The sequence below is a fragment of the Prionailurus viverrinus genome, chromosome A1 (genome assembly GCF_022837055.1).
Source record: "Prionailurus viverrinus isolate Anna chromosome A1, UM_Priviv_1.0, whole genome shotgun sequence".
NCBI lineage: Eukaryota > Metazoa > Chordata > Mammalia > Carnivora > Felidae > Prionailurus > Prionailurus viverrinus.
In genome coordinates, this window is record NC_062561.1 from 193,381,504 (window position 1) to 193,613,912 (window position 232,409).

Consider the following 232,409-nt stretch of genomic DNA (forward strand, 5'->3'; position numbering starts at 1 on the left):
GAAGGCCCTGAACATCAGGCAATCCTCAGAGGGTGATCCTGAAAGATAGAAAAAGAAGTAAAGCCAACCCTGTGGTTTCCCCCAGCTAACTCTCTTAAGACTGTTTCCAGGCAAGGGCTCACAGAGGGGGACCCAGGCAGAGCCCGGTGGACTCCGAGTGGAGACAGAGCAGAGTCTGGGGAGACCAAGGCAACAGAGACAGACAGGCAAGAGCCACATGGGCAGAGAGCCCAAATTTCTGTACCAAGCCTCCTTTAATCACTCAGCAGGGTACTGAACATCATCAAATATGTAGGAGAATGCTGCCTGTGGCCAGGGAAAAAGCCATCCAAGAGAATTAGGTCACAGTTCCCTGTGATGTTCACCTGGGAATCAGCCCTGTCCCAGGCAGAGTGAACCCAAAACTCTGGAGGAAGGCCCAGAGACCTGTGTTTTACAGGCTCTCCAGGGAATATTCTGATATACATCCAATTTTAAGAATGACTGCCCTAAGAAAGTGGTTCTCTACTCTCACTGAGTATTAGGAGATCATCTAAGAGATTTTAGAAATCCTGATGCCTAGGCCCCATCTAGAGAACAATTAAATCAATCTGACTCAGTAGGACTGGATATGACCTGAGAATCTGCCTTCCTAACAAGTTTCTGGGTGAGGCTGAAGCTGTTGGTCTAGGAATGCCAGGTTCAGGGTCTGATGAGGGGTGGAGCTTGCCCTTGGTAGCAAAGTATCTCTCTCTGCAGAGAAGACAAATGGTGTAGGTAGGAAATCAGGCAGAATCTGACAGATTTCCTCAAACCCCTCTACTGATGGGGAAATCACTATATTCCAAAGTATCCTACCTGGGGATAACTCTAGTTATTAAGAATTTCTTACATGCTGAGACAAAATCTTGCTTCCTATAACCTTTCTGTTTTTAATCCTTATTAAGGTCTTTTCCTTTTTCTGACTTCACTTTTCTCCCCTTTGAAGGGATTAAACTCTGTTATCAAGCTGGAGTTAATCACTTTCAGTATAATGGTGCTATTTGACTGATCTGTCAGTTTCTTAATATCTTGGCCCTATTAGGACCATGGCACACAAACCTCGATGTACACCACATCATACAGGAATCTGATGAAAGGCATACATTTGGGATCCCATCCCCAGAGCATCCCATACTATAGTCTGGGGTGGGTACCAGATGTCTGCATCTTCTTAAATATCAAGAGCCCTTCTGATTCTCTAGGCCACATCCTGGGACCTATGATCCTAGAAACTTGCTCTCAAGTACAGCATCCAATGAACCATTATTTGCAGAATGAATCCTTTCAGTGATTCTTATTATTATTTTTAAATGTTTATTCATTTTTGAGAGAGCATGAGTGGGGTAGAGGCAGAGAGAAAGAGAGAGAAGGAAGACACCGAATCTGAAAGAGGTTCCAGGCTTCAAGCTGTCAGCACAGAGCCCGATGCAGGCTCGAACTCACGGACCACTCCAAGATCATGACCTGAGCTGAGGTCGGATTCTCAACCGACTGAGCCACCCAGGAACCTCTCCTTTCAGTGATTTTTAAACAAAGATACAGCATCCTAACAGCTTTCATTCTGAACACTGAAAATTCTGCTAACATCTCCAGGTACAATTCTGCCAACAAGGGCCCCTGCAATTTCTAGGTGGCCTGGGTGTCAAGGTGATCACTGAGGTTTATATGTACAGAAGGTCTCCCACCACTAGGGAAGGTTAGACATTCTACTGCACTGGCCAGCTAAGAGTCACCCAGCCCAGGGGCCCAGACTCAGATGAAATCAGCTCCAAGTCTAACAATCACATCCACTGGACAGGCTGACATCTTGTTGGCTACAAGCAGAGCTCTCGGACCTTTCAAGAATTCCTTTTATCTGAGAAGCCCTAGGAACAATGGATCAGAGACATTTTATACACAAAGCATTCAGAATGTTTGAGAACATCCAACTCTTTCTTCCAAGGAGCAATTATTAGTGTATTTCATATGGGAGAGAAAACATCTATTAAATGCAAAGATGTCTCTGAACTCACAGCAGATTTCAAATGGGAACAGAGCAGCAGAGCTAGGACCCCAAGGGAGGCTGTGGTCAGTTTCTAACTTTTCCTGGGAAGGTCCATACATCGTCTTAGCTTAGCTAAGGGTAGGATCTTCCCATATCATGTTGAAGATACTGTTGGCATACTGCAGAGATGACTTCACTTTCAAGACCTACTTGTAGGACTTTGGGCAAGCCATTAACTTCCCTCATCCAGAGTCTAGGTCTCTACAGAAGGAATGATAGCCCCTGTGCCATGAATCTCAAAGCTCCTCACAACCACAGCAAAATATCCCATAAACTACTTGAGTATCAACAGTGCATACCACTTAGACTTTGCCATTATGTGTTTTCTAATTAACCCCTAAGGGAGTATAGTCAAGTTCTCTAGAGAAACAGACCCAGTGGGATACACAGATGGAGACAGATACGTCTCTCTGAGGGAACTGAAGAACTGGCTCTGAGGAATTATAGGAATTGGCTCATTCAGTTACAGAGGCTGAGAAGTATCTTGATTTGCTGTCTTCAAGTTGGAAACCCAAGAAGACCAGTGATGTAATCCAATACAATTCGGAAGGCCTGAGAACAACAGGCCAATGGTGTGAGTACTAACCTAAGTACTAAAGCCTGAGAACCACGGGCACTGATGTCTGAGGGCTGAAGATGGAGATCTCAACTCAAGTGAGAGACACACTTGAGTGTCTACTCCTTTGTGTTCTGTTCCTTTCTACTCCTTTGTGTTCTGTTCAGGGCCTCAATGGATGGGGTGCCGCCCACCCACAAGGGTGAAAGCATCCGCTTTACTCAGTCTCATCCAAACAGTTAACTAGAGGAGAGACCCCCTCACAGACGCACCCACAACTGTTGTCTTGCCAGCTACCTGGGCTCAGTCAAGTTGACACACAAAATTAACCATCACAAGATGAGGCTTTCCTTGTTTGTCATAGTGTTATTCGTGCCCACCAGCCCATCTAAAGGAAACCATCCTGTGCATAGCCCTTAATGATGAAGCAGCCACACACTGTGTTACTACCACCATCACTGTCTTCCAAGGACTCTGGCTGGACCATGGTGACACCAGTGTCCCAAGAGAGCCAATCTATGAGCTGGTTGATGGCCCTGAATTCTCAGGAGAATGAAACCTTCTGGCCAGTGTCAGGAATTCACAAGAGGCAACACAGGGAGAATGATAAAAACCATTAGGAGAAAAAATAATACAGCAGCCAAAATCATGAAGAGAACAGAGGGAGAGAAAAACTGTAGCAGGTTTGGAACATAAATAGTGAAGGCAGGAGATACACTCAAAGCAGCAGAGATACAGAAAAGATCAGAGTTTGTGGGACACCACCAGAACGCACACCCATTCACACCTGCTGCCTATGGCTTCACGACTCTCTTTAACATAGTTCCTGTCTCCAAGAAGCCAGACTGTAACCATGGTTTTTTTGACTGCCTTCCTATGAAAGCCCTTTCCTCTATGGCCACGTGTCTCCATTCCTGAGCTAGGCTTCTAGAAGTCTCCACCTCTGCAAACCCAAAGAACTTCACTCCTGTTCAGTTCGTAAACAATGTCACAAACACACCTGAATTTGCTAAAGTCTGTGCAGGTGTTAATGGGACAGATACTAAGAGGGGTTTATCGGGGCGTCTGGGTGGCTTGGTCGGTTAAGCGTCCGACTTCGGCTCAGGTCATGATCTCGTGACTTGTGAGTTCGCGCCCCGCATCAGGCTCTGTGCCGACAGCTCCGAGCCTGGAGCCTGCTTCAAATTCTGTGTCTCCCTCTCTCTGACCCTCCCCCATTCATGCTCTGTTTCTCTGTGTCTCAAAAATAAATAAACATTGAAAAAAAAATTTTAAGAGGGGTTTACCTCAGTAATAACTGAAGGGACTCCTTCAAATCCCAGCCATTTTGCTAGCAGTCTTCACAACTTCCAGTCAGAGAGGGTCTTAGTGATCCCCACCCTTCGGCATCCTCCCAGGCTTCAGGTTGACCTGAGACTCCTGGACATGAACTTCCGAGAAGGGAGGTACAGATTTGCGTATTAGTTATACCAGAGATTCAACCTATTGTTTTTTCTCCAGATTGCATCGTGCCCTTTACAAAACATTATAATCAAAGGAAGGGGCCCTTAATGATCTTTATTTTCCCCTCAGTTTAATGTGGGCGGCAAGGGAGAGGGGAATTCGTGGACTAAGCAAGTTGCCAGTGTGGCCGTTAAAGTGACGTGTGGCGAGGACAGCAGCAAAACCTGCTTAGCACTCACAAACACCTGCTGGGAAGTATTTTTTCTGCCTGAGTTGCAAACAGTATTAAAACAATTTTCTTCCTTTAAGAGAAAAAGAAGGGGGTGTAAGGGGGGAGAGCAGCTGTTTCTGTGGGCTAACCTCGTGGAACAAGACCAGGGAAATTAAGAAATAAACAAGAGGCAGGGAGAGCAGGTAGGGGGTCTCTGGCTACATGGGGGCCCGGAGCTCGGCTCGGTTGACCCTTGCTCTTCAGCTCTGAAGGAAATTTCCAGCTCAGGCCATCTATTCCCACTTGGCCACCCTCATATCGGAGACTTTGGGGATTTCAGAGCGCTCTCTCCGCCTCAATTCCCTACAGCCTGGAGCCTGCTGTGGCAAAGGCATTTTTTTTTTATTGTGTGCAGAGGGCAAAGAAAAGATATAGCCAACCTCCCCGCCCCCCTCTCTGGGGAGGTCAAGAGCTCACATTACCCTTCTGTGCATATTCCTTCTGCCCTAGTTCGGGTTCAGACCATCTCTCAGCAGAATCTCCCAGGTGACCACCTACGTGGTCTCTCCACCTCTCATCTCTCTCTCCTCCCCTCAGTCTTCCACACCGGTGCCATAAACATCTAAAATGAAAGCAATCCTATGTGGCCAGTGTCCCACAACATCTATGGATTCCTTTCAGTCATAACCTCTCAGCCCCACTTGTCACAATCTGACCCCAAGCCACCAATTCATCTTTAAATCTTCCATTAGGCTCATACTATCAATCTATGCTCAGTAGCTCATGATGCCCTAAGCCTTCCATGAGGTCCCTCTTTCGCTGCCTTTGCTCTTGCTATCTGTTCCCCCAGGAGGGTCTTTTCTTACCCACAGGATTCTCAATTTCAAGCCCCAGGAAAGTGAAGGCATAAGGACGTTTGGAAAGGAAAACAACAAGTTCAGATTCACATAACGTCAAGTTTGAGGTGGTATCAGGGCCTCCCCCAAAAATATACAAGGGACCAGAAATATATTTAAAAGATCCAAAAAGCAAAGTCAAAGCTAGTGGTAAAGATTTAGGCACTGCTGTCTCGAAGACAATAGGTAGTTATACAATAAACGAGTATGTTCTGGAGGGAGCAGGCCCTTTTGAGATGGCTCATCTCTCTACCTACTTAGATTCTTTGTGCTAAGCAAATGTCTCATTTCATGTATTTTTCCTCTCAAAATTTCATCGGGCTAATTTGGATCTCCACAGAACAGGAGTAATTACGTTTGGATGGAGAAAGAGTGACAGACAAGCACCCACTGTGGTGAAACATTTCATGAATTATACCAACACTCATATTCCGAGATGGAATCCTCCTTTAGCAGCACTCATTAGCATATTAGACGCAACCACATCGGGACAGCAAGTTGCATTCTGCTTCCAGTCTGTCCCCAGAACACCTGTAACTTTCTCCTTTAATGGGGTCTCACATGCAAACAATCACACCAATGTTGTAAAACAGCATTCCCAACTTTGAACTCTCCTTCTCCTCAAATCGCTATCCTCTCAATGGAAGGAAGGAAAGAACTCCATGGCTTTTATGAGCACTTACCCAAACCAGGAAAGGTTTCTCAAGTTTCTCACCTTCCACACATATCAACAGGTTACATCAGTTGTAACAGGTCACACTCAAGTGACACCCCCCTCACAAGGCACATTTATTTCTCACTCATGCTACTTGTCTTCCAATAGTTAGTGCTACTTTTGTTCCAGGTCATTTTATTTGGAGACTGAGGGGAACAAAGCAATGATGGCCTGAGACACTGCTGGCTTTGTGACACAGGGGGGGCAAAGTGTGAATCATGCAAAGACTCTTAACCCTTCCAGGCCGAAGTAACCCACGTCACACATGCTTGCCGATGACAGTTTGTTCCTGCTCACATTGTGTTGACCAAAAGTAAATCCCATGTCAGCGTGACGGGGATATATGATCATTCCGCCAAGAGGCAGCCAAGACTGTGATCGATGATACAATCTACCTGCGAGGGCAAACACCGTGCAACACCAGTTTGCTCCTGTACCTCAGCATAGTTCAGGAGGCTTTGTTCAAATTGCCACAAAATACATCATCACCACATGCCTGGACAGGCCCAGGAAATGAGCGACAGGGACACCATGGCCATCCGTGGTAGCAAGACAACAGACTGCAGCAACTCTCAATTCAAAAAGCTGCGTCAACACCCTTCGAGCTGCACGACCACGTTTCTGGTTCAGCCCTTGGTAAGAGGCCCCGGCAGGAGCGTAGCCTGACCAACACCACCTCGTCCTAGAAACCAAGTCTACAGCCACCTCCCTCTGTATCAGGTGATCCCCAAGTGGCTCCCATGAACAAAACTTTGTGCACAATTGTTTATTCAACGACTACTCGTGGTGCACCGACAATGCATAGGTTCTAAGCACTTGGCAAACAGGGAAAACACCAAGACTTCTGCCCTTGGTAAGTTGCTATTCTGATGAGTGGAGACCAGTAATAAAAGACACACATAATCAATGAATTACATAGACTTGAGGATGACAAGTACTAGAAGGAAAACCAAGAAGGTCAGGGAAAGAAGAATAGGCTACCTTGTCTACAGGAAATGCTAGAACTTCCCGAGTTAGACACGGGTTTCTTCACCTCTGTGCTATTGACCTTTTGGAGCAGAGGATTCTTTGTTGTGGGAGATGTTCTGGGAATGTCCAATGTTTAGTGGCACCTCTGACCTCTACCCACTAGAGGTCATTTTCCTAGTTGGTACCCACTTCCCCAGTTTCAACAACCAAAATTGCCTCTGGACTTTGCCCAATGTCCCCTGAAGGGCACGGTCATCTCTAGTTGAGAACCTCTGGGTTAGAGACACATAAGGGGTCTGGCTTTTAAGCACGTACTCAGATGTAACCGCGGACCCTCACGGCCAGTCGCTTCCCACACTTTACAACCTGACTACCATCTTACCAGCTGTTAGGCCTGGATTTCCTCTCTTAACCTCTCTGAGGCAAAATAGGGATAGCAGTGCTTTTCTCAGAGTTCAGGCCTAAGAACTCGCTGGCGAGATATAGGCAAATCAGCGAGTGTATGCTGCAATGAAGAATAAACCCTTCCAGCTCAGAATTATCAACTAGCAACCCCGTGTTTCCCTCTTAGCATCTTCTGATTAAGCTAAACGGGCATCACTGTTCTATTTCATAGAAGAAGAAGTTGGACTCTAATTGACGAAGGTGTCCAAACGCATAATTAACAGGTAGTAGAGCTGAGACAACTCGACCAATCCCCTCAGTTCCAATTCCCTCAGCCTTGTCACTGACCCACCACCTCCACCTAATTTTAACTTCATGGCAACCACCTAAGGACATGCCTGCTAAGCAGAGCCAGAAAGCTTAGTAGTAAAGGCAACCTTTGGGGTTCAGACTGTTGTTACTTGAGGGGCACCTGGGTGGCTCAGTCCATTAAGCATCCACCTTAAGTTCAGGTCATTATCTCGAAGCTTGTGAGTTTGAGCCTCATGTCAGGCTCTGTGCTGACAGCTCAGATCCTAGAGCCTGCTTCAAGTTCTGTGTCTCCCTCTCTCTCTCTCTCTGTCCCTCCGCCACTTGCATTTTCTCTGTCTCTCTCTTTCTGTCTCCCTCTTTCTCTCTCAAAAATAAATATACATTAAAATTATTTTTAAGGGGCGCCTGGGTGGCGCAGTCGGTTAAGCGTCCGACTTCAGCCAGGTCACGATCTCTCGGTCCGGGAGTTCGAGCCCCGCGTCAGGCGCTGGGCTGATGGCTCAGAGCCTGGAGCCTGTTTCCGATTCTGTGTCTCCCTCTCTCTCTGCCCCTCCCCCGTTCATGCTCTGTCTCTCTCTGTCCCAAAAATAAATAAACGTTGAAAAAAAAATTTTTTTTTTAAATTATTTTTAAAAAGACTGTTGTTACTGAAAATCGATTTAAGGGGTGCCTGGGTGGCTCAGTCGGTTAAGCGTCCAACTTCAGCTCAGGTCATGATCTCACGGTTCATGAGTCCGAGTCCCGCGTCAGGCTCTGTGCTGACAGCTCAGAGCCTGGAGCCTGCTTCAGATTCTGTGTCTCCCTCTCTCTCTGCCCCTCCTCCACTTGCACTGCGTGTGTCTCTCTCTCAAAAAATAAACATTAAAAACATTTTTTTTAATTTAAAAAAAAATTGATTTAACTTACATGTGATACCGAGATACTTTAAATGTGCCTTTCAGGAAACTCCAGAAGGAAAATCTCTGATCAGAGAGGTCCCATTTGGATGACCTCCAACACCGCCAAAAGCATGAGAGCCCAGATCAAAGGGCATCTTGTTGTGGCTTTTCCTTGCTCCAGTGAGAGTCACTAAGAGCTGCTCATGCCCTATATCCAGGCTTCCCTTACCAGACCCTGGATAAAGCTCAGATGCAGACAAGATTCAAATGACCCAATGGGTTGAGGAAGGGGAAGAAAGGAGAAAGACTGGACTAGACCACGGTGGTTGGCTTTGAGCAAGTAAGGGCACACAATCTCCTGTTGCCATTTTAACAAGACCAGAGCCCTCTCAAGACACTAATTCCTCCCTGGATCACTGCTTCCCAGAGCAATAACATAAATCCACCTAACATTTAAGCAAAAGGATATTGAGCTTGGCAGATCAGTGCAGGGTATGTTTGCCTCCTGGAGTGATAAGGTCACCCATTCAAGACCCACAAGGCAAGGGGTGTGGACATTCGGAGAGCCACAACATGAGGTAGTCAGGCCTAGTACAGAGGGTGAACATAATCTTTGAGGAAACAAAGAATAAGTGGGGAGAATCGAGCCAGATCCTTCCAGAAAACACAGGCTTGAGGTATCCAGCTGCCATTAACAAATGCAAAAAGTTAAAAACAGGTCAAACTACATCCTGGTATTCCAGGGATTAAAAAAAAAAAAAAAAAAAAGGAGCATTCTTAGGCCTGAAATGCCAAAGAGGCAGGTTTCCAGTCCTAAAACCTTGAACTCCCACTACTTCGAGCTGATCAGCTGATTTTTCATGTCCATCAACTCACAACCTCCTCAATCTAACCTGTATCTCAAGTTTCAGATAAAACATCCATGTTTCCATTGTCACAGTATGTCCTAAGGCTTTGAGATGTCCTAACATCTCAAAGAATGTAAGAGGGAACAGATGTCTTTCCAAGTTGTTGATAGGAACTTAACTCAGTGCCACATTTTCAAGAGTAATTGGGCAATGCCTTGCCCAATGTAACATGAACATTTCATTTGGAAATTCCACTTTTAGCAATCTATCCACAAGATCCACACATTCATGGGGGCGCCCGGGTGGCTCAGTCGGTTGAGCGTCCGACTTTGGCTCAGGTTATGATCTCTCGGCTTGTGAGTTCGAGCCCCGCGTCGGGTTCTGTGCTGACAGCTCAGAGCCTGGAGCCTGCTTCTGCCTCTGTGTCTCCTTCTCTCTCTGCCCCTAACCCACTCACATTCTGTCTCTATCTCTCTCAAAAATAAATAAACTTTAAAAAATTTTTTAAAAAAAAGATACATCCATTCATGGATAAATGTGTGTACAGGTTTATTCACCGCAGTGTCGTTTATAAAAGCCAAAAGCCAAGAACATTTAAAATGCGCATCAGAAAGGACTTTGGTTGAAACATGCCCAGTGAATATTAACCAGCCATTAAAAGGATGAGGTAAGGGGCACCTGGCTGTCTCAGTTGTTAAGTCTCCAACTTTGACTCGGGTCATGATCTCCCAGTACATGAGTCTGAGCCCCGCATCGGGCTCTGTGCTGACAGCTCAGAGCCTGGAGCCTGCTTCCGATTCTGTGTCTCCCTCTCCGCCTCTTCCCCACTCACTATGTCTCAAAATGAAATAAACATTTGAAAAAAGGATGAGGTAAGTCTACAGGTACTATGACAGGATAGATGATCTCCAAAATGTACTCTTCAACGGAGGGGAAAAAAAAGAGCAAGGTACAAGATTTATTGCAGCATGTTACTGTTCATGTTAAAAACTAAATTGGTCATATGTGTGTTTGTACTTCTATACACATACATGTTTGAACTCCTTCACACACATATTTATAGTCCTGTAGTATCTCCAGAAGGACGCATAAAAGCATACAAGGATACACACAGTAACAACAGCTGTCTTCCAAGAAGGGAAGGAGAAATTTCCTTTATGTTGTGATTCCTCTTTGTACGTGTGATAGAGGAGACATTTTAACATAGATTTTTTTTGTAGGTTTCCTAAGCATGGTAGCCTGCAGAGACCCTGCACATCTATACATCTGAACAATCTCCAGCCCAGCTAGAGGGCATACCAGGGATCAAGGAAAAGTCCCGCAAGTATTTTCAACTTGCAGTCATCTGTATACGCAGGATACAAATTGGCACATGATCCACTGTCGTTTTCTCCACTCGAAGGCATATTAACCTTTGCCACGTCAACACCCTCTTGAACCAGTTCAGCACACTATCGGTGTGCAGTGAAAACTAATTTTCCAACTCACCTGAGAAAGTAGGATTTAGAGGGGTGCCTGTGTGGCTCAGTCAGTTAAGCATCCGACTCTCGAATTAAGCTCAGGTCATGATCTCACAGTTTGTGAGTTCAAGCCCTGCATCGGCTCTGTGCTGACAGCGCAGGGCCTGCTTGGAATTCTCTCTCTCCCTCTCTCCCTGCCTTTCTCTCTCTCTCTCAAAATAAATAAACTTAATTTTTTTTTTTAAGTAGGATTTAGAAGGAAATCTACTCACTTAGGGACAACATATTCAAGTCAAATACAAAGGGTTTACTGAAGCAGACAGAGTGCCTTGAAAATCAGAGGAAGGGCAAACCATGAAAACGTACTTTCTAGTTGGCAGGGCTAAGAGACTTGTCTGCGGTACAGCACCGGGGAGGAAACCTGCCCTCAGCCCCCCCTGATTCAGCCTCCAGCACACCACTTACCATGCTGTGTCCTAATGGCCTATTAACACATCCGTCCCTCATACTAGGCCAGGAGCTGCTCAAGTTCAGGGGCCACATCATCACTCCTTCCCCAGCCCCACTTTATGGCAAACAGAAAATGCTCAATAAACATTTACTCAATTGCCTGGGGCAGTTTCCCAGCAACACAGGCAGCTCTCATCAAGATCGCTCTGGGTGCTTTGTACAATGTTGAATGTTGCTACCCTTTACTGTTTAAGGTATCTTTTTTGTATCTTATGGGGGGGGGGGGGGGCTAGAAACGATGGAAGGCACTGGCAGCAGTTTGAATCATTGCAACTGTGTTACCTGAGGCACGTGGCCTCATCTCCTGGAACGGTTTTGCTATGCACAAAACAGCAACGTTAGCACCTACCTCACCAGAGTAAGGCGAGGAGTAAATGAGACTGTGTGTGAAGCATGGCAGCCACCAAATGGTAATGGTTTCTATCGTTATCTTCCACATGGAAAAGGCCAGCCCTTCCGGAGAAGGTCCTCCCTTACTCACCTTGCACCCTCCACAGGCTCCCAGTGGGACCCCGTGCATCCCGAGTGTTCCACAAATCAAAGGAAATACTCTGGATGTGGTCAGACAGGAGTTGGAATCCAGGCTGTAGCTGCTCCTTTAGCTGAGTGTCGACAGACTAGTCGCCTCCGCTCTGAGTCTCAGTTTCTATTTCTGTAAAATGGATACGTTAACTAGTCTCATGTCCTCTGGCAATGATTCAACTTGAGATGATACATTTTAAGTACGTAAAGCCTGAGTGCCAAATGTCATTACATGATAACACTTTTATGATCTATAATAAAACAGAGAACCCTTTGCACACTGGAGCTTTGAGGCATGAACACGGCTCGGGCTGGTTTTACGATTGCCCTTAGAAGGAGAAAGAAGAGGCATAGAGAATCTAGAGATGCATTCTGCTAAAAACTAGTTGTGTGAAAGGGAGCCTGAAAGCAGCCAAGCTTTGAGGGGTTGTGATCAGCCCCAGGAGAGAAGAATGATTTGTCTAATTACATCATTTTGCCAAACAGTGGTCCAGAAGGATAGCCTCTAGCAGGCTACACTGGAAGGTTACAACTGCCCAGTAACCCTGGTAACTAACTATATTTCCCATTTTATGTATATAAAAACTGAAGTTGAATTATGTGACCAGGAAAAGTAACAAGTGGTTAAGGTCAACTTCAGACCCAACTTCCGGACAAATAGTTCAATGCTCTTTCCACTACATCATTGGGCTTAAAAAAAAAAAAAAAAAAATAGGGGGCGCCTGGGTGGCCCATTTGGATAAGCGTCCAACTTCAGCTCAGGTCACGATCTCACGGTCCACGGGTTCGAGCCCGGTGTCAGGCTCTGTGCTGACACCTCAGAGCCTGGAGCCTGTTTTGGATCCTGTGTCTCCTTCTCTCTCTGCCCCTCCCCTGCTCACGATCTATCTCTCAAAAATAAATAAATGTAAAAAAAAATTTTTTTAATAGTGATCATAACCCATCCACGTAATAGATGACATTTCCTAAAGTATCATTTCAAAAAGTTAAAAATAAAACTACCCATACAAATACAGCATGAGCATATGCCCACAATTTAAGTCATTAATGAAGAAAGCAGCTGGATGGTTCAAAGACTGTTTGAGGAAAAGAGGTTCTTATATTCAAATCTATGTCCAAGTAGGTTTGCTATGTTTGTTAGACTGGAGTCCTAAGGGGCAATAAGCCTTTGAGTTCCTCTCCATCAATGGACAGAAATTGTTTGAACCTTGATCCACATACTACAGCATCATTTCACAGGATCTGGCCCCTAATAAATAAAGGTACACACCCTAACATTACATAATCCTTTAGTGAGCTAGTTCAACTGTGCTCCAATAGAACATTGAAGGAACAAGCACTCGTCTTTCTGTAAGTGTGAATAACCTTTTAAACATGTCAAATTCACTTATTTTTGGAAAGGTGTTAACACTTGATGTATATTCATTCATGAGATCCTAACCACCGCCCCATGACATAGTTGCCCTCATTATTGCATTTTTATAGATTAGAAAAGTGAGCCACAAGTGGGTCGGGAGTCTTGCCCAAAGTCAAAGAGCTAGTAAGGGGTGTAGCAGGGATTTGAACTTAGGCTGCCAACAGAACCATCATCCTTAAGTAATGTGCCATTTTGCCTCACTGAGATAGAGTAACACGACACTCAGCTGTGACAGCAGGGATGCTATCTCATCATTGTTGAATCCCTAGCACTGAGCTCAGTGCTCAACAGATGGACAGTTAATAGTGTTTGTTGGTTTTGCTTTTTTTTTAATTTAAATTCAAGTTAATTAACATACAGTTTAGACTTGGTTTCAGGAGTGGAACCCAGTCATTTAGATCTTATACGACACCCAGCGCTCCTCCCAACAAGTGCCCTCCTTAATGCACATCACCAATCTAGCCCATCCTCCCACCCACCTCCCCTCCAATAACCCTCAGTTTGTTCTCTGTATTTAAGACTCTTTTGTGGTTTGCCTTCCTGTTTTTTTTCCTCCCTTCTATGTTCATGTTTTGTTTCTTAAATTCCACATATGAATGAAATCATATGATATTTGTCTTTCTCCAACTTATTTTGCTTAGCATAATATATTCTTGTTCCATCCATGTTGTTGAAAATGGCAAGATTTCATTATTTTTTGCTGTCAAATAGTAGTCCATTGTGCATGCATATGTGTGTGGACAAACACACACACACACACACACACACACACACACACACACCCCACATCTTTATCCATTCATCAGTCAATGGACGTTTGAGCTCTTTCTATAATTTGGTTATTGTCAATAGTGCTGCTTTAAACATTAGGGTGCATGTGCCCCTTCAAATCAGCATTTTTTGTATCCTTTGGATAAGTACCTAGTAGTGCAATTGCTAGGTCATGGGTAGTTCTATTTTTTAATTTTTTGAGGAACCTCCATACTGTTTTCAAAGTGGCTGCAACAGTTTGCATTCCCACCAAGACTGCAAAACCTTTCCCCTTTCTCCACATCCTCGCCAACATCTGTTGTTGCCTGAGTTATTCATTTTAGCCTTCTGACAGGTGTGAGGTGGTATCTCATTGTGGCTTGATTTGTATTTCCTTGGTGATGAGTGATGTTGAGCATCTTTTCATGTGTCTGTTAGCCATCTGGATGTCTTCTTTGGAAAAGTGTCTATTCATGTCTTTTGCCCATTTGTTCACTGGATTATTTATTTTTTAGGTGTTGATTCTGGTCAGTTCTTTATAGATTTTGGATAGGTTTTTGAATCCAGAGCTAGACTAAAGAAAGTTAGTACCCAGACCATGAATTCCAATGCCAGTGTGTACCACAGATTGACCTTATGAATGCACTAATAACTCAAGACTTCTGTAGAGCTACCCAGAAACATATATACTACACAAACATAAAGCCCTGGCCTCACAGAGTTTATAGTTCAATGAGGAAACAGAAGGGAGTAAGGACCGATAGCAAACAGGACATGCATTGGAGTTGGGAGAATACAGGATGCTGTGGAGAACTACTACCTGTGGGCTTCATGTACTCAAGTGACCAGGCTTACTGGAGAATGACATTTGTCCATCTGTCACTGTTTGGCCTGTGGGAGCCATTTCAGGCCAAAGTCAAAGATTAGCCTAGTAGGAACCTTGTAAACGTATTCATAAAGGTATTGCAGGGATTGGGACAATTTGGGAAGACCACAATGGTGGTTTCAGTGTACAGAGAATGTACCTCCTTGTCAAGATACCCAGGAGGACTGTGCGATGGTTGATGTTCAAATATAATTTGATAAATGTATCCATTTGAAGGGAATAATTTATGGCTTTGTTTTATAAAGATTAGATGTGACCAGTAAAATAAACTATTAGGTAAAAAGACCTACTTGAAAACTATACCTCGAAGTTGAAGGAGGTGAAAGTTGGCACCCATATGGTCAACTGCCTAAGTGAAGTACACCACTGCTGCTCTAACTAATGCCAGACTACAGGCAAACTATCTTCGAGTAAGGAAAAAATGGCATTTCTCCAAGACAAAGAACCGAAGAGCCATGCTTTTACAAGTTCTGACTCATATCTCCTCCTGAGAAGAAAGTCTCTTACCAGCCATAAAGAAGAGACTAGGATCCGTGGAAGTCACTGAGGACAAGTGAGCCTAGCAGAGAAGCCAAAGACATATTTCATTTAATTAAACCTGCTCTTATAGAAGTCCTTTTGGGCTTTAATGTAGCATGGGCCAGGCTCCCTACCGTCAGCTGACCCAAGTACAGAGGTACCTTCCACTCTTATCAAGGATTCACAGTATAGAAGTCCGTGCACACCATAAAGGCCAGAGGATTCCAGATATGCTCTTATCCACCTGGTCATTCTAAAGGTCTACCACAGTGCATGGAGCACAGAAGGGACACCACATAGGCTTATCTTCTCTGGGCTTTTGCCCTCTTGGGCACTCCTGACCTGGCAGTTCCCATTAGAGCAGATGGGCAAAAAGGAGCTACGTGCCACACCTCTCAGCTTAAAGAGCTTTGGTTACCTCGCCCTGACAGAAAGTCAATGAGAAGCCATGTGATTTGTGGAGCCTGGCTTTAGCAAGCAGAGATGGATGGCCCAAGGCCAGGCTGGCCTCTGGGGGAAGGTGGCACTAGGCCAGTGAGTTCTTCTGGGAGGGTGACGTGGATGAAGCTTGGCAATTTTTAATGCAGCTCTGAGCCCTTTCTGAAGGGAATTTACTTCCAAGCTTTGATCTTGGGTCTGTAGCTGAGATCTGCATCTTTCAACAGTGAGAACTCCAAGTTGGCTTCTGAGAGGGCTAGGATAGGATTGAAGCGTTTTTTTGTTTTTGTTTTTAAGTTCTTGAAGTTTAAGCTAGATACACCTAATTTTCAATGCATGCTCATGCGACCCTGATTGAAGTAGCTAAGATGGGTTAGAACTGGGGGTTCTGACAAGGTGTATTTATTTACCACTTCAAAAGGGTGTATTTACTGTCTGTATGGTGATGAGAGAGGGTTTAGGTTTCCAGGTTCTAGAATCTTAAGTTAAATGCCAAAACACCATTCTAGGCCAGAGGTTGACACCTGGTTTTGTAATAAAGTTTTATTGGAACATAGCCATGCTCCTTCCCTGCAGGGCTATCTATGGCTGTTTTTACACCACAATAGCAGAACTGAGTACTGTGACAGCGTAATCCACAAAATTTCAAATCATCACTACTTGGCCCTTCACGGAAAAATGTTGCTGACCTCCTGTCTGGACTTTCCACACATAATGCATTCTTTCCAGGTCAACAACAAAGGAAATGTCCTTGGCACGCTATCTTACGCCTGAACACACCCTCTCTTCCCATGATAAAGTGACTTCAGCAGTCCATCCATGATAATTTTTTTTAACTATTTAACCAATGCATTTTGATTTTCCCCATCTTTCACATTCTGAGTTTTTTGCCCCCAAGCAGGAGAAATATGTGCCAGTCTTACAGCAAGAAAATAAACAAGCTTGGAGACCAGGTTGTTTAGAGGGGATTTAGCGTTCATTGAACATGACCAGAGACAGGTGACTGCTTCTTCCAACTGAGAGATCCATACCTGACACCTGATGGTCCATTATACGCAGAAGAAAGCAACCACACTTTTTTTGCACTGGAGGGACTTTGGAGCCCTAGCTAAAAGGAAACTATACCCAAGGGCCCTTGGTCAGTTACTTTTTGGACCGTAACTTCTGATTAATGCTGGCTCCCTATGCTGCCACTGCATCAGTTTCCATAATCCCAGGCTAAATGTTCATCTTCTGGTCTCTGCTCAGTTACTCCCCATGGCCAGAAGTCACAGGTGAATGCAATACACAAAGGGTAACGAAAGAAGTGGTGTTTAAAAAAAATCATCAAATTCACACACACACACACACACACACACACACAGGAAAAACATACTTACCACCCAGTAAACTTGTGATTAGTTCATTTGTTATTTGTTCATTTATTAATTCAAAACATATTCAATGAGCACCTAAAACACATCTAGCATTGATCTAAATTCTAGGGATACAGAAGTTAACACAACAGAAAATGGATCTGTCTCCTGGGGCTTATATTCTAATATGAGGACCAATAAACAAGTGAATGAGTAAGCATTACAAATCGTCATCACTGCTGTGACAGAAACCACATGCAAGAAATTACAGAGGGAACCTGCTAGGACTTCTCACTGCCTAGAACAGTACCTGGTACATAGACTAGGGACCGTGTTTTTTAATGATTGAATATAGAACCAATTGTTTCAAACGTTGTATATTTTCAGTCATTTCTACGTGGGCAGCTCAGGGCAACTTTGATTTGTAGAACAGCCGTAACAGGTAAGAGAGGAAAGGCCTAGACAGCACTCCTTCCCTTCAACAAGATTGTAACGGGAAAAACATTCTCCAAGACAATTTTAAGGACAAAGCATGTACTTGCTCTGCAAGCTAATCTGGAAATTGGAACAGAGCTCAGTGGTTAAGAGAACAAGATCAAGTCAGATGTACTGGGTCCAAGACCAGACTGATATGTCCTCCTTATAGAACTTCAAATCCTTAACTTATCCAAGGCTCAGTGCCTCCTTAAGCTGGGTATAAAAATACTCCTCTTAGTGTTATCAAGAGGATTCAATGAATTATCATCACGAAAACCACTTAGCACTGAGCCTTACATATCATGTGCATTCAATAAATGCTATGCTCCCTCAACCTCTGTGTGCTAGTTACTTTATCTGTGTAAGGAAGATAACAAACATTACCTACCTCGTGGGGGTGCTGAGATTAAATGAACGTAAAGCACCCATAATAGTAAGTGATCACTGAGTAGTTTGCTACTATTACTGATTCTCTTACTGGAACAGTGAAAATCAACCCATTTATTTTTAAATTCAGAAATAAGAAATTTGAGCCCTGGATGCCTAATCAAATTCTGCAGAGGAGTCTGATTAGCTAAGTTAGACCCACCTAGACCACTGATGTTCTTGGAAGACTATATTCTTCCCTTGTGATGGGGGTGGTGGGTGGGAAGGAGTCAGCATTACTCTAAGTACCTCAAAGTTTGTGTACCTAGCGTGCCCTTTCGCCTCCTCTGGGGTTCTTTTTCAACTTAACTTTCATTTCCAGTTGATCTCCTTCCTGGTTTTACTATACTGTCTCCTAAGTTCCTGCTATTGCAGGAGGACCGAGATTGGAGTCATAATTCTGTTTCATCTCTTCACTCTGAAAGTTCATTTCTTACTAGACTAGAAGCTCCATGAGGGCAGGGGCCCTACCTGCTTAGATCTTGCTGTATCCCCAATGCTGATGAGATGCCTTTGTTGTCTGGGATGTGTCTGTATCACAGATGCAAAATTACAGGGATGAACCAAAGCAGAAAAAATAGGTGGCGAGTGGGGGGGGGGGGCGGGGGGGCGGTGTCTTTGCCCAGCATGAGTCCCTCCCCCACAACATTCTGTTGGGGGTACAGAACATGACCCAGGTAGAACTGAGCCTGGTACAGGGATTGGCATGTAATTTCAGTTGAGCCCATTAATCCTTCCACTAGTTTTTCTAGCTAGAGCTGGTAGGAAAGTTCCCCCCACCCTCCAGCTGGAAGCTATGAGAAGAGAGCACTCTCAGGGCACACTGTCCCCTGCATGGAGAAAAGCCTTATCTGGAACAGAAGACGATGATACACCAAAGACAGTAAAGGAGAAATGAGAACTTAGAGCTCAAGTCGCCATAGCCAATCACCCTCTACACCTCTACACCTGCCCCTCTACACCTGCCACTTCCATAATTCATGTCAATGAAAAAAGAGAACTCAAAAGTAGTAAAAACAGATTTTATCCCGGACTCCTTCAACAGGGGACAGAGACCTCAGTCTAGACCTGGGCACATTTCTGAATAAAGCATGGACTCATGGGAATTCCCAGCCAAGGAGCAGTGTGGGGATCACTGGATGGAAAAATACCAGGAGAAAATATCAAGGGTAGGGGAATCAGGCTAAATCAACCTAACAAGTTCTTTACTCAGGACAGGCCAGGATGGACAGACATCACTTGGGGGATGACAGAGGTTGAGGAACCCAATTAAATATTGAAGGTGATCGGGTATTGAGGATAGGGGACTCCTTCTAAATGTACTTTGCAGGGTTTTAACTAACACTAGATTTTACAAGGAAGTCCACAGATGGGCGGGCCCAGGAGAAGGTATGAGGAGCTTAACTCAGGTTTGGTCAAGCAGAGAATCTTTGTTATGTCGGCCAAAACAGAACAAAACATCTCCTAAGCTAGTTCAAGTTCCCTTTCCTTCCTTCCATCCAAAGGTGTAAAAAGGCTCTAAAAACAGGATCATCAAGCTCATTGACAATATATGTGCTGACTGTCACTTGTTGAGGGTTTACTCTGTATCACGGTGCATTAAATATTTTTCCTGCATCATTTTGTTAAATACAACTCTACAGGATAAATACCAGCAGCGTCCCTTTTTCACATGGAGGAAATAAGCACAGAGAGATCAAGTAATTCACTCCAGCTCAGAAGGTAGCAACAGAGATTCAAGCTGTATGTATTTCACATCAGAGCCTTACACAGACACATTCCAATGCCAGCGGGTCTCGGGTATAGTTCCTAGACGATCTGCGTTAGGAACATTTCCAGTGCTTATTTAAAATGCAGACCACCAGATTCCTCCATCAATCTCAGTGTGGGGATTAAACTACATTTCATTAAGTTGGCGGGGGGGGGGGGGGGGAGGTGGGGGGAGAGACCTAAAAAGACCCAAGAATTTTCTGGGTAATACATCCTCACCATCACACTCACTATTCACCAAAATAAAGCTGTCCGGTGAGGGGCACTATTATTTCACTCCTTCATGGAAGGGACCATATGAAAAATAAAGAGAAAGAAAGGCAACAGGATGAATGGACAAGAATCACGAGACCATTTCCCTGGTTTTACCCCCTTCTCCATACCCAGTCGGAGCCACAGACTTCATAAAAGTAAATGAAGGGTAAACAAATCCAGCAACTTGTCTTGTAAAATATTATAAATGATTCCCCCCCCCCTTGTCTACCTCGTGCATGGCTTAGGACCCCCAGGAGATAAAATAAAGAGGTTACGTAAAGATTGCTTAACAAACAATTTCAGACAGAGCCTCTGAAAGCACGTTGAGCTCCGAGAAGAATCCAGTGAGATAATAACAAGAATTTATGAAGTGCGGTTCAAGTCTGCCTTGGCCACTTTTTCTCTGAATTGCTTTGCGTTCTCTCATTCTGGAAAGACATTTTCATTTTATTCTCACATTGGAGTCTCTTTGGTTTTTTTTCTCCTTAGAAGTCATGCTTTCTTGCCACTGCTTGTGTTTTATTTATTATACTTCACCCCCCCATTAAGTTGCTCCTCAGAAAGGTTTTATCTGTATGTTGCATTCACCTCTCTCCTGACCTGCCACGAAGAGATGATGGGCAGCTGTCTTCATTATTTTCAGTTACTCTCCACCTGCCAGCGCTGCATTCCCCACAGAAAGGGGAGAGGGGAATAATGGCTAAGAACGCCGAAGTAAGGTACCTGGCTCATGTGGGCAACAACAGGAGATCATGTTGGGTTTACAATTCTATCCCTAAGCTATTCATTTTTGTCATTGTTGTTGTTTAGAAATCCAGAATCCATTTTCTGCCGTAGCTGTGGCCCCTAAAGCCAACACAGTGGAGACGGAACTTTGGACTCGAAACACTCCAAGAATTCAACAGGGGACATGGTAGCCAAAGCTCACTAGAGGAATAATTTCAGATTTTTCAGAGTCCCAACATTATACTCTCTCTCCCGATTGTCACCAAACCTCATTGCTGCCACCCCTACCAATCACCATGACAACCCACTCAAGGAAGAGAAAGACATTTTCTCATATGTAATACGTTCGGGGTCTTGCTCATCATTTATGATTCACATCACCACCAAATAAGTTTCAGTCAAACTCTGGCTTATACCAACACCAAACCTAAACACAAGTCTTTATAACCCTAAATCACCAAATTTAATATATCTTATAAGGTATGCTACCCCCAAGCTTCCACAGTGTAGCAGAGACATCATAAAATACTCAGAAATCAGAGGAAAGCCACTTTGCACATATATGGCCCTTCGAAGCTAGTTTTCCTTGAGAAAATACAAAGTAGAGAATGGTGGAGTAGGAGGAATCAGCAATTTGTTCTTCTGTTTCACTCTGATTCTACTTGAATATTACAACTCTGACATCTTGACTTATTACCTGCAACTCAGTTTCCCAAGTTGGACTCCTAAAGCAACAAACAGAGCAACAGCCTTCTGTTATTATTTTCACTGGTAATAACAAACGAGAATCACCTCCCCTCAACCAACGCTATTTGGCCATTTTGCAGACATGAAGTTGATAAGGAAGGGACTTTGCACAGTGACAGATAATAGAAAAACTCTGTCTAGTCCTGCAAGAAGCAGGTGTCATGTTGCCCGCTAATGACCCAAACTCTTTTAACCCTCCTGGACATGACTGAGGACTACATCCTCAGCGTCCACAACACAAAACCAACAGCCTACCTCAACGGAAAGTTTGCAGTCCACTCGATACAATCAGAGATGGACACATAGACTTGGACCTTACTTGGACAGAACTTCTTTCTCAGGCTGGGTCTGGTTCTCTTTTCTATTTGGGGAAACCAGAATATCTTTCCTAATGGATCTGTCTCCCTTGCCTAACAAGTTATCAGTGCAATTTTGTTTTGAATTGTCTTAGTGGCACTTGTGTCTGTTCTGTGATGGGTCCTACCTACACCTCTCAGTCTATCATACTGGTCAATAGATCAATAGAACTTCTCACTGGTTGGAACATCCATCTATCCATCATCTACCTAGTTATTCTTCTATCCAAGCAATAAATAGTGCCGTATTTCCCACTCATGTTAACATCACAGCACACTTGGATGATTTTATTTCATACTAGAGTAAACAGATGAAGCTACTATAGGTGGGAGGAGACTGGTGCTAGGACTCTGGCAGTCCTTATCTCTGCCTGGACTGCCCCAAGGACTGAGAAATCAATAATCAATAATAGCACACCTGGAACTCATCAGGATACATTTATGCCATGGCATGTGGTTAAGCATGGGGCGGGAGCAGGGAGTCTGAGCTACTGTATTTGAACCAACACTAGGCTAAACCATAAGGACAAGGAACCAACCATGACCCCCACCCTCATGGAGTTTACAGAACAAACCATGAACAATTTATTTCAAGAGTAGCAAGTGCTACAAAAGGAAATTATGGGAGTGGCTCAAACACATTACAGGAAAACCACCTAAACTGAGAAGCCAATCGGAGAACTCTGGACCTGATCTAAAACAACCGGACAAGGATTTAGCACTGCAGGAAGGTGAGAAATACAGAAAGAGAACACTCGGCAAAGGATTAGCTCTACTAATCTGCTCTCTCTTTTTGAAACAGTTCTATCTGACTGCTTATGCTCTCTGAGATCATTAACCACGGGACTATTGTCGCCTGTAGAAGACACTTTTGAGATATAAGAATTTTCCAAATCGTTTACATTTTCCTTCCCATTTACATATCATTCGCCCATTGTCTATTATCAGAAAAAAAAAAAATCACTTTCTTTTGAAATCCGGAACACTGACAAGTGGACTGACATTTACCTTGTACTCCACACATGCAGCCCACAGCGCTGAGCATGTTGACACGAACTGTATCTTTGGAGTCTTCACAAGAATTTCATAAAGTAGCTACTGTGTGCTTCCCCCATTTGCAGCAAGGGAAACAGACTGAAACAAAAGGGAACTTACGCAAGGCTGGAAATGGTGGAGCTCCAGGGGAAAGCAAGCAGCGTGAAGCCAGAGCCCCTGCTCAGACCATCAGGCAATGTCTCTCAGTCTCTCTCCATCTCAGAGACCAATCAATCAATCAATCAATAAAATAAAAAACTCAAGATGACCGAAAGACTTGATAGCCGACACGAACGTGCGTTTTCCAGCAAGGAGATGCACGTATTGAAAACCCATGACTCCAGCCCTCGGTTCCTGGGATCTAAAACCAGAGCTCCCGCTCGGGACTACTGCCTGGAAGCTTTGTAACACGGTCCCCTTGCATTCCGAAAGGTAACCTGATACCGGATTTCTCCGTTGCAGAGAGCGTTAAGCGACACAGAGATGCAGGGAGCAGTGTACAAAATCAGGTAGGCTCTGGGGATCGCGGATGTGCCATTTGGAAGTGACCCCTGAGACCAGGAAGATCTAGCTGTTGGGGTGCTTCTGTTGCCTGAACGCTGGCGTCTGAGCTTGGAGCTTCTACAACGCGATTATTCACACCTGTTCCCAAACGTGAGCGTGAGCAGAGCAGGATCACCTGGAGGGCTGGTTAAAACACGGATCGCTATGGGGCGCCTGGGTGGTGCAGTCGGTTAGGCGTCCGACTTCAGCCAGGTCACGATCTCGCGGTCCGTGAGTTCGAGCCCCACGTGAGCCGGGAGCCTGTTTCCGATTCTGTGTCTCCCTCTCTCTCTCTGCCCCTCCCCCGTTCATGCTCTGTCTCTCTCTGTCCCAAAAATAAATAAACGTTGAAAAATAAAAATAAAAAATAAAATAAAAAATAAACACGGATCGCTGGCTCCCACCGCCCCCCCCCCCCCCCCCCCCCAGCTTCTAACTGGTGGGCCGGAGAGGACGGTCTGAGAATGTGTAGTTCCAAGGAGCGCCCAGGTGGTGACAATGCTGGTCCAGGGCCACATCTTGCCCAGGCCTTGCAAGATGAAGTAACTTGGTCAGGATCGCGCGCCAGTTTCTGACACCGCCCGGAGTCTTCCCGCTTCAAGCATGTGGCGGCTCGATTATTCCTCCTCTCTTTTCCCCATCTCGCTTGGTTCACATGTTGCTTTGCCTTCATAACACACCGCTTGCCCATCACTAGAATAAACACGTGGTGGGGTTAGGAAGTGATTACGCTGAAAAATAGAGCAGGACCGCGCTTCCACAATAAAACTATCTTGAGAAGTCACGCCTAAATCGCTCGTTTTTCCCTCCTATCGAACAAGCGGTCTCCCGCATTCCATTTTGCCCAAGGTCAACACCGAGGAACTTCACGAAAATCCCCAGTGTGGCATCAGGCCGCCTCGTTTTCCGTGCAAACCTTAAAACTCAGGTTGTTTCCCCGTGTGATTCTGCTCATCAGCGGGTCAGAGAAAACAAGAGCCTGTGTCCAGTTCTGGTTCAGCCTTGGGCTGTCAGTCCATCTTCTGGCCTCGGGTTTTGTTTTGTTTTTTTTTCCTTCTAAAATGAGGAGCGTAGCCACTATGGTCCCTCTTCAGCTCCCACTTTCTAAAGAGCTGAGGAGCAGTGGAAGCAACACGCCTGGATGACAACGAATTCTGTCTAAATAGCACTCGCGTTGCCCATAACCACCGGCCCTGGCAGAATAGTGCCACATAACACACAGCCCTGGCAGAATAGTGTCGGGGTGATCATAGCGAAAGGAAGGCGGGAAGAGAAGGTAGAGAGCCATGGGGCCCTGGGGCTGGGGCTGGAACGATGGGAACGTGGGAGTCAGCACATTCGCAGTGATTCGTTCTGTTTACTTCCCCTCCCCTCCAGTGCATATACAGATTCTTGACACATGGGAGGATTTTTTAAGACCACGTTATTTATAATGATTTCTCATTTCTGCTTGGTAAAGAGAGAGGCAAAGGATGCTCGGGCATTTTTACAAGAAAAAGGAAAGCTGCTGTGAATTACACGATGTATATTGCTCATTAAAGGGAAATCCACTCCCTGTGTTGCTGCAAAACATATGCCAACCAGAAATATTATTAAGCCAAATTTGCTCCCATTTAGGTAAAAGGATGAAACTGTCAAAAGTCTGCAGTGCTATCATTTCAGAGTTAACACCTGTCACAGAAAAAAAGGAAAGTATCTTAGATGCATAATCTGAGAGTCAAGGTCAGAAGCGAGCGGGTCCTTCTTATTTTATTCATTTTTCCACAGGTAGGAAAAGATTACATCTAGCAGATGGAAGCTTTTAGCATAAAATAAGCTCCTGTGGCTGCATTTACTTGCAACAACAAGAAATATATGGTTGCAGATGGCCATCTGTTTCTTAATTTTAAGGTGGAGGGCAAAGAAAGTTTTTCAACTTTAGTGTTGGGATTTACCAAATAATCATTATTATTTTTAAACACAGACATCATTAACAACTCCCATCCTGGGCTGTTTGTCATCTAAGATCTTGCATCTTGAGTGAGGGTTTGTGCCCAAAATGAATACACAGGGTGACAACATGCATATATCGATAGTGTTTGAGAAGAAAAGGGAGCATGCTTGCAAATTAGCACACGCGAGCACCCACTCCTGTTGAGAGCTGAGTTTGCACTCTGAGTGATTTAGTCACACAGGAACGGGGCTGTTTCTGCAATTAGGGGACAGGAAAAGCTGATGGGATTGACTGTCTTTATCCTGAGACTCCCAAATAAGACCAAAGTGATCAAGAATAGAAAGTTAAGGCCGAACACCAAGAGATGCACACCTTGTGCTAATTGAGAACTTCCGTGTGGAGGCCCTGCAGAAATTAAGAGGCCCGGATGTTCGCACCTGGCTCCGGAGAAGCAGACCGGGCTGCTGTGGGGATGATGCCTGGAACGTGTTCTAGTAGGAGGAACAGCACAGGAAAGGTGCAGAGCTTGGGGGATGCTGAAGGGCCAAAGTGCCAACCAAAGGGTTAACAGGTGATGTAACTCAGAGCAGAAGAATGCCAGGCAGCCCAACCCCAGGGGTGAGAAAAGCCCCCTTCTGTAGGTCCTGCTCCTGATTTCTTGTGCCAGTTTATCACGGCACACAGAGAAGCTCAGAGATCCTTCAGCCAATCGTGTCCTCCATGGGACACATCAAAGTAGAAAATCTGGGGGTCACCTGGGTGGCTCAGTCAGTTACACGTCCAACTTCAGCTCAGGTCATGGTCTCCCGGTTCATGGGTTCGAGCCCCGCATCGGGCTCTGTGCTGACAGCTCAGAGCCTGGAGCCTGCTTCAGATTCTGTGTCTCCCTCTCTCTCCGCCCCTCCCTGACTCGTGCTCTGTCTCTCCTTCTGTCTCTCTCAAAAATAAATAAACATTAAGGTGGCTTGGTCAGTTAAGCGTCCGACTTCGGCTCAGGTCATGATCTCACAGTCTGTGAGTTCGAGCCCCGCGTCGGGCTCTGTGCTGACAGCTCAGAGCCTGGAGCCTGTTTCAGATTCTGTGTCTCCCTCTCTCTCTGCTCCTCCCCTGTTCATGCTCTGTCTCTCTCTGTCTCAAAAACAAATAAACGTTAAAAAAAAAAATTTTTTTTTTAAATAAATAAACATTTAAAAAATGTTTTTCTTAAGTAGAAAACGTGGTACCACAAAGCAGAACAAACATAAGTGCTGTGAAAATATCTGTGCCATGACCCTTAGAGACATCAAGCAAAATGATTCCATTTAGCTAGTTTTACATGCTGTCTGGAGTTTTCTAAATGCTAATTATGGAAGTCAGGTGATGAAGTGTTCCCAGAAAATCCACACGAAGACCGAGAGCAGGGATTCCCACAATAGATGCCCAGGCTTCTTTTCTGCAACGGAGAATGGCAAGGCAGACATAGTCCCCCCACCACCCCCGACTCTTGGGAATCATCAATCTCTTGTTACTGTTGTCACTGGAAGGGAATGGGCTTAGGACACCGGCAATGCTGATACATTAAAATAGATCTGTCTTCTTTCTCTGATGTAGGTCTGTAGATCAGTAACCTAACATTAAGAAACTAAAGTATCCAGATTAGCAGGCTCTTGCCTCCTGAACCAAATTAACAGATGCAAAAGACAAAATCTCCCGCTTTTCAGAGGTAGGATTCATCCCCAGTTGCTGTAAGATGGACACATCTTAAAATATTGTCCTCTCTTTAGATAACAATATCAGGGCAAAGCGTTTAGGCAAACTGTGTCCTGGAAGGTAAAGATTTGAACTTACCACTGACTGACAGGGAAGGCATTATAGGCTTTTGCAGCTAAAAAGTGGTACCAGCAGACCTGCCTGGGAACTACTAGGAGCCTCACTGCTTCTGCCTGCTAACCCATGGCACTGTGGGCCAGCTCTGCTCACCACAGCTTTCTTCTTACATCGGGCCAGAACACCTGTCCCCCTGCACCTTCAGAAAAGCAAGCCTGACTTGATAGAAGTATAAGGAAACTTGGAGCTCCATAATTCTCACAGGCCAATCCTTTGTATCAACGTTTATAACATGATTGTGTCTACACTGAACTTCTTCTGTAAAATAACTACTTACACTGGCCTTTAACCCCACTTTATGCAAAGCAACAATGGGCCTTCAATTCCTAAAAACAAAAAAGATCGGTCTTGGGAGTGGAATGTTGTTGGTTCTTAGCATCTCGGGTATTCTGGGAAGCAATACTTTGAGTTAGGTGTAGCTATTTTCATTTACATTAATTAAAATGGAATAAAATTAAATATTCAGTCCTTTAGTCACAAATGCTGTATTTCAAATTCCCAGAGCCATGGCTAGTGGCTACCATATTAAACACCTTAACATAGAACATTTCCATTATTTTAAAATTTCTCTTAGGGGCATCTGAGCAGCTCAGCTGGTTAAGTGTCTGATGCTTGGTTTCGGCTCAGGTCATGATCTCACGGTTTTGTGGGTTCAAGCCCCGTGTTGTCGGGCTCTGTGCTGACAGCGCAGAGCCTGCTTGGAATTCTGTCTCCCTCTCTGTCTGCCCCACCCCCACTCACGGTGTCTCTGTCCCTCTCAAAATAACTAAATAAACTTTAAAGAAAAATTTCTTTTAGACAGAGCTTCTCTGTAAGTTCACATTGGAAGTGGTCTCACAGGTCTCTCTAGTCCCATATACCTTTCAAGTTAGAACTTCCTGTGTAAAATTCCTAATAACGTGTAAAGATAAAATTTGAGGAAGGGGAAGCTAAGATCTTTAAGGTCTTCCGAGAGCAGATTACCAAAGTGGTCAAGATCCCAGGCTTCAGTGTTTGACCTTCTACCAGCCAGCTGTGTAACATTAGCATGTCAGCTCCTCTCTAGGACTTGGTTTCCTCACAGCCCATGGCCCACCCACATCCTCCCCCATTTCCTTCTTCTCTAGAGTAACAGAAGCCAATATATTTCAGCAGTTAACCGAGATCCCTCGGTTTCAGAAGGGTGGATCCCACCACACATCTAGAATCTGGAAGACACAGTTCTGTAATAATGGGATGTTAGGGAACTCTGCTGGGGAGCAATTTCTTTTCCAAATAAAAAGGTAACACCTCGTAAGGAGCAGAACTTTGGCTCATCCATCTCTTTCTTGCCTGCTGTGTGGACATGAAGCCTGGAGCTACAGCGGCCAGCTTGCAGCCATGAGGTGTCAGGCATGAGGATAAAAGCCAGCAGGCTAAGGGTGGAGAACAGAAGGCTAGAGAAAATTTGAACTCTGAATGGCATCATTGAACAGCCACATAATTCTTCACTGTTTTAAGTGAGAAAAATAAAACCCTAGGTTTAAGCTTCCAGAAGTTTTATTTACTGGTACCTCCATCCAAAAGCACTCCAAACTGATATTTCATCTTCTCTCAGTTAATATTAAGTTTGGCTGTTTTGGCCCAAACCCCCAAATAATGAAAGCTTTAAAGATGGAGTTTATCTCTCAGGTAAAAGAGATCTGAAGTAGACACTCAGGAGAAGGTACAGCTCCAAGGTCACCAGGTCGTCTTGTGGCTTCTCTCTTTCCACTCCACCATCCCACTATCCTAGCATTTTGCTTCCATCCTCAAACCTAACTCATGTTCCAAGATGGCTACTGGATTGCCAGCCATCACAAAGGCATTCCAGGAAACAGGAAAGAGGAAAAGGGAAGGACAAATGGGCACTTCTTCCACCTGAGTTAGCTCCCTCTGTGCAGCCAGTCTTAGAGGTTCCACACAGCACTCTCTCTTACAGCTCATCTGTTAGAACAATCACATGATTCTGGTTGCAAAGCAACCTGGGAATGCAGTCTTTCCACTGGGAGTCATTACCACCCCAATAAGATCAGAGTTCTTCTGTAATGCTGTGAGGAATAAGAAGAAAGTGATTCTCAGATGACAAATGCTATAAGAGAAAATGATCTAATATAGGTAAAATATTTGGTACAGTCCTGATAAATAGCAAACCCTGAATAAAAGGTGAGAGTAGGGAAGGAAGGGAATAAAATCTCTTATCTTCACTTTTGAGTTATTATATAACTGGCTGGTCTTTGTTGCATTAATACAGTGTTCCCCAAACCTTAGTCATTTATATACCATCTTTGTGATTTTCCCATATTTTGGTATGTTGTGTTATTATTTAATATTTTCTGTAAATCAACTTGAGTTTTACTTAACTTTCAGTATGCTGTTCCCATAAGTAGGAAATCAATATTCCTCTAATAAAATAAAAATTATAACTACTGCAATTAAAATATTCATTTCGGATATGACCTAAAACCATCTCAGAGGCCACATTTTAGAAAACATTTCTCTGTTGAATGCTCTGGAATAAATGACTTTTGTGATTGATTACCTCAAGTTGGCTTTGGCCATTAATCAATCTCTGCCGCCACTTACTTGCTTCATCTAACACTGTATGATGAAGATTATTCTTTAAATATCTTTAGTAATTAGCAAAACTGGCATTTTCTTTAGGTTCAACCAATCTGTAATGAGAATTGATGGCAAGAAGGACATGGTTATGGGACTTTAAGAAAGCTGACACATTCCACAGCTTTTTATTTTCTTCAAAATCCAGACAAAATTATACTGAAAACTGTTAAACACATTGTCAACTTCAACTATGTCTTCCATTTCTTTTCTTTTTGAGCTCTGATTTATCTTTAACTTTTCCCACCAAACTCCTTGACGTGATACGTAGTGTCCTCCAAGATGCCTCCCTGCAGGCCTCTGTACACCCTAAAGTTCTATTCCCCACGATCAGAGCCGTTCTGGCACTTTCAAGTTGCTGTTGGCATCGTGGTTACCCCGGCTGGAAACTGGCAACTCTGCCTCCTGTCCGAGAAGTGCTAGACAACAAAAGATGGTCCCGGGTAAGTTGGCTGCCTTTATGCCAGCTCCTGAGAATGGACTCCACACCCAAAGGACTTGGCTCGCCACCGTTTATAGGCTGTGTGACCTTGGGGAAGTACGGTACCTCTCTGTGTCTCAGTTTCTTCCTCTGTAAAACAAGAATAGCACATAATACTACATAGGGTAACGTGAAGATTCCGTGGGTTAACACAGATAAAGCAGCTAGAACGGTGCCTGGCACATACTAAGCTCTCGAAACATGTTAGTTATTGTTATTACTAATCTCCAAACAGTGAGCTCTGGATTCAGGCAAATGTGGTTTCATATCCCAGCCCCACAACTCACTAGTGATAAGTCAATAGGTCACATTGCTCTCCCACGTGCCACGGAAACGGTGTTTCTTTATCCATTTCCCTAACAGACCTGCTCTTTCACACACTAAAGAGCACAGGACCAGGGTAGTAGGAAGTAAGCAGATAAACAACAAACTCTCGATGTCCTCTACTCCAGCAAGCCTACCTACACAGATGCAGTACTTTACAATTCCTTAGGTAAGTTTCATTCACTTTATTTTTTTTAATGTTTGTTTATTCTTGAGAGGGAGAGGGAGGGAGGGAGGGGCAGAGAGAGGGAGGGACAAAGGATCCAAAGCGGAGTCTGTGCTGAAGGTGCAGAGCCTGATGTGGGGCTCAAACTCATGAACTGTGAGATCATGACCTGAGCTGAAGTCAGATGCTTAACCAACTGAGCCACCCAGGTGCCCCGCATTCACTTTAAATATAGATGTTCTGCCATAGATTTCCACTGCCTCCCAAGATGTTGACCAGGAATATGGGAGGTGGATTTATGTAAACTTGGAGAAGTGCCTCCTAAATTTGCGTGACCGAGGCACCTTGCCACCATCACTCTAGCCCCGGCCCTGGGGCAAGAGTACCCCTGGTCTCATGCTGACTTTGGACATTAGCCAGCCACTCGGGAACCTCACAGTTGTTACCAGTTCTGTCCCTTGCATGTTCTGCTACTGCTGACATCAGTGCCTGACCCATCTGTGTCTGGTCTCCATTGATGATGACCTAGAGGGATTCTCACCCCATCTCTTGCTAAAGCTGCTGAGTCCCAATCATGTCTTCCATCCAGATCCCAGAAGTAGGCAATCCACCTCCATCCTCTGTCATGCAGTCTGATGGCCCCCAGACCACGGACCACTGGGCACACTCTTGGGTGCATGCAGAAATGCTGGGGGTCCCGCCGCACTGCAAGGACACTGAAGGTGACTTAGAAAGCTAAACATTGGCCTTCTCTCTGCTTAACCATGCTGGGCTGCCAAGCTTCCCTTGGTATGGTTGTCCCCCAGCGTAGAGCAGGGCAACCTGGAAGCAGTCTCTTCCCCGAGCCCCAAATGTGCCTCACGTCCAAAGCCTCTGACCTAGTCGCCTCCTCAACTAACCCCACCACCCCCACTCTGTCCAGCCCAAAGTCCAAGAGGGGAGACTCGGGCCCATGTGCCCGGCCCTGACTCTCTTGCCACTTCTCCTCACAAAAGCCCTGGCCAGAGGAGCAGATCCTTCTGTTCTCCCGATCACACTTTGCCCTAACCTCATCCTAACCTGGGGCCGGATGTCAAACAACCTAGTCAACAGGTGGAAGAGTTTTCTTCTCCACTCCATGAAAGGAACCGTGATCTAAATCTTCCAAGTTGTCCTCTTGATATGCCTATAATTAATTAATTACTTAATTATCTGCAAATCTCAGGCTAAATGTCAGCAGCTGATGAACTCATTCTTTTGTCTTTGCATTTCTGCTATAGCGCTCCTAACGCCCCCATCTCCCACCTGACCTAGGTGAGTGACTCAGGGCTTGTTGGGCATCAGCAAACCATAGGGCACTGCCAAGGAAAAAAGCGCAGTCAACATTTTGTTTCAAAATATTCCCCCTGTTGCATTTACTGCCTTGGGCAGGTTTCATAATTTCTTGACCTTCAGTTTCGTTATCTGGAGAAAAAACTCCTAACGGTTCTAAAGCATAGGGTAACCAGGATGATTAAAGTTTTATGTATGTACAGAGACATGTGAGCCAAGAGTCACAGCGGCATTATTCGTAATAATCCAAAGCTGGAGAAATTTCAAATGCCCAGCAATTCACGACAACACAAACAAAAAGTTGTGTAACTACGTCATAAAACACTGTTTGGCAATAACAATGAATGGACTGCTCGTACATGGTACTCCATGAGTGGCTCTCAAAAACTTAGGTAAAGTGAAAGAAGCCAGACTCAAAAGACTACATACTGTATGATTCTATGTATGTGCCACATCCAGAAAAGGCACATCCATAGAGACAGAAAATAAGGCAGTCCGGGGCTGGGGGTGGAGGTGAGATGGACCGTAACCAGGCACAAGAGAAGAACTTGGGGCAACAAAAATGTTCTAAAATTGGATTGTGATGATGGCTCCACAGGTCTGTATTTTACTAAAATCACTGATTTGTACATTCGCAAGCAGCAAAGGTTATGATACATAATGCTACCTCAATGAAGTTACTCTTGTTTTTGTAAGTTTGAACTTACTTTATTTTTTATGTTAAATATAATTTATTGTCCAGTTGGTTTCCATACAACACCCAGTGCTCATCTCAACAGGTGCCCTCCTCGATGCCCATCATGCACTTTCCCCTTTCCCCCCACCTCCCATCAATCCTCAGTTTATTCTCAATATTTAAGAGTCTCTTCTGGTTTGCCTCCTTCCCTCTCTGTAACTTTTTTCTCCCTTCCCTCCCCCATGGTCTTCTGTTAAGTTTCTCAGGATCCACATATGAGTGAAAACATATGGTATCTGTCTTTCTCTGCCTGACTTATTTCACTTAGAATAATACCCTCCAGTTCCATCCATGTAGTTGCAAATGGCAAGATTTCATTCTTTTTGATTTCCGAGTGATACTCCATTGTGGATATATACCACATCTTCTTTATCCATTCATCAGTTGATGGACATTTAGGCTCTTTCCATAATTTGGCTATTGTTGAAAGTGCTGCTATAAACATTGGGGTACAAGTGCCCCTATGCATCAGCACTCCTGTACCCCTTGGTGAATTCCTAGTAGTGCTATTACTGGGTCATAGGGTAGCTCTATCTTTAATTTTTTGAGGAACCTCTACACTGTTGTCCAGAGTGGTTTGCATTCCCACCAACAGTGCAAGAGGGTTCCCATTTCTCCACATCCTCGCCAGCATCTATAGTCTCCTGATTTGTTCATTTTAGCCACTCAATGAAGTTATTCTTAAAAGTGTGTGTATATGTGCATGTCCCCACACACGGTGCCTGGCACCTGGTAATCACTTGCAAGATATTGATCACATATGTTACCATATTATTGAAATGTTTATTATTGCTATTAAACTCTCATTTCCCATCACTTCCATGGCTATTGTCCTGAAATAGCTTGAGAGCTATTTATGTTTAGGGGATCATCTGCTTGCTTAAAATGCCTATTATCAAATTTTTAGTATGTTCAAAAATTCCAGGAGCTGCAACAGAAGGTTAACAAATGCCCTCATTATTTTACTATACTTGAAAAGAAAAGGCGAGCATATATTTTTAGAGTGTTATTAGAATTTTCAACCGCTCTTTTGCCTGTTGTGAAAGTCAATTTTCCAAATCACAATACTTGAGACTATAAATTAACAGATAAATAAAAACCAAAGCATTCGGCACACCTGCTTCAATCAGGTGCTGCAGGCTTTTTATAGAATGTTAATATTTGTACCCTTCCCTTTAGTTTTGATAATAGATGCTTCTCCCGCGATGTTTAAAAGCATAACTACATCACCTACTTAGAGCTTGTAACCATTTTCTTGCTATTCATAAGGTAATGTCTCTTTTAGCAGAAAAAAGAAAACTGAGACACACGTGCAGCTCTCATTCACCAAGTACTCACACACATCCTTATGCTCTTTCCCCTCAAGGAAACTTTTTGGTTTTACATTAGGTATGACTCACTGACCTACATTCTCCAGGGTCCAAGCCCTCTTTGGCTTCCTCCTCATTTGGCCTGTTTCCAAAGTCCATTCCCTTGGTCTCCCCAAACTGGTCCCTTCCCTTTAGTCAGCCAGGTTCCCAACTTCTCAGCCCTTCCATCCCCACACATCCCTCTTGCTCACCACCTGCTAGTGAGATTTTACTCCTGCTATTGACCCAGCCACACATGCCTTCACTCCTCCAAGTCCAACCAAGTGCATGGTGACCTGGCTTCAGACTCCCCTCTCTGTCTTTCCAGCTCTATCCCGTAACTCAACACTCAGGACAACTTACCTTCTATTATCTGACATGCATTTATTTCAGAAGTGGCAGTATTTTTCTCCGGCATTAATTGGGTTACAAATTTCTCAAAGATAAAGACCAGTGCTTCTACTCTGAAAGTTCTCTGTCCCTCTCTCTCTCTTTTTCCATCTCTCTCATCTTCCTGTCTCTCTGTCTCTGTCTCTCTCTCAGAGGTGAATGCCTCTAGCTCAGTGGTTCTCAAAGCCTGGACCCTAGCATTAGGGTCACCTGGGAACTTGTTAATAATGCAAAATCTCAGACTCCACCCCAGAGCTACTGAATCCGAAATTCTGAGGATAGAGGCCAGAAATTCATGGTTTCACCAGCCCTCCAGGTGACCCTGATGCACACTTACATTGGAGAACCACTGCCCTAAACCAAGTGCCTGTGTGATGCAACACCACGGTAACTGGGATCAATGTGCTACACACTTTGAAATCCTCACCATGCTATCCATATTTCTAAATAGTCATTGGCCCCATTAAAAGACCTCTTCTGGGGCACCTGGATGGCTCAGTCAGTTAAGCATCCGGCTTCGGCTCAGGTCATGATCTCACGGTTCGTGGGTTCGAGCCCCACACTGAGCTCTGCATTGACAGTGCAGATCCTCTGTCTCCCTCTCCTTCTGTGCCTCCCCCACTCTCTGTCTCTCAAAAATAAATAAATATTTTTAAAAATATTTATATATATAAAAAAAATACCTCTGTCACCTGCCAGACATTTGGCCTTTACTATAGCCAAACACCAAATGAGGATTAAAGCAAATCAACTGGTTAACTTCCCAGTTTCCAGAGCTGAGCTGCCATCATTACTGTCATCATCAGAGATGCTGATGGAAATAAAAAGTACCTTTGGTGAGAACCATCTTGGCATGTGCTTCATTGAAAACAAAGATTGGAGAGGGTCCCCTCTGACAGATGGAGAAAGATCAGTATAATAGGAAAGATCATTTGCAGCAAAGCTTTCACCAGGACTTAGAAAGTATAGAGCAATGGTTTAAAATTTGTCTTTATTTAGGGGCGCCTAGGCAGCTCAGTCAGTTGAGCGTCCGACTTTGGCTCGGGTCATGATCTCGTGGTCTATGAGTTTGAGCCCTGCATCAGGCTCTGTGAGAGCCTGGAGCCTGCTTCGGATTCTGTGTCTCCCTCTCTCTCTGCCTCTCCCCCGCTCGTTCTCTCTCTCTCTCTCTCTCTCTCTCTCTCTGTCAAAAATAAATAAACATTAAAAAGAATTAAATTTTTCTTTATTAAAAAAAAAGTGGAGAAGAGAGAATAGAGGGTCTCTTTCAAACAGTAGACATGATGGGTATATTAGCAAACTATAAAGGTATATTAATCTCAATTAAAAAAATTCCTTTTAAGGTAGTGCTCTTATGTTATTACCATTTGGAATCTCTAAGAAGACATCTCCTTTTCTGTGGTCTGAAAACAATACACTTAAAAATTCTTTGAAAAAGAAAATAAGAGTGGAAGTAAAAGCATTTGCTTTGACAGGGTAAGCTTTTACAGATATTAGGAAGGAAGAAGATGGGGATCTAGAGGAGTGAAAGCTATAAACATTTGTTGGTTGAGCACTGCTGGTACATAAGGCTCTCTGCTGAGAGGTGACCACCACCTCCACCAAGAAGCCAGCATGAATCGTCAACAGAACTACTACAAGAACCTCCTAACAGCCTTCCTGCTTACATGATCGCCGGGCGTAGAGTAGCGGATGGACTTCTAAAACAAGGACCAGCTCACCTCACTCCCTGTCCAGCACCCGACGCCCAAGGTTGCTGTCACACTCAGAATAAGTCCACAGTCCCAACCTTGACCTACTCCACCCTAGGTGACCCGTGTTCTTCCCACACTACCTCTAAACTCTTGCCCTACCTCCTCTTCTACCCTTCCTCCCTTCACTCCACCCTTCCAACCTCGCCGCTGTCATTTAAACACACCAAACACATTCCTACTTCAGGAATCTGCTCTTTGCATCTTCTGTTCCTTCTGCCTGGAACTCTGTTCCCTCCACAACCACAGAGTCGCTTTCCACCCTTCCTTCAGTGTCTATTCAAATGTCACCATAGCAGAGAAGACACATATGCAGAACAGCACATGCACCCCTCCCTTCACTCTGTGTCCTTCATTTTTCTCATACCTGATGTATTATATTCTTATTTTTTTATCCTCATCTTTCTTGAGAATACGAGCCCCATACAAGCAGAGATTCTGTTTTGTTCGCTTCTATGTCCTTAGCACCTAGAACAGTGCCGGGCACATAGCAGGTGCTCAGTAAATATTTGTCTCATGAAACAGTTGTTAAATGGATGAGGGAGTATTAGGTGCTAAGGATACAAAAAGGTAAGCAAGAGATCCCTGCCCTCGATGAGCTCATATTCGGGTTCATATTTATGTCCTTTTTCCACTTCAGAAATTAAAATTGGTGGCATTTGTCAATTCTGCAACATATCTGCTTTCATATTTGGAAAATGTGCAAACATATAAGTACCTGAATTGTTTCTATAAACCAGCTGGTAAATCAAATTCATAAGGACAATCAGTTTAAAATTCTGCCTCCCTAAAAACCAATTTGTCACCGCTCACAGGAAGTAGCCACATTACTTCACTCTGTCTGTTGGGGGAGCAGGTATCTAGAAGTTACTTAATAACTGGTAGGTGATTTCCTCAAATGTTAATCCCAAGAAGACAGGAGCGATGCACCTTTAAATGCTTCTAACTGCCAGAAGGTCAACAAGATTGACGGTTTACCTAATGCGTAAAGTACTTCATTTTATAAGTGATTCCCCGGAGAGCTGGAGAATACTCAATAACCTTTCTTCCACGAAGGCAAGCCAAAGAATTGTTACCATTAGAAATTCAGTTTGCTCATTAAGTCAGAGGAGCATGTTACGAGACTGACGTCAGCAATATTTTTTCCTCTCTCTTGGTTTCTTTTAATGAAGGTAACATTGTGAAGACATTCTCTCCCACTTTAACCAGTTGTAGGATAAAATGATTTTTTTTCCTCCAAGTTTTTATTTAACTTCTAAATGATGAATCACTAGATCCCACACCTGAAACTAGTATTACCCTGTACTTTAGCTAACTGGGATGAAATGATTTTAAAAACATCCTTCAGATAAACCTCACCTCTGTTCCCTTGGTTACTGTGTTTTTATAGATTGGAATCATGAGATAACAGCTTTTAGCACAAACCAGGACCTGTTGGTGAAATATTAACCAACCATTGCACAGCAAGGCCCCTGCAGAACCTAACCCAGGACATTCTTTTCAAAGGTCTCCTGTGAAAATAGGTCCAAAGATTTCAAATTAGGTAAGTGAATGTCTAATAGAAGAAATTCTTAGACAAACTTAAAGATATAAAATATCACAAAGGCTGAGTGGCTCAGTCAGTTAAGTGTCCTACTCTTGATTTCAGCACAGGTCATGAGCCCATGGTCATGAGTTTGAGCCCCGCATCCGGCTCCCTGCTGGGCAAGGAACCTGCTTGAGATTCTCTTTTCCCTTTTCCTTTGCCCACCCTCATTTGCACTCTGTAAAAAAATAATAAAATAAAATAAAATAAAATAAAATAAAATAAAATAAAATAATAAAATAAAATATCACAAAGGTTAAAATCTGAGCCTTTGTGGATTGACTCCTGGTGAGTGGGCAGCCCCTCTCTGCACATTCCCAGAGCAAGGGGCTGACCTCGCTGCATGGATTCCCATCTCCCTGGGAGGATGCCACCCACAGAAAAAACTCTCCCATGCCAAGCCAGGCAAGGGGGGTTTTCTGATGGGAATTGGTGCTCCAGTCCTCCAAAAAATGTGTGCTGTAGTGAATGATTTGCTTTCAAAGTTTCCTCTGGACCAATAACAGCAAGCCTCCTGCCACTAGCCTGGCATTAAAGATTGGTCCAATGAGAGTTTTGTTCGGTCACACCCAGTGTTCATCCCTCAGAGTCAGAAGCCAGAAGGCTGCTTGGTGACACAACCCCTTTCCACAGAGGGCTCCACTGTACTTCCAGTCCTGATGGCTTCAACTGGAGAGAAGTTCCAGTGTTCAAAGCCTGGGCATTAAAGCTCCACCCCAGCAAGATGGGAAATCAGAAGCTCTAGCAACTATTGAGGGTCCAGGCATCGGATGACTCAGGGGCATGACTTTCTGCTCTGAGTAGTTCTGTTATGCGGTCCCCTGAGCTCAATGGTACAGAGCAGAACCAAGGACACATGCACATCCTCAGCAAGCACTTCAAAAAAGGGGGATGTGGAGTTTTATTGCCAGAACTTACCACGATATGGACTACTGACATTGAAATAGAAGAATGGACAGGGAAGAGGGGAGATGTCTGTGGATAAGAGAGAATGAAAATCTTTTGCTGGCATGCCAGTGAAGGATTCAAGCAGCGTAAGAACCTAAGATCTCTCAAATTCCCTGGGGTATAAAGAAAAAATAAACACGATGCAAAGGTACCCTAAATGTGAAGAAAGATAGACGTTCCAGGTTCCCAGGGAGACCAGGTTAGGCGCCTGGGGAGCCTCTCCTCTCAGTAATAGTCTGATGCTCAAGTTGCTTTTTGTTCTGCATGATTTGTTGGCAATATTTCTAAATACGTAAAATATATGTATTTATAAGATCAAAGACCAACAGACTTTATAAATAACAGCAAATAACATTAAGGAAAAGACTGTTAAAATATTGGAGGCTACATTGGGGGAAGATTGTAGAGTACCCAAAGTTTCTATGGACATAAACAACCTAGAGGGAGTTGGTGGCCCCAACATATAATGATTACAGGAATACCAGCCTACCCCCAACAGTTCCCCAGTGAAATATTGCAGTAGCATGAAATCAATTCACATGAGACTGCTCTTTGTCTTAATGATTCAACCTGTTATGAAATGTTTTATATATTCATTCAGAGGCCTCTGCCTTATCAGCTTAGGTCCCTCAGCGAAAGTGAAGGAGGTGCTCAATCAGTTAGCATGTGGGTTCTGGATTCAGACAAACCTCAGGGTGGACTTCAGCTCTACTATTCATGAGCTAAGGGCCCAGGTAAGCTCCTAACCCTCCAAATACTGGTTTCCTCACATACTCCAATTATGCCCACCTTACGGATATCTTTTAGAGTCATTATAAGAGCTAAAGGAAACAATATGGGTAAAGCATGTGGCACAGTGCCTGAAGGAGTGTCAACCCAAGATATTACTGACAGAGAAGGAGCTATAGGAAGGGCTTGATGGCTCTGAACAACAGACGAGTGAGAAATACCGTCCCCCAGTGGAAAGAGGAATTTGGAATCATTTACGGACAAGATTGACTGAAATTGTTTTTAAGGCTAACCCTGGCAGGTAGACTCTGAATCTATGTCTCACTCACCTTTTGCCTATACATTTCCAAAAGTCAGCTAGGGGAAGAGCTCAGCATATCTTCAATTCAAGCTGAATTGAATTTGAGAACTAGGCAAGACTTTGGACCTAAATCTATCAGTATTTTATCCGACTCGAATACCTACATCTGTTGTTTTTCATTTTCAACACTAAATGGCATATTTAAGGGCTGATTTATCCCCTTATTTATTTCACATGACTAAGAATGGCGTGTGAAACTGGCTAAATTTTTTAAATTACTGTTAAATAGTTCCCATGTGTCTACAAAACATCTGTATCCCATGCTGCAGGGGAAAAGAAAAGGAGACCCCCAATTTAGAGAGGGGGGGACTCAAAATGGGTACACAAGGCATCCAAAAAATCTAGGAGGCGTGACATGGCCTTTTACAAATAAAAGCAACAAAAATGTACTCTTTTAAAACAGACAAAATATCTCTTTAAAAAGCTAGCTTTTAAAAAAAGGTCAGAGAAGTTTAAGGTTTACTCAAGTGTAAATGTCAATTGGAATAAGTGATACCTGTGAGAAAATGGGGAGACCACTGACCTTTTATCCAAAAGAAGGCTAGAAATGATGTCTAAGAAGGGTGAAGGGAGGGAAAAAATTGTAAAGATTTTGAGCGAGGGAAAGAAGCAAGAATGAAGGAAAACCTCATTAAAATCAAAATCGCACACACACGATGCTTTTAGTTGCCGAGCCATATAGAATCTGGTGAAACTTTTTAAAAGATGATATTTTAAGTTATTAACTGATCCACTGATCAGGGGAGATTTTACTCAGGTCTCAACATGGTCCCAGATCACCTCTTTTAACCTCAGAACTGGGCTTCCTTCTCAAATATTCTTGTCCCTGGTAGTCCCAGAAATGTCTATGTTCACACTGAAAAATCCAATCACTGTGACCTGGGGGATAGAGCATGCTGATTGACTTATGCCATTCAGAGCCTGTCCCTGGAGCTGAGAGTTAGGTCCCTCCCACCCAAACTACATGGCTTGGCATACTGTGATCCATAGCAAGAAGATGGAATTAGAGGAAAGGACATAGGTAAGCAACAAAAAGATATCCCCTACCCATAAGGAATAGGTTTCTGTTTGAAAACAAGCATCATGCCTGTGACTACACTACCCTTTCCCCAAAAGTTTGAAATGAAATGACTTGCCTTCTTAAGAGAATAGCATTCAAGCATTCTTGCAAACTTCACAACCTTATCACAAGCATTATTTATAAGTTAAATAAAACTGTATAGAGAATTAAGATGGCAGAGAAGTAGGGGAAACCTAACCTTGTCCCTCAAACACAGCTAGATAAATCTCAAATCATTCTGAACACCCAAGGAATTGATCTGTGGACTAAAAGAACACACTGCACATCTAGAGGGAGTGAAACAGCCACATCATGGAAGGTAGGAGCTGCAGAGAGTGGATTTGGGGGAGAAAAGAACAGCAGGTGCTGTGGAGGAGAGGGAGCCCTGATGACAGAGAAATAAGTGAGAGAGAGAAAGCACGCAGAAGTAGATGATTGCACAAGAAAAACTCTTCCCCAAAACCACTGACTTGTAAAAGGATAGGGGCTGACTACCACAGGTTTGTGCAAGCAGCGGAGCTCAAAGTCGGAAGTTTTAGAAGTCCATACCATCACTGGGATCATGCCTGGTAGGCTTAGTGGTGCTCTGGTGCAGAAGGAGGACAGAGGCCCAGAAGCAGGCACTGTGCCCTGAGGATCACTGGGTCACGCAGGGAGAGATAGTTTCCCTTCTTGGCATGCATTTGGGAATGGTGGCATGGCCTCTCCAGGGACAAAAGAACTGGTGGGAGCCAATGTGCTACAGAGGAACAGACACCTGCCAAGGGCAACAAACCTTTCACTGTACTTTACCATAAGCAGTGAACCACTGCACAGTGGTGCAACTGCTTTTCTGAGACAAACTGGCGCCAGCTACAGCACAGTGAGACCCTCCCCAAAGGATCAGTGTGGATCAGAGGATCCGTGCTATGCAGGTCCCTAAAATTTGGAGTTTTAAAACCCAGCCACATGCCTGAGATAAAACACAGGAGTACTGTACTGCCTTGCGGGCAGACAGCTCAGACACAGACAGGATGAAGGCAGGGATCTGAGGGAAACTGGGGACACAAGAGGGGAAATTTTTTGCTCTTCTATGAGGGCTTCCTGAAGAATGGTGAGCACGAACTCCCCACTCCAGGGATGAGAGACTGAAGTGATGCCATTTTCTCCCACATCTATCAGTACTGACCTACTTCAGTGACCAACACAGTGCCCCCCAGTGGAGGCTGAAGCCGCTTACACCAACCCCCACTCCCTGCACCCTGGCAGGTGCATCTCCACTAGGGCAAGTCCGCCTGAGAATCAGCGCAGCAGGACCCTCCCCAAGAAGACTAGTACAAACCCCTCGCATGCACCAAGTTTACTGATCATAAAATGCTGTAAAGCTTCAGCTCTAGGGGAAATAGGATCTAGCTTCTTTTAGCAAGCAGACCACAACACACCTAGTTAAAACTTGCCACACAGTGGACAAAGTCCAAACACTCCTTGCCCCCACTACAAGCAAGGAGAAACTCTGCAGAGGACTGACCTGAAGGAAGGAGCAGCCAAAATACAACAGCAGAGTGCACACTCTGAAACACATCCTGAAGTACCAGACCCTAGACAGTATAGGACTTCTTCTTAATATAGCCATTACTCTCAGGAGCACGCATATAAAAGGCTTTCTTATAAATCACAAAAAAATACGGTGGTCTAGACAAAATGACAAGATGGAGGAATTCATTCCAAAAGAAAGAACAGGAAGAAGTAATGGCCAGGGATGTAATCAAAGCAGATATAAGATGCCTGGACCAGAATTTAAAACAACAATCATAAGAATACTAGCTGCGCTTGAGAAAGGCATAGAAGACACTAGAGAATCCCTTATTTAGAGATAAAATAACTAAACATTAGGTGGAAATAAAAAATTTATAACTGAGATGCAAAACTGCATGCAATGACAATGAGGGTGGAAGAAGCAGAGGAACAAATCAGTGCTATAGGGGATAAAATTATGGAAAATAACGAAGCTAAAAAGAAGAGAGAAAGAAAATTATCGGATCATGAATATAGACTTAGAGAATGCAGACTTAAAGACTCAGCACCTCTTAAAGCGTAATAACATTCATATCATAGGAGTCCCAGAAAAAGAGAGGGAACAGGGGCAGAAGGTTTATTTGAGAAAATTATAGCTGAAAAATTCCCTAATCTGGGGAAGGAAACAGACATCAAAATTCAAGAGGCACAGAGAACTCCCAACAAATTCAAGAAAAGCAGGCCCACACCAAGACATATTGTAGTCAAATTCACAAAATACACAGGCAAGGAAAGAATTCTGAAAGGAGCAAGGAAAAAAAAAAGTGCCTAACCTATAAGGAGAGACAGATCAGGTTCAAAGGAGGTCTTTCCACAGAAACTTCACAGGCCAGAAGGGAATGGCAAGATATGTTCAATGTTCTGAATGGGAAAAATATGCAGCCAAGAATATTTTATCCATCAAGGCTGTAATTCAGAATAGAAGGAGAGATAAGAGTTTCCCAGACAAAAAAAATTAAAGGAGTTCATGACCACTAAACCAGCCCTGCAAGAAATATTAAAGGGGAATCTTTGCATGGGAAAGAAGGACCAAAAACAAAAAAAGACTAGAAAGGAACAGAGAACATCACCAGAAATACCAATTTTACAGGTAATGCAATGGCACTAAATTCACATATATCAATAATCACTCTGAATATAAAAGGACTAAATGCTCCAATCAAAAAACATAGGGTATTAGAATGGATAAAAAAAATACTCATCTATATTCTGACTACAAGAGATTCATTTTAGACCTATAAAGACACCTGCAGATTGTCTTTAAAAAGTGAGGGGATGGTACTTGGGATGAGCACTGAGTGTTATATTTAAGTGATGAATCACTGAGTTCTACTGCCAAAACCAACACTAAACTGTATGTGAACTAACTTGATTTAAATAAATGAATTAAAAAAAAAAAAGAAGGTGAGCGGATAGATAATCATCTATCATGCTAATGGATGTCAAAAGAAAGCCAGAGTGGGGGCGCCTGCGTGGCTCAGTTGGTTAAATGCCCAACTTTGGCTCAGGTCATGATCTCACAGTTTGTGAGTTCAAGCCCTGCATCAGGCTCTGTGATGACAGCTCCGAGCCTGGAGCCCGCTTCAGATTCTGTGTCTCCCTCTCTCTCTTCCCCTCCCCATCTCTCACTCTGTCTCTATCTCTCTCTCTCTCAAAAATAAATAAAAGCATAAAAAAAAATTTTAAAAAGAAAGAGTGGTCAAATTTACATCAGACAAACTAGATTTTAAACCAAAGACTGTAACAAGAGATGAAAAAGGGCACTATATCATAATTAAGGGGTGTATCCACCAAGATGTAACAATTACAAATATTTATGCCCCCACCTTGAAAACACCCAAATATATAAATCAATTAATAGCAAACATAAAGAAACTCATTGATGATGATGATAATAATAATAATAATAATAATAGGGGACTTTAACACTCCACTTACAACAATGGACAGATCATCTAAGAAGAAATTCAACAAGGAAACAATGGCTTTTAATGACACACTGGACCAGATGGACTTGACAGATATATTCAAAACATTTCATCCTAAAGCAACCAAAAACACATTCTTTTCAAGTACACATGAAACATTCTCCAGAAAAGATCACATACTGGGTCATAAATCATTCCTCAACAAGTACAAAAAGATTGGGATAATATCATACATATTTTCAGACCACAATGCTTGAGGTCAACCACAAGAAAAAATTTGAAAAGAAAACAAATATATGGAGGTTAAAGAACATCCTTACTGAAGAATGGATGGGTTAAACAGGAAATTAAAGAAGATATTAAAAATACATGGAAGCAAATAAAAATGAAAACACAACAGTTGAAACCTTTGGGATGGAGCAAAGCTGGTCCTAAGAGGGAAGTATATTGCAATACAGATCTACCTCAAAAATCAAGAAAAGTTTCAAATACACAACCTTACCTTACACCTAAAGCTAGAAAGGAACATCAGATAAAGCTTAAGGTAGGCAGAAGAAGGGAAATAATAAAGATTAAAGCAGAAATAAATTATATAGAAACAAACAAACAAAAAAGTAGAACAAATTAGTGAAACTAAGAGCTGATTCTTTGAAAGAATTAATACAATTTATAAACCCCTAACCAGACTTATCAAAAAGAAATCAGAAAGAATCAACATAAATAAAATCACAAATGAAAGAGGATATATCAGAACCAACACCACAGAAATACAAATAATCATAAAAGAATATTATGGAAAATAATATGCCAACAATCTGGGCAATCTGGAAGAAATGGACAAATTCCTAGAAACATTCAAACCACCAAAACTAAAACAGGAATAAACTGAAAATTTGAAAAGCCCCATAACCAGCAGAGAAATTGAATCAGTTATCCAAAATCTCCCAAAAAAAAAAAAAAAAAAAAAAAGCCCAGGGCCAAATAGCTTCCCAGGGGAATTCTACCAGACATTTAAAGCAGAATTAATATCTCTTCTTCTCAAACTCTTCTCAAAAATAGAAATGGAAGGAAAACTTCCAAACTCATTCTATGAGGCCAACATTACCTTGATTCCAAAACCAGGCAAAGCTTCCACTAAAAAGGAAAATTACAGGCCAATATCTCTGATGAACATGAGTGCAAAAATTCCCAGCAAGATACTAGCAAATTGAATCCAACAGTACATTAAAAGAATTATTCACCATGATCAAGTGAGATTTATTCCTGGCTGCAGGGGTGGTTCAATATTTGCAAATCAATCAACATGATACACCACATTTATTAAACAAAGGATAAGAACTATATGATCCTTTCAATAGATCCAGAAAAAGCATTTGACAAAATACAGCATCTATTCTTTATTAAAAGCCTCAACAAAGTAGTTGTAGATGGAACATAACTCAACATCATAAAAACCATATACAAAAGACATACAGCTAATATCCTCAATGGGGAAAACCTGAGAGCTTTTCCTCTATGGTCAGGAACAAGACAGGGATGTCCACACTCACCATTACTATTTAACATAGTACTGGAAGTCTTAGCCTCAAAAATCAGAAAACAAAAGGAAATAAAAGGCATCCAAATTGGCAAGGAAAAAGTCAAACTTTCACTATTTGCAGATGACATGATACTCTATGTAGAAAACCCGAAAGACTCTACCAAAAAATTGCTAGAACTAATACATGAATTCAGGAAAGTCACAGGATATAAAATCAATGTACAGAAATCTGTTGCACTTCAATACACCAATTATGAAGCAGCAGAAAAAGAAATCAAGGAATCAATCCCATTTACAACTGCACCAAAAACAATAAGATACCGAGGGATAAACTTAACCAAAGAGGTAAAAGATCTGTACTCTGAAAACTATAGAGCACTTATGAAAGAAATTGAAGAAGACACGAAGAAATGGAAAAATATTCCACGCTCATGGATTTAAAGAACAAATGGTGTTAAAATGTGTACCCAAAGCAAAATATATATTTAATGCAATCCCTATCAAAATACCACCAGCATTTTTTTTACAGAACTAGGACAAACAATCCTAAAATTTGTACAGATCCACAAAAGACCCTAAACAGCCAAAGCAATCCTGGAAAAGAAAAAAAAAGCTGGAGGCATCACAATATGGACTTCAAGCTATATTACAAAGCTGTATTAATCAAGACAGTATGATACTGGCACAAAAACAGACACATAGATCAATGGAACAGAACAGAAATCCAAGAAATGGGTCCATAACTACATGGTCAACTATTCGACAAAGAAGAAAAGAACATCCAATGGAAAAAAGACAGTCTCTTCAACAAATAATGTCGGGAAAACTTGACAGCAACATGCAGAAGAATAAAACCGGACCACTTTCTTACACCGAACACAAAAATAAATTCGAATGGATGAAAAACCTAAATGTCAGACAGGAAACCGTCAAAATCCTAGAGGAGAACACAGGCAGCAATCGTTTTTACCTCAGCCATAACAACTTCTTACTAGATACATCACCAGAGGCAAGGGAAACAAGAGCAAAAATGAACTATTGGGACTTCATCAAGATAAAAAGCTTCGGCACAGCAAAGGAAAAAATCAACAAAACTAAAAGCCTACAGAATGGGAGAAGATATTTGCAAATGACATGTCTACTAAAGCGTTAGTATATAAAATCTATAAAGAGCTTATCAAACTCAACACCCAAACACAAATAATCCAGTTAAGAAATAGACAGAAGACATGAATAGACACTTTTTCAAAGAAGACATCCATATGGCCAACAGACACATCAAAAGATGCTCATCATGCATCATCAGGGAAATGCAAATCAAAACCATAGTGACATACCATCTCACATCTGTCAGAATGGATAAAATTAACAATACAGGAAACAACAGATGTCTGTAAGGATGTAGAGAAAGGAGAACCCAGTTACACTGTTGGTGGATATACAAACTGGTGCAGCCACTCTGGATAACAGTATGTAGGTTCCTCAAACAGTTAAAAACAGAGCTACCCTACGACCCAGCAATTTTACTACTAGGTATTTACTCAAAGGATACAAAAATACAGATTCGAAGATGTACATGTACCCCAATGTTTATAAGAGCATTATCAACAATAGCCAAACTATGGAGAAAGCCCAAATGTCCATTGACTGATGAAAGAATAAAGAAGATATGTTGTATATATACAATGGAATATTACTCAGCAATCAAAAAGAATGAAATCTTGCCATTTGCAATGATGTGAATGGAGCTGGAGAGTATCATGCTAACCAAAATAAGACAGTCAGAGAAAGACAAATGATTTCACTCATATGTGGAATTTAAGAAACAAAATGAATGAAAATATGGGAAGGGGGAAAAAAGAGACAGGGAAGCAAACCATAAGAGACTCTTAAATACAGAGAACAAACAGGATTGATGGAGGAAGGTGAGTGGGGAATGGGCTAAGTGGGTGATAGGTATTGAGGATGGCACTTTTTATGATGAGCACTGGATGTTGTATGTAAGTGAAGAATCACTAAATTCTACTCCTAAAATTAATATTACACTATATAGTAACTAACTAGAATTTAAATAAAAATTTGAAGAAAAAAAAACAATGAAGTAAAAAAAAAGAAAGAAAGAAATTGTATCTACAAAGGAGAACATGAAATCAACTTAGATGAAAAATCTTATTTTATTAAAGTTAATAAGAAAATGTGATTTTTAAAAAATATTCAATATCACTAATCTAGACCAGTTTATAAAGTATTTCATGATCAACCTCTTATATCCTTTGTCAACTTTATCCTTTTTTTTAAAGTTTATTTATTTATTTTGAGAGAGAGAGCATGCACACAGGCAGAGGAGGGGCAGAGAGGGAGACAGGGAGAATCTCAAGCAGGCTCTGCACTGCCAGTGCAGAACCCGATGTGGGGCTTGAACTCAGAAACCACTGTGAGATTATGACCTGAGCCAAAACCAAGAGTCAAACGCTTAACCGACTGAGCCACCCCAGCGCCCCTCCAAATTTATCTTAACACTCTGTGCTCACCCCACATTTTCTATACAGTCAATATTTTACCTGGCTTCTTACAATTTCCCCCACTATATCATAATATTTACATCTCTACAAGGCACCTGAGTGGCTCAGTTGGTTAGGCATCTGACTTCAGCTCAGGTCATGATCTCACAGTTTGTGAGTTTGAGCTCTGTGCTGACAGCTCAGAGCCTGGAGCCTGCTTCAGATTCTGTGTCTCCCTCTCTCTCTCTGCCCCTCCCCTCCTCGTGCTCTGCCTCTCTGTCTCTCAAAAATAAATACATGTTTAAAAAATAATTAAAGAAATAATATTTATATATCTATGCTTTTAAGTTATTTTCTTAAATTCAATGTTACCTCTACTATTGGCTTATTAAATATACTGCCTTCTAATATTTTTAGTTGCTTCCCTAGGATTTATCAGTCTACTTTCAAATATTATGTTGCTTCATGTAAAGTAAATGAACTTTACAAAGTATACTTCCATTTCCCTCCTCCCCGTAATGTTGTTGTTGTACATTTTATCATTATAGACATTACACCCCAAAATGCATTATTACCATTTTTGCTTTAAGCAGTTATCTTTCAGAATGATTTCAAAATATGAATAAAATTCATTTATAATTATCTTTATTTTTACCATCTTTGGAGCTCTTCATTTCTTTGCATACATCCTGGTTTCTCTCTGGTGTGATGTTACTTGTACCTGAAGAATTTTCTTTACCATTTCTTCTAGCTAAGTCCATTGGCAATAAATTCTCTCAGCTTTTGTTCATCCGAAAAATCTCTCTACTTTACCTTCAATCTTGAATGATCTTTCACTGGGTATAAAATTCTAGGTGGCCAGGGTTTCTTTTTTCCTTTCAGTAATTTAAAGATATCACTTTATTGCCTACTTGTATATCTTCTGAAAGAAGTCAGCTGTAATTCTTACCTTTATTCCCATCAGTGTCTTTTTTATGGACATTTTCAATATTTTCTTGTTATTATTAGCTTTCAGCAGTTTGTGTGTGTTTGGTTGTGGGTTTTCTTATTGTTATTTTCATTTTTTTTAATCCTTCTGAGTGTTCTGAGTTATCTAGATCTGTACTTCGGTAGTTTTACTTATTTTTGGAACATTCTCAAATATTTCTTCTGCCTCATTCTGTCTCCATTATTTTCTTCTAGTGTTTCAACTATACAAATGCCAAGCCATTTGATATTGTGTCACAACTCTTGGATATTCTGTTACGTATTTTTCTCATTGTGTTGCAGTTTGGGTAATTCTTACTGACCTATCTTGAGTTCACGGATCCTCTCCTCCTGTGTCAAGGAAGCTCCTGATGAGCCTAACAAAAGAATGCTTTATGTCTGATTTGTGTGTTGCATGTGTGTGTGTGTGTGTGTGTGTGTGTGTGTGTGTGTGTTTCTGGCATTTCTAGGTAACTTACAGATTTTGTCTCCACTGAAATTCCCCCATCTGCTCATATATGTTATTTTGTTCACCTTTTCCACTAGGTCCTTTAACATATTAATCATTATTACTTAAAGTCCTGACAGTCCCTGATAGTTCTAACATCTTCGTCATCTCTGAATCTGGCTCTGTTGATTGCCTTGTCTCTTGATGATGGGTTTTCCTTATTGCTATTTTGTGTGTCTCATGATTACTTATTAAATGACAGATATTGTGTGTAGAGCAGTGAGATCAATAGCATTTCTACCTGGAAATAGGCATGCCTCTACTTTAGTCAGGCCATCAGTGTCAGGGACTGAGTCAGTCTAGCAAATGTAATGCAGTTGAGGCTAGAAATGTGCTCATGCAGTACACTTGATCTTTTGAGCCTCTGCTTTTTCCTCTAGCAATAATGAACCCTTAGGTATTTCAGAGGGTTACAAAGTGCTGCCCTTTCCCAGCAGTTTAAGTCTTTCGCTCTGTCAAGAGAAAGAGTTCTGGGCAAGAGGGTAGGATATTATACCTTTCTCACAATCCCCTCCCCCATACCTGCATTAACAAGGATGACTGTCTCTGGTCTCTTGTCCTGCCTTCAAACTTTCTCGTGAATACCTGGTGAGGATGTAGAGAGTCCCCAATTTCTCTTACTTTATGCCACCCCATACTCACCCTAAAACAATTTCATTTACATGTTATTTAATTTCTTCTTACTTATGTTTATAGCAGCCTCCCCTCTTCTGGTTTTCTGTCACAGAGGAGACAGTCTACATGTCAAGTCTCATGTTGGAGAGGCTGCTTCCAATCTCTGAATTTAGGCTGTTTGCTCTGTGACCTCAGTTCTTTAATAAGTTGAAAAACAAGTTATGATTTTGTGATCAGCTGAATTTTTCTCATTGTTCTAGTGGGAATGATGCTCTCTCCAACTTTCTATATGCTAAGTGGAAACATAGTCCTCTATGTTTTTGTACACAAGTAATAATAGAAGTTACTATTTATTGCGTATTTATTATGTGCCCAGCATGGTGCTATAGGATTTACATGAATTAGCTCATTTAATCCTCACCATTATTACATTCACTTCCTAGGTTAGGAAACCAAGACAGAGCAGTTAACTTGCCCAAGGTCTCACAGTCACTGAGTGGTAGACACTGAATACAAACCCACATGGTCTGACTCAGGAGCAGTGCTATGATTCTATACTATTGTCTCTGCCTTAAGAGCCCCTTGGGGACAGAGATAAGTCCTATTCTTGTGTTTATTTTTCCAGAGTCTTTCTCATGTCTCATTCAAAAGAAGCATTCAGTCAATGTTTGTTGAAGAAAGTAATTAAAGGCCTTTCTCCTGGCCCTGAAAGTCAAAGTGGGGGTTGGAGGCAATAACCTGTGAGAGGCTCACCTCATCTCATTGCTCCTTCTCACCTTCCAGTCCCACACACAGGAACTGTATGTCATAATACATGATGATAAAAAGTCCCCAGTACCTTGAACAATCTCCTCCCCATGCTGAACAAGTCAATCCATGACAAGAAAGAAATGATTAATGGCTTCTCTGCCAGGTGATGCTTGCTTGATTAACAGGAAATATGGTCCATATTTCATATAAGTTTCCCTAAACTTCAAACACAAAGACTGAAAGTTCATACTCTGCTCTATCGAGCTATAACTTCACATTGTGTGTCTTTGCCCTCCTTTCATCCCAATTAAGCAATAAAAACTTAAAGGGCAAAATCTACCAATTGCACTTCTCTGTATCCCACATAGGACCTAGTGCAAAGCTCTAGAAATACCTGTTGAATTAAGGAATGAAAAAGATTAATATCAACTGCTCCAATGTTGCAGTCCAAACAAACCATGTCAGAGTAACATTCTTCTACTGAATGCTGGAAATTTTTAGGATATATATTATTCAAAGGCTTGGCACCGAACTGTTTCGGAGATAAGTCAGGTTTATCCAACATGGGTGAATGTCAGCTCTAAATCTTTGTATTTGTTATTCTCCTTCTGAGTCTTCAATCTGAAATGATGCTGGACTTGGAAAACATAAAATCTATGTTCTTGCCCAAGTTTTGCCATTTATTAACATTAAAAATAGGGGTCATTATATCTCAGACGCTGACTTTTTGTGAGAATGGAATAAGCTGACAAATGCAAAAGCACCTCAGAAATTATAAAGTATTATATAAATGTATTCTTATTATAATCATTGCCTCTCGGGTCAATGCATTTAAATCTCATGCTTAATAATTGGAATAATAATAACCAATTTTTATTTAAGGCTTACAGGCTTCTAGCCTATAATATAATTTAACCCTCCAATAAAATTACTATGTATTAAATACTATCATTAGCCCCATTATATAAGGAAACACTGAGACTCAGTGAGGTTAAAGGGCTAGGTTAAGGTCACACAGTAAGTTAGAGAGTCTGGATTCAAACCCAAGCAGTCTGGTTCCAGAAACCCCATTCTCTTCTTTTAAGTTTATTTATTTATTATTTGAGAGAGGGAGAGACAGAGAGAGGAAGAGAAAGAGAGAGAGAAAGAGCAGAGGAAGGGCAGAGAGAGAGGGAGGGGTGAAAGAGAATCCTCAGCAGGCTCCACACTGCAGTACAAGGAGCCTGATGTGGGGGACTCCATCCCATGAACCGTGAAATCATGACTTGAGCAGAAACCAAGAGTCAGACACTCAACCGACTGAGCCACCCAGGCGTCCGCAGAAACCCTACTCTTAAGCACAGTACTCTGCTATCTCCTAAATGGAAAGCAGAGATTTTATTAAATCTAGTTATGAAAAATCTGGTTAAAGAGTGAGATCATGGGACATTTCATGGGTTCTGTTCTTAACCATCATCTCTATAATATCCCCAGATGATCTCTTCTACCTTATTGTTTTAACCATCACCTATGTGCTAATAGTATCCAAATTTCTGTCATCCTGGCCTCTATATTCATCTATCTACCCAACCATCCAGTCATTCATTTATTCAACAAATATCCATCAAGCATTTACATGTCAGGCCTGAGCTAGATGTTGAATGGAGAATAAAATACATAAATAAGAGACCTGATCTCATGGAGTTTACTTTATACAGGATGGGGAAAGGCAATGAATAAATATGTTTATTAATTTAAAATTAATACAAGAATCTCATATAGTGTTACACTGCCTGAATGTTTCAAGGGTGAGCATCCCAAAAGGGAGAGTCTGGTGGAAGCTGTATTGCTTTTTCTAACATAGACTCAGATGTCAACAAAATCACTTCACTCTACTCATTAAGAGTGAGTCACTACGACTAACCCATACTCATGGGGAAGGGAACTAAAGCTCATCTTTTGATGGAAAGCATGCCAAAGGATTTGCTAATATGCTTTAAAACTATTATCCCCACCATTTTGTCTAAACTTGAGAGGAATATGAGCATCTCAACTCCCACAGTCAAATCTGGAAGCTTTAACTAAAGCTGCTTGGACACCCCCAATATAAGCTCAACTATATTCTTCAAGGAACAACTCTGGAACTCCAGGAAGATGGCTCTGTCCATTCTGTCCAATTTAACCCTTCATCTTCCCTCTTCTGAGCTCACAGCACCCACTCTCTTTTCATGACAATGCTTTGATGGTTATTCCATATTTCAACCCATACCAATATAGAACTTTTTCTGGTCTCCTCATCTGGGTCATTGGCTCCCAGAAAGTATTAACTATTTATCATACACATGATTTCTGAGTATCTTTCACAGTATTTTAAATGGAGCTATAGTCATGGGTCATGGAATGGAGACAAGAAGGAAGGAATTTTTCTCTATTTTCTGAGAACACCTGTTGCTCTAAGACCTAGTCTAACTTTTACATTATATGAACTATAAGATATATATATATATATATATATATATATATATATATATACACACACACATTGTGTGGATCACTCTGCAAATTATGTAAAATATTGGAATCTCTGATACTTAGGAAGTCTTTAAAGATCACCTAAAGTTCAACCGCCCTATTTTTTCCTCAAGTTTTACAAACATTGTTTTATTTAATTCACATAATAAACCCATGAGGAAGGTACTATTATTATCTACATTTCTCCCATGAGAAAAATGAAGCTAAGAAAAAGATACCCTCAAATTTACACCAGCCAGCAAATGGAAGCTCAGATATGGGTCTTCCTGAATCCAAATTAGTGGGGCCCATCAATGAGGAATTTCAAGTCCAAGAAAGGCAAAGACTTGCCCAAATTTAGGATTAACTTCCCAATTCCCAATGCAATGTTCCACTCAGATAAATAAGAGAAAACTCTATCCTTACTAAATTCAAAATTAGAATCAGCTCATCACCAACCTAAAATTGCAGATCATAAATTTTATCTTCATTTTTTCCCTCTTGGGCATGAATTCAAATAAGCAGGAAAAGGTGAAAGGGCAAAAAAATCATAGAAAGAGGGAGCTCTGATAATACAACATCTTGCCACATGAAAAGGTCAAATGATGCTCTGTGTCAGTCCATAATAGGCTGCAATTTGAGCGGCCCCATCCATGAAATACCTGGCAATTTCCTGACCTTTTTAGCTGTGGCTGTAAGTGCTTTGATTCTTGGGACATTCTATATATATATTTGAAACTAACTAAAAAAGCTGTTTCTAGAAACTCTGCTCTCATGATATAAAATATAACCTACAGGCATGTGTGATGGACAATGTTTGCTCATGGTTTCTTAGTTTGCTATGCTTCATTTTGGCTGCCAATTATCGAATGTCCTTCCTGCCACTGCAAATATCTCATCTTAAGAATCTTGGTTGGAGGCAGTATCCACGTCCCATCACAGAGGCTGAAAAGGCAAGACACTCCTCTCCCAGCCTCCCTTGCAACTAAGGGATAAAACCTGGGCTTGATCAATCAGATGCCTCTATCCCGGACTTTGAGTAAGGAAATAGTGACACAAATAAGCAAGAACAGACGAGAATCTGTGCTGGTAATGAGAGCCACAATAGCAGCAGAAGCTTCTGATTTCCAAAGTCATCTGACTCAGGAATCCTCTGCCTATTGCTGTGGCAGAGCGAGCCATGGCATCCAACATTCCACAGAGGGGACAGCGTTGTCTTCACAAACTGATTGTAAGCATGATTTTGGTGGTGGTTATAGCTTCTGCACATTATCCCTTGCTTCTGTCCATGTTCTGAGCCTGAATCTCCAAACTTCCCAGGGATTCTTTGACCAAACCAATATCACTTTAATAAAGTGTAAGCCATCCAGGGGCACTTTCTTTTGCTTGCAACTAAGAACCCTGAAACATCAATGAATAAAATTAAAATGTAAGAAAAATAAGAGGGATGAGATGAGGTAGAATTTCTTTAAAAATTATATTGAAATGTACTTGATGGGAAATCTCAAACTGACTCATGTAGAAAGGAGTCAATACCTCTGGCTATTATCACATTTTCACAATTTATAAAACAGGATCAAGATCTAGACTGATTTCCCACTCATATCTTGGTCTCCCTCTAGATAATCTCCACTTCTGTCAAGGATACTGTCAATTTTCTCATCACAAAGCTTGAAACTCCTACAGTTATCCTCACTTTTCCTCTACCTTCTAGCCATTAATGAAATACTTTCTATTTTCCCTAATAATGACTTCTCTGATCTCTTCCTGACTTCATAATCCCACTGGCCAAACTCAATACAAAAGAGTATCACCTCCTACATGAGTCACTGCTTTAATTTTTTAAACTAGCCTACTTGTCTCCAATGTGTCCTATGCCAAATTAATTTTCCCAAGACATTGTGCCTCATCACTCTCCAGATCAAAATCCTCAATAGCTGACCACTGTCTGCAAGATAAAATCTAAACTGTTCAGCATGATATATGAGGCACGTCATGATCTGATGCTTTCTTACCTTTCCCGTTTGACCACCACATGCATTACAATAGTATTTGATCGAGGGAAATATTTTTATACTGATTTTTAAATAAAATCAATAGATATAATGCATGCTTGAATAGAGAATATGTAGAGCAATTAAAAATTACCAAAAATTTGCAAGAAGATTTTTATGGCCATAATGTTAAAACAACCAATGCTAAAAATAACTGTCATGTACAAAATGCTTATTATATGCCAGACAATGTTCTAAATGTTCTGCTAGTATTGTCTATATAAATATTACAGCAATGTCATAAGGTAGGTGTTATTTACATGTGGGAAAACTGCAGTGTTGAGGGGCTGAGGCGTGTATTCAAAATCATTTAGCCAATAAATACAGTGCAAAAATTCAAATGCCATGAAGTCTATTTTTAAATAAGGACCATATTTTCTTTTTTTTTTCAATGTATGAGATTTTTGTCTAATTGGTTTCCATACAACACCCAGAGCTCATCCCAACAGGTGCCCTCCTCAATACCCATCACGCACCCTCCCTCCGACCCCCCATCAACCCTCAGTTTATTCTCAGATTTTAAGAGTCTCTTATGGTTTGGCTCCCTCCCACTCTAACCTCTTTTTTTTTTCCTTCCCCTCCCCCATTGGTTTCTGTTAAGTTTCTCAGGATCCACATAAGAGTGAAAACATATGGCATCTGTCTTTCTCTGTATGACTTATTTCACTTAGCATAACACTCTCCAGTTCCATCCACGTTGTTACAAAGGGCCATATTTCATTCTTTCTAATTGCCACGTAGTACTCCATTGTGTATATAAACCACAATTTCTTTATCCATCCGTCAGTTGATGGACATTTAGGCTCTTTCCATAATTTGGCTATTGTTGAGAGTGCTGCTATAAACACTGGGCTACAAGTGCCCCTATGCATCAGTATTCCTGTATCCCTTGGGTAAATTCCTAGCAGTGCTATTGCTGGGTCAGAGGGTAGGTCTATTTTTAATTTTTTGAGGAATCTCCACACTGTTTTCCCAAGTGGCTGCACCAATTTGCATTCCACCAACAGTGCAAGAGGGTTCCCATTTCTCCACATCCTCTCCAGCATCTATAGTCTCCTGATTTGTTCATTTTGGCCACTCTGACTGGCGTGAGGTGATATCTGAGTGTGGTTTTGATTTGTATTTCCCTGATGAGGGGCGACATTGAGCATCTTTTCATGTGCCTGTTGGCCATCCGGATGTCTTCTTCAGAGAAGTGTCTATTCATGTTTTCTGCCCATTTCTTCAGTGGATTATTTGTTTTTCGGGTGTGGAGTTTGGTGAGTTCTTCATAGATTTTGGATACTAGCCCTTTGTCCGATATGTCATTTGCAAACATCTTTTCCCATTCCGTTGGTTGCCTTTCTGTTTTGTTGATTGTTTCCTTTGCAGTGCAGAAGCTTTTTATCTTGATGAGGTCCCAATAGTTCATTTTTGCTTTTAATTCCCTTGCCTTTGAAGATGTGTCAAGTAAGAAGTTGCTGCGGCTGAGGTCAGAGAGGTCTTTTCCTGCTTTCTCCTCTAGGGTTTTGATGGTTTCCTGTCTCACATTCAGGGCCTTTATCCATTTTGAGTTTATTTTTGCGAATGGTGTAAGAAAGTGGTCTAGTTTCATTCTTCTTGCATGTTGCTGTCCAGTTCTCCCAGCACCATTTGTTAAAGAGACTGTCTTTTTTCCACTGGATATTCTTTCCTGCTTTGTCAAAGACTAGTTGACCATACTTTTGTGGGTCCAATTCTGAAGTCTCTATTCTATTCTATTGGTCTATGCGTCTGTTTTTGTGCCAATACCATGCTGTCTTGATGATTACAGCTAGATCTACCCTATGACCCAACAATAGCACTGCTAGGAATTTATCCAAGGGATACAGGAGTGCTGATGCCTAGGGGCACTTGCACCCAATGTTTATAGCAGCACTCTCAACAATAGCCAAATTATGGAAAGAGCCTAAATGTCCATCAACTGACGAATGGATAAAGAAGTTGTGGTTTATATACACAATGGAATACTACATGGCAATGAGAAAGAATGAAATGTGGCCTTTTGTAGCAACATGGATGGAACTGGAGAGTGTTATGCTAAGTGAAATAAGTCATACAGAGAAAGACAGATACCATATGTTTTCACTCTTATGTGGATCCTGAAAAACTTACCAGAAGACCATGGAGGAGGGGAAGGGGAAAAAAAGTTAGAGATGGAGGGATCCAAACCATAAGAGACTCTTAAAATCTGAGAATAAACTGAGGGTTGATGGGGGGTGGGAGAGAGGGGAAAGTGGGTGATGGGTATTGAGGAGGGCACCTGTTGGGATGAGCACTGGGTGTTATATGGAAGCCAATTTGACAATAAATGTCATATTTAAAAAAATAATAATAAAATAAATTATTTTTTGATATATCCTTTAAGTCAATGGTAAAAGGAAGAATATTGCTAGCATCAAATTCCCAGTGGAATCTTATTAACATCTAATAGACTATCAGTGTTCTATGATAATAAGTTAGATAGCTTGTAAAAAATCCAGATTCTCTAGCTCTGCCCTTCAGGAATTCTATTCCACTGGGTCTTGCATGGTGTTCAGTACCATACATTTTTATTAAGCACCTGGGTGTTGCTGATGCAGCTCATGTAACTGGTCCATGACTCTAGTTTTGAGAAAACCTGAGATAGGTAACCACTATGTGGTAATGGTCATGAGATTTGGGTTCTGTTTCTTCTGGCTCTGCCATTCACTTGTTGTATGACCTTGAATAACTATTTTCCTGACTCTCAATTGTATCACCGTCCAGTGAAGGAGGAAGGTGTAGATGATCTAACTTTTTACCGCATATTCCACTCACAAATGTGCCACTCCAGGAGGATGAAAAATGCCTACCTCACATGTTCAAACTAGTCAATTGGTAGTGCCTGCCAGAAGCTCTGTGTTGGGAAGGATTCTGAGATCTTCCAGATCAGTAAGTGTAAAAATAAGATGACTGTTCAAAGATGTGTATTGTGCATGTAGGAAGGAGATTGGAAATGTATGTTCTATATTTGATTGTCTCAACATAGCCATACAGACCTCCTTTCCCTAATCCATCAGACCATTCCTTCACTCATACTGTTCCCTTAACCTTACTGAAATCAGCCCTATATTTACAATGCAAAGACTCCATAAATACTTCCTCATTACCCCTTTCTATATCCCAATTTTCATACTTCCAACAAGTAGTTGTTTCATTTGCCTTGTAACATGGGTAGCAGCTTATCTGCTTCTGTCTTTCTCAAAAGAAAGCAAGGTTACTGAATCTATGTAGGGCTATAGTAAAATAACAAATCTAAGCTGCCTAGAATCCAGTAGAATCAATGACTATTTATTGCAATCTATCAAGCTCTAAAATTCTAGACCTCTAGGGTAAAAGTCATTAAATATTGGTGATGGGTGCAACAGACAAAAGATACTTGAGATGAAATTGGAACTCAGAACCTTGGACAGCTCAGGTTTTAGCAGCATTCCTGCTGCAGCTCTGACACAGCCCAAGATATTTTCCACCCTCACTTCTCTGTAAGGATAAGGCTCTCTGCCTTACAGGTATGGAATCTAGGGGCATCTGGCTGGCTCAGCTGGTTAAACGTTCAACCCTTAGGAACCAATTTAGGCTCAGGTCATGATCTCAGGGTTCGTGAGACCCAGCCCTGCATCAGGCTTTGCACTGACAGCCCAGAGCCTGCTTGGGATTCTCTCTCTTCCTCTCTCTATGTCTCTGTCTCTGTTTCTGTCTGTCTCTCAATATAAATAAATAAACAAACAAATTACAGAATTTTCCAGTCTCCAGAAAGAGGAACATTCTTGTCTATTAGGGATCTTGAATGTATGTGATTTTCTAATCAGTTCTCTCACTGAAGAGTAACAATGAATTTAAGAGTCCAGTCTCTGGGTCAGATTATTCTGGGTCCAGAGTCCTGGCTCCTCCACTTACCAGCTGTGTGACATTAGACAAGTTGTGTGGTATCTTATTGTCTCAGTTACCTCCTCTGTTACATGAGAATAATCAGTACCTACTTTATAAAACTTTGGTGAAGACAAAAAACTATAATCTGCATGTAGTGCTCAGAAGAGCCTAGCACATAAATGTCCTTAGTAATGTCAGCTGTTAGCTGCCACCATGAGGCAAGAGAACTGGTTCTATCCTAGTCCTGCCATAAACTCATGTGACCTCAAGAAAGGCCTTTTACTTCCTCACCTGGAAACAAGAGAGCTGGACTGGAATAGATATTTCTAAAGTGGGATCCACAAAACCTGAAATCTTCCTTCCTGTGTCCCAATCAATTTTTTCCTATTTAACTTCTGTTCCTTTGTTGAGTCATCCTTAGATGTGGTCAAGAGTCAGAGGTGGAAGAGTCTGGGGATCCTGGACACCCAGAAATCAGTTCAGGACCCCTGACTCTAGTGTCATGAATTTTGGATGACCCCCTCTCTGTACACACACACACCAAAAAACAAACCTAAAATTCTCAGCATCCTAATGGTCCAAGTTTTCTGAGCCTTTCTCAGGTCCAACTACAACCTCAACAATAAATAGTGAAGGAGAGACCCTCAAAAGAGGGAAGGAGGCATGAGGCACCAGTATTTCCATGTCATTGCCCTGCTCTCTGCAATCCATCAAGATCTTCCTTGGTCCCTATATTCATCCATTTCAATAATACTAGATTGCCGTTTCAAGTGTTTGGATGGTCTGCATATTTCAGTTTTCTACTGCGCCTTTCTTACTAAGAGTTCCTGAAACAAAGCCATGAAGCTCCAAGTCCCTGTGTACAGACCTGCTTATGAGTTTTCTCTCTAATCCCCAGAATTTTTGCCCAAGTGCTTTTAGAAGAGGTATGAACCCAAACAACTTCCTGGCCCACTGCAGCTTCTAACATGAGATCATGACTTTAAATCTCAAAATCACAGTATACCTAGTTATTAATAGCAGGGGATTTCAGCTCAACACAATGCTCTGGTAGACTGCCAGCAATCCAAGTTTAACATCCTCCAGGGTGTGAAATTAAAAGGAAAAAAGAATTCTAAAAGCCTGAGAGTTTCTGTTCATTTGAACTAGAGTTTAACTCCTTCTTTGCCCTTCCTTTAGCTGTAAGATCACTATACTTATGGGTCAGGATCAATTTTTTTTTAGTGTTCCTAAGATATCTTACTCATCTTTGCAGGTTTAGTGAGTAGCGTATAATAAGAGCTTATGGGAATTGGATTATTGTTCAGTAATATTTACTTCCTCTTTTTTGCTCTCTGAGGAGTAACATGTTTCTGATTTGGGCTGGGCTATGTGACTTGGTTTAGACAATAAGCTGCTAACACATGTAATACAGCCAAGGCTGAAAATGTGCTCCTGCTCTCCTGGACCTCTGGCATAACCATGAGAAGAGAATTTCTAGGCTAGAATTCCAGTCTCAGAAGGAGTATAGGAAATATGGGGAGCAGAATTCAATGGCCCCTACTGAGCTTCTATCAGCCAACCCCTGATAAATAAATAAGCACCAGGACTTCAGTACTGTCATTCACCAATTAGTTATCTTCTAGAGAGTAAAGAGAAAGAAACCAGGTCATTCAACACTAGAGAACTATTTCAATACCTGTTTCTCCTTCAACTGGGTATGAAAGCATATGAGTACCATGGCCACATCTGAAAAGTTAGTAGACATGACCTATAATTTGTTACTATTTAACATCAGGTTAAACAAAGGGACAGAATTTTCCAATTTTGTTATAATACTCTCTTTTTCTCACTGACCTCGTCTCCATCCTATAAATACAAAAAGTCCTCTTTTGAGAAGGGCAGGATTGTCCTGAAGGCATACTGTGTTAGGGGAAAAATATAATCTCTGCTATTATAAAACTCTATAGAATTTATAAGAATCAGGAATTCCCAATAAGCATGTAATTGAACCTGTTTTTACTACCACGATAAAACTGGACCGAAAATTAAAAATTCATTACTTTGTGTAGTTTACAGAAGCTATGTTTCAGCTCCTTGGAAAAGGTTCCCAATCCACTCAATATAGCAAACATAAGAACACAAAAATTATCAAACCAGGTCAGATCCCTAGTACCTTTCAGCAGAGTTCTTTGGCAGTTGAAAAAACAAAGTTACCCTGATGAAAAGTTAGGTTGCAGGCAAAAGACCCTGGTGGCCCTTAATAAATCATGCTGGATCTGTCATTCAAGTAAGCTTGTGATAAAAATATCTGGTACCAGGCTTTCCCTATGCTGAAAACAACCATAAAAACTGATACATCAAAGAAGCCACTGTGTTCAGGCACTGGACAATAGACAGTGCAAGAACTGCACCTCTGAGACACAGGGAACTCATGAGCTGAGTTGCAAAATCCCCCCAGAATATGCCTGGGGACAATGAGCTGAAGTCCAAACAGGGCAGGGTGGTCTTGCTGAGCCAAAGTGGCAAAGATCAAAGTGTGAGGCAGCTGACACAGGGCAATGGAGAGGAGATAACTGTAACAGAGAAGTACCCTAGAAGTTCATGTTAGGGTTCCCAAACCCATGAGGTTCCCCCATGTTAGGGATCCCCTGACTATATCCACAAAGGAAAATGCTTAGAACTTGAGTCCCACCAAATTAGAGGGGCTTGTGAATTACCTTGGGCCTTTCAAAGATATGGCATAACAAAAAATAAAAACAAGTCTACACAATTATTAGGTGATCATTCAGTAATTAAACTGTCTACTAAACAAAAATAAATCATCTTCAGAGGAAGATTGCAGAATCCAGAATCTACAAAATATCACCAAATGAGCAGTACACAATAAAATATTACAAGAGGTACACACACACACACACACACACACACAACTGTAGTGAAGAAAAAAATTAGAGAAACTGACCAAGGTATTTACCCAACAGAAATTAAAACTTACATTCACACAAAAACCCTGTACACAAATGCTTAAGACAGCTCTATTTATAATCACAAGAAACTGAAAACAATTCAAATGTCCTTCAACAGATGAATGGATAAACGAATTTTTGCACATCCATCCAAAGGAATGCCACTTAGCAAGAGAAAGAAATGAACTATTAGATACTTACAGCAATAAGGATGACTTTCAAAGGCATTATGCTGAGAGAAAGAAACCAGTCTCCCAAAGTTTCATACTACATGATTCCATTTATATTACACTTGGGAAAAGGCACGACTACAGCAATAGAGAACAGAGCAATAGTTACCAAAGTTTGGGGATGGGCGGATTGGACTACAAACCGGCAGTACGAAGGAATTTTCTGGATGATGGAACCTCTCCATGTCCTGATTGTGGGGGGTGGTTACAAGAATCTATATATGTATTAAAGTCATAGAACTGTATACCAAAGAAAATACATTTGACTAAATGTTAATTTTTAAATAAAGCTTAAAGTCTGCACGGAACAGTATTATAAAGCAATGTTACAAACATATTTAATACATTTGATAACTGAAAACTATTACATATCTTAACCAATCCCAAATGGGTAAAGGATATAAAGACAATTCACAGAATAGAAAACATAAATTACTCTTAAATATATGAAGATATGCTCAACCCCACTTTTATACTCATTGGATTGGCAAAGGCAAAAGAGTCTGAGAATGTATCATGTTGGTGAGGATTTGAAGTCAACAGACACTAATACATTGCTGACAAAATGTAAATTGGTATAACCTTAATGGAGGGAAAACTATCAAGAGCTATCAAAATGTTTTTAAAATGCATGCACCATTTCACCCAACAATTCCACTTCCAGAAATTTATCCTACAGATATGTTTGCACATGTGTCAAATGATCTATGAACCAAATTATTTATGGAAGCCTTATATTTTTTTTAGCAAAAGCGGGGGAAAACCTAAATATCCCTCAATACCAAATTGGTTAAGTGGAGTTTGATATACGTACAATGGAATAAAATGTAGCCATTCAAATGAAATTAACCTGTAGAGTGTGGATCATTCTTTCTGTTGGAGGTAATAAGATAGCCACTTTCAGGGTCTGTCTGAGCTCTTAGACTCTGCCCCCAAATCTACCTTTGGCATGTGTTAATAATACCTAAAGTTCTTAAAAGCATAATAGGAGTGATAATAATAATAAGCATAGCTAAAATGTATTGACCACTTATCATGTGTTTAGGACACGTACTAGGTGCTTTGCTATGCCCTTTACATCAATCATTTCAATTTCAGTCTCAGTTACAATTCTTTGAAGTTCTGCAGCATGGTGAGCGGGTTACAAATTAGAAGGAAGGAAGATACACACACACACACACACACACACACACTGAAATTTAAATATGTCATCCTGCATAAGATAATCTCATTAGTGACCTCCAGATTCAAACATGGGCAGCCTGACTCCAAAGCTCATGCTCTCCCCATTACCCAACACCACCTGTAACTGCAGAATCTTTGAACAGGAGAAAATCTTCAGGCCTTCGAGTTAAATCTTTCAATCACTACAGGACCCACTCGACAACATACTTGACAAGAAGCTACCCAGCTTCTGCTGAGTGACAAGGAGCTCACAATCTCCTGAGACATACTATTCCATCACAAGAAAACTCTGATTCTTTTTTTAAAAAGCTCTTCTTTCCAGGGAGCTCAAACCATCTGCTTCCCTGACATTCCCTTTTTCTCTCCTCTGGAGTGACATACAATGGGCATTTCCTCCATCACAAGACAGTCCTTCCAGTCGCTGGAGTCAACTCTCCTGCCCTTTGCCCCCTCTCTCCTCTTCTGGCTCTGTCCTTAAGTCTTCCTGTGCAAATATTCCAAGATTCCTCAACATCCAAAAGGGCTTCATTTCAACACCTCCTTGTTTTTTTATGTTATAAATCAACTCTATTACGTATAACTTACATACAATGAAGAACATAGACTTTAAATGTTACAATTTAATGGGTTTTGACAAAAGCGCCTATGACATCCATGCCTTTATTAAAATATAGACTATCTCCATCACCTCAGAAAGTTCTCTGGTGTCTTTTGCCAGTGACTCACCTGCCCATTCCCACCCAAGAGAACTTCTGATCTGATTCCTATCACCATAGAGTAATATTACCTACAATCACACAATAAGTATTTTTTTTTGCATTTGGCTTCTTTAATTCAGCATAATATTTTTGGAATTCATTGTGTTGTAAATTACAGTAATACATTCCATTTTTATTGCTGAGCAGTATTTCATAGCAGGAATATACCGTAATTTTTTTTATCCATTCCCCTCTTGATGGACATTTGATTATTTCCAGTTTGGGGCTCTTTCGATAAAGTTCCTATGAATATTCTTAAACAAGTTTTTGTTTGGATGTATCTTTCTATTTCTCTTGGGTAAATACCCAGGAGTGAAATAACTGGGTTCACGGGGTAGGTGTATATTTAATTTTTCAGGGAAATGCAATTACAACCACAGAGAGATACCACTTCACACGCAGTGAAATAGGTATAATTAAAAAGACTGATGACTGAGTGTTGGCAAGAATGCCAAACAACACTCCTTTCAAAGGGAGACTCTTCAGTTGCATATACAACCCATTGTGTTGGTTGATTGGCTCCAGGTACAGTTATCTCCTCTGTTCTGGACCTTCAGCATCCATTCATTAATCCATCTGGACTTTATCCTGACTCCTACCAACTTGGTCATCAGGTCATCAGCTGACATTCTGGAGACATTTTTGCATTTACTATGGTGAGGCTTATTCCCTCGAACCTCTTCTGTGCAAATAGCTTTTGTAGCCCAGATGCTGAACATAATTTTCCAACTTTAATGAACTTTATAAAAAATTACACTTGCCCTCATTATAGAGGAAATCACTATTAACAGTCAAAGAAGCACATAAGAAAAAGTGACATTAAAATGTTTATAATGTATCTATAAAACAATGTCTATAAAACAAAACAAACAAACTGTAAAATAAGGAAAAGAGGAATGTAAGTGACTGAAAATGAAGATATATTAACTATGTTTTAGTCTAGAGAACTCTCCTAAACCTGGTTCCATGTAGTATCACAACCACGCTGTCAGGTGTTTGGATTGCTTCTATTTTGTTAAATGAGGAGGCAAGTTCAACAAGGATAAGTGCTCAAGACCACATGAGTAATAAGATCAAATCATGACCTAAAACCAAGTTCATGTTCTTTGTCTAATCACAAATTGTGTGATTTTTCTGCTACATTGGCACATCTCACCCTGATTACTCTAAATATCCCCTGAGTAACCCTAATCCATTTGACCAATTTGCAACAGACTTACCAAGGATGGCCTTTGGCCTCCATTTTATGACCCCTGGTTGGAGTTAAAATATGCCTTTTGAAACACTTTGATTAGCATTTTCTTTATCCTTTTGTCTGAGTTCTGGGAGTAGCTTGCCACAGAGCCAAGAATGCTGACAGAAGAGTCGAGAGACTTGTATTCTGATCCCGCCTCCGGCAATGACAAGCTTTCGGACTTTGTGGAGAGATAAAACCAAGGCAGAAGAGAATGTGGGCTTTGAAGCCAAAAAGACCTGAGTTCAAGCCAGCTACTAACTGTGGCCCTGATGACATTATTTCACCTCTCTGAACCCCAATTTCCCCACCTGGAAAATAGGATAACAATATATGCCTCTTGAAAAGTTATTTTGAAGATTAAATGTGTGAAGGGTCTAAAATAGTTGACGCTCAAAAAATGCCATCTACTCCATAATTATCATCATCATCATGATGACTTATTATGGTCTCAAAGTGCAATTAAATGAGCTTTAAGCTCATGACCAGCTTTTTCTGATACTCTGAGCCCATATATGACCACATATAACAGAAAACTGGTTGTTAGAAATTCCTTTGAAATAATTGGTTGGTTCCAAATAATTAGATGGTTACTATCTCACCCTCTGGAATGTTCATGTAGAAGTGTTTTCTTAAACTTTTTTTTAATGTTTATTCATTTTTGAGAGACACAGAGAGAGTGTGAATGGGAGAGGGGCAGAGAGAGAGGGAGACACAGAACGCAAAGCAGGCTCCAGGCTCTGAGCTGTCAGCACAGAGCCCGACATGGGGCTCGAACTCATGGACCACAAGCCTCTGAGCTGAAGTCAGAAGCTTAACCAACTGAGCCACTCAGGCGTCCCTTTGTAGAAGTGTCTTCTTGACTCAGCCATGCATTCATCCATTATTGCCAACCTTGCATGAGCCAGATACCTTGTTAGGCAGGACATGAGCACCCAAGGAACCTGACAATTATCCTTTATATAGAAGTGTGCATATTTTTCCCTGAAAGAGGCACTAAGGAACAAGGGCAGATCCTTTCGAAAAGTAGTGTTGCTCTTTTAATGTCTGTGAATGTTTATCCACTTCTGACAATCACCATTCGACTAGAAGGACTTATCAGAGAAGCTCCATATTGTCCCCCAGATTGCATGTTTTGTAAGGGAAAAAAATTTAAGTCAGGCATTAATTTGACAATGCTGCATATTTGTTCAGATTAGAAGCTTCTCATAATAAGACCTATAAATGCAGAATTAATGAAATGGAGTTAAAAGCCAAGGCCAATACCAGTTCTAAACAGAAAACAACACAATTCAGAAGCACCTTACTTCTTTTCCAGGGGACAGCGGGTGGGCCTCCCTCTCCACAGAGATGGCATCCTGAACAATTGTGTGCAAATTGATTACTCCTTAAATGGAAGTCCACTTCAAATATACCTATTCTGGGGTCTGTATTCTATTCCATTGGTCTATGTGTCTGTTTTTGTGCCAATACCATGCTGTCTTGATGATGACAGCTTTGTAGTAGAGGCTAAAGTCTGGGATTGTGATGCCTCCTGCTTTGGTCTTCTTCTTCAATATTACTTTGGCTATTTGGGGTCTTTTGTCATTCCATACAAATTTTAGGATTGCTTGTTCTAGCTTCGAGAAGAATGCTGGTGCAATTTTGATTGGGATTGCATTGACTGTCTAGATTGTTTTGGGTAGTATTGACATTTCAACAATATTTATTCTTCCACTCCATGAGCACAGAATGTTTTTCCATTTCTTGGTATCTTCTTCAATTTCCTTCAAATTGGACCCACAAAAGTATGGCCAACTAATCTTTGACAACGCAGGAAAGAATATCCAATGGAAAAGACAGACTCTTTAACAAATGGTGCTGGGAGAACTGGACAGCAACATGCAAGAAGAATGAAGCTAGACCACTTTCTTACACCATTCACAAAAATAAACTCAAAATGGATAAAGGACCTGAATGTGAAACAGGAAACCATCAAAACCTTAGAGGAGAAAGCAGGAAAAAACCTCTCTGACCTCAGCCGCAGGAATTTCTTACTTGACACATCTCCAAAGGCAAGGGAATTAAAAGCAAAAATGAACTATTGGGACCTCATCAAGATAAAAAGCTTCTGCACTGCAAAGGAAACAATCAACAAAACAAAAAGGCAACCAACGGAATGGGAAAAGATGTTTGCAAATGACATATCGGACAAAGGACTAGTATCCAAAATCTATGAAGAACTCACCAAACTCCACACCCGAAAAACAAATAATCCACTGAAGAAATGGGCAGAAAACATGAATAGACACTTCTCTAAAGAAGACATCCGGATGGCCAACAGGCACATGAAAAGATGCTCAATGTCGCCCCTCATCAGGGAAATACAAATCAAAACCACACTCAGATATCACCTCACGCCAGTCAGAGTGGCCAAAATGAACAAATCAGGAGACTATAGATGCTGGAGAGGATGTGGAGAAACGGGAACCCTCTTGCACTGTTGGTGGGAATGCAAACTGGTGCAGCCGCTCTGGAAAACAATGTGGAGGTTCCTCAAAAAATTAAAAATAGATCTACCCTCTGACCCAGCAATAGCACTGCTAGGAATTTACCCAAGGGGTATAGAAATGCTGATGCATAGGGGCACTTGTAGCCCAATGTTTATAACAGCACTCTCAACAATAGCCAAATTATGGAAAGGGCCTAAATGTCCATCAACTGACGAATGGATAAAGAAGTTGTGGTTTATATGCACAATGGAATACTACATGGCAATGAGAAAGAATTTAATTTGGCCTTTTGTAGCAACGTGGATGGAACTGGGGAGTGTTATGCTAAGTGAAATAAGTCATACAGAGAAAGACAGATACCATATGTTTTCACTCTTACGTGGATCCTGAGAAACTTAACAGAAGACCATGGGGGAGGGGAAGGGGGGAAAAAGTTAGAGAGGGAAGGAGGCAAACCATAAGAGACTCTTAAAAACTGAGAATAAACTGAGGGTTGATGGGGGGGGGGTGTGGGAGAGGAAAGTGGGTGATGGGCATTGAGGAGGGCACCTGTTGGGTTGAGCACTGGGTGTTGTATGGAAACCAATTTGACAATAAATTTCATATTACAAAAAACAAAAACAAAAACAAATATACCTAAAGTAGTTATTCTTTAAGTGAAAACTACAGCAAATGCTTTTGCAATGCTAGAAATCATCTCAAAAAGTAAAAATGAGGGGCGCCTGGGTGGCGCAGTCGGTTAAGCGTCCGACTTCAGCCAGGTCACGATCTCGCGGTTCGTGAGTTCGAGCCCCGCGTCGGGCTCTGGGCTGATGGCTCAGAGCCTGGAGCCTGTTTCCGATTCTGTGTCTCCCTCTCTCTCTGCCCCTCCCCCGTTCATGCTCTGTCTCTCTCTGTCCCAAAAATAAATAAACGTTGAAAAAAAAAAAAATTTAAAAAAAAAAAAAAAGTAAAAATGAGTACTGAAATATATTTTATAAATTTAGACTGTCATGTATCAAGGTTGCCTAATAAAACAAGTTAAATGCACGTTTTCAAGAAAATTCCATTTAGAGGTTGCGGCAAGATGGCGGCTTAGGAGGACGCTGGGCTCACCGCACGTCCTGCTGATCACTTAGATTCCATCTACACCTGCCTAAATAACCCAGAAAACCGCCAGAGGATTAGCAGAACAGAGTCGCCGGAGCCAAACGCAGACGAGAGACCCACGGAAGAGGGTAGGAAGGGCGGCGAGGCGGTGCGCGCTCCACGGACTGGCGGGAGGGAGCCGGGGCGGAGGGGCGGCTCGCCGGCCAAGCAGAGCCCCCGAGTCGGGCTTGCAAAAGCGGAGGGGCCTGACGGACTGTGTTCCCACAACAAGCGCGACTTAGCGTCTGGGAGGTCAGAAATTAACAGCTCTGCTCGGAAAGCGGGAAGACTGGAGGACAAAGGGAGGGAGAGCTGCTGAGCCCCCTGACAACAGAGCTCAGTTTGGTGGGGAACAAAGGCGCTCGCCAGCGCCATTTCCCCCGCCCATCCCCCAGCCGAAATCCCAAAGGGAACTGGTTCCTGCCAGGGAACTTGCTCGCTCCGCGCAAACACCCAACTCTGCGCTTCTGCGGAGCCAAACCTCCAGCAGCGGATCTGACTCCCTCCCGCTGCCACAGGGCCCCTCCTGAAGTGGATCACCTAAGGAGAAGCGATCTAAGCCTGCCCCTCCTGCCCCCGAGCACCTTGCCTACCCACCCCAGCTAATACGCCAGATCCCCAGCATCACAAGCCTGGCAGGGTGCAAGTAGCCCAGACGAGCCACACCACCCCACAGTGAATCCCGCCCCTAGGAGAGGGGAAGAGAAGGCACACACCAGTCTGACTGTGGCCCCAGCGGTGGGCTGGGGGCAGACATCAGGTCTGACTGCGGCCCCGCCCACCAACTCCAGGTATACACCACAGCACAGGGGAAGTGCCCTGCAGGTCCTCACCACGCCAGGGACTATCCAAAATGACCAAGCGGAAGAACTCCCCTCAGAAGAATCTCCAGGAAATAACAACAGCTAATGAGCTGATCAAAAAGGATTTAAATAATATAACAGAAAGTGAATTTAGAATAATAGTCATAAAATTAATCGCTGGGCTTGAAAACAGTATACAGGACAGCAGAGAATCTCTTGCTACAGAGATCAAGGGACTAAGGAACAGTCACGAGGAGCTGAAAAACGCTTTAAACGAAATGCATAACAAAATGGAAACCACCACAGCTCGGCTTGAAGAGGCAGAGGAGAGAATAGGTAAACTAGAAGATAAAGTTATGGAAAAAGAGGAAGCTGAGAAAAAGAGAGATAAAAAAATCCAGGAGTATGAAGGGAAAATTAGAGAATTAAGTGATACACTAAAAAGAAATAATATACGCATAATTGGTATCCCAGAGGAGGAAGAGAGAGGGAAAGGTGCTGAAGGGGTACTTGAAGAAATCATAGCTGAGAACTTCCCTGAACTGGGGAAGGAAAAAGGCATTGAAATCCAAGAGGCACAGAGAACTCCCTTCAGACGTAACTTGAATCGATCTTCTGCACGACATATCATAGTGAAACTGGCAAAATACAAGGATAAAGAGAAAATTCTGAAAGCAGCAAGGGGTAAACGTGCCCTCACATATAAAGGGAGACCTATAAGACTCGTGACTGATCTCTCTTTTGAAACTTGGCAGGCCAGAAAGAATTGGCAAGAGATTTTCAGGGTGCTAGACAGAAAAAATATGCAGCCAAGAATCCTTTATCCAGCAAGTCTGTCATTTAGAATAGAAGGAGAGATAAAGGTCTTCCCAAACAAACAAAAACTGAAGGAATTTGTCACCACTAAACCAGCCCTACAAGAGATCCTAAGGGGGACCCTGTGAGACAAAGTCCCAGAGACATCACTATAAGCATAAAACATACAGACATCACAATGACTCTAAACCCGTATCTTTCTATAATAACACTGAATGTAAATGGATTAAATGCGCCAACCAAAAGACATAGGGTATCAGAATGGATAAAAAAACAAGACCCATCTATTTGCTGTCTACAAGAGACTCATTTTAGACCTGAGGACACCTTTAGATTGAGAGTGAGGGGATGGAGAACTATTTATCATGCGACTGGAAGCCAAAGGAAAGCTGGAGTAGCCATACTTATATCAGACAAACTAGACTTTAAATTAAAGGCTGTAACAAGAGATGAAGAAGGACATTATATAATAGTTACAGGGTCTATCCATCAGGAAGAGCTAACAATTATCAATGTCTATGCACCGAATACCGGAGCCCCCAAATATATAAAACAATTACTCATAAACATGAGCAACCTTATTGATAAGAATGTGGTAATTGCAGGGGACTTTAATACACCACTTACAGAAATGGATAGATCAACTAGACACACGGTCAATAAAGAAACAAGGGCCCTGAATGAGACATTGGATGAGATGGACTTGACAGATATATTTAGAACTCTGCATCCCAAAGCAACAGAATATACTTTCTTCTCGAGTGCACATGGAACATTCTCCAAGATAGATCATATACTGGGTCACAAAACAGCCCTTCATAAGTTTACAAGAATTGAAATTATACCATGCTTACTTTCAGACCACAATGCCATGAAGCTTGAAATCAACCACAGGAAAAAGTCTGGAAAACCTCCAAAAGCATGGAGGTTAAAGAACACCCTACTAGCGAATGAGTGGGTCAACCAGGCAATTAGAGAAGAAATTAAAAAATATATGGAAACAAACGAAAATGAAAATACAACAATCCAAATGCTTTGGGACGCAGCAAAGGCAGTCCTGAGAGGAAAATACATTGCAATCCAGGCCTATCTCAAGAAACAAGAAAAATCCCAAATACAAAATCTAACAGCACACCTAAAGGAACTAGAAGCAGAACAGCAAAGGCAGCCTAAGCCCAGCAGAAGAAGAGAAATAATAAAGATCAGAGCAGAAATAAACAATATAGAAACTAAAAAAACTGTAGAGCAGATCAACGAAACCAAGAGTTGGTTTTTTGAAAAAATAAACAAAATTGACAAACCTCTAGCCAGGCTTCTCAAAAAGAAAAGGGAGATGACCCAAATAGATAAAATCATGAATGAAAATGGAACTATTACAACCAATCCCTCAGAGATACAAACAATTATCAGGGAATACTATGAAAACTTATATGCCAACAAATTGGACAACCTGGAAGAAATGGACGAATTCCTGAACACCCACACGCTTCCAAAACTCAATCAGGAGGAAATAGAAAGCTTGAACAGACCCATAACCAGCGAAGAAATTGAATCGGTTATCAAAAATCTCCCAACAAATAAGAGTCCAGGACCAGATGGCTTCCCAGGGGAGTTCTACCAGACGTTTAAAGCAGAGATAATACCTATCCTTCTCAAGCTATTCCAAGAAATAGAAAGGGAAGGAAAACTTCCAGACTCATTCTATGAAGCCAGTATTACTTTGATTCCTAAACCAGACAGAGACCCAGTAAAGAAAGAGAACTACAGGCCAATATCCCTGATGAATATGGATGCAAAAATTCTCAATAAGATACTAGCAAATCGAATTCAACGGCATATAAAAAGAATTATTCACCATGATCAAGTGGGATTCATCCCTGGGATGCAGGGCTGGTTCAACATTCGCAAATCAATCAACGTGATACATCACATTAACAAAAAAAGAGAGAAGAACCATATGATCCTGTCAATCGATGCAGAAAAGGCCTTCGACAAAATCCAGCACCCTTTCTTAATAAAAACCCTTGAGAAAGTCGGGATAGAAGGAACATACTTAAAGATCATAAAAGCCATTTATGAAAAGCCCACAGCTAACATCATCCTCAACGGGGAAAAACTGAAAGCTTTTTCCCTGAGATCAGGAACACGACAAGGATGCCCACTCTCACCGCTGCTGTTTAACATAGTGCTGGAAGTTCTAGCATCAGCAATCAGACAACAAAAGGAAATCAAAGGCATCAAAATTGGCAAAGATGAAGTCAAGCTTTCGCTTTTTGCAGATGACATGATATTATACATGGAAAATCCGATAGACTCCACCAAAAGTCTGCTAGAACTGATACAGGAATTCAGCAAAGTTGCAGGATACAAAATCAATGTACAGAAATCAGTTGCATTCTTATACACTAACAATGAAGCAACAGAAAAACAAATAAAGAAACTGATCCCATTCACAATTGCACCAAGAAGCATAAAATACCTAGGAATAAATCTAACCAAAGATGTAAAGGATCTGTATGCTGAAAACTATAGAAAGCTTCTGAAGGAAATTGAAGAAGATTTAAAGAAATGGAAAGACATTCCCTGCTCATGGATTGGAAAAATAAATATTGTCAAAATGTCAATACTACCCAAAGCTATCTACACATTCAATGCAATCCCAATCAAAATTGCACCAGCATTCTTCTCGAAACTAGAACAAGCAATCCTAAAATTCATATGGAACCACAAAAGGCCCCGAATAGCCAAAGGAATTTTGAAGAAGAAGACCAAAGCAGGAGGCATCACAATCCCAGACTTTAGCCTCTACTACAAAGCTGTCATCATCAAGACAGCATGGTATTGGCACCAAAACAGACACATAGACCAATGGAATAGAATAGAAACCCCAGAACTAGACCCACAAACGTATGGCCAACTCATCTTTGACAAAGCAGGAAAGAACATCCAATGGAAAAAAGACAGCCTCTTTAACAAATGGTGCTGGGAGAACTGGACAGCAACATGCAGAAGGTTGAAACTAGACCACTTTCTCACACCATTCACAAAAATAAACTCAAAATGGATAAAGGACCTAAATGTGAGACAGGAAACCATCAAAACCTTAGAGGAGAAAGCAGGAAAAGACCTCTCTGACCTCAGCCGTAGCAATCTCTTACTCGACACATCCCCAAAGGCAAGGGAATTAAAAGCAAAAGTGAATTACTGGGACCTTATGAAGATAAAAAGCTTCTGCACAGCCAAGGAAACAACCAACAAAACTAAAAGGCAACCAACGGAATGGGAAAAGATATTTGCAAATGACATATCGGACAAAGGGCTAGTATCCAAAATCTATAAAGAGCTCACCAAACTCCACACCCGAAAAACAAATAACCCAGTGAAGAAATGGGCAGAAAACATGAATAGACACTTCTCTAAAGAAGACATCCGGATGGCCAACAGACACATGAAAAGATGTTCAGCGTCGCTCCTTATCAGGGAAATACAAATCAAAACCACACTCAGGTATCACCTCACGCCAGTCAGAGTGGCCAAAATGAACAAATCAGGAGACTATAGATGCTGGAGAGGATGTGGAGAAACGGGAACCCTCTTGCACTGTTGGTGGGAATGCAAATTGGTGCAGCCGCTCTGGAAAGCAGTGTGGAGGTTCCTCAGAAAATTAAAAATAGACCTACCCTATGACCCAGCAATAGCACTGCTAGGAATTTATCCAAGGGATACAGGAGCGCTGATGCATAGGGCCACGTGTACCCCAATGTTCATAGCAGCACTCTCAACAATAGCCAAATTATGGAAAGAGCCTAAATGTCCATCAACTGATGAATGGATAAAGAAATTGTGGTTTATATACACAATGGAATATTACGTGGCAATGAGAAAAAATGAAATATGGCCTTTTGTAGCAACGTGGATGGAACTGGAGAGTGTGATGCTAAGTGAAATAAGCCATACAGAGAAAGACAGATACCATATGGTCTCACTCTTATGTGGATCCTGAGAAACTTAACAGGAACCCATGGGGGAGGGGAAGGAAAAAAAAAAAAAAAGAGGTTAGAAAGGGAGAGAGCCAAAGCATAAGAGACTGTTAAAAACTGAGAACAAACTGAGGGTTGATGGGGGGTGGGAGGGAGGAGAGGGTGGGTGATGGGTATTGAGGAGGGCACCTTTTGGGATGAGCACTGGGTGTTGTATGGAAACCAATTTGTCAATAAATTTCAGAAAAAAAAAAAAAAAAAAAAAAAAAGAAAATTCCATTTAAACCTTCCACGCACATGATTATTTGTCATTGTGGTCTGCAGCCACCAACGAAGTCCAAAAATAATTCATTTCTACTTCATTTCATTAAACAGGCACATTATGAATATGAGGCAATAAACGGCAATTTTAGTAACATTTAGCTCTTTCACACAATGAATTAACAGGCACTGAGACTACAGGAAGGTTTAAGTCAATGAACAACTCTTGTCCTAATTATGAAGGATTTACAAGAAGGGAGCAGCATGAATAGGGCATGGTAACAGGGCTGGGAAGAAAGGCCAGCTTCCAGAACAGGAAATCTATTTGACTATCAACCTGAAGACTGTAATTTATTAAAAATGTAATTACCCACAAGACTCTTATTTGCAGAACCCATTGAAGGAATATTGACATTTGGAGGTGTGTTAAGGTCTCTGAAGTCATCACAGGGCAATGGAAACTTCCTTATCTGGTTTAGTGTTTGGGGAGGTTTTTCCTCTCCCCAGAAGGCATGAAAACCAGGAATAAATTGCTTTATAACAACAGCTCCTCTGGCCACATGTTAGAAAAAGAAAAAGGAGGTGCAGGGTCTTGGGATCCCTCTTTTGGCCCTTCTCAGCCCCTCTCCATAGACCTCATGTCCAAGGGCCAGCTTCATCGGTCGGCTTGTGCACAGAGCACTGGGCTGGGAAGGGCCCCATGAGGGATTTAATGTTCTGCTGTCGCTGTCTTTAAATTCAGAGTAATTTTTTAACAAAGGGCCCCATGCTTTCATTTTTCACTGGGGCATACAAATTACGAAGCCAATCCTGCCAAGACTCCCCACTACACACACACACACACACACACACACACTCCTCAGACATCTTCCCCAGGACCTCATCATACCCACTTGTCCTAACCTCCACTAGATCAAAATGGCGGAACACTTTTCAGAGCTGAAGTTCAGAGTGGGCTGCTGGGTTCAAACACTCCTTCTCCTTATGAGTTTTTGTGACCTGGATCTCCTCATCTGCCTAACATTCACCAACCTCACAGGGCTGTTACAAGGATTAGATGAGATCAGGCACATAAAGGAGAGTGAGTACACTCTCCTTACAGGTGAAGACTCTTTCTGTGGTAATTATTATATTAGGAACAGGAAGAGAAGAGGAAGAAAGACTACTGCCTCATCCATGAAACACTGCCGGCCTTCTCCTGAGTTCACTGGCCTCTCCTCTAATGAATCACACTATGGCATTTACTGTCCCACCAAAATACTGCATTTCCCAAACTTCAGACATCCATGTACCACTTTCAAATTTCACACTATTGCTTCTATTTACTGAATAGGTTTGTTTGGATCAACTTACATAAGTAAAATAGTTTTCCCTTGCAAATAAAGGTGATAACACTACAATAAGGGAAAGCCAGTATCCCACATCAAAGCAGGAAGGTAATATGTAACAGTTAACATTTTTACATGGTTAGTCACATGGGACCTAAAATCCTCTTGGACACCACCAGGAGCACCCATATTGACTTTTTTTCCTCTTCCACTGGGCTGTGAGCTCTCTAAGTGTAACAACGGTGGTCTCATTTCTACTTCACCCGCTAGAGAACAATGCACTGTGAACAGCAGGTTCTCCAGAACGGTTTCCTGAATGAATACTTGTTAACAAACTGGTAGGAGTGATAGCCCCTTACAAAGATGCTTACACTTTGGCTGGGGGCTTCCTAAGTCCCTAAAACCTTCACATCCTAAAAGCAATGTATTCCTCCAATACAGCATTTCTCAAAACATAATCTGAGAATGACCTGTATGAGCATCACTCTGCAAGCTTACTAAAAAAGGCAGATTCCGGGGCGCCTGGGTGGCTCAGTCGGTTAAGTGGCCGACCTCGGCTCAGGTCATGATCTCACGGTCCGTGAGTTCGAGCCCCGCGTCAGGCTCTGGGCTGACAGCTCAGAGCCTGGAGCCTGTTTCAGAATCTGTGTCTCCCTCTCTCTGACCCTCCCCCGTTCATGCTCTGTCTCTCTCTGTCTCAAAAATAAATAAACGTTAGAAAAAATTTAAAAAAAAAAAAAAAAGGCAGATTCCAGACCTAGTCATAACTTACTGAATCAGAACCTCTGTACGTAAAATTTTGCCTAGTGGTAAAATTTAAGGCATTGAAATACAGTAGCAGTAATAACAGCTCAAAAAACAACTATGTACTGGGGCGCCTGGGTGGCTCAGTCGGTTGAGCGTCCGACTTCAGCTCAGGTCATGATCTCACAGTTTGTGGGTTCAAGCCCCACATCAGGCTCTGTGCTGACAACTTAGCTTAGCTTAGAGGGAGACAGTGTTTAAGCCAGGAATTCTGACTCCAGAACCAAACTCTTCATCACTATACTCTACTCATAAGTAGAGCAGAAGCAGAGAGAGGTCCTACCTATGGGTCCATCCATGGGTCCTTTGGATCTCACCATGTATTTTTCCATTTATAAGCTAAGATCTGACTGCAGTGTGGTCATTACCTAAGTGTAGCGTAGCAAAGAAATTCTATTTCAGTGCATCATGTGCATTCAAAGTGCAACCTATCCAAGTTGCCTGCATACAGTTGGAATAAAAAAGTGTTACTCATCATCAAGGACATGGGGACCTCCATTACTTGGACAGACAAAGCTGCTCCTTTCAGAGTCAGAAGACCACACTGAGAAAGCCAGTATCACTCACCTTCAAGAACTGGTAGAGTGTTCTCCTGAATGAGCTGTCCCAAGCTGAAATAGTGAGTTCCCTGGCACTGCAGATGAACATAAAGGAGCTAAATCATCACTATCCAGACATTCTAGAGATTTCTGCCCCAGGTGGAGAATTAAAGTTGATCAACTCCTTAGAAAGCTTCCAAATCTAACTTCAGGATACTATCATCTTGCAACTGGCAGAAAGAAAATCAATTTAAGATACTGTTTAAATAGATACATTTGTGTTCTAAAAAGAAAGAAAGAGAAGAAAATAAAGAGAAAAGAAAAGGAAAACCACTGGCTGCTGTTAGGAATCATTAAAGTCTCATAAACACTAGGGAAGTAAAGACCAGATGCAGGCAGCCTGCTGAACAGGCACATTATTAATCATGAATCAAAAGGAAAACATTAAAAATGCACTGAGTCAGGTGACATCCATTGTGGAAATATTTAGCACAGGCTGGTTCCTGCTCAAGTCCTGATGTGGCAATTTACGGTTCAATACCCAATGGAAACATTTACCTTAGCAAAAGCTGAGCACAATGCCCATATCTTGTTTCATACAATTATCAATCTTTACGGTGCTGGGAAAGATTTTTAAATAAATACGCACCCCTGCCTGTTCTTGAGTCATCTGATTTAATTTAACCAAAGGGATGGGAGCCATCTTCGTCTAAACTAGATTAGTAGGTCAGCGATGAGCAGTTACTATCGAAGAGTCATTTCTGAAATAGTCACCAAGAGGAGAAAGCCCTAGCATGAGTCCTTTCAGTGTTTTTTGTGGCTGTGAACTTGGTTGGGATACTGTGTTTGGAATCTTGTATGAAAAACCACAGAGAGGCCATGTTCCAGGGGCTGCTGCTAGGCTGGACATTTCAATAGTATTAAAAGTTGCTTTATAAACAAACTGTTGTGAATACACAAACCTGCCCTCAGAGGTATGAGGCTTTTAGGTGGCTCAAATGGCTTCCTGTCTGCAGGTGGCAATCATGGGCTCGATCACTTTTTTCTCCTTGTTAGTATTTTTGTTCACTCAGTACTTTAGCTAGCTGTTCTGCCGCTGCCCTCTTTTCGTCCTGCAATTTTCTCATTTGTTAGTTGCTTCTGATTTTACTATTTTTGGTAAGAAATGTTTACAGTTACTTTACATAAATGGGCTTATTTGAGAGGTATATTTTCTGCGATTTTTGCATTTTCTTTGGATCCCTCGGTCAGAGAATACCGTCTTCTGTGGATCTAAAATCTTGGGATCACAGCCAAGATCTCTTGCATACTCAGTGGGACTTATCTGTGTCCTTCTAATGTTAGTTATTTAAAGTAAAAATCTGAAACTAATTTGATGCATCTCCTTTTAAAATGGCCTCTCTTCTTTTGTTTTCTCTAATTTTTTTGTGTGGAAGCTTGTCCCTGAAGCTTGAAATCCTTACCGGGATTTGTCTTGGTATAGATTCTATTTACGATTTCCTCGGTAAACTGGGAAAAGGTTCACTTTCTATCCAAGTGGTTTTTTGTTTTTTTGTTTTTTGTTTGTTGTTTTTTTACCTTGGAAAGCTTTCTTCAGTTATTCCCTCGATCATTGCAGATAATCTGTTTGCTCTATATTTTTCTTTCAATATTCCTATCATTTGCAAGTTACACTTGTCCCTTCTGGCTGCTGTATCTTTCCCTGCCTTTCATCTCTATCACCTTTCTCTGCATTTGGAAGAACTTTCTAAAATGTGTCCCCTGTTCCTGATGAATTTTTTTACAGTGTAGACTCCATTTTCCTTGTTTCCAATCAATAATCCTGGTTGTGACTTTCATTTTGTTGTACTTTCTTTCAACCTAAATATTTTTAAGAAATTACATCCTCTATCTTATCCAGGGTCAATTACCTCCTAAATTTTGCTTCAGTTCATTGGAAAGTTTTTTTCCTTTTTTTTTTAAGTGATAACTGAGTTTCCTTTGTTTAACCTTTTTAAAATTTTTTTCTTTTTAATGTGTATTTTTGAGAGACAGAGCTCAACCAAGGGAGGGACAGAGAGGGAGGGAAGCACAGAATCTGAAGCAGGCTTCAGGCTCTGAACTGTCAGCACAGAGCCCCACGTGGGGCTTGAACCCACGAACCGTGAGATCATGACCTGAGCTGAAGTCAGACACTCAACCGACTGAGCCACCCAGGTGCCCCAGAAAGTTTATTTCAAGAGAACTTTCTTCTGCATCTCTGACACTTGACTCTCCTACCCTCATGCTGTGTATTTGGGGAAAGTTCCATGGGTATTCGCACGGTCTTGATCTTTCTCAGGTTCTGCTTGGAACAAGTAGAGTTTTTTTCATTTGGGTTTTTCTTTTTAATATATATACATTCTTACTTTTCTTAAACCCTGTGCTCACAGACAACATGGAAATCTTAGTGTGATAAAGTAGTTCAGCTTGAGAAGTGGCAGGAAATGCCTCCCCAAAATATGCCACTTTGGCATAAGGATTATTTGGGGCTAAAGTCTCTTTAAAAAGCAAGAAGGAAATTCTAATCTCTCCTTTTCTTCCTGAAAACAGGAGATAAAAATTCCCGGGTGAAAGATGCCCTCACTGTACCAGGAAAAAAGAAACATTTTTTCAATGGGGAATCATAGCAGAGAAAATCCTATACCAACGGACCTTGTTAAAATAGTTCTTACCCTCTTTTAGCCTCTCTACACAGTTTCCTTGTCCCCAGTTGCCTCTCTTTATTCAACCTACTATAAAAACATTTAGGTTTTGCCACTTTATCGGGTCATTTCCTTGTGAGGAAGTCACATAAAACTTGTATTAAGTACATTTGCATTCTTTTCTCCTGTTAATCTGTCTTATGTCAATATAATTCTCAGGTCCAGCCAAAAAACCCTAAAGAAAGTGGAGGTAAAATTTTGCTTCCCCTACAAAGCTAAATAAAAGTTTCCAAACTTGAAATGTCCACAAGGTCAGGCAGGGAGTTGAAAAGAAGGAAGCAGACAGACATTATGTCCTGACCAAAGGGGCTACTACTCAGCTCTAGTCAGAAATCTGGATGCTTCACAGCATATCAGATAAAGGGTCAGTAACCAAAATCTATAAAGAACTTATCAAACTCAACACCCAAAAAACAAATAATCCAGTGAAGAAATGGGCAAAAGACATGAATAGACACTTCTCCAAAGAAGACATCCAGATGGCCAACCAACACATGAAAAAATGCTCAACATCACTCATCATCAGGGAAATACAAATCAAAGCCACAATGAGAAACCACCTCACACCTGTCAGAATGGCTCACATTAACAACTCAGGCAACGACAGATGTTGGCGAGGATGCGGAGAAAGAGGATCTCTGTTGCATTGTTGATGGGAATGCAAGCTGGTGCAGCCACTCTGGAAAACAGTATGGAGGCTCCTCAAAAAACTAAAAGTAGAACTACCCTACGGCCCAGCAATTGCACTACTAGGTATTTATCCAAGGGATACAGGGGTGCTGTTTCGAAGGGACACATGCACCCCCATGTTTATACCAGCATGATCAACAATAGCCAAAGTATGGAAAGAGCCCAAATGTCCATCGATGGATGAATGGATAAAGAAGATGTGATAGATATAGATAGATATAGATATAGATATAGATATATACCCAATGGAATATCACTTGGCTATCAAAAAGAATGAAATCTTAACATTTGCAACTACGTGGATGGAACTGGAGGGTATTATGCTAAGTGAAATTAGTCAGAGAAAGACAAATATATGACTTCACTCATATGAGGACTTTAAGAGACAAAACAGATGAACATAAGGGAAGGGAAACAAAAATAATATAGAAACAGGGAGGGGGACAAAACATAAGAGACTCACAAATATGGAGAACAAACTGAGGGGTACTGGAGGGGCTGTGGGAGGGTGGATGGGCTAAATGGGTTAAGGGGCACTAAGGTCCACTCCTGAAATCATTGTTGCACTACATGCTAACTAATTTGGATGTAAATTTAAAAAACAAAATAAAATAATAAAATTAAATTTAAAAATTTTTAATAAATAAATAGAACTCTGGATATTTCGGCAATAATCCAGATGCTTATACATTAGCAACTAATTTGGAAATTTTTGAAACCATGGTGCAAGTCATGCAGCACACACACGTGGACTAGATTCAGCCCAGGAGTTGCTAGCTAATACTCTCTGCGCCAACAAACCCTGCAAAACTAGATTTTTCTTAAGCAGACCCGTACAGGCTCTCCCCTCACACCTCAGGGACACACTCACTCTGTAGGAATTCTGAGGAGTGGCTTTGAGCATCAAATGTAGGAAGTGAGGGTCAGACCATAACACATTTCCAGCCCCTCCTGGGTGAGATCTCAGCTTCCTTGACCCTGTCACTCCACTTGAGAATCTCCCACCTGCATTCCTGACCACTGACTAAAGTCCTCCTCAACCCCAGCCCCCAGGTTGTCTCAGGGCCAATGTTACTAGGCCTATTTTGTATCTTTCCTTCTACAAACTGCTTCGTTGCCATCTTTCTTTCAACTCTCTTATTATTTTCCACTCTGGGTATTGTATTAAGATGTGCTCAATATACAATTTACTAACACAATGTTTCATATTTTTCACATCAACCCTTCAAAATTCCTCCTTGAGGATTTTCTCTGTTTTTTTCCTGGTCAGGTCCAGAATTGGCTTTTGATCAATATTTATTAAAGCAAGAAGTATTCTGCTATTTTAAATTTTTTTTCATGTTTATTTACTTTTTGAGAGAGAGAGAGAAAGAGAGCGCGCGCGCAAGCGCGCTTGAGCGGGGGAAGGGCAGAGAGAGAAAGAAAGGGAGACACAGAATCCGAAGCAGGCTCCAGACTCTGAGCCATCAGCACAGAGCCCAACATGGGGCTTAAACCCACGAACTGTGAGATCATGACCTGAGCCGAAGTCGGACACTTTACTGACTGAGTCACCCAGGCACCCCCTATTCTTCTGCTATTTTAAAGAATAAGTAACTTTCCAGTTACCCTTGTTTCATATTTCAAGGATGGAGCAGATTTCCACACCTAGTTTCCCATCAGATCAGCATCTGAGCCCCAGCTGGCTGATCTGCAGCCACCGGAGGCCCACTGTGGAAACCTGGGACAAGAACACTTCCTGTGGTTACCAACTGTCTTTGGCACCACCTGCTGGCCACTCAGTGCATCCATGGGACACAACGAATAACAAAGATCAGGTCCCAAAAGGTGAACCAGAATCCGTCTTCCTTGAGGAGCAGAAACATCCTTTTGAGGCTAACAGTCAAAGGTTCCGACAGACACAACGGGCAGTTCTTCCCAAGAATGTCTCTGCTTACACTTCCTCTGCTTTCTAGGGTCAAAACTTGTGTTTTGTTGTTCTTTATTTAATAAATACCGCCGCTGTTGTGTGTGTGTGTGAACAACCACAACTATGTCACTCCCTTCCCCATCCAGTGAGAGTGTGGTCCACACTGCATGACCTCACAACAGCCCCAAAATGGAAGGTGTTCTACTGGAAGGGCAGAGATGGGGCATCTGGGTGGCCAGTCCCTTAAGCATTCGACTTTGGCTCAGGTCATTATCTCGAAGTTTCTCGAAGTTCGTGAGTTCAAGCTCCGGGTGGGGAGCTCACGGCACAGCCAGCCTGTTTCGGATTCTGTGTCTCCTTTTCTCTCTGCACCTCCCCCACTCACGCGCTCTCTCTCTCTCTCTCTCAAAAATAAGTAAACATTAAAAAAAAATTTTTTTAAGGCAGACACCTAAGTCCACATCCTCACAGATTGCCCCTCAGCCACGTGGCCTTGATAAAGGCACTTCTTCCTTCAGTGCCTTTAGCGAGGGCTGGCTTGCCAACGCCGAATTCCTCTCCAGCCCCACAATAATCCTATAAAACTGTGACTACATGCACACTTCATTTTATTGCACTTCACAGACACCCCCTTGTTTACAGATTGAAAGTTTGTATCAACCCTGCACGGAGCAAGCCTATCAGTGCCATTTTTTTCCCAAAGCATTGGCACCCTTCATGTTTCTGGGTCACATTCGGGTAATTCTCACAACATTTTCAACTTTGTTATTATGACTATATTTGTGATGGTGCTCTAAGATCAGTGACTACAATTCGCTGAAAGCTCAGATGATGGTTAGCACTTTCTAGCAAAAAATATTCTTTAGTTAAGATATATACATGTTTTTAAACCTATGCTATTACACACCGAATAGACTACAGGAGAGGGTAAACACATGCACTAGGAAACCAAAAACTTCATTTGCGTTGCTTTGTAACGACATTCACTGTTTTGTAGCATTCTAGAACTGTCCCTGTGGTCTCTCCGAGGGGTGCCTGTATTAGGGTCAGGCTTCCTAGTCACCATCCAAACTCATACTGTCCGCTATAGGAAGCCACAGCCATGTGTGGCCGTTGAGACCTTGAAATGTAGCTAAACAATCTGAGATGTGCTGTAAATATAGAATGTATACTGAATTTCAAAGACCTAGTATGAAATTTTTTTTATTTTCATATTTTTATATTGACTACACGTTGTTATGATAATACATTGATTATATTGGGTTAAATAAAAATGTTATTAAAATTCATTCCTCCAGTTTCTCCTTAATTTTAAGGAGACCCTAGATCATTTTAAACTGTACATATGGTTCACGTCATATTTCCACCGAATAGCTCCACTCTACACAGTTGAACGTTTAAAGCACACAGTTATCTTATGTATCAGCAGCACCATAGGATGGTCACTTTTGTCTGTCGGCACTTGGGAGTCTTGAGGACGGCTTCCCCAGAGCTAGAGCCAGCCTGCCTGGGAAACTTCGTGAAACCTTCTCTAGAAGGCATCTGAGAGAGGTGCTCTGGTTCAGAGATATAATTAGAGGGGGTCAGCAGCAACTCAAGAAGCACTACAAATAACCAATGCGCTTGTGAAAATGTTATCTGATGCTGGTAATCAAAGAAATCGAGATTACAACCTGAGATCTCATTTGCAGTCTATCAGGACACGGGCTTTTTTTTTTTTTTTTTTTTAATTATAGTCAGAGTTAGCGAGGGTATATGGAAATCAGTGTATTTCTTCCCTGCCTGGGAGAGTTGACGTTTACACAGCCTTTCTAGAGGGTAACTTTCAAAAATTGTGCAACAGAATACTTAATGATAAGATCTCCCTCCCCCTCCTCCATCCATACTCTCCAATTCAGCATGTGTGATCTTTTTATCGTGAAGCCAACTATGTCACTCTTCTGTTTAAAACCCTCACTGCCTTCACTTGGTATTAGCATGAAGCCCCTAATCCACATATGGCCCCTGGGGTCTGGACCTGCCTTTCTCTCCAGCTTCACCTCCCGCCAGGCTCCTTTCCCTTGCTACTCTCCCACCAGCCACAGGCACCCTCTTTCAGGCCCACAGCCCTGGAAAGATCTTCCTGGTTCTTCATTCATATCACTCTTTTAGGATGATGCCGGTACCCGGCTCTTTTTCTGGCAAAGGCCTCCTCATTCCAGAAGGCTCATGTTAAGTGCACCTTCCCCGGAAAGCCATTTCCTAACCCCTCAGTCTAAATCAGGTTTCCTTGTGTCCCGGTATCTCCTCTTTTCCTCCCCGTGACTTCTCAGTCTCTGCCTCTGCATTTATTACTGGGATCATTTTGAAGTGCCAGTCTCCCCACCTCCCTGCAGGACTTATCTCACACCAGGCATGAGGGAGATGCCCCATAAATGCAGGCTGAATAAATGAATGACATTGTAATTCATAAAAGCCAGGTTCTACTGAAAGAAGTCAGAGAAAGACAAATACCATATGATCTCACTTATAGGTAGAATCTAAAAAAAGAAAGAAAGAAAGAAGACGAACTCACAGTTACAGAAAACAGATTGACAGAGGCGGCGGTGGGGGTGGGGGCAAAATGGGTGAAGTTAGTCAAAAAACAATAAGTCCTGGGGATGTAAGATACAGCATGGTGACTATAGCTAATACCCTTGCATTGTATATTTGAAAGTTGCTAAGAGAAGCAGATTTTAAAAGATCTCATCATAAGGAAAAAAAATTGTAACTATGTGAGGTGACAGGTGTTTACTAGATGTGTTGTGATAATTTCACAATAAGTACAAATATCAAGTCATTATGTGGCACACCTGAAACTAACATAATATTGTATGTCAATTATATCTCAATCTTTAAAAGGCAGGTTATAAAATGGTATGTGTAATAGGATTTCAATATCAATGTGTATACACATATAATTCTAACATCTGGGCAAAGAAATTAAAAAGGCCAGAGGAAAATCCAAGCTGTTAATAACAACTGCCTCTGTGTCATAATCTTACTTTCCTTCTTTTTTTCCGATTTTCTACAGGGAAGGTATCCACCTTTCAAAATCAGGAGGACATTTATTTCAAAAATAATAATAATAACAAAAGCCCTGGGTTTGAGTCTCTACTCTTTTTTTTAATTTTTATTTAATTTATTTTTTTAATTTACATCTAAGTTAGCATATAGTGCAACAATGATTTCAGGAGTGGATTCCTTAGTGCCCCTTAACCCATTTAGCCCATCCCCCCTCCCACAACCCCTCCAGCAACCCTCAGTTTGTTCTCCATATTTATGAGTTTCTTATGCTTTGTCCCCCTCCCTGTTTTTATATTATTTTTGTTTCCTTTCCCTTATGTGCATCTGTTTTGTCTCTTACAGTCCTCATATGAGTGAAGTCATATGATTTTTGTCTTTCTCTGACTAATTTCATGTAGCATCATACCCTCCAGTTCCATTCATGTAGTTGCAAATGGCAAGATTTCATTCTTTTTGATTGTCAAGTAATACTCCATTGTATAGATATACCACATCTTCTTTATCCATTCAACCATCGATGGACATTTGGGCTCTTTCCATACTTTGGGTATTGTTGATCGTGCTGCTATAAACATGGGGGTGGATGTGTCCCTTCGAAACAGCACACCTGTATCCCTTGAATAAATACCTAGTACTGAAATTTCTGGGTCGTAGGGTAGTTCTACTTTTAGTTTTTTGAGGAACAGCCATACTGTTTTCCAGAGTGGCTGCACCAATTGGCATCCCCATTAGCGATGCAACAGAGATCCTCTTTCTCCACATCCTCACCAACATCTGTTGTTGCCTGAGTTGTTAATGCGAGCCATTCTGACAGGTGTGAGGTGGTATCTCATTGTGGCTTTGATTTGTATTTCCCTGCTGATGAGCGATGGTGAGCATTTTTTCGTGTGTCTGTTCACCATCTATATGTCTTCTTTGGAGAAGCGTCTATTCATGTCTTTTGCCCATTTCTTCCCTGGATTATTTGCTTTTCAGGTTTTGAGTTTGATAAGTTCTTTATAAATTTTGGTTACTAACCCTTTATCTGATATGTCGTTTGCAAATATCTTCTCCCATTCCGTCGGTTGCCTTTTAGTTTTGCTGATTATTTCTTTCGCTGTGCAGAAGATTTTATTTTGATGAGGTCCCATTAGTTCATTTTTGTTTTTGTTTCCCTTGCCTCCAGAAACATGTTGAGTAAGCAGTTGCTATAGCCAAGGTTTGAGTCTCTACTCTTAAAAACGTTTGATGTTGGGAAACTTCAGTCAGCTCTTCAGAGCCTCTTCACTATAAATGGCAGTGAGGACACCTGCCCAGACTATCTGTAGAAGAATTAATGGAATAATAAGATTTGTGCATATTTCAAAAATTAAGCTTTGGGTGTTTTGGCATGTGAGATGGACCAGTGTGTAGGGTAATGGGCATTTGCCCAGTGGTTGTGTAATTTGCAAATACCACAGGAGCTGACAGCTTGAGCAACTGGAACCTGTGCATTTCGACAGAAACATTGACAGTGGTCACCACCCAGTGATGTGAGGCTTGGGCCTCTGGAGTTGAGGAGGAGAGTCACCATGGCGGGAGAAGTGGGGGGAATGCCACAAGAATGGGACATTGCTTCTTCTTTCCCCAAGACCAAATGTGAGGAAACAGGTGGCCTCCCAACACCAGCTCCCAGCAGGAGTGAGAAAGATGTAAACGGAAACATGAAGTTATTGGCAGAAATGACATTTTTTGTAGTGAATAACACAACGTGATGGACTCTTTCTGCCATCTCTTGGTAAAAACCCAGTGGTCATGGGTCACCTTTCAGGGTTTTTTTCTCTTCAGTCTTCTGCTTATTGAATGCAACTTCAAAGAACAGCTGCTCTGGCTCTGATGGAGGATGGCAGCTTAGTCAACTAATCCCATAAATATTCATGGAGCATTTGTAATTGTCCAGGCACCATGCCAGGAACAGATGCTAAAGTGGATGAACAAGGCACCATCCCTGCTTTCAGATAGCACACAATCTAATCATTATGATCTGGTGGTGAGTTCCCTTAACCTCCCCCCAGCACTGCCCACTTCCTGACTCCTTGTTCTGTGCCCTGTCACCCCCATTTTAGCATTTATCCCTCTGAACTGTATTCACTCACCTTGGGAGACTGTCTCAGTTAGCCTGTAATCTCCTTGAGGACACAGATGCTACTCTGAATATGCATCTGCAGCACAAATCTGTTATATACGGTGCTCAACAAGTAAGCAGGTGAGCAAATGATTTAATGGCCTGAGTAGTTTCATCAGCAAATGCCAATAAAATAAGGAAGATCATCTAGAAAGTAAATGTTCAGCGAGGCTTCATGCTTTGCAAAACTGAACAGAGATGTGCGCTACCTTTGCCCATGTGGCCTTTCTACAGCGAATGCACTAGAGGTGAAAGGGGACAGGTACAGGAAGTAGGGAGCTGTTTCTTCAAAGCTCTCTCTGATGAAGATATATCTCTAACACAGATACCTCAGAGCGTCCCCCCCCCAAGAATCTCACAGCTCATAGGGTTCCAACAGACTAAGAGTTCTTCCTAAGACAAGTAATTGCATTTACTGAAGGCTACCAAAGACACAAGTCTTCCCTTCCCCCATTTATCTTATCACAAGGTACCAAAGGGCGAAACTGGTGAAGTAGCTTGTGTTAACAAGGAATACCCAAATGGTGAGGGCCATATTCTGAGAAACACGGGAAGGAACCGGAGATGACTAACTAGCTCAAAAGAGACAATGTTCAGGAAGGATGGAATAGCTGACTTCAAATATGACAATGACCAGCGTATGGAAGATAAAAGACTTAAAGCCTTTTCCTTAAAGCCTTTCGAGGTCAAAGCTAGACCCCACAGGTGGGCCTTAGAGAAAGGTAGGTTCCTGGCTCAATGGAAGAGACACAAGTCAGGAAAGTATTATAAACGATGCAAGTTTGTAACTCAAGGTCAAAGGTAGTAACACCAAACAGAAGTGCCTTTGCAATGCTGCTTTACAAGTTCACAGAGACAATGCTGGATATTCATGCTAAGGATACTTAACTGAATCACTTAGTTTAGTGAAGGCTAAAGCTAACATCCTCTGAGTGCTCTTCTCAAATTGACAGACTCGTGGCCCTTTGAATGGGCCTTGGCTTGTCGGCAACTTGCCCCGTTCCTAACAGCTCTTCTTACTTTGAGTGCACTTTTGAACTATTCAAGTCCACAAGGCCCAGCTAACCTCTCTATAATCAAATGTCCATAGGCCCCTGTGGGCCATAATTACCCCTGCATTCTTCAAAACTCATCGCCAGGGTCCCTCTGCTTTGACATCTTTGGACTTGTCATTTCAGCTGTTCAAGTATTTATGTTCTGCCCTCCAGTTAGATTCTAGTCTCCTTAAAGGAAGACGCTATATGCTTTTAATCCACAGGGACTAGCACAGTCTCTTGCATTTAACAGGCCCTCAGTAAATGTCCACAGATCTGGTGCTGCTGGATGCAAGCCAGGGAATGGAGGGAACCCATTCTGTCAAGGTCTTGGAAAACATCTGTGTTTTTTCAGCTCAGCATTTGCCATCCATCATAGAGGAGATTGAAACAGAAAGAAGTCAAGCAAAGTACAAGGTCATTTGCAGGAGCCCCAGCAACTCCATTCTCCAAGGTTGGAATGTTCTCTCCCTCTCTCCAAACAGCAGACCAGATGGTCTCCTAAATCTTGGCTTTCGTGGTTTAACTCTAATTACAATGTTAGTTAGCAACGAGCTCAGTGATTCAAAATCACTAGTAGATTCTTTCCAGGCAGTCGAGTTTTTTTTCTGCTCTCACTACCAACAGGGAGGCTTTGTCATCAGCCTTGCTTTTGCTTCCTGTATTATAATTGCCTAGCTGTTTAGAAAATGAAATGAGCTCAAGACTACCAAACCTAGCTGAAAACAGCAAGCGCTCCAGGAGACAGGAGGTAGCAACAGCCAGATGGCTAAGTAGCCTCTGATGATACTGCAGTCAAATTGGGAGACACAAATCAGGGAATGCTCCCCAGTTGTACAAATGCCACGTACAAGGTGTGGAACTCAGAGGTGCACATGTGTTTGTCTAGTCATTTTTGTGAATGTGGGTGAGAAGAAACCCTTACAAGTTAAGTCCTTGGAATTGTAAATGTTGGAAAGAACTTTTCAAGGTCATCTAATCTAGACCTTTCTAAATACACAAATGCCTCTGGGCACCTGGGTAGCTCAGTCAGTTAAGCATCTGACTCTTGATTTCAGCTCAGGTCATGATCTTATGGTTTGTGAGTTCAAGACCCACATCGGGCTCCACACTGGCAGTGCAGAACCTGCTTGGGATTCTCTTTCTCTCTCTCTGTCTCTGTCTCTGTCTCTCAAAATAAATAAATAAATTTTTTAAAAACCCTCATCAAAAGGGTTCACGCAAATTCTGTTTCAAACTTTCCATAAAGGAAATTCATGACCTCAGGAGGAGTTCATTTTGGGACAGTTATTATTAGAGTTTGTTTTTCCTAATATGCTCAGCTCCTTACTCCAACTCCCACTTACTGATTCCCACTTACTGGTTATATTCTCTGGTTTTATACACACACACACACACACACACACACGCATACACACACACATTTATAAACATATGTATACATAGTATATATTTTTTTAATTTTTTAATTTTTTTAAATTTATTTTTGATACAGAGGGAGACAGAGCATGAGCAAGGGAGGGGCAGAGAGAGAGAGAGACGCAGAATCCGAAGCAGGCTCCAGGCTCCGAGCTGTCAGCACAGAGCCCGACGCAGGGCTTGAACTCACGGACTGTGAGATCGTGACCTGAGCTGAAGTCGGACGCTCAACCGACTGAGCCACCCAGGTGCCCCTACATAGTATATTTTATAAAACATTTTTATATATCTATATATGTATGTTTATATTTATGTACATATTTATATATATATATATATATATATGTATACATATATCACTTGTAAGTGGTTATATGTAACTTAATTGGTTATACCCTTTGGAGTTATGCAGAAACAAAAGGGCCTCTTTGTCCGTAGGATAATCCTTTTGAAATAATTAAAGATACTCTCAAGTCCCCCCAAATCTTTATTTCTTTAAATATCTCCCAAGTACTTTACTCACTACTTGATTTAATCTCAAATTTCTGCCCTTAGCATGTGCACATCTTTTCCTCAGGGAACCTGTTCCCCCACCAGAGCCCTGCTGAGGCAGCTTGATCAGGTTCCATACCATGTGACCCCACCTCCTGGTCCTGTGTGATTGGTCCAGGGGTGGGCATCTGGCATATGCACAGCCATCCTTCACCATCCTGCATCATCAGTCTGGCAAGAAGCGATGAGCTGGACCAATCAGGTTAAGTACCTGAAAACTGGGACCTTGGTAGCTGAGAGACTGTTGTCATTCAAATGTGGGCCATCAAGCTGCAGGGTTAGGCAGAGTCAGGGCAGGAGTGGCCATTTGAGGCCAGGAGCAGGATGATTAAGCAAAAGAAGGAAGCATTTTAGGAAAGACAGAATATTAAAACAGATACAGAGAGAAGCAGAGGCCCCAGGAGCAGGTAATATGGAGATGAGAGAAGGGCCATTCATTCCTATCCCAAGACTTGAGTTGTAGTTTTTCTGGGACCCCAGGGATCTTCAGCCTTTCAATAAAGGATGAGGAAAATTGAGAAAACCTCTATCCCTTTTAATCCTAAGACGTTGGGCTAGAAACGCTCTTTTTAGTGGCTTTCCCCTTGGAGAGCAGTCATATATTTCCACGCTACTCCAAATGTAGACTTTTTCAACTGGGTTTGCCATCTGTGTGTGTGTGTGTGTGTGTGTGTGTGTGTGTGTGCACAGATGTATATGATAGATACTATATACATTATAAAGTCTAAATAAATAACTTAGAAAGGGTAGTGTGTGGCAACAACAATGCAAACATTTATTGTGTGCTCCCTGTGTACAATGTACAGTACTGGATGCATAGCTGTGGTGGCAACACTGAAGGGATGTAGAAAGTCCAGTAGTAGACCAAGTAAACACAGTCACATAAAACACAGCAGATTGTCATATGCTACAGTTAAAGATACTGGGGAGGGGGGCTTTTATTTTTTTCTTTCCTTCCTTTCTGTACTATTCAGACTTTTCCAGCAAAATACATGCATAATATGTGATATCAATAAGTATTATCTGGGTGGCGCCCGGGTGGCTCAGCGGTTAAGCACCTGACTCTTGATTTCAGCTCAGGTCAAGATCTCACAGTTTGTGACTTCAAGCCCCATGTCAGGTTCTGCACTGATGGTGTGGAGCCTGCTTGGGATCTTCAATCTCTCTCTCTCTCTCTCTCTCTCAAAAAATAAATAAACTCCTTAAAAAAAGAAATATTACTTGGTAAGTAAATTATGAGCCTTTTTAAAATTTCTTCCATATACTTTTGAATATGAATAAAAGAGCTTTTAATTTTTTAATAAACAAGAAGAGCTTACTGAGAAATTTAAGATAAAATATGGAAATCAACACATCTGGAAATACAGGGAAGAAAAAATCCCTGACTGTGGACATCTAGGAAAATGTGGCAATGAAGCCATTTCAGTAGGGCTGTGAAAGATTGAAAAACAAAATCGGAGGCTATATGAAGAGAAGATCCCCCTGGGAGACGCAAAAGAAATAGCTGAAGCAGAATGGCATGAAACAAGGTGGCATCTTCAGGGTGAGCAATCCAACATGGCTGAACAGTGACTACAGGGCAGAGAACACCAGAAAGGTTGTTTGGCCCAATTTGTAGAAGGTCTTGATGCCCAGCAAAGGAAAGCCAGCCAGAGTTTTGCTTAAGATGGCAGCAAGAGAATGAAAATGAAGAGAAAGAGCTGAGAGGCAGGGTCAGTGGTTGAGAAGTCATTGAAATATCGGGTGTTTCAAAAGTCTCTTCCCAAAAAGTAAACATTTGGTTCATGCTAAGTTGTCAACATAAAAGTTATATTGTATGATGAGCATGTTTGGTATCACCTTGAAATGTGTGTCAAGGCACCCATGACAGCATATCTCTTTATCCATTTCATTGGTTTTAAGCTAACTGGCATCCAGAATGCTTGATGGCAAAATTGATTTCAAGTACTTCAATGGGGGGTATGACATGTAGGGGGCATTTGTGTGAGAAGCCAGTAACCCAAAAAGTCTGTGAAGTTGAAGGTGGAAGTAGGGTCAAAATGCAGGACAGCATGAAAAACTTCACCTGTAGTTTCACCAGGAAGAAGGTGATGGAGGCCATGCATTGGAACTTCAAAGAGGTACATTTGTTCCATGTGGTTGGGTTGTGAATACATGTTTCTCTGAATGAGGAGTTTTGAAAGATTGCTATTTGGCTTTGATAAACTGGAAAGATGTATTCCTCCAGTGTGACAGTGCCCACATGAACTTACAGAAAATTCAGGAGTCAAAGTTCAGCCTCATCCAGCCTAGAACACAGACCTAGCACCAACAGACCACAGTTTATTCTAATTCACAGTCAACTTTCCATTTTCCTGAATGGCTGTTTGAGGCATTCAGTGAGGTTGTAACACCCTATCAGAGAATCTTTGCTTCCAGATACAAAGATTGCTTACAGAAAGATGAACCATAGTCACTGAAAGTGATCAACCTTATTTCACAGAACAATCTTTCAGCACTCAATAAACTGTTTCTTTGCAGAAACAAACACTTGAGAACTTTACTACCCACACAAGAGATCATCAAACAGAGTTAAGTAACATAGAGGCAAGGAAATGGGGGGTGTGCACTGAGATGGGAAGAGAGGGCACTTGGGAGGCAGGCATTATAATATATGATGACTCAGCACAGAGATAAAGAAAGAGAAGAAAAAAAGAAGATGGTGCCTTCTCCTCAGTCAACAATTAGACACATGTGCCCACTAAATTTTCCACATTGTGCCGGGCATGGAGGTTACAACTGTGAGGGAGACTTCATGTTGCTTGCACTCTGGTAATCATGACAGACAAGTAAATAGGAAATCACAACAAAGTGGGAGAAGCAAGATGATACTGTGGATACAGCTACAGGACAATTCTACCACAGTCAAGAGGATTTCCGAGTGGAGTCAATAATAAGGTTGAAACCTAAGAGGTCCGGTATAAAAATAAGCCATGTGAATACGAGATTACGAGAGGAAGTGATTCAAGGCATATACCCTGAGTCAAATTTCTGAGTTGTAGATTCACATCCTGGCTCTGACGTTTGCCAGTTCCTGTGACAAGTTACTAATTCACTTTCTGTCTTGTTGTCCATATACAGTAAGTGGGCATAATAATTCCTTCCTTGTAGAGAGCTATGGTAAGAACCAAATTAAATAAACTAACAAAGCTCTTGGCACCGTGACTGGCAATGGTACATGCTAAGTGGATGGTAACACTTTATTTCTGAGAAGAAACAGCATATGCCAAGGCTACAAGGTATGAAAGAACATGGCAAGTTCAAGGGAAGTAGTTCAGTGTTGCCGAATGAACGATGTGTCTCAGAGGAACAGTAAATGCTGAGCCTGGAGGGGGAAGCAGAGGTAAGATTGGGGAGGCTCTTCTAATATTACCTCTGGTCAATAAGTTGCAGAGTAGTGTTACTCGACAAGACACAAAGTCCAGAGCATTCCTCAGGGCACTATGGTCACAGGAATGACTTGCCAACCACCTCATACCTACCTTCTTGAGAAGCATGTGCTTTCCACCGGGGAAAACAATGAAGATGAGATTGAACTCAGAGATACAAGGAAGTAGCCAGGGGGGTCAGGAGTGCTAGGAAATAAGAAGGTAGCCACTCCCTGGACCAAAGCTCTTAGAGAAGTGATTGGACCCATTTGAATAATGTAGCAGAAGGAAAAAGTACCTTATCAAGACTCTGTTTCTGACCCTACCACTTACGTGTGACAGACCACTCCCTTTCTCCATGTCTTGGTAAATAGGGGAGTGCCTAGCTTGGGTTGTTTTCAACCTAGGAACCACAGACATCTAAGAATCCTTGAAGATGCTAAGAGAGGTTCATACTCGATTGTCAACATACTATTTTTAAGACCCCAAGGCAATGCTAATTCTTTAAGCTGATCTTAAGCTCCAGTTGGCATCGTACATCTTTAACTGATTCATAATCACTGGGAGACGACGTTAATTTGTTTGTTCTTCCAAAAAATTGAAAAATACGTAATAAAAGGGGGACTGGTAGTGAAGAAGTCTGACAACACTGGACCAACTGGTTTTAAAAGGCCATTCCGGCTAACATTCCGGAATCCTATTTTCACATAAAAAGGGCTATGTCCTTGAGGTTAAAAACATGGGATTCACAGTCAGACGGACCTGGGTTCAAATCCCAGCTCTGGCACTTGCCAGATGAATGCCCATGGTCAAATTACTTAACCTCTATAAATCGTAATTTTGTAATCAATTGGGATTAAAATAACATTTTCCTGACAGAGTTGTTGGAAGGTGTGAAATAATACAAACTTTAGTCATTGGCATATTCCTTCTTAATCTTTGCCGTATCTGCATAAAACCTGCAATATTAGTTAAATAATATTTTTCTTTAAATCAGTCTATGTTTTTACTTGAATTAATATACTGTAACAGGAAACTTTAAATTGCTACCATAAATAGAAAATTGCTGTCACCATAAATTGATAGTAACCATAAGAATAATGCCAATAAAAATCATATTGAAAATTATGTCTCAGTAATAACAATTACATTTTTTGTTACATTCAAGTGAAGTACTATTTCCTGCTGAAGGCTGTGGGCCTGAGGCTGTGTTAAAATGGAGATGACTATACATAAGAATAGTTAAAAACACAGCAACTTCAGAAATCTCAAAAGAGAATTAAAAAGGAAACTTTGTACGGGATTCAGTATTATTCAGGGCTTCAACTGCGTATCACCTAAAACACTCATAACATGTATGCCACATTCAAGGTACACTGAGATAATGAATTCGAAGCACTTGTCACTAGGTCTGTCATGAAGTGACTGGATAAGTGTTCATTTGATTGCTCTTGTTAACAGAATCAAGCCACTTTGGTTCTGACACAGAACCCTGCCCACCCCACCCCACAGTGGTTACAGACAGCTTGGGTCTATCACTGCAGAAGCCTCCAGAAAGGGCATTGTCATTCACTCCTCCTGTCTTTCAAGATCACTTAGTTTCTTCTCCAGGGTACCCCTTTAATTTATCCCTTTCCATCCATTTCTTGTCTACCCATCATATAAACCTGGTTCTTAAACAGCCTACCCTTCTTCCTTGCCCTTCAAGATTCAGCTGGAAACACTGCTCTGAGACTTTCCTGGCCCTCAACCCATGCCAGACTGAGGCAACAACAGCCCTCTTCACTATGGTGTAAAACTTCTGTTGTAGTAAGAGCTTTGCTATATTGCAGTGTCCTGCTTACCTTTCTTCCCCATTCAATCATAAATTTCTGGAAGCCAGGGACTGTGTTTAGTTTACCTTTGTATTACTTAGCTTATAATAGATGCTGAATTCAGTTTTCATACATGGATAGAAGAAACAATGGATGGATGGATGGATGGATGGAAAAAAGGCAGATGGAGAAGAAAAAATGGATGGGGGAGTAGGGAGGGAGGGAAGGGGGAAGAGTCAGTCTGACAATGACAGATCACATTGCTTCTGACTTTCTGATTTCCTGAAACAGAAGAAAAACAAGGTAATTCAGGCAGAGTTGGCTTAATTCCCTCTTGTCCAATTTCTGTACATCCTCTTCACACACCATCCGTGGCATTTTCCTCATCTTACAAATACCTAAGGACTGTAGCCTTCACAGACACTACCTTGGCTTCCTGCCAGAAAACAAACAAGCTTAAGAATAAAGAAAAATAAATAAATAACAACAGTGACATCTCGTACTTTGAGGTCTGGGAAATGAATTCCAAATGGGAGCTGAACTCAAAACCAAATGTTTGGCTTTCAGTGACAACCAGCTACTTGGCCGAAAGCCTCAGCCCCCTCCTGAGACCACTTAGAAAATGTTGGCCCAGAGCTCTTCCTGAGAACTGCTGTCTCCCCTACACCCTTCTTAGGCAAGGAAGAAATTACTGCCAAGAGAAAACAATCAAACTTTTCTACCAACTTCCTCAAGGCTGTTGTTTGTGGTTGATCTTTTTCTACCTTGGGAACTTTCCAAATAGTTCCTCAGCAATTAGATTGTGTTTGGAAATAGTTTACTCAAACCAGCAGATAAACACCTCTCTCTCTCTCTCTCTCTCTCTCACACACACACACACACACACACACACGAAATCAAACTGTTAATCTAGTGCTATTCAGTTTGCCCAGGAATTTATGTCTGACAGCATGTAGCTACTTACACACCCTGAGCCTGGGGACAAGATGAGCTTCCAGAGAGTGAATGAAATTAAGAAGAGAAACTGAGGAGGCTCTGAGGCATGTCAGGAAGGGACACAGGAGAAATCACACAAAGTAAAAGAAAACATTTCCCATGCGCCTGACTCAGCTAGACTAAACCACTGGAAAACTGTTAATAATGCTATTCCTGAGCAAAAACATAATTTATTTGTTCCCATCTTCTCTTTAAGAACTTCCCCTCAGATCACACATGAAAAGCCAAGTTCAGGGCCTTAGTTCCCATTTCCAAGGCTACAACGTTTGGCCTTAGCTCTTTTCTTTCCACTGATGTCTCCAGTGACAAGGTATTCATGACAACACAGGCAGACCCACCTTCCTGACTACCGTATTCCAGTCTTACCTCAATCTGAGGAATGCACTGAACTTTCACTACGCACAACTAGGCCAGTGCAGACCTAGAGTGTCACAGAGCCTAGATGGGGGCCAGCATCACTGACCAGATATACACACATTTGGGAGCAATACAGATCCAAGCTCAACTGTGCAAAGTACTCCACATCTCTGAGCTTGAATTCCTCATCTGCAGGCATGTCACCTGTCTTTAAGGACTAGATACGATGATTAAAGTAAACAATGCTACATATATCACATACAGGGTCTATTATCAGGTAGGTGCTCAACAAATATTGTGGAATGTTAGATAACGAATTCCCTCATTCAGACTCCTAGTTAAAAAAATCCAGGCAAATCATGGATTTTCCAAGGGCAGCTTGCTCAGTCCCTGGATCCCATAACCATCTCCTCCTTGCCCCCAATCCCCAGGCCCCAGACTCCCAGATCCTAGACCTGTGTTTAGAGGCATATTAGGGCAGGCAGTAGGAGCCATCAGCCCTGTGCAGGAATTAAAGGGGAACATTTTCTTTAGAGAATTTAAAACCAATGAAAGTCAGTCTGATCTTATTATCATCACGCATCAGTGCTTCTAAACAGTGTCAGTGATAAAATACTCCTCCCCACCCCCATCACCCACTGTGTCACTCAAGGATTATGCACCACGTCTTGGCTGAGTCCTTGCCTGGCCTCACCCTCCATCTGGATGGGTCAGAAGCCAAACTCCTGGATTAATCCAGGGACCAGAGATACTCCTAGATCTTTGTCTGAATGTATCTACCCTTAAGCCTTTTCGTTTCAAACCATCTTGAGAAAAGCGCAGTGTGAGAATAAGAGATAAAGTGATTCTAGGCCAGTAAGTGTGTAAACAGGCCCAGTCCAGAATAACGGGCCCAATTATCAGACAGAACTCTGTTCTCCTCTTTCACTGCCCCTTTTTTAATGTTACTCAGTGGGCCTATTTCCTTAACCTTGAAGCTTGACCTCTAAGGCCTCTATTTGGTTTTTATAGGTAGTTAAAAAAGGAAGGAAGGGTGGGTGGGGAAAATCACACGACCAAGCTGGAGGAGCTATCTAATTCGGCTCTTTTAAGTGAGGAAACTGATGCTCAGAGAGGTAAAGAAAGGACCAGTCCAAAGTCACACAGCAACAGAGTGGCAAAGGGAGGAAAGAACACCTAGCTGTGCCTCTTTGAAGAGTAAGAAAGCGCACATAAAATGGCGCCCTCCCTGTTGGCACAAAGTAAGCAACTGGTAAGAATTAACTCCTACTTTTGTGTTGCTGTTGTTTTCATGGAAACAAGACTGGAACCCACATCTGCTCCTCCAAGCATCTAGCTCGGTGATCATCCAACCTCTGCGTGAACATTTCCAGTGTAAAACACACCCCCTCACCTCCAGGCCCCTCTGTGAAGTAGCTCTACTTTATAATGAGTCTATTTAAATAATCTCTCTCCTCATCCCTTGGGTGCATTGGTTAGTTCTAGATTTAATCTCAGTACCATTGAGCCTTTTGCAAAAAGATATTAAATCAGAACATGTTGGTCTCTGGATAGAAACCATACAATGACCCCGAATGGGTGGCAAAAAATAATAATTAAATTAAATTAAATTAAATTAAATTAAATTAATATATATATATCTTTCATCAGTCATTCACCTCGAAAAAGAAAAGGTCGGTCTTTATCTTAATAACAAAGAGGACACCTTAATCATGGCAAGCCTGCTGAATAAATCAAAACAGTAAGTGTGCAGGAGGCAAATGCCTTCTATTAGATAAATTAAGATGAGCGCCTCAGTAGGCGCCCATTTCCCTGACAGGAGCAAAGAGGAGAGCTTGTCTCTGTCAATCTTCCCTCTGAAAAGACAGCATTTAGACACTGGCCCGTATTTATGTCTGAAGAGCAGGAATGAACAGCAAACAAAAGGGGTGCCTCACACGTCATCTTCCCACTCAGAATAACATTTAACACAACCTTACAGCTTTACATAAGCTTTTGTACTCTTAAAAAAAAGTGTTCCTCACTTTATTTGGCTCTCAAGGAAACTCTGTGACCCAAGGAAAGAAGGTGCCTGATTTCACAGATGAGGAAATGAAACAGAAGATGGCTCGTCATGGAACGGGCTGGCCATCGATTCATCCACTGGGCAAATGAATGAATGGCAAGTACTATGCCAAGTCCTGCAGAGGCAATGGTGAGCAAGACAGAACTTCTCTGTTTCCGCAACCCTGAGGGAGGAGAAAACAAAAATTAAACAGATACGTGTGGTAAGTGCTAAGATTGGGGAAACAATGGGAGAAGCATCAAACCTGGTTGAGGATCCCAAGGGGTGAATGGGAGGCAGCCAAGCAAAGATTTTGACCCTAGAAGGGTATGCTTCACAGGATGATCCAAGGACACAAGGCAGTCGATGTGGAGAGAACGACGAGCAAAGGCATGCAAAGCCAACACAGCAGGATACAGGAGACCTCTAAACAAGATGGGAAATGGTTTGGTAAATCCAAACACTTTCATATTCCACAGGCTCCTGGGGTTTCAGAATGTTCTGGAGTTTCACAGTGTTGGAGGGAGATATAATGAGATTTGACCACATTGGAAAGGTAAGGACAAGCCAGAACAGCTGCTCCATTTTTTCCTCCTGTCATATGCCTCCCGCTGACCTTCTGGTTTGCCTCGCCTGGCAACCCAGACAAGGCTGAACACACAAGTCCCAAGACCTCCCCACCAGCCTCCCTGCCTGTACAACAGCCAGGACAGGCCAGGGTGGAGGGGGCCATGCAGCTCGCCCAGCTGACACAAAGAGGAAAAAGGTGTTTATTTCTTGTCTTCCCTCTCAACTGAAGGCCTGGACCTACAGAGATATGCCCACGCCTGGAAGAAAGGGATGGTGGGCACTGGGCACAGGACAGATGCTTCACAACTCTGTAACACTGTTTCTGTGGACGTCACGGGTCAATTTTTCAAAGAGCACAAATGAGAAATGCTTCATTTCGAAGGCATCTCTTTTTGGGGTCAGATTGATGGTTCTGTTTGTGCACTCTGCATTTTTTAAACACATTTCACATGGGGTATTTTATTCCCCTTTTCATTCCCATATGGGGGTGGGTAATCACGGTCCAGATGAAACCAGCTTTGCATCCTGTTTGGCTGCTCTGGCTCCTTTGTTTGGCTGCTTCTCCCCCTTCTCTTCTCAACTTTGAGTTCTTTCCTATAACCACCTTCTCCCAGCTCTGAGTCCTACCCATTCTGATTTGTTTTCTAGATCTGGAAAATGCTTTGCTTTTCCTCAGTCAACAAAATTTATTAAAGTTATTTTGTTATAAGTTGGCTATACCAGTGCCCCTTCTCCAGTGGCTATAAATTCCTGAGGCAACTCCTCTGTGCTCCGTTATCGTGAAGACAGAGTAGCTTTTACGACATTGCTATAGGTGTGGAAACATTGCCAAAGAGCTCAGAAACATAAGGAAATAAAAAGCTCTAGCCACAATCCTCTGAGCCAAACTCCCATTCAATCAGGCAAATGAAGTTTCTCTTGTGCCCTCTGGGAACTCTAAGATTACAATTGATATGGTTCTACTCCTCACATTCTTAAGAGCACCTACTGTCATTCTGTGGTCTGGGGCCACTAGTGACCAATAAAAAGCTTTTATTGATTCATTTAACAAGTATGGAGCACTTGCTATCTATAAGCTGTACACTCAGTTTCTTTGTATGAAAGCGCTATTCTTATTACACATATCACCATCTGAAATTGTTTTAATCTGTGTTTATTTGGCCTCTCCCAACAAAATACATGTTCCGTGAAAACAAGGACCTCATTGGTTTTGCCCAGAGTTATATCCTCAGTAAAGAATGCCTGATACACATTAGATGCCCAATAAATATTTGTCGGATGGATGAAGGGCAAAAGACAAAGGTGCACTACAAACAACTCAATCCACTCAAGGCTTTTCAAATGGAATAGCTGATCTTTATGCCCTCGTGTTTATCAAACAATTATGAGTGGGTTTTCTCTCACACATAAATCTTTTTTTTTTTTTTTTTTTTTTTTGCCCCCATACCAGGCACTCTGTCATTCATATCTCACACAAATACATCTGCTTCTCCTCCTCAAGGAGGGGAATTTGGTCACACATACACTGGAGGTCAAGGTCCAAGACACCATTGGTAAGGCTAGGAACATTTTAATTACCACTTTCTAAAGATATGTGGGGCACCTAATTGAATTCAAGCATATTTAATAGTGCTTACTCTACACTAAGAATCTGGGAAGCCTAGCAAGGAAAAAGGAGCTTCCAACAGGATAGCACCACTTATTGGTTTACTGTATTGGGTGCCATAGGGGTTTTTAGAAAAGGGAGTTCCACATATTTTTCAAAAATGTGAAATTGTTTTTCTAGATAATACCTAAGGCCCTTCCATTTCTAACCTTTTATAGCTTTCCCATTGCCTCTCAAGGATTCCAAACTCTCCTTATTCCTTCCACACTAGTAAGAGAAATAGATAAATATGTTTACAGTAGGTCCAAATCTTATTTACCTAGATCTATATGTCCTTCAGAATGGGAAGGTAACAATGCATTATAGAGATTTCTATACATTTATATCTGTTTTGATCTTTATGACAGACTTGTGAATTTTGTATGATAGACTATTTATCTCCCTTCCCCAAAGTGGCATTTAAGAAAACCGTAATGCTGAGATTTGTCCAAAGTCTTATAGTACATTATGGCTAAGGCAAGTCCAGACCCAATTGCTCATCTTGCAATCCTCACCTTGGTTGAGGTTGGCAAAGTGATTACTCTCTGCCCTCTCTAATCCACAGCAGGCATTACTAATCCACCACTGCCCTCCATCTCACCTTATTTAGAAGCCACTATCAATGGATGTCAGGTTAAACCTAAGAGTTGAAACCTATTTGCCTTCAGCACACTAACCAAGCTCCCTCTGTAAATTAGGGGGCCCCTGGTGAAAAGCAATGCAGAGTGAAAACTGCTGCTTGAGACGGGAGGATGAGCATTAGAGGAACACAGGAATGTGAGCTAGTGGGACAGTAGATGGGATACATTTTGAATTGCATATTCTATAGTTGCCTGAGAGTCATAAGATCTGGGTTTAATTTTCCTCTAGTTGCTGTAGGAAGCAGGGATGAATCATTGTCACCACCATGAAATATTCAACTGTTACATGCAAATGGTTGTTAATTACATCCCCTGCTTCCATTAAAAAGGTAAATGACTATATCAACCTCTCCCTGGGTGACCAGTATGTACATATTCCGCCTTTAATCCCTCCATGGAAACATCTAAATGGTGCTTTTTACAATCAACCCAGCTTTAAGTGAAGCACCTTTAGAGGTGATGTGCTAACACTGAAATAACATCTTACATAAACTCAAATGATCCTCAGTTATGGGGAAACAAATGTAGGTGCATCTCTTAGAATCTTACTTTTTTGGGTGATTCATTCTCATTCCTAATTTAGCAAAAAATGCTAAATAATAATAAAACTGATAACATACCTGAAGAGGTGAGTCATCCAACATCAACAGATCATTTCCCATTAGAAAATGTGCATCCATTAGATGCACTGACTGTATCTTTCATATTTTCACCCCCCAAAAAAAAAGCTTTTAAAAGAGATGCTTCTTAAATTAGCACTTAGCAGAAATAAAACTCTTTATTATTTGCTGGGTAACTGGAACAAAAATAGAAGTATGCATAGATCCAAAGATTGATGACTTCCCCAGAATTCCAACCTAAATAAAGGTTGTTGAGATCATCTGTATCTGAGAACATTCGCCTTTTTAATTCTGCAAAGAAGTTTCCCCACAAAAAGTCTATAAACTGGGATTAAACCCTTTCCCCTATACTGTCTCATCTCTAATCTGTTTCTAAACTGAGCAGAGGGGCCTCAAGATGGGTCTACAACTTGAGATCACTGGGTCTTTTCCCATCTAATTTACTCTGAAAGTAGATTGTATTCTCAGGCACCTGTGGCCAGGTACATCTGATAATTTGCCCTCTTGTTGGATGGAGGTCACTCACTTCAGCTTTCACTATGACCTCCTTTCCCCAGGTTAGCCTTCAAGGCATACATCTGGTACATTCTGGACATCAGCAGGCCTTGCACTTTTACTCTTCTGGCCAGTCCTCAAACTCGACTTCTCTAAGTTGGTCATAAGGACTAGAATATACTTAGCACAGTCCCAAGAGATGTACGGATGTCATCTCATAAGAACCCGAAGTATGAGGTATATGATAAGGTAATCCCCAGTTTACAAATGAGGAAACTGAGGCGTGAGAGAGATTAAATAATGTCTTTGAAGTCTAGTAAATGGCAAAGCCTGGATTAAAGCCTTCTGTCCCAAATTCTACATAACCTTACCTCCCAGCCATAGACATTTCGTTCAGATACTCAAGGAAATGACAGAGATGGTGGAATCCATCATGGTCTTCCATCCACCCATGTCATTGTGCTGAACCAACCACATTTTTTTTTAATCTTACTTGATTTGAGAGAGAGAGAGAGAGAGCACAAGTGGGAGAGAGGGGCATATGGATTGAGAGAGAGAGAGAGAGAGAGAGAGAGAGAGAATCTTAAATAGGCTCCACACTCAGCACAGAGCCAGACATGGGGCTCGATCCCATGACCCTAATCACTGAAATCAAGAAATGGATGCTCAACTGACTGAGCCACCCAGGCCCCCCCGCATTGTGTATAACAGAGGGAAAGTAATTTGAGGTGCCCGCCTCCTTATACAAAAGCTAAAGTCACCAGAATCTAAATATCAGAATCTAATATCCGAACCTAAAACATCAAGGAAGTGATTTTTTTATTACCAAAAATGCTTAAAATGAAAACATCATGAGCATTTTTATTTTGGTGGCCCAGCAATGAAATTCTTTCCTGTGTTTGGGCAATTTCCTCCACTATAAGCATCCTGTTACGAGGCACAGCCTGAAAATGTGAAGCTTCTCTTCCCAACCTTCTTTGAAGACAGGATATGGGACATGGTCTAGGCCCATCTGCTCCAACAGTCCCACCTAGGACTTTGAAACAGCAGCTACGGGTGTAGAAAAGCTGCAATTGTGAAAAATCCCTCCTGCAGGCAAGTGGTAGCAAAAACTACCACGTTCTCGGGGGAAGCAGGGTCAGTGGTGTTGGTGAATTAGCCACAACCATACGGGTCTGTGGTGTCCAGGGGCAGGGACAGCAGCCTTGGGGACTCACCAGGTTAGTTCTGTGGCTGCAATTCTAACTTTAGTTCTAGCTCCCCAGTTCTGCAGGCTTTCAGGCCACTGCGGGGATTTCTCTATGCTCTTTCACCACATTTCTTCTCCACTTGTAACAGTCAGTTTTCATTGCCTGCTCTGACTAGACCAAGAAGGCAGAAGTCTAGGATCACAGATATCTCAATTCTGCACAACTCTTCACCAATCATCTCACTAGAGGGGAGGGGAAGGGATAGGAGGACCTAATGTTATGATAAAATCCAGAATCTGAAATTCCTCTACCTATAAATGAGATTATCTATCTACGAGTGAAAGTCGACTCTGAAATAATTTATTTGTACTTGGCCACTGCAGCTAAATTTACCACACCTGCAAATGCCCCCAAACAACTCAAGTCTTTTCTTAGAAGTATGGAGCTGGACCCCAGCAAAGACCACAGGATTCACAAAAATACAAAATATCCTGGAGAGTGGGATAATATTAAATAGATTAAAGAGAAAATATTCAACTGATACTAAACAAGACAAGGAAACTAATCTAAACAAGGCAAAGAACTTTCCTATGTGAAGATGGTTTTTGTGAAAGAGAACATTCTTCAATCATCAAGTGAATAAAAGCTGAAATATGCAGGATGTATAAGTCCCAGTGCTTTACTCTCTATGACTCTGCACTTTCAAAGCAGCATACTTATGTGGAGTGAGTTTTAAATTTTTTTCTAATGTTTATTTTTTTGAGAAAGTGAGAGAGACAGTGACAGTGTAAGTGGGGGAGGGACAGAGAGAGAGGGAGACGCAGAGTTAGAAGCAGGCTCCAGGATCTGAGCTGTCAGGACAGAGCCTGATGTGGGGGCTCAAGCTTAAGAACCATAAGACCATGACCTGAGCCGAAGTCAGACACTTAACCAACTAAGCCACCCAGGCACCCCAAGTGGAGTCAGTTTTAAACACGTACATGCTACAAAATGATGGTTAACAGTTTTCCATACAAAAATGTATCCCTTAAAATTCCTAGCTTCTTATGATTTTTTGCCCAGTAAGATACCCACAGGTATCTGTTTCCACAAGCTATAATTCATCAAATATTTTCTATGTATTAAGCTCTTGGCCAAGCCTACAAATGCAGACACATATCAGGTCAGTCCCAGTCCCTTGTCCCTTGTCCCTTGTCCCGTGCTGTTTTGGAAGTGGGATCATGAACAAATACCCACAATACAGTGTGAAAGAGCTAACAATGGGAAATAAAGCATGACAGGAACATGGATAATGCAGGAGCTGCCTGGGAGATCCCAGAAAGGCAAGGTATATTTCCACAAACCCCAAAGGAAAAAATAGTGTCAAGGTGACTCTTCACTAATAAGTAATCAACCTTGTCATTCTACATGCTACAGGTGCCTACACCCATTTCCTCCATCTTCATCACAATGCAATTTCCTTTATCACCACACCCTTGTGTATAATGGAGGGAAGGTAATTCCAGGCCCCCACCTCCCAGTACAAAAGCTGAAGTCACCAGAACCTTCCCCCTCGCCTTGCCCCTGCTCTCAAAACAGCCAGGGAGCAGACCCACAGCCTGTGCTCAACCAGGTAGACCTTCTTCTGGGACTTTGAGTTTAGAACAACATCTAGACTGTGGAGTCCTTCCCTCCCTGCAGAGAAGGAAGAGTTGATGGTACATCAGCCTCTTATTGCCACAGAGCATTGATGTTGTTCCTACTGCCCAGGCTTCTTGAGTCCTGCTTGGTTCCTGCCCTTTCCCAAAGCTGTTCCAACAGCCTATCTTGTAACCTGAGAACTTCCCATAGTTTCTCATATAGAATCCAGTTCCCATAACCTTCCAGTAAATTCCCATTTCCTTAAGTAGCTGGAGTCTACAACAAAAGATCCTTTGCAGCTGGACCTGTTGTGGAAGGCTCGAGAGCCCACCAAAGCTTTCCCTGGTTCAGGTCACATCCGCCATGCCAAAGACTACCAGCCATTCTTCCTTCCATTGCCACCTTTACACTCCTCTTATCTTTTGTCCTCCGTCTCAAGGGTTCAGCAGTTCAACTCCTCACTTGAAAATCTACAGCCTCAAAACCTAAGAAGTTCTTTCACATGGGTATTTTGGGCCATATCTAGCCACTGGTTAAGGATGAGCATACACCCTCCCAAGCCTTTGAAAACAGTTAAATATAATGTTGCAGGGCCAGCCACATATAGATTACTGAGCTGGAAAATGATGTTAGACCTCAAGTATCCTTGCTCCAGTGTTGTGGGTGATTAAGCTGAAAGTGCTGCCATGGCTTGAAGGATCAATTAAACTGAAGGTATCGAAAAGAGTATTTATCTCCACAACTTGTTCTAGAAGGTGCTGAGGGCTTACTGTCCGTACAAGTCACCGCTGGAGCTTCATGCTCAGTCTCCAAGCACAAAACGAATGTACTAACGGCAGAGGGTTATTGCTGAGAATAATAAGCAGTTACTACTACCATCTATCAAGTGTTTCAAGAGGGCAGGGACCGAATCCACTTTGTTCATGGCTGAATCCCCGAAGCCTAATGCACTGGAGCAAGTGCTCACTATGGATTTTTTGATAATCAGTGAATGTCCGGTGTAGGGCTAAGCACTTTATCCACATTATCTCATTTAATCCTCTCAACAATGTGGCAGGCATCATTCTCCATCTGCAGCCAATGTGATATCGGAGTCTCTGAGAGGTTAAGCAACGAGGGAGTAATGGAGTCAGCACTTGAATCCAGACTCAGGCTACCCCAAGGACCAAGTTGTGAAGCACGATGCTGTGTTGGCATGCCCTACACTGCCCAAACCCCACCACAAAGGAGCTACTGCCCAATGGAAAAGGCAGAAATGGACAGCACTGTTACTGCAGGCCCTTGAGCAGGACAGGATTAAGGAATGAGTCACAGGCAGCGCCCACCACTGCTTCACTGATTTCCATTTTCTAGGTTTGTTCACTTGATATCCATTCATCACACTGCTGGAAATGGGATATTCCTACCACACAATTAGGTCATTTCATTCTCCCACCTAAAACTCTTCCACGATCTTGCCACTTCCCGTAGGAGAGAGTCAGCAGCCTTGCTACTCAAAGTGTGATCCATAGAGCGGGGGTGCCAGTAGCACGTAGAAAGAAGCTTGTTAGAAATGCAGAATCTGGGGCGCCCGGATGGCTAAATCGGTTACCCACCTGACTCTTGGTTTCGGCTCAGGTCATGGTCTCACAATTCACGGAATTGAGCCCCGCATTGGGCTCTGCACAGACAGTGCAAAGCCTGCTTGGGATTCTCTCTCCCTTTCTCTCTCTACCCTCCTTCCCCGGCTCACACGTAGGTTTCTCTTGCTCTCTCTCTCTCTCTCTCAAATAAAATAAACTTAAAAAAAAAAAAAAAGAAATGCAGAATCTCAGGTTTCACTCCAGACCTTCTGAATCCAAATCTGCATTTTCACAAGATCTCCAGGTGATTCATAAACATATTAAAGTTTGAGAAGCATGGATCTCAAGTCTTTAAGGAAATTTTCAAGGTCATATGACCTGGCTACCTCTACAGCCACATTTCCTATCTATCACACCTCACACTCAAGCCTCTCTGAACATGTCCATTTTTCTTGCATGTGCCAATTCTTTCCATGCTCCAGTGTTTCCCACATGCTGTCTCTGCCCTTCCTATGCTCCTTTTGTATTAGCAATGCCTTCCTCATTCCTTCAGCCTTAGCTTAAACAGTACTCTTTTCTACAAGCCATCCTTGCCCATCACCCACCCCACCCCCAGCCTTAGCTACTTTACATGCCCCTGCTGTGCATGCTCATAGCCCAGTGCCATATCCATTTGCAGTTGTCGGTTAAGTTGTATCTCTCTCCAACAAAACAAGACGAGGGATCAAGTTTGTCCTGGTTCTCCTCGTATCCCTAGTGCCTAGAGCAGTGCCCAGATAAAGTACTGAATGAAATCAATCACTCAACCAAAAAACGATGTTCAATTTCCTAGTTATACTGTCATCCAGCCTACATTTCTGCCTCTAGATCCCCAAAATTGAACAAAAAAAGAAAGACGCATGAAATCTATTTGAACAGCATTTCTCTCCTTATTGACTTTTGTAAGGAATCAATAATAGAGGTGACTGATCACTGGGGCCAACACACACACGCATGCTCACCTACACAAAATAACAACAATTATTCAGTCAGAAAAAGGGAGAAGGAATTTATACACTCAAGTCAACAGGTCTAGGTGAAGGAGCATTAGAAAAGAAAATTAAGTCCCTGCAGCATGTGCTGAGTCATGAAGGTATCGTGGGAAGACCTATGGAGTTCAAGAAGTAAGGAATGGGGAGGCAAGGAAATATTTAACACACAGGGAACAAACACAGAAGTGTTAGGGGTTTCTCCAGTGCCATTTGTCTCTAACTTTCTTAAGAGCTCAGTTGGACTCTGGGGAGCAAGTGAAAAATCAGAGAATTTTTTTTTAACTTGTGACAAAACCCAGCCACAGGGAGGTGACATTCAAGTGGCAGAGTGAGGAAGATGTCTCACACTCATGGTGACAACCTAAATCATCGCTTTTTCCCCAATCCCAGTAAGGTCCCGAATTGATACCATTTTGCATAAATCTATCCATGAATTAACATAAAGTTACTGACACTTTCACATAACAGAAATAAATTAAATTTTCGTCAAATACAGCTAGGAAGGGACAACAAGGTGGCGTGAGAGAAAGGAAGCTTACTGACTTCAAAACTTGCAAAAGTTTCAGCAAATGCAAGACACCAGCCAGGCTCCAAGTCTGCTATGGACTCCTTCCAGCGCTGGGAGGGGTGATAAGCCCGTGGCCAGCAAGCCGCATGTCCCTCTTCCTGAGGTACCACTAATGCTCTCATCACTCTTACCAGGATGTGACTTTTTTTTTTAATTTATTTTAATATGAAATTTATTGTCAAATTGGTTTCCATACAACACCCAGTGCTCATCCCAACAGGTGCCCTCTTCAGTGCCCATCACCCACTTTCCCCTCCCTCCCACCCCCCATCAACCCTCAGTTTATTCTCAGTTTTTAAGAGTCTCTTATGGTTTGCCTCCTTCCCTCTCTAACTTTTTTCCCCCTTTCCCTCCCCCATGGTCTTCTGTTAAGTTTCTCAGGATCCACATAAGAGTGTAAACATATGGTATCTGTCTTTCTCTATATGACTTATTTCACTTAGCATAACACTCTCCAGTTCCATCCACGTTGCTACAAAAGGCCATATTTCATTCTTTCTCATTGCCACATAGTTTTCCATTGTACATACAAACCAGATCTTCTTTATCCGTTTGTCAGTTGATGGACATTTAGACTCTTTCCATAATTTGGCTATTGTTGAAAGTGCTGCTATAAACATTGGGGTACAAGGGGCCCTATGCATCAGCATTCCTGTATCCCTTGGATAAATTCCTAGCAGTGCTATTGATGGGTCATAGGGTAGATCTATTTTTAATTTTTTGAGGAACCTCCACACTGTTTTCCAGAGTGGCTGCACCAGTTTGCATTCTCACCAACAGTGCAAGAGTGTTCCCATTTCTCCACAACCAGGATGTGACTTCTGAAAGCTCGTCCACATCATGTTCTGGGCAGCCACCTTTACTTGATCAGGATCAGCATTCAAAATGACCCTTCTTTGCCTATACTCACTTACAACACAGTGCCCTTCTTAAATTAAGCAGATTTTTCTCCCTTCTTCCCATGTAGCTGCACGTTTGGCTCAAGTCCTGTGATCTATCAACCAAAGATTTAGATTTGAATCAAAGTGCCCTTTCCATGCATATCTTGAACATAGAGGCCTTCTCTGAATCAAGTCAAATGTTAATCCATTTAATGCCTTCCTTTCTATTGTGCTTTTAACTTTTTTGAAAGCATTCTAAATTGCATTACTATTTCATTTTCAGAAAATCCCTGTGAGCTAAGTTAAGCAAGTAGTATTAGCTCCAAGAGAACGAAGGCCCAGAGAGTTGAAATGAATCACAGAAAATCACCCAGTGGGTGAAAGGAAAAATTGGGTTGCACATCCAGGTTGCCTCGCTATCACTCCACACCCTTCTGTGGCCAACGCCACACTGCATCCTATTCATCTACATCTCCCAGGGTGACAGAGCCTTAGCTTCGAGATATAATGCTTCCCCCTTAGCCCCACTGGAGCTCACACACACATGTGCAAGCACACATACACACTTGCACACGTGCATGCGTACATATACATACCCACTCATGCAGACCAGGATACATACACGCACACAGAAAGAGATACACAAAGATGCATCTGCACTTATACATATACTCATGCAGAACAGGATGTACTACACACAGAAACCTACACACAGAGGGGCACCTGGGTGGCTCTGTTGGTTAAGCATCCGACTCTTGATTTCAGCTCAGGTCATGATCTCCCAGTTTGTGGGATCAATCCCTGCATAAGGTTCCATGCAGACAGCGTGGAGCCTGTGTGGGATTCTCCCTCTCCCTCTGTCTCTGCCCTTCCCCAACTTACACTCCCTCTCAAAATAAATAAGCTCAAAAAAAAAAAAAAAGAAACCTACACGTAGAAAGAGATATCCACAAAGAAAGAGATACATACACATGTACACACACACTTTAACAGAGAGTGAGAGAAAGACATACAACGAGAGATACAGAGGCATAGACTCAGAAGGGCACACAGAGAGACACAAAGAGATGCACACACATAGATGCATACACACAGACACACAAAGAGACACACACAGGGACACATACACACATAGCAACCCACACACAGGCACTTACAAACACAGACACAGAGGCAGACACATACAGACACACACACACACACACACACACACACACACACACATACACACACCAAAAACTTTCATTTCATAGGCCCAGGTTAGAAAATCCCATTTTTCTGTGGGACTTTACCAATGTGAGTCATGGAGAACATCACAGTCCCTGACCTTGTTCCATAAAAATCAGACCTCCCTCTGTGAGCTCAGTGATAAGAGCATGTTAGATGGGATATTACGGCTCCTAGCAGAACTTAGCAGTGGCCTGTGGAGATCTGTACAGCACTCATTCACTTATTAATCAATCATTTATAACCTAGTCCTTGTTGAGATATTCTCAGAGGCTGTTATACTTATTATGGGGAATCAGAGATGCATTGTCGCTGTCACATTGGGTTCTCATGACCCCATCTGGGGGCCGGATCCCTATTGGAACTGTCACATTTGCTTTAGGAACACGCTATTTGTGCCATCATCTGATTTCCCAAGAACAGAGTCATTTGCTCTTGGTACTAAAAATTGTAATGGATCTCTGTGGAGTGGTAAGGGGAGAGAAGGACCAAATACAAGAGTGAGAAAATTGGAGAGCAGGCAAGAGTAATAAAGACTTCTAAGTGTGGTCTTTTTGGGGGGTCTTAGTCTATGGAAATAATAAAAGCCATCTTTATGTTCTTTCTTCTATGCTTCCTAATTGGGCCAGACTATCCTTACTGGAAGTTTAGACAAACACTGTCAGTCACTCACCCAAATCCATTCTCTCCTGAGGCCCTTCTGTGGTGGCAGAACCCCAGGTTGAGGAATATTTGCCTACATCCATGAGACCTGATGCACAAGAAAAATTATCTTATCTTTAGCCCAGGAGGGGTATATCTTGACTTGGCTGAGCTGATTACAGCTAATTATGTTCTTTTTGGTAATGGCTGACCTGGAAAGGGACATTTGACACAATTCTGGCCACGAGACATGAGAAGAAGCCTGTTGATGGAGCCATTGGAAAATGTTCTATTTTTCTGCCTCTGGAGGTTGACGCATAAGATCAGGATGTGTAGAAATGTCACTGCTCTCTTAACAGCCATCAGGGGAACTAGCTCACATGTTGAGTGTGGAGTGGAATTTTTTTTTTAATGACTGAAAATTCTTTGACATTCCTCTCAGAAGAGATGATATCTATGCAATCTTTTCTGGAACCCAGGAGGGCTTTTGAATACATCAGCCAATAGAGTATGACAGGAGTGACACCGGGTCATAAAAGGCCATGCAACTTCTGCCTATTTCTCTTGAAACGACCTCTTGGCATGCTCCTTCTGAGGAAAGGCATTCACCATGTAAGATGTCTGACTACTCTGAGGCCATCATGCTAAAGAAGCCAAGTGTACATTTCCCAACTGACAATCTCAGCAAAGGTGTCCTCCAGCATCCCAAGTTTCCAGCCATCTCGGACGTGGGGTTTCCAGCCCCTGCTGTCCCAGCTCCAAGCTGTGAGAGTCACCTTCCATTGTTTAAGTCACCTCCAGCCTTTCATGGGACCCAGCTGAAGGCCCAGAATCATGAAGCAGAAAAAAACCATCCCTGCTATGCCTTGTCAAAAGTCCCAACCCACAGAATCCATGAGCATAATAAAATGGATTTACACACCACTACATTTTGAAGGAGATTGTTCAGAGAGCAAAAGTAACTGAGACAAAGGGCAAAGAAAAAAGATGGAAAAACCTGTCTCCTTTATGGCAACACCAAGTGGTTAAATTAACCAACCCTGGAACTGCCTTGTCTCTGGGCTGCTGGTTATGCAAGCTAATTACTTTCTCTAGAGTTTAAGCCCTTTTAAATGGTGTATTAGCCTGCTGAGTCTGCCATAAGAAAATACCACAGATTGGATATCTTAAACAACAGAAATTTATTTTCTCACAGTTCTGAATGCTGGAAGTCAAAGATCAAGATGTTGGCAGGGTTAACTAATGACACCCCTCTCATTTTTTACAAACAGCCACCTTCTTGCTATGTCCTCACATGGCCTTTTATCTATGCACATGTATCCCTGGTGTCTCTCTCTGTGTGTCCAATTTTCCTTTCTTACAAGGACACCAATTAGATTGGATCAGGGTGCTCCATAATGACCTCAATTTAACTTAGCATTTCAAAGACTCCATCTCCAAATCCAGTCACATTCCAAGATACTGAGGGTTAGACCTTCAAAACATACATTTGGAGGTGGGGGGAACACAATTCAGACCATAATAGATGGGCCCCTTGCTGCTAAAGTCATCTTTAGAAATAAAATGAGATAAAAGTAAATTACACCTACTTAAGCAAATGATGAAAAGCTCGAGAGTTAAAGAAAGAGCAGCATGACAATCCAACTTCGGGAATGTCAGTGACTAGGACTGGGGTTCGACGACAAGCAAACATACATTGCTTCTCTCTTTCACACATCTCTGATTCTCTCTGGGGTTTGCCTTCATTCTCTCCAGAGCTACCATGCTGAGCATTACCTTACCTCTCTCACAGTGAAATACATCAGTCTCCCAGTGATTTATGGTCATGTTGAGGGGAATGAAGCTAGAACTGGCCAAGTTCCACACACCTGCTTAGAGAGAGCAGTAAGACTCTCAGTGCTACATGAAGGGAGTAATCAAGGCTTCCCAGCTTCCAGAGCTGTCTACCATATGCCTGCCCACCTTTTGTTCCAGCATAAGACACGCTCCACTTTATGATACCAAGAGAAAGATGAAGCATGAAATCATATGATGAGAGTAGACATATGGTAGCCTCCCTGAAACTCATCAGAGAAAAGAAGGTAAAAACTACTAAAACTGAGGATTCTGCTATTAATGAGCCTAAAAACTCACTCACATATGGACTTTAAACTAATTGTCTCTCTTCAAAACAAATAAAAACAGGACAAAACAAACAAAAACCCTAAAACCTGAATTTAAATAAATGATGATGTGTCTACAAAAGAAACATTATACAGTCATTTCAAAAGAATGCAGCATATCTATATGGAAACATCTTTAAGTACCCTATAAAGATGAAAGCACGGTGCACAGTAGTATACATGGTATGCTACTATGGGAGGAGGGGGAGGAGTACTTATCTCTATGTTTTTAAATGTATACATTATCACTGAAAAAGTACCCAATAAACTGGTAACGGTAGTTGCCTTAGCACAGGGGAACCAGAAGACAGGCATGCTGAGTTATAAGAGGGATCACTATACACCATTTTGCCAGTAAATTAGACACCACAGAAGAAAATATTCATGAACTTAAAGACAGCAATAGAAATTATTCCAAATGCAGCACAGACATCATACTGGGAGCAACAAATGAACAGAGCATCAGTAACCCTGAAATAACTTTAAGCAGTCTAATCTATGTGTGATTGGAGTTCTAGAAGGAAGGAGAAAAGAAAAAGGTACTTAAAGAAAAACAACCAAAAATTCCCCAAATTTGATGAAAACAATAAACCCACAGTTCCAACAAGTTCAATGAACCCCAAACAAGAACACCAAGGCACATCATAATCAAACTGCCTAAAACCAATGATAAGGAGAAAAACCTTAACAGCACTCAGAGAACAAAAAGTACATGAAGTACAAAGGAAGAAAAATAAAAATGATGGTTGACAGATGTTGGAGAAGTCATCAAAAAGACATGACCACTGGTTGACCCTTAAGCTGGATCCTGGCAATTGGAGGCTCCTCACCTCTTCCCCTATCCTAGGAATGTGGGTTCCACTTCCCTTTCCTGCTCCCAGAATTTGTCCCAATTGAGATAGTGATGTGAGATAGTCCCCTTGAGATAGTGATGTGGTGATGAGAACATCTAGATGGTATATGTGATTGAACCCAGTTAAGGCTGCTGTAGAAACTTAAAATTTGGCAGGTGGGCATGGGGATCTACTTTACTTGCTGCTGCCCAAGATAAGCCTTATATATAAGTTCCCTTTGTGTATTAAAACTTACACCTACCAATCTGAATGGCCTGCGTCTTTCTTTCATCTCTAGACCTCCATGTACAGGGACCAGTTTCAGGTTATAGCTAGGAAGTGCCTAAGAGGGTTGTGAAACAACAACAGAAAACCAGAACAAAGGTAGAGCAATATCTTTCAAGCGCTGAAAGAGGAAAAATCGATCTTGAATTCTATACCCAGTGAAGATATCTTTTGAAAACAAAGGCAACATAAAAACTTTATTGGAAAAAAAAACCCTGTAAGAATTCATTGCCAGCAGTCACATGCTATAAGAAATGTAAAATGGGGGTACCTGGGTGGCTTAGTTGATTAAGCCTCTGAATCTTGATTTTTCACTCAGGTCATTATTTCACAGTCATGAAATCAAGCCCCACGTTGGGCTCCATGCTGGGTATGGAGCCTTCTTAAGATTCCCTCTCTCCCTCTCTCTCTGCTCCTCCCCCCTCTCTTTTTCTCTCAGAAGAAAGAAAGAATGAAAGAAAGAACAAAAGAAGAAGAAAGAAAGAAAGAAAGAAAGAAAGAAAGAAAGAAAGAAATACAGGGGTGCATGGGTGGCTCAGTTGGTTAAGGGTCCGACTTCAGCTCAGGTCATGATCTCCCAGTTCATGGGTTCGAGCCTACATCAGGCTCTGTGCTGACAGCTTGGAGCCTGGAGCCTGCTTCAGATTCTGTGTCTCCCTCTCTCTCTGCTCCTCTCCCATTTGTGCTCTCTCTCTCTCTCTCAAAAATAAATAAACTTATTTTTAATTTAAAAACAAAAAAAGAATAAAAAGACATAAAATGAAGTCCATCAGGCAGAAGGAAAACGGTACCAAACAGATATCACAAACTACACGAAGGAATTAAAAGTATTGGACAAAATCCAGCACCCTTTCTTAAGAAAAACCCTTGAGAAAGTCGGGATAGAAGGAACATACTTAAAGATCATAAAAGCCATTTACGAAAAGCCCACAGCTAACATCATCCTCAACGGGGAAAAACTGAGAGCTTTTTCCTTGAGATCAGGAACACGACAGGGATGCCCACTCTCACCGCTGTTGTTTAATATAGTGCTGGAAGTTCTAGCATCAGCAATCAGACAACAAAAGGAAATCAAAGGCATCAAAATTGGCAAAGATGAAGTCAAGCTTTCGCTTTTTGCAGATGACATGATATTATACATGGAAAATCTGATAGACTCCACCAAAAGTCTGCTAGAACTGATACATGAATTCAGCAAAGTTGCAGGATACAAAATCAATGTACAGAAATCAGTTGCATTCTTATACACTAACAATGAAGCAACAGAAAGACAAATAAAGAAACTGATCCCATTCACAATTGCACCAAGAAGCATAAAATACCTAGGAATAAATCTAACCAAAGATGTAAAGGATCTGTATGCTGAAAACTATAGAAAGCTTATGAAGGTAATTGAAGAAGATTTAAAGAAATGGAAAGACATTCCCTGCTCATGGATTGGAAAAATAAATATTGTCAAAATGTCAATACTACCCAAAGCTATCTACACATTCAATGCAATCCCAATCAAAATTGCACCAGCATTCTTCTCGAAACTAGAACAAGCAATCCTAAAATTCATATGGAACCACAAAAGGCCCCAAATAGCCAAAGTAATTTTGAAGAAGAAGACCAAAGCAGGAGGCATCACAATCCCAGACTTTAGCCTCTACTACAAAGCTGTCATCATCAAGACAGCATGGTATTGGCACCAAAACAGACACATAGACCAATGGAATAGAATAGAAACCCCAGAACTAGACCCACAAACGTATGGCCAACTCATCTTTGACAAAGCAGGACAGAACATCCAATGGAAAAAAAACAGTCTCTTTAACAAATGGTACTGGGAGAACTGGACAGCAACATGCAGAAGGTTGAAACTAGACCACTTTCTCACACCATTCACAAAAATAAACTCAAAATGGATAAAGGACCTGAATGTGAGACAGGAAACCATCAAAACCTTAGAGGAGAAAGCAGGAAAAGACCTCTCTGACCTCAGCCTTAGCAATCTCTTACTGGACACATCCCCAAAGGCAAGGGAATTAAAAGCAAAAGTGAATTACTGGGACCTTATGAAGATAAAAAGCTTCTGCACAGCAAAGGAAACAACCAACAAAACTAAAAGGCAACCAACGGAATGGGAAAAGGTATTTGCAAATGACATATCGGACAAAGGGCTAGTATCCAAAATCTATAAAGAGCTCACCAAACTCCGCACCCGAAAAACAAATAACCCAGTGAAGAAATGGGCAGAAAACATGAATAGACACTTCTCTAAAGAAGACATCCGGATGGCCAACAGGCACATGAAAAGATGTTCAGCATCGCTCCTTATCAGGGAAATACAAATCAAAACCACACTCAGGTATCACCTCATGCCAGTCAGAGTGGCCAAAATGAACAAATCAGGAGACTATAGATGCTGGAGAGGATGTGGAGAAACGGGAACCCTCTTGCACTGTTGGTGGGAATGCAAACTGGTGCAGCTGCTCTGGAAAGCAGTGTGGAGGTTCCTCAGAAAATTAAAAATAGACCTACCCTATGACCCAGCAATAGCATTGCTAGGAATTTATCCAAGGGATACAGGAGTACTGATTCATAGGGGCATTTGTACCCCAATGTTCATAGCAGCACTCTCAACAATAGCCAAATTATGGAAAGAGCCTAAATGTCCATCCACTGATGAATGGATAAAGAAATTGTGGTTTATATACACAATGGAATACTACGTGGCAATGAGAAAAAATGAAATATGGCCTTTTGTAGCAACATGGATGGAACTGGAGAGTGTGATGCTAAGTGAAATAAGCCATACAGAGAAAGACAGATACCATATGGTTTCACTCTTATGTGGATCCTGAGAAACTTAACAGGAACCCATGGGGGCGGGGAAGGAAAAAAAAAAAAAAAAGAGGTTAGAGTGGGAGAGAGCCAAAGCATAAGAGACTGTTAAAAACTGAGAACAAACTGAGGGTTGATGGGGGGTGGGAGGGAGGAGAGGGTGGGTGATGGGTATTGAGGAGGGCACCTTTTGGGATGAGCACTGGGTGTTGTATGGAAACCAATTTGACAATAAATTTCATATATATATATAAAAAAAAAAAAGAAAACTGCTACACCAAAAAAAATAAAATAAAATAAAAGCATTGGAAATGGTAAATATGTAGGTAAGTATATAATAATTTGTTCTTATTTATACATCACTTTAAAATATTTAAATAAAAAAGTATGAGGATTGATTTCACTATAAAAGTATTATGCAAATATGTGATGGCAATATATAAATACTTTAATTACCGATTAATTGAAAAGAATGTTCAATTGCTAAAAAGCAATTAAATTCGGTAACAGTTTTCAATGGATATTTTTTAATTTTATAATATTATCCACATGTTTAATAATAGCCATCTATTCATGTGTAAACACCTACATGTAAATACATTTATGTTTATTACTTATTCTTGGTGAACATGTGGATTTGTGGACTTCTTGCAATAACTCACTATCCAGGGTGTTGGGCAAGCCATGGATAGAAAATCACAGGACTGAGATTCTTATGTAAAGAAAACAAGAATCCTATGACAGTGTAAACAATGACCCTTTCCTTCTCATTAGCACCTGGATAATAGTTCATTTTATACATTTGGGTTTCTAAAATCTACTCTAGTCACATTTGCTGTACCATAAAATGGATCCTTGCACATAGCAGGCACTCAATTAATAGCTGACCAACAAATGTGTGGCATCTCCAACGTCACCACCAAATGGCTCCTATTTTCTGATGGCTACCAAAAAAGAGAATCACACATCCTGGGCCATAAGTATTCATATCTAAATTTGATATCTAAACTTGAATATCTCTTCTCAATTTACTCTGTCTTTCCCACTGCAAATCTTCAAGCTCCTCATGCAGTGTTTCCAACTACCCCAGCCACATTCCCTCAAGCTACACAGCACTGGCAGGACCCAACACGGTAAATCAGTGTTCAGAGGGGGACTCAAAAGGATGCATTTAAATCATAAAAGAACCAAGTGGGACTTGCAATTATGATCAGCAAAGCAGACCTCAGTGTGTTGTGCATAATTTAAGTGACTGTGGGACTGTTCTGCATGTATCAGCTGGAAAAACATCTCTTTCTATCTGGGCATAAAAATGAGACACGAACAGCTTATTGTACGTAGGTGAAAACTCGACCTTGAAATAACTTTACCACTACCATACCCTCCTAGTGAAGACTGTATCTGCCTACCTGTTGCCTTTAGCCCTGACAAGTTCAAAGTGTTAGAATTACTATGGTCATAAACCACTCAAAGAGTCAGAGATTATGGCCTGCTCAGAACTCACACTGTCAGGCTTTCTTAAAAACCAAAGGGGGCTCAAAAATATCTTGCTTTTCCTCTGGGACATTCCAAATGCTTACAATTTAAAACATGCCTGAAATAAACCATGGATTCCCATCCAAGCTTTATCTTGTTCACACCTATTTTAGTTACTGCCTATTAATTTTCCTCAGTGGTGCCCCATTTATCCCCACAGCTCAGACAGAACTGAAGAAATTCTCATACTGTTGGCTCAGTCAGCTTCATGGGAACAAGAGAATATTAGCCACACTCTTCCTAAGACGTCAGCTCAGGCAGAGTGGGAGCAGTCAGTGAGCCTCGTTTTCCTAATTTCATATTTGATTGAACATTATTAAAAGAACTGTTAAAGTTATGAAATTCTATGCTCATATTAGGTTTAGGATGGGGTGGCTAAGGACACATATAAAAAGAGTTATTCTCCTTCTTCTTCTCTTAGTAATAACACTTAGCGCTCAGATATTGCTTTTCATCTCCATCACTCTTTAGGAACATTAACTATACAATTTCACTACGTTAACTGCAAAGAGAGAGAATCAGAAATGGCCCTATAATTTTGTAGTCACTTTGGTAGCATTCATTGTCTCTCAAAATGATACACTACACTCCAGAGCCTAGTTTGAACCTGGTTTAAGGTAGGAAGGTAAGAAGGGAGGAAGGAGGGGGAAATGTCATATTCTAAAATAACAGAGATCTCAGAAGCCTACCTACAACTCCAAGGAGACAGCCTGTGGATTTATACGTGGAATAGTGAGCTGAAAGACATAACCAAATTTTGAATAGTATTATGCTGAGTTTATTTTTTTTAAGGCAAAAGTTTCCAAATCCCTCCTAGCAGAGCAAAGTTCCTCCAAATTGTAAGAAAAATTTGGGGGGCACAGTGAGTATATGGATTTAACGCGAACAAAAGGCATACTACCATTGTTATCATTGTTGATTATACATTTTTTTAAATTTACATCCAGGTAGTGAGCATGTAGTGCAACAATGATGTCAAGAGTAGAGTCCAGTGACTCATCCCCTACATATATCACCCAGGGCTCCTCCCAGCGAGTGTCTTCCTTAATGCCCCTTGCCCATTTAGCCCATCCCTCCACCCACCACCCCTCCAACAGCTGTCAGTTTGTTCTCTATATTTAAGAGTCTCTCATGGTGTGTCCCCCTCCATTTTTATATTATTTTTGCTTCCCTTATGTTTATCTGTTTTGTATCTTAAATTCCACATTTGAGTGAAGTCATAGGATATTTGTCTTTCTCTAATTTTGCTTAGCATAATGCACTTGAGTTCCATCCACATTGTTGCAAATGGCAAGATTTCATTCTTTTTGATTGCTGAGTAATATGCCATTGTATATATACACCACATTTTCTTTATCCATTCATCTGTTGATGGACATTTGGGCTCTTTCCATACTTTGGCTACTATCAATATCACTTCTATAAACATTGGGGAGCATGTGCCCCTTCAAAACAGCACACCTGTATCGTTTGGATAAACACCTAGTAGTGCAATTGCTGGGTCATAGGGTAGTTCTATTTTTAATTTTTTAGGAACCTCCATACTGTTTTCCAGAGTGGCTGCACCAGTTTGCATTCCCATCAGCAGTGCAGAAGGGTTCCTCTCTCTTCACATCCCTGCCAACATCTGTTGTTGCCTGAGTTGTTAATTTTAGCCATTCTGACTGGTGTGAGGTGGTATCTCATGGTTTTGATTTGTACTTCCATGATGATGGGTGATGCTGAGCATTTTTTTCATGTCTGTATTAGCCATCCGGATGTCTTCTTTGGATTGGTGGTACTTTTATAGCTACCATTTGTTGAATATATACTGTGGGAGAGACACCATGCTAACTACTTCAAATATACTCATTTGAGTCCGTTTTCTCACGTGCAAAATGAAGAAATATATGTAGAGCAGAGATTGGCAAACTATAGCCCATGGGCTAAATCAAAATACCAGTTTTGTAGATGAGGTTTTATTGGAACATAGCCATGCCCACTCGTTTATAAATTGCATATGACTGCTTTCCCACTACCAGAGCAGGGCTCAGAGTTGCACCTAAAGCCATACGGCCTGAAAACTTTAAAATATTTGCTATCTGTTCTTTTACAGAAAAAGGCTTGCTGTACTCTGGTCTAGAGGATGGCCTCATAGGACCTTTGAATGCTAACATCATATGCCTCTGACTTCGGGTACTGAGAACTCTTTCTCCACTTTGTCCACCAGGTCACAAGTAGTACGAAGCAGCAAAAACGGTATAGTGACCTGGATTTGTCTATGTGTTGTTATGTGGGCTTCTATATCAGTGTCCGTTCTTTAGAAAAATATTCTTTCTGTTTCCAGTTCTACAATAATTCACTTATCAGCCCATTGTTGTGAGCTAACAACTTCAGTTAATCCAATTTTAAACTGTATGCTGTTGCCCACATCAACTATTTAAAAAGTAAAATGATAGAACTCTAATAAATTACACCTCTAAAAAAAAAAAACATCAAACTCTGTCACTTCCCTCACTCTCCCTCTCAATTCATGCTTCTTCTCCCTTTTTGCTGCCATCAATGAACCCTACTGACTGGTGCCACTTCACCTCGTACTTGAATTATTGCTTGAGCAGCATTCAGCCCAATCCTAGGGCGCAAAGTCGAAGTCTACACATCTGAAATCCAAGACTCACCTTTTGAAAGAATCAGAGCTAGGGACACAAGCATTTTTCTTAAACGTTTTCATTTACTTCCACAATCAGAAGCAACGAAGGGCTACCCTATTTTTTCACATCCTTTCATATTTACAATTCTGACATGGGGTCTAAGAAGTGACAATCTGATAGAATATGATTGGGATGAAGATTTGTAAGACTTCAAGCATCTTTTATTACCATAGTTGTTGTTTCACAAAGGCATAGTTGTTGTTTCACAGGTTCCCAAATAATTTGGTGTCCTATCCTATAGCTCAGGTTCCACAAAGATGATTCCAAAATAGCCAAAGTGATGGTGTAGAGAGGACATGAGCACATCGTGTTACAGAAGGCTGCCAAGTTAGTGTCAGTGTGTACAGGGAACAGTTTCAAAGACATATATTTAGTCTCAGTAAAGATCAGGTGCTGGATTTTAGTATTTTTATGAGCACTTTTTTCCTGTTCACCCAAAAAATATTAATCATTCCTTCAATTGATTGAATCGCTAACTTTTCCATCCAATTTCTTAATAGCCATCATTGAGTTCACTCTAAAATACTTGAGTACTGACCCGGTAATCATCTTCATTCAGTTATTAATTGTAGCTTAAGTATTATGAGAAAAAGAGGCAAAAGTATCATTTTTATCTCGTTGAGTATCAACTTCTGATTGTATCACTAATATAAAGTATCTGTTAAATACCATCTCTATCCCTTGAAATAAAAGATTGAACATTAAAAACTGTAAAAAAAAAATCCAAATTTGGTCCATCTTGAAATCTTCTCATGGAATTAAAGTTATTTTATTCTGTACTAATTCTCCTCATGAGTCTCCAGAAGTAGCAACTGAACTGAAATAGCTTCTTTACTGAACTAGTTACAACCTCTGTCATATTGCTTGTGTTTTTTCCCCCCATCTGGTCCTGGGCTCTTCTTTGTTGGGAGGTTTTTGATTACTAATTCAATCTCCTTACTCATTATTGGTCTGTTTAGATTTTCTGTGTCTTCATGATTCAAACTTGGTAAGTTGTAAGTTTCTAGAAATTTATCCATTTCTCCTAAGTTATCCAATTCATTGGTGCTTTAATCATTCATGGGAGTCTCATGATCTCTTGTATTTCTGTGGTATCAGTTGCAATGTCTTTTCTTTCATTTATAATTTTATTTGTTCAAGTCCTCTCTCTCTGTTTTTCTTGGTAAGTTTGGCTAAAAATTTGTCAGTTGTGGTTATCTTTTCAAAAAACCAACTCTTAGTTTCATTGATCTTTTCTATTGCTTTTCTACTCTATTTCATTATTTCTGCTCTAATCTTTCTAATTTCCTTCCTTCTATTAACTTTGGGCTTAGCTTATTCTTCTTTTTTTAGTTCCTTGAAGTGTAAATTTAGGTTCTTTATTTGAGATCTTTATTATTTCTTAATATAATCATACATCACTATAAACTTTCCTTATAGAACTTCTGCTACACCCCATAAGTTTAGGTATGCTGGGTTTCCACTTTCATTTGTCTCCAGATACGTTTCTATTTCCTTTTTGATCCATTTGTTGTTCAGGAGTGTGTTATTTAATTTTCATCTATTTGTGAGTTTTGTAATTTTCTTCCTGCTATTGATTTCTAGTTTCAGACCACTGTGGTCAGAAAAGATACTTGATACCATTTCAGTCTTCTGGAATTTAAGACTTTTTTGTGGCTTAAAATATGATCTATCCTAAAGAATATTCCATGTGCACTTGAGAAGACTGTGCATTTTACTACCATTGGATGGAATGCTCTGTATATGTCTGTTAGGTCCATTCGGTCTACAGTGTTGTTCAAGAGCACTGGTTCCCTGTTGGTTTTCAGTCTGAACGATCTATCTACTATAGATAGTAGATAACTAAAGCCCCCTACACTTATTGTGTTGTTGTGTATTTCTTCTTTCAGTTCCATTAATATTTGCTTTATATATAAAGGTACTCTGATGTTGGGTATGTAAATATTTACAATTACTATATCCCCTTGAAGAATTGGCCCCATTATCATTACATAATGGCCTTCTTTGTCTCTTGTGACAGTTTTTGACCTACCATCTATTTTTTCTGATAGACATATAGCCACCATATTCTCTTTTGATTACCATTTGCATGGAATATCTCTTTGCTTTCAACCTATGTATGTCCTTAAAACTAATGTGAGTCTCCTAGTGGCAGCATAGTTAGATCTTATTATTTTTTGAATCCATTCAGTTGCTGTATGCCTTTTGATTTGAGAATTTAATTCATTTACATTTAAAGTGATTATTGACAGATAAAGACTTACTATTGCCATTTTGTTGATTGTTTCCTGACTTATAGTTTCTTTGTTCCTTTGTTTCTCTCTTGCTGTAGTTCTCTGTGATTTGATAACCTTTTGTGGTGGTATGTTTTGATTCCTTTCTCTTTATATTTTCTATATTTACTACAGTATTTCCTTTGTGATTACCATGAGGCTTACATTAAACATCTTGTAGTTAAACAGTCTATTTAAATCTGATAACAACTTAATGTTGACTACATACAAAAACTCCACTCTTTTATCCTCCCATGTACTAGGTTTTTGATGTCATAATTTACCTCTTTTTATACTGTGTATCCATTAACAAGTTATTGTAGTTGTAATTATTTTTAATGTTTCTCTTTGAACTTAATGCCAGAGTTAAAAGTGATTATGCATCACCATTAAAATACTGGAGAATTCTGAATTTGACTATATATTTACCTTTACTACTGAGTTTTATACATTCATATGTTTTAATGTTATTAGCATCCTTTTATTTCAGTTTAAAGAACTCCCTTTAACATTTCTTGTATGGCAGGTTTAGTGTTGCTAAATCCCCTCATCTTTTGTTTGGGAAAATCTTTTTTCTCTCTTCCATTCATGAAGGACAACTTTGCTAAGTACAGTATTTTGTATTGGCAGTGTTTTGTTTTGTTTTGTTTGTTTTTTTATACTTTGAATATATGATCCCACTCTCTCCTGTTCTACAAATTTTCTCCTGAGAAATACACTGATAGCCTTATAGGGTTTCCCTTGTGACAAGTCTGTTTTCTCTTACTGCTTTTAAAAATCTCTGTCTTTGGTATTTTACAGTTGATTAGTGTAACTTAATGAGGTCCTTTTTGGATTCATATGTTTGGGGTTCTTTGTGTTTCACGAACATGCATGTTCATATCTCTCTCCAAATTTAGGGAGTTTCAGCCATAATTTTTTTATTTATTTTTTTTTAATTTTTTTTTTCAACGTTTATTTATTTTTGGGACAGAGAGATACAGAGCATGAACGGGGCAGGGGCAGAGAGAGAGGGAGACACAGAATCGGAAACTGGCTCCAGGCTCTGAGCCATCAGCCCAGAGCCTGACGCGGGGCTCAAACTCCTGGACCGCGAGATCGTGACCTGGCTGAAGTCGGACGCTTAACCGACTGCGCCACCCAGGCGCCCCAGCCATAATTTTTTTTAAATAGACCTTCCTTCCCCTTTCTCTCTCTCTTCTCCTTCTGGGACTGCCATAATACATGAATTGTTTCAATGAATTATTTACCATAAGTCCTATAGGCTTTCTTTACTCTTTTTTTTTTCATTTTTTTAATGCTTATTTATATTTGAGAGAGAGAGAGAAAGGGAGGGGCAGAGAGAGACGGAGACAGAATCCAAAGCAGGCTCTGCAGAATCCAAAGCAGAATCTGTCAGCACAAAGCCAGATGCAGGGCTTGAACCCACAAGCCATGAGATCATGATCTGAGCCAAAGTTGGACGCCTAACTGACTGAGCCACCCAGGTGCCCCTCTTTACTCTTTTTCATTCTTTTCCCTTTTTGTTTCTCTGACCAGATAATTTCAAATGACTTGCCTTTGATTTCATTGATTCTTTCTTCTGCTTGATCAAGTCTGTTGTTGAATTTTTCAATTCAGTGGCATTCTTCAGCTGTAGTATTACTGTTTGGACTATTTGATAGTTTCTATTTCTTTGTTGAATTCTTATTTGTTCGTGTGTTGTTTTTCTAATTTTGTTTAGTTCTTTCTAATTTTGTTCAGTTTATTTTGTAGCTCACTGAACGTCTTTAAGAGGATTTTTTTCTGAATTCTTTAGTCAGTTCATACATGTTCATTTCTTTAGGGTCAGTTACTAGAACTTCATTAATTTCCTTTAGTGGTTTCTTATTTCTGTGATTATTCACGATCCTTGTATCCTCGTTTTGGTGTCTGTGCATTTGAGGAAATGGTCAGCTCTTCCAGTTTTTATAGGTTCACTTAGGCAAGAAAATGACTTTACCAGTCATTCAGCCTGGAGTTCTGAACAGGCCATTGGTAGCACCCGCAGGCAGGCAGGGCCTTTTGTCGGGGTCTTGTTTGGGTGGGGACACTTACAGCCAGGTGAGGCCCCTGGCTGGATTCTACAGCTGGGCAGGTCTGCTGACTGGGTTTCACAGCTGGGAAGAGGGGTTGGCTGGGCTCCCTGGCTGGGTGGGGCTGTAGGCTGAGCTCCTTGACTGAGCAGTGCAACTGGCTGGACTCTTCAGTCAGACAGGGTACCGGTTAGGCTCTGCAATCAGGTGAAGCTGCTGTCCGAGCTCTGCAATTGCCTTTGCCACGAGCTGTAGGCTGTGCTCCCTACGGACAATGGCACTGACTGAACTCTGTGACTGGATGGCGCCACAGGCTAGGTTCCATAATCATCCCTGGTTGGGTAGGGCCGCAAGCTGAGTGTGACAGTTCATCAGGGCTGCTAGCTTGCCTCTAGTCTCAGCTGGCCACATGCTGGCTGAGAACCCCAGACAGACAGAACTACTGGCCATTCTTCCTAGGCAGATGGAGCCACTAACTTGGCACCAGAGGTGGGCAAAGCTGCTGGCTGGGCTCTCTGGTCAGAGAGTCACAGGTAAGGAGGTGATACTACCACCAAGATCTCAGTGCTGGTTTCTGTGAGCCCCACCCCCTTTTTCGTTCCTAGGGGACTCCAGGTGAGTAAGCCCTACTGACTCCCCCAGTGTTTCCTATAAGTGCTCCAGAACACTGGGGAAGCTGATGTCTGTCTCAGGCTTTCTTTTAGCCACTGGAGAAACTGTAGGCCCAGGAAAACCCTCTCCATGTGGTTCTGTGCTAGCCTGGCATGGGCGGGGAAGCTGGTCAAAATGAAACTGCTCTTCTTAACCCTTTAATGCAGCTTTTCTCAGTGTCTTGGCCTCATTCCTGGGGTTCCGGGGCTTTCTACAAATACATTCTTGTTTGTGAAGAGACACTAATCCATATTTTTGTGAGGGAACTAGAGCTAGGGACCTTCTATTCTGCCATCTTCCTGATGTCACCCTTATGCTTATCTATTTCTAAATGTTATTGGAGAGACCTTCATACTTCTTGACTTAGATTGTTTCTCATCTTTCCCTTGTCACATATGAAGAATCTATACAACTTTTGTGTCTTATCATCTAATAGTACACTCCTTTCAGAAGAGGTAGGCTCAAAGCAATACCCCTTGTATCAATGTCAACCTGAAGGCCAAGAGCTCCCAGAAAAAAAGACCCTGGACAAGATGAATACCTCTGCATTAGAGGCAAGGGTCCTAGTGGCACTCCAGCTCCTCCCAATTTAAACCCCTTGTTCTGGCAATGGGAGGGGGTTGACACCAGGAGGGCTCCAAGAAAGGGCACAGTGGGAAGAGGCAATCTCATTCTTTTTTACGTAAGCCTTGTTTAGAATGCAATCATGAGAACAAATCCGTTGAAATATCAATTGCTCTGCTATGTGCTACATATATTATCTCACTTAATCCTCTTAAGACCCTTGGGAGGAAGGAAATATCACCTTCATGTTCACATATGGAGGGATCTTGGTGCACAGTAAGAAGTGGAGAACCAGAACCTAAGCAGTGGTCTGACTGATTCTCTCAAGCCTCTCAGTTTTGACTCCCATGACATGTTCCAGATATCAAAGGTCAATAAAGCTTAAGATGCAGAAAGTCAGATCTATGTATGCCTTTCTTATGTTACTCTAGAACCCTAAAGTTTTCTATTTAAAATGGGGTCCTAGAGCTGGTAAAAACATGTATTTTGCAAAAAGTGAGTAATCTACTGATATTTGGTTTTTAAAAGTTACCAGAGACTAGAGACAAGTATATTTCACATTTCCTTCGCTCCTTCTCCATGCGTGTTAGATTTCCTAGGACCCAGCCACATAAACCATCCTCAAGTGCACATACATATAGGCCAAACTCACACAGATTACACCAACCCATCTTCCTGACACAGGCCTTGAGGTGTGTGACTATGGGGAAAGAGAAGAGCTCTTGGGCCTTGGGTTAGGCAAAGAGCACTCAGAACCAAGTTTGGAAGCAGGAGCTAGAGAGGACCTAACTGCTGTGCATAATAAAGTGAAAGGAATTCTTCTTGTTGTTAGAGGAATAGTAGAGAGGTAGAGGTAGGAGGGAGCTGGAGCCTCTGTGGGCATATATGGCTCAGGGAATACTCGTAAGTAACAGAAATATGTCCATGCTTACATATGAATCACATGAGGTACTTACTGCACTTTTAAGTGTTCCCTCCTCCCCAACTCTTTAGGAAAGTTAGCTTGACCTCTCTAACCCACTAATCACCTTTCCTTCCCTAGAGAAAAGTAACTGAAAAGATTAGAAGCAAGGTCAGAAACAGCTTTCCTAATTCTTTCAAAATGGTGAAACTTCCTGTCTTCTATGCGAAAAGAAATGCAGGACGAAGATGGTGTCACCTCAGAAACAAGGAAAGAAAAACACCCTGAGAGGACCCCGGTCACCAGTTAAGAAATCTTGCAAACCTATGCCATTGGTTTTCATTCCTCTATAGGAAGTTATGGCCTATAGAAAAAGTGAAGAAGTGTGTTCCTGGAACTTTCTGGAACCTGAACAGCCAACCCTCAGCTCTAACTCTGTTCTACCATCTGTCTCCCTTAGAGGGCCCAGAGAGCAAGGCACTCAGCTAGTAGACACCAGAGTTAAACTCTAGTGAACTTTTCAGCCCACATTTTCCACACACCTACCCCCCTAATCTGATTCAGCATCAGGATTCGTGCAGAAGTTGACTCTTTTGAACTTATTTACAAGTTTTATCATTATGCTTGCCCACATTATGCAAGCAGTTTGCAATCTCCCCTAATTCTCTGACTTTAATTATATAATTGAACAAGGCAAAAACTCATTTTTCCCAGGAAACATTAAACATTACCATCTTAATGAAATTCTTAATGAAATGGTCCACTATGCATGCAAATGACCCATGGTGGCTGGGCCCCTTGCTTATCACTGGGCGAGGCAATAGGACAAATACTCCTTTCTTTTGTCAGTCACTGGGAATGGCAGTTCTCACCCACCCTTTTGGCTGGAATAATTCCACAAGACCAAAAGATGGGCCTCTGTAAGACAGATGGATATAATTAAGATTGGATGAAAACAGTTTAAATGGAGTAGGAACTGATCTTAACCTACGCAAATCAAACTTATTTTCAAATCTGAAAGAGCTCACTTAAGCTTGTCATGCCAATTAAAACAATAAAAGTTATCAACTTCACTTCCTTCCTCCTGAGACCAGAGGTCTGAGAGATTAACAGTTCTCAACTTATTTTCCAGGACTGAAGGCAGGAGATGGCAAGAATATAAGAAACTTGAGGGAACTTCTGAAATTTTTAATATAATTAATGGATGACTCTTCAAGGATCTGTTCCTTCCCAGCTGCATTTTTCAAATGCCCTTGTTGCATAAAACTCAAATCTTACACCACACGCTGTCCTCATGCCAAAGTCACTGGCTGCCAAAAGCTAAAATGGAAGGAAGGCAGACCTGTTCACACTTTTGTTCAAATAGCATGGACAACAATGTCCCGTGCCAAGTAGACACCAAATTAGAGTATTTAATAATAGCTACTATTTATGTAACAAATTCCCAGTTCTCCCTTGTCAAATCTTTCCATTGCCAGCAAATGTCAAGATGCCCAAAATGTCCAACAGAGAACCTTACCCTAAACATTCAGGATGCTTTAGAGAAGAGAACACAATTGCTACAGCTGTTGCCGTGCCTACCTGAGGACACGCTATTTCCCTTCTTCTTAAATTCTTCCATTTTTCCAAAGAAGGACTTAAAGGGGAAGGAAAATTATATTTGTAAATGTTTAACATCTTTACTGAAATGTAATTCCCACATCATATACTCATTTAAAGTGCAAAAATCAGTGGTGTATATTATTAATTGTTTAATTGTGGGAAAATATATGTATTACAAAATTTGCCATTTTTAGGTGGAATTGTAAAATATTTGTTCTTTTGTGTCTGGTTCCCTCCACTTAGCATCTTTTTTTTCAAGCTTCATCTATGTTGTAGCATGTATGAAATTTCATGCCTTTTTACGGCTGACAAATATTCCATTCTATGTATAGACCACATTTTGTTTATTCATTCATCTATTGATTATAGGTTTGTTCGGTTTTGTTTTGTCTTAAATTCTTTGAGGGCAGAGAACTGCCAGATCTCAAACCTCAGTTCACAGCACACTCTTGTCATCAGTCAAGATGTGCCTCTTTTGGGCTTTCTTCAAATTTTTACTCAATTCTTTGTTTTTCATCTCCGCACATATTAATATATCTAGCTATTAACTGTTTAATGTTTAGCCTCTCAAATGTGGCATAAGGAGATTAAATGGTCTCATTTTATTATGTTTTTTCCACTGAGGAAGATGGCTCCCAGGGTAATTATTGTCCTTCTCTGTGAGCCACTGAACAAATCTCTTCATCTCTCCAAGTCTCGGTTTCTTCAACTGTATAATGAGAGGGTTACACCAGATCAGAGATCCTTGATGAGCTGTGAGCATTGAATGACACGGGAAACTTTTCCAAAATAATGTGCCCAACCCAACAGCAAAATCAAAGGCAGTAAAACCCTGGCATAAATAAGTGTTGGGGAAAAACACTTGCCAGATGATTCTGATACGTACTCCGGCGAAAACCTTTACACAAAATGGATCTCTAAAGTTTCTTCAAGTTAATAGACTGGGATTCTGTGACTATAGGGAAAATCTTCTGGCAAAGGTCCTACAGCAAACCAAAGGCCAGAACCTGGCAATAAAAATGATGTCAGTGCCCCAGCTCTCTGTTTTCTAAATATAAAATCTATTTTAAAAGCATTTATGCTATTTTATTGCTACCCTCTATAAGTATATTCCAAGGATTAACTGCTCCCTGGTTAGCACACTCATCCACAGCTCCTTGGGGCTCAATCCTTACTTAGCTTGGATCATGCCCTCTGGTTTTTGTATTTGATAAAAGCTGAAAGAGGCTGAGAACATCTTTCGTTTCAATTCCCAACAGAAAGTTGTGTAGCTCAATAGGGTCACCTCTGAGTCTCTGTTTTTGCAAGGAATACAGATATGGTTTTTACAGTCTGGTGTAAGAGAAAATAATCTGTCTCATTCTATGCATGCAGAGCTACTCCTGCCTTATCCTCATGTCTTGTTCTGAATGCAATAATCAGAACTGACACTCACAGTCTTCTCTTTCTTGCCCCCAAATAGCATTGTTTTAAAACTTGGAAACAGAAGAGCACCTGGGTGGCTCAGTCAGTTAAGCCTCCCACTTTGGCTCAGGTCACGATCTCATGGTCCATGAGTCTGAGCCCCGTGTTGGGCTCTATGCTGACAGTTCAGAGCCTGGAGCCTGCTTCGGATTCTGTGTCTCTTCTCTCTCTGCCCCTCCCCAGCTGACACTCTGTCTCTGTGTCTGTCTCTCTCTCTCTCTCTCTCTCTCAAAAATAAACAAACATTAAAAAACATTTTTTTAAACTAATAAAAAATAAATAAAACTTGGAAATAGAATAGGAAGAAGAAAATAAAAATTACTATCATCCCCCTACTGAAATCATTTGCTTCACAAATATGCCCCCTCCCCAATGGTCTTTGTTCGGGCTGTTATAACAACGTGTCATATCCTGGGTGGCTTATAAATAGACATTTATTTTCTCACATTCTGGAGGCTGGAAGTCCAAGATCAGGGTAGCAGCGTGGTTGGGGTCTGGTGAGCGCCCTCTTCTGGGTGGAAGGCTGGCAACTTCCTGTTGTAAGCTTACTTGACAGAGAACAGAGAGAAGCAAGCTCTCCATGACTCTTTTAAGGGCATTAATCTCCCAAGGAGGGCCCCACCCTCATGCTCGCATCTAATCTTAATCACCTCCCAAAGGCCTCCGTTCCTAATAAGATCACAGTGGGGGGATAAAGTTTCAGCATATGAAGCTGGAGGGGATACAAATATTCAGTCTATCATATTCCGACCTATTTCAGTTATTGATACCGTATTGGCCCCGTTGCTTAGGCCCCAAACCCAGGAATTATGCTTGGCTCCTCTCTTCTCTTTATACCTCCACCCATCAGCTCAATTTCCAAATATATCCTGATTCCAGCCTTGTCCTTCTGTTGCCATTCTTGCCACCTTAGGCCAAACTGCCACCATCTCTTACGTGGGCTGTTCCCTTAGCTTCCTCGGTAAATTTGCTGAAGGAATTAAAAAAAAAAAAAAAAAAACCACTGACTGACAGAACCAGGAGACAAAAATACGTAGACTGGCTTGAAGAATTAGGCCAAAAATAACAGGGCTAAATTTAACACAAATAAATGTAAGCTTCTGCATTCACTTTCCAAAATTCCATGGCACAAGTTACAAGATATATAAAGGACTTGGGTGATTTATTTGACTTCAAGCTTAATTAAGAAAACAATATGGTGCACTCAACCAAAAAAAAAAGAAAAAAAAGTTCTTACTCCACTGGCTGAATGAATAAAAATGTTGAGTGCAGTGCAAAGGGCATAATAGAGTCTCTTTATGCTGGTCATATACAATGTTTCATTCTGGGCACCAGATTCAAGATATCTATATATATCTTAATCAATCATCAATTATGATTGAGAAGGATGGGAGCAAAGCCAAAATGGGTCACATGACAACAGCTGAAAGAACTGGGGACACTCGTCCGGGGAAGAGAAGACTGAGAGTCCAAAGGACACATCCACCGTGCAGGTCTTGCTCCTGCCAGGAGGCGGCGTTTCCAACAACATAGCTCCAGAAGGAAAGGCAGGCTTTGATTCAAAAGAAATCCTCATATCCTTCACTGGTCAGCTGACATCTTCCTCCAGGCAGAAGCTAGACCCACCTACAAGGTCTGAAGAGCTCAGTCACCCTCCGCCATGTCACCCTGTTGCATTCTTTTCCTTGCACCTGATGCTAGTCAGAGTTACCCCGGTTTTCACCGAAGCCTATGCTGCCTTCCAGACCACTGTACCATCTGTAAGAGGAGGGATTCTGGGTATCCTATGTCCTACGGGTATTCACCATACCATCCTGGGATGGCGCCAGGGGTCTGGCACACAGTAAGAGCTCAATAAATACTCTCTGACAAATGGAGTGAATGGATAAATGAATGCCTTCCTCCCCACAGTAGCTTCCAGCCTTAAAAGGTCATGAAGAAAGGCACCTGGGTGGTTCAGTCAGTTAAGTGTCCAACTCTTAGTGTCCAACCCGAGTTTGGTTCGGGTCATGATCTCACATATTGTGAGCTCGAGCCCTACATCAGGCTCTGTGCTGACAGTGTAGAACCTGTTTGGGATTCTCCGTCTCCCTCTCTCTCTGTTCCTCCACTGCTCGCTCGCGCTCTCTCTCTCTCTCTCTCTCTCAAAAACAAAGAAACATTAAAAAAAAAAAGTGATGGAAAACCATTCTTAAGGAGACCTGGAAAAGCATTGTGTGATAGTCCTGGGAAAAGAGGTTGCAGAGTTGACTACATTATCTCCTGCCTCCTGGGCCTTCTCCCTGGAACAATATTTTTTGTTCCATGACTCAATCTGCAGATCCATGACTGCAGATTCCTTGGATGTTTTCTGGTATCAGACTGTCCTTGGATCAAAACCTTATTTTGGCATCTCCCCAGAGGGAGCTCCTCCAGATTCAGCTAGCTGGGACCTCCTCCAGCCCAAGACATTGCTGACCTTTGGCATCCCTCCTTCTAGATCGCACAGAGGTGTTTGGAGACGTAGACACCTGCAGAAACCAAGAGGGAGTCTCCAGAACGCTGCTCCTCTCAGCCTGGCACATCCATTCTTTCCTGAAAGGTGAACTGAATCCAGCAGGTGATTTTGTCTCCAGTCATATCTTTAGAAGGCTGCTTTAAATGTGCAGCCATTAAAATAATAATAGTGATCTCTACCAATGATATACAGGTTCCCTCAATATCTGAAAGTAGAGTGTTCCTATGAAAACTTTCTTAAATCGAAACAGCATCTGATGAAGAAGCAATTACCATTTCGTAGAAGGGAATATCCCCTTTGGATTTCTTTCAGTTAGCAAAAACAGGTAAGACTGTAGTTCTTTTGTAAAAGTGAATTGGCATAAAGTGAACTTTTGAAGGGTGGAGGAAACCTGTATTTTTAAATTAAAAAGCAGGTTACAAAACAATATATTGAATACAATCCCACTTTCGTTGCAAAACATAATACATATAGAAAGTCTGGTCAGAGGGGCGCCTGGGTGGCGCAGTCGGTTAAGCGTCCGACTTCAGCCAGGTCACGATCTCGCGGTCCGTGAGTTTGAGCCCCTCGTCAGGCTCTGGGCTGATGGCTCGGAGCCTGGAGCCTGTTTCTGATTCTGTGTCTCCCTCTCTCTCTGCCCCTCCCCCGTTCATGCTCTGTCTCTCTCTGTCCCAAAAATAAATAAACGTTGAAAAAAAAAATTTTTTTAAAAAGAAAGTCTGGTCAGAAATATACCAAAAACTGTGTAATCACTGGGTAGGGGGAACATGGGTATCTCTATTTTCTTTTCTATAATTTTTAATTTTTTTTTGCAATGGTACAAATGTACTTTTTAATTTTCATAATTTAGGAATGATGTTTTGGGGTTAAAAGATGGTTTGTTGGCTAAAGGTTTTTTGACCCGATGCTTGAGGCCCATGAGGAAGTGGGGTGAGGGCAGCTTACATTCATGGGGTTCTCACCTCATACCACAAAGCACCTTTCTTGTTTTCTCTCCTTTAATCTGCGCAACCCTCCCAGGAGGTGATAGCCCCATTTTATACCTTAGAAAACTGAGACTCGTGGAAGGTTAGCAATTTGCTGAAGCCACACTTTGGGGAGAGGTGAGATTTGAATCCAGCTCTGCATAATCCTGCGATGGTACTTCTATCGTTAAAACACCCTTTTCCCCTCTAAACTGGCAAGACTGAGGCTAACTCAAGAGAAGCACCTGTCCTCAAAAGCTTCGGTGGATTTAACGTTTGATAAGTCTTCTCAAAGTGCTAGATTCTTCTGTCTACTATCAACTTGGACACTAGAGCAGCAGGAGCACCCGTCAGAAATGAAGGATCTCGGGCACCACCCCAGGCTTCCTGAATCAAAATCTGCACTTTAACAGGATGCCCAGGTGACTCACCTGCACATCACAATTTGAGAAGCGCTGCTTTACAAATGACTCCCCAGCCCCACTCCCAACCCGTGCTGCTATGGATATCGCCGTCCCCAAACCTCTGCCCCCACTTCCGGTCTCTTCCCCCAAAGCAAAGCGCTCTGTCATATTCACAGGAGCCTTGGGGCCCAAGAGGAGAAAACCTATCTCCAAGGACACTTTTATTACTCAAAATAATGCCTGGCACTTGGTGGTTTCTGTGTGTCAGCCTCAAGGGTAGCTGGACCCGGTCCCTCTACAACAGCCAGAGAGCAATGGGGTGTTGGTAAAGGTTTAATAAGCACCTTGGGGTGCAGCCCTGATTTGTAGCAATTACCAGTTTCCGTGGAGTAAATGCTCTAACCGGGGCCAATCCCACGCCACCGAGGCGACGTCCCTGAACGTGGCGTGGGAAGGGGTGCGTGCAGTTAGCTCACATGAGCAGGCACGAGCAGGTACCAGCTCCAGCAGGCCAATCGGCCAGAGCCTCATTTTTCTGAGTCAAGAGCCTTCATAAGAGAGGGGAAGCCACAGCATTATTTCAGCTAATGAGGACATAATGTTTTGTTGTTGGCTTCCACAACCATTTAAATTTATCCATCTCTAATTAGTTTTGGAAAACAGAAAATGACTCGCCAAATATACTCCACAGCAGCCTGTCAGACCGGAAAATTGTCTGTGCTGTCTGTTCTCTCCGAAAACGGAGGGAGTCTTGGGTTTGCAACAGAAAAGGGCTGGAAAGCCTAGGATCAGCCTCATGAGTAAAACATTTCTGGCAGCTCCTAGAGAGGAGGAGAAAGGGGTCCCAGCAAAGCCTGTGCCACGTGTTTCCCCCTAATTCTTGAGTGTCTACTCTTGCTCATCTCTCAACAGGGGTGAGCTAGGGCGGCTGTACAGTTTTGAGTTAAAAAGATCAAAAATCCAGTTGGGAATCTGAGGAGGAGTTGGGTTGACAGAGAGGAGACGGAAGACGGTGTGGGTAATGGGAACCCGGGAATAAATATATATGACAAGGAAACCAGAACTATTTGAAAAGCAGTGAGTCGGGCCGTTTGGCTGGAGGACAAAGTTGTTCCCTAGTATCATTATTAGCCACTACTTACTGGGCACTTACCACACGCCAGGCTCTATGCTAAACTCTTTAAGTCAATTATCTCAGTGACTCTTCAGAGAAATCCTATACCGTCATCATCACCTCCTTTTTACGTGGGAGGAGACTGTGGCTTAGAAAATTGAAAACACTGTTTCAAGGTCACACAGCTGGTAAGAAAAGGGGCCGGAACTCCAACCCAGGGCTATCAGATCCTGAAGCCCATGCCGTAAGTACTGCAGTACATCACCTCTAAATTTGTGTGACAGGCAGGGGCCTGGCTGGAAAAGAAGATGTCTCTTTCCTGAGGCAGGTTCCAAGAACTTCTGAGCAGGCCAAGAGGCAGAGGAATGGAGAGGGGTAGATCTCTAACACTCTGTTAGGGTCCTAAGGGATGACAGTGGAGTGTCTAAGTTCCGACGGCCTTACCTACCAGTTCCACCCAGCTCAGACCACTCCTGGGTGCCACGTTCAGTTCTGGAAATGACATTTTCCAAGAAGTGCTGACAAATCCATGCATAAACACAAGGGAATGAGTAGACAGGGAAGAGATCCAAAGGCTACCCTTGTACGGCCAGGCTTGGTCCCTAGAAATCTCCCATGTGCAATCCTTCAAGTCATTTCTCCTTCCAAAGGGCCCACAGATGCCATTTGTTGGAGAGAGCAGAGCCACAAGGCAGAAGGAGCTGGGTCTCTATATTACTGCTTGGGGACAAGTCCCCCACTAATCAAAAACACTGAATAAGCTTCATACGAGCAAGAAGTAAACTTTTATTTAGAAAAGTTTCATCTTCCTTTTAAGATATTCTTGCCAAAGCAACTGGAACCATTAGCCTGAAGGAAACTCAGAAGTGTACAGGAATCATGATATCCTACCTCAAACACCTGACGGGCCACTGTAAGTTAAAAAATTTCCTGATGTGACTCCAAAGGAAGGAACTAAGACCAGGGCTAGTATTTGTAGGAAGACTGATCATAACCCAGTATAAGGAAAAAAGTTCCTAAGAATCAGTGATGTCCAAAGATCTGGTTCCCGCCCAACCTCTGATCTTACCTCCCACCCCGCTCCCCTTGGCTACCCACCCTTCTTTCAGATCCGTGAGCATCATGGGCTCTTTATTGCCTCTGAGCATTAGATTTCTTGACCTCAAACACTCTCCCTGGCTCTTCACAGGCCTTATTCATATATTCATTCAACATCTGTGTATTGTTCCATGCCCACTCCATGCCAGGCACTAGTCCGGGTACTTGGGATACAAACCAACAAACAAAACAGACGAAAATCACTGCTCTCGTGGCACTTCAATTTTAGCCAGAGATAAACACTGTAAAGAATGACCATAATAAATGAGTAAGTGCTATGGAATAAAAAGAAAGCTCCAACAAAGAAGGGAAGAGTAGGAGTTCCGGTGCAAGAGGTAGGGGTGGTAATGGACAAGCTGACATTTTAAGTACAGTGGCATAGTGATAGTAGACCTCATTGAGAAGTTGATATCCAGCCAATTAACTTGAAGGAGGTGAGAAAATTTGTCAAAGAATACATGGGGCGGGGGGGGAGTGTAGAACATTCCAGGCAAAGCAAGGGCCTGGAGACAGAAGCATCTCGAGTATGTTCTGAGAACAGCAAAGTAGCCGGTATGGAGTGCAGTGAGCCAGAGGGGGTGTAGTCAGAGAGGAGATGAGAGAGGCATCAGGGGCAACTGAGGCTTCAGATTAACAGGCCCTCAGGGAGGTCTTCGTGAGTCCCCAAATCTGAACTCCCTTTCCCTCCCTTAATCTCATTGTTTTCTCTCACAGCACATTTGTCTTGTGTGACATTATATTCATCTGCCAGGGCTGCCTCAACAAAGTGCCACCAACTGGGGAGCCTTATCAACACAAGCACAGCACCTCGCAAGCACAGCCACCTCTGGAGGCTACAAGTCTGAGACCAAGGTGCCAGTTCCTTCTGGTGGCTGTGAGGGAAAGACCGGTTCCAGCCTCTCTCTCCTTGGCTTACTGACGACCGTCTTCTCCTCTATGTCTCTTCACATCCTCTTCCTTCTCTGCCTGTCACTGTGTCTAAATTTCCTCCTTTTTCTCAGGACACCGGTCATATTGGATGAGGGCCTGCCCTAATGAGCTCACTTTAACTTGCTTACCTCTAGTAAAGACCCTGTGTCCAATAAGGTCACATTCTGTGGAACCAGGGGGTTAGAACTTCAAGGCATGAACTTTGGGGAAGACAATTCAACCCACAGAAGGCACTGTAAATTATACTTATTTCACCCCTGCATTGAATTGGTTAGCACCTATAAGCCCCACTAGGTTGTTGGTGTCACCAGAGCAGGGACTGAGTCAATGTCAGTCAGCTCACTGCACCCAGCATCTAGTACGGTGCCTGGCAGGTGTTCAGTTGTGATTCGGTGCTTCGTTAATATTTGTTGATGGCGTGAATGGCTGTTGAAATAAGCTGCCTCCAGACGCATTGGCTGCCTGACCCTGGAACCACTGGAGCAGAAGTTTGGTAGTCATTTGGTGGTGATCCTGCAAAACCGGCAGAGCAACCTCCTCTTGTCCTTCAGTTCTGCCTAGTTCTTTCTTTCCGTTTAAAATCCTGTTCCCTCACAGCTACCCCTCAAGGCTGTGCTGTGTTCTGTTGACCAGTTAGAAACCCTACTGGGTTTCCAGCTTGATAGTGCCCGTTGACTCTTTGAGACAACAACCAGGTGATCGTTTCTGCAGTTTTAATGAAGCTGGGTTTACGTGCTCTCCTGTCTCCCCCACCCCCTTACAATCTCCTTAACACACCAGTTGGCTACCGAAGGACACTGTGTAGTATGGAAGGATAAACCTCTGGACAGAGACCAATAGAGTATCAAAAGATTCATTTGGAGAAACACACAGCGAATTGGCAAAGAAAGCAAAGGCGCAGTGTAGACCGTGGTCTTCGTTCCTTGCCCTCGTGCTGATCTGTGACGGAACTTCAGAGATGGCGTTTAACTTCTCTGGGCCCCAGTTTCCTCATCTATAAAGTAGAGATAGTAACTAATGGGGTGCATATTATAATGACATAGGGATATCAACACACAATGAAAGTATATAAACATCATTCAAATGTGAAATATTTTATTATAATATGATGACAATTTTGAATGGCTCTAGAGCACTTTATTATTTGTATTGTGAGATCAGAGAAAGTATCTCTATTGGTCACTGTTCCCAGTTTCTGATGCAGAGCTCCCCAAAACCTTACTCCCTGAGTGACAAGAGTACTAGGAGCGTCTTTTGTTCTAATGAGGATACTCTGGGTGAGCTCTCGCAGGGGGTCTGGTCACCACAAAGACCCAGCCATGATTAGAAGCTTGGGATTTGGGGGGCACCTGGGTGACTCAGTTGGTTAAGCATCCAGCTTCGGCTCAGGTCACGATCTCACAGTTTGTGAGTTCAAGCCCCACATCGGGCTCTGTGCTGACAGCTCAGAGCCTGGAGCCTGCTTCAGACTCTGTCTCCCTCTCTCTCTGCCCCTCCCCCACTCACACTCAGTGTCTCTCTCTCTCTCTCTCTCTCTCTCTCAAAAATAAAACGAACATTAAAAAAAATTTTTTAAAAAAGCTTGGAATTTTCAGCACCCCCTCTCCCCCCATTCTCCAGAAGAGAGGAGCCAGAAATGGAGTTAGTAATCAATTGTGCCTACATGAGGAAACCTCCATGAAATCCCAATAGTACGAGGTTCAGAGAGCTCCACACTGGGAGGGTGATATACTCCAAATCCACAGGGACAGATGTTCTTGCACTCAGGACCCTCCCACATGTCACCCTATGTATATCTTCATCTGGACCCTTTATCATGTTCCTTAATAAGCTGGTAAACATAAGTGTGTTCCCTGAGTACTGTTCTCTTTCTAGCCATGTGACCCTAAGCAAGCTTATTTATCTCTCTGAGCCTCAGTTTTTATAAATTGGGAATAATAATTCCATCTTATAGGGTCCCCATATGGATAAATAAGATAATTCATACAAAACTCTTTGCAATAGGCTTGGCATATAGCATGCATTCGGTTAAGTGTCAACCAATTATAGCAGCCATAATGCTGCTAAATTTTACTTGAAAAATCTTTCCAAAACCGTAACACCCTAGGATCAACTCTGGATGAATGACCTTGTTCCCAGAGTTTTGCCCACAGAGTTGACACTTGGACAGTTGGTATGATGAAGTTCAGGATGAAACGGGACCATTCCAGCAAAACTCCTGCCAGTTTCTGTGGTGTTCTCGTGTTGAGAAGGAGACCCCATGGAGGGTGAAGAAGGAGAAAAGGTCAAAGAACCCATAAAGAAATATATTGATAAATCAGGGGAGAGAACTTGGCAAGCCCGGCAAACATTTGCAAGCAAAATATACATACAGATCTCTTTGGAGAGCTTCCGAAAGGAGGATGGGGGGAGCCTGGATATACAGGTAACATTTGAGTGTGAGAGGCAGGGCAGAGCCCAGTGTCCAGCACAATGAGGGACCTATAGTTAAAGCAGAGTGTGTGTGCCAGAGGGCTGTGACGAGAAGTTTCCTTGCCTTCTCCATCACCCTCTTCCCTTCCCAAAATAACTCAGCCCTTTGGCTAAGCTATCAGGATGTTCCACGTTGGTTCTGCTCGCAGTGTTTCCCCAGCTAGCTAATTAAACACAGCACATTTAATTGAATCATAGTGAAGCCCATAGCTGATGTCTCTACACCCAGAGGGGAAAAGGTGGATTGTGATGAAAACCAACTGTGCCTTACGGGTGCCAGCCAGAATTCTGTAGATGTTTTCAAACCTCAGCATAAAAAGCATGATATTTGAGGCAATATCATGTATAGATTAATCTCCCAAACAAGGGAAGAGAAGATATCCCTTTTATACAACAACAGTTCAGTAAATTTTGTTTAGCTTGCGTAGGATACAGTTAATTACAGTAATTTATCAAAGTGGCATAAGGTGGTATTCACACACACAAAGAGTATTTTCCCATAGTTGAAAATCCTTAGTTTTATATAAGCTGGAGCTAGTACTAATTGAATTTTCACTTGGGTAGATAAAATCTTTAACAACTCCGGAATAACTAAATGCTCTTTGCTCAATGATGTGGATCAGGATGATTTACAACACCTTTCACACAATCATGCTAATTTTGCTTTCATATGATTAATTAAAACAATATGTTCATTCTTCCTAAAGTGGAATTAGGGCACCCAAGGAGTTGGCTTTTATTACCAACTTCCCTATCCGGCAATAAAAGCAATTTTCACACAGCGTCGTCAAGAAAGTGGTAAGCACACGGGGCCTGATGGAGAGTCTTTGTCAAGTTCAACATTGTTCTTTGGAAGGCAACAGAGGTGAGTCTGATGGGCAGATGGAGGTTTCTAGGACTTGAGACTTGGAAAGGACCTTAGAGGCGATCTCATGAAAACCCCCATTTCACAGAAGAGAAAACAGAGGCTTGGGGAAGCCAACATGTTGTTCCCCAGCTTACAAGGCTCCATTTTGGGCAGAACTGGTATCAGTATCCAGCTACCCTGACACTTAACCCAGTCTTCTGGAGAAAGATCCCTGGGCTGGGAGTTGGCAGATCTGGATTTAAGACCCAATTCTGCTGCTGACTCACTGCCAGACCTTACAAGCACTGAGAGTCTCTCTCACTTTCCTCTTGGGTCGAATTGGGGTGACAGCACTTGCACCAACAGTATGCTAAGGTAAGAGAGCTACGAGACAGATGAAGCTTGTGTGAGGCATGGGGCACTCCTCCATCCCTAACCGCCATCATCTCCTGAATTTGCTAGACTGCTCTGCCTCCATGCCTCATCACCCTCCACTCCTCAGACTCCTCAAAAGAGGCCCTCTTGTTTTTTCCACGGGGGGAAGCTGAAGGCTGGGAGACAGAAGACCACACGACTAATTAGTGGCAATGTGGCACTCCCTGTGCCCTCCCTGTGCCCATTCCTCGGAAGCCTGCCCTCTAGCTTGGGTGACGGTGGACGGCAACTCTCTTGGGTGGCGATCCTGAATCCTGAGGGAACCCTACTCTACCTGGATGTTTTGGTTCATCTAGCCAGGTCCCAAAAAGCGGACCCTTTTTATTTTATTTTATTTTATTTTGTTTTGTTTTATTTTATTTTATTTTATTTTATATGAAATTTATTGTCAAATTGGTTTCCATACAACACCCAGTGCTCATCCCAACAGGTGCCCTCCTCAATACCCATCACCCACTCTCCCCTCCCTTCCACCCCCATCAACCCTCTGTTCTCAGTTTTTAAGAGTCTCTTATGTTTTGGCTCCCTCCCTCTCTAACCTCTTTTTTTTTTCTTCCCCTCCCCCATGGTCTTCTGTTAAGTTTCTCAGGATCCACATAAGAGTGAAAACATATGGTATCTGTCTTTCTCTGTATGACTTATTTCACTTAGCATCACACTCTCCAGTTCCATCCACGTTGCTACAAAAGGCCATATTTATTCTTTCTCATTGCCAAGTAGTATTCCAGTGTGTATATAAACCACAATTTCTTTATCCATTCATCAGTTGATGGATATTTAGGCTCTTTCCATAGTTTGGTTATTGTTGAAAGTGCTGCTATAAACATTGGGGTACAAGTGCATCAGCACTTCTGTATCCCTTGGGTAAATTCCTAGCAGTGCTATTGCTGGGTCATAGGGTGAATCTATTTTTAATTTTTTGAGGAACCTCCACACTGTTTTCCAGAGCGGCTGCACCAGTTTGCATTCCCACCAACAATGCAAGAGGGTTCCCGTTTCTCCACATCCTCACCAGCATCTATAGTCTCCTGATTTGTTCATTTTAGCCACTCTGACTGGCGTGAGATGGTATCTCTGTGTGGTTTTGATTTGTATTTAAGGGGACCCTTTTTAATCGGGACCTCTAATAGCAGATTGAAATTCTTAAACAGTTAAAGATATAAAAGACTCCAACTGCCTTCGCTTTACAGATGGGGAAACTGAGGCCCAGAAGGAAAGAAAAGCACTGTATACTAAGCACATCTGATATGCCAAACAGCTCTTAAGATGCTTTCTCAGGTGACCACGTTGCCTTTGAGGGCAGAAAGAACATATGACTTGCCCAAGGTCACCTGGCTGCTAAGAACTTACTCAAGTCTCACTCAGGACTATTTCATTTTCTATGTAAATACCAGTCCCCTCTGAAGCTTGCTCCCTACCATTTAGGGAGCCAAAGTATATATACAGTGTGAATTAAGTGTTTTACATGTACTAATTCATTTTATACTTTGAAGAACCCTCTTTGGCGGGGATGGGGGGTGGGGGAGGGTGGATTACTATCACCCTTACTTTGGAGATGGGGGAAGGAAAGCAAAGAGGTCAAGTCTCCTGCCTGAACTCACACAACCAATGAGGCCAAAGGCTGAGATCCAAATACAGGCAGGGTGTCTCAGAGTCCACAGTCCGAACCCCTGCACTTGACTGCCACCTCCAATGCACAGGCTCTCCTTAAACTTCTGTTAGGTCTGCAAGGTCTTTGCACCTTAGTGGAGCAATGCTCACTATATGAGCATAAAATAAAATCTGTCAGGAGGTGCCAGCTACAGGTGTCACAAGGCTTCAAACTGATAGCACAAAGACTTGGAATGGACCTTCAAGAGTTCTTGCTTCCCTCAAAGGGTCACTGGCTCTGGCTCCACAGATGTCATTAGCATAATGACAGCCATGCTTGCAGCCTCAGCCCCCATGCCGCCAGTGCCTGTGAGAGTGGCTGCCTCCCACAGCCTCCCCTCGGCTTCATGCTTGACTGGAGAGCGCAGACAGCCTCCTTCATCTACTGCAAGAAAGTCTTAAAAACCACTCAGCAACTGCCGCCCTCACCCTGTGGCCAGTTCACCAGAAAGACCCAGGGGTTTCTCCAAGCTGGCCTGACATTCAAAAGGAATGAAAGCAATAAAATAAAAATCATGGGTGATGAGAGATAATACAGCAGAAAAAAATGGGGGTTTTATTCTGTTGAAAACATTAATTCATTCATCGAAGATTGTTATTGTCGCAATCTCTCACCTTCCCAAACTCAAACACTTCTAAACAAAGATTCTAGAATTACACCAAATAATCAAATGTTTCTTCTAGATTCTTTAAAAATGAAAAAATATATATATATGGATTTGTATTTCTCTTCCACAAAACAGAAGAAATTATACATACTTCTACAAACCAGCCACAAATTATATTGTCATCCTTTGAAGATAATGTCAGATAGAGAAGGAAAAGATAGAAAACACTTTCTATAAACCTTGATATTAAGACTCACGCTCATGGAGTAGTGCTAAGTTTATGAGCTTGGGAGTTGGGCTGCCTGGGTTTTATTTTTGTCCTAACACTTAGAAACTGTATGACCTTGGGCAAGTGACCTGCCTTGGCCAGCTTTATTCTCTTCCTCTGTAAAGTGGGAATGACATTAATAAGCATATCAATGTCATGGGATTGTTATCGGAATTAAATGAGATTATCTATGTAAAGCTTTTTAATAAATGCTGGTAGTTATCAGCATGTGGTTAGTTTTTGTCCACAAATATGATGTTTGTTTGTTAAATTGATGAGAATTCTACTGGAAGAGACAGAAACCAGCTGAAATTAGTTTAAACGAAAAAAGAAAGGGAAGGTATTCGCTGACACATCTGGAGGTACACAAGTGGTACTGGCCCCAGGCTAGTCAGGATCCAGAGCTCAAACAACATTAGAGTCGCTCTCTTTGGGGCGCCTGGGTGGCTCAGTCGGTTGGGCATCCGACTTCAGCTTGGGTCATGATCTCACAGTTCGTGGGTTCGAGCCCTGCGTTGGGCTCTGTGCTGACAGCTCCAAGCCTGGAGCCTGCTTCAGATTCTGTGTCTCCCTCTCTCTCTCTGCCCCTCCCCCACTCGTTCTCTCTCTCTCTCTCTCTCTCTCTCTCTCTCTCTCTCAAAAATAAATAAACATTAAAAGAATCGCTCTCTGTTCAACATTCTGGATTTCATCTCAGCCTTAGTCTACGAGTTGGCCTCACTGCCTCAGGCTCCTCAGGGATCAATTCCTATAGCTTATGACACAGGGGACAGGATAGAGCTACCACTTCCACCATCAACTCAAAAAACTCCAGGGAGGTCCTATGCCTTTCCAGAGGCTAGGAAAGTGGAGGCTACAATTGTCTACCCCATTAGAAACATCTGGGGCAGGACAGAAGTGTTCCAAAGGAAGAAGGCTGCACTGCACTGGACAGAGCTAGAACAATATCTGCTCATTCTACCTATTTATCGTAAACCAGCTTGTTATGAACAAAGTCTCTTTATTTACTTTTCTTTTTATAAATTTTTTTCATGTTTATTTTTGAGAGAGAAAGACAGAGTGTGAGCAGGGGAGGGGCAGAGAGAGAGGGAAACACAGAATCCGAAGCAGGCTCCAGGCTCCGAGCTGTCAGCACAGAGCCCGACGTGGGGCTCGAACCCACGAACTGTGAGATCACGACCCGAGCCGAAGTCAGACACTTAACCAACTGAGTCACCCAGGCGCCCCTGAACAAAGTCCCTTTAAAGAGTATACACTACCTCTGCAGATCTATAATATTCAACAGGTACACATTATTTGACAAACAATAGAGATGAACCATAAATTGTATAGATTTTGCAAACAGAGATTAAGATTATCTTTCTTCTATCCTCCACAGTGCCCAGCATAGAACAGGCCCTCTGAGGAGTGTTTGTGAAGTGACTAATAACTTAGCTCTGGAATCAAATTATGTACTGTATTAGCTGGAATGAACGAGATTATGCTTCAGTTAAAAAATAACCTCCCAAATCTTAGTGATTCAGCATAAAGTTGTTTCTCACTCATACAAAGCCCACTGCAACTGTCCTAAGAAGATGCTCCGAGACCCAGGTCGATAGAGGCCCTACCATCCTGTGGTGTCACACAGGGTCTCCTCAATCAACATGGAAAAGAGAGAGCTCTGGGAGGGTGAGATCTGAGGGGAGGAGGGGGTCTTCTACTGGCAATTAAGTCCTTTGCTCCAGTAGTGACCCATATCATTCTGCTCATAGCCCCCTAGCTAGACCACATCACCAACACCACCTACTACAAAAATTGGAGAATGTCATCTTCCACAGGTTTGGAAGGAAAAGAGAATCATATATGTGTGACCTCTAGCCATCTCTACCAAATTCAATTAAAATAAAACTATATTCTATTAAAATTATACCCCCATTTTTAAAAATTAAGATCTAGGGGCCCCTGAGTGGCTCAGTCGGTTAAGCCTCCGACTCTTGGTTTCGGCTCAGGTCATGATCTCACAGTTTCGTGACTTCAAGCCCCATGTTGGGCTCTGTGCTGACAACGTGGAGCCTGCTTGAGATTCTCTCTCCCCCTCTCTCTCTCTGCCTCTCCCCCACTCATGCTGTCTCTGTCTCTCTCAAAATAAATAAACAGGAGGAGGGGAGCAAGGAGAGGGAGGAGAAAGAAGAGAAGAAGAACATCACCACCATCATCATCATCATCATCATCTTCTTCATCATCTAGGGGTGCCTGGGCGGCTCCGTCAGTTAAGCATCCAACTCTTGATTTTGGCTCTGGTCATGATTTCACAGTGTGTGAGTTTGAGTCCTGCATCGGTCTCTGTGCTGACAGCACTCAACTTGCTTGGGATTGTCTCTCTCCCTCTCTCTCTCCCCCCTCCCCTGCTTTCTCTCTCTCTCTCTCTCTCTCTCTCTCTCTCTCTCTCTAAAAAAATAAATAAATAAACATTTTTTTAAAAGATCTATAGAAAAGAAAGTAGCCTATCACCTATTAACAGGGCTTTTCTACTACCCCATCACTAAACACCACCCTCACATTTCCGACTAAACCCATATTGCAACCCAGCAGAGACTAATTCCATTTGAAAGTTCAAAGTTTATTTATTTTGCACGCTCCACTATTAGACAGAAATGACCTTCAAAATCCAATTGAGCATACAATCTTACTAGAGGCAACTGACAGTTCTTTGCAAAATCCTTTTAAAAAAAAAAATGCCTACTCTTTGACCCTATAATTCTACTTCTGTGATTTAACCTGAGGAAATAAGCATGGATATGCACACAGATTTAGCTACAAAGATGTTCCTTGCAGCCCATTTTTAACAGGAAAAAGTGAAAATTAGCCTAAATGCCAGCAATAGCGTGTTAGTTAAATAAAGTGCGGCCTCACATCAGAATAATATGCATCCATTAATAATCACACCATGAAGGTGTATTTATTAATATGGAAAGAAGTTTGTGGTACATTAAGTGAGGGAAAAAAGCGGGTTATAAAATGGTACATACACCACATATGCCTGGGAAAGACTCTAGAAGAAAATATATCAAGGAATTAATTAACGGTGGCTCCTCTGTGGGTGGGATTATGGATGTTTTTATTTTCTCTTTTCTGCCAGACTATCGTTTTCTGCTATTAGGAGTACTGCTATTGAAATAAGAAAAACAAGGTAGTTTAAATTATAAATAAATAATATGCTTGGGCCTATCATCCACCCACTGCACATAATGGGGCTTTTATCTTAGAAACTAACTGCAGGCGATAAGGTTCTTTTTAGTCTTTACTGCTATAGTCCCTACCAATGATAATAACAGCAAGAGAATTGGGGAGTGACATCACTTCCCAGTTTATAAGCCCTTTCATATACACAAGCCTCCCCACAAGCGTGAAGGAAGGTAGTATAGGCCTTGCTACCCCCACTTGACAATCAAGACTCAAAGCCAATAAGGGACTTGCCCAAGAGATTATACAAGAATCCAGGATTCTTCCAGCCACTGCCCTGCGCGACTCCAGGGAACGTTGCTGGATTCTAGGGGTGCCGTTCAATAGGATATAATGTAAAAAGTGGCCCCTGGAGGTGTGCAGTGCCCAGTCCTGCTCAAAACCTTACTGGATAGCCACGGCTCCTCCTACACGAATTAGCCAGCCTATGTCAGGAGTGGATCACAGGTAAAATAAGCAGATTTGTATTCAACAGATATTTATTTAGAGGTTAACGTTGTTGAGGCACCTGAAGCTGATAAGCTTGGCCTTTCTCCTTTAGGCAATAAAGAGATATTTGAAGGTCCTAAGCAGTAGAATGATGTGATCAGAGCTATATTTTAGAAAGAAAATTCTGGTAGAAATAAGAATCAGTGGAGGTGAGCAAGACCAGAGGAAGCAGGGAGATCAATGAGTTAACAGGCAATTACAATCAGCTGGATGGGAAAAATAAATGCTTAAACTAAGGCAGAGCCATATGCTATCTTAGTGATTTACATAATGGCCCCATTCAATTTCAAAGTAAGCCTGTGAGGTCTGTACTCTTTTTATCCCCATTTCTGAGGTTAGGGTTCAGAAGAGTTAGGTCACCTGCCCAAGGTCACACAGCAACCATGTGGCAACGATTTCAACTTCAACCCATGAAACTTCAAATCTCATCACTGAGCCATCATGCTAAAAATGAATAAAAGAAGGTAGCTGGCTAATCAGCTTAATATAGACTGCTTTATAAATAGGATATTATATGTAAGTCTAATAGTAACCACAAATCAGAAACCTGTAATAGATATGCACAAAAATAAAGATAAAGGAATTCAAGCATATCGCTAATGAAAGCCGTCAAACTGTAAGAGAACAGAACAAGAAAGGAACAGAAAAGAATTACAAAAACAACAATAAAACAAGCAACAAAATGGCAATAAGTACATACCTATCCATAATTACTTTGAATTTTAATAGACTAAACACTCCAATCCAAAGGCATAAGGTGACAGAATGGATAAAAAAGCAAGACCCATTTATCTGTTGCCTACAAGAAACCCATTTCAGACCTAAAGACACAGGCAGATTGAAAGTGAAGGGATGGAAAAACACTTACCTTACAAATGGAAGTGAAAAGAAAGTCAAGGTAGCAATACTTATAATGAACAAAATAGATTTTAAAGTACAGACTGAGACAAAGAAAGACACTACATAATCACAAAGAGAACAATCCAACAAAAAGATATAACAATTGTAAATATGTATGCACCCAACTATGAAAGCACCCAAATATATAAAGCGACTATTCACAAACATAAAGGAAGAAATCAACAGTAATACAATAATAGTAGGGGACTTTAACACCCCACTTCTATCAGTGGATAGAGCATCCAGACAGAAAATCAACAAGGAAATAGCAGCTTTGAATGACATATTGGACTAGATAGATCTAACCAATGTACTCAGAGCATTCCATCCAAAACCAGCAGAAAACATATTCTTTTCAAGTGCATGTGGAACATTCTCCAAACTAGATCACATGTTAGGCCACAAAACAATCTCAAAAATTTCAAAAAACACTGAAATTATATCATGCATCTTTTCCAACCACAACAACACTATAAAACTAGAAATCAACCATAAGAAAAAGTCTGGAAAGAGCACAAATACATGGAGGTTAAGTAACATGCTACTAAACAATGAATGGGTCAACCAAGAAATCAAAGAGGAAATCCAAAAATACACGGAGACAAATGAAAATGAAAACACAACAGTCCAAAATCTTTGGGATACAGCAACAGCTGTTCTATGAGGAAAGTTTATAGCAATACAGGTCTATCTCAAGAAGCAAGAAAAATCTCAAACAACCTAAACTTACCCCTAACGGAGCTAGAAAAAGAAAAACAAACAAAACTCAAAACAGAAGGAAGGAAATAAGAAAGATTAGAGCAGAAATCAATAAAACAGAGATTAAAATACATACATACATACATACATACATACATAGATCAATGAAACCAGGAACTGGCTCTTTTAAAAGATGAGCAAAATTGAGAAATCTTTAGCTAGACTCATAAAAAAGAAGGGGGGGCGGGCGGGGAACTCAAGTAAATAAAATTCAGAAATGAAAGAGGAGAAATAACAGTATCTCTGACATCCCAGAGATACAAATGATTATAAGAAAATATTACAAAAAATTATATGCCAACAAATTGGACAACCTAGAAGAAATGGGTAAATTCCTAGAAACATACAACCTCCTAAAACTGAATCAGGAAGATATAGAAAATTTGAACAGAACAATTACCAGCAATGAAATTGAATCAGTAATCAAAAAACTCCCAACCAACAAAAGTCCAGGACCAGATGGCTTAACAGGTGAATTCTAGCAAACATTTAAAGAAGAGTCAAACCTGTTCTCAAACTATTCCAAAATGTAGAAGAGGAAGGAGTTTCTCAATTCATTCTATGAAGCCTGCATTACCCTGGTACCAAAACCAGATAAAGAAACTACAAAAAAGAAAACTACCAGCCAATAATTCTGATAAAGACAGATGCAAAAATCCTCAACAAGATATTAGCAAACCAAATCCAACAATACATTAAAAAATCATTCACCAAGATCAAATGGGATTTATTCCTGGGACGCAAGGTGGTTCAATATTCACAAATCAATCAACATGATACATCAAAAGGATAAAAATCATATAATCATTTCAATAAATCCAGGAAAAGCATCTGACAAAATATAACATCCATTCATGATAAAAATTCTCAACAAAGTAGGTTTAGAAGAAACATACCTCAACATAATAAAGGCCATATATGAAAACCCCACAGTTAACACTACTCAATGGTGAAAACTGAGAGCTTTTCCTCTAAGATTGGGAACAAGACAAGGATGTCTACTCTCATCACTTTTATTCAACATTGTACTGGAAGTCCTAGCCACAGCAATCAGACAACAAAAAGAAATAAAAGTCATCCAAAGCAGTCAGGAAGAAGTAAAACATTAACTGTTTGCAGATGACATGATACTATATACAGAAAACCCTAAAGACTCCATCAAAAAATTACTCGAACTGATGAATGAATTCAATAAAGTCACAGGGTACAAAATCATTATACAGAAATCTGTTGCATTTCTATACACTAATAGTGAAGTAACAGAAAGAAAAATTAAGAAAACAGTCTCATTTACAATTGCACCATAAAGACTAAAATACCTAGGAATAAACGTAACCAAGGAGGTGAAAGACCTGTACTCTGAAAACTATAAAACACTGATTAAAGAAATTAAAGATGACACAAACAAATCGAAAGATATTCCATACTTATGGGTTGGAAGAACAAATATTACTAAAATTCCTATACAACCCAAAGCAGTCTACAGATTTAATGCAATCCCTATCAAAATACCAACAGCATGTTTTCACAGAATTAGAACACTTAATAAAGTTTGTATGGAACCACAAAAAACCTTGAATAGCCAAAGCAATCTTGAAAAAGAAAAGAAAAGCTAAAAGTATCACAATCACAGATCTCAAGATACACGACAAAGCTATAGTAATCAAAACAGTATGGTACTGGCACAAAAATAGACAAACGGATTAATAGAACAAAAATAGAGCCCAGCAATAAATCCACAATGTATTTACAAGTCCATAACATAGGAGGCAAGAATATGCAATGGGAAAAAGACAATCTCTTCAACAAATGGTGCTCAGAAAACTGGACAGCTGCATGCAAAAGAATGTGAAACTGAATCATTTTCTTACACCATGCACAAAAATTAACTCAAAATGGAGTAAAGACCTAAATGTGAGGCCTGAAACCATAAAATTCCTAGAAGAGAGCTCAGGCAGTAATTTTGATGTCAGTTGTAGAAATATTTTTCTAGCTATGTCTCCTTTGGCAAGAGAAACAAAAGGAAAATTAAACTACTGGGCCTACATCAATAAAAATAAAAAAAGAATAAAAAGGTTCTAGACAGCAGAAGAAACCATCAACAAAACGGCAACCCACCGAATAGGAGAAAGTATTTGCAAATGATATATCCAATAAGGGTTAATATCCAAAATATATGAAGAACTTACACAACTCAACACATACACACACACACACACACACACACACACACACACACACACACACACACCAAAAAAACAAATAATCCAATTAAAAATGGGCAGAAAAAAAAATGGGCAGAAGACATAAACAGACATTTTTCCAAAGAAGACATAGAGATAAGGGCACCTGGGTGGCTCCGTCGGTTAAGCGTCCACCTTTGGCTCAGGTCATGATCTCACAGCTCATGAGTTCGAGCCCCGCATCGGACTCTGTGCTGACAGCTGCGAGCCTGGAGCCTGCTTCAGATTCTGTGTCTCCCTCTCTCTCTGCCCCTCCCCTGCTCATGCTCTGTCTCTCAAAAATAAATAAATGCTAAGACAAAAAATTTTAAATAAAAGGTGATGGCTAAATGGATGATGAGGACGACAACAGAGGGAGAGCATGAGTTCACTTCCGGAAATGTGGAATGCCATGGGATATCCAGACGGACGAATCCAGTAAACATGGAGAAGGGCTGGGGTAAAGATGAGTCTATGGAAGCCATCCATGAGCCGGTGAAAGCTGATGCCATGAGAACAAACAAACTTAAGGAGAGAATGCTTGGAGCAGCAGCCCTGAAATCCATGAACCCTGGGGAGCCTCAACATTTAAAGGCTAGAAGGCTCTTTAAAAAAATAAATAAATACATATGCACACATACACACACACATAAATTTAGTGGTGCCAAGTGTTACATATCCAATAATAGAGGCTAATATTTCCAAGCACTTATTAAGTGCTACGTACTATTCTAAAAGCTTTGGGGATACTAGTTCACAGAATCCTTACAAAGTTCCCATGAGGTAGACACTATCCCCACTTGACAAATAAGAAAAGTAGCCTGTCCCCATCCCATGGCTCGTAAGAGGCAGTGTAGGGATACAAAGCCAGGCAGTCTAACTTCACAGCTAGCACTTACGACCACCAGACTGTACTGTCTTCCTCAGTAATGTCTGACATTTTTTGAGCACTCAATATATGTCAGGCACTGCTCTGCATTCTGACTTCATCCTCACAAGAACCTTCTTAGAGAGAGTACCTTTATTACCCCTGTTGCAGAGATGGGACAACTGGATCACAGCACAGTTGCCCAGGATCACAGGCTAATTGAACCATAAAGGGAAAGTAGACTCAGGGGATGCGTGGGTGGCTCAGTCGGTTAAGCAGCCAGCTTTGGCTCAGGTCATGATCTCCCGATGCATGAGTTCGAGCCCTGCATCGGGCTCTGTGCTGACAGCTCAGAGCCTGGAGACTCCTTCGAATTCTGTAATCTCCCTCTCTCTCTGACCCTCCCCTGCTCATGCTGTCTCTCTCTGTCTCTCAAAAATGAACAAACACTAAAAAAAATTTTTTTTAAAGAAAGTAGACCCATTCCTGAGGAAATTAATTTTTTTAACATTTATTCATTTTTGAGAGACAGACACAGACTGTGAGCAGGGGTGAGGCAGAGAGACAGACAGACAGACAAACAGAATCCAAAACAGGCTCCAGGCTCTGCACTGTCAGCACAGAGCCCAACATGGGGCTCAAACCCACAAACCATGAGATCATGACCTGAGCTGAAGTGGTATGCTCAACCGACTGAGCCACCCAGGCGCCCCACCATTCCTGAGGAAATTAAAGCACGATCAATCAGCACTTGGTGGATGAAAGTGAGTGGACAAGAATCCCAATCAAAGTGAAATGTAGAAATAAAAACTCAGAGCTTGATGAAAATTAGAGAATTCTGAAATGTCCGTGTTGGAAGAGGCCTGGGACATCAGTGCTGCTCACCGAATGCCAGGTCCGCGGTACTCCCTGGCCCCCTGTGCCTGCATGGGCCTGGAAGGAATCGTGAGGGGAACCGTGAGAGGACATGGCACCTGTCACTCCCAGGCCACGTGACTGCCAGTGAGAGACACCCCCCCCCCCACCCAGAGTGCTCTCCTCTGTCACTGTTCATCCCAGCGCTCTGCAGCAACAGAAACTGGCTACGCTATCTCCCCGAGCCCCAGAGCAAGGAGACACAGAAAGGAGCCCGTGCTGTCCCACAGTGGACATGCGGCATGAATGAGACACAAACCTGGCTGACACAAAGCCTTAAATGTGATCTGGATAGGGAAACCGAGGAGCCAAAAGGAAAGAGATCTGCCCAGCATCACAGAGCTGGCTACCTACAAGAACCCAGGGGCAAGATTCCGAGCCACGCCCCCCCACCCCCCACCGCTTCCCATCAAGTCGGCTTTCCTTTAGACCTGACCGAGCACGTCACACATCTCGCAGGTCACTGCCCCTCTAACCTGAAGCACATTCTGCTTCTGTAAATTAATGCCAAGTCTGAATTAAACTCATCATCGCCTCATTTTTACAAACTGTCTCCTCGTGCAACGCACGCAGAACTGCATCTTCTCAGGAGATAGCGGGAGACGTCGAGGGGGGTCCGGAGGGGGAGCGGAGGGAAACCTGTTCCGTTATTTATAGAATCGAGGCTAATTTAATTAAGTTTTGACAGAAAGGGCTCAATTTCGCAGACAGTTGCCACCCGTTTCTCCTGCAGTCTGGATTTCCTCGCAGTAACTGACTCCACTCCATCTTCCTCTTTGATGTATGAGGCTATAAAACAGGGAGTGAGCAAATCACCTTCGAAGAGGCCTTTTGTCATTGCAATAACTAGAAGTAATTTACGGGCACCTGGAATTTGGGTTCTCTGTCTCCCACTCGGCAACAGACCGAAATCACAATCTGGAGGCTGGCAGCCAATCAGAAGGTCAAAGTGACTCTGAAATGTATCAGTCTTCTAGAATCTAGGGTAAGAAACAGCAATGCCCACACTCAGCACTGAAACCATCAGCAAAGATTTTAGACTCAGGCTGCCTTTTGGGTATTTGGGACTTACCTCCCCTTTGGGGTGTCCTGGGATACCCTGCCCTATCCTCATCACCATCCATGTCCCTGCCATCCTTCACGACCCAGTTTAATTGCTGCCTCTTCCAGGAAGCCCTCCCTGACTACCCTAGCCCAGACATGTGTACTGTATGCTCTGACTACAATTATACTGGCACCTTTCACATTCTCACCTGGCGCATACTCTTTATGTAAGCAGGTCTGGACTCTATAGATCATGTTTCTGTAGACATAGGTTTCATGTCACCTATGATCAGTTAGTAGTGGCTGCCCTAGAGGGCCACAGCAACAACTCTCAGCCTGCATCTGAGCTCAGTGGTTAAGAGTCTAAATTAGGGGCACCTGTGTGGCTCAGCCGGTTAAGAGTTCAACTCTTGGTTTCAGCTCAGGACATGATTTCACGGTTTGTGAGTTAGAGCCCTGCACTGGGCTCTGTCCTGATGGTGTGGAGCCTGCTTGGGATTCTCCCTCTCTTTCTCTGCCCCTCAAGCATTCTCTCTCTCTCTCTCTCTCTACCTCTCTCTCTACCTCTCTCTCTCTCCCTCCCTGCTTGCACTCTCTCTCAAAATAAATAAATAAACTTAAAAAAAAAGAGTGTAAACTGGGGCACCAGATAGCTCAGTTGGTTAAGTGACCACCTCTTGATTTCAGCTCAGGTCATGATCCCATGGTCCTGGGACTGAGCCCCGCATCGGGCTCAGCGCTGGGTGTGGAGCCTGATTAGGATTCTCTCTCTCTCTTTCCCTCTGCCTCTCTCCCCCATTCATACACCCTCTCTCTAAAAACAGGAAAAAAGAAAAAAAAGTGTAATTATTGATTAGCAAAGTCTTGCCACAGGCATGGCCAAGTGGAGAAGGAAAATATATGGCATATGTCTGCCCTCTTTGCTATATACAGTAATGTACAAGTCCATAATGAAAACTTGCTCATGTTCCCAGGAACATTTGCATAGGCACACAAAGCATGCCGAAAATTATTTGAATAATAAGTATTTCCCATTTTAACAATGACCTAACTTTAATGCATTCATCATATGTATTCTAATTATAATTCTTTCAAACAGTTCTTAATACACATATGTGTAGGGGCGCCTGGGTGGCTCAGTCGGTAAAGCATCCGACTTCCGCTCAGGTCATGATCTCGCGGTTTGTAACTTCGAGTCCCATGTCGGGCTCTGTGCTGAGAGCCTGGAGCCTGTTTCAGATTCTGGGTCTCCCTCTCTCTGACCCTCCCCCATTCATGCTCTGTCTCTCTCTGTCTCAAAAATAAATAAACGTTAAAAAAAAATACACATATGTGTAGACCAGACTCCCCTCAGAAGTTTTTCCAAAGCTAGAATTTGTATGAGGGATGGCTTTCGATAGACCAACCACCTAACGTTTCTGAATCTGAAAATATTAACATCTTTAAAACTCCTGGCATCTGTACAGTAACTAACGATTTTCGAAGGTTTTGTATCTCGTTCCTCATCTGATGACAATGTGGGTTTCATGAGGTAACGAGTTACTTCTACTTTACAGCTTTGAAACAATTCGTTTAGTAGCATAATGATTAGACAGGACCAGAAAAGGTAACCCAGAAAACATTAACCAATCCCCCATAAAGCAAAACAAGCAATTCAGGTCTAGGCCAGTGTTTCCTATTTTTTTTTCCCCACAGAACACCGTGTTTTTTTGTGATCAAGTAAATTTGGAAAACATCACCAGGTGTCCCTACGGTAGGACTTCTCGGAAGCTTCTACAACACTAACGCACTTGGTGAACTGCACAGAGCGCCCTCAACATGAAATACTTCCTCCCTATTTGACTCTAGAACCCTTTAACAAAAAGCATTTGAGTCCTCCATAACCTTTTAGGAAATGTTTGCCTTTTAGGAAATGACTCCTCTCCCCACATTCATCTAAAGTTACCAGCAGGGGCGCTAGGAGGACAGCAGGCTAGTTAAGAGCAGGGGCTCTAGGATCCAACTGGGTTCAAGTTCTGGCTCCAGCACTTACTGGCTTACTAGCTGTGACCTTGGGTGAGTCACTGAACCCCCCAGCCTCACTTCCCTGCCTGTAACATGCAGATTCTAGCAGGGCCTGTCCCCTCGGGCTCTCAGGAAGCCTGGGTGAAAGGAGGCAGCGGGACCTACCTCATATGGGCACTCGATAAATGCCGACTGACATTATTGCCAGTGAGGAGGAAGGTCAGAGTAGAATCTATTTAAAAACAGAACAAAGCATCACAGGTTGGGCTCCACAGGAAGCAGACTTCAAAATGGAGTTTCGAGCGCTGGAGGTTTATCGAGGAGTGCTCCTGAGGTCGACATCTGTAGAAGGGAAGGGAGGGGTGGGAAGGGAGAGACGGCGGAGCTGTGATGTGGCCCAACAACAGCCAGCCCCACGGGGAGAGATGCAGAGCTAAACTGACCCTTCAGAACCGTCCCCGGTTGGGCTGGGAAGACTGGGCCTTTATAACCCCATGTGGATCAATCGCTGGATATGGGTCACCCCAAGTAAGGCCTCACCTTGGGCAAGAGGACTCCTCACAACTCAGGCAGTCAGTCCCTCAAGGGGCCGCCAGCACTGCCAACAGCTGGGACAAGTCCTCTACCTCCTCAGAGGGGTGTCTGAGCAGGGCACCCACGCACTGACATGCGGTGTCCATCATGCAAAAAAAAAAAAAAAAAAAAAAAAAGAATCAAAAAAAAAAAAGAAAACAAAACAAAACAGAAAACAAAGCAAAAGCTTCCTCTGACCCTCTGGGAAGGAAAAAGGGCATTCTGCAGACATCAACCAAATCTAGTCATTTATTTGTTCATCATTTATTAATGCCTACCATATGCCAGGCCCCAGGGCTTAGGGCTTATGAATCAGGTCCTGATTCTATAGCAATAATAATAATAATGTTTTCTCCTGACTTTTTTAAGGCGTGAAAATAAAGACGGGGAAACAGAGAAGGAAGAGCTATCGAATCACTTGAAGCCAGGATGTATTCTCAGGTGATCAGTCACCTGTCAGCCCGGTATGAAAAGGTGTTAATTTGAATGAAGAAAGGGACACGGCCATTTTTTTCCCCACAGCAATACATCAAGCTGTTCTCCCGGTGACTTAGCGTGCTTGGCAAACTGTGTGCACTGCACAAAATTGAATTGCCAGGTTTGGGGAAGCCTGGGCAGGCTCGAGGTACATGAGGATTTATGGCTTTGAGGTACTTAAAATGCCTCCCACTGAATTTGTTGTGACCTTCTCCCCCTGCCCGTGGCCCCAGGTTAAACACAGCCTGGGGCTGAGCAAAGGTTAACAGCACAGCAAATCAAGCCAAAGCAGCCCCAAGGAGACAGGTCCCTGTGAGATGCAGGGAAGGTCCTTTGTGTCCCTGAAAGGCTGGGCTGCATTCCTCTCTTCCCTGGAGGCTTCAGTCCTCAGTGCCCACCCTGCCCTCAGTCTCCTCTCAATCTCTCCTTCTGGTCACCTAACATGTTCTCTCTAGTGGCCCATGGCGCACTGTTCTCCTTCAGAATCAGATGACTCTCGCTCTTCCCACCGAACTTCTTACCTGCTTATGTCTAGTCTTCCCAAGAGGCCAGCAAGCGAGTCTGCACCTAACATTTCACATTTACATAACACTGTAATTTACGACCTGATTCTGGGGCCCACAACCAGCCGAGAGGCAGGCACTGCCTCTTGAAGCAAGGGCACTGAGGCCCACGGCGGCACAGTGACTTGCCCAAGGTCACAGAGCAAACCGGGCAGGACATAAGCCAGGCCCTCTGTGCCACAAAATGGCCCCACTCGCTGCCTCTCAGCCATGCCTTGCCAGTGTGCCTTATACTTAGTAGGACAAGCAATCCAGGTCCTGCACTGGTGGGATTGCCTGGGCATTACAGCAGGAATGGCCAGTCTCCCAGAGGAAGCTCATGTCTGCACCTCTTGCAAATTTATTATCCACATCGAACACACCTGGAGAAGCCAAAGTTGGGGGGGGGGGGGTTTCCCTCCTCTTTGTATTGCTATCAAGCCAAAGCAACAGATGAAAATTTTGAAATAAAACAACAGATTTTTTTTTAATTTCACCATCCCAAGTGAACTTAGGGAATTATCATCCTGCAAAATGGAATATTTTTCTTGTCAGTTAAATTTCTTGTTTTAAAATCTTCCCAAGCATATTTTTTTAAGTTTTATTCTTTTTGTTTTGAGACAGAGAGAGAGAGAGAGAGAGAGAGAGAGATAGTGAGGCTGAGGGAGGGGAAGAGAGACAGGGAGAGAGAGAATCCCAAGCAGGCTCCAAGCTGTCAGCTCAGAGCCTGATGTGGGGCTCAAACCCACAAACCATGAGATCATGACCTGAGCCAAAATCAGACCCTTGACTGACTGAGCCCCCCGAGGCAACCCTCCCAAGCATAATTTCAAGACTGAGCTCTTGGCATGTGTCTACTCTACACCTCTTTCACTTATGCAGATGCCCACGGAGCACCTGCAGTGGGGAGGTGCTGTGCTAAGTGCTGAGAACCAGGCTGGCAAGATCCCTGTCCTCAGGGCGTCTTACATGTTTCATAGGCTTATTAAACAGGTAAGTACACGGCAGGATTTAGAAACATTGCTCTTTGTAACCCTGTTGGTGGGAGTTTAAAATAGTACAACCTTTATGAAGAGCAATTCTGGCAGTGGCTATGGAAATTTTAAATGTGAATAGCTGAGGACCCCAGCAGATGCAAAACAAAGCAAACTACACTAAAACAGCAGATACTAATGCAAGGGCAGAAAGTTATCAGTATAAAAATATTCGTTTCAACATTGTCAGTAATAGCAAAAAAAAAAAAGAAGAAGAAGGAAGGGCAGGGAGAGAGGAAGAAAACAAAAGAGGAGGAGGATGGTTTAAAATATTATGGTACGTTTATACCATTGATTGCTAGGGAGTCAATAAATATGAGGCATCTATCTGTATTGACTTGAGAAAATGTTTATAAAATAGGCTAAGTGAGGGCACCTGGGTGACTCAGTCAGGTAAGCATCCGACTTTGGCTCAGGTCATGATCTCACAGTCTGTGTGTTCGAGCCCGGTGTCAGATGAACACAAGCCCCACTCCGGGCTCCACACTCTCCCTCTGTCCCTCCCTCTACCCTCTGCACTTCACTCACTCCTGCTCTCTCTCTCTCACTCTCTCAAAAATAAATAAATAAAATTAAATAAATAAATATATATGTGTGTGTGTATGTATATATATACACATATATATATGCGCTAAGTGAAAACAAGCAATTTGGAAAACAATGTATACACTGGACATATCTGTGTACGAAGATATGTGGATATACCTACACAGGCATGTATGTACAATGAATGTGTACATAGTAAACTCAAAGGGGAAAAAAAACAAACAAGGATACAGACCAAACTGTTGTCAGTGGATCTCTCTGAAGAGTAGAACAAGGATGGCTTAAATTGACAAACTTCTGAACTGTTTGTAAACTAACATTCATTATTTTTGTAATTTTGAAAACCCAGTTTAGCAAAATAAAGAGCACTAAATGCTCCGACCAGAGAAGAAGCGAGGGCTATTTCTGATCACCAAGTAGGAGTGAGTCACCCTCACTTCTTGTCATTTTAATAGGCTTATCCCGCAATCTCCAACACGCCCCTGCAAGACCCCAAGCATCCTGCGATTTATATCCCCACCTAGTGGCAGATGGGTGAATGTCAGGCGCCCAAACCATTAGAGAAATACCGTTTTGCAAAAGAAGGACACATGTGACGGACTTCATAGCTAAATGCCGCACAATGACTAGTGACAAAAGGGGCCCTAGAGAGCCCTGCTTACCTCACGGGTCATTGAGAGAAGAAACTGAGCCGAGTATGTGTAGAGGCTATGATTCCCAGTTCATGCACTCATGTGTGCAAGAAACACAATTTCTTTTATTTTTGTAACGTTTATTTATTTCTGAGACAGAGAGAGACAGAGCAGGAGTGGGGGAGGGGCAGAGAGAGAGGGAGACACAGAATCAGAAGCAGGTTCCAGGCTCTGAGCTGTCAGCACAGAGCCCAACTCGAGGCTCCAACTCACAAACTGAGATCATGACCTGAGCCAAAGTCAGAGGCTTAACTTACTGAGCCACCCAGGTGCCCCTCTTTTATTTCTATAACTCAGCTAAACTTCATTTTGAGTTCTTACTCTGCCAAGATAATAGAAACTTACTTTCCGTCAACACAGTACCCCTGGCTCTATCTCCAACATCACTCCCAATACGCACGGTTTACCCACAAATAACACCAGGATCATGCCAAAGTTCACGGGTGGGGTCTCTGTGGGCCAAGGTGCTGGGAGTGGGATCAGGTCTACACAGGATTCCTCAAGATGCCTGGGGCTTCGCCCTCAGCTTCTTCAGGCCCTGCAACCTCCCCCTTGCTTCCCAGTGGGGCCCTCTCTGCACGGCCTGCCCTGCCTCTCCAACAAGCCTAGCTGCCCCAGTGGCTCCCCTGCTCCTCCCTTCCTGGCACTGAGCACAGGGGGCAGGGGGCAGGACGTCTCTTTCCCAGACCCACAGAGCACACTGCTCTTATCGCTTCTCCATGCCACAGGACATCTTTCCAGTCTGGATAGGGCTGCTGGGGGCAGATGTAAATCCCTCTGTCTTCCCACACTCCCCGAAGTCAGTGGAGGGGAGCACAAAAACCTAGAAGCTCCGCCTCACCTTCTTCCCCTGAGGTGAGGAAGCTCAGTGCTGAGCAGGGACAGGCAGGCTGCAGGGATGGGGAGGAGGGAAAAGAGAAGGGGAAAAAGGAAGCGGCTAAGTGTCACGTGCAAATGTGGTAGCATTGGAGTTAGAGGTTTGGTGATTGACATACGATTGTCTCGGTCTGAATCCCCGTTTTAGCACTTGCTAGCAGTGGTCAAATAATTCCACTTTTCTTCAAGGATGAGCTATCATCCTATCTCCCTTCATGGGCCATTGTGGGAAGTCAGTGAGATAAAGGGATACAGGTACTGAATCAGTCTTTTCCTTCCCCCTCCACTTACAAATAAAGGCTGAAACTTGACAGTGACCCATTGTAATTCAATTCAGAGTGCTTTACACACCACCTCTGCCTAAAGGTGGAAAATGTCCACTGTCTCAGCATGAACCTCATGCTGACATCACTTATTCTTCTGAAAGATCAGACAGAGAGCAATGTCAACTTCTTTAGCTGAGACTCTAAAAGGAGTTTGCAGGCCAACGTCTCTTCAGGAATTTTAACTTTTCCCAAGGCTGAGAGAAGCAACCGTTGGAACTAATGGCAATATCTACTCAAAGCCTCCTCAGGGCTTAATCTCAAAAGCCTGGCTCAGAAAAGGCTTCAGAGAGATATATCCTATGAAGCTTTGAACCAAGGGACACGCCTCTCCCTAAACAGATAAAGGCAATGGTTTTCCCAACTTCAACATGCATGGGACTCCTGGGAAAGCTTCTGTAGGTCTGGGGTAGGGACCATGAATCTGCATTTCTAACAAGTTCCCAGGTAATTCTGATGTGGTCAGTGGGAGACCATTCTCTGAGAACCAATGGATTAATCAAAAACACAGTTCAATACAAGGGCCAAGAGGAACAGTAAAGTAAGAGGGATTTGCGTCTGTAACTCATTCTCCCTAGGGTACGCTTACAGCTATCTTACAGGACAGAATGCAAGGATATTTGGCACACTTGCTCAAGAACACGTCTTACATTTATTAATACTCATCATTGCCATTAGAATGGCAAATGTTTTAAGGCTGGTGCCCAGGGAATTTCAGGCCTCAATGGGAAGAGTTTCTCCTCTATCCCCCCAAATACCACTCCATACAAACCACCCGGCCAGGACCAGGGAAGCTATTTGTCCTCTAAATTCTACATACACATTTCCTCCTACCCATGCTCTGGAGTTTAAGATTGTGCCCCCAGCTCACTCTCATCCCTTCTGTGGACTGGTCCCTTCTTCCAGACTCAGCAGGGCAAGGTAGACACTGAACCAGTCATCTGCCAGCTCTCAAGAGTTATCTCATCTAGAAAAGAACCCCAGTCCATGGGACAGGGTGGGAGCCATCTGGCACTACTCACCACCATTTCTTATTAGACCAGGAATGACCAGACCTGGCCCAGGCCAATCAGATTCACTCCTGGGAATGTGAAATCAAGATTCAGAGGCATCTAGTCAATATCTGAAATTAGTTAGACTGATAATTATGAGGTAGCCCAAATTCACCAGATAGCCTGAGGAGAAGAAACTAACCCACAGCAGAAAAAAGAACAAAGTAACTATGCCCAGGTGGAAAGCAGACAAGCCTGACCAGGTGGCATTCAAGACCCCGATTTTATCTCTTCCTGAGACCTTCCTCACGCCCACCCGTGGGTTCCATGTGACATTTGGTGCCTTTACATTAATTGCCCTTTTCTACTTAAGTTAGCTCCAGTCAGAATTACTCAACCAACTACTGGATGAGTGCCTAAGCTGAGCCAGGGGCTGCCCTTGGTGCTGGAGAGATGGCGGTATACACAACAGACCCATTCCTGATCCCACGAATCTGACCTACAAACACTTTGTTATCTGCAACGCAGGACCTGTAGTATAGCCCCTACACTTGCCCCATTATAGGGAAATGTTCACACAGAAAGAAAAGTTATCAGAAAACATACACAGTTTATTGAATATCTACTATGTGCCAGGGACCCTGCTAAGAGGTTTACATGCACCTGCTGTCAATGAGGCAGGTACAATTATCATCTCCAATTGCTCAAGGACACGCAGGATTCACACCTAGGTAGTCTGAATCTTCAGAGCCACTAAGAGATAAGAGAGAGAGAAAGATCCAGAACAAACACAGACACTGAGGGAAGGTGTGTGCACATGTGTGCATGCACACACACACACACACACACACACACACACACACACACACACACAGAATTCAGGCCAGCTACATGAGCACAGACTCAGGCATCCTGTTGTTCTTTGTCAGGTGCTGGCCTCTGCTTCATTTCCACCCTACAAAGAGACAAAAATCAACCCCTCCCTCTTCTGAAATAACCTTGAGGAGTAGCTGGGCTCTGTAATACTTTAATTGGACAAGAGCCTGCCAAATGTGCCCTCCCAAGAGCAGCAGGGATGCATTTCCACCTGCCCTGGATTGCATATGAATGTTCTTAAGAAATTCCAGAGAATCATTTGGAATGCTTTCCACCAGCAGGTCAGCACTTACCCACTGGATGCCTCCCTGGGAGCCCCATTCAGGTTCCCTTTCAGTTCTGACCCAGTCTGCTCCTTGCAGATCCAGGAGAGCTGGAAGCAGCTCTGGTGGGCAGGAGTCTGGATCTCTCTGCCAACAGCCCCTCCCGGCTCAGGGTGGTGAGCAAAGCACACAAGCATGGCCAAGGCTTTAAGCCCTGCTGAGCCTGGAGAGGACATGGGATTCTAAGAGGCAAATGTGGGAAGGTAGAGAGCAGAGAACCACTGTGTGCAACTCAGCATGCTCGTCTGTAAAGCTGGGATCCTCATACTGTCCTGCCTAGAAACCGATGTCATTTATCAAGCATGGGCAATGTGCTAAACACGTTTGCATATTATTTTAAAGATTTATTTTTATTTTCATTTATTTTTGAGAGAGAGACAGAGAATGAGCAGGGGAGGAGCAGACAGAGACGGGGACACAGAATCCGAAACAGGCTCCAGGCTCTGAGCTGTCAGCACAGAGCCAGAAGTGGGGCTCGAACTCACGGACTGTGAGATCAGGACCTGAGCTGATGCTGGATGCTTAACTGACTGAGCCACCCAGGTGCCCCTGTTTGCATATTATGTTAAAGAACCCTAGTAGGTAGAGATGACAATCCCATTTTAATAAGTGACAAAACTGAGGTTCCAAAAGATACAACTGTTAAAAAAAAAAAAAAGAAAAGAAAGAAAGATAGAGCTGGTTCACACAGCTAGTCCTGGTTCACATAACCAGCAAAGGCAGAATGGTCATGTTCCAAATTCCACCCTCTTAGCTGCAGGCTGGCTTCCCTTGACTTGTGTTTAAGAGAATAAAAGTGGCAGTGAAAGAGGAAAGGGCAAAGCCACCGACAGGTCTTCGTCTTCATAATGTGCCTGGCAGCGGCCCCGCCTGATCTGGCTGGAACTTGGCTTCCACACCTCCCCTCCCCCACCTACCCCGCCACCCCTGAATTATCTCCTAACCCAGCTGCAGACTTCTTGGAACCATTTTCAGAAACCTAAGACAAGAGGCTTAACCCGGGAACACCTCAGATGCCACCCAGTCCAGCAAGTTCACAGAGCTCCGGAACAAAGGCGCTGACAAATCCATATCCCATCATCGTGGCTAGAGATTTTTAAAAACAGAAATCTAAGATGTGCAGAGAGAATTGGGAAGAGGTATCAAAGTTTAGGCTTCAAATGCTTCTTGAAGGAACAATAGGAAATATCTGCCTTAAAGCCCCTAAAGGTGGAGATTTATGATAAATTTGGGGAAACCGCTTTGAAATCCTTTGTCTGCCATCATCCCTGCTGCCAAGAATCACCTCACACTTTCCATTTCCTGTTTCCTGCTTGGCTCTCACACAGCTTCAGGGTGAGCAGTCTCTCCATTTGTCTGTCCTGAATTCTCAAGGTTCTCCGCACAAGAAAACAAAAACAGCCAAATACTATCTACTCCTCTATGGAGAAATAAATCCTCGTAGACAGGTCAGAGAAACAGAAAGATACGCTCTATTTTTTTCCTGATTGTCTTTTTTATTTTCTTTCCAGTTTTTATTGAGATATAATTGACATGCAGCACAGGATATGTTTAAGGTGTGCAGCATACTGATTTGACTTACATATATTGTGAAATGATTACATTGATAAGTTTAGTTAACATCCATCACCCCCTATAGACACAAAAAGGGCGAGAGCGAGAGCGAGAGAGAGAGAGAGAGAGAGCGAAATGCTTTTTCCCTTGTGTTAAGAACTCCTAGGGTTTACTCTAACAACTTTCAAGTACACCCACAGAGTGTTGACCATAGCCATCATGTTGTACTACTACTTATTTATCTTATAGCCAAGAATGTGTACCTTTCAACAACCTCCATCCAATTCCCCCTCTGACCGCCTGCCTAGAAAGACATGCTTCGATCTTACATCACATCCGGCATGTTTCCAGTTACAGAAGAGTACAATCAACATCTCAGAGCTAACAGTGGCTCACATGTCAGCTGGGATCTCTCCGTACTTGTCATCCTGAGAAGTCAGAATGTAAGCACGGTTAGGGCAGGCATTTTGCCCTTTTTTTTCTCACTGCTGTATCCTCAGTGCCTGGAGTAGTGCATTATCATTCTGCATCAAATATTTTTGAATAAATAAGATTGCCTCAATGCACACACACACACACACACACACACACACCATCAGCAGCAACAGCAGCAGCATCTGAGGTAGGCAGACTTATCACCTGGCCCCAATGATTCCCACTTCCTAGTATTCCAGCTCTTGAACGATTATGCAAATATGTGAGATGATAGATGTGTTCATGAACTAGATACGGGGAACCTTTCACAATGTACATGTATATCAAATCATCACAACATACACCTACAGTATCTTACAACTTTATGTGTTAATTACACCTCAAGAAAGCTGAAATTCAAAAAACATGTTAATGTAAAGTTTTAACTTAGAAAAACACAGCTTATTTTTGCCCTCCCTTTATTGTCTCACTTTCCCACTCCCCTACTGGTGCTTCCTAGAATCACCTCCTAAATAAACTACATGCCTTCAAACTATTGCCTCAAGGCCTCTTTCTAGGGGAGTACAAATTAAGACAACGTCTTTGTTCTTAAAAACCCTTGTGTACTCCACTTCAAGAAAATTCCAACTCACTCACTCCAGCTTTATGCCATCTCTTGGCTTCCTTTCCTCCTCCCCCTTTGTGGAAGAGATGACTAGCTGTTCTCAATACTTGTTCTCTCTCCCTCCTCACTTCCAGACCCCCTGGTTTTTACCTGGGCACATGATCTAAGTAAGGACACACTTTCCAGCCTCCCTGGCAATGGGGTGCAGCCATCTTGGTGCAGCCAATGGGCTGCCAATGGTGCAGCCATCTTGGTGCATTGGTGCAGCCAATGAGATATAAGAGGAAATAGTTTGTTCATGGTCCCTGAGGAATATCCATATTGGGAGAGATACGTTCTCCTCTGCTGGCTAAAGTGTGGGTGTCATGACTGGAACTCCAAGAGTCACTGGGAACAAGAGGCGATCCTGAAACAAGATGGAAGGAGCACAGATATCTGACCATACCACCTCACTGCAACCATTTACACATGAGAGAAATACCTTTCTACCTTGTTTAAATGGCTATTATTTTTATTTTCTATTACTTGCTGCTAACCCTAATCCAAACTGTGATGGCCTCTGAAATATCACCCCCACCCATTCCTATTAAATCTAAATGTAAAACAGTTTATGCATCTTCTTCGGTGACCGATAACCTTAGAATGTCATGTCTCCTGTCAAATGGTTTTCCAGCATATTTCCCTAAAGTAAGATGAGGAACAGTGGCACCAACTAAAAAGATATTTCACCTCCCAACATAATCATAATAATTTTACCACCCTACATGACATTTATTCTAGATACTGTGCCCAGTGCTTATATGATTAACTCATCTTCATGAATCCGTATTTTCAGTGTGTAAAAATAACAACTTAACATGTCTTTCCTTTATAAGCTGTATGTCAGTATATTGAATAGTTGATGAAGGAACATTTTCATTAAACAAGAATTTCAGTTACTAAACTGTGGAGAAATTTGGAATTGGAATATCACCATTTTGCTCTCCCTAATGAATTATGGATCTATGCAATGATTTTCAATGGCTACTGAAATCATAGAGAAACAAAGAAAGAGAGAGGGGCGCCTGGGTGGCTCAGTCAGTTGAGTTTCCGACTTTGGCTCAGGTCATGATCTCACACCCTGTGAGTTCAAGCCCCACATCGAGCTCTGTGCTGACAGCTCAGAGTCTGAAGCCTGCTTCAGATTCTGTGTCTCCCTCTCTCTCTGACCCTCCCCATTCATGCTCTGTCTCTCTCTGTCTCAAAAATAAATAAACATGAAAGAAAGAAAGAAAGAAAGAAAGAAAGAAAGAAAGAAAGAAAGAAGGAAAGAAAGAGAAAAAGAAAGAAAGAAACCACACTTACTTTCCTCCCAACAGAAGAACACAGGACCTATGAGAGTCTTGCAAAAGCAAGACAAATAGGAATGTAATCGTGCCTCCTACTCTTGATTCACAGGAAATACAGGGACAGAAGAACATGTTAAATGATGCCACAGGGACACAATCAGCAAAATCCAGAGTGGATACCAGAAAATAACCTGGTTTCATCAACAAAACATTGCAAAGAAAAAAATGTGATAATGGAGGGGTGTACAGATGAAAATAAACTTAAGGAACTGATGTCAGTGAGTAGCAGAATGAGAACCTCCGCAAATTTTCTCCATAAAAGCAGTGAGAAAGAACAGTGGCAAAATTGTCAAAATCACCTGCAAATTAGCCAAAGGCTTACAGCAATCTAGGGAAGATTTATTCAGGATAAATGATTGAATCTCATTAAGAACAGTGAGCTTTGTGGTATTTTAACTTGCCCTTATCCCATCCCCTCTGCCCAGCTCAGCAATGCCTAAAAAACAGTGGTGAAAGCAGCAACCTAGCAGCCACAGAAGAGGGTAGCATGGAATTGGAGCTCCTTCAAAGTCTCATTTTCAGAGAATTATCACTATTTGACCTATCTTCTGGTTCCTTGGAAGACTCCACTTGAAAGTAGGAGCATGTCTTTCTTTGATCTGACTTGGAGCCTGACTTTTCCCCAGGGGCATCTGTTGAACACAGTTGTTTAACATCACAGCTGTTGAGGTGGGGGAGGTGGGAGAGTATAGATAATGTTTAAGGCAAACAATAAGCTAACCAAAAGCTTAAAAGGGAAAAATAAGAAATGAGATGTCCATAATTGGCTTTGAAGAGCTCTAAAACATTGCTGCAAATTTACAGAGTTGTGTGTGTGCTGAAAAAACACCTGAAAATGTCCTAGGTTCTCATCTCTGGCTAATACTGAGGCTCTACTCAAGCAGGAAGATAAGGCTAAGGAAAGATTTAAACTTCCTGGCTCAGGACTGAACATGTGCCCCGACACAAACACAGAGACCCTCAGCAAAGACTGGGCAACTTACTGGTTCCAGAAATTTAAGGAGATCTCTATCCGATTATTAGCTGACCACTAAGCTAATCAAACAGAAACATCAGTGGCCAAACATGACAAAGAATACAAAGTGTACAGAATTAGTTCTCTCCCCAAATATACTAAACAAACAACAAATGGCAGCAATAACAAATCTTCCTATGGGAAGGAAAGAGAATCTGATTTTAAGTGTCCTTTTTTCAACAACAAAAAAATTATGAAACATGTAAATAAGTAAGAAAATATGGCCCCAACATAGGGGAAAAAAATCAATCAATAAAAACTGTCCAAGGAAGCCCAGATATTGGATTTACTAGATAAAAACTTCAAACCAGGTATTCTAAACATATTCAAACAACTAAGGTAAATTACATTTAAATAATAAGGAAAGGAAAGTGAGATGACATCTTATGTAATAAAGAATATTGATAAAGAGATTATTTTTTAAGAGAATCAAGTATAAATTCTGGGGTTAAAAAAATACAATAACTTAAATGAAAAATTTACTAGAGCACTCAACAGCAAATGCAAGCTGCCAAAAGACATAATCAGTGAACTTGAAGATAGGTAACTGAGATTATCCAGTCTGAAGAATGGAGAGAAAAAAAAAAGACAAAGAAAAATAAAAACTCAGAGAACCCTGGTACTCCATCAAACATACCAGTACATGCATAATGGGAAAGAAACAGAGGCAGAAAGAGTATTTGAAAAAACAATGGTCAAAAACTTCCCAAATTTATGAAAAATATTAATCTACAAATCCAAAAGTCTCAGCAAGTTCCAAATAGGATGAACTCAGAGAGATCCATATCTAAACAAATCATAATCAATGTCCAAAGATAAAGAAAGAGTCTTTGAAAGTAATAGGAAGGAAGCAACTTGCATGCACAAGAGGTTCTCAGTCATATTAATAGCTGGCCTCTCGATTGAAACCAGGGAAGCCAGAAGGCAGCGGGATAACATATACAAAGTGCCGAAAGGAAGGCCATTAAACAAGAATTCTATGTTCAGTAAATCTATCCTTCAAAAATAAAGGCATTCCCTGATAAATAGGAACAGAGAATCTGTTGCTAACAGACCCACTCTACAAGAAATACCAAAGGGAATCCTTCGGGCTGAAATAAAAAGATTCAACAGCAACTCAAATTCACATGAAGAAATAAAGAACGTCACTAAAAGTAACTCCGTAGGTAAATATAAAAGACAGATAAAAGGATTTTTTGTTTGTAATTTCTTCTTTCTTCTCTCTGACTTAAAATGCAACCACATAAAGTAATAATTATAAATCTGTGTAATTGAGCATACAATTTATAAGGATTTAACTTGGGTGACAATAACAGCACAAACGAGGAGGGAGTGAATGGAGCTACAAAGGAGCAAAGTTTTTGTATACTATTGAAATTAAGTTGGTATTAATCCAAACTAGGTTGTTATAAATTAAGATATTAATTATAATCTCCAGGAAACCACTGAGAAAATAACTCAAAAATATAATAAAATAAAGAACAAGGGAACTAAAAAGTTACTCTAGGAAATGTCTGTATTTAACACGAAAGGTAATAACAAAGGAACAAAGGAACAAAAAAACACAAGACATATAGAAAACAAATAGTGAAATTGCAGACATAAATCCCACCTTCTCAGTCATTGAATTAAATATAAATCAATTAAACACTCCAACTAAAAGGCAGAGACCGGCAGAGTGGATTTTTTTTAATGATCCAACTATATGCTGCTTACAAGAGATTCACTTCAGATTCAAAAACACAAATTGGTTGAAAATAAAAAGACTGTAAAAGATATTTCATGCAAATAGTAGCCAAAAGGCAGGTAGAGTGGCTGTCCTAATTATAATGTTATATTTTATATATATAATGTATAATAATATTGTAAATATATATACACACGCCTATTTATACATAGGCATGTGTATGTTGAAATGTGTGTATATTCCATATATATACACATATATATACATATACATACATATATATATACATATACATAAATATATACATATACATACATATATATATACATACACACATGAATAGAAATCAGGGAAATGTGAACACAGACTGGATATTTGGTGATATTAAGGAATTATTGTTAATTTTTTAGATGTGATAAGGGTATTGTAGTTATGCCTAAAAAGAAAGACTTCTTTTAGAGGCACATTCTGCAATTGTTCGAGATGACTTTATATTATGTGTATAATGTACTTCAAAAAATTTGGAAGGATGTGGTGAAATATGAGGGCTAGATGAAACAAGATTAGTCATGAGTGGGTAATTAATGTTTCTGGGAATGAGTCCACGGATGTCAATTTTATTAGTCTATCTCTTATGTGTATATTCAAATTTTTCCATAATAAAAGACTAAAAAAGAAAGGCACAACAAACCTACCTGACCAGTCACTGAGATGCAGTGGGACCAAAAAGATTAATATTGGTCAATCCACTCAAACATTTCTTGAGCATTGGCAATGAGCAAATCACTGGCATTAACAGGCTCTCAAGGAGGCACAGATAAAAATAGAGACAAAGCATTACAGACAAAGAGTGGAAGATATATCGTACCAGGGACCCAAATGCGGGCTGTGAGTTAGCAAAAGAGAGATTATTGCTGATGAGGGACAAGGGCAAGCCGTAAGTCATAGAATATTCAAGCACCAAGAGTCTTTATCAAACCCTCTTATTTATACCTGAAAAACCTGAGCTTTGAAGACGAATTCACTTTTCTCATTTACCACAGGAACATTCGAAGAGTTCGGATTTATTTTCTTCTGGAGATAACATTCACTGAGAGCTTATTCCTCATGGAACCTTGCTAAGAACTTCACATGTATTATTTTATTTAATCCTCACAATGTATTCCATTATTATCCCATTTTGCAGAGGAGGAAACAGAGGCTCAGGGAGGTTCAGTGACTCACCCAAGTTGACACAGCCAGGAAGTGGCAGGGTTGGGTCTCCACCTGGGATGTCTGTCTTCATAATGTTCTCTCTTCCCGCCATAATGGGATTTAACCCGGAATTCCTTTCACTCCTCTGTCCTGGATTATGCTGTAATACAATGTACAGAGAGAGAAAAAAAAAAACCCAGATATTTCAGCTATAGGAAATAAAGATTAAACTAACACTAATACTTTGTCCTACAGGACTTTTTAGAACTGACAAATGTGTACCTTGAGAGAAGCTTATCGCATTAATAATTTTATGTCACTAAACAACGGTGGTATTTATATAAATGCACAAAATTTGCCTACCATAACCATTTTCCAGACAGTGTTCTCTGATACTTCACTCTAGTTTTCTGCACCTGACAACACAAGAGTCAGTTACTTCAGCCCTGCCAAGGGTCAATGAGCCCTCCTCCAGCAGTTCTCCCCCCCCCCCCCCCCCCCCCCACCCAGCTGGACTATAGTGTGGAACGCTGCAGAGACCAAGGCTCTCTTTCCTCCTCTCAGAGAGGCTCAGTGGCATCATGGAAAACTGGCTTCCCGGGGCGCCTGGGTGGCGCAGTCGGTTAAGCGTCCGACTTCAGCCAGGTCACGATCTCGCGGTTCGTGAGTTCGAGCCCCGCATCGGGCTCTGGGCTGATGGCTCAGAGCCTGGAGCCTGTTTCTGATTCTGTGTCTCCCTCTCTCTCTGCCCCTCCCCCGTTCATGCTCTGTCTCTCTCTGTCCCAAAAATAAATAAACGTTGAAAAAAAAAAAAATTTTTTAAAAAGAAAACTGGCTTCCCATCCCCAACTCTGGCACTACTCTTCACAACACCGAGAGAAAGTCATGCAAGCTGGACCTCAGTTTCCCCATCCATCACATAAAAGAGGTTAAACCACTGGGCTCCTGGGTAAGGCAGTTGGTTGAGCATCTGATTCTTGATCTGGGCTCAGGTCATGATCCCAGGGTCATGGAATCAAGCCCCATGTCAGACTCCATGCTGAACGTGGAGGCTCTTTGAGATTCTCTCTCTCTTTCCCTCTGCCCATCTCCCCTGCTCATGCTCGCTCTCTCTCTCTCTCTCTCTCTCTCTCTCTCTCTGTCTCTAGGAAATTTTTTTTAAAAAAGAAAAAAAAAGAAGTTAAACTACATGAGCTTTAAAAACTCATTCTTCTCTAAATGTGATAATGTGATACACACACACACACATACACACACACACACACACACACACACACACACACACTGGAATATTACTCAGCCATCAAAAAGAATGAAATCTTGCCATTTGCAACAACGTGGATGGAGCTGGAATGTATTATGCTAAGCAAAACTAGTCAATCAGAGAAAGACAAAACCATATGATTTCACTCATATGTGGAATTTAAGAAACAAAACACATGAACAAATGGGAAGGAGAGGAAGAGAAGAGAGGGAAACAAAGCACAAAAGATGCTTAATGATGGAGAACAAACTGGGTTGATAGAGGGAGGTGAGTGGGAGATGGGCTGGGTGGGTGATGGGTACTAAGGAGGGCACTTGTGATGAGCACTGGGTGTTATAATGTAAGTGATGAATCACTGAATTCTAACCCTGAAACCAATATTGCACTGTATGTTAACTAATTAAAATTTAAATTAAAAAAAAAAAAAACCTCATTCTTCTCTGACAAGGCATAATTCCATGAAGTAAAACAGATATTTCTGTGTTATATCAGTGGGGTCAGGGAGGGGAAAAGAGGCTTTAAAAAAATCTCTATTAACAGAAACAAACTCTAGAAACCAAATATAAAACAGAAAATTTTATATATAGATATAGATATAAAATGATTATACATATATTTAATTCACTATAGAGTGTTAGGATGCAGCATTATTTTATGCCATTATTGGATTCGGAATATCAGACTCAAGTTTGTAGCCCAGCTTTGCCAATCACTAGATATGACTTTATTGATTATGATAACAGTTATTAATAGCCATTGAGTACTACCTATATGTCACAAATTCAACACTCTACTATTCCCTCTGTAACACATCACTTAAGCCTCAGTTACCATATCTACAATAATGCTGAATGAGATCACACATAATACACTAATCACAACATTACAGATTCTCAGCACTTTTTAAAATCATATCATGTTATTTTGAACAACATATAAGCTTGTTAAGGATAATCACTCCATCATCATGCAAGCTAATGCAAAGTTTGCAGCCACATACTGTGGAAATAAATCTATTCAAATATGTTTGTCTTTACTTTTCTTGGAAACTACCATTTGTAAATGTCATATCTTTTAGGTTGTTTGTTCCAACAGCAATAATGGTAGTAAGTGTATTATTTCTTTACCTTTCCTATTATTATTCCAAAACTATTTCTAACAAATTCAGGAAGCTCATCAAGAGATGCCACAAAGGGCAAATGGGAAAAATAACATCTGTGAGACAGGTATGTTCTATTGAAAAGCTAAAGCCAAAAACTAAAGAATTTAAAATTAGACACTTGTTTACTGGGCATTCAAGTGTTAATGAAGCTTTCCAACACCACATGGCTATGCTCCTTCATTTGGATTTCACTATTTTTGGTGATTCAACTACAGATTCAGAAAAGCACTTAGACATCAAACAGTTCAATACCCTTCCAGTTCCAATCCCTGTGTTCAGAAGCAAAAAATGAGAGCCCAAAGAATCAGTCAGTCAACTATCAGCTGTTGTACACTTATCATTATTTGCTAACCTCTGTGTAGGTTCTTGGGATACCTCATGAACAAAATAAACAGAATCTCTGTCCTCATGGCACACGCATTCTGGAGGGGAGAAATGATTTGTCCAGGCAACACTTAAGGCCAGTGGCAAAGCTGGGCCACCCAACATCCAAGACCCTGAATAGCCAAAGCAATCTTGAAAAAGAAAACAAAACAGGAGGTATCACAATTGCAGACTTCAAGTTATACTACAAAGCTTTAGTAATCAAAACAGTAAGGTACTGGCACAAAAATAGGCACATAGATCAATAGAACAGAACAGAAAACCTGAAATAAACCCATTACTATATGGTCAATTAATCTTCAACAAAGCAGGAAAGAATATCCAGTGGAAAAAAGACAGTCTCTTCAACAAATGGTATTGGGAAAACTGAACAGCTACATACAAAAGAAAGAAACTGGACCACTTTCTTACACCATATACAAAAATAAACTCAAAATGGATCAGAGACTTAAATGTGAGACCTGAAATCATAAAAATCCTAGAAGAGAGCACAGGCAGCAATTTCATCAGACGTAGTAAAATTTTTCTAAGTATATCTCCTGTAGCAAGGGAAATAAAAGCAAAAATAAACTATTGGAACTACATCAAAATAGAAAGCTTTTGCACAGTGAAGGAAACAATCAACAAAACTAAAAGGCAACCTATTGAATAGAAGAAGATATTTGCAAATGACATGTTCAATAAAGGGTTAGTATCCAAAATATATAAAGAATTGATACAACTCAATACACTCACACAAAAACAAATAATATAATTTAAAAATGGGCATAAGACATGAACAGACATTTCTCCAAACAAGATATACAGATGGCCAATACACACAATAAAAGATGCTCAACATCCTTCATCATCAGGGAAATGCAAATCAAAACTTCAAGATATTGCCTCACAACTGTCATAATGTCTAAAATCAAAAACACAGTTAACAAAAATAAATACCATATTATTTCACTTGAATGTAGAATTTAAGAAACAAAACAAACAGGCAAAGGGGGAAAAAATGAGAGTGGGAGAGAGAGAGAGAGAGAGAGAGATCAAGAAACAGACTCTTAATCACAGAGAACAATTGGATGGTTACCAGAGGGAAGGTGGGTGGAGGGTATAGGTTAAATGGGTGATAGGGATTAAAAAGTGCACTTGTCATAATGAGCACAGGGTGATGTATGGAACTGTTGAATTACTATATTGTACACCTGAAACTAATACAACACTGTATGTTTGCAAATGGGAATTTAAATAAAAACTTAAAACACACATAAAGAGGAAACAAGTGTTGGTGGGGATGTGGAGAAAAGGAGAAATCTCTTAGTGCTGGTAGGAATGCAAACTGGTGTAGCCACTCTGGAAAACAGTATGGAGTTTCTTCAAAAAGCTAAAAACAGAACTACCCTGTAATCCAGTAATTGCACTATGGAGTATTTACCCCAAAAATACAAAAACACCAATTCAAAGGGATACATGCACCCCTATGTTCATTGAGGCATTATATACAATAGCCAAATTACAGAAGTAGCCCAAGTATCCATCAATAGATAAATGAATAAAGAAGATGTGGTATATACAGATAATGAAACATTATTCAGCCATAAAAAATAATGAAATCTTACCATTTGCAACAACATGGTTGGATTTAGACAGTATAATGCTAAGCAAAATAAGTCAGTCAGAGAAAGACAAATACTATATGATTTCATTCCTATGTAGAATTTAAGGGGGGGGGGAACAAGCAAAGGAAAAAGAGAGAGAGATAAACCAAGAAGCAAACTCTTAACTATAGAAAACAAACAGATAGTAACCAGAGGAGAGATGGGAGAGAGTATGGGTGAAATAGGTGATGGGGACTAACGAGTACAATTACCATGATGAGGACTGTGTAATATACAGAATTGTTGAATCACTATATTGTACACCTGAAACTAATATAATACTGTATGTTAACACTGGAATCAAAATTAAAAACTTAATTAAAAAAATTTCAGGTCATATTCCCAAGGCCATATAGATGACTGTAATAAAATCTGATCTTTTGACAATTATTCCAGTGATTTTATGTTCCTTGAAGACCTGAACCACATGTTTTCCATCCGTGGGCCCTTCCTTCACAGAATTGATCACAGTGTCTGACCCCTGAAGAGGCAGTGGAAAATCTAATTATTAAGAATTATCATTGACAATGTAGGATAGACCACAAGTTAGGTCACAAACATGTCTTAAATTTAAGAAGATTAAAATCATACCAAGTATCTTTTCTGACAACCATGGAATGAAGCCAGAAGAAATGAATAAATTCCTAGAAACATACAACCAACCAAGACTAAACCATAAAGAAATAGAAAGTCTGAACAATCCTATAAATACTATGGAGATTGACTCAGTAACTAAAAACCTCCCAAAAAACAAAAGCCCAGGACCAGACGGCTTCACTCATGAATTATACCAAACACTTAAAGAAGAATTAATGACAATCCTTATACTCTTCAAAAAAAAAAAAAAAAAAACAAAACTGAAGATGAGGAAACACTTCCTAACTCATTTTATGAGGTATGTAGGTATTATCCTTATACCAAAGGCAGCCAAAGACACCCCAAGAAAACTACAGACCAGTATCTCTGATGAATATAAATGCAAAAATCCTTAACACAATCCTAGCAAACCAAGTCTAAAAGCACATTAGAAGGATCTAACACATGACAAAGTGGGATTTACCCCTGGGATGGAAGGATGATTCAACATGCAAATAAAAATTAATGCAATATACCACATTAACTGAATAAAGAATAAAAATCACATGATCATCGCCATAGATGCAGAAAAAAACATTTGACAAAATTGAACACTCTTTTATGATAAAACTCTCAACTAACTAGGAATAGAAGGAAAGTACCTCAACAGAATAAAGAACATATATGAAAAGCCCACAGCTAACATCATATTCAATGGTTAAAAAGTGAAAGCTTTTCTTCAAAGATCAGGAACAAAGCAAGGATGCCCACTCTCACCCCTTCTACTCAATATAGTGCTAGAAGTCCTAGCTATAGCAGTTAGTCAAGAAAAATAAATAAAAGGCATACAAAGAGGAAAGGAAGAAGTTAAATTGTCCCTGTTTGCAAATAACATAATCCTATATAATAGAGACCCTAAAGATGCTACCAAAGAACAATCCTAACCAATAAGCAAATTAAATAAAGCTGAAGGATACAAAAAAAAATAGTTGTGTTTGTATACAATAACAACAAATTATATGAACAGGAAATTAAGGAAACAGCCTCATTATTTACAATAGCACCAAAATAAATAAAACATATAGGAATTAACTTAACTAAGTAAAGACTTGTACACTAAAGAAAGAAATTAAAGAAGACACAAACAAATGGAAATATGTCTACTGTTAATGGATAAGAAGACTTAATGTTGATAATGCATCCATACTACACCAAGCAATCTACAGATTCAATGTAATTTCTACCAAAATCCCAAAGGCAGTCTTTATGGTAGTAGAAAGCCAATTCTAAAATTCATATGGAACCACAAAAGACCAGGAATAGCTAAATCAATATCAACAAACATAACAAAGCTGGAGGCATCACAATTCCAGATTTTGAAGTATATTACAAAGCTGCTGTAATCAAAACAATATGGTACTGGAATAAAGATAGACCTATAGGCCAATGGAACAAAATGAGAACCCAGAAATAAATCCATGTACATGTCAAATGATTTTCAGCAACGATGCCAGGAATACACAATGGAGAAAGGCTGTTAAGAAAACTGGATAACCACATGCAAAAGAAGGAAATTGGACCCTTACCTTACATCACAAACAAAAGTCAATTTAAAATGTATTAAAGATTTAAACATAAGACCAGAAACTGTAAAACTCCTGGAAGAAAACATAGGAGAAAAACCTTGTTACATTACTCTTACCAGTGATTTCATGGGTATGACACAAAAGCATAGGCAATAAAAGTAAAAATAGACAAGACTAAAAAGCTTCTGAACAGCAAAGGAAACAATAAACAGAGTGGAAAAGGCAATGGAATGGAGAAAATTCGTTATAAGCCATATATGTGATAGGGAGTTAATCTTCAAAATATATTAAGAATTCCTAAAACTCAATAGTGTAAAAAAAAAAAAAAACCTAAGCCAATTAAAAAATGGGGTAAGGAATAATAGACATGTCTCCAAAGAAAACATACAAATGGCTAACAGATAAAAGAAAAAATGATCATTGTCACTAATCATCAGGGAAATGTAAATCAAAACCACAATGAGATATCATCAGCTTACAACTGTCAGGACAGTTACTATCAAAAGAAATAAAAAGCTAACAGGGTTGGTGAAGATGTGAAGAAATTGTATAAGAAACTTATACACTGTTTGTGGGAATGCAAAATGGTACAGCTGCTATGGAAAATAGTATGGAGTTTCCTCAAAATGTTAAAAATAGAACTACCAAAAGATCCAGCAATCCCACTTCTGGGTATTTATCCAAAAGAATTGAAGTCAGGATCTCAAAGAGATATTAGCACTCCTATGTTCATTTGCAGCATTATTCATAATAACCAAGATGTGGAAACAACCTAAATGTCCATGGATAAAGAAGATGTGATATACACCTACAATGTTATATTTGGCCTTAAAAAACGAAGTTCTGACACATGCTACAACATGGATGAAATTTGAAAAGGTTATCGTAAGTGAAATAGGCCAGTCACCAAAAAACAAATCCTGCATGATTCCACCTACATGAGGTACTGAAAATAGTCAAACTCATAGAATCAAAGAGTGGAATCATGGCTGCCAGGAGGTGGGAAAAGGGAGAAGCCAGGAGTTACTGCTAATCAATGGGCATACAGTTTCAATCAAGCAAAATAAATTAATTCTAGAAATCTGCTGTACAACACTGTACCTATAGTGAACAATCCTGTATTATACATTTTAAACTTGTTAAAAGAGCAGATCTCATGTTAAGTGTTTCTTACCACAATAAAATTTTTTGAAAATGGTAAAATTTTAAAAATTAAGAAATTATTATTATTTTTAATAAATAAAAACAATTGTTTTAAGAAAGGAGCTTTGGAACCAGAAGGTTCAAATCCCACCCCTGCCACTCACTGACAGGAACTTTGGGTGGGTTTCTTCATATATTTCTTCATCTTACAAAAGGGTATTAGTTCCCACATCCACAGAGGTCAGGACGATTAAGTGAAAGATTGCTGTAGAGGTCAGTACAATATTGGCATTTTGCATGTAGCATTTCCAGACCAAGGTCCCCTCGCCATACCCCCAGAAATGGCAAAGGCTCAAGGAAGCACAGCTTCTTCACAGCTCCTCATAAAGTGCAGGTGTATCAAACCAGGGGCTCCAAAGACCCAGATACTCAGACTGGTCCCCACCTAGAGGGGAGGCACTCACAATCCCATTCAAAGTCCCTGAAAGTCTTCACCCCCACTTCTGTTCAATTCCTAATCTGCTCTCAACCCCCATGGGTTCCTGCAGCTTCACTCCGTTTTACACGCTGCTGGTGGGTCACGTGTGAATAGCTCTAGATGCTGCTAATCCTTAGTTTGCATATGAACAAAGGAAATGCTTCTAGTTCAGGACTAAAACCTCAGAAGAAACAAGCCAGGGGCTGATGAAGGAGAGCAGCCTGACAGCAGGGCGAGTAAATAGCCTAACAGTATTAATAGAACTGCGAGAACAATAGGAGATACCATAACACTCCCACAAACTGAAAAATAAACAAAGCTCCAAACCAAGAGTACCACAGACTGGATGACAGAAGGTTGGAAAACGCTGCCTACAAATCAATCCCCAGTCTTTGTTCTGTTTTCCAAGTCATTTAGCACAGGGACATGTGCTACACTGGACCTTCTAACAGGAGAGCCACTTCCAAATACTTTGGACAATTCGTGAGTGCTACCTATCGTAGTTTATGACCTCTACCAGGGAAAAGCTTGGTGCTGCCCTTCAAAAGGCACCACTTCTTAAAACCTTCATTCATTCAGCAAATATTTACTAGACTCTCTGTCGGGCACTGAGCTAGTTCCTGAATATGCAGCAGCAAAGAACACAGGAGTTTGGATTCCATCCTCTGGAGAAGTTATATGCTAGTGGCAAAGACAGACAAAAGCAGGTAGACAAAGAAATAAACACTAATTGCAGTAAGTTTGAGCAAGGAAAAAGGAGGAGCTGACATGGAGAATAATTGTAAAGTCTGAGGAAAGAAGAGGGAGCAGTTTAGCTGAGCCTCAAAGAACAAGAAAGGAAAGCCCTTAAAAGAGATGTGGCATCGTGTAATTCCAAGTATATAAAATATCCAGAAAGGCATATCTGTAGATGCAGAAAGTACACTGAGGGTTGGCTGGGGCTGAGGGTGGGAATAAGGAGGGAGTGTAAATGAGCCTGAGGTTTCTTTCTGGAGTGATGGGAAATGTTCTAAAATTAGATTGTGACTGTGATCGCACAACTCTGTAAATACATTTAAATCACTGAACAGTATATTTTATTTATTTTACTTTTTTAACATTTATTTATTGTTTTTGAAATATGAAATTTATTGTCAAATTAGTTTCCATACAACACCCAGTGCTCATCCCAACAGGTGCCCTCCTCAATGGCTGTCATCCCCCCACCCCCCATCAACCTTCAGTTGAACAGTATATTTTAAATGGGTGCATTTTATGATATCAACTGACCTCGAGAAAGCAAAAGATCGATAAGTAGATAGGTAATGGAATGAGACAGATTGACACACAGAGAGAATAAGTCCCAGGAAACAATCTTTTCTGAGGGTCCCCTGACCAGCCCTCACCAAGCTCTCCAGTGCTTATCCTCGGTTGCTCAAGATTCTGATCCCTGAATTAAAGGGACTTGGTAGGAGAGAACAGAGATTCTTTTTAACTTATCTTTGGGGTTGGTTTTTTAATTTTCTTTAATTTTTTAGTTTAGAGAGAGAAAGAGCATAAAAGCATGGGAGAGGGGCAAAGAGAGAATCTTAAGGAGCCTCCACGCTCAGTGCAGAGCCAGACGTGGGGCTCCATCCCATGACCCTGGGATCATGACCTGAGCCAAAATCACGAGTCCAACACTCAACCAACTGAGCCACCCAGGCCAGCGCCCCTTGGATTGCTTTCACTCAAAACAGAGAACACATATTAATTACTAAGAATGCTACTTAATCTGATTTTATCTAGATTATAACAAACTGTTCCTGAATGCCTGTTCAAATAGAGAGAGAGAGAGAGAGAGAGAGAGAGAGAGAGAGAGAGATGGGAAGATCATCCCAGGGGAGGGAATCACTAGATATGTGGCCACAACAGGCAGGAGAAGAGGTTGAGCAGAACCAAGAGGTCAGATCACCCAGGGCCCTCAGGGCCATGTCCATGAGTAAGGAGCAAGTTGCTTTCAACTCTATCAAGTGCACTCACTCTGCCAATCACTCAAGTTATCAATGTTTTGATGAAGAAACAAAAGGCAGAGCATAGAGAAATGAAGCTTACTTGATGCTTTATAATGTGCTGCCCCACACTGTCTCCCTCTTGCTCTGCCTAGCAACCCACTCAGGGAAACTGGTTTTATTAACTGATAACTTCAGTTATCAGATGAGGCAACTGACACACAGGAAGTTAAACCGACTTGCCAAAGTTGACACATTTATGAACATGGAACCTAGCTAGGAATTACCTTAATTTTATGAACAAATTCTCCCCACTTGCCAAACATCTGGTTTACCAAAATCCAGATTACCAATCTGGATCAGTTAGCTATCACAGCATAATGAACCTCTGCAAGTTTTAGTAGCTTAAAACAACACTCAATATTGCTCAGGGATCTATGGAACAGCTGGTTGACTCTGCTGACCTAGACCAGACTCAGCAATCTTCACTAGACTAGCTCATGTGTCTGCAGTCACTTGACTGGTCAACTGGATCCAGTTGGTCTGGGAGGATTTCATTCACATGTTGGGCAGTGGGCTGATGGCTGGGGCATAGAAACTGACCGGGCCACATATCTCTGGCCATGCAGTAGGCTAGCTGAAGTCTTTTACCCGGCAACAATACCATTCCAAGGGAGCAAGTGAAACCACACTGTGCTTCCTGAAGCCTAGGCTCAGAACTGGTATTCCTTGCAGTACACTCTACTGGCCAAAGCAAGTGACAAGATCAGCCCAGAATCAAGGGGAAGGGAAATAGATTCTACTTTATGATAGGAAGAGGCACAAAGACACATTGTAAGGCCATGAATACAGTGAGGAATGAAGGATTATTGCCATTTTTGCAATCTACTAAAATCTGATTCCCACCAATAGCAAGAGGTAGATCTTCTAAAGAGGAGTAATGGCCAGGCATTTTCCTAGAGTCCCCCCGTTCCCTCTGGTCACTGCCACGTACCCACAGGCTACTCTGGTTAGGAGGAACAGAGAAAAGAATTATTATTTCTGTCCATCAGTTTCCCTCACACCTCGCTCTTAGAGAGCCTTTTTCAGGGCTTATCAGATGGATGGACAGTGTGGACATTTAACCGAGCTGGGCCAAAGACGTTGTATTTGTTTCCTGGGGCTGCCATAACCAAGTACCACAACTGGGTGGTTTGAGACAACAGAAATTTATTCTCTCACAGTTCTGGAAGCTACAAGTCTAAAATCAAGGTGGCAGACTTTTCTATTGGAAAGTCTAGGGGAAAATTGTTCTATTCTTCTCTCCTAGCTTCTGGTGTTTCCTAGCAATGCTTGGCATCCATTGGCTCATGACAGTATAATTCCAGGGCTTGCCTCTGTACTCGCATGGCATTCTCCCCTGTGTCTGTGTCTCCAATGACCCCAGTCATTGGATTAGAGCCCATCTTAATTCAGTATGACCTCATTTTATGGACTTACATCTGCAAAGATCCTATTTCCAAAAAAAGTCACATTCTGAGGTTCCAAGTAGACTTGCACCTTGAGGGGCTACTATTCAACCTAGTACAGAGATTCTCTGTCCCACATATTTACAAACAAGAGTTGGAAATACCTATTTGCTTTTGTTGATTCTTGAACAGAAAGGACATGTAAGGAGCTAGACTGGCCATTTTCTGCCATTTATATAAAAGCAAAGGAGGTCGGTCTGTAGAGAGAAAAAGAACAAAGCAGCTCTTCAGAGAGAAGTGGCGATAACAAATCACACAGAGCACGCTGAGACAGACAGACCAACAAGCCAAGAGACACCAAGACACTCTGCCTTGGTTGCTGAGTGTTTTCATAGCCCTCGTTCAGTCCTTTTATGGGACCAGCGTGCACTTCCTACCCTTGAATTCCGGGAGATACTTCCGTATCTTTGCAATAACTTTTCCTCCTTGGTGCAAGTTAGTTTGAGTGGATTCTCTATCCTGCAACCAAAAGACTTCCATAAAGCCAGAGGTGACTTCATTTTACTGCCAAAATGTTTCTTGAGGCCAGCCTGGCTGGGGCTGTAACAGGAAGGTGTCAGTCATGAAGTGGGAAGCCTTGCCCTGTATGTTGCTGCTGTCCCCATTCAATACACGGTGGGTAGGTTCCCAGGCCAGCCTACAAAAGACTCTTTAACCATGCAATGTTATTAGCCTGCTAACTCAGCTGCAGAACAAGTAGATAAGTAGGTAAATGTATAAAACCACATACAAATAAGTCAAGTTAGGCATTTCTCCCCTCTCTATTCAAACCATTCTGTGTTTTGTGTTTCGTTTTTTGTTTTTCAATTTTCCAAGTAACAGAGAAACAGAGACGGGTCAAAGTGTTTTCAATTTCTCTTTAATCTCAAGTAACTGTAGTGCTTAGTAATACCATAATCTATAAGGGACATTCTGGCCACCCACTATCTTGTGAGCCACGTCCTAAGTCATCTCCTCCAAGATAGAAGCCAGAATTCACTTTCCCAGCATTCCTTGCACTCAAGAAAGCATGTGACCTAGCTCTGCCAATCAGATCAATGCAAGCCTTCAATCTGGAAATGAACCATGCACATGAGGAAGCAAGCTCTGTTCCAAACGCCTATTTTAATGGAGCTAAGTAATGAAAGTATCTAGATTAGGGGGGCAAGAATAGCACAGATTCTGTGGGCCAGTCCCAAACATCATCAGAGAAAGTGCCTGTATTTATGCTAAACAGTAGTGCGGTCCTCATGGTGATGCCTCCACAACGTGATCTGGGCTTTGTTTCTGAATGAATGGCCAGTCTCAAGCTTCATCTCTAGACTTCCCTGAGATTCTGTGAGCCTTATACATCCTTTAAGGACCTCCTTTCTTGAACAAACCAGCAAACGTGGATTGAATTTCTTGCAACTGAGAATACTGGCTGATACACAATATTTCTGGCATTGTTCCAACCTCTGCCTGAAGATGGGATTCTTCATCCATCTAGACTGTCCTGAGCACCTGCGCTGCCTTGTCTCATAGAGCCACAAATGCAAGTGACAGGACTGCTCTGACCCCTTTTTGGTGTTTGCCTTTTGAAAGCAATTTAGAATACATGTTGGCATCCCCCTTCAAACCTGAAAGACGTTTTTCGTAATATGTTAAAAAGACATAAATGCAATAAGCATAATTTCTAGATAACAGAGCGTTACATGATGATTTTTCAGAAAATATGTAATCTACCCCCTATTGTAAAAAAAAACAAAAACAAAAACAAAACGCAGCCTATCTTTAATGAGAGGCACCAAAACCTTAGTATAGCTCGCTTGACAACAGTAGTCATAGTCTGTTAAACTTATCTCTTCCCACTGGAAGGAAAAATTATCACCTTCCAATGACAGCTATCTCAGGTTCCATAAAGAGTATCTTTCCAGGGGTCTTCCATAGTTCAGTCTATTCATAGTCATAAAGTAGGTATATTTTTTGTGTGTGCATTTTGCATATCTGATCATGCCACTCCACTGAGTAAAACTTAAGTCATTCTGTACTCATTTTGGAAAAAAAGTCCAAATTCCTCAGCATGATTTGTAAGGTTAGCAATGCCTGTCTCTCCAGCCCCCTACCTTGCTATGCTTTGAAACTCTACTCCTTGCTTGTAACATTCCATTTGCAGCCATACTCCACTATTTATGGTTCATTCACTGAATGGAATACTTCTGTATCTTGATTCACACTGCTCCCTCTGCCTGGCATCACCTTCTATACTTTGTCCAAATGATAAACAGCCATCCCTTTACCAACATCCAACACCAATGTCAACTAACTCTAGAGTATCTGCATATTCACATATGGATTTTGTTTTAATCAAAACTCTTTCACTTGCAAATAACAGATCACTCAAACTGGCTTTAAAGGGGCAAACAATCTGAACAGACACCTTACAAAGGATTGACAAATGGCCAATAAGCACATGACAATGTGCTCAATATCATTAGTCGTAAGAGAAATACAAATTAAAACCACAACGAGATATTTTACATCTCTTGGAATGGTTAAAATTACAACAGCTGACAGCAACAAATGTTGGCTAAGAAATTGAACAACTGGAATTCTTGTACATTTCTGTGGGTATGTATAACGGTCCATGTACTTTGGAAGACTGCCAGTTTATTTTAAAATTAAACATACATCTATCCAATGCCCAGCAATTCCATCCCTGGATATTTACTCACGAGAAGTGAAAACATATGTCCACAAAAAGACCCATACAAATACATTCATGTCAGTCTTATTCATAATAGGGTAAAATGGAAATAACCCAAATGCCAATCAATAGGACAATGATAACCAAATTGTTATATATTCATACAATTGACCACTACTCAGCCATATAAAGGAACCAATTACTAACAGACGAAACAGCATGGATGAATCTCAAAAACATGTGCAGAGCAAAAAATACTATGCCAAAAAGTAAAAACTGTAAAAAAGTAAAAGTAAAAAAATTTTAGAATTTGGAAATAATAATCTGTGGAGATAGAAATCAGAAAGTCATAGCCAAGGCAGACGACAGAGGAAGACTAACTAAAAAAGGACACAAGAGATGCCTTTCCAGAAGAGCCATAGAAATGTTTCATATTCTGTTTTGGATAGTGGTTGCTCAAATTATGTATTTGTGAAGACTCATCAAATTAAATACCTAATATGCTCATTTTTTAATGTATACCTTAATTCCAAATAATCTGGCTTTAAGAATGGACCCTCTCACCAGATCCATACCTGTACGTACATACACACAACATTCTTCCTGTAATTTTAGCATGTTCCCAGATCCAAAAGTTCACATGATCCAGACTAAGAATTCCTGGACTAAATGGCTTCTAAGGGCTTGCCAATAGTTCACAATCTCTGAATTCTCTGAAGAAAAAATCACGTCTGGGATCACAATGCAATCACAAAGTCAATGGGGAAAAATGAGTCCCCAAGGTTCTGATGATTCACATTTCACCTGCAGCTAAATCAACAAACACTCACACACATCTTTCTTGGAAGTGAAATGCCAAAGTCAGTATCTTCATTCTGGCCCCATGGAGCAAAGGCAGAATCCAGGAACTCATGGTAAAGAACAGTATGGATTGGAGATGATCACAAGAGAGAGTAGATGCATCCTAAGACAGAAGGTCTGGTTTGGAGCCTCAGCTTCACCAAGCAAGCTAAAGAATCCTTGAAAGAATCTTAGAACCCATCATGCGAAGGGCCTCTTTTCAGGGACGAGCACACTGAGTCCCAAAGAAAGGGAAAGACTGGCTCAAGTTCAAACAGCAAGTGACAGAGTCTGGCTGAGAACTCTGTCTTATCAAACCCGATTGTTACGAACCCTGTTGTTTTGTTCGCCCAGTGTTTATTTTCTAGGAATTTCTTCTTTATCCAATTATGCACAGGGCTGTAGTAGAAGCTGCTACAGTCCATCAAAGTAACCTACAATACCTGGCCTACAGTTTATGGATCTAGAGGTGGGCATCTAACTCAGATTTTGCCTGTCATTTCCAGAGAAAGAGAGAGGAGAGAGAAACAGGGTGGGGGAAGAGAGAGATGAGAGAGGGAAGGGGAAGAGAAGGAAGAGGAAAAGAAAAAAAAGAAAGATCCCATCTGCTATTAGATGCTTGTACTATTCATACAAACTTAGGAGCTATTGGCACTGGCCATTGTCTGCCCCACGGACTGGAAAATCCATAAATCAGAGGTGCCCAAGGACTAAGGTTGCTAATCAGCCTCCAGACTTTCTACAGACCTTCTGGGAATTCAGAGATAGTCAAGGAAGTGTTTAGTCCAGAAACCATAAAAAAGATTCACTCTACTGGTGGCAACTGAGCACTGGCATGTGAACTAAACAAAGAATACTACCTCTGGAGCTGAGTTTCCTGATTCTAAGGAAAGGATGTGTGTAAGGTATGGCGGTCCATCATACAGTCATTTATACTGTTAGGAAAAAGGAAAAGTCACCTAAATGTCCAAAATAAGAGAGGTGTTAAATAAATTTTGATGGAGCCCCTGATAAAATATTATATAGGTATTAAATATGCTGTCCTAGGGGCGCCTGGGTGGCGCAGTCGGTTAAGCGTCCGACTTCAGCCAGGTCACGATCTCGCGGTCCGTGAGTTCGAGCCCCGCATCGGGCTCTGGGCTGATGGCTCAGAGCCTGGAGCCTGTTTCCGATTCTGTGTCTCCCTCTCTCTCTGTCCCTCCCCCGTTCATGCTCTGTCTCTCTCTGTCCCAAAAATAAATTAAAAAAACGTTGAAAAAAAAATTTTTAATATCCTGTCCTAGAAGAATATTTAATGACTTGACCATTGTTTTTAATATAATGCTAAATTCAGTCATAATCAAAACTATATAAAACATAATCCAAATTTTGTAAAAGTATAGATACCTACTTATATGCATATGCATAGAAAAAAAGACTAGAATGAAAAACTGTGCTAACAAGGTATCATCCCTGTTAGCCAGACTATTGTTTTGTTCCAGTTAGTCCCGTTACACAACAGAATTAAGGACAAGGAAAATCAACTTGCTCCACTTCTACCTAATCCACCCAATTAAATTCAACACACTAAATGTCAGATTTCTTTAACAGCAAAAGGGACGTATTTATCAGCATTTTAGACAAATAAGAAAAAATTGGCATCAACCCCATGATTTTATAAATGCTCTACTCTTGGTCCTGGGCAGGATGTTTTCAAGGGCCTAAGCATCACCCTCAAACTAATATGGCCAGCAGTAGTTACTCACCCCTCATAACTCTAGCGTGCCTTGCTGCTGGGTTCCTGCCAAAGATGCCTGCTCTGGGGAAACCAAAGTGGTTAAGGTGCTTCAATGTGCCACCTGATCAAACGGACGTGACCAATAGCACCCAGCCTGTCACCTGGGTTTGGTCTTGTCATAGTACCCACCTTGCTCTTATCATCACTGGTCTCTTTCTCACAAAACTGTCTCTACAGAAGCAAGGGCAGTGTTTTCATTGGCTATTTACTTGTAGGCAAAGGTCATAGTCAGATATCTAACAACCAGATTGGTATATCCACCATCCAATCAGAATGGTACAAGCAGCAGCTCTAGAGGAGTGTTCTGGAGGCCTTTGCTGTGCTTGCAATCAACCTATTAGTTGTTAAATCATGGGGAAGACCAGGGAGGGGGTCTCTGAGGAGGACCAGGGCATCAGGAATCCTGGGAAAGATCACTTGGGTCTCAGAGCAGCAGCTATTACCAATGGTATGGATGGATGTGACTTAATGTTTTAACAACCACTATGGTCATACCAATGTAAAATACCACCCACAGACCTGGGAAGGAGGGAACCCCTGGCCCCCACATTTTAGAAGGCCTCACATGTCACAAAAAATATACCATTAAAGAACACACAGACACCTTTGTCCATCAGTATTCAACACTAGCAAGCATGGCCCACTCCCTAAACACCTGCTCTCAAGACCAACACCATTCAGGCCCGAGAGAAGCAGTTCTCGTCAGCTCTGGCCCTAAGTTCTTGAACAAAAGATGACTGAGTCGGAGTGTTTGTGGGTTGCGGCTCTGCTGACCTCGAAGACAGGAATTTAGAGTGCAAGCGGGATTTGTGTGGAGAGAGGGCTCAGGTTGGAGAAAGACAAATTAATTAATGTGTCAGATTCTTCCACAAAGATAGCATAAACATGATAGATTCATGAATCGTGCAGTATCATTTCCCAGTAGTGCTGAGTGTCCATTTTTTGCTTCTCTTCTGTGTTCCAATATATTATTTCAGAATATTCACAAATCAGCACGGTACTCATAATATCCAAGCACATGGTGGCTAAGGAATATTTGCCGTATTAAAAAATTCATCTGGACATACTATCCCGAAAAGAAGGCCAAAATATATTAAGTTAAAAATAAGGTGCAAAACAGTAAGTACATTATGTTCTTATTTGTGGGGTATTTTTAAAGTTCATATACCTAGAGATATGTACATTTGTACAGTCATAGTAAACTTCTGGATGTTCTGTCTGGAATTTTCTCTTTCTGGGAGTCCAGTGAGAGGAAAGGTTACTCTATTTCATGCTCTTCTGAAGTGTTTGAGTGGTTTTTTTTTTTACTGTGTATAGATTACTTTTTCAATTTAAGAAGCGAGTATTTAATAAGAAATTCCTAACACAGAGTGAACTTCTTTTTGTGGTTGATCTAGATTTTCTAATTTTTCAATGTTGAACATCGTTAGTACATTCTCAGTAATTCACTTCTAGTGAATTCAGAAAGTTATAAAAGTTTTAGTCACCGGTCACTTCCCCTAACTAATTAGCCCAATGCACTTCTGCAGAATTTCTGTCCCCACAGCTGAGAGTATATGGGTTTCCAGTTATTCTGGGAAGTAAAGCTACTGTGCAGAGATTGTGTGTGTGTGTGTGTGTGTGTGTGTGTGTGTGTGTGTGTGAGAGAGAGAGAGAGAGAGAGAGAGACAGACAGACAGACAGACAGAGGGAGACAGAAAAAGAGAGAGAGAGAGACAAAGAGCCAGCCAGCCAGCCAGTGACAGAGAGCTTTTGCAATTTCCCTGGAGAGTAAATCCAGGAACGCAGCAAAGATAACACCCTGGGTGTTTCCTCCTGGTGGGTATCTGGAGAACCTTCTGGCGCCATTCTCCTCTGGAAGTCACCAGCCCTAGGCCACTGGGACAGCATGGAGATGGCTAACAGGAGTGAGGTACAGAAAGGACACAGCCCTGACAGCCCGTGTGAGGTTCATATCAGCCCGTTGAACTGCAGAGGCCCATTCACACAGCTGCCAGTCTGCTAACCTTCCCAGGTTCTAAGCTTCCTGCTCATCCTGGAGCACCCTGCCAGCCCTCGGGCATTGTGCACAAGATGTCCAAAGCTCTGAAACCAAAGCAAGGAGGTTTCCACAGTCCTGAGTTTCATACCTACAGTTCCAAATGACTCAGCCTTCTATTTAAAAAAAAAAATGCCTATTAGCTCTATTTCATTTCATCTCATTCTAAAATCCACTATTTCATTTGGGAAAACAAGACTCTTTTGATCTCTGATTGCCTAGCCATTCATAATTGATAACCTGCCTTTGGAAAACAGAAAAAAAAGTCACCATTAGCTGTTCCATTTGATATGCCCCAGAGCTTCAATTATGGAAGCCCCACTAGTTGAATAGAATTTATTCCAATGAGGCAAATCAATAAGAGATGAGAGGGGTGGGTTGGGGAAGAACAAGAGAAAAAAAGAGACGTAAATGAAGACAGAGACTAGAGTCCAACATATAGGCACAGAGAGGAAGAGAGAGAGAGAGAGAGGATGAATTCTTCAAACTTCCAACAGCCCAAGCATCACCCAAGGTTTTTTAGCACATTCCTAGTTGTTTTCTAAACTCAAGTTTGGTAAAATTCCCCTGGCACTTCCCACCGATGAAAATAGGAAGACGTGCTCCCTTTTTCTGACAGTGACCTTTCCAGCATGCATATTCATGATTTTAAAGGCTTCAGCACCCAGCAACCTTTAGAGCAAGCAATACGGGGGAAGTCGCTGCACACTTAAGGAGGCTTAAGTTATGAAAACCTATGTGTAAGGCAGGTGAGACTGGGGGAAAGGAAGGTCGTTCATGCGGCGTACGGAAAAAACCTGGGAACAAGTTCAAAGGCAATACACTTCACTACCAAGAACTTTGAGGCAATCTGCTCTTCTTAAAAGAAGCTCTGTTACTATGTCATTTATATGTGTCTTTGCTGCAACATCACTACTCAAGAAATATGTGTATCGTGTTCAATCATGTCAGCTCTGGCAGCAGTGGAATGCTTAAGGTATTTTTTCTGGAATATTCTATTGCAATATAAACACAATACTACGCGCACACACACACACTCATAGGTACCCAAAAGCCCCAACAAGGTGATTGTCCATATCCAATTTTGTGTATAGAGGCTCAGTAGGGAAGGGATAGGGAAGAACGTTGGAATTCAACCCCCACAAAGGACAGCTTGCAGTTCCCTGCTGCAGCATCTACTTAAATCTTTTTTTTTTAATTTTTTTAATTTTTTTTTAATTTATTTTTGAGACAGAGAGAGACAGAGCATGAGCAGGGGAGGGTCAAAGAGAGAGGGAGACACAGAATCTGAAGCAGGCTCCAGGCTCTGAGCTGTCAGCACAGAGCCCCGACACGGGGCTCAAACTCACAGACTATGAGATCATGACCTGAGCTGAAGTCGGACACTTAACTGACTGAGCCACCCGGGTGCCCCAGCATCTACTTAATTCTTATCAATTTGTTTTGAAAAGCCTGACACAGGCACTTTTGAGCCCTCAACGGAGGTGACTGCTGCTCTCCTCAGAAAATTTGATCAGCGAGCTACTTGCTGAATTCAAAGTCCAAATCCCTTAATCGTGGGTAACACGTTTCCAAATGATGATACCACCTGGAAATCGTACAGCACTTTACATTTTCAAAGTGCCTTCACCAGCATGGTCCCCCAGTGCTGGCAGCCAGGCAGAGCAGCGAAGAGGAAGCCAGAAGAGGCAATCATGTGCCCAAAGCTGTGCACGTGGGAAGCAATGTCCCAAGTCTACACTGTGGTTGAATCAGGGATAAAGTCCCAACTCCAGGAATCGTTTTGCAATGCCCTGGAAACCTTCCCCATTACTAAGCCTCATGTTTCAATGTCCTTACTTTGCTGTAATGACATCACTCACTATCTCCCAGCTCATGGCCTTTGCGGCTCCCTCTGCCTGGAATGTTCCTCCCCTAGGCAAAGAATAGGCAATTCTTTCCCATTACTCACATCTTGTTTTCCATGTCACCTCCTCAGAGAAGTCTTCCCTGACTACTCTTGCTAGGAGGCGAGACTTCACGGTCACATCCCTTGCTTCATTGGCTACACAGAACTTAGCACTCTCTGAAATTACTGTCTATACTGATGATCTGATTAATCACCTGCTCCCCTACAAGAACCATGAGGACAGGAACCTTGTTTCGCTCGTTCGCCACTGTATCCCATGTGCCTAGAACAGTGCCTGCTACAAGTAGGTGCCCCAAAATATTTTCTGAGTGGTGAAACTCTCATTAATACTCATAAACCACCTCGTAAAACAGATGGGAAAGCGTTAATGTTCCCATTTTACAAATGAGGAAACTGAAGCCCAGAGTGGTTAAGTATCTTGTCCAAGATGACACAGCTAGAAAGTGACAGAGCTGGGAAAAGAACCTGGGTCTCTGACATCAAGTCCAATGCTGCCTGCACTATCTAACTCTTTTTACACCGAAAGCTTGGAGAATAAGAAATTCTTATTAATCAAGAATTACTTTATATGCCATTCATTCCCTCAACGGGAAATGCTGAGCATTTCCTAAGTCCAAGAAGTATGTTAAACACTATGGGAGATAAAAGGACATAGACAAGATATCGTCCTTGCCTTCAAGAAACTTACCATCTTCTAAGGAAGTGAAAATAAGCACGCAAGGGTCAGTAAAATAAAAGAGAAAGTTTTAAGTACTGTCTATGGACTAAATTGCATACTCCTACCCAAAATTCTTATGTGGAAGCCTGAACCCACAGCACCTCAGATTGTAACCTTATTTGGAGATAGGGCCTTCAGAGAGGTGATTAGGTTAAAATGAGGCCATTAGGGTGGGCCCTGTCCTATAGGACTGGTGTCCTTAGAAGAGGAACAGACACCAGGGAAGCATAGGCACAGAGACAGGGCCAGGCAAGGATACGGAAAGAAGGAGGCTATCTGCGAGCCCAAGAGAAAGGCCTCCAGAGAACTGTGGTACTTTGTTATGGCAGCAAGAATTGACTACTACAAATGCCTTAGTGGAGATAAAGAAAAAGTTCAGAGGCCAGTGAAAATGGCCAGCTAAGAAGTTCTGGTAGCTGTAGACATTCTCCGGCTCGTGGTGGCATAAAACCAATCTCTCCCTCACAGCCATCTTCTTGCTGGGTCTCCGCATCTTTGTGTGGCTTTCTGTTCTCTGTACCTCACTTTCCTCTCCTTCCTAGGGCAGCAGTCACAGTGGATTCACAGCCCACTCTGCTTCCACATGACCTCATCATAACTGGACAAATCACATCTACAACAAAACAAAACTATGCCCGAAAAACATCACATTCTGACCAACTGGTGGTCAGGACTTCACTGTGTCTTTCAGGAGAATACAATTCAACCCATAACAAGTGGCTGGTTCAATCTTATCCAAGAAGACTTTTTTCTAGAACTTTTTCTGGAAATAAGAAGAAAAACTAAACCTTATCCCCACAAGGTTTGATGTAAAAATTATATAAACCTGAAGCTATCAGGGCCCATCATCATTGGAGAGGGACTGGCAAAAAGCAGCCCTAAGGAAGGAGAGATGGAACAAGTCCTCATGGTGTTCTCTGAGCCCCTGGATCCAACCATACCTGATGTTGGTCTCTCCAGTGATGCAGAAAATCTATTATATACATATTATCTATTACATTCTCTGTGTTCATTGACCCAGTCTAATTGGATAGATAGCTTAAAACCAATAGCCCCAACTAAACAGAGAAACTAGAACCAGTAAGATTTGACAAGTATATGACAACATTAAGAAGAAAGGCAAAGCTGCCTCCAAACCTGAGTCATGGGGAGGAAGTAGAGATAATGATAGACAAATGAAAGTCTATAAAGAAAGCAGGTTTTGGAAGGAAAATAATAAAGTTAGTTTTGGATTCCATGAGCTTAATATTTTAGGGTGTCACGAATGGGGCTATATTCTCTAGGACATAGGAAGCAGAAGAACAGGAGCCAGGAGAGGAACATCATTACCTGTCATAAATGTGATTTGTGCTAACACAGAGGGATATGTCAGAGTTCAGGGAAGGAAATAGGTCACTCTAGGTACATCAAGCAGAAAGAGGTTTAATGCAGGGAATTAAGTACTCGCGGGGGAAGAAAGGCTTTGGAAGGCTAGAAGAGGCAGAAGTCAGGGCTCTCCCAGGGACTATAGAGCTCAAGGACATGCTACCAGAGCTGCGATCCCAGAGTCAGGAACCTGCTGCTGTCACTGCGCCCTAAAGTCCTGAAGGCTGCTGGCCAGCCATTGGAATACTGAATCCAGTCACCACGGCAACCCCTTAACACATCTCTACCACCTGTGCAAAGGCAACTAATTGGTGGAACTTACCTTGCATTTGGAATCAAGGAAGCTGTTAGCTTTCTAGCTTGTCCAGTTAGAAGGAAGAAGAAGTGGCAGCGGAGAAGGACAAGTCACGGACACACACTACGAGAAACCAGGTAAAGGAAAAACTAATTGCCTGTGTGATCACTGTACAGGCTTCAACAAGTGCCTGCAGATGCCGAGTCTCAGCTTCCCCATCTCCAAAATGAGGTGGCTGATGTATGGGATTTGTAAGAGTGTCTTCAGCCCAGCTATTTCATAGAACTGTGAGAGACACCCTGGCCCTGACCCAGAGAGAAACAGTTTTCTTCCCAGGAGTATTATCTTCCCAGCCGACAGGCCAGCCCCGCACATTTGAACATAATCATTAAACACCTAGCAAGAAGTGCTGTCCCACATACAGTTTAATAATTCACATTCCAATCCAATTACTGCGAGTTTCATAAACAAGGGCTTATTAGAATACAGTTGTTTCCTCTGAACAAGCGGCATTTTTAGAAGGGAAATTACAATGATTATCTTCAAGATACAGGCATGAATAATATAATCATTCCTCCTCTCTCCTTGTTTTTATCGTTCCCTTCCATGCTGTCTTAGATGGGAGGCTCAATGCAGCCACCTCTCCCACTCTGGACACTTGCCTCCCTTGGCATGAGGTCGTCTTCATTAAAATGCATCCATCCTGGTTCCTACAGGGGCTTAGAGGTTTGCTAAGGGTTCTACTTCCCACTTATTCATCTCTGACTTACTATTGCATGTGAAGTTGGAGGGAGTTTGGTGGGGAGGCAAGCAGCAGACGGACAGTGAGGTGACTATAAGGCTCTGGGCATTTGTGACTTCTGGGTCTTGAATCCCCATCTCTAAAATAAGAGGATTGGTTTAGACCAGGAATTCTTAAGCTGGGTACATGGGCAAGGTCCAAGGAATTTAAGAATAAGCCTAAATTATATACAGTAAGTCATATGCATAAGGGACATCCATGTCCCCAGTTTCTGTTTAGAAAATAATGTGGTCCCAGGGATACTGATTCCAGATCAGGACTTGTCCGTGGCAGGACAAGTGATCTAGCTAAGCCAATCAGTGCTCTCTATTTCCTGGCCAGGATAGATGAACTATGTACCTAAACCTTACAATCACATCAAATCTTACAACATTTGCTGGGAATACTGAAACAGAGACACTCTTTCCAGCTAGATGAGAACAAGAAAGAATGAAGTACCAGGAACTCCCACGAGCCATCTTGGAACCCACACGGTAGCCAGTTCTAGGATGAGGCTGACACTGTAGGAGACTGAGCATAGAGACAGAAGAAAGGAGGGGCACTGGGTGGCCCAGTCAGTTAAGCATCTGACTTTGGCTCAGGTCATGATCTCATGGTCCGGGAGTTCAAGCCCCACTCAGGGCTTGACATCTCAGAGCCTGGATCCTGATTTGGATTTTGTGTCTCCCCCTCTGTGCCCCTCCCCAACTCATTCTCATTCTCTCTCTCTCTAATTATTTTTAAAAAATTAAAAAAAGAAACAGAAGAAATGAGAGTCTTAGTGAAATTCTTGAATTGCTGGATCAAGCTTCACCTGATATCCCTAAAGTTTTAGTTACATGAACCTCTACTATTTCAGCTGCTTTCTATAGGGCTTTCTGTAACATGAAATTAAAAGCAATTTCAATGACAGTACATTCATATCTGAGATGTTCTGAGGAGAGAAGCCATAGTCTCTAGGAAATCTTCAAAAAACTTTTTAATCCTTAAACTAGGAAAATCTCAGTACAAGAAACTAGGAAAATTTAGTACTATGAATACCATTAGCGCTCTGTAATCTTACGAATCTATGAAGTTCAAAATTGTTGGCTTAACTGCTAATATGATAATGTATAACCCTTGCCATTGTAAAAAAGTAGTTACATTTTTTTAATAAAGTTGAGCTTTTCCAATACAAAAAAAATGCATGCTTATTACAGAAAATTTGTAAACTATAGCGGAAAAATAAACAGAAAGGCAACCATTGTTAATATTTTGGAAATTTCCTCTCAATGTTTTCATTTTTCTGTGTATAATCTTTGAGAGGTTTTAATATAGCTGAGTTCAAACTGTATGTGCAATTTTGTATCATGCTTTTTTCACCTGACATTATCACATAATTTCTACATCATTACAAACCCTTTGTAAATAGCCTTTTTTAAGTGGCTTCTTAACATTCTGTTGAATGGATATTCTAGAATTTATTTTACCATTCCCCAAGCGTTAGACAAAATGAGGATGTTTCCAGGTTTTGCTTTTGTTTGCTTGCTTGGTTATTTTGCTATTTTATTTCCTTTTGTAACAAATGGCTCCTTGCGGAATGGAAAGGAAGGAGGCAGCACCCCTGGCCATCACCATGTCAGATCACATAAGGAAGGCGGTAGGAGTACCATCTAGACATGGGGGAAGCCTCTGTCTTTCCATGGAGATAACTCACGGCGACTGTATCTGCCCACTGTTAAGCCGCCTCTATCCTTCTGATGACTTCTATCAGGAAGGAGAATTGCTAGAAGGCCTCTTTCCACCTGGAGGGTGAGTGCCCGCCATGATTGTTGGGCTTGGGAAGGAGCCCTCCATGAGAGCCAGCGCCCCTCTGTGTCCCTTCAAGTGGCAAGTTTAGCAGGGGAGGCCCCTGTCTGGGCAGCCCGGCCATTATCTGCCTGTCTATGACAGCGTGTGAAGTCTCATTCTGGGATTCAGCCGTATGAAGCCCCTTTATTCTCCAAAATCAGCTTAATTGGTATAAAGGTGATATTTTGGTCTTCTTAGCTTGTCTTATTATTTCACTGGTGTAGGACTCAGGCAGGGAAGGATGCTATTTATCAGACGCCTTCCAAACCATGACTAAGACAATAATATCCTCCACTGTTGCTGCATCACTTCTCCCCACCCCACAAGTCAGCTGTTGGGGGTTGGGATTCTGTTTAGAGCACATGGCTCAAGGCACAACTTCTTGCCACCACTGGATCTTAGCAATCAATACTATGCTCGGGCAGACACAAAGATAATAGAAGTATTACTTATAATAGCCACTACCATTTATCAAGCAGTGATAATGTACCGTGCTCTGTGTTAAACGCCTTACACCGTTCATGCTAACAAACCCTACAAAGTAGATATCATCACCTCCCTTTTGTAAGAGAGGAAACTGAGGCCCAGAGAGGGGCTGTAACATCTGGATTCACACTGTCGGTAGTGGCCAGATTCACAGTTACACTAAGGGTCCTGAAAGCCTGTGCTCCTAACCTCTCAGCTCTGGTGAAGCTCCTCTGAGGAGAGGTAGGAAGGGCAGACAGAGGGAGTGAGGACCCCCACACTCCCACACCACTCAGCTCAGGTGATGCCACCAGACTCGGAGTCCAGCCAGGGTCTTTATCTTTCAGGAGGCCACCCCAACAGCATCAACGGGGTCACAAGGGACCTGGGGTGGAGAGGGGGTGTTTTGGGCTTCTGTGTTTTTAGACAAAATTCACATGACATTAAACGCACCATCTTAAAGTGTACAATTCAGTGGCAGTTAGTACGTTCACAATAGTTCCAGAACATTTTTATCACCCTAAAAAGAAACCCTATTAAGCACTTACTTCCCATTCCCCCCTCACCTCAGCCTCTGGTGATCACTGATCTGCCTTCCATCCCCATAGATTTACCTATTCTGAATATTTCACACAAATGAAATCACCTGTAGGAGATTTCTCATGGGTGATGGCAGCTCTCACAAGTTATTCATTTTTGTAGATAAGGGAGAAGTCCTCAAAGCACATGGTGGAAAGAATTCTTTCACCGGCCATCTTGTCTTCCTACTTTGCCATGGTGCTGCCTCTTGGCTATTCTCTCCTCGACTGTCCACCCACCCTCTCCCCCATCCTCCCCTTCACATTCCCTCTAAAAATCCTTCCCAATCAATGAGCCAGGGATTGTGCTTCCTTCTAAGCAGATAACCTGAGAAATCCAATGATTTGATCCTTTTTCCCTTGGCTCAAGAGGGTCAAGACCAAATAGCACTGATTTTTTATTGGGGTTCAGCAGTTCAAATACAACTTTTAGCCTGGGCTCCTACAGGCATCCTCAGTCCATGAGCCCACAGTTGAACTGTCACCTCCCTCCACCTCCACCCCCACTTGTCTTCCCTCCTGGCACAGGAGCCCTGAAAACTGTGTACATCCTTATAATGTGTCACCTCTTCTTTCAAGATGAATGCTAGTTCTTTCCATAGTAGCTACAGCAGAGAGCAGTAAGACTCATTTATCAAGCCCGCCTGGGAATGTTTTCCCTTCTGGTTGGAAAAAGGAAGAGAACTTCAAAGCTGCCCAAAATGATAGGCCAGAGTGCAGAATGGGAGAGGCAGAGAAGGAATGACTGATGGAGAGGAAGGACCAATGAGGTCAACAGGGGGTAGAGGGATTCTGTTATGAGAAGGGGCTCCTACACATCTCAAGACCATCCTGAAGAAACGTGAATTAAGACAGAGACCACCTGCTGTCTCTGGGAAATATGGGCACAAGACACACCCCCTGACAATATTCCCCTCGTCCTCACCTGACTTGAAGAAAGAGGCATGCACCAAGGGCTTACAAATCCCAACAGTTTCCCAAGTCAGTTTCCATTTTCTCTGTGTCTCAGCCCAACAAGAAAATACCTATATTCACATGACAGGGAAGGGGAAGGGGGGAGACTTAACAGGACAAGTGGGGCACATGAGACAAAACAGCCCTTGCCATCTATCCTACCGTGACCCCTCCTAACTTTTCTGAGCGTGCTCCTAGCATTCTGTGATCCTGAATATCCACTCATGATCGTGAAGATTCCTAGCTCTCATTAATCTCAGTACTTGGGCTTACCACCCAACCTACGCACACACACGCACACACCCCTCCAGCATCACTAAGTCAGTAGGTAAATGTTCTATCCGTAAATAAGGAAATGAATGTTCTATAACTACTAGTTCTAATCGTGGATGCTCAAATGGGAGCCCAGAACCCTCCCCCACCCCCACTGATTCCCTCTGTGTTAGATTCCTAGGCCTGCCATAACAAATTACCACAACCTCGGTGGCTTAAAACAACATAAACTGGTCGCCTCATAGTTCTGGAGGCTAGAGATCCAAAATCAAAGTGTTGCCAGGGCCATCCTCCCTTCAAAGTCTCTAGGAAGAATCCTTTGCCTCTTCTAGCTTCTGATGGTTACCAGTAACGCCTGACATTCCTTGGTTCATGGTAGCATCACTACAATTTCTGCCTCTGTCTTCACACAGCATTATCCCCCCGTGTCTGTGGACATATTTTCCTCTTCTTAAAAGGACAAAAGCCATTGGATTAGGGCTCACATTAGTCCAGTATGACTGCATCTTAACTTGATTATATCTGCAAAAACCCTGTTTCCCAATAAGGTCACATTCACAGGTGGCGGGAGTTTCTTGAACAGATCTTTTGGGGTAACACGGTTCAGCCCACCACATTCTCTAATAAGGATCAAACCAGAGTCCTGTGGCATGTTAGCAATAGAAATATTGTCCTATTATCGGCTCCTGGGGCACCAAAAAGGTATTATCATCAACGCGACAAAATACCAAAATTAACGAGTACTAAGTACCAAGCATTGTGCTATTTTACGTGGATTTTTTTTTTAATCCTCATATTCACCCTATGAAGGAGGAACAACTACCAGCCCCATCTCCCAAGGGAGGAAATTGAAGCTTTAGAAAATTAAGTAACTTACCCAAGGAACATGATGACAGATCCAGGATTTGAACCCAACTCTCTCTGACCGCAAAGCCTACCAAATTTCTTCCGTGCTTTACTTTTGGATAAAGCTGCGTGACTTTGAACAAGTAAACGCCCTTCTCTGGGCTTTAGTATCCTTACCTGAAAAAAAAAAAAAAAAAAAAAAAAACAGTTCCTGAAGATGTCTAGGGGCTCTTCCTGCTGTGAGTCCACAGCTCTGTGAGTCTTTTCATCCAGGGTAACCACCCACTCTGGCCAGCTGATCTACATTTGAAATCCACTGAGTCAATATCCGTTTCTGGCCCCCTCACTGCTGAAGAGCAACCTGACACACTGCAAAGTGGGTTTACACATGGTTCAAATAAACGGGACTTCAAATACCTTTTCCAAATCCCAACAGTGGGCTCTCAGGGCCTCATCAGACGCAGTGATCATTTCCATCCAAATTTATGCTTCAGGAAGAGCCTAACTGACCCACAGGGAAAGACCAGCCCCCCTGGAAACACACATCTTGGCAGCCCTTGGGGAAAAACTCAAATTTCTAATTTGTTTCTTATCAGCAGTGTGCTTCTGTAACTCAGCAAGAACATCAAGTTCGCGATGTCTTTCACTTGACTTAAATGAATATTTCATATTCTAGTTCTAGAGAACAGGGTAATGGAAGGTATTCCCTATTTCCTGACTCCCTCCTCCTGGCATTTGCCCATTACTTTTCATTCCATTTTCCAACTAGGCCACATTATGTGGGGCCCTAGACACACCCTGACAGAAGCAAGCAGGGGAAGGGGGTGGGCAATAACGAAAACATTAGGGTCAGTAAGGGAACTGGTGGAAAGATAAAGAACAGTGCTCAGAGCAAGCTAAAGCCAAAGTGATCACAAAATCATAAAATGAATCACATTTATCATACACTCCTAGTCTCAGGCACATTTTCTCTTCTGATGCTCTCGGCAGTTATGCGGAGCAGCTGCGTTATGATCCCACTTTGCAGATGCAAAAAACCAAGGCTCAGCTGGTAAATGAGAGTCAGGACCAGGTGTGGCTGGTTCCAAAGCCTCTTTCCTCTACACCCCGGGGCCCCGAGGATCACAAAGAATAAAACAGTCACCTCCCTCTTCGTAGAGTTTACATTGCTGTTGCTGTTGCAGCTGCCAACTTCCAACAGCAAGTACTCTTTTTATTTTTTTTTCATGGAGGAGGAGACAAGATTTTATTCTAATGATGCCAAAAACAAGAAGACTGCCTCAGATCTGGAGTCTTGGACAGAATCGATGCTTGGGAAGAATGCAGGAGGAAGAGGTGAAACTGGCCCTCATCCTTGGTCCTGCTCGCTCTCGCTCCTGCTAAAATATCAGAACCAAGGGCTCAATGGTTCCTGCAGTCTCCCAAAGCTGCAAGACTGTCCTCCTCGGAGCTGCCCCCCATCCCTCCTCCCAGCAAGCACTCAAGTCACACAGACCTAGATTCCAACCCCAGCTCTTAGAGCCTCCCTCATCTGTAAGATGAGGGTGATATTAGTACCTAGACATCCTGAGTCCCACTATTTCTCCCTCCCTTCACCCTACAGCCTATCAAGCTCGGTCCCCTGCAACAGGCACCTCACTCATCTCCCTTCTCCCACTCTTGTTCCCTAGAGCCACCTTGTCCACCCAGCAGGCACAGTGATCTTTTTAAAATATAAATTAAATCACACAACTGTCTTGCTCAAAACCCTCCAGTGCCTTCTGATAATTCCTAGAATTAAAAAAAATATATATTTGGCACGGCCTTCAAGGCCCTCCCTTGCCAACCCTCCCTACCTCTCCCCCTGCATCCCTCCATGGCCCCACATGGGCCTTCTGGTTCCTGAAACGTGCCAAGGTCATTAGCATCTTTGCACTAGTTTGTCCCTCTGGCCAGCACGCTATTCCCCAGGGCTTCACGTGCTTCCTCCCTCACTTCATTCAGGACTTTCTCAAAAGTCCTTTCTCCAGAGAAGCTTCTCTTACCTCTCCCATTTAAAAAGCAGCTTTCCAGGGAAGCCTGGGTGGCTCAGTTGGGTGAGCACCTGACTCTTGATTTCGGCTTGGGCCGTGATCTCCCAGTTCATAACATCGAGCCCTGCATTGGAATCTGCACAGATAGTGTGGAGCCTGCTTGGGATAGTCTCTCTGCCCCTCCCCCACTCCTGCTCGCTCGCTCGCTCTCTCTCAAAATAAATAAGTAAACATTAAAAGAAAATAAAAAGCAGCTTTCCTATCACACTTTAGAATTTTACTTGCCTTATTTTTCCCCATAACATGTATTACTACTTGAAATTCTACACGTGTTTAAATTGTTATTATCTGTCTTTTCCACTAAAATATATACTCCCTGACAGCAGGAGCCTTCCCTATTTTATTTATCCAATACTTGTCATACAGTAGGTGCTTAATAAATATTAGTAGAATGAATGAATAAATGAGACTGTGTAAGTTTGGGCAAAGACTGCGAGTTGTCCCCAATATCCATTCTCCCCTTCTTCCTTTTAGTAATTAAAACTCCAGGTTGTAGTTGGACACAATACTGCCCCCCTAAAGGCTCAGTATCCCATACTCTCTTGAAACTAGATGTGTCTATATGACTAGGTTCTTGCCAATTAAGATTGCCAGATAAGATGCCCAGTTAAATATGAGTATCAGACAAACAACCAACAATTTGGGGGGATAAGTGTCTCCCAAATTAAAAGTTCAGTAATCGTGCAACATTATTTGCAATAGCCAAAATATGCAAGCAGCCCAAGTGTCCATCAATAGATGAATGGATAAAGATGTCAAACACACACACACACACACACACACACACACACACACACAGAGGAATATTATTCAGCCATTAAAAATGAAATCTTGCCATTTGCAACAACATGGATGGATCTAGAGAGTATAATGCTAAGTGAAAGAAGTCAGAAAAAGACAATACCATATGATTTCACTCATACGTGGAATTTAAGAAACAAAACAAATGAACAAAGTAAAAAAAGAGAGAGAGAGAGAGAGAGAAACCAGAAAACACACTCAGCTATAGAGAACAAACTGGTGGTTACCAGAAGGGAGGTGGGTGGGGTTTGGGGTGAAATAGGTGAAGGGGATTAAGAGTACACTCACCATGACGAGCACTGAGTAATGTACAGAACTAGTGAATCATTATATTGTACACCTGAAACCCATACAACACTGTATGTTGACTATACTGGAATTCAAATAAAAATTAAATTAAAAAAAATTTTAGGTCCAATAATTGCTTTAGTATAAATATGTCCCATTCAATAAAAAAAATTATCAATTGTGTCAACACCAAACACAAGCAAAGACAGGACTTAAAAACTCCCTGAGCAAAACCAGTCATACAAGCAAAGCTTAATTGAGCTTACTTTGCAAGACAAGTGAGGCTACCTTGACCTGGGTCACTTCTGGCTCCATACCTCTGAAAATCATAAGCAAAAGTTAAATTGTTCCCCCAAGATGGGTGTGAGGTATCCACTAACCAATTTCCCGTCATTTAAGAACTTTTTAATTTTGGAACCCATCACTGTGAACACAGAACCGTCACTGCCTCCGCTCTATACAAGTTGCTTCCTAACAACATATGTCTGAGTTTCAGTCCACGTTTTGGTTTGAGGGCTCCTGGTTTGGAAACTATCTTTTTGGTGGGTACACAGTAAACTTTTACGAAACACTACTTCAGCGATTCATTTGTTTTACTTCTGTTAAACCTTAAAGAAAGTAATGTCTACAACTCCAAGGTCACAGCCTTAAAACTAAGGACATGTCCTCACTTACCACTCCCCTTCCTGCCGGCTTCAACACCATCATAAGGGTCAGTGTGAGTCACCTGTGACTCAGTGGACCAGCACAGCATTCAAGGATGTGGCGAAGCAGAGAATGGAAGGAGCCCCTGGGCCGGGGCGCATGTGATGGAACAGGGCCATTCTACTTTCCAGGCCTGCCTCCTGGCTCAGACTTGTACATGAAAGGAAAACTACCTTCCACCTCATTAAAGCCTCTGTTAGCTTCTTCGCCACTAAAGCAGCTGAACCAGTATCTGAACAAATGCCAAATTATAAATTGTGCAAAATTATCTCAGAAAGCCTTAATAAATGTGCATTTCTCATGTCCTCACTAACAGAGTTGCCCCTCATTACCAAATTTCACAGCTCTGATTTGAAGGACATTGGCATCTTTGTCCTTCTTTGGCACTCCTGAAGCTGTCGTTGTTTCCAAGCACCGGGGTGGGGCCGTGGGAACTCGGCTGCCAGCAGAGGCCGGGTGCCCTTTTGGCCTCCGAGGAGAGGGGCTCCAATCAATGTTGGGGGAACAGAAGACCTTCTTGGTCCCTTTGGTTAATTTGGCCAAATTAACCAAAGGGACCAAGAAGGTCTTCTGTTCCCCCAACATTGATTCCCAGCTGCCTGGAGATGCTCTTGAAATACTGTCATCTATGGGGTGCCTCGGTGGCTCAGTTGGTTAAGCGTCCGACTTAGGCTCAAGTTGTGATCTCGTGGTTCGTGAGTTTGAGCCCCGCATCGGGCTCTGTGCTGACAGCTCAGACCCTGGAGCCTGCTTCTGATTCTGTGTCTCCCTCTCTCTCTCTGCCCCTCCCCTGCTTGCACTCTGTCTCTCCCTCTCTCTCAAAAATAAATAAATATTTTTTTTTTAAATTTTTTAATAGGGGCGCCTGGGTGGCGCAGTCGGTTAAGCGTCCCACTTCAGCCAGGTCACGATCTCGCAGTCCGTGAGTTCGAGCCCCACGTCGGGCTCTGGGCTGATGGCTCAGAGCCTGGAGCCTGTTTCCAATTCTGTGTCTCCCTCTCTCTCTGCCCCTCCCCCGTTCATGCTCTGTCTCTCTCTGTCCCAAAAATAAATAAACGTTGAAAAATAAAATTTTTTTTTAAATTTTTTTAATAAAAAAGAAATACTGTCATCTATGGAAACCCAGAGAGAAGAGAAGGAACCCAAAGTCCTTCTGCACTGGGGTTACCCTGGCTCAGCCTCGGTCACTGGCCCAAGGCAGGGAGGAGCCTCTGTGGCCTCTGGGAAGTTCTTCCCTCCACCCCCACCTGGAGCACACTTCCCCACACCTTCCCATGGCTGGTCCTGTCCCTTCATTCTGGGCTGCTCCTTCATTCAGGACTCCCTTCATTCAGTGTCCCCTCTGAGGAGCCCTTCCCTGACCAGTCCTTCTAAAGAGAAGCCCCTGTCACCCTCCAGCTCCGGGCCTGGCACTGTTTTTCTCTCCGCACCTATCACTTCTTCTTTCTTGTTTTCCAAGTACCAGTTATCTTTTATTGGAGGTTAATTCTGAATTAGGATATGAAAGGATTCAAGGGTGCCAGGCAAAGGTCACGGTTAGGAATGCCGAATGTGCCTCCACCCCGGGCCCCCTTCAGTGGTACTTGCGTCACCCCTCACGTTTGTGTTCCTTGTAACCATGACAGTAGTTGAAAAGCACATAAACTGCCTGCACCATAGGAATCCCAGCGACGCCCCCTTTCGTCACACTGACGAACTTTGAAACGCTCAGCAATGCCTTTAGGGGTGAAATCCCGCCTCAGCATCCAGCGTGGCAGCTCTCCTAGCTTCACCTCCACGAGCTTCTTCTTCGCTGGTATGGATGACGCCATCTGGGAGTCCTGGGTGTTCGCCATCCAGCATCTATCACTTCTAATGTTATGCCCAGAATTCGTGATCCCCAAAGACCACTAGGGAGCCGAGTCCGATGCAAAAGCAAAAGAGCCTTTATTCGAGCTAGCGCGAGCTCAATCCCCTACCTGCACCGAGGCAGCGGTGAGATACCGGGGAGAGAGAGCGAGTTTCAAAAGCACAAAGGTTTTATAGGGGTCTAGGGGCAGCCGATTGGCTGGGGAAGGGTCGTGGCCTCGGCCGATTGGCTGGGGAAGGGTCAGAGTCCTGTTATGCAGGTCGCTGGGCGTGTTTTGATCAGGAAGTTTGAACGGGTGAGCGGGAGGTTACTCAAGGGGAGGAGGCGCGATCTGAGGTTTCTGCGATTTTCCCGGAAAAGGGGTCATGTTGGGGACATAGTCACTCAAGGTGGAGAACACAGAACAAGATGGAGTCGGCCGGCGTAGGCCCGCCCTTTCACTAACTTGTTATACTGGTTTACTGTCTGCCTTGCCCACTGAAAGGCAAGCTCTGTGAAGCCAGGCGAGCTGCCTCTCTTCACGGCTGCATCCGCAGCGCCTCAAAGGGTGCCTGGCAATGAGGCATTGCTAGATAAACATCTTTTAATGAACTAATAAAGATAGCTATGGGTATAGATAGAGCTACAGATATGGATGCAGACACAGGCATAGATATATCAGTGTCACTGACGAGTCAGATTTTACCAACGGCTTCCTTGCAAAGGGTGACCAGAAAAGTGATGAAACCTCCGTGGGCATAATGTTGCTGACGCCTCACCAGAGAAAACGCAGCCTTTTAGCAGAAGGCTTGCCTCCCGGTTGACTTGGGACCCTCTGCTGGGCAGATGGGCAGAACGTCAGCACTAAAGGAATCTGAGCTCCAAGCCCCTGGTGGGGAAACAGAGCCCAGAGAGGGGATGGGGCCACGTGGACAGGAGAAACTGAGGCCTGTAAAGCCTTGCCTCCTTGAGAAAGCACCTTCACCTCCTTTTGTTAATTTGCTCCACACGACAGTTCTACCGGGCATGTGGTGGCAATATCAGTAGCATTATCATTGGAGCTAAACATGATTTAGTCGCCTCCTGAACTGCTCATTTAAAAGTGGGCAAGGGGGCGCCTGGGTGGCGCAGTCGGTTAAGCGTCCGACTTCAGCCAGGTCACGATCTCGCGTTTCCGTGAGTTCGAGCCCCGCGTGGGGCTCTGGGCTGATGGCTCAGAGCCTGGAGCCTGTTTCCGATTCTGTGTCTCCCTCTCTCTGCCCCTCCCCCGTTCATGCTCTGTCTCTCTCTGTCCCAAAAATAAATAAAAATAAATAAATAAATAAAATAAAATAAAAGTGGGCAAGATGGTAAATTTTATGTTCTGGGTATTTTACTACAATTAAAAACAAAAAGGATATACATACAGTTTTTAGCCACAACTTTATTTTGCGCATGAAGCAAATAAAGCTCAGAGAGGCTGTGACTTCGAACAATCACACAGCTAGGGATTGAAGAAGCTAGCTTAATGTCGGGACTTCAGAGTCCAGCGCCGGCCCTCCTCCACAAGGGAGAGGGAACCTTCACTCCCCAACATGCCAAGAACCGACCTCAAGCTAGAAGATCAGGGCCCCAAGCTTTCCAAGGAGCATCCTAATGTGCTTAGATCTATCACAGCCGTTCACACAGCTCCGCTGCAGAGACCCGCCTCTTCCATGATACCCGCGCCAAGGGGTGGCTGATCCAACAGACAACAGCTCAATACAGATCGTGTGTCATTTACTCTCATTTTGTGATGATTAATTTGCTTGGGGACCAAGAGAGTTTAGTGGTTACATTAACATGCAAAGAAAAATTAAACATTTATGCATCCGTTATCTCTTCGTTCCTAGACGGATAATTCCCGTCAGTGTCTGCAAGAGATATTCTCACTGACATTGTTTATCTGGTCCACTTGACTCCAAATTACACTTGAGAAACAAGAACTAACACACCGCGGCGTTTCTGTACAGAAGTGGTGACTACAGGGGGCCAGATATTAAAAAATATCCAGCCTGAGATTCTACTGTAGCATAAACTCAGTGCAACACGACACAAAGAATCAGCCCCATAGCACTGTGCTAATCATAGAGCACACTTTCAGTAAGTATTTATTGGCCATTATCTCGGGATCATGAGGATACATGATCTGTAGTTGGTTTTTACTATATTTCATTAAATACCAGTTGGAGCTTATTGAACACGTATTATGTGCCGGACCCTGTTGCGAGTGTCTGGTGGGGTCTTAACCCATCGAATCTTCACAGGGTGGCCGGGGGAGCAGACAATCTGGCTCCGCTCCCTGCCCTCTCGACCATGACCCTCACTGCCTCTGTCAAGGAGCAGCTGTTATTCCTTTTGTCATCAGAAAAACAAAATATTATTTTAAAAATGATTTAAGATGTTGGGGCGCCCAAGTGGCTCAGTTGGTGAAGCATCCGACTCTTGATTTCGGCTCAGGTCGTGATTTTTCAGTTCGTGAGACTGAGCCTCGTGTGGGGCTCTGCGCTGACAGCCCCAAGCCTGCTGGGGATTCCCTCTCTCCCTCTCTCTCTGCCTGCCCCGGCAGGCACGTGCTCTCTCTCTCGCTCTCTCTCTCTCTCCCTCTCTCAAAAATAAACAAACTTTAAAAAAATCAAAATTATTTAAGATGTTAAATACATATTTGTTGAACGATTATTAACTCCCACCCAAGTCTATAAGAACCTCAAGACTGAGAGATTGAGGTGACTGGGTGGATCAGTCAGTTAAGCATCTGACTCTTGGTTTCAGCTCAGGTCATGATCTCCTAGTTCATGAATTGGAGCCCCGCATAAGTGAGTCAGTCCAGAGTCAGTGCAGAGCCTGCTTGGGATTCTCTCTCTCCTTCCCTCTCTGCCCTTCCCCCACTCTTGCATTCTCTCTCTCTCTCTCTCTCTCTCTCTCTCAAAATAAACTAAACTTAAAAAAAAAAAAAGATTGACAGATTGACACTTCTTTTATTTCAGATGAACGTTTTTCCTGACAACAGGGTGTTCAGCACTGAGGAAGATGCTATGGGAAATAGAACAGAAGAGGTGATATCTTTCCTTCAGGGCCTTGAAGACATGGAAGGTGAATTCTTTCTGCAAATAGCTGACATTCATTTAGCATACACCCGTGTGCCCAGTAACAGTGCTAAAAGCGATGCCCACATTAATCCCCACAACACTTAATCCCCACAACAAATCGATGAGATAGGTGTAACTCATATCCCCATTGTGCAAAGGAGGAAACCAAAGCCTCAGAGGTCCGAGAAGGAAAAGCTGAATAGGCTAACTGCCACATGGCTACCATAGGCAATGATTTCCATCCATTTTTCTCCTCCCAGCTGTCTTAAAAAGCAGGCCACTTGATGGGTGCCTGGAACATACCAACTTTTTAATACACTCGTGTCACTAAACATCAGTGCATTTACCAGACATTAAACTTTACATGCACACACTTACAGAGCTAGCCAGTTCTAAAGAATCCCACTCTCTGGGTTTATGGACCTCTTCTTACATCCTCCCCACCAGCCCCTCTTTTCCCACCTTCAGCATTTGAAGACGGGCCTGAAATGGAGAAGACATGCCGTTTCCCTGTTCTTGCCTGCTAATTCTCCATTTCAAGATGTTCTATTACACCTGATTAATGGCCTGACAGGGCTCATTCTAGCCCACAACCTTGAGCTTGTAAAATGCACAGGGGAAAATTCACTAACGACCATGTTCATCCTAATGCGTGGTAGGGAATTTTTTTAAGTGAAAAAGGCTCAAGAAGCAGGGACATTTCAAACAGCCAATTATGAATAACAATTGTTTGATGGCCGAGCGCAGTAGATCTTCCAGCTCATTCGGTTTTCATCTAATTAAATCTTTCATTTCCACAGGCAGCGTATGGTACATGGCTTGTGTTTGCCTCTGTCGGCAGGATATAATCAATAGGAGAAATGTGGATGCATTTCAGCACTTATTAGCAGCTCAATTGGAAGTTGTTTTATTTTAATAACATCCTTGCCTTCATTCTGTTCAGGGTAAATCGACAGCTTTGATGAATAATAGACGACAGAAAACTGGTTTATGTTATCCCATTAAGAGGAAGAAATCAGAGAATGAAAGGAGCTGAGAGAGAAATTGAAAAACACTTTAAAGCTGAATTTTCTTTGTTACAAAAAAAAAAAAGAAAAGCAAACAAAAATGCCTTCCGCTCACTCTAAAAGATCATCAGACCTGTGTGATTTCAGCTAGATGTACCTCCCAAGACCATGGCGATAAATTCCCTTTCTGAAGCTTTCCACCACTTTTATCCACAGCTCACAGTTAGTTATTCCTGGTTAATTTCCACAGGAGCTTCAATGTGGAGTAGAAAGGGGAGAACCAGGTACAAAATGTCATTTGTTCACCGGAAGTGAATCCAAATGCCCAAAGACTCCCATCCTCAAAGAGTAGGCACACTGGCAGAAATAGGATGCCATAAGGACAACCACGGAAGTTCCACGACAACGAGGCATTCACAAGAGCCCGCTGCACAGCAGGGTCAGCAGAATTTGAAGTGATCCAAGGGCCAGAAGACCACTCAATGGAAATCCCACCTGGTACAGCCCACCATTTACTCGACAGCGCCCCTTGAATATCTCTCATCCACAAATCTGAGCATCTTACCACAATGAGATGCCACTTCATACCCATTAGGATAGTGATTATCAAAAAAATAAAATAATAAACAATAATAATAATAATAAATAGAGGAGCCTGGGTGGCTCAGTTGGTTAAGTGTCCCACTCTTGATCTCGGCTCAGGTCATGATCTCCCGGTTTGCAGGATCAAGCCCCGTGATGGGATCTGTGCCAATAGCCAGGATTCTGCTTGGTATTCTCTCTCCCTCTCCCTCTCTCTCTCTCTCTCTCTCTCTCTGCCCCTCCCCAACTCATGCCCACTCTCTCTCTCTCTCAAAATAAGCTTTTTTTAAAAAAGTTGAAAAATAAATAAGTAAATAAATAACAAGTGTTGGTGAGGCTGTGGAGAAACTGGCACCCTTGTGCACTGCGGGTAGGAACGTAAAATGGGACAGCCTATAGAGAACAGTTTGGTGGTTTCTCGATATGTTAAATATAAAATTCCCATATGATCCACCAATTCCACTTCTGGGTAGATACCCCAAAGAAATGAAAGCAGGGACTCCAACGGGTATTTGTACCCTCACGTCCTTGGCAGCCATCTTCACAACAGCCAAGAGGAGGAAGCAACTCAAATATCCATCAATGGATGAATGAATAAATAAAATACGGTGTATACGTGAAACAGAATGATTCAGCCCGAGGTGGAAAATTCTGACAGAGGCCACAGCAAGGGTGAACCTTGAAGACAGCGCGCAGAGTGAAATAAGCCAGTCACCAAAGGCCAAACCTTGTGCGATTCTACGAGGTTCCCGGAGCAGTCGCGTTCATAGAGACAGACTAGACTGCTGACGGCCAGGAGGTGCTGGAGGGGGACAGGAAGTCTGTGAGCAACAGGTACAGTTCCAGGTGAGGAAGAAGCAAGAGTTCTGGAGACGGACAGTAGCGATTGCGGTGGCACACTGAGAACGAGAGCCACAGAAGTGCACACGTAACAATGGCTAGGATGGCAAAGGTCGTTAAGTGTATTTTGCCACCATAAAAAAAAATCTGAATATTTTAACCCTCAGATAAAGTTGTCCTCAGATAGCAACCTGCTGACACACAACACACCCGTTCATCCAGTTTGCTCAAGCCCAAGACCGGAGAACCAGCCCTGGCACCTCCTCAAGTCCTGGCCACCCGGGGTCAAATCTACTGCCTAAATGAATGCCCCGTCAGTCTACTTCCTCTCGCGCCCTGCCATCCCCCTAGGGGACTGTCCTCTCTTATCTGAATGACCTGCTACCTGGGCGCTGGGCCAGCCCAGGCCCCGTCCCCACCAGGCCACTCTCCACCAGCACCGAGACTGAGCTTTTACGGACATAAACCACGCTCTGCCGCTGCTCAGCTCTGAAGCTGCCCACCCCTCAGCCCCGCCCCCCCGGCACTTAGAACCAAATCTGGGCCCCTCCCCAAGCCTACAGAAGCCCTGGAGCCAGGGGACCCCTCCCTTGTGTCAGTCTCCCTCACTCAGCACCTCTGTGCCTCTTCCTACACAATGCACTTCCGCTAGCTTCCCAAACTCATGAGGCTCCATCGTCGTGCAGGGCCCTTGCCCGCGGCACCCCTTTGGCTGGGAACATTCTTCCCTCGTGGTTCACCTGGCCAAGCATTCCTTTGACTTCGGGCCTCGACATAAACGGCATACTCAAGAGTCCTTCACAGATGCCACGTCTCCAAGAGCCCCCTGCTCACCTCTCGTGTGCTCTCTTCTTTGCCCCTGTGGCACTTTCACACGTCTGGATTTGTATACTCCTCCCCGCCCGGGGCCGTCAGATCCCCAAGGGCAGCGCCCAGGTGTGTCTTAATCAGTATTCCCAGCACTCAGTAGGCTATCCGGCACCTAGTAGGTACTCATTGGTCAGATGAAGTAAAGGAAGGCATGTTCTGTGAAGTCACACACAGTGAGCCCCAGACACCCTGCATCTCGCCCAGACAGCCTCCACCTTTCACTTTCGTAGATGGCCCGACAAGCCCTTGCGCCGTGACCTAAAACCTGCTGTACCTAACGCTGACCCACATACTCACTTACACCCGCTTGGCTCAGACACACACACCCAAAGGCCCGCGCGCGAAAGGGCCCTGCTTCTCCCGAGAAGGGGAGAAGAGCGACGCCTGTCGAAGACAGGGTGATCGCTTGAGTTGTTTCCTGCGATGATATAATTTCGTTGACAAGTGCCACGCAGCTGTTCCTGCTTTTTGGTTTTCAACGGCATGCTGCCTGCCGTATTAGCGAATTCCTGGAAACAACGTGAGACGGGCGATCTAGATGGAATGGAAAATTGGGTCTGTAGTTATCGAGCCCCCCCAGAGCAGTCCCGATCCCTTACCTCAGCAGTCATGAGAAAGCCACGGCTCCCTCACGGGTCTTCCCCCCTTTGGCAAGCCATCTTCCCCCAGGTGACGCTCCAACAAATAGTAACTTGGCTAATGACCAATGCTACAGTGATTATTATTGTTATTATGGACTCTATTTTATTCTCATTTAATTAGTAATTATTTTAAATTACATGGCTGAAGAGCTGCTACAATGGGTGTTTCCTGGCAGCCAAGGGCTAATTCTCCATCAATGAAGAAATATGGGCTATTTTGAGTTCAGCCCCTGGAAGCTGTAGTGATGAACGCCTCTCAGTGCCATATGGCATAGTCTAAACCTAGTGCCTCTTTACAACAATAGTTTCTATTACCGTTAAGGAGAAATATGTAAAAACTGTTTTCTCTCCAAACAGAGCTCCCATGCTGGCAAGCCCTTGAGTATCTGAGAGAAGGAAACCAAACAATCCTGTCACACGTATCAGTGCTAGCTCCTTTTGGGGGTTGCCTCAGGGGGCCAGGTTTACAGCTAACATTCAGTGGGCTATAAAATGCACACATCTTCTGTTACAGGTGACGGCCTCACGGATCCAGTGACAAACCAGCGGTGAAATCCGAAACCCGCAAGGCTAAACAGTAGGGGGTGCACATGAAACAGCCTGGGTAGCATTGTTTGCATTCCAAACATTTATTCTATAAATAAATACGCTCTCTTCAAATCACCGAATACAGGGGGAACATAAGATAAACCTGGACCATCTCTTTGTGTCAGAAAGCGAGGACATGCCCAAACAATGAAGAAGAAATGTCAAGGGGACACAAGAACCAATTTGAAGTGGCTTCCACTGACTAAATCTGAGAAACATTGAGCATTAAAATAAATAATGGGGGCGCCTGGGTGGCTCAGTCGGTTGAGCGTCCGACTCCGGCTCAGGTCATGATCTCACGGGTCGTGAGTTCGAGCCCTGCATTGGACTCTGAGCTGACAAGCTCAGAGCCTGGAGCCTGCTTTGGATTCTGTGTCTCCCTCTGTCTCTGTCCCTCCCTCACTCACGCTCTGTCTCTGTCTCTCTCAAAAATAAAATAAAACATTAAAAAAAAATTTTTTTTAATTCTTTCACTCTCTCCCTAGGCCCCCTCCCCTGGTCCCATGCTCTCACTCTCTCTTTCTAAATAAATAAATAAACAAATAAATAAAATTTAAAAATAAATAAATAAGTCATGATTGTAACAGCTTATAACCCATTGGGTAGAGTAGTACCCATGAATCTATACTGATAGAAATTGATGAATAAATAAATGAGAAGAGAAAGCTCTTTATAGCAGAGAGATAATGAATAATTGCAGAAGAAACGATGATGGCATTAGAAAAATCTCTGTTTGGTACCATCACAGGAATAACTTATTCATCAAGAAACATCCCCATGAATGCTAAAATCCAGCGGGTGAGAGGCTGGTGGGAAAAGGGAGTTAGGTCGTTTCAAAGTATCTCCTCACAAGGTACTTATTAATCACAAAAAGACTTTACAATAGAGACACCCGGCAGGCCCCAGCATTATAAGTGATCCAAGCTAAAAATACCAGTAGCCAAATAGACATCATGTGACAAGCCCTGGGGTGTGATGAGACAAAACTCAGCATCTGTGACATTCCAGCCAAAACCATAACCTGAGTCTAACCAGCTTGAGAGGGATTCTACAATTTGACTGGCCTACAATCTTCAACCCTGTGCATGTCACAAAACACAGAATTACTGGGGCGCCTGGGTGGCGCAGTCGGTTAAGCGTCCGACTTCAGCCAGGTCACGATCTCGCGGTCCGTGAGTTCGAGCCCCGCGTCAGGCTCTGGGCTGATGGCTCAGAGCCTGGAGCCTGTTTCAGATTCTGTGTCTCCCTCTCTCTCTGCCCCTCCCCCGTTCATGCTCTGTCTCTCTCTGTCCCAAAAATAAATAAACATTGAAAAAAAAAATTAAAAAAAAAAACCACAGAATTACCGGATGATCCAGCAATTCAACCTCTGTATAAATAAGAGAAGTGAAAGCAGGGACTCAAACAGATATTTGTACTCTCGTGTTCCCAGCGGCAATACTCACAATCACCGAAGGAAACAACTCAAGCGTCCATTGATGGGTGAAGGGATAAACAAAATGTGATATATACACGTAATGGGATATTACTCAGCCTTCAAAAGGAAGGAAATTCTACACATACTATAGCATAGATGAACTTTGAAGACATGATGCTAAATTACATGAGCCGATCACAAAAAGACAAACATTGTTTGATTCCACCTACATGAAGTTAGAGTGATCCAATTCATAAGAAGCAGAATGGTGGTTTCCAGCGACTGGGAGGAAGGAGAACTGGGGAGTTTATGTTTAATGGGTACAGAGTTTCGGGTGGGGGAGATGAAAAGTTCTGGAAGTGGGTGGTGATGATAGTTGTACAATGTAAACGGACCTAACGCCACAGAAACATACACTAAAAAAAGATTAAAACGGGAAGTTTTCTGTTGTATCTACTTTACCACAATTAAAAAAAAAAAAAAAAAAGAATTCAAACTCTGAGTCAAAGCTGGGTTCCAGGGGCAGGAGGAAATTTTTGAAGGTGATGGATAAGTTTATGGCACTGATAGTAATAATAGTTTCCCAGGTGTATACATATCTCCAAACTCATCAAGTTGTATCCATTAAATATCCATAGCTTTTTGTATGTCAATCCTACTTCAATAAATCAGTTTAAAAAAAAACAACTGTGTTCAAATTCTGACTCTGCCACTTACTCACTGTGATTCTAGGCAAAACAAATTATTTAGTGTCTCTGAACCTCAGGGTTCTCGTTTATAAAATGGAGATAAGATAGGATTGGTATGAGGCACAGGCTAATACATTCAGCACAGTGCCTGGCACACAGCAGGCATTTGATAATATTAGTAAGACTATAACCGCCCAGAGACATGAAAGAACCTGCCACAAGTGTTCAAGAGAACGAAAGTCAGTTTGGTATGGTTAAAGGATGTAGTGACAAGGGAAGATACTAGAACGAAAAGCAGGTCTTTCTGTGCCCAGGTGAAGAGTTTAACCTTTGTTCTGAAGCTTGTGAGGGGTCACTGAGGGGTTGTAAACAGCGCAGGAAAACATTAGAGAAGAAAGCAGAGAGGGGCGGGGTAAGTATTAAGCTCAGTTTTAGGGACACAAACATCTGATTATTTCACTCAGTCATGGGCTTTCTCTTCCCCATTAACACTGGTAATTACTACCATTGACTTAAGGGAAAACAAACCATTAGGGACATGCCACATTTAACACCCTCATTTGCATTCCACACCCTCTCAGAACAGGGAACTCAGATATAAAGAGGTAACTAGGGGCTCCCGGGTGGCTCAGTCCGTTAAGCGTCCAACTTCAGCTCAGGGCATGATCTCACAGTTCGTGAGTTCGAGCCCCACATCAGGCTCTGTACTGAGAGCCCAGAGCCTGCTTGGGATGCTCTCTCTCCCTCTATCTCTGCCCTTCCCCTGCTTGTGCATGTCCTCTCTCTCTCTCTCAAAATAAACTTTAAAATAAAATAAAAGAGGTAACTAGCCATGTTACAAAGTCACTTCAGGCTTAAGCATGAGCTCCAAAAAGACTGCTCTCCTTATCTCCCTCCTTAATCACGGCATGGAGGACACGGGGGCTTCCCACAGTGTTCTCCATCTGTTCTTTGCTCCGTGCCAAGCTTTCTTTAGACCCCTAACATCTGTGCTGAGCAGGGCTGGGTCAGAAGACAGTTTTACTCCAGTTACAACCTGCACGTCAAAGGCCTGTGTCACACCGGCTGGGCTTATTTCCACGTTGCTGTGTGGTCATTCCACCACTATCACTAAATGTCCTTCTTAACAGTTCCTCTCCACTGATTTTTCTCTCTATCAATAAGGCTTAAGATTTTATGTGAAAGCTCAAAATAATGAAAGTAGCCAAAATCACACATTTCTCCTGGGTTAGCTGTATTGTTTATTCTGCTCGGTCCTTTAAATGAGATAGATTTTGGAATTTAATGTTTTTTTTTTTTTTCTAATCACCTAGACAATATATATTCCACCTAGGAAATATCAAAAGTATAGCAAAATGCAAAAAATAAGAATAAAAGTTGCCTATAGGAGCGCCTGGGTGGCTCAGTCGATTAAGCATCTGACCTCAGCCCAGTTCATGGTCTCACAGTTTGTGGGTTTGAGCCCCATGTCAGGCTCTGTGCTGACAGCCCAGGGCCTGGAGTCTGCTTCAGATTCTGCGTCTCTGTCTCCCTCTGCCCCTTCCCCACTCATTCTCTCTCAAAAATAAATAAACATTAAAAAAAACTTTTAAAAAGCTGCCTATACTCTAATCAGCCAGATGTAATATTCTTAAAATACTGGTATATTACCTTTTTAATTTTTCTTCTAGTTTTCTTTCTATACATATATCACTTTGTTAAGTTGGGCTTGTGTACACAACTTAAAATTTTACCTTTAAAATGATAGCTTTTCCTGGGGCAGGATGAGGTGAGCAGCTGGATGGCTGTGTTTCAGTTCCCTTCCCTGCCTGTTTCCACATTCCCTATAGCAATGAGCTTCCTCAAAAATTTCCTACAGCCCTGCTCCACTGAGGGGCCCCAGCAGCAGCAGTCGGATACCAAGGCTGTGCTGAGCGGCAAGGGCCTTGGCACCGGCACTCTTTGCATCGCTGAGAGCCACCTGACTTGGTCAAATGGCTCCGGATTAGGATTCTTGATGAAATACCCCGTCATTAGCTTCATGTGGCGTCCAGGGACCTAAATGCCTATCCACAAGAGCATTTGTATATCAGGGTGCATGAGGAGGAGGAGGAAGAGGAGGAGGCGAAGGAGAAGAAGGAGGGGCATAAGGAGGAGAAGGAGAAGAGGAGGAGGAGGAAGAGGAAGAAGAACAAGAGGAGGAGGAAGAAAAGTAAGAAGAAGAAGGAGGAGGAGGAAGACGGGAGGGAAGAAGAAAGGGAGGAAGACAAAGAAGGAGAACAAGAACAAGAACAGGAGGGAGGAGAAGCAGGAGGGGAAAAGGAGAAGAGGAAGAGGAAGAAGGAGGAGGAGGAGGAGGAAGAAGAACAAGAAGAGGAGAAGGAGGAAGAAAAGCAAGAGGAAGAACAAGAAGAAGAACAAGGAGAAGAAGAAGAAGGAGAGGGAGGGGGAGGAGGAGGAGAAGGGGAGGAAGAAGAAAGGGAGGAAGACGAAGAAGGAGAACAAAAAGAACAAGAACAAGAACAGGAGGGAGGAGAAGCAGGAGAAGGAGGAGGAGGAGGAGAAAGAGGAGGAGGAGGAGAAGGCAGTGATGATGATGTTGAACCTATTGCTCAGTTTAGGTCTGTGCTTAGTGATAAACGTACATCGGAGGCAATATTCGCTGCAATGTGTGAATGCCAGGCTTTGCATCCAGATCCTGAGGGTGAAGATTCAGACGACCACCGTGGAGAAGAATACGATGTGGAAGCCCGTGAACAAGGGCGGGAGACATCCCTACACTTCACACCTGTGAAGCAGGACTACCCCATCGAACAGGGTAAGGCCAAGTCACACTGGAGAGATAAGAAGGTACGCTTTCTCAGTCTGTGAGCAGCCAGTATAACACGGCTGGAGAGCAGACAGAAGATTCAGTGAGATTGTGAAGAGGGGATAGAGAGAGGTACTACCCCAACCATTGGTGCTCAGTTTGAGTATGCAGATGTTGACCACTGAGGATGATTTACTCTGCTGTGGGATTCTGCTCGTAACTGTAGGAAAGAACTTGGTGCCTCTTCTACTATGGAGTGGGTGTTGATGAGAGAGTCTTTGTCTTTCCTCAACCAGCTCTTTTTAGAGACAAAGTATACTGAGACAAAAAGTTCTCATGAACATTGGATACTATGGCCTTTATTAACAAAGGCGAATTAACTTGACCAAGAGGGTATTTGTAGTTTATCATCTACCCCCAAACTTTCTGTGCATAGGTACCCTCTGAGTAGGCCTACAATTCCTGCCTCCACTCTATGCATTGCCTGTCACCCAGCAGGCCTACATGATGGGAATGTGCAGGCCTTTGAAGGTTCAGGTACGCTGGATGGGAAGGAGGGAAGCTGAGTCTAAGATACACCCCTTTAGAACCTAAGGATCCCCATACCCCTTAAAAAGGCAGAGATCTGAGAAATCCTGGCCTCTGCTTGTTCTCCACAGGGTTGTGGGTCTTTTTACTAATTTGGGACCCAGATAAATTCATTCAGGCATCTTCATGGACCCCTTTGGGTAACATCCCAGCTTCGTTTACTACCACTAACAAGTGCCTCCGACCATGTCTCTCACCAGTTTGTTGTGTTATAACCTCTTAGGTCCATCTCCATAACAACAAGTGAAATTGGGATGAAGTCCTCAAAGTACTTCAGATAATTATTTTGTCTTTGTAAGAGTTTAACAAGTAAATCTAGGTTTTCTATAAAAATACATACATACGAAAATACATAAATAAATAAAAGAATGGCTTTTGTTACATTCCAGAAACTACTCTTGGGGCTTCATATGTTTTATGTGATTAATAGTGTATTGTGAACATATCCTTATGTCATTCAAAATTATTCAAACATGTGCTTTAATGGCTACATACTATAGCACCACACTGTGCATTATCAGAGCCTTGGTGTCCAATGTACAAGCCACTGCCTGCATAAGCTGTGGGACTGGCATGTGGTGAGGTCTCCCTCGAGCAAGAGGAGCCTTTTCTCCTAGGTCACACAAAGGTGCCATTTGGGCTAGAAAATGCCCAGGTGCACAAAAATAGCATAACCTAGCCAGCTCCCCATCACTGGGATGTCTCGGGTCATTTCCATGTATCACTATTATAAATATCTTTGGGGTTTTTTTAAATAAATAAATTTGGTTTTTTTTTATTTTTTTATGTTTACTTATTTTTGAGACAGAGAGAGAGAGAGAGACAGAGAGAGAGCAGGGGAGGGGCAGAGAGAGAGGGAGACACAGAATCCAAAGCAGGCTCCAGGCTCTGAGCTGTCAGCACAGAGCCCAATGTGGGGCTCAACCTCGCGAACCACAAGATCGTGACCTGAGCCGAAGTCAGATGCTTAATCGACTGAGCCACCCAGGCACTCCTGTGCATAATTTGTTAAATCAAAGAATACATAATTTTTGAGGCTCTTGTTAATGTTGCTGAACTGCTCTCCTACCACATACTTCAGAGTGCCCTTTTCTCTACAGCTTCTCCATTCTAGATGTTTCCATCTTCTCTAATCCTGGACAATTGAATGTATGACAAGTGCACATTTTTAATGTCCAATGATTTGGTTACTAGAGAGAATGAATATTTTTATTTTTAGTTTTTTTTCAGTTTTTATTTTTTATTTGAGAGAGAGAGAGCGAGCATGAGCAGGGGAGGGGCAGAGGGAGAGGGATGAGAAACTCATCCTCATCATAGACCCCAATGTGGGGCTTGATCCCACAACTCTGGGATCATGACCTGAACCAAAATCAAGAGTCAGATGCTCAACCAACTGAGCCACCCAGGCACTCCAGAATGAATATTTTTAGATGCTTGTTAAAAATATGTATTTCTTCCCTTAAAAATGGCCAACCATATTCCTTGCCATTTTTCTATTGGGATATTAGTCTTATTGATTTAAGGCCTCTTTGTAGGTCAAGAATGTTAACCTGTTACCTACCATGTGTTTTTTTATGTATTTATTTTTTCCATGTATTTTAAAAATACTTTCCCCAATTGTATATTGTCTTTTGATTTTGCTTTGATACTTTAAAATTTGTATGTCATTTTTAACATGAGAGTAGTCAAATCTATTGATCTTTTCCTTTATGGCTTCTGCCTTTACTTTGATGTTTAAAAGGGTTTTTCCATTCCAACTCAGAATTTACCATTTGTTCATTTTTAATTAAACATCACATATCTGTAACCTAGGTCCTTTCAAACTGGCCTTGGTTTATAAGGTTCAGAGTCTGCTAACTTGTTCCAAAAAATGTGGCTGCTTTGGCTAGCAGAGCATTGGACTGGGAGTGGGGAATTGGGAGAGGAAATGGGAGAAATTAATCTTCAATAGATTCTGCTTCTCTGTGCCTAAATCCTCTGTGTTGTAAAATGTATAAAATTACATTTGGACCTCAATTTTACCCTTTTTTCCTATTATAAAATATGGCACAAAAACAGAAGGCTGCACAGTGATAAACAATCATGACAACTGTCCATATAACTGTCATCTGTGTTATTGAGATGGAGATAGAGAGATGGGGGAGGGGACGGAGGGGAAGGGGGAAGAGGACAGGGTTGGGGGAGGGAGAGAGACGAGAGATTCCTGCTGAAGGTCCTTTCTCAAGGACACACTCCTCTTACCTCTTGGTAATCACTATCCTGACTGTTAAGGTCTTCACCTCCTTGTTGTGCTTTAGGCTTTGATCCCCTATGTGTTCGTCACCTAAATTTCCTGCATGTTTCTAAGTTTTTAATGGTTTGATTTTTTTCATTCATCTCTCTAATCCATTAAAATTTATCTTATTTTACGATGTGAGAAATTAAAAGTTATTTTTTCCTCAGATGGTTTAGCAATTATTTTGGCACTGCTTACAGCACAATACTTTCTTCCTGAACCATGACTTTTAAAAGTCAGGTTTTGGGGCGCCTGGGTGGCGCAGTCGGTTGGGCGTCCGACTTCAGCCAGGTCACGATTTCACAGTCCGTGAGTTCGAGCCCTGCATCGGGCTCTGGGCTGATGGCTCAGAGCCTGGAGCCTGTTTCCGATTCTGTGTCTCCCTCTCTCTCTGCCCCTCCCCCGTTCATGCTCTGTCTCTCTCTGTCCCAAAAATAAATAAACGTTGAAAAAAAAAAATTTAAAAGTCAGGTTTTGGGCACCTGGGTGGCTCAGTCGGTTAAGCATCCGACTTCGGCTCAGGTCATGATCTCACGGTTCGTGGGTTCGAGCCCCGCATCAGGCTCTGTGCTGACAACTCAGAGCCTGGATCCTGTTTCAGATTCTGTGTCTCCCTCTCTCTCTGCCCCTCCCTCACTCGTGCTCTGTCTCCCTCTGTCTCAAAAATAAACATTTAAAAATAAATAAATAAATAAATAAATAAAAGTCAGGTTTCCTGAGCTGTAATTTATCCTCTTTAAGGGTAAAGTTCTATGAATTTTCACAAACATACACAAGTGTGTAGTCACCACCATCATCCCACACAGTTCACTTGTGCCCTTTTGTAGTGAGTCCCACACCCCGGCACCTGGCAACCACCGATCTGTTTGCTGTTCCCATAGTTGTGCCTTTTCCTGATCGTCAACCTAACATGAACATACAGTTTCTAGCTTTTTGAGTCTGCCGTCTTGCACATAGCACGATGCTTTTGAGATCCGTCCATATTGTTGCTTGTATCAGTAATTCATCCTTTTTATTGACAAGTAGTATCCCATCGTCAGGGTACACAGGTTCAGTCTTTCACCATTAAGGATGATGGTAGCTGTAGGGTTTTTGTAGATGTCCTTTATCCGATGAGGCAGTTCTACTTGGCTGAGAGTTTTTATCACAAATGGATATTCAATTTTATCAAATGCCTTTCATGAAGCTACTGAGCGATGCATCTCTGTCTGTCTGCCCTGGGAGTGATAGACTTCGCCACCCTGGAGACTTGAAGCTTTAGTCTACATTCAAGGGGAAATTGTCCAGTGGAACGGGCAGGGCCTTGTGCCCCACAGCACTTGAAGCCCTGTGAGCAAGTGCTGCCATCCGTGACCCTGGTAGCTTAAGGCTTTTGATGCCTAAGAGAGAAGAACCCAGGAAGCACATGACATTTTGTGTCCCCCAACCACCATTAATCAATTGCCTCTGCCCTGCCTGTACCTCCGAGGTGGGCTGGAGAGAGCCAGGCTCCTGCCCCCCGTATTTCTCATGAGCACGTGGTGGAAGTCTGTGGGAAAGGTTACCGCTGAGTGTGACACTTCTCGGCGACCTCCACTATCCCCGATTTACACTCTTGGCACAGATGGATGATAGTGGTACATTCGACAGCTGGTTTCTTCTCACCCACATGGAGAGTGGAGGTGCCTCAGGCTCCTGTGGTCCGCCAGAGCCCAGAGGTGGCGAAGCCTGTCTCAGCGGAGAGGAACTGCTTTCTCTTCTGAATCAGGGTACTCGGTTGCCTCACAACCTCACCTACCTCCTGGGATCAACAAAAGTAATGATTTTGTAGTTTCTCTGTCATTTCCTCATTATTAGGTTAGCTTAACAGCTTTCTATATCTTAAGGAGAAGCCTAAGAACACTTAAATCCCACCTTTACCTTATACCAAATGTATATACTTGACTCTGTTTAGGGGGCTATTTTTATTCTTACACAAGAATGATGCTACTTTGATAATAAATCTTTCTTTCTAACAGTGTAAGTCAGCCTTCAATCTTCCAAAAATTCTTCAGCCCTTTATTAATCTTCCCAGGTGACCTTAGAATTATATTGTCTAGTTAAAAAAAAATACTTTTGACATTTTTATTAGAATTGAAATGGCAGAATTATTAAGATGCCATCCAAGAATGTGGTATGCCTTACCTTTTATTTAAGACTTCACGTCTCCCAGTGAAGTTTTAGTTTTATTTATATGGGTCCTGCATACTTTTCTTACATCAAGTTTATTTCTAGATATCTTATATTTAGCCTCTATCTTAATGCCTTTTTAAAATTGTATTTTCTAACTGATAATTGTTGATTTAAAAGATAAGCGTTGATTTTTGTGTACTGATTTTGTAACCAACAGACTTGTTCAACACTTCTTACTCTTAATAATTTTTCAGTTGCTTTTCTTCAATGCCCAGGTAGGCAATTACACGCAAGTAGTAATTTATCTCCTCCTTTCTGAAGCTTTTTCTCTTATTTCATTTTGTCTTACTATTTCCACTAAACTTTTGGGAAATATTAAATGACCATGGACAGTAGGCATACTTGACTCTGGTGAGGAACACCAGTTTCACCAGTAAGTATGATACCTGGGGTAAATACAATAAATCTGCTTATCCAATAGCCTCTCCAATTCCATTCTATGTTGTACTTGATGAAGAAAAGAGCAGCCCTTGACATTCGGAAGCTGGCCAGGCATTCAACACTAACCTGTGTTGTTCTCCCATTGGACATAAACCATCTCACAGAATACCAGCTCAGACAAGGTCACTCTGATACCATGACTAAATGAGATAAAGCAAGTCCACACTATAATTTTTCCTAAGCACAGACAAAAATAAGGTCCTGTGCAACCCACAAAATACCAAACATCTCCCTCTCCTGGCTAAAATAAGTGACTGTTAATTCTTTACGAATTATACCTTTTTTCCCCTCTAGTTTACCTATCTATAAAATCTATTGAGATTTTAAATCATAAAATTCCCCTCACCCCGACTTTCAGATGGCATCCTACCTAGAGTGAATCCTTGCTTCCTCAGGCCATCCACAAATCACCCAACCAAAGGTCAAATCCTATAAAGGTTCTATCTAACACCCTCTTATGGAGGGTTCCCATCGTTCCTTATGATGTGTGCTCTCCCTTGCTGCAACAAGTAATGAACCCACCTCACTCAGTTATGTGTTCACGGCAGTCTCTGGCTAGAGAACATGGGCATGCTTTACAAGTTCAGAAAACTAGGGGCGCCTGGGTGGCGCAGTCGGTTAAGCGTCCGACTTCAGCCAGGTCACGATCTCGCGGTCCGTGAGTTCGAGCCCCGCGTCAGGCTCTGGGCTGATGGCTCAGAGCCTGGAGCTTGTTTCCGATTCTGTGTCTCCCTCTCTCTCTGCCCCTCCCCCGTTCATGCTCTGTCTCTCTCTGTCCCAAAAATAAATAAATGTTGAAAAAAAAAAAAATTTAAAAAAAAAAAAAAAACAACAAAAAAAAAAAACAAGTTCAGAAAACTAAAAAGTACAGTTCTAGACACCCTTATAGCTAAGGTTCAAGTCCTATGACATTTCTGCCAATAATTTATACCCATGAGAGATTCAGATAAGAAAGAAAACAATGTGAGGAGGTGGCCAAAGACTGATAGAGTACATATTCTAGAAAGCATAATACAGACATCTGGCCTTTATAGAGCAGCTACAATGGATCCTGGTATCGAGTCCATAGCATCATGGGTGGTCTTTCCACTAAACAGTCCTGTAGTGGTGGAGGGAGTATTTTTGTGGCTGTATCATCCAGGTTGCATGTAGCTTTAAAACTTAGTTCTTGGGCCACTTGGAAATCCTTTGAGCTAGCTAATAGTCTCTAATAATCCCCTTTTGCCCAAATCATTCTTAGAAGATGTCAGAATTAGACACCTGCTGCCTTATTGTGATGTCTTATACCACTGTTATAGCTATTAGGATGCCAAAATGATTGTGAGGGCATCATTTCCAACTCTCAAGTATTACTCAAGTTGATCTTTTGGCCAACTCTAAACCAGAACCGTAAAGAAAGGGGGATTCTGGGAAATGTAGTTCCAGGTCAGGCAAGTGGGCAATGAAATGATCCAGCACATTTCTACATAGAATTCCTAATTTTCTTTGCATGCTTTATGCCTTTTTCTCATACCTATTTTTTTCATTGGTAATTCTTGACTGGGCTCACAGGATCTATTTCAGGATTTTTTTTTCCCCCAAGAACCGAGAGTTAGGGGTGTTCTATTATCAAGTAGATTATGTTTAAACTTTCTTTTTAAAAAGAACAAATTTCTAGTTTTAGGGCAGTAGGATTTTTTAAAATGATATATATATATATATATATATATATATATGTATATTTGTTTTTAAGAGAGAGAGAGCATGCATGAACAGAGGAGAGGGAGAGGGAGACAGGGAGAGAGGGAGACAGGGAGAGAGGCAGAGGGAAGGAGAGAGAGAGAGAGAGAGAGAGAGAGAGAATCAATCTTAAGCAGGCTCCCCTCCCAGTCTAGAGTTGGACATGGGGCTCAATCCCACGAACCTGGAATCATAACCTGAGCTGAAATCAAAAGTCAGATGCTTAACCAACTAAACCCCCCAGGCAGCCCAAAAGTGATCTATATAATTCCTATTTGGGGGAATCTACCGAGGTCTTCTTTGTGATAAGCCTGGAATCAATTTTACAAATTCTTTTTTTTTTTTTTTTTTTTTTTTTTTTCAACGTTTTATTATTTATTTTTGGGACAGAGAGAGACAGAGCATGAACGGGGGAGGGTCAGAGAGAGAGGGAGACACAGAATCGGAAACAGGCTCCAGGCTCTGAGCCATCAGCCCAGAGCCTGACGCGGGGCTCGAACTCACGGACCGCGAGATCGTGACCTGGCTGAAGTCGGACGCTTAACCGACTGCGCCACCCAGGCGCCCCAATTTTACAAATTCTTACAGACATTTGGAACAGACAGGTGTTTATCACAGCTGTTATTATATAACAAACCACCTCAAATCTCAGCGGCTTACACAATAAGAACTTACTACTTTTCATGAGTCTATAGGTCAGTTGTGGTGGTTTTTTATAGTCTCAACAGAGTTCATTCATGCTTCCATAATCAGTTTTTGGTTGGGTAGACAGCAGTGCCGATGTAAGATGGGCTGTCTAATGGTTGGCTGGCTGTAAGCTGGGGGCCCACAGTTCTTCCACGTGGCCTCTCACCCTCCAGCACGTTAGCCTGGACTTGTTTACGTGGCAGAAGCAGAGGTGTAAGAAAGAAAGGGGAAGCACACAAGGCCTAGGCTGAAAACTGTGAACTGTCACTTCTGGCACATTCTACTGGCTAAAGAAGTCACAAAGCCAGCCCAAATTCAAGAGGTCAGAATAGATTCCACTTTTTCTTTCTTTTTTAAGTTTTTATTTATTTATTTTGAGAGAGAGAGAGAGAGAGAGAGAGCACACACACAGGTGCACGTGAGCAGGGGAGGGGCAGAGAAAGGGGGGGAGAGAGAGAGAATCCCAAGCAGGCTCCACACTGACAGAACCCCAAGAACCCCAACTCCACCTCTTTATAAGAGGACCTTCAAAGTCACATTGCAAAGGGCATGGATATAGGGAAAGAACAAAGAACTGTGGCCAGATAGATACATGAACTTAAATCACTGAAATCAGAATTTCTTACCCTGGGGTCCACTACAGATACTTGGAATTTATAGATGACCTTCAGGAGGCCTAGAAATTTTCTCAAATTGACTGCAGAACATGTTCCTCCATATGTGTATTCAACAACCCTTTTAGTTTTATTTAATGCCTTTTCCTTAAATTCCACTTTGTTTGATATTAATATTGCCATCCCTTATTTTACAGAGTGGAATTTTTCTGAGTCTCTTTGGGCCATAAATGAATATAATGATTCATTCAAGTCCCTACTGAACAAACATAAAAAAAATTTTACTTGAGTGAAAAAGTGTGATTTACCTACCAATATTTTTTTCTTCCAACCAATGTATTTGCGATTCCATAACAGATGTATCTGACCTTTTGGCTGGTTTGACTTAAAAATAAAGAAAACTCTCATATAGAAATCTGACCCTAGACAGTTACATCAGAGACACAGGCTTAAGGAAAAGGGCCCAAACTGGTGTTAATGTCACCTATGCAACTTTCTCCTGCTTTAGAATCTGTCTGGAAGCTTACTTACTCCCAAAACATTTCCTGTTTTAAACCTACATATGTGAGTGGGCCCATCTTAATCAACTGAAATCATTATTACAACCTCTGCATTAAAATGAAAAGAAGGGGTGGTGCCTGGGTAGCTGAGTCAGTTGAGTGTCCAGCTCTTGGTTTCGGCTCAGGTCATGATCTCACAGTTTGGGAGTTCGAGCCCCCATTGGGCTCCATGCTTGACAGGGCGCAGCCTGCTTGGGATTCTCTCTCTTCCTCCCTCTCTGCCCCTCCCCTACTCATGCTCACGCTCTCTCTCAAAAGAAACAATCAATCAATGAAAGGAAAGGAAAGGAAAGGAAAGGAAAGGAAAGGAAAGGAAAGGAAAGGAAAAGACTCTACTATTTTTCATCACTTACAGAAAACGCACTCATTTTATTTTGCAATGTTTGCAGTACACTTCACCTGTCTTTCCCCTGGGGCTTAGCTGGAGCCTTATAAGGTTTGGTAAATTTGAGTCCGCTCCAATGACAGTATATTTTCCCTTTCCATCCCACAACCATCTTAACTTGTGGAAGCATGAAGTGGTCCTCATGTTCATAGTGTTAAAAACAGAACTCAAGTTGGCATTCTAACGCAACTCTTTACTTTTCCAAAAAGCAGTAACTATATTTCAGGACACCTGATGTCTGCCTGCATAGCCGCATCCCTCCACTTCCCTAATATGCAGCACAGTAAACTCTTGCAATCACTGATTTACAGTCTGTCTTTCCTATCACAGCGTGAGCTCCATGGGGCAGGGCTGTTTCCTCTTCCACTGTTTGAACCCTCAGCACCAGGCCTGTAAGGGTTGCCCAATAAATTCAGTTGAAAAAAACGAAAAGCTAATCACTTTTTAAAAATCTGAGTCTGGGCAGGGTGCCTGGGTGGCTCAGTTGGTTAAGCGTCCGACTTCAGCTCAGGTCATGATCTCACAGTCCATGAGTTCGAGCCCCGTGTCGGGTTCTGTGCTGACAGTTCAGAGCCTGGAACCTGCTTCAGATTCTGTGTCTCCCTCTCTCTCTGCCCCTCCCCTGCTCATGCTGTCTCTCTCTCTCAAAAAAAAAAAAAAAAAAAAAAAAAAAAAAAGTCTGAGCCTGGGTGGCTCAGTCAGTTGAGCAGCCAACTCTTGATCTTGTCTCAGGTCATGATCTCACAGTTCTTGGGTTGGAGCCCCGTGTCAGGCTCTGTACAGACAGCGTGGAGCTTGCTTGGGATTCTCTCTCCCTCTCTCTGCCCCTCCCCCACTCGTTCTTGCATGTGTGTGCTCTCTCTCTCAAAATAAATAAGTAAACTTTAAAAAAATCTATCGTATGTTAAAAGTCAGGATAATGGTTACCTCTGGGGAAGAGAAGGGGGTTAGTAACTGGGCTTGGGCATGAAGGGGACTTCAGAGTTGCTATCAGGTTCTATCCACCTGGTTACTTGAGCATGTTCACTAGTTCACTTACTGAGCTATATATTTACACTTAGTGTGCTTTCTGAATATGCTACACTCCAGCAAAAAAAGTTTAAGTCTATCATGATTACCTGACAAAGAAGGAAATTACAAGAGTTTCAGAGATCACCATTAAACAAAAATTAACAGGGGCACCTGGCTGGCTTAGTTGGTAAAGCATGTGACTCTTGATCTCTGGGTCGGGAGTTCAAACCCCACGTTGGGCATGGAGCCTACTTAAAAAATAATAACAACAAAAGTAATACTTAACAGACATTGTTTCCGAACATGTAAACTTAAACTGTAAGTAGGAACCAAAATGTTCATTTATGTTAGAAAATGTACTCTCAACCATAGAAACTAACCAGATGTACTCTGCTTTTGTTGCAATGGGAAAGTTTCGTTGAGATGATGTATATAAAGTGCTTAAAACAGTGCTAGGGGCATAGTGCTACATGTTTGCTACAATTATACTTTTTAACACATCAGAAGAATTTCCAAATGAAGGCTTCACCTTAGCTCACAGCCAATTTTCTTCATTAGAATCCAAGGTCTGTTTTGCCCTTACCTCTTTTAAAATAGTTATGGAGCCCATTCACCACCTGGCTTGTTTTGGTCCCACCTGAGGAATTCAGAATTCCCAGGCTAAGAATCATGGAACAGCTGCACTGAAAGAGAACAGAGAGACCCTCTAGTCCAGTGATTCTCCAGTATGCACATCACTG

At 42.2% G+C, this 232,409-nt stretch overlaps 1 long non-coding RNA gene and 2 pseudogenes across 4 annotated transcripts; 1 reads left to right on the plus strand and 2 right to left on the minus strand.

Moving 5' to 3' along the window:
* Positions 1–30,093: 30,093 nt before the first annotated feature.
* LOC125168359 (uncharacterized) lies at positions 30,094–208,806 on the minus strand. Of its 4 annotated transcripts, XR_007153108.1 has the most exons (6): positions 208,780–208,806; positions 202,987–203,132; positions 173,935–174,064; positions 159,314–159,435; positions 158,939–159,115; positions 140,815–141,064 (listed from the first exon to the last, which is right to left on the minus strand). It is a non-coding gene; the product is annotated as an uncharacterized LOC125168359 (long non-coding RNA). The 4 variants fall into 4 exon arrangements; XR_007153109.1 differs by lacking the exon at positions 159,314–159,435; XR_007153107.1 differs by lacking the exons at positions 140,815–141,064; positions 158,939–159,115; positions 159,314–159,435 and adding an exon at positions 30,094–30,455.
* Positions 207,917–208,740, minus strand: LOC125168352 (ATP synthase subunit f, mitochondrial-like; annotated as a pseudogene).
* Positions 208,807–220,221: 11,415 nt separating the features above from the next.
* Positions 220,222–221,363, plus strand: LOC125173188 (methylosome subunit pICln-like; annotated as a pseudogene).
* Positions 221,364–232,409: the final 11,046 nt, after the last annotated feature.